Source organism: Rana temporaria, chromosome 6, assembly GCF_905171775.1.
Source record: "Rana temporaria chromosome 6, aRanTem1.1, whole genome shotgun sequence".
Lineage (NCBI taxonomy): Eukaryota > Metazoa > Chordata > Amphibia > Anura > Ranidae > Rana > Rana temporaria.
Window position 1 is genome coordinate 175,924,177 of NC_053494.1, and position 258,921 is coordinate 176,183,097.

The 258,921-nt window shown below is 39.9% G+C and overlaps 1 protein-coding gene across 2 annotated transcripts; it reads left to right on the forward strand.

Moving 5' to 3' along the window:
• Nucleotides 1-43,660: 43,660 nt before the first annotated feature.
• Nucleotides 43,661-241,773, forward strand: FIGN (fidgetin, microtubule severing factor). 2 transcript variants are annotated; one of them, XR_005750351.1, is made up of 3 exons: nucleotides 43,661-44,351; nucleotides 45,026-45,196; nucleotides 95,540-95,624. XR_005750351.1 is itself a non-coding variant. In XM_040357853.1 (3 exons), exons 2-3 carry the CDS (start codon nucleotides 45,172-45,174, stop codon nucleotides 239,501-239,503), a joined length of 2,259 nt encoding a protein of 752 aa, XP_040213787.1. In that variant the 5' UTR covers nucleotides 43,714-44,351; nucleotides 45,026-45,171; the 3' UTR covers nucleotides 239,504-241,773. The 2 variants fall into 2 exon arrangements, 1 of the variants encoding a protein (XP_040213787.1); XM_040357853.1 differs by lacking the exon at nucleotides 95,540-95,624 and adding an exon at nucleotides 237,270-241,773 and having other exon boundaries at nucleotides 43,714-44,351.
• The last annotated feature ends 17,148 nt before the right edge of the window (nucleotides 241,774-258,921 follow it).

The window sequence follows — 258,921 nt, forward strand, 5'->3', positions numbered from 1 at the left end:
TCATGGCAAAACCTTCAGTTTACGCCTCTTGATGTAATCCCTCGTGGATTTTGAGGTGTGTTTAGGATCATTATCCATTTGTAGAAGCCATCCTCTCTTTAACTTCAGCTTTTTCACAGATGGCATCAAGTTACCATCCAAAATTTACTGAAATTTGATTGAATCCATTTTCCTTCTACTCGTGAAATGTTCCCTGTGCCACTGGCTGCAATACAACCTCAAAGCATGATTGATCCACCCCCATGCTTAACAGTTGGACAGAGGTTCTTTTCATTAAATTCTGTGCCCTTTCTTCTCCACACGTACCTTTGCCCATTCCGGCCAAAAAGTTATATTTTAACCTCATCGGTCCACAGAACTTGTTTCCAAAATGCATCAGGCTTGTCTATATGTTCATTTGCAAAGTTCAAACGCTGATTTTTGTGGTGAGGACGTAGAAGAGGTTTTCTTATGATGACTCTTCCATGAAGACCATATTTGTACAAGTATCTCTTTATAGTGGAATAGTGTACCACAACTCCAGTGTCTGTCAGATCTTTCTGGAGGGATCGTGCAGTCAAACGTGGGTTTTTAATTGCTTTTCTCACAATCCTGCGAACTGTTCTGTCTGATATTTTTCTTGGTCTTCCAGATCTTGCTTTAACTTCCACTGTTCCTAATGACTGCCATTTCTTAATTACATTCCGAACAGAGGATATTGACATCTGAAAATGCTTTGCTATCTTCTTATAGCCTTCTCCAGCATTGTGAGCATCAACTATTTTCAGTTTCAGTTTTCTAGACAACTGCTTAGAAGAACCCATGGTGCTGATTGTTGGGGCAAGGTCAGATGAGTCTGGGCATTTAAAACCTTTGATATTGACATCACCTGGTCTTCCCAGACGATGATTGAGAATAATCCATGACACTGGCAGGTCTCAGCTTTGCAAAGGGGGTAGTGCATGCTATAAATTCTGCAGGGTGCCCAAACTTTTGCAGACGCCATTTTTTTGTTTTCCGTAATTTTGAAAGTGTAAATGATGGAAATAAAATCTAACTTTTTTTGACATATTATGAGAATGTCTAATCTGTAATTTGATGCCTTTTGGAGATTTTTCCATCTTTCCTTGGCTTCGTTATGCTCATTAATACACATTTTTACCTGGGGTGCCCAAACTTTCGATCCCCACTGTAAAAGGTGATTCAACAATTGAAAAACATTTTTTTTTAAATAAATCAAATTGAATAAAACAGTCCTGATGTAAATAAACAATATCAGTAAGTTGACATCACTGAGGAGTCAATGGAAGCATGAAGCATCAACGGAAGCATGACAAGAAAGAGGTGCTTGCAAGGAGAACCGCCACTGACTGTGTAAAGGCTTAATGGAAACAGTGGTCTTAAAGGGGTATATACCTCTTAAGTCATGTAGGCTTGTGGTGATATTCACAGTTTAAAGTGAAGATATTTCACGTGTAATCACAGATCCATGTCATTACGATCACAGATACGGGTCAAAACAGCATTGGTCATCAGCAAGTTCACAGTGAAACATACGGGTGAAGTTCACATGGAGGGAAGGAGGGCCAAAGGATATCCACGTACTCCCATGATGTAACCAAAAATTAAAAAAAGGTTCCACATAGTGTGATATAGTTTAAAAAAAATGGTTTAATATAAAGAGGGTAAACAGGAAAACTCACATTTCAATTGCAGATAAAAAACTCTTGCAGAGACATGGAATAGCGCAATGATGTTGGCAGAACTTAAACCGACGCGTTTTGTCTACTTAGACATCATCTGTGGTGTAAGTAGACGAAACTGCACACCTGGTACATTTACTAAAATACCATGCAATCAAAGAAATTCCATTATAGGTAACAATTGAGTCTATTGACTCTGACCTTATTTCAGTATCTAACATGAATGAAAGCCTCTTGGGTAGGATATGTAAATACTATAGTAAAAGGTACCATCATCCTAGAGATTAGAATATAGAAAGATTGGATCTAAGGTCCCGAACCAGAGAACCAAGGGGAAGGGGGAGGGGCCAATTAGGACTATTACGGTACTGATACAAAGGTAAGAAGTGAAAGTAAATATTTAAAACAGAAAATAAATTTTATTAAAGCACAGACAAAACAAAATACTAAATTAAAATGGTGATAACCATCTACAACGCCACAATGGAGGTCCCCAGGGGGGGAAAACAGCACGAAAACAGTCTCAACTAGTTTTGCGGTGTGTACCGCTTCATCAGGAGCAAATCTAAAAATGATTAAACAATAAATCAATAATTAGATTAAAAAAACAACAACAATATATAATATATAAATGGGGGAACATCGGGCTGAGCTGCGCAACCAAACAGGGTCCCGTACGGTAGCCAGGGGGGCCACGTGTATGGAAGGACCTACTTGTCTAATGTATAAGATATAAAAATGTATGGATTAACATCTACAGAGCCAAACCTGGAGCAAATTGGGGATGTGTGAACAAGCGTGATCACTGCATGTGAGTGATGGAAGGATTAAAACGTAAATGTGGTGATGTAAGTGAAACGGAGAAACAAAGGGGAGGAAGGAGGATAGAGAGGGGAAGAGGGGGGGGGGGGGGGAAGGGGGATGGGAAAGGGGAAGGAAGAAGAGATGGTTAGAGGAAGGGGGGGAGGGGACAGGGGATTGGAGTAGGGGTAGGAAAAAGGGAAGGAAGGGAAGAGGGGATTTGAAGGAAGGGGGGGGGGGTGAAAGGAATCAAAAAAGAGGTGAGGCAGATAAATAAGATAAAAATTATATAAATCAATGTACCTTGATAACAAGGAGGGTGATGGTAAGTAGGGGGGTCCCGGGAGCAGGAGCCCAATGGTAGCACATGTTGGGGTATATGTGAGCTCAACACAGAGTGTTAAGGTAATGGTGGGTATATGTGATGAGGGGGTCCCCCTCATCACATATACCCACTAGATATGTGCATTCCCGTTCATACGAATGTTATTTTCATACGAAAATTTTCATTTTCGTACCCGCAGAATAATGTGTACATACGAAAAAATTAAAGCACCAAAATACGAAAACGACGGGATTACGAATGAGCCGCATAACGAACAACCGCAAATACGAACGAACGATCTGACGAAAATACGACAAAACGAAAACGGCAAAAGAACGAAAATTACATCTATAACAAAAGATTTGCATTCTGTGTCCTGTTTGAATCCCCTCTCTGCTCGTATCCTCAGCCGTATGTTCGCACGACATCCACAACAAAAGATTTGCATTCTGTATCCTGTTTGAATACCCTCTCTGCTCGTATCCTCAGCCGTATGCTCATATGACATCCACAACAAAAGATTTGCATTCTGTATCCTGTTTGAATCCCTTCTCTGTTCGCACCCTCAGTCGTATGTTCACACGACATCCACAACAAAAGATTTGCACTCTTTATCTTGTTTGAATCCCTTCTCTGTTCGCACCCTCAGTCGTATGTTCACACGACATCCACAACAAAAGACCCGCACTCTGTATTTTGAATTCCTTTTTTCTGTTCGTATTTTGGATTCAACAGAATGCAAATCTTTTGCCACAGATGTCACACGAACACACTACCGAAAACACCAAAAGAAAAAGGACCCAAAATACAGAATACAAATCTTTTGTTACAGATGTAATTTCGTTTTTTTGAATGGGCAGTGAGTGTAGTTAGTAAAGCAGCTTCTCTTTTGTGCTGAGTAGTACAGTAAAGCCAAATAAACTTTTCTGTGGATTTTCATCTGAAGGGAGATCAGTTGGCCAGACTTTTGAACCCAAAAATGTTTTTCTGATGGAGTTTAAAAATGAACACATTTTCTGAGAACGAACGGAAAACGATCGTTTTTATGTTTGTTGTTAAAAAAGTCTGACCAAGTGTATGGGGCTTAACAATCGTTAATATGGATGAGCCGTGTGTTGAAAGTGCCGCGAATCCCGCGATATATTTACGAAAGTACAAAATGACGAAAATCCTTTTTTCTGTTCGTATCTTCAGTCGCATGCACACATGACATCCACAACAAATTGTCATAGATGTCACACGAACACACGACCGAAAACAAGAACAGAAAAAGGAATCCAAAACACAGAATGCAAATCATTGACGAAAATTCACGAAAATTATTGTCTAACAAGTAATGAACATGAATTAAACAGAATAACGAACCATCCCGCATGTATGAAAATAAAACGGTAACGAAAATACGAAACGATCGGAATACGAAAAAATCTCGTTGTACGAAAAACGAACGGGAACAAACAGGAAAACGGACGTCTTACGAAAAACGAACGGAAACGAACCTACGGAACGATACGAAACAGAACAAAAAAAAAACTAAAAAAAATTCTGTGCACATGTCTAATACCCACCATTACCTTCACACTCTGTGGATTTATTGTTTAATATTTTTTAGATTTTTTCCTGATGAAGCGGTACACACCGCAAAACTAGTTGAGACTGTCACAACCTTCAACCCATCGTGCTGTTTCCCCCCCTGGGGACCTCCATTGTGGAGTTGTAGATGGTTATCACCATTTTAATTTCGTTTTTTGTTTTGTCTGTGCTTTAATAAAATACATTTTCTGTTTTAAATATTTACTTTCGCTCCTTACCTTTGTATCAGTACCGTAATAGTCCAAATTGGCCCCTCCCCCTTCCCCTTGGTTCTCTGGTTTGGGGGCCTTAGATCCAATCTTTCTATATTCAGTATCTAACATGATATTGTTAAGTTAAGACCAACTGATCGTACTTTTATGCGCAATCCTATCACAAAACATTTTTTATCCATCTGGAACAGATTCAAAACTTCTGTCAGCCTTCAATACCCTCATTTTACCACTCCTTTCTTTTGTTAAAAATTACACTTTTTACCCTGCCTGGATTGCTCCTAAGTCTTTCAATGCATGGAATACAGCTAATTTATCCCGTTTATATAATTTGGTATCTGCCGCTTCCATACATTCTTATTTTACTTTGTGTGATACATTTGGATTTCCTCAATCGGAAATGTTCCGATATTTGCAAATCAATTTTTTTTTACAACCTTATCTCAATTCAAACTCCCAACTAACCCAAATGTCGTGTTTTGAACACACATGTTTTTTTTTTGACCCTCATGCTTGAGGACTTGTTTTGTTTCTCTATAAGAAAATGTTATCCAATACTAACACTGGTGCCTCCCTCCATATGTTTCCAAATGGGAACTAGACCTTAATATGCAACTGAATTGTCTAGCATATGGCCTGCCACTAAGTCTGTTTCTTCTAATGTTGTTGCTGTGGAAACTAACTTTAAGGTGCTAACACGTTGTTATTTGGTCCCCGCTAAAATATCAAAATATGCTTCTCATTACCCTGGAGCTTGTTTTCACAGCTGTTCAGACTAGTCTGGCGCTCGACTTCATATTTGGTGGGATTGCCCAATTGCCCAAAAATTCTGGAAGGCAGTTTTTGGCCTCCAAAATCTTTGATACACCTATACAGCCGAATCCTGCTACAGCCTTATAAACCTGAAACCTGATAGGATCAAACACACTTGATTTTGCCTTGTTTTACAGCTCCTAACAGCCGCAGAACAAACCATTGTAAGGCATGGAAAACTCAATGATTAATTGTAACCATACACAGAACTAATAAAGCTTGTATTCATTGTAAAATGGAAGCAATCAAAAAAGATTGAATTGGTCCATTTGAGAAACTATGGCTTGCTTGGGTTAAGCATTGTTTACCTCCAGACTTTGATGACACACTGTTTTTGCCTTGGTAATTTTACTCTATTTGCCCTGACTATACTTTCTATTCATCTGGGCCTGCATCACAACTTGTAAACCCCCCCCCCCTTATTCCCTTCCCCCCTTTTTTCTACACTCGTATCTCTATCTACTCCTATTTTTTTGTTTTCTACTTTTCTTTACATATTGTGTGGTACTTATAAACAGATTATCTCTTCTGTTTTTAATATATACCTAATAGATTGATCTCCTTATTATTGCTCTTGCAAAATGAACCAATAGTCACTAGCTTACTTTTTTCCTTCTGATGGAATTTTATAATGCTTTCGATGTAATATTTTATTGGTTTATTCGCTGCTCTACTCATTAAATTTTTACATTGTTATGTACTCATACTGTTCATAAATCGATATGTTTAGCTTTATTGCTATTTGAATATTGTACCATCATCCTTATATGTACTCAATTTGTCAATCTGTGTTATATTTAAAAATTAATAAAAAAAATTGACCAGAAAAGTCACTCCCTTAGTATGGGACCTGAATATGATAACAGGTTAAAAATGTGCTTGGTATTATACAGTCTTTGCACCCTTTAGACCAGGGGTCTCCAAACTTTCTAAGCAAAGGGCCAGTTTACTGTCCTTCAGGTTTTAGGAGGGCCGGTCTGTGGCCATCGGGAGTAGAACATTTTCCAGCATCAATTGGAGTAAACAATGCCCCATCTTTTGTGTCAATGAGAAGAATTGCACCCCATGTCTTTGGTAGGAATTATGCCTCATTCTTGTTCTCATTGGGCTCCATTGTTGTCATTGGGAGGAATTGTGCCATCGTTGGTGTCATTGAGAGGAATTGACCCACCCTTGGGGTCATTGCATCCCATCGTTGGTGTCATTGGGAGGAATTGTGCCCCATCATTGGTGGTATTTGAGCCCTATCGTTGGTGTTATTGGAAGGAATTGTGCCCCATCGTTGGTGTCATTGGGAGAAACCATGCCCCATCATCAGTGGCATTGGACCCTATCGTTGGTGTCATTGGGAGGAATTTACCCACCCTTGGGGTCATTGGATCCCATCATTGGTGTGATTGGGAGGAATTGTGCCCCATCATTGGTGGCATTTGGGCCCTATTATTGGTGTCATTGGAAGGAACTGTTCCCCATTGTTGGTGTCATTGGGGGGAACTATGCCCAGTCATTGGTGGCATTGGGCCCAAACGTTGGTGTCATTGGTAAGAATTGTGCCCCATTATTGGTGACTTTGGGCCTCATTGTTGGTGTCACTGGTAGGAATTTTGCCTCATGATCGGTGTTATTGGGAGGAACTGTGCCACTTCGTTGGTGACATATAACCAAGGGCCATATAAAGGCATGCAAAGGGCCGCATCCGGCCCCCGGGCCACAGTTTGGAGACCACTGCTTTAGACCAAGATGCACCAATGGATATGTCTCATCTGTCAATAGCATGTATAAAACAAATAGAATCCACATAGGATAATGACTTTTTTTGTGTATTAATAAAAATTAAACTTTTTTTTTTACATTAAAAATGGTGCACACAGTATCAATGTATAACATATTGTACTGAAAGTGGTTGTAAAGGCGGAATGTTTTTAACCTTCATGCATTCTGTGCATGATGGTAAAAAAAAACGTCAGCATGCAGCTCCCCCCCAAATACATAACTGAGCCTGATCTCAAACTATCGATGTGCATGAGAGCTTCTGTGGTCCTGCAATGGCTCCCGCTGCTGCCTATAAACATACAGAATGGGGCTCGACGGTGAGCATGCATGAGTGCCCCTATAGTAAGTGCCTTTCTATAGGGGCACTCGGCAGGCAGAGGAAACAGGAGTGCTGTCAGGTAACCTGAGAAGAGGAGGATCGGGGCTGCTTTGTGCACTACCATTAGTAGAACATACCATAAGTAGAACATGTTTGTTAGTTTTTTTTTTTTTTTTTATTGGAACTTTTAGTATTACTTGAAGTAGAACTGAAGGCAATAAAAAATAAAAAGTGAAGGCAATTTTTTTTATTATTTTTTTTGCATCTGGGTCCCATTGAGGAGATTCCTGTTGTCCATTAAGGCAATCCCTCCAAAGTGAAGGGAATCCCAAATGGTCACCAGGGTCACCATTGGAAGATTTCCCTTGGCATTTGGAATTTTCTTTCACTTTCAGGGATAATGGTGGCCAGTAGTGTTGAGCAGAATATGCCATATTCGATTTCGCGATATATCTCGAATATATATTCGAATATTCGAGATATATTCGCTAAATTCGAATATTCGTGATATTTTATCGAAATTAATTGATTGCGATTTTTCGCTATTGCGAATGCGAAAATAATTGCGATTTTTTAATAACTGCGGTAGGAGCGCTCTGATTGGCTTAGAATATTCGTGATATTTTATCGAAATATCGCAACATGCGAATGCGATATTTATTGCGGAATTTCGAGATATGCTGGAGGAGCGCTCTGATTGGCTCAGAATATTCGTGATATTTTATCGAAATATCGCAACATGCGAATGCGATATTTATTGCGGAATTTCGAGATATGCTGGAGGAGCGCTCTGATTGGCTCAGAATATTCGTGATATTTTATCGAAATATCGCAACATGCGAATGCGATATTTATTGCGGAATTTCGAGATATGCTGGAGGAGCGCTCTGATTGGCTCAGAATATTCGTGATATTTTATCGAAATATCGCAACATGCGAATGCGATATTTATTGCGCAATTTCGAGATATGCTGGAGGAGCGCTCTGATTGGCTCAGAATATTCCTGATATTTTATTGAAATATCGCAACATGCGAATGCGAAATTGATTGCAGATATTTCGAAAACTGCTGTAGCAGCACTCTGAAATCGAATATGTATGATATTTTAACCAAAAAACATATTGCGATTGCGATTTTTCGATCGCGCATGCGCAATTGCGCGAACAACACGCGACCATTTCCTGGAGCCTTGCCAGTTTCCAACTTATGATCGCAGCGCAATCACACAGCAACATGGTTGGAAGCAATTTCACTAAGTCTGAGGAAAAGTTGCTGATTTGTGTAAGTATTTTGACCACTGTTATTTCATCATCTTCAACTGCATTTTAGTCTAGTTTAAAAGTTAGTATATATGATCAGATATTAGTATTTCACAAAAAATGTGTCTCCTGCTTTTACAAAACTACAAGTCCCAGCATGCCTGGACAGCTGCAGACACCCTGGTTGGCAAATGTGTATTTAGGCACTTTTCCTTGTTATTTAGCATAATGAATTTAACATTTTATTGGACATAGGACGTATGCGAACGTCCTGACTTCAGTGTCCTCAAGGCCCAAGGACGTTCGAATACATATTGCCCTTTAGATGTTGCAGAACTACAACTTCCAGCATGCCTGGGAATGCTGGCACTTCTAGTATTGTAAGTTCTGCAGGCCCCCGTTTTTCAGGCCTTTATGCACGGGTCTCTAAACTGTGGCACCCTAGATGCAGCAAAAGTAAAATTCTTAGCATGCACTGACAGACCGTGGCTGATGGGAGTAGTAGTTTTGCAACAGCTGGAGGTGGACTGGTCTTGAAACCCAGAGTTAGGTAACAAACCCGTAGTGTTTTGCAACCATCCTGCCTCCAGCTGTTTTTTTCCTGTTGAAAAGCCTGTGGCGTGCAAAACACAACCCAAAAACTCCACCCGGTGCAAGAAAAAATTTGCACACACCTAAAGACTGACATCACAAAAAACTGCGGCGGTTGCATACGTCAGTGGTCCTCCGAAAAGGTCCCGTCTCTGACCCCCCGGGGCGTTAGGCTCCTGACAGGGAAAAGAGTTACTGTGGTCCATACAGCCGAAGCCATATGGACCCATCTCGGTCCAAGCAGCGCAATCAACACGCGAACAACACGCGACCATTTCCTGGACCCTTGCCAGTTTCCAACTTTTTGATCGCAACGCAATCGCAGAGCAAGATGGTTGGAAGTAATTTCACTGTATCTGAGGAAAATTTGCTGATTTGTGTAAGTATTTCGACCACTGTTATTTCATTATCTTCAACTGCATTTCAGTCTAGTTTAAAAGTTAGTATATATGATCAGATATTAGTATTTCACAAAAAATGTGTCTCCTGCTTTTCCAAAACTACAAGTCCCAGCATGCCTGGACAGCTGCAGACACCCTGGTTGGCAAATGTGTATTTAGGCACTTTTCCTTGTTATTTAGCATAATGAATTTAACATTTTTTTGGACATAGGACGTATGCGAACGTCCTGACTTCAGTGTCCTCAAGGCCCAAGGACGTTCGAATACATATTGCCCTTTAGATGTTGCAGAACTACAACTTCCAGCATGCCTGGGAATGCTGGCACTTCTAGTATTGTAAGTTCTGCAGGCCCCCGTTTTTCAGGCCTTTATGCACGGGTCTCTAAACTGTGGCACCCTAGATGCAGCAAAAGTAAAATTCTTAGCATGCACTGACAGACCGTGGCTGATGGGAGTAGTAGTTTTGCAACAGCTGGAGGTGGACTGGTCTTGAAACCCAGAGTTAGGTAACAAACCCGTAGTGTTTTGCAACCATTCTGCCTCCAGCTGTTTTTTTCCTGTTGAAAAGCCTGTGGCGTGCAAAACACAACCCAAAAACTCCACCCGGATGCAGTGAAAAATGTGCACACACCTAAAGAGTGACATCACAAAAAACTGCGACGGGTACATACGTCAGTGGCCCTCCGAAAAGGTCCCGTCTCTGACCCCCGGGGCGTTAGGCTCCTGACAGGGAAAAGAGTTAGCAACGCATATCTCCTCTATACGTGTATCCTGTGTTGTTAATAATATATTCATAATTATGCAAATGATAATGGCTGCTATATTTATGCAAAAAAGGTGGCGACCGAAATGGCAGGATATAAAATCTGTCATGTTACCCCTGTCATTGATTAATAAGGCGAGAATGCTTCCAATTGTTGAATAGCATACATTTACGTCATATATCCATAAGGCTGTCAACAGAAGTATTACAATATACTTTGTTCTTCATCTTGCAGAAGTTCCTGGAAACAGGATACGATAAGCTGCGGAGGCAGCCAGACAAAAAGGCTGTGGTCAGCGCCCTAATCGCTGACTTTGGCGGCCAACACGACCACAATGCAATTGTGAAGAAGTGGTCTGACCTGAAGAGGCGCCAAATGGATCAGGTCAGACGTCTTCGGGCTAAATATCATCCAGGTAAGTTATTGTTGACAGTTATGTTTTTTTTTAAAAAAGTGTATTTTGTGCGTGAACTCGAAAGAGAGAGGAGCCGGCCTGCAGGAGTTGGGAGGCCTCCCCCAGAGGCAATCTGCCACCTTTCTCCATGCCCCGGTTGGCAATGGCGGGTGTGAGGGGGTCCTCCCAACCCAACCTCGCATAGCACACCCACCAGGGGCGGGGCTGAGACCACCAAACTCAATTCACAGGTAGCCGAGAGCGGGATCCGAACCCCTAGCTGCAGAGGTGAATCACTTGTCAGTGCAGTGGCAATCGCGTGGAGCCACCGCAGCTCCTTTGGTGACAGTTATGTAAGGTCATATGTAATTCATGTAAGGTCAGATGTTGTTAACCAAGATGCCATGTTGTGCTAACATATATCACCACCAGCCAAGGTATTCATAGTACTGTTGAAAAAAGACATGGGACAGCAGACAGGAACACAGAAGTTATGTGGGAACATAATTTTCCCATTGCTTTGCATGGGACTTTAAAGAAAAACCCCGACCATGGCAAGTGGGGGTGGGTAAGGTTTAAACCACCTATCCTATGTTTGTGGCTGACATATAAGTAACCTGTGTGCCAAGTTTCATATAAATATCTTTAGCCGTTTGTACGTGATGCTGGAACATACATACATACATACATACATACATACATACATACATTTATGCACACACACACGTTGAGTTTTATATATATAGATTACCACTAAATTCCTGTGTTAGGAGTGGGGTTGTTATAGTAATCCCGTGTGCTCCATCAGGCCCTTTTTTTAACATGAGATGGTCTGAACAAAACAAAGTAGACAAAAACAGCTCATTTTAACATGGTTGCATCCCAGCTCACGCTCAGTCCCCTGTAGTGCCCACAAGACCCTTTAATATAACATTGTCCCATTGGTTAACTGTCTATATAAATCAATTTGTATTCATATACAATACAGCAGAGTACACAGAATTTGCATACGTCATTAGAAAACATTTTTATAATATATGAACATTGTGTTATTATAGGAGCTCCAATGCCAGTTGTCCGCGCCAAGCGCAGAAGGCGCCAGGCCGATGAGGAGGAGGAGGAGGATGCGGCAGAGGAGGATGCGGCAGAGGAGGAGATGCATGAGGAGGAGCAGCCAGGGCCCTCCCACTCCCCAACCCCAGCTCCTGTTGAGGAGCAAGCTGAGGAGCTTCCCCCCCCCACCACCCCAACTTCTCAAGCAGAAGAGCAGGAGGAAGAGAGCGGTCCTGTGAGCCTCATTCAGGAAGGTAAATATGTGCACAATGATTAATAACATTTCAACAACAAAATGTAGATATAAAAATGGACAACATATAAAGCGCACCTGTCAGATTGTAGAACCATAATATGGTATTGATGCTAGAAGTATACAGGTAGTGCATAATTATTAGGCAAGTTGTATTTTTTGAGGATTCATTTTATTATTGAACAACAACCATGTTCTCAATGAACCCCAAAAACTCATTAATATCAAAGCTGAATTTTTTTGGAAGTAGTTTTTAGTTTGTTTTTAGTGTTAGTTATTTTCGGGGGATATCTGTGTGTGCAGGTGACTACTATTACTGTGCAGAATTATTAGGCAACTTAACCAAAAAATAAATAGATAGCCATTTCAATGATTTATTTTTAACAGTGAAACCAATATAACATCTCAACATTCACAAATACACATTTCTGACATTTAAAAACAAAACAAAAACAAATCAGTGACCAATATAGCCACCTTTCTTTGCAAGGACACTCAAAAGCCTGACATCCATGGATTCTGTCAGTGTTTTGATCTGTTCACCATCAACATTGCGTGCAGCAGCAACCACAGCCTCCCAGACACTGTTCAGAGAGGTGTACTGTTTTCCCTCCTTGTAAATCCCACATTTGATGATGGACCACAGGTTCTCAATGGGGTTCAGATCAGGTGAACAAGGAGGCCATGTCATTACTTTTTTTTATTTAATACCCTTTCTTGCCAGCCACGCTGTGGAGTACTTTGACACGTGTGATGGAGCATTGTCCTGCATGAAAATCATGTTTTTCTTGAAGGATGGTGACTTTTTCCTGTACCACTGCTTGAAGAAGGTCTCTTCCATAATCTGGCAGTAGGACTGGGAGTTGAGCTTGACTCCATCCTCAATCCGAAAAGGCCCCACAAGCTCATCTTTGATGATACCAGCCCAAACCAGTACTCCACCACCACCTTGCTGGCGTCTGAGTTGGACTGGAGCTCCCTGCCCTTTACCAATCCAGCCACGGGCTCTTCCATCTGGCCCATCAAGACTCACTCTCATTTCAGCAGTCCATAAAACCTTAGAAAAATCTTTCTTGAGATATTTATTGGCACAGTCTTGACGTTGCAGCTTGTGTGTCTTGTTCAGTGGTCATCGTCTTTCAGCCTTTCTTACCTTGGCCATGTCTCTGGGTATTGCACACCTTGTGCTTTTGGGCACCCCAGTGATGTTGCAGCTCTGAAATATGGCCAATCTTGTGGCAAGTGGCATCTTGGCAGCTGCACGCTTAACTTTTCTCAGTTCATGGGCAGTTATTTTGCACCTTTGTTTTTCCACACGCTTCTTTTGTTTGATGATCACGCTTCAGAAGCTTTGCAACTTTAAGAGTGCTGCATCCCTCTGCTAGATATCTCTCTATTTTGGACTTTTCAGAGTCTGTCAAATCCTTCTTTTGGCCAATTTTGCCAAAGAAAAGGAAATTGACTAATAATTATGCACACCTGATATAGAGTGTTGATGTCATTAGACCACACACCTTCTCATTACAGAGATGTACATTACCTAATATGCCTAATCTGTAGTAGGCTTTCGAGCCTATACAGCTTGGAGTAAGACAACATGCATAAAGAGGATGATGTGGTCCAAATACTCATTTGCCTAATAATTCTGCACTCCCGGGATGTGTTAGACACATAACAAGTGTATACACATGATAATGATTGATTAATAAGCAAAAAAAAATATTTATTTATTTGGTAACGTTATTTGAAATCCAAATGTTTTTTTATTATATCCTAAAAGCATCAAGAGATATGAGGAGGCAAAACAGACTCATCGAAAAGACGCACCAGAAGATCCTTCAGAACCAGCGGAAGATGAGCTACCTCACCCAACAAAATGCTCTGCTAGAGCAGCAGCTATCGGGTCAGATTGCGGAAATGCACCGCATTCAGAAACGGATTGAGAGCTATATTTAAATTTATTTTTGTATTAAAAAAACTTATTTTTTGGAAATGTTTCATTTCTTTTTGAGATAGAGTTGTAGGTTTTTCAACACATCTAACTTCACATCAAACAAATCAACATCAACACATTTAACTTCATAATAAGCAAAAACATTTTATACTATTATTTTATTTAACATTAACCTAGGACAAACTAAAGCACACGACACAGACACGACGAACACAAAATAAACTGTTGAAAAATGAACATAACAAAAGCAACAATATATATATATATACAAAGAGAGAGAGAGGGAGAGCAAGAAAGAGAGAGAATGCAGATGAGCTCTTGCAGTCAGCCCAATGGTTGCAGTATAAATGCCGCAAAACAGGGTTTAACATAAGGTTCATTGTTATAGTTACACTTGCTGTTTAGATCCGGTCTGGTAGTCCGGTCTGGTAGCTTGTAGCGGAGGCTGTTGGTGGATCCGCTGTGCCAGAGAGGTCATGAAGCTTTACTCAGCATGGAGGCAGCAGCAGGAGTATTAAAATATAATATAACTAGACAATGCATTTCCTGAGGAAAATGCGAGTGGGAATGCTGAATAGCTTAATTGGTGAGCCCCTTGCCAAAGACATTCACCATAACCACTACACTATCTTTAGGACACACAGCTTCTTTCTCTATCTGCAAAGTATAGAGTATGCTGACTTCCTGGTCGCCCCTCCCCCCTCAATAGGTTTCCCCTCCCCCCCAGGTCAGTGAGGAGGAATATTGCACTGAGGTCAGGAAAGTTATTTATGGAAAGAAATAACATTACAAACGCTTTTAATTCACAGATCTAATACATGATTTAAGCCTCCAAACAAAGCTTAATAAATCCTCAAACGTACATGCAATTGATACAACGACTACACCGTTTGAAATACACGGCCCTTGTAAACGCATCGATATGAAATTTATGTAGATAAACTCAAAAATGTGGCCATGTCTGCGATTTAGAAAAGAGCGTCTTCGTGAGTTCTGCAGCAACATTTTTTAGATAATTTCACATGAGAGTCTATGAGACATAATTTCTGGCTGTTGCTCCAATAATTAAAACTAAAATACGTATCGCAGAATTGGTCACATTGCCATAAACCAGACAAGCATAGCTACGTTTTGATATAAAAATTGTGTATGAAAAGTAGATCTTGTGGGCGTGAGACCAATTTGTTTCCCCTTTTTGTAAAGATATTTTTAATTACAAAGATCTCCAATGTTAAGGTCACATGACAGACTCTAAATCCCCTCCATAGGATTACATTATAACCTATTGCATTTTTGTGAAAAATTCGCAAAACGTAAATTGCGTTTTCACCAAAAAATTGTAAACGATAACGATCTGAAAAGTCATAGCCGGATAGCTAAATATTTTGTGACCGCTTTAAAGTTTTTTCAGTGTCTTTAAGTGAAAGTATGAAGTAGCTGAAACTTTTGGCATGGCATGTGAATTCAAAGGGGAAAAGGATGTTCTCATTGACTTCAATGTTTAAAAAAAGGGTCTAAAAGCTTAAAATTTATAAAAGTGTAAAAAGTAGAAAAAAACTTGAAGAAGTCCCATCATTAGCTGAACGAGACGAACATTTTTACAGTTGAATGGTCTCAATAGCTGAAAGTATGCCGAAGTTACGCAGAACCAAAAACCGTAAGGAATAATAAGATTACTAAATTTACGGATATCAATACTGGAAATGTTTATTAAAGCATTCACACTAATTAAGATTAATACATTTACGGGTATCCATACTAGGAATGCTTATTAAAGCATTCCCACTAAGTATCACACAGGCATGATTTACAAGCAGTAGTGGTAATAGTAATACATAGCATAAAAACACTTGGGGAATACTTTACAGCATCAGTAGTGGTCATAGTAGTCAATAGTGTACCAAAAAATTGGGACACAGGTGTCTTGACTGAGCTGTAATAGTAGTAGTAGACATTGACAATACAGTGTCAAATCACTCGGGCAAGAGGTGCCATGATGAACAGCAGTCTTAATAAGAGTATATAGGGTGTGAAATAACTGCTGACATAGGTGTCTTGACTGGGCAGCAGAAGCAGCAGTAGTAGTATTAACAGTAGTAGTTGATACAGAGTCATATCACATGGGCAGGAGGTGCCATGATGAACAGCAGTAGGAATAGGAGTATATAGAGTGTCAAATAACTGCTGACATAGGTGTCTTGACTGGGCAGCAGCAGCAGAAGCAGCAGTAGTATTAACAGTAGTAGTTGATACAGAGTCATATCACATGGGCAGGAGGTGCCATGATGAACAGCAGTAGGAATAGGAGTATATAGAGTGTCAAATAACTGCTGACATAGGTGTCTTGACTGGGCAGCAGCAGCAGCAGAAGCAGCAGCAGTAGTATTAACAGTAGTAGTTGATACAGAGTCATATCACATGGGCAGGAGGTGCCATCATGAACAGCAGTAGGAATAGGAGTATATAGAGTGTCAAATAACTGCTGACATAGGTGTCTTGACTGGGCAGCAGCAGCAGAAGCAGCAGTAGTATTAACAGTAGTAGTTGATACAGAGTCATATCACATGGGCAGGAGGTGCCATGATGAACAGCAGTAGGAATAGGAGTATATAGAGTGTCAAATAACTGCTGACATAGGTGTATTGACTGGGCAGCAGCAGCAGAAGCAGCAGTAGTATTAACAGTAGTAGTTGATACAGAGTCATATCACATGGGCAGGAGGTGCCATGATGAACAGCAGTAGGAATAGGAGTATATAGAGTGTCAAATAACTGCTGACATAGGTGTCTTGACTGGGCAGCAGCAGCAGCAGCAGAAGCAGCAGCAGTAGTATTAACAGTAGTAGTTGATACAGAGTCATATCACATGGGCAGGAGGTGCCATCATGAACAGCAGTAGGAATAGGAGTATATAGAGTGTCAAATAACTGCTGACATAGGTGTCTTGACTGGGCAGCAGCAGCAGAAGCAGCAGTAGTATTAACAGTAGTAGTTGATACAGAGTCATATCACATGGGCAGGAGGTGCCATGATGAACAGCAGTAGGAATAGGAGTATATAGAGTGTCAAATAACTGCTGACATAGGTGTATTGACTGGGCGGCAGCAGCAGCAGCAGAAGCAGCAGTAGTAGTATTAACAGTAGTAGTTGATACAGAGTCATATCACATGGGCAGGAGGTGCCATGATGAACAGCAGTAGGAATAAGAGTATATAGAGTGTTAAACAACTGCTGACATAGGTGTATTGACTGGGCGGCAGCAGCAGCTGAAGCAGCAGTAGTAGTATTAACAGTAGTAGTTGATACAGAGTCATATCACATGGGCAGGAGGTGCCATGATGAACAGCAGTAGGAATAAGAGTATATAGAGTGTTAAACAACTGCTGACATAGGTGTATTGACTGGGCGGCAGCAGCAGCTGAAGCAGCAGTAGTAGTATTAACAGTAGTAGTTGATACAGAGTCATATCACATGGGCAGGAGTTGCCATGATGTACAGCAGTCTTAATAAGAGTATATAGAGTGTGAAATAACTGCTGACATAGGTGTATTGACTGGGCGGCAGCAGCAGCAGAAGCAGCAGTAGTAGTATTAACAGTAGTAGTTGATACAGAGTCATATCACATGGGCAGGAGTTGCCATGATGTACAGCAGTCTTAATAAGAGTATATAGAGTGTGAAATAACTGCTGACATAGGTGTATTGACTGGGCGGCAGCAGCAGCAGCAGAAGCAGCAGTAGTAGTAGTATTAACAGTAGTAGTTGATACAGAGTCATATCACATGGGCAGGAGGTGCCATGATGAACAGCAGTAGGAATAAGAGTATATAGAGTGTTAAACAACTGCTGACATAGGTGTATTGACTGGGCGGCAGCAGCAGCTGAAGCAGCAGTAGTAGTATTAACAGTAGTAGTTGATACAGAGTCATATCACATGGGCAGGAGTTGCCATGATGTACAGCAGTCTTAATAAGAGTATATAGAGTGTGAAATAACTGCTGACATAGGTGTATTGACTGGGCGGCAGCAGAAGCAGCAGTAGTAGTATTAACAGTAGTAGTTGATACAGAGTCATATCACATGGGCAGGAGTTGCCATGATGTACAGCAGTCTTAATAAGAGTATATAGAGTGTGAAATAACTGCTGACATAGGTGTATTGACTGGGCGGCAGCAGCAGCAGCAGAAGCAGCAGTAGTAGTAGTATTAACAGTAGTAGTTGATACAGAGTCATATCACATGGGCAGGAGGTGCCATGATGAACAGCAGTAGGAATAAGAGTATATAGAGTGTTAAACAACTGCTGACATAGGTGTATTGACTGGGCGGCAGCAGCAGCTGAAGCAGCAGTAGTAGTATTAACAGTAGTAGTTGATACAGAGTCATATCACATGGGCAGGAGTTGCCATGATGTACAGCAGTCTTAATAAGAGTATATAGGGTGTGAAATAACTGCTGACATAATTGTCTTGACTGATCCAAAGGAGTCATGGGAGAAAATCATGTGGTCAGATGAGACTATAATATAATTTTTTGATCATAATTTCACTAACCGTGTTCGGAGGAAGAATAATGATGAGTACCATGCCAAGAACGCCATCCCTAATGTGAAGCATGGGGGTGGTAGCATCATGCTTTGGTGGTGTTTTTCTGCACATGGGACAGGGTGACTGCACTGTATTAAGGAGAGGATGACCGGGGCCATGTATTGCAAGATTTTGGGCAACAACCTCCTTCCCTGAGTTAGAGCTTTGAAGATGGGTCGAGGCTGGGTCTTCCAACATGAGAATGACCCAAAGCACACAGCCAGGATAACCAAGGATTGGCTCTGTAAGGAGCATATCAAGGTTCTGGCGTGGCCTAGCCAGTCTCCAGACCTAAACCCAATAGAGAATCTTTGGAGGGAGCTCAAACTCCGTGTTTCTCAGCGATAGCCCAGAAACATGACTGATGTAGAGAAGATCTGTGTGGAGGAGTGGGCCAAAATCCCTCCTCCAGTGTGTGCAAAGCTGGTGTAAAACTACAAGAAATGTTTGACCGCTGTAATTGCAAAGAAAGCCTACTGTACCAAATATTAACATTGATTTTCTCTGATGTTGAAATAGTTATATTCAGCACTGTAAATACATCAGGTCCGGGGCTTCATCAGGGAATGCATGGCAAGGGACCCTTCAGCGCCCTGAACCGACGACGGGTGCCAGAAAGTCACCGCCGATCCAGGACTCATTCATCTTTATGAATGTGAGTCTGTCCACGGAGTCTGTGGACAGACGGGTCCTCTTGTCCGTGACCACCCCACCTGCCGCGCTGAATGTCCGCTCAGATAGTACGCTGGAGGGGGGGCAAGACAATAACTCCAGCGCATACTGAGCGAGCTCGCGGCAGGTGTCCAATCTGGCAACCCAGTACTCCATGGGGTCGTCGGTGCTCATACTGTCAGAAGCACCGACGGACGCCATGTAGTCTGCCACCATGTGGGCCAGCCGCTGGTGGTGACTGCTGCTGCTGCTGCTGGTGGTGGTACTGGGTCGCTCGGTTTGGAAGAACATCCTCATCTCTTCCATTAGGTCCCCTGCTCGGCTGCAGCTGGGTGCAGCCACCTGCTGTGTGAGATGAGGGGGGACAACTGGAGGCCGGGGAGTTGCCTGCTCCAACCGTCTGACAATGGCTGCCTGCAGTTCCTCCATCCGGTGCTGCCTCCGGCTGGCTGGGATGAACTGCTCCAGTTTCCCCTTGCACCTGGGATCCAAAAGGGTGGCCATCCAGAAATCATCCCTCGTCTTGATGGTCTTAACCCGGGGGTCCCTCCTGAGGCATCTCAGCATGTGGGCAGCCATGGGGAAGAGCACAGCCCGCTGTGACTCCTCAATGCTGGCCAGGTGAATGAGGTGCGACTCTTCATCCCTGAGGCGCTGCTGGTCAAACTCAGACATGCCCAACCCCCGGACTATCGGTGCCCCCAACACCGGCTCTCCCTCCTGACCAGGCCCTGACTCCGGGACGACACCAGCAACCACCTCCTCCTCCTCTTCATCATCATCCTCCTCCTCCTCCTCCTCCTCGTCCTGGCCCTGGTCTCGGTGGAGCATTGCTGACTCCTCCTGCTCCACCAAGGCACTCTCCCCAGCCTCGAGCAGGCGATCTAGTGTCCTCTCCAGCATGAACAGTATTGGCAGCACGCTATTGAGGCCAATTTGCTCACTGCTGACCATCTTGGTCGCCTGCTCGAAGGAGGACAACACTTGGCAGACCTGGTTTATCTGCCCCCACTGCGCACAGGCGATGAAAGGGAGTTGTGGTGAAGCCCTCTCAGTGCCTAGTTCCATCAGGTACTCCCTCACCGCCCTTTGCTGCTCCCACAACCTCTTCAGCATGTGGAGGGTGGAGTTCCACCGCGTCACACTGTCCACAATCAGCCTGTGAAGGGGCAGATTGTACTTCCGCTGCAATTTGGACAGGGACGCGGTAGCGGTTGGGGAGCGCCTGAAGTGGCTGGCAATCCTACGCGCCTTTGCCACAATGTCACTCAACCCTGGATAAGTGCGCAGGAACTTCTGCACCACCAGGTTGAGGACATGTGCCAGACAGGGCACGTGCGTCAGACTGCCAGCATGGAGGGCGGCGAGTAGGTTGCTGCCGTTATCGCAGACAACCATACCTGGCTGGAGCCTTCGGGGTGTCAGCCACTTCTGGACCTGAGCTTGAAGTGCTTTCAGCACTTCTTCTCCAGTGTGTCTCCGGTCCCCTAAACTAACAAGCTGGAGCATGGCCTGACAGCGCACGTGCCCCACACTTGAGTAGCTACGGGGGCGCTTGCTGGGAGGCTCAGCAGCTGCGGAGACAGTGGCTTGAGGGAGACCAGCAGTTCTCCCCTGGACACCCCGGGGCGGCACCACAAGATCGGTTGCCGACGATCCCTCACCGACGCCTCGGAGGGAAACCCAATGGGCCGTGAAGCTGATGTAGCGTCCCTGCCCATGCCTGCTGGTCCAGCCATCCATTGTCAGATGAACCCTGTCGCTGACAGCGTGATCCAGCGACAGGGTTACATTCTGCACAATGTGCTGGTGTAGGGCAGGGACACCAGTCCTGGCAAAGAAATGGCGGCTGGGGACACGCCATTGGGGTTGGGCCTGCTCCAACATCTGCCTGAAGGGGTTGCTGTCAACTATGTTGAAGGGCAGCAGATGTTGGGCAATAACCCTTGCCAGGAGCCCATTGAGGGAACGCACACGTCGGTCTCCAGGGGGGAAGGGAGTGGTGCGGTCAAAGGCGTCTGAAATCGACGCCTGGCGCCGGACGGCAGTGCGGGACACAGACGTGGAGGGTGCTGTGGAAGTAGAGGTCTGGCTGCCGGTACCAGTACCTCTACTAGAGGGAGCGGGGGGGCATGACCTGCTGGAAAGAGATGAAGATGTGGCAGGGGCTGCTGTACCCTGCTCACTTGTGGTGGTGGCGCTGCTACCACCACCACGCTTCATCTCGTCATACAACGCCCAGTGGTTTATCCTCAGGTGCTGGTTCAGGGCTGTGGTACCCACCCGAGCCAAACACTTCCCTCTCTTCACCCTCACTTTACAAATCCGGCAGATGGCCACGGTAGGGTTGTCTGCCACCAGGGTAAAGAAATTCCAGACAGGTGACTTCAGCACCGCCCTCCTGTCAGATGGGGTGACGCTTACTTGCACCTGCTGGGACTCGGTGCGCACAGGTGGAGCTGCCTGCTGCTGCTGCTGCTGCTGCTGCTCCTCCTCCTGACACCTCCTGCTGCCATCACCAGTGGAGACCCTGACGATGGTCTCCCTGGTGGTGACCTGGCGCACCGTTTCACCAGGGTGCCTACCTTCCCCGTCGTCACTGACGTAGTGAGCCGACGCGTCAGATGGCAACCATGATGGGTCACCCTCTTCGCCCCCAGAGATGTCAGACCAAGGGCTGAGATGTGTTGGTCTGAGGGAACCACGTGACATGGAGCCTCTAGCCTGGCTCCGCTGTCCCCTCACCCACGCCTGGGTCTGACTAGGTGCTGCTGTTTCCTGCACCAAAACAGCAGCACCAGTTTGAAGGGATGTCTCTGGGATACTGCCAGCAGGTATCCCATCCTCCTCATCCATCCCTTCAAAAAGGTCCTGACCATCAGGACAGAGCTGGAGGTCTGCCTGATGCATGGCCTCCCCCAAGAGATCCCTCTCACTGTCGCTGTCGAACAGTAAGATGCTGGACTCTTGGGGGCTGGGGGGGGGTAGTACAGGCACCGGTGTAATGGTGGTACTACTGTGAGTCGGGACCGACGACTCAGTGGCACTGCTGTGCCCCATGTAGTCCACCACTACTTGAGCCTGAGATGGCAATATCGGGCGGCTGCCCGATGGGAAGAACTCCCGGATCAGGCGTACTCCCCTTGCACCCGATCCTCTACCACTAGTAGGGGCACGAGAGGTACCCCGTGCTGGCAGCGATCCAGCACTGGGAGTAACTCCCCTACCCCTGCTGCCACGGCCACGGATGCCGCTCATTATTGCTGATATGTGTGTGGGGGGGTAAACTTTATTGGGGGGGGTAAATGTGAACAAAATGTGTTTTTGTGTATTTTTTACAAGACAGGCACGCAGACAAAGACGTACACAGACAGCTACTAAACTATAAGAAAAGTAGTACACCAGACAAGGACTACAAAATTAAAGAAAAAAAAAAAAGCACTAAACAAACACTAACTTTTTTTTTTTTTTTTTTTTTTAAACACAAAACACAGACACTAAACACACACTAAGCTAAGCTAGATGAAATAAATGTACACTAACAGTGTGTACACTTACTACACAAAATTTAACTAAACTGAACACAAAACTTAGCTTTTATAAAAGCTCTTTAGGGAAAACTAAACAAAATGTGAACTGAGATGCCTATCAAATATCACTGAACAGCGAACCTGCAAGATCTAACAGTAACACAAGATGAACAAAACTTAGCTTTTAGAAAAGCTCTTTTATAAAGCTCAGCAAAATGTGTTCTGAAATCTCTTGCAAATATCACTGAACAGGGAGGATTGCAGGATCAAACAGTAACACAAATGAAAAAAACAGCACAAAACAGCACAAAACGTAGCTTTGAAAAAAGCTCTTGGGTCTATTGCTTTGAAAAAAGCAGTTGATATACTGGAAAAGATCCACTGGAATCACTAAATAGCAATGCTGGTGATGATCTAAATCAATCAAGAACAAAGACACAGGAAACCAGGAACACAGAAACAGCCTCCACACTCTATAGCCAGCTTCTGAATCTGCAATGAAATGGTGCTGGGAGTGAGCTTATATAATGTCCATGCAGGCAGGTTCCTATTGGTTGCTAACCTGTGACGAGTGTGGAAGGAGAACTCTGATTGGCTCTGATGCAAAAGGGCGGAGCAAATAATCGCGCAATATTCCTATTGCCGAATATTCGCATTGCGAATATTCGGCAATATAAAATGATCGCTTCAGCTACTCGGCCCAATGGCTCTAATCATACCAGCAATGCTTTCAGACGTCTATGGAGATCACTAGGATGTGATCTGTTTTAAAAATGAAACTGTAAAAATCGCTCTGATGCGGAAGATCGGGGCGAGGAAAATAATCGCGCGATATTGCGTTTGCCGAATAATCGCATTGCGATCTTTCTGGAAAATTCAATGAACGCTTCAGCTACTCGGCCCAGGGTCTCTAATGATACCAGCAATGCTTTTAGACGTCGATGGAGATATCTAGGATGTGATCTGATTAAAAAAAAAAATTGTAAAAAATCGAATATTCGGAATTGCGAATATTCACCGCGAATTTCGAAATATAGCGCGATTTCTCGAATATGCTATATTCGAGTCGAATATTCGCAATGCGAATATTCGTGAGCAACACTAGTGGCCAGGACAAATTGAGAGGGAAAATCTTCCTTAGAGGGATACAGACACCAATTAAAACCTGGCAGGGGTTCAAATATATCTCCACTCTATCCAAAACTCAAAAAAAGTTTTGCCCTTAGTTATACTTTAATACTAGAGTCCTGTAGCTCCTCAAACTCATCAGTCTCCATGAATAGCATGTGCACGCTCTCGAAAACCAGCTCTCCCTTCTGTGTTACATTGCCAAGGACTGCAATTAAAGGTTCCTCTTTGTATTTCCCATATGACATGCAGAATAGGAACAGATACTGAGAATAACACTTAGCATGCAGATGATGTGAACTGGTACTGTGTCACATTTACATACAAACAACAAAAAACATAAAATTACAGTCAGCGTGTACAACAACAGAAGTAATGCCATGCAATTCCCATATGGAAATGTTGTCCGACTTTTAGAAATAGTAAACCAAAACATCAGAATACACAATTCCTGCATTTTACACATGTGAAAACAATGGGACTGTCTTGCAAAATAAAGACACCCTGACAGCTGAAATTGGGGCTGAGCCAAGTCTCTGGTGAACAAAAGAAATCAAGGCCAAGTTGTACATCTAGTAGGGTAATAGGGTGAGGGGGTAATAAATGGAGATGCTAGCACTTTGCCCAGGGCAATCAATTACAGTCGGTGAAAAGTCCCCCAAAACCTCTGATACTCACCTTTCAAAAAATCTCCCTAGCTCTTTTCTCTGCTATCACAAAATACCCAGAGCTTCCAGGTAAGAGGGAGCAGGTCACCTCCTTCCATGTGATAATGCTTTGGTCTAGCAGCCAGTCTTTAGACCCAAGCAGTGTCACATGACAAAGGGATCAATATAGAAGTGAGTTTTAGTAAGTCGGTAGCAGTGGCAAAACTATAGCCATATCATACCACTTGGCTGCTATGGGGCCCATAGATGGAAAAGGAGCCCCACTAGGGAGATTTTCCGCTGCCTTCATTCTAGAAGCACTTTCATTAGTTGTACAAAATCATGTTTTGAGATTAAGCTGCTGTTAGTTACAGATTGCATTCCCTCTATCTGTGAATAGTTTTATTGCCTTCAGAGCTTTGGTCATCCTAGCCATCTGGTCATCCTAGCCAGCACTGATGTATTCAAGCCATACATTATACAATGTATAAGAAAATTGCTTGATTCCCCCATCAACACAGTCAATGTTGATGGACTAATCCCCCCCACTGTGCTATTGTATTTTGACAGCTGGAGGTTTCCTAGCCGTCAGAATACAGTTATCACTGGCAGCAGCTATGGCACAGGCAGTGATAGCACAAAAAACATGAAACACTGGGTGTACTGAAGTTAATCGATGGATTGGCTTCAGTACAACCAGCCTGCCCATAGATGAATGGAAATTCTTTCAGTTCCTGCTAAACATGCTGAATTGTGATCCTTCTATGGCTGGTCTCAATTACACTACTGTACCAATTGAGAGGGGCTGCTAGGGACCCCATCAACATGTTTGGTATGTGCCTCATGAATTGTAGTTATGGTTTTTTAACAGCTATTGTCACTTGCCCTGAATGGGCAGATTGAGAAGAAAATAAAATAAAAATAATAAACACCCACCAGAGGGAAAAAATGCTACACACTCATCAGAGGGGGGAAAAAAGAACCACAATCGAACACAACTGGAGTGATTTGATAATCAACAAGAAGGAGCCATCTGTATTGATTAATTATAAAAATTAGAAAAAATTAAAACCTGGCTGAGGCTCCACCCCTTTGTATTTAATAACTTCATTAAGATCCATGGATAGAGGAACTTGAAGGACAACTAGGCATAATATTCATACATATAGCTGGATTATAGTGAACAAAAAACTAAAACAATACAAAAAAAAAAAGTAAAAATGTTTGCCAAAATATGAACTAGAACCCAACCCACAGTGGCTGCACAAAGAGAAACACACTTAAAGGGGTTGTAAAGGTTCGTGTTTTTTCACCTTAATGCATCCTATGCATTAAGGTAAAAAAACATCTGTCAGTCATCTGTCAGTCACCGCCCCCCCCCCCCGTTTTACCTACCTGAGCCCGTTCATCTTCTCGGTGTGTCGCCACCATCCTCCACTCCATGGAGTCCCTGTTTAGATTGGATAGATTGATAACAGCGCAGCCATTGGCTTCCACTGCTGTCAATCAAATCCAATGATGCAGGAGCTGGGGCGGGGCTAAGTCATACACTCTGCGTCTATGGACGCCAAATTAATGACTCAGGAGCGCGCCCGCAAGATAACCCCCTTGGGAGATCTCTTCTCTTAGCGGGTTATCTAATGCAGAGATGAGCTGCCGAGGGACCTCAGAAGAGGATGTTCGGGGCCACTCTGTGCAAAACAAGCTGCACAGTGGAAGGGTAAGTATGACATGTTTGTTATTTAACCACTTAACCACCAGCCGCCGTCCAAAAACGGCGGCAAGGTGGTTGCTTAACTGGGGGTCACCGTTCTGAAACGGCGCCCAGCAGAAGCAGTGATGCGCGCCGCCTCGGGCGCGCACACAGAAAATTCTGTGCGCGCCGGGTCTATGAGACCCGGCGCTACACAGATCTCGGTAACTGACCGACAACAGCGGTCTTTTACCATGTGATCGCGCCGTCCAATGACGGCGCGATCACAGGTAAACAAACCGGCGTCATTTGATGACGCCGGTTCCTCCCTCCTCTCGCTGTACCGATCGGTACAGTGTGAGAGGAGAGCGCGGATGGCAGCAGCAGTGTGGGATGGATCTGTGACTATTGTAGTCACAGATCCATCCATCCCTGCTCAGCCATCCCTGCATTAACCCCTGCAATACTCTGCCTTCCCTGCGCAATACTCTGCAATGCTCTGCCTTCCCTGCGCAATTACTCTGCAATACCCCCTGCGCAATACTCTGCAAAACCCCCGCGCAATACTCTGCAAAACCCCCGCGCAATACTCTGCAAAACCCCCGCGCAATACTCTGCAAAACCCCCACGCAATACTCTGCAATACCCCCGCGCAATACTCTGCAATACCCCCGCGCAATACTCTGCAATACCCCCGCGCAATACTCTGCAATACCCCCGCGCAATACTCTGCAATACCCCCGCTCAATACTCTGCAATACCCCCGCGCAATACTCTGCAATACCCCCACGCAATACACTGCAATACCCCCGCGCAATACTCTGCAATACCCCCGCGCAATACTCTGCAATACCCCCGCGCAATACTCTGCAGTACTCCTTGCGCAATACTCTGCAATACCCCCGCGCAATACTCTGCAATACCCCCGCGCAATACTCTGCAATACCCCCGCGCAATACTCTGCAGTACCCCCGCGCAATACTCTGCAGTACCCCCGCGCAATACTCTGCAGTACCCCCGCGCAATACTCTGCAGTACTCCTTGCGCAATACTCTGCAATACCCCCGCGCAATACTCTGCAATACCCCCGCGCAATACTCTGCAATACCCCCGCGCAATACTCTGCAGTACTCCTTGCGCAATACTCTGCAATACCCCCGCGCAATACTCTGCAATACCCCCGCGCAATACTCTGCAATACCCCCGCGCAATACTCTGCAGTACCCCCGCGCAATACTCTGCAGTACCCCCGCGCAATACTCTGCAGTACCCCCTGCGCAATACTCTGCAGTACCCCTTGCGCAATACTCTGCAGTACCCGCGCACAATACTCTGCAATACCCCCCGCGCAATACTCTGCAGTACCCCCCGCACAATACTCTGCAATACCCCCTGCACAATACTCTGCAATACCCCCCGCACAATACTCTGCAATACCCCCCACACAATACTCTGCAATACCCCCCACACAATACTCTGCAATACCCCCCACACAATACTCTGCAATACCCCCCACACAATACTCTGCAATACCCCCCACACAATACTCTGCAATACCCCCGCACCAATACTCTGCAATACCCCCGCACCAATACTCTGCAATACCCCTGCACCAATACTCTGCAATACCCCCGCACCATACTCTGCAATACCCCCGCACCAATACTCTGCAATACCCCCGCACCAATACTTTGCAATACCCCGGCCAATACTCTGCAATACCCAGAAAATACTCTGGGGAAAAAAATGTGTTTTAACCACTTCCCGCCCACGTCATATGAGGTCCTTGACTTTGTGCAGGGATATCTGAATGATGCCTGCAGCAACAGGCATCATTCAGATATCATTTTTTTCAGCCGGCGATTCCCTACACCATAAGAACGATCATGGCGGCTGTTCCGCCTCTTGATCGTTCTTACGGGAGGCAAAAAGGGACGTCCCCACTCCCTTCGCCCTCCGGTGCTTCTTCTGACTCACCGCTGCGATCGAAGCCAGGATCGTTTTTTTTTTTTGTTTTTTTTCAGGCTTCCCAGCCTAGAGGTGAGATGTGGGGTCTTATTGACCCCATATCTCACTGTAAAGAGGACCTGTCATGCTATATTCCTATTACAAGGGATGTTTCCATTCCTTGTAATAGGAATAAATGTGATCAACACATTTATTTTTGGGGAAAAACGTGTCAAACTAAAATAAATAAAGTAAAATGAACAATAAAAATAAAAAATAAATATTTAAAGCGCCCCTGTTCCCGCGTGCTCGTATACAGAAGCGAATGTGTACGTAAGTCCCGCCCACATATGAAAACGGTGTTCAAACCACACATGTGGGGTATCGCTGCGAACGTTAGAGCGAGAGCAATCATTTTGGCCCCAGACCTCCTCTGTAACTAAAAACATGTAACCAGTAAAAACATTTAAAACGTCACCTATGGGGATTTTTAAGTAGCAAAGTTTGGCGCCATTCCACAAGCGTGTGCAATATTGAAGGGTGACATGTTGGGTATCTATTTACTCGGCGTAACTTCATCTGTCATATTATGCAAAAACATTGGGCTAACTTTAATGTTTTTTTTTAAAAAAAGCACAAAACTGTTTTATTTCCCAAAAAAATGCGTTCGAAAAATTGCTGTGCAAATACCATGCGCGATAAAAAGTTGCAATGACCGCCATTGTATTCTCTAGGGTCTTTGCTAAAAAAGCATATATAATGTTTTGGGGTTCTATGTAATTTTCTAGCAAATAAATGATGATTTTTACATGTAGGAGAGAAATGTCAGAACTGGTCTGGGTGCTCCAGAACGCCTGATGGTGCTCCCTGCATGTCGGGCCTCTGTATGTGGCCACGCTGTGTAAAAGTCTCACACATGTGGTATCGCCATACTCAGGAGGAATAGCAGAATGTGTTTTGGGGTGTAATTTGTGGTATGCATATGCTGTGTGTGAGAAATAACCTGCTAATATGAAACTTTTGTGGGAAAAAAATAAAAAAAACCTTGATTTTGCAAAGAATTGTGGGAAAAAATGACAACTTCAAAAAACTCACCATGCCTCTTTCTAAATACCTTGGAATGTCTTCTTTCCAAAAAGGGGTCATTTAGGGGGTATTTGTACTTTTCTGGCATGTTAGGGTCTCAAGAAATGAGAGAGGCTGTCAGTACATCAGATGTGATCAAATTGATCAATTTTCAGTAATTGGTACCATAGCTTGTAGACCTTATAACTTTCACCCAGACTAAATAATATCCAAATTTTTTTTTTTTTTAACCAAAGATATGTAGCAGTATACATTTTAGGCCAAATTTATGAAGAAAAATTCATTTTTTGCAAAATTTTATAATAGAAATGAAGAAAAATTCATTTTTTTACAAAATTTTCGTTCTTTTTTCATTTATAGCGAAAAAAATAAAAACCGCAGAGGTGATCAAATACCACCAAATGAAAGCTCTATTTGTGGGAAAAAAAGGACAAAAAATTCATTTGGCTACAGTGTTGTATGACTGAGTTATTGTCATTCAAAATGTGAGAGCACCAAAAGCTGAAAATTGGTCTGGTTATTAAGTGGGTTTAAGTGCCCAGTTGTCAAGTGGTTAAAAAAAAACATATTTTACATCCTTATATTTTTGCATATATTTATATATATTGTAACGGTCACCACCGTTTACGACCTTCCATCCCATCCACGACAGCTCATCTGACACACAGACAAATCAGCAGGCATCCCATTTTCCCAGAATCAAGACGAGACACAGCTCTGTACTTGTTCCAAATGTAATACAACTTTAATGGTTTCTTCTCAGTCTTATATACAGTACAGGGCATGAAAGGAACAATCAACTCCCCACCCACACATCACACCTTGGGGCTTCAATCACATTCTTTGTGATTACTAAACATTTCTTCATTAACAGCATAACAGGTGGACTCAGACCCAAGAGTTATCAGTGACGCTGACACAGGAGTATCCCCCATCCTCACAAAGTTTCTGGGTGTCCTGGGTCATTCCGTTACATATATATATATATATATATATATTTAAATGTATATTGGTTTGTCTTTTTTAGGATTTTTTTTAGGATTTTTTTCTTGTTGCAGTTGCTGGGGGTTTGGTTTCAGTTCATATATTGGCCAATTTTTATCTTGTGGTTTTTGTCTTTGGTATTTGTTTTATATATATATATATATATATATATATATATATATATATATATATATATATATATATATATATATATATATATATATATATAATACAATTATATGTATTATTATTGTGCCTAGTTGTCCTTTAAGTCCCTCTATCCACGTATATTGGTGTAGTTATTATATACAAAGGGGTTGAGCTTCAGTCAAATTTTTTTTTTTTCTAGTTTTAATTTTAAGACTGCAGTATGTGAGTGGCACCCAATGGTAAAGTATAGCTATCTGCAGTTGGAACTATCCGCCCTGATCTAATTTATCCCCATGAAGTACCAGACAATGACTTTTGTCTTGACAAGCATCATCTCACTTCTTGCAGCCCGCTTCCCATTCCCATGAAAATACCAACTTCCTAAAAATCTGTATGTTTGGCATTTCGCTCCAGCAACTATATGGATGTTATGACTTTAGTTATTATAGCCGTATTAACAAAGCACCATTTAAAAAGAACAGAACATAAAAGAAAATTGGTAAACATAATGTACTCAGAAAGAGCAATGTTTGCTATCACAGTCTACAATACATCGGCTCTGCAGTGAAGTGGACATAGAAATTATTATAAAACAATAGCAGTTATGCACTACAGGTTTACATGGATTACAGCGCTAAGCGCTTACAGAGATTATAAAATGAAGGGTTACAGTGTTTAGAAGCAGTTTTCCTGCAAATTTATAAGGAATTAGAGGTACCCGACAGGTGCTGGTAGTGTGCTGGCTGGGACTTGTAGTGGCTCAACATCTGGAAAGAGTGAAGAAACAATACTTCACCCAACATTTATTTTTTTGGTCTGCCTGAAGCCTACAATCACATACTAAATGTTAGAAAGTGTGGTTCTACAAGGTCTCATAAGAGGCAAACAATAGCAAACGCTACTTTTGAGTATCACTTACGACAACTTTGATCATTTCCTAGACATTTGAAATTGCTACATTGATTAATCAGCAAACTTTTCTACAGAAAAAGGAAACGACTTGTTACCTCACTTTAAACCATCTGCAGACTACTAAAAGTAGATTTAAATGATAAATGAATTGCACTGCGTTTGATTCAGCGGGGTGTAATGTGAATAACTACTAAAAATGACAGTTAATACAATACAATTTGTGCTTCCTTTTCATCCTTTGTTGTATCACAGCGCTGCTGATCTCCTAAAGCCTCTTTGCAGACACTTTGGGGTTGATTTAATAAAGGCAAATAAACTGTGTACTTTTCAAAGTGCATTTGCACTCTGCAGGAGCAAGAGCTTAGTAAATGAGCAGAAACTCTGCTGACTTCCATCATCCAATCATGTGAAACAAAAATGCAGTTCTTTTTATTTTCCTTGTACATAATTGGGTATTCTTTGCAAATTCGGCTTTACCTCATTTACTAAGCTCTGGAGCAACTGCACTTGCAGAGGGCAACTGGACTTTGCAAAGTGCATGGTCTATTTCAGTGTTTCCCAACTCCAGTCCTCAAGACACACCAACAGGTCATGTTTTCAGGCTTTCCATTATTTTGCACAGGTGATTTGATCAGTTTCACTGCCTTAGTAATTACCACAGCCGTTTCATCTGAGGGAAATCCTGAAAACATGACCTGTTGGTGTGCCTTGAGGACTGGAGTTGGGAAACACTGGTCTATTTGCCTTTAGTAGGTCAACCCCTTATTGTCTACATTACACTCTAGTGATAGCTACATGGCATTTCTGAGGACAGATTTACTAATAGTGACAACAGAGGACCATACAGGGGTGACCCGTACATTAGGGGCACTGCCCCCCTATCCATGTTCACCTTGTTTGGTAAGCTGCAATATATCAGTCAGTCAGTCAGTCAGTCAGTGTCAGCGGTGGAGTAGGGTGCTTCGGACCTTCCGCTTACGAGCCTGCTCTCACCCAGACCTGGCAGTCAGAAGCTAGGCAGACTCTCCATACCTGCGCTGCACAAGAAACAGCTCCTTGGAACCAGGAACCAGCTCCTTTCTCTCCTCGTGGACTCCTCTTTCCTCCGCAGGTAAGACCCTGCCTCTCAGGGCCTGACATCCTGGGGAACCACTGACGGCCGTCCTTATCAGGGCAGCCGTCACACAGACCCCACACTGCGGCTCTCTGCCCCATCTTTCGCCCGGCATCGCCGCCCGCACGGCCACCCACAAAATCGTGGTGGTCCCAAGTCACCCCCCCTGGGTGCATTCTCGGCGTTTTTCGGCGTTTCTACACGCCCGCGCCAGCCTGCTCCTTTTCGCGGCCGCCGCACCTTAGGAAAGTCCACGGCTTCAGCCGCGGCCTACCGGCGCGCCGACCGTTCTCCCTGCATGTACTTCCAATAGTGCAGATCACTCTGGATTTTCGCCCCCGCACCCCTAGAGGTCCCCTCCACCCCCTGTTCAGCAACCTCATCGGTAAAAATACTGTTTTTACCAAGCTGACAGCCCCCCCCAGCCTGGGTCCTGTGCTTTGCCTGGCGGCCATTTTTGGTACACCCCAGCAGCAGTGACACCCAGCATCCCCCCCCCTTTTCCCCTCCATAGCCTTCAGTCTTTGATCCAGGGTTTGATCCGATCGCCTTCAGGGATCAGGAAGGAATTTTTTTCCCTGCCGCAGCACATTGGCCAGCTTGCCCAGGGTTTTTTTGCCTTCCTCTGGACCAAAATTCCCTCGAGCAAGGATTCTGCGAATCCTCTCTCACCCTACACCCGCACCCCCGCCCACGGTGACTGGCAACAATGGTTAAATTGCGATACTCTGCAGAAACCATTTGGGGTCTGAGACAATTCGCAACAATATTACCTGCCGTCACCACAAAAGCCTTAAAATCAGATAAACTTTTGAGATTCGATCGTCGATCGATCATCAAAAATTTCAACCATTCAACACAGCTCAAGCACATATCATGTGCGTTGCTTAACACTAGATCGGCAGTTAAACACCGATCAGAAATCCATGATTTCTTACTACAAAACGATCTAGACTGCCTCTTTATTACAGAAAGTTGGCTGTCAGACGACTGCAACACCATTCTCGAAGAACTGGTACCAGCAAATTATCGCATCTTAACGGAAAATAGAATAGGGCAAAGAGGAGGAGGCCTGGCGGTGATTCATAAGTCTCATATTGCAATCACTAAACCGGTCCTTCAAAATCCTCTACCTTTTATGGAAACCCTTACGCTTCAACTTCAAGCTCACTCCCAGGAGACCGTTCACATTCTCCTCTGCTATAGGCCCCCTGGGCCCAAATCGCAGTTGCTTCCAGCATTAACGGAGTTCATATCCACTTACTCCCTTAACAGCAATCATCTTTTGCTGCTCGGGGATTTCAATCTGTGGGCCAACTCCTCACAGGATCCCATCGCGGAGGCCTGCATCGACCACCTGGAAGGGTTAGGACTTCAGCAACTTATATGCGGACCCACGCATGCTTCAGGTCACACACTCGACCTAATTTTCAGACAAAATCTGAAAATAAACATTTTGGGTAATGAACCTTTGCCATGGACAGACCACCATGCAATTAGCTTCATAATTCCCAGAATTCCACTAGTTATGAAAGTACCCAAGCCGGTGACAATACACTGGGCTAGATCTCAGAAGAAGCTCCACTCGGAACTCTTCAGATCTACCCTGGGAAACCGAATTGGGGTTATTCCTCCTCAGCTAGCAGCCTCAGATACATTGGATGCCATAAATGCAGCTCTGCTACAGTCAGCCGACTTAGCAGCACCAAAGCGCAAAGTCCGCAGCCGGGCAAAAAAGTCCAGCTGGTTCAATAACCAGCTGTCGCTATTGAAGCAAGAGCGCAGAAGGGCGGAAGCCGTCTGGAAAAGAAGTCCTTCAGAAGACCGCCTCAACTTCTACAAAGCAGTAACAACGCGATATCACAAGGAAATTTTCAAAGCGAAAAAACTTCACTTTTCCATGGTGATTAACAGCGCAATGAATCGCCCACGCGAACTCTTCAGGATGGTCACCCAGACCATGAATCCGGGATGTCTTGAAGTCCCCACTTCAGACACCCAAGAGTTCTGCAATGAACTATCGGATTTCTTCATCAACAAAATTGAAAAAATTCGGGTAAGTATTCGGCAAAACAATACTCCACTCAGCCCCCTCTTCAATCAACTACAAAACACCGACAGAAAGCCTCTACAATCAACTAAGTTCACTCTGGAACCCATCTCCATCGATACCACCAAAAAATTCATTGGTGCGTTGCGGAACAGCACAGCACCCAATGACATCATTCCCACCAAGCTACTGAAGGAATGTGCCGACATCCTGGCGCCTCCAATCACACAGATTATAAATCAGTCATTTAAGGAAGGCATAGTGCCTTCCCTGCTGAAAGAGGGCACAATCCTGCCGATCTTGAAAAAAACTAATTTGGATCCTATGGACCCAACTCACCGCCGTCCCATAACAGGTCTAAATGCTCTGTCCAAGATAATGGAGAAAGTGGTGGTAAATCAGCTGCAACAGCATCTGGATACCCACAACCTACTTGATCCATTTCAATCCGGGTTCCGTCCCGGACAAGGGACAGAAACGGCCTTACTGAAAATATGGGACGATGCGCTCGAGGCCGCAGACGAAGGAGAATCGTGTCTCCTGGTTCTGCTGGACCTAAGCGCAGCCTTCGACACAGTAGACCATAAATTGCTACTGAGACGACTAACAGAAGTCGCCGGAGTCACAGAAGATGCCTTACCATGGTTCTCCTCTTTTCTCGGAAACCGATCACAAACAGTGAAACTGGGATCTTTCACGTCAGAAAAACGCACGGTGCCATGTGGGGTCCCCCAAGGATCCCCCCTATCACCGGTGCTGTTTAATATCTATCTTCGTCCTCTCTTTGATATTATCAGTAGCCAAGAACTACTCTATCACTCTTATGCAGACGACACGCAGTTGTATTTTCGCATCTGCCACAAAAAGGATCATCATCTCAGATTAGAGAAATGTCTCTCTTCAATAGAAAACTGGATGACTAAGAGTTATCTCAAACTCAATAGCGCTGAAACAGAACTCTTTGTGTTCGATGCCAGTCGGAAGAGACAACCGGCAACAAACTGGACACCATCGCCCATTCTGGGACAAATCATCTCCCCTAGCTCCAAAGTCAAAAGTCTAGGAGTCACGTTTGACACCTTCATGACAATGGACGCACAAATAGGGTCAGTAGTCAGCGGGGCGCACCATTTGATGCGCCTACTACGCAGACTTATTCCATTTATCCCCAAAGAAGACGTAGCAGTCGTGGTGGGAACAATCGTGAATTCCAGACTGGACTATGCAAATGCCCTTTACCTCGGGCTCCCCAAGTACCAAATCGCTCGTCTTCAAGTCGTACAGAATACGGCCGCTAGACTGGTGACTGGGAAAAAATCTTGGGAATCAATCTCACCTTCACTGAGATCCCTTCACTGGTTGCCAGTGAAAGACAGAATTGCATTCAAAGCACTCTGCCTGACACATAAGTGCATCCATGGGAAGGCTCCTAGATATCTATGCGACAAGATCAAACCGCACAATTGCAACCGCATTCTGCGATCCACCGACCAAAACCTGGTCAAGGTTCCTAAAACCAAATACAAGTCCAAAGGAGAAAGAAGGTTTGCTTTCCAGGGCCCCAGGCTTTGGAATGCTTTACCAACCAGCATTCGGTTGGAGCAAAACCACCTGTCTTTCAGAAGGCAGATCAAAACCCTGCTTTTCTGAAGGCATGAGACACAAACAACCAGCGCCCAGAGGCGATTCAGTTCGCATGTGCCGCGCTATATAAATTTTTCATTCATTCATTCATGTGTCTGGCCCCCTGATCTACATTCAGGGCACTGTATGCATGGATTCCAATGGGGGGTGTATTTTTTTGAAGCACGTGGTTAGAGACAGAGGCTCTAATAGGATTCAAAAAAGGTTGGGCTTGGGGCGTAAGCAATGTGCTCCAAGCCCACCCAGTTGTTTGACAATAGCAAATGAATATTCACTATTTTCACACTGAATCTCCTCCCGACCATTCATGAAGTTGGTAGTGAGACCCATTTCCCGATGGCCAAAATGACAAGTGATTGTATTGGACCACGATGGGGAGAGAGGAGGATAGAGGAGATGTGGAGCCCACTGGAGAAGACGCAGGGGACAATGCCACCACCTGGAGGAAAAACACTGCCTGGGGTAAGTGTGGGGCTCATCGACTGGGGAAGTGGGGCTCTGGTGGTTACCTGACCCGAATGATGGGGGGGGTGGTACTTGCTGGTGCCCCAACCCAAACTACCAAGGTCCATGTGATAGAGTGACAACACGTGAACTTTTCCTCTTGGACACCGTACTAGAATCAACCACTTAATTAAAGGGTGCTGCAATGACTCCTGTCTGGTGATTGTGTACAACATAGATGAAATATCACGATCATATGCCTGTGAAAAGGTCACCACGTGGTCCTGAAACGTTGCTTTTCTCTGTGATCATACAATAATAAGGAGCTGTGCACTTTGAAATAAGCTTGTCAGTGTGCTGGAAACATACTTCATCTAGGGTGACAACACAGGAGCACTACGGGTGTAACAGAAATGTCTTTATGACAGGAGCACCAGTAGGAAGAAGATCCCAGTTCACTGCTAACATGGGTTTGTGGCAAATCCTGGTAACTAAAATATTTTAGTGAAAATAAAATAAAAAAAGGAACAACCTATAAATCAGTGCTCAGCCTTTTCTCTGCATTAAGATAAAAAAACTTTGGTGTGCATTAGCCCCCCCCCCCCCCTTAGCCCCCCTGAGCCCCACCTCCATCCAGTGGTGTTGCACAAGAGACCTGGCTGTCCGGAACTCTCTCTCCTAAATGGCCGATAGTCCCCACTGCTGTCAATCAAGGTCAGTGAGCAATTGAGGAGAGAGAGGGTGCAGGGCCATGCCACAGCTCTGTGTCTGAATGAACACACAAAGCAGCTTGGGCCTCCTAGCAAGCTACTTTCTGTGTGGGCACTCGGCAGGAGGGAGGGGCCAGGAGTGGCGGTGAGGGACCCGAGAAGAGGAGGATCTGGTCTGCTCTGTGCAAAACTACAGCACAGAGCAGGTAAGTATGACATGTTTATTATCTTTAAATAAAAAAGAAAAAACAGACTTTAGTTTCACTTTAAAGGGATTAATCACCCAGCCATCTTTAAAAGGGCTTACGGCATATTGTCAGTGTGTTGAACCTGTTTAGGAAAATTATGTGCAGGAGTTACTGGTTCTTTTTGGCATTGGTACATGGTCTACATGACATTGCCTAGCTTCCTATGCCCTTTGTTTGATAGTAGATTGTTTATTAGCCCTACAAATGGACAGAATCGAATAATAAATATCACCTCCCATAGACCCCAAAAGAGAGAGCCACAAAATGTGTGAACTTCGAGAAAGATTTGCAAAACAGTTTGCAAACCAGATTTGCGTATCCCTAATCAACAGGAATTATTTTAAGAAAGTCTGCAGAATTCAAAATATCAAAAAAGACTTTTGAAATGATCTTAACATGGCAAAGGTTATAAGAGATTTTAGTGAATGGGTTTTACACACACCTTACAGTGGTTCTAAAGCCTCAAGGTTATTTTACCTTAATGCCCCCCATTATTCTTACCTGAGCCTGATTCAATTCAATAACGTGCACGAGAGTAGTGGCTCTCGCCGCTGTCTCTCTTCTCATTGGACAGATTGATAGCAGCCATTAGCTCCTGCTGCAATAAAATGCTGTGACGGGGGAGTGGGGGCCAGTCAATAGACGCAGACTGGGTGGCTCAGGAGCGAGCCTGTGGCTTTCCATGGGAGCTCTTGCCGAAGAGGAGGGGCCTGGAACGCCGACAGGGAATGGCAGTATAAGAGGATCAGGGCTGTTCTATGCAAAATCATTGGACAGAGCAAGTAAGTATAACATGTTTTTTATTTGAATAAAAACACAAAACAAATGTTTAATGTTGCTATAAGGCAAATTAAGCCAGATTACTGCCTGTCTAAGGCCTCGTACACACGGCCGAGTTTCTCGGCAAAAACCAGCAAGAAGCTTGCTGTTTTTTTTTTTTTGCCGAGGAAACCTGTCGTGTGTACACTTTTTAACGAGGAAACCGCCGAGCATCTCGTCGGGCCAAAAAGAAAGCATGTCTTCTTTTTCCTCGACGGCAATGGGAAAAGTTGGCTCGCCGAGATCCTCGGCAGCTTCACAAGGAACTCGACGAGCAAAACGATGTGTTTTGCCCGTCGAGTTTCTCGGATGTGTGTACGAGGCCTGAAGGTTTATAGAGACATGAAATGATGTCGCCTAATCCTGACATTTAGGGATAGATTTTACTAAAACTGGTGCAGCTGTTCATGGTAGCCAATCTCTTCTCTTCTAACGCCAGCTTGTTTAATTACCTTTGGCATGGAAGCTGATTGGTTTCTTTAAAGAGTTGCACCAGATTTTTCACTCTCCAGGTTTAGTAAATAACCTCCACACTTTCATCTTGGATAACATTTATATGTTTTTTTTTTTTTTACTAAAGACAAATCCACTGTGTACTTGGATGTTCAATCGCTGTAATCTGAGGGGGATATGCAAGGAAAAAAAAAAAAAAAAAACAGCATTTTTGCTTGCACATGATTAGATAGTAGAAATTAGCAGAGCTTTCACTCATTTCAGACCTTCTCCTCAGATCTACAGTGACTGCACTTGCAGTGCACAGTGGAATTTGCCTTAGTAAATCAACCCCATTTGTCCCTATCTCTTCCCCGATACAACCTGGAGATGCCTTTTAACCACTTAAGCCCCGGACCTTTAGGCAGCTAAATGCCCAGGCCAGGTTTTGCGATTCGGCACTGCGTCGCTTTAACAGACAATAGCGCGATCGTGCGACGTGGCTCCCAAACAAAATTGGCGTCCTTTTTTCCCCACAAATAGAGCTTTCTTTTGGTGGTATTTGATCACCACATGCAGTTTTTATTTTTTGCGCTATAAACAAAAATAGAGCGACAATTTTGAAAAAAAATTCAATATTTTTTACTTTTTGTTATAATAAATATCGCCCAAAAACATATCTAATTTTTTTTTTCCCTCAGTTTAGGCCGATACGTATTCTTCTACCTATTTTTAGTAAAAAAAATCACAATAAGCGTTTATCGATTGGTTTGCGCAAAATTTATAGCGTTTACAAAATAGGGGATAGTTTTATTGCATTTTTATTAATTATTTTTTTTTTACTTCTAATGGCAGCGATCAGCGATTTTTTCGTGACTGCGACATTATGGCGGACACTTCGGCCAATTTTGACACATTTTTGGGACCATTGTCATTTTCACAGCAAAAAATGCATTTAAATTGCATTGTTTATTGTGAAAATGACAGTTGCAGTTTGGGAGTTAACCACAGGGGGTGCTGTAGGAGTTAGGGTACACCTAGTGTGTGTTTACAACTGTAGGGGGGTGTGGCTGTAGGACTGACGTCATCGATCGAGTCTCCCTTATATAAGGGATCACTCGATCGATACGCCGCCACAGTGAAGCACGGGGAAGCCGACACGGCTCTCCCCGTTCTTCAGCTCCGGGGAGCGATCGCGACGGAGCGGCTATAAACAAATAGCCGCGCCGTCGTCCCGGATCGCTCCCCGAGGGAACCCGACCGCCGCATGTAGCGGAGGGGGTCCCGATCGGACCCCCCACCCGCTAGAAGGCAAGGACATACATGTACGCCCATGTGCCTGTACGTGCCATTCTGTGGACGTACATTCACATGCGGCGGTCGGGAAGTGGTTAACCGCCGCATGTACATATACGTCAGCAGAATGGCACGGACAGGCAGAACGACGTGCCCGCACGTCGCTGCCTAGACGTGGGTCGGGGGTCCGATCGGGACCCCCCCTGGTACATGCAGCGGTCGGTAAGCCTCTGGGAGCGATCCGGGATGAGGGCACGGCTATTCGTTTCTAGCCGCCCCCTCGCGATCGCTCCCCGGAGCTGAAGAACGGGGAGAGCCGTATGTAAACACGGCTTCCCCATGCTTCACTGTGGCGGCTGCATCGAGGGGGATTATAGGGAGACACAATCGATGACGTCAGACCTACAGCCACACCCCCCTACAGTTGTAAACACACACTAGGTGAAACATAACTCCTTCAGCGCCCCCTGTGGTTAACTCCCAAACTGCAACTGTCATTTTCACAATAAACAATGCAATTTAAATGCATTTTTTGCTGTGAAAATGACAATGGTCCCAAAAATGTGTCAAAATTGTCCGAAGTGTCCGCCATAATGTCGCAGTCACGAAAAAAATCGCTGATCGCCGCCATTAGTAGTAAAAAAAAAAAATTAATAAAAATGCAATAAAACTATCCCCTATTTTGTAAACGCTATAAATTTTGCGCAAACCAACCGATAAACGCTTATTGCGATTTTTTTTACCAAAAATATGTAGAAGAATATGTATCGGCCTAAATTGAGGAAAAAAAATGTTTTTTTATATATTTTTGGGGGATATTTATTATAGAAAAAAGTAAAAAATATTGCATTTTTTTCAAAATTGTCGCTCTATTTTTGTTTATAGCACAAAAAATAAAAACCGCAGAGGTGATCAAATACCACCAAAAGAAAGCTCTATTTGTAGGAAGAAAAGGACTCAAATTTAGTTTCGTTACAACATTGCATGACCGCGCAATTACCAGTTAAAGCAGCGCAGTGCCAAATTGTAAAAACACCTCTGGGCATTTAGCTGCATATTGGTCCGGGGCTTAAGTGGTTAATGGAATATTTGATTGGCCAGAATGGACTTTCTGGATTGATCACCACTGCTGACGCATTCAGTGATCACCCCTCACTTCTCCATAGGAACAAAATGTTCCCCCAATGTCCACATTATATGCTTCTCAGACCACTGTTTGTTAGAGTACTCTCTTAATAGTCAGTTAAGTGAAAAAGGTTAAGTGGAATATCTTTAGCCTCTTTAGAGTGCATACACACCTGGGCTGCCTGACGCACCGTGTTTTGCGTTGCACGTTTTAGTGCATTGACTTGAATGGACTGCCTGTCTCACAACAAATGCGCGTTTGAAAAATGCACCTGCATTTGGGTTGTCACTGAGAAATAATGGGAGCACAAATGTGACACACATATTGATGCATTTTTAACATGTTTGTGGAAACGCAGGTAGAATTGCGTGTTTCTACAGTACTTGCATTTTCAAGTCACTGAATGCAGCCTTAATGTGCATCTGTACATTTTCACATTCTGGACAAAGTAGTTGACATACCACTCAGGCACGTAACGTTTTTTACCCCCCCCCCCCCAGAACTCTGTCTATGGTCGGCCTTAGACATACTTTATGTTGTGATCAATATCGCTATTGTACCAACTGAGAGGGGCAGCTAGGGACCCCATCAACATTTTTGGTATGGGGCCTCATAAATTGTAGTTATGGGGTTTAAACAGCCATTGTCACTTTGCCATGAATGGGTTTTATTAATCTCTTTAACGTTATATGAGTAATAGTTAGTGATAGAGTTACGGGGAGGTTTAGTGTTGGATGAAGAGTTAATTTTAAGGCTACAATACCAACAATCATAAATAAAATAAACCCTTCAGGTCATAGTCTCATATTATCGAATTAATAGGTGTACAAAAAATGGCTTAGAGGGAAAAGAGGAGTTCAGGAGCAGTGGAGGAGTGATTTATCAAGTGAACCTGTTGCCTTGCCATGAATGATCAAAGTACATATTTGCCTACAAAAAAAAGACTTAAAGCAAAACCCAAGAGCAAAAATGTATAGTATATCTGCTAACCAGTCCTTAGGTGTGGTGCCTGTTTTTGTTTTTTATTTGCTTTAATATACTTTATTTTAACCTCACAATCCCGCAGTTATCTCACTTTCCATCCCAGGGAGACAACCATTATAAGCAACGTTGTCTCCTTAGGACAGTAAATGTGTTGGGACTACACAACACTATGTGAGAACTACATAACATACAGTCTTAGATTGTAAGCTCTAACGAGCAGGGCCCTCTGATTCCTCCTGTATTGAATTGTATTGTAACGCTATTGTCTGCTCTAATGTTGTAAAGTGCTGCGCAAACTGTTGGTGCTTTATAAATCCTCTATAATAATAATATGAAATAGTAGGTAAGAAGGCAAAACTGATTACTGTCAAGAGGCAGATAGTACAGAAAGTTACGAGATTTCTGGTGGGATAAACAGCTTTTTATGTTGCACTTGTCGAGCAGATATAATAACACGCTTTCAATAGGAGACCAAAAGGAAGCAAATAAGAGAAATGTATTGTTTGAGTTTACATAAACTTTAATACTTATCTGTCCTTTGACCCACGCTTCAGATCATTTACGCAGAACAATTACGGGTGTTAGGGATTCTCCAGTATCAGACAAATTCTGGTGTGGCTTGCTCCCCCTCTACACTTCTTGGTGCCAACCGCTGGCCCCTAAATCCTTACAGGACACAGAGCAGTGGAAGGACCCACAGCGTGCAGAGGGTGACCAGACATTCAACACACTTATGGGTGCAGAATATTTAACTGTGCAAAGATTGACAGTATGGGCAGTGGGACAGGTATGTTTTTTTTGCAGGTCCTTTTTTATTATTTTAATATGGCAACAGAATCATTCAGGTCATTGTTTAAACAAAAGGCAAATTTTTGCTACATTTTCAATCACAAACACTCTTGAACAACTCACACCCCTGTCACAGTCACCATCAAAGACCAGAGTGGTCGGAAATCTTCCGGGACAGCTGTATATTCTGCTGGTCAACTCTGCAGTCGCACCACTCTTGCAAGCGACTCTAGTTTTTCCAGCCCCTGTGCTATAAAGACAGTGCTATGCAAGGTCTAAGCAATATCTGCCAGCAGCATCAACAGCTCATCCTTTCACTCACTCCATCCCCCCCCCCAGACAAAAGAGCAGCAAAAACCTGCTACAGCCTCGCACATGTACTGCATTAAATCACTGGCAAGTACCCTGCAAAGCTTGTTCATGGATCTAGTAGAGGGGAAAAAAGAAGATCCCACTGTGTTAGAGTGAATCCATCAATCAGCCATTCTGTAAACACCCCCTGCTGCATGTTGTCTGCCTCCTGTGCTGCTCTCATCTCTTCTTTCTCTGCCAGTCAATGGTGATCACAAGCAGAAATCTGGATGGCCCCTGTCCTTGCACAATGCAATGACTGCAAGAAATAGATGGTGCCTGGCTTGCTAGGCATTCTGTCAGTGAGCTGAACACAGAGAAGGTAGAACAGCTAACAGAGCATGCATACCCTAGGCTGGAGAGAGAGAGAGAGGGAGAGGGAGAGAGAGGGAGAGAGAAAGAGAGAGAGAGAGAGCAAGAGAGAGAGGGGCAGGGACTAGGGGAGTGACCACTGCACATCCATCAGAAGCAGCCTGATGCTTCCACCAGTCCAACCCCCACCTACAAGGAAAACAACATTGCGACCCTGGTGAGGGGGTTTCATGCCAGAAACACAATTTAGAAAAAAACTTCAAGCTTTTTTTTATTTTATTTTTCCTCTTCCCTTTAAATCTTGCATGCAAAGGCTGCCAAAAAAAAGAAAAAAGAAAAAATGAACATTGCAGTGTGAGTGTCCTCTGTAGGATTGCAGCATGTGCAGAAGTAGCTGTTTCTAAATCATGAAGTGTGCTTCTTTCACTTCCAGCGATTCCCCCATTCATCAGCTCTCACAGAAGCAGATCGATGGTCCTGTAACCTATCGCTTTCCAGTGTCCTACATGCAGGTAAGTGCTGATTTTCAATGTCTCCTTTTTGCTACAGCGAAAAGCTTTGCCTGCTTGAGTGCTTGCATGGACCTTGGGGATTAGTGGGGGGGCCACCCAGATCATTCATTGACACTGTAAATATTGAGTTTGTAAATATTTACAGGAAATATACAATGTATGCTAGGCAGGCAGCGGTGGACATCAGCTTGGCTCTTGTCTGTGTCTTGCTTGGCTTCAGCTTTGCAGCATGAGTTAGCAATAGTCCAGCTCAGTCCTGGTAGGGGGGCTTGTTAGGTTGCAATGGCTGTTTAATTGTATGGATTATTTAGGAAACAAAAAAAAAGAAGCAGGGTGTGGCGAGACTTTTACATAAGTTTAGTAGAGTGGATTTCTGCTAAAGAAAGTTTATTGGTGGGATCTATAAGTATCTTGGGATCTATAGTTGGGAAATATGCACATCAGTATTTTGAAAGGAGGGGGGGTCTTAGCCTGGTGGGGCATATTGTAGAGGTTGGGATGGATACCTAATTTAATAAAGTCTTGTTATTAGTGACATGCGTGCTGTTTTCAGTAGGAAGCACAGAACCTCTCTGATGTATTTTTTTTTTTTGTATTTTGTAACTAGTCCATATTGTGATCTTAGCTGCCTTGTGTTGATGCTGCTTTCCCCCACCTTAATTATATGCATGTAGGTTAAATGAATACCTGACGAAAGGGCCCACGTTTCAAGACAGTGACATCTGATAGCCAAGAGGAAAAGTGGCTTTAATGAAAATCAACCTTTGGAATTCCCGATTGTGAAATATCCCATTCCACAGCTTGTGTTAGCAGCAAAGACATGATCAGCAGCACCAGTGTATATGGTATGTCAGTTTTGGAATTTACTTCACATGTGTGTAATATAATAATGACAGCTTAATAGCATGAGTAGAAGAAAGTGAAACTGGGAGCTTTGTACATTATCCAATACAAATACTCCAGGCTTGTGAACACAACCTTATTTATTTTTCTAACACATTTTTTTTTTCTTCATTTTTATTCTTTTTTTTTTATTTATTTTATTACAATTTAATTAATTTTTTTGCCCTTTTTTTTAATACTGTTGTTACAAGTTTCTACTTGGTCACCTATTTTGTTTAAACTCCGGTTGAACCAGCAAGAGTTAATACAGACAATCTACAGCAGGCTAAAACAATCTGGACAGTGTATTTAGTTATTACTTTTTTTTTTTCTTTGACTCTCATTTTATTATAACAGTTTCAGTGTAATTGGCAAAATCCTGTTTACAACTCAGAAATAGCTGGTGATCGATTGCTTAATGATCTGGTTGCTAAAGGTTATTTTGTGAATGTTGTTTCTTTTTGATGTGGGTTTTTTTTCTACTTTTTAATTGTTGTTTGAGGAAAATAGCCCCTGACACTTTTTAACCTTTTTTCTTTATTTTTCATTCCTTATCCCCACCTCTCCATATAAAGGTCAGTTGAGATAGAGTATGAAGGATTTAAAGAGGTTTTTCTTTTTTATTCATTGTTTTTTTTTTTTTTTTTTAGTTTTATAGCTTTCAGAGATTAAAAATAGGATTGTGATAGTTAGAAAGCCTTGTTAGGTCAGACATGAATTTCCTAGATCGCTAAAGAGATTGCCTAAAATTTTATAGTTTTGTTTTATTTTTTTTATATTAAATAATAGTTATACTGTGCTGGCAAACATTGACTTTTTAAAGCTTAACTCACAAAAGGAGGCAAACACCCAGACATTTAATGAAACCGATTTGATTGCCTTTTTGCATTTTGTGGTACTTGTTGACTTCAAGAGATCAATAAGTAGTCTGTTTATTTTGCATGCACATAATCTGTACTGGGAAATGTTTTGTGGAGAGCAAAACCTTTTTCCCGGAGCTGTTGAAGCGAATTTGATTGCCAGATGGGAAATTTCCCTCTGTGATCTTAAAGCTGTAATATATATTCTGAGCAGATTGGGCTTCTGTTGGTGATGAGGGGGATATTACATTTAGAAATTTGAAATCAGCAATAGAGGACTGTATGAGGGGGGTTGGATTGAGAGGATTGAGGTTTGAAGGCTTTCTATTATTTTGCCTGGGAAATGAATGTATTTTATTTATAGGCAGTGAATGGGATTGTATGGGGCATAAATCCACACTTTCCAGACAATGTGCTCCTTTAATTTATTTATTTTTTTGTTTTAAAAAAATGCACACTTGGTTGCATTTTAAAGCAACAGCTAAACTAATACCCAGCACCGTCACAAAACACTATCTGCAATATGTGCAGGATTAGTGGGGAAAAAAATGACTCTTAAAGTTTCCCAGGGGTAAATAAAGACTGTTCATTGCTGTGCAGCTCTGGTATTTTGTTTAGGACTGAATAGTTGGGAATTGGGGACTGCCTCACACTCCTGCCTGCTCTGCTGTTGCAAATTAAAAGTGTGTTTTGGTCAGGAAATGAAAACTACAGTGTGTCTTTTGAACAAGTCGTTTATCAAGAACAACATCTATCATGCTGCGACTTGTCAAACTGATCCTCTAAAACTTGGCTTCTATGTGGACACTGCTTTGATGTTTTTTAATCCCAAATTTATAAAACAGGTTGGGAAAACAACATAAGGAGTCACTCTGAGCAGCTTAAAACAAACCAAACAAAACAAAGACATAAAAAGTGACTGCATAACAAAACAACTAAACTTTTTTTTTCTTTTAATGAAACCCCTAAAAGAAATAACTAGCATAGCTATTTTTTTTTGCCTATAACATTATAATGTCTGTGATATGTAAGAGACACGTTGTCAGTATTTTCATTAAGGTAAATTTATTCTTTTTTTGTCTTTATTTAGTTTAAGAACTTGCGTCTTTTTTTTTTTCAATCTAAATGAACTAGTGAACTGTCTTGAAAAGATAATTATATTTTATGATCTCCCCATGAGACCGACATATTTAAGCATGCGCTCCTAAATTTTGTTATTATGAAAATAAAACACACAGAAGTGTCTTAAGTAGCATAAACATATTTTATGAGTTTGTGTTTTACATTGAGATATCAGTGGTGGCTGTGAATTAGGTGATTTAAAAGCCATTTGTCAAAGGGGAAGCAGTGACACAAATTAAAACCACATTTTGCACTGTTTGTGTTGTATTAATGGCCCTGGAAGCTTATCATGAGACTCTGGGTATGCTGGTCCATAGGGCTAAGAGAGACTGGCTATGTTCAAGTAAATGTAAAAGGAAATGTAAAAGTTTCATATGTGTGATTGTGTGTATAAAGATATATATATATATATATATATATATAAAGAGATAGAGAGATCTATCTCTATATATAGGAATACCTATATATATATATTTATATATATATATATCTATATATATATATATATATATATATATATATATATAGATAGATAGATAGATAGATAGATAGATAGATAGATAGATAGATAGATAAACATACACACACACACATATATATATATATACATATTGATATATAGATAGATATATGCATGTGGATAGATAGATAGATAGATAGATAGATAGATAGATAGATAGATAGATAGATAGATAGATAGATAGATAGATAGATAGATAGATATACATATGTATATATAGATATATATATGCATGTGTATAGATAGATAGATAGATAGATAGATAGATAGATAGATAGATAGATAGATAGATAGATAGATAGATAGATATGTGAATGTGTGTTTATATATTTATTTCCCGCCAAGATATTTGAAATAATGGCAAACGGTTTTGCAGAGTATAGAAAACTACAGGGACTTCAAATGTCATTATTTGTACCAGGCTTGTACTTTTGGCCTAGAAAAATGTACCCTTTAACATGCAAACTATAATGAGTCAGTGTTTGCAGACTGCAAATACACCATTTGCATCACTTATAAAATGACTGCAAAGGGACTTCTAGTGACAAAAGTATCTGTTTTGCAATAGTGTTTCTATGTCCTATGGATTAGGATATCAAATCTAGCACTTACTGTGTTTTAATATCTCATTTTGCGCCCGTAGCTTGCTCTATGATCTCTGTCAAAGGAAGTTTAATATCATTTGATGTATGATGTCATAAGGAATTCCACACACATTAACATGTCACAATATTTTAAAGGCTTGACTTTGTTGAAATACTTGAGATATGTAAGTGCAATATAGAGTGGATGGGGAAGATCTTACAAAAAGTAGTGTATGGCTATTGGCACAGAAAGCTGTGATAGTGTTTGCAAATGTAAAAATATAGTTTTAGTCTTTTTTGTCACTGCTTTTTTTTTAATTTTTATCTGGCTTGCTTTTTGTTTTACTGTGATCTTCACTTGTTCAGTTAAACCACCCTTTGCCACTCTCATTTGTTCCCTTCTCGTTGGAAGCTAGGAATTTTTCTCCTTGCCCATTTTGGATTTGCTGTGACTGTTGAACTAATTTTGACCACAGAACTTGCGAGAGACCTGCATGTGTTTGTATTTTAAATGTAGTGGAAGGAAAAATCTGGACTGTCAGATTCAATTAGCGGCAAGTATTCATGCCGAGCTGGAGAAAATGATTGATCTTGCCGCATTCCTAATCAACAATTAATCAGCTAATCAACATAGCTGTAGAAAAGTAAAGTCTTGATTCTTTGAGCCGCCCATGGCGTAACGTGATGATTATTGTTTGCATTCAGGCTACAATACGTTTAAAAAACAAAGAAACACAAAAAAAAGTAGGGAATGTAGGATTTTCCTGGCAGTGCAGGGGTTAAGGGAGAAAACTTTGCAGGACCTTCCCAAAGGGACAAGCTTCAAATTAGAGTGTTGTTATTAGCACGTTGCCTCCATTGGTGCAGCCAACAAATTCCAGGGCAACATGCATGGTAATCTGCATTTTTTTAAGGCATTATTGGTGATCATGGATTATATCATGATATATTGATTATTTTTTTGTTAGGAGGAGATAAGCAGCCCTTTTGCATAGACACTGGAGAGGCATTAAAGTCCAGTATGCTTCTGATTATCTGCACTTGAATAATTGATAGACCAGTACATTCTTTTTCCTGACTCACTCATTGTAAAACTCCAGAAAATGGATCTGCACAATGAGAATTCAGTACATGAGATAATGAAGCGTTACGTAGAGAAAAAAAAAAGATGTTTTCCCTGAGCAGTACAGGAGTACAGACTGTGATTCCCTGCAGCAGAAATATCATTGGGTTTGTCTGAACAATTACGGAAGATGTTCTTTTATACTTCCGTTTATTAAACACGGGTAAAAGCTGGAACAGGAGATGTCAAAACATCAGCGCAATTACATAGCCCTGTGTATGGGCTAACATGTACAGCGGTTGGTGTTTCCTCTCCGATCGTTAAGAAAGAATTACTTATTATAGGCCATGGAAAGTAAGGGATTCTGGGACAGTCTGCGTTAGCCTGTCCTGACCCCAGCGGAAAGTCTAAGTGCTTGCAATTTACCATAAATATGCTATATATGACAGAAGCAATATGCATTTTATTTTAAAATATTGTTTAAGAAATCTAAACGTTCGCCACATTTACTCAATCCAGTGTGTTCAGTGCAAGTGCCTAGTGGCGTTTCTTTTTTTTTTAAATCCTTGAAGTTTGACGCCAGTTGAGTGAATCTATCATGTGCTTTGAAAGCTAGAGCCTATGTAAAATAATCTGATTAGCTTGGAAAAATAAAGATACTCCATGAAGTACATCTTTTGTACGGGACTTTCAATAATAAGTTGTCTAGGGATGGTTTAAAGGTTAGAGTATGTCGGTGTCTACAGGGTTTTTTTCCGCAGGTTGCTGCGATGGACGCGTATCTCTCATTGGCAAATAAGTAGGAGCATTAAAAAAAAATGTGCACTCGTTTGAATGACCAAAGAAAATAAGTGGTGAACGCATATGTCCGCCGGCTAATTTCTTTAATCTGTTTCGCAGAATGGGTCAGCAAAGTGCATTTCCACTATAAACAATGCTTTAAAGCGCTTGTAGGTATGTATATTGTAATGTTAAGCTCCGTAGTGGTCTTAGCTGTAGCGTTCATGTTTTACCTCATTTAAAAATATATATTAAACATATATACTTTTTTTTTATATATTGTCAGATTGCTTCTATGGAAACAATTCTGTAGAACTCCAGTCATTTTTAATGCCTTTTATTGTGTCTGCTGTAGAACCTTTCCTGATGGTTCTTAAACTTCCATACTTACGCCTGATTATTTTATATGAAGTTAAAGGGCATTCACATCTTGTCTCTATTTTTTTCTCTTTCTTTATATATGAGATGCTTGTCCTAATAAAGCATGAGTCTAATTTCCTGCAATTAGGAAATGCTAATACGAAAATGTGTTATAATTACTTCAGCATGAACATGTTGGCTGCTGCTGCTGCAAAGCCCCTGTATTCATATCCTCAGTGGTTGTGTATATTAACTTAGTTCACAGCTAGACACAAACTGCTGCTAATTCTTTGTTTTTGTTTTGCCTGAACAAAAGAGGATTTTTTTGACACTGCTCTGTATGAAAGAATCATTCTAAAGCATGGGATTTGTCACATAATGGACCTTGGATGGGCGAAATCTTTCATGGCAGCATGCTTACTGCAATCCAGTGTATTTAACATATTCACTGCCGTTGCTGAGTGTGTCATTATCTCTTCAAGGTTTAAGCGTTTTCACATAGCTGCAGGTTTTTGAATTGTGGTAGAAACCCAGGCGGAAAAAAGCACAAATGCCGGGAGAACGGTTAAACTCTAAGCAGATTAAGACCTTGGTGGGATGTATAACTTGAACCCCAGTTCTGCAGGGCAGTATTCCTCACCTCCCCCTCACTAACTTTAAGAATTTGGATATGCAAGCTAGTGGCCATAAAAAAAATTCTACAATTGACAGTCATATGTTTGTTAAATGAAGTTGTGTTTTTGCTGTAGCTTCTGAACAATTGAGTGGCAATTCCTTTGATAACCAAGAGCGCTTTTGTTCTAAAAGACCACAAATGTCAGATTTTTTTTGCCATCACAAGTGTGGAATGAATGATCTGAATAGTGAACTGAAAAGGATATCTGATGATGTATGATAAAGCATTTAACCAACAGGTACAATTTTTTACCTGTGGTCATTTACAGATCTCTGCAATTTCTGCAGAAAGCTATAAGAGCGACTATTTCGAAGCATCTCTACCAGTAGTTCTTCCATTGCAAACAGATTTTTCTTCTTTAGAGCTATGAATCATAGTGATTTTTACAACAGGGATTTACCAGTACGCTGAAAAAAAATTGTACGTAATGCAGTTTTCGCACTACATTCAGCTTACCTGTATCTTAACCTCCAACCTACTTGAGTAATCCATTAATTTTTACCCAACCTGGTAATCCCATTCACCCTCATACTACCTGATTAATACATTTACTCCCACCCTACTTTGTTATCGCAACACCCCACCTTACCTGGTCATTGCATGACATTCCCCATTATCACATTCACCGCTCTACCTGGTTATCATATTTCCTTCCACCACCACGTCATTGCATAACATTATCTATTAACTTATACCCAACCTGGTATTCCAATTCATCCCCATCCTACCTAGTTATTACATTTACTCCCACCCTACTTTGTTATTGCAACACCCTACCTTACCTGGTTATTGCATGACATACCCCATTATCACATTCACCATTCTACCTGGTTATCATATTTCCTTTCACCACCACCTCGTTATTGTATGACATTCCAATCCACTTACATATTGCATAGCATTCCACCCTACCTGTTTATGGAATGACACTCCACCCTACCGGCTCATCACATGGCACTCCAATTTACATGGTAATCTGATCATCATGCTGTAGTTATTGTCACAATAAAACCTAAACCATTATTTGCAAAAGTTTAGCAATATGTACTTAGCAAGCTTTAGCAGTTGTTGCACAGGCCAATCAATTGTATCTTCTAATCTGGTACCAGAGGGGTTAAAATGTTGCTCAAATATAGAAAAGCTCTTTTAGCCCCCATTTCTGTATGGCACTTATGATGGAATCAGGTTGGTAAATATTTCATAAGGAAAATAGTTTTGCATGATACCTGTTTGCAGGGAGGTTAAATTATGTCACATGAAAAAAAAAGACTTGGAATGACTTCACTTAACCCCATCCGTACAAGTTAGAGATGCTTTCCCTAATAAATGATTTACAGGCAGCCTGGCACCTATGATGCTATATTTTTCAAAAAATCAGCCAGGTTTCAATTATTTCTGTGCACATGTTGCCGGAGAACAATCTTGCCGTGTTATTGTTAATGCTTCAGCATTGCATAGCTCAGTACTAAACTTAGCCATAGCTGATGGCATTTACCCTCAATCAGATGTACACATTTATAAAAACAACAAGAATGCGTAAGTTGTATTACTACAGAGTAACCCATCGGAATACCCTTACCAGTGATCAGAGTACATAATGATTACAGAATACTATCATTGTTCAACCATCTCACATCTGCACATTATTTAAAATAAATTTGACTTATTCTTGTACCCTCTCGCTTATGATCCAGTCTGCCCGTTTATAGCATATTCTGACCTGTATTAATTATATTATTATTGATACTTTATAGATTCATGCAAATTCTTGGTTAAATATATTTTCTGATGTTTTCGTGTTTTTTTTTCATGCAAAGCTTGCCACTTTCCTGTGCCCTAACATTCATCAGGTGCTTCTTTTATTCATATAATAGCAAAGTGGTCATAAAAAGCACTCTTCACCCATGCTGTCAGATTGGTAAACAAAGCCTACACCAAAAATAATTATTGCATTTGACCGTAGCATCTCGTCGTCTTATTTAGGTGTATTTTCTTGCTTGATCTGCTTGTGGAGGGCTATATTATTTGTTTGGCTTTGCAGTTTGTTTGTTTTTGTTTTTTTAATGAGTCTTACGGTAGCATACCATTGTTCATCCCATCTAGGTTAAAATACTAGACATTAAAATAAGTTTTGGGTGCAAAGAACTGATAAGAAAAGAAAAAATATATAGTATTATTATTTATTTTTGAATTTTGTTTTCTACTTTGGTAACGATCCATTGAAACATATTTATTTGTTTATTACAGGTAGTGTTTACAACTTAGCGACTTACATTCAGATCAATCTCTGCCATTAGGGGTTTACAATCTAAGATCCCTATCTCACAAATACACACATATACCAATTTGAAAAGGTAACATTTAGCCTACCAGCATGTTCTTACCATGTGGGAGGAAACCGGAGTACTCAAAAAAAAAAAAAAAAAAGGAGAGCATGCAGACGTCATTCAGATAGTGTTCAGAGTGATATTCGAACAGTGGAATCTATGTATTGAAAAAAAAAAAAAAAAGGGTTCTATATAGGAGCTTACCAGTCCTTTAATGTTACCTTAATTTTTTCCACAAATTTGACAAATTTGCCACGATAATTTTTACCTGATGATCCTGGCACTAAAAGATTCTCTGCCCTAGGGTTACAATACTCTGTTTCTATGGAAAAGCAGCATCGTAACCATAGGCTCCTCTCCTGGTTAGGACTACATACACCTCCTACTCTACTTATCTCCATCACATGGGAAGGAGGTGTTCTGTAGATTTCAGAAGACAGATGAGAAGGCCTATTACGCTGAGATTTCTGTTGAGTACACAGAAAGTTACAAGAGCACAGCATTTCTGACAGGATCAACAGGTATCTTTCTGAACAAATGCACCCTTCATATTTAAGGACTGGTTGGCTGCAATAAATGAATTGTTTCATTTTAGGTTTAGATATACCTCAGATTTGTCACCTAGATAACAATTCTTGCAGTGGTCTCCTAAACCAAATAAGTTGTTTGTTTTTTGTGTAGCCAATCAGATTAATCATACAGTGTAGGCACCATCTTGAATAATGAAATAGAATAGACCCAAATAAGAGGTGCTAAAACCGTTTATTTTTCACTATTGGTTGATGGATAAAAGCAGCAAGAGTTTTAAATTCAAAATTGTATATAATGTGTAATTTTAATCTATGATCCCGATAAAATGTTCTCTTTAATCCCTTTAATGCTCAATTTATTTTTTCACGTGATATATAGTATTTGCTAACGAACTTAAAAAGAGAAAAAGCCTAAAGCCAGTTTTTATCAGCTCTGTCATATAAGGTCCCATGTGAGTGGCAAGAGTTTATTGCTCTGACTTGCAGTGACTTGCTATTTACAAATGGTAATGTTTTGCTAATTGTGTACATATGTTTTGTGGTGAAGGTTGATGAATATGTTAATTTCCTCGGGCAGTTTAAACAATTTGAAACACTTTTGTCTGTGGCTGCAAAATTGAGTCTCAAATGGCATTGTAACTTTCAATGTTTGCGTTATTTTTTTTTAAGTTGTAAAGTTTTTTCTTTAAAAAAGAACACACAAGTCAATAAAACAAGTGCTGGCATCTCATCACTAAGCTGATTTTACTTCTGTTCATGGCTATTGCAGCTAAAAAAAATCACCCTGTGATCACGCTTGTAGTAGTAAGTCATATTCAACTGTAATGTTCTGTAATGTTAAAGACATTTTGGGGTTGATTTACTAAAGATAAAGAGCAGTTGCTCCAGAGTTTAGTGACTTCCATCATCCAATCATGTGCAAGCAAATATGCGTTTTTTTTCTTGCACATGATTCAGTACTCTTTGCAATGTGAAGCCTTACCTCATTTACTAAGCTATGGAGCAACTGCACTTTGCAAAGTGCACAACCTATCTGCCTTTAGTAAATCAACCCCTGTGTATCCTTTCCAAACCACTTCTTTAATTCTAATGAGTTTTGGGAAGATACTCTAGCATTTGTATGTAACACAGACACCTTATTTCAAACACCATGGAATATGTCGATTTTAATTGTCCAGGAACAGGATGGGAGGTATGAAAGTTTTCCGGGTACATAATCACAGGCGTGCGCACAGGGTGTGCCAGGTGTGCCCAGACACACCCTAATTACCTTGTGCCGCACAGATTCACCCTAATCTCCCTACCCCACAGCACTTCCGGCTTCCCTCCTCTCCTGCCGGTTGTTGCTGCAGGGATGTTTTAGGGTGAGTGAGGGAAGGGGTGAGTGAATTACATTAAATATCAAATTTTCTGGCCCCTTCCCATTCTGAATAAACATTTTAGGTGATCGGTTATGTGGATGTGTTTGAGCTTTGGGATGCACACCCTAATGCAATCAGCTGTGCACACCTATGTACATAATCCCATCCTTGGTTTAAAGGAGTTTTAAATTTCATTTTTTTCTTAAAATAACAAACATGTTATACTTACCTCCACTGTGCAGTTCGTTTTGCACACAGTGGCCCCCGATCCTGGTCTTCTGGGGTCCGTAGGTGGCTGTCGCGGCTCCTCCCCACAACAACTACACACAGACATGCGAGTGGGCTCGCATGGTGTGTAGCTGTTGCGGGCGCGCTTGTGTGATACAGCGGCGGCCATAGCCGCCAATGTATCACTCGTCCCCGCCTCCGGTGCGCCACAACATTGTATGTGATTGACAGCAGCGCCAGCCAATGGCTGAGCTGCTTTCAATCCATCCACTGGAGCCAATCAATGGCCGGGCTTCGACTCGAGGAGGATGACGGGGCGAGCGTGAGGCTTTCAAAGGGTCAGGTAAGTAAAACAGGGGCCCGGGGGGGGGGGGGGGGGTTTTCATCATCTGACGTTTTTTCACCTTAATGCATAGAATGCATTATGGTGAATTTTTTTTTTACCTTTACAACCCCTTTAAGTCTGCATAGGTTTTAATTCTTCAATTTACATAGCTAAAGGTGCTAATGGTAAAATGGCATAATATGTGGAAGACAGATTGGGGAAATTTACTAAAACTGGAGCATGCATAATTTGGTGCAGCTCTGCAAAGATTAGAAACCAATCAGCTTCCTAGTTTTATTGTTAAATCTTAATTAAACAAGATGAAGTAAGAGGCTGATTGTCTTCCATACACAGCTGCACCAGATTCTAAATGATCTTGTTTTAGTAAATCTCCCCCATTGTGTCTAAGGCCCTCACTCCTGTTCAGGGATGGTTGTTTCAGTTTCACGTAAATGATTATCTACAATAACCTGGTTGGAATAGGAGGCTTTAAGAGACTGACAATTTAACATGTTTTCAGGCACTACTGAGCTGAAAGGGTATTGTGCAGGTAGCCTACAGGAGTAAGAGAGTTTAGGAAAGACCTTAGTAGTATGAAGACGTTCTTTCTCAGTCCAGTGATTATGTAGCTGATACAGGAAGCATCAACATGGTAGAAGTGCAAGTTGAATCACAAAGAGCAACAGAGTTACAAGAATTTTGATGGGTAAAGTGGTTCGCGAGATATGTTTTCACAATGTATTAAGCTTTTTGGCTGCAGTCCTATTATATTTTTTGCAGCGCAGGGTTGAGTGCACCCTGAGCCCAAGTCTGAAATCTGTAGGCAAGGCTGGGCCGGCTGTTAGGACAGCTCCTACCATTGGTTCTCATAGAACAGAAAAATATCTTGGCTAGATCTTCCATTTTTGTAAAGCACTTTTTGTGCAATTTTTGGATCCCCAATAGAAGGTAATGAAGTAAGAACATATAGCAGTCCTCTACCTGAGTAAAAAAAAGATTAACTCTCTACTTGAAAACATTTATTTTATTGCTCTTCCTGTTGTGTAAATGGAAATGCTTGGACATAAACAAGTTTGTCATACAAGCATGATTGAATGGTTTGCTCAGAGAAGCATTATATATCTTCAAAATCCCGTGTTTTGTTTTTGTTTGTTTTTTCGTATTAGGTGAATAGGAATTGGTGTATAATGCCTTCTGGAATTACTTGTGTCATACAGTTACAATTATCCATGCTGCAGGTATTTTACTTTAAACTTGTACAATGGCTAATTAAAAAAAAAAAATGTTATTTAACTGGCTGACACAATGAACCTCGATTAATAAGGCAAAATGAAACAGGAACTTTCTGTTGATGCAAATGAGATCTGCACAGGCTTATTGATTCATTTAGGCGTATCTAAATCTAAGATCAAGAATTTAATATATTGAAGTTAAATTGAAATGCTGGTCTTTAGATGTGATGGCTGTATTAGTTTTTCTTTTTCACAGTTCTTTTATCCATTTTGTTCACCTTAAGATCCTGCCTTTAACACAGTTTGTGTCCCAGGGAGACAACTCACTGCACTATATCTGTAGCACTACCCCCATAGGGACGGCTGATAACAGCTGGATCTTTCCTAATGGTACAGAGGCTGACAGTGACCCATACACCCTGGCTCCAATTAATCAGTTTAGGGGATGTCTTTTTGTAGTTTATTGTTTAAAGAACTTTAACAGAAGAGAGGTTTAGGGCATGAGATACTTTAAAATGCTTGCCACTTAATGTTTAGGGGACAATCTTATCCTTGAGTAATAGCGGGTCTTGAACAGTTTAAGGCCCCACAGCTGAATTCTATGGGGTTAGTCTTTGAGACATTTGGTTACCTAGTACTAACGCATGCCTGCTGGTACCTAGTGTAGTTTATAAACAGCTACACAGTTACAGTAATCAGTTTAGGGTCTTATTCACAAGTCCCCAGGATAACTGCCACCTTTCAGTTTTATCCAGACATGGTCCAATAAGTGAGAGGGCACCTCTCTAGACCAGATTCCTTGTGGTGAGGTTCTGCAAATGGCTCCAAGCACATCCATCCAGACCCTCAGCCCTGGCACCCAAATCTCTCTAGAGTAGCTGTACAGTCCCAGCAGCCCCCCTGACTCCGGGACCCTCTAGATAAGAAGGGACCAGCCCCCTTCTGGAACCTGATAAATATTCTGCCTGGTCATTTAGAATCTCCCGCCATAATCTCTTGATTCTTCCAGAGGCGGGGGGGGGGGGGGCATTTAAATTCCCAGCCTGTGAAACTGAGCAGACCAGGCTAAATAATTATTGCTCCCTTATTTTAGGAAGGTGCCAACTAAATTTACCCAGCATCCTATGATAGGGGGATGCTACACATCTATGAACAAGCTACATTGCAACCCTAGGAAAGGAAGTATGTTAGGACTTTAAAATACCTCCCTTTCTCCCCTCTTTATAAGATTATAGAGGGTGGTGCTCTACACTTCACCAAAGCTGAACTGGGCAGGACTAATATACACTACTTGAGAAAATACTGCAGAATGAACAGTTTTTTTTTTATATTATCACTTATCAAACTGATAAGATAAAATATTTTCAATAGTATATTTATGAGTCCAAAAGGGAGAAAATAAGAGCAATTTATTGTCAGGATTTTCACAAACTTAAAAGTATAAAGGGTCACTATACAATAATTGTGCTCTGACATGCCCTCCCCCCCCCCCACTCTTTGATCACAGGATTTGATTTATAAGCTGCCCAGTGAGAAGGGAGAGAGCGGAGGGAGCCAATGCTCTCATGCACAGCACTGGATTGGGAATGGGCTCAGGTAAGTATAAGGGGAGGGGTAGGTCTAGTTTTGTTTACCTTAATGTGTAGAATGCACGTAATGCGTATATATATATATATATATATATATATATATATATATATATATATATATATATTTATTATTTTATTTTTTGTCAACAGATTGCTCAGGTTCAGCTAATTTCAGTAGGTAAATGAATAAGTTAATTTGTTTTCTTTGTGTAAATTCTTGTGTTATGCAGGAATAAATCTAACCCAGAAGAAATATCCAATGTTTGTAAAGGCTAGTGATTTGCGGCTAATGAATGTCTGTGTATTCTATTTCTACTTCTAAACTGGGATCAGTTGAATGCATATTGCATGGAGTTTCCATTTACCTCATTCAGCCTTCTTGTATAGAGCAATCATACACACGTGTTGTTGATTCAGTAGAGAAAACGTTGTTCTTGAAATGATCTGTAAAATGCAGAGCATGCACATTAACATTACAAAGTAGAGTAACGGTACAAGATTCAGTAAGCCATGGAAACTTACTCAGACCAGTAAGAGATGAATCCTAATTGCTAGTGACTACAGCACTTTGCAGACCTTCATTGCACTTAGAACCTATGAAGGGAACTTAGCTGGCCAACAGAGTTCTCCAACCATGAGGCAAGGTCTAAATCTTATCTCCTATATATATATGATAGCCTAAAGCATAGTGCACACAGGCTGAATGTTGGCTGGCATCGGCTGGTTCAGTAGAAATTGTCCGGTATTCAGTCCGTATGTATGGGAGGTGGTCCAACAGAAGTTGGTCGTTCAGCTGGCTTCTGTCCTAAGCATATTAAAATGTAAAAAGGCCTGCTGACCAGCTCCCGATCAGCGCCCTCAGCCAATGGCATCGTCCTGTCAGAACACAATAGCTCAGCAGGGGAGATCGATGTACTAACATCTGACTGTTAGTACAGTGGCTCTGACCTGAGCTGTCAGTTGTTTTTCCATTCAACCCGCTGGCTTGAACAAATAAAACTAGTGGTGTGTACTAGGCTTAAAACTTTATTGTGATTGACCCTACTGCTCTGTACAAGTGAAAAAAGGTTGGTAGCGCTGCTCAGGGGCCTAATGATGGGAGTTGTTGGCTCTGTAGATAGAAGACTGATTGAGCATTGTTTGTGAACATAGGGTGGTCATTAAAAAAGGTCCTCATCGTCTCACGGTGAGGAAGAATGGGGAATGCTGATGTAAACAAGTACTTCCTAGTGACAAGGACACTAATCACAGCTTCCTGTAATCGGAAGCGGTGATCAGTGTCGTTTCACAGACAGCCCATCCCCCTACAGTTAGAAGCACTACCTAGGAAACACTTAACCCCTTCAGCGCTACCTAGTGGTTAACCCCTTCACTGCCAGTGTAATTTTCACAGTAATCAGTGCATTTTTATAGCACTGATCGCTGTAAAATTGACAATGGTCCCAAAAATGTGTCCGCCATAAAGTCGCAGTCAGGAGAAAAATCGCTGATCGCCGCCATTACTAGTAAAAAAAAAATATCATTCATAAAAATGCCATAAAACTATGCCCTATTTTGTAGATGCTATAACTTTAGCTCAAATCAATCAATATACGCTTATTGCGTATATTTTTACCAAAAATATGTAGAAGATCAGCCTAAACTGTGAATTTTTTTTTATATATATATATTTTTGGGGTATTTATTATATAGCAAAAAGTAAAAAATATTGCTTTTTTTTTCAAAATTGTTGCTCTATTTTTGTTTATAGTGCAAAAAATAAAAACCGCAGAGGTGATCAAATACCACCAAAATAAAGCACTATTTGTGAGGAAAAAAAGGACATCAATTTTGTTTTGGAGCCACATCGCATGACCGCGCAATTGTCAGTTATAGCGACGAAGTGCAGAATCGCAAAGAGTGCTCTGGTCTTTGGGCAGCGAAATGGTCCGGGGCTGAAGTGGTTAATTGGGTCACTTCTGCAATGGAAACCACTTCAGCTTACTTGTTTGTAATGTAGGAAAGGCATTTGCAAATGCATCCACCGTAAGCTCCTCGCTGTCCTCTCCCATACGGAAATGCAACAGTGTTGTCAGTAATATGAAATTCCTCACTTCCAATAATCTGCATATGTCTGTTTTGGCAAAAAAAGCAGCAGATGAAAAATTTCAATTAAGTGTGCTGGAAATCCCCGTAATGGAGTTGATTTACTGAAGGAGTTGATCATGTTCACTTTCACCTTCTACTCTGTACATGTTAAAAAAAGGTTGGTAGCGCAGGTGGTAGCACAAAGCGAAAGGAGCAAAGCTAAGTGCAAATTCACTTAGTAAATGATACCCAGTCATATGAAAACTAAAAAAAAAGTTTGCTTATACATGATTGAAGTCAGTACAGTGTCACCTCATTCACTTAAGCCCTGTACACTTGATCAGAAAATCATATGCAAAATACCGCTTTCAAAGTGATCCTATGATAACCTGATCGATAGTACAAAGCTTTCGAGAGCCGATCATGACAGTTTATCCGATATTATCCGATTGGACAAGCACCATTTTTTTTTGTACGATACCAGATCTTACGATTTTCGTTTAATCAATACAGTTGTTGTTCGAAGATGCAATACCAATACACTACAACACATTACATCACTTCTGATTTTTTATTCTGTCGTAAAGGAATTTTCGGAACCTTAGTAAACTCTTCATTTTTGATATGCGATTATCATGCAAAAAAAAAAAAAAAAAAAGGACGATCATTTGTCCGATAATCTTATCACGTGTACCAGGCATAAAACAGTGAACAAGATATCCTCCTTTAGCATATCAGTCCTATAATGTATGTAGCTGAAGATAAGAGTTTTTTTTTCACAACATATGGAGATGCACTTAAAAGTTAATTGCATGGCCTGTCTAACTTTCATTTGTTGCAGGGAATTAATCTACCTTCATTGCAACGGAATGAGCTTGAGTGATATTTATGGCCATTTAAGTCATTATTATTAATATTTATTATAGTAGTTGAATCTTTTTAGTGCTGCATTTAATCTGGTTTTGTATAAGCAGAATTAATGTTCTTTTGACTGGCAACTTTAACTGTTGGTCTAATTAAAATTGATTTATTTTTTTCCACATTTATGTATTTTGTTGTGGGTTGAGTTGCCGGCAGTGATTGTGTTAAATTTGCAAGGTCTAGTCAATGATTTCATCATCTGTTACATCATAGGCACTCATCTACACCAACACAGGTATGGATCAATGTTTGCTTTGTACGCCGCACCATAGAACCGTCTGTTGCTACATGGCTCTTTTTATGTCATTCTTATGTTTTATGTCTTTGGTAATGACATTACAACTATTTTAAATCAACTAAATACTAACTTGGATTTATGAAACTACAGTGCAAAAAAAAAAAATGCCCATACAATATGATCTATCCAAATGCTGAATATATATAATATAACTGGGTACTAACATTTATAGGTAAAGTTGATCCAGGGAAAATCTGATTGACTCTCGGGGGATCGGGAAGGAATTTTTTCCCCTGCTGGAGCAAATTGGATCATGCTTTGCTGGGGTTTTTCACTTTCCTCTGGATCAACTATGGGTATAGGATTGTGTATATAGATTTTTTTTCCTCTCTTTTAATGGTTGAGCTGGATGGACGTTTGTCTTTTCAACCTGACTAACTATGAATCACATGGCCTTCAGTGAATAGTGCAAGACAGAGCTTGTACTAGTACAAAGTGCAGTGCTCATAGCAACCAATAAGAATTCCTCTTCCATTTATTAAAGTTGAAATCCAGGCAAACTGCTAAACACACAGATACAATACATATAGGGGTACTGTTTTACCTTCCAATGAATTGATGTTTTTATACAGTTCTGGGATTTGCACAGCTCTGCCACACCCCTCAGATTTTTATGGCAGGGGAGAGGCTTGATTTTCTCTTTTTTAGATCAACGACGCTTATGGGTCTCCTCCCCACCTCCACCCTCTGATAGAATAGTGAAGTGAGAAGCAGTAGATTGATGAGCTCATCTCTCTGTCACTTTGCTCTCTCCTTCTTTCAACATGCTCCTTGCACTGCAACACAATTGAATGACTCTTTGTGCTACTTCTCCCTCCCCCAGTTTAAGATTTGCAGTACAGGGACTGCAAGATGTATTGACAATGGAATAAAATAAGGTACTTACACTGTCAGCCTTAAAAGAAAGATTGACGGTTGTATTAATGAATACAGAGAAGCTTTGTAAAGGACTTTTGCTCACCTGACTCTTCACTCCTGCAGGCTACTCTGTAATACAGTACTAGACCAGTCCTTGCAGCCTTTTCATCTCTATGCTTCACCAGTCTAAAGTCCTCTGACATAATCAAGACTGATGCAGGGACCATACTGTAGTTCTGCATTGGACATGAGGATGCTGAGGAACGGTTCACTGCAAGAACAGAGGGGAGCGCCGGCCGCCTGAGGAGTGGAGTATCGGGTTAGACAATTTCTCCCATAGATATACACAAGTAGTTGAACCTCACAGTATGGGCACAGACCTACCCCAAGGAGGAGTTTATACATAGTTAGTCTGGTTGAAAAAAAATCGATCCAGTTCAACCAAAGAAGGTGGAAAGGCAACCCCCCCCCCCCCAATAAGGCATAATACAATTAGCTCTAGCGGCAGAAAAAAAAACAATTATTTCCTGATCCCTCAAGAGGCATTTAGATATTCCCTGGATCAACTTTACCTATAAATATTTGTATCCAGTTATAGCATGTGTATCTAGGAAAGAATCCAGGCCCTTTTTAAAACAATCTACAGAGCTGGCCTGAACCAGCTCTTGAGGGAGTCTATTCCACATTTTCACAGCTCTTACTGTGAAGAAGCCTTTCCGTATTTGGAGAGTAAATCTCTTATCTTTCATTCTCTTTTATAGGTTTACTGGATCTGGGCTTTAAAGCTCCTTCCATAGTCAACACTTGAGCATTTCTAAACCAAAAAATACAAAAACAAAAATTCAATATATTGCAGCCTACAGACCATACTTGTGGCAGCTGCATTTTCTTAAGGCTTTTTTCCCTTTACTTGCACCTGGTTGTCCTGCCAATAGTGTAATTTCTGTATTAAGGAGACAATGCTTGCTCACCACACTGTGCCTATAAAGAAGCAGCATTTTCACTCTAAACCAGTACTACAGAATCATCCCACCCCCAATGTATAGAGGCAATAATTTATGAAGTCTTCATCAGAGATAGCTGGGAACAGTTCTTAATAGTGTAGCACAGAGAGAGTACATATGAAGTTAACACGATTTATACAAAGATCAACATTATATTTTTTCACTTATGAAACAGATATAAAAAATATTTTAATAGTATATTCAACAGACCAAGGCAATGCAAAAAAAAATAAAAAATCATGGTTAGGGTTTACATGCCCGTTTCTGTGTGACTCTTGCTTATCCTGTGCAAGATAGTAATTCCAAATTCAATCTTGAATGACCAAGAAAATGAAACTGGAGAAATGCTGAGAAGCATGCAGCCTGGTCTTAGATGTACCCTTTTCTAAACAAAGCCTTAGGCCCCGTACACACGAGGAGATATGTCCGATGAAAACGGTCCGCGGACCGTTTTCATCGGACATGTCTCCTGGGAGCTTTTGGTCTGATGTGTGTACACACCATCAGACAAAAATCCCAGCGGACAGAGAACGCGGTGACGTAGAAGACACCGACGTTCTCAAACACGGAAGTGCAATGCTTCCACGCATGCATCGAATCAATTTGACGCATGCGCGGTATTTCGGGACGCTGGTTACACGTCATAACCAGCGGACATGTCCGATTAGGTGTACTAACCATCGGACATGTTCGACGGACATGTTTCCAGCGGACAAGTTTCTTAGCTTGCTAAGAAACTTTTGTCTGCTGGAAACCTGTCCGCTAGGCCGTACACACGGTCGGACATGTCCGCGGAAACTGGTCCGCGGACAAGTTTCAGCGGACATGTTCGACCGTGTTTGTACGGGGCCTCAAAGTAAATCACATCACAAACCTAAGCATTTTAAACTGAGCATGTGATAAAAGTTAGACCAATCATTGTCTATTCGGGCACTTAGACCATATATAAAAACTGTACTTGGCCTCAACCCCCCTCTTCTTTTACAAAACAATTTTTTGGTCCTTAGGTGTAAATGAAAGACCAACAGAGGGTGCTTAAGAGGTTAGGTTAGGTTAGCGTATAAATTTGCCATCATATAATTCTCAATTCACAGTCATTTTGACAGTTGCCTTTCATTGAAAATATTTCCTGCTCATATCTTTTTTTTTTAATCTTATGGTCAGTTTGATTTGCCCAAGTTTACTTTTTACTTTTATTATTTAGCAGTCTAAGCATTTTCTAGGATTGGGTCCTTAGAGCCAGTACCAAAGAAAAATTTGTTGACCGTGCAGTGAACAAAGAGGATGAATAATCATGTGCTGTACAATATGAGGTTATCCTGCTTCCTAATGACCATTGATTGGCCAGTAACATGTTTTTCTTCTATACAGGACCATTTAAAAGTAGATTAAGTTGAAAACGTTCTAATTTGCCTATTACTGGCTCATGCACAGGCGCATCAGAAAGTTCACAGTGATTGTTATTTTAGTACACTGAAATGATTGGAATTCCCACAGGACTATTCTTTCCAAAGATCTTTAAAGTCCAATGATTCTCTGCTACGCTTGAAGAAAATCTGCCAGTTAAATTAACTACTTATCACCTGTTATTGCAGTGGGTAGATAAAAACAGCTGGAAAGTCCAATTATTACCGAAACCCAGGGAAAGGACTTGACTCCATTATAGTTTGGCAGGGGATGAAGGGGTATTCCCTCTTTGTGGTCTGAGTTTGTTCTTTTGATACATTCCAATACCCAGTGATTGTGACCTCATGCGACATGTTGCTATTATACTATCTGCATTGGTTTGATTTGCGAACAGTTTCACGAATCGTGCTTGAAGTTCACAAAGTTTTTATGTGAAATCTATTGAAATCTATGGGGAGGGAGGTCTTGCTATTCAATTTTGGCCTTACGTAGAGCTGATAAGCAAACTATTGTCAAACAAAGACATAGAAAGCAGGGTACTGCAATGGGGGTGGTGGCATGTACCAATGCCAAATAAATAAAATTAAAAATAAAAATGAAAAAATATCTCTCCCTTCACTTAATTGTTAGATCTTCTTAACAGCTCCTGAACATCCTGACATTAAGGTTGTTGGTTAAGTAAAGTGGTAAAATAGCAATAGACCCATGAAGTTATCTTATCGGTATTACTATCTTAAAGGAGCGGTACAGCTAAAGCTTGGTTGGTTGTACTTCTCCTGTGGATCATAGAAGTGAAGTTTGTTCTGCACTTCTGTAACCTGTTTTCAGCAGACAGCGGGCTGAAGTTCGCTGTCTGCTGACGTCATAAAGCAGGTCTAGACTCGGCAAGATCGCAACACTGGGGTCGGAATCCATCCACATGCCTGGACCGGCACCAGGCTCAGCCTCTCAACCAGCCGCTGAGCCTGCCACTCCCGCCCCCTCCACAGTCCAGCCCATATATTTAAGATTGACACGTCCCGCAGCCATTCAGGTCTGAAGAAAAAGTGGATGCTTTGAAATGCGTCACCTGATTCGCCCCAAGGTCCTGAAGTCACAACTGGTTCAGCTCTGAGAACTCTGAGTGTGTTCCATGCTGGTTCTATCCACTGCAAGGCAGAGACCTAGCCAGTTGCCATATCTATCCTGTCAATGCCAAACACCCAACAATTGATCCTGGAGCTCCCGCAGGGACATAGAAACACAGGACTTTGTACTACCATGCCTTTTATCTTGCATGTTATTGACTGTTGCCTATTAAATTTCCCTATGGTTTAACTACTACGCTTAGTTTGGCACACCTTGCTCTTCCTTTGCTTTCATTTTAGAGAATTTCTTCACTCACAGGGGAGCTGCCACAAGTGTAGTTCCTTGAAATTTTTAGGACATTATGAACGTTTTATATGGACTTTGTTCTTATGATTGCTTAGTCTTCACAGCACCTTGCTGTTACCATTAGATCCTGGACTGTCTATGGCAATTTTTCTTGCGCCATTCTTCTTTGTTTGGTTAAAGGGGTTGTAAAGGTTTTTTTTTTTTTTTTTCTAAATGGGTTCCTTTAAGCTAGTGCATTGTTGGTTCACTTACCTTTTCCTTCGATTTCCCTTCGAAATGTTTTTTTTGTTTTGTTTTCTTTGTCTGAATTTCTCACTTCCTGTTCTTCCTCAGTAAGCTGTTCAGTAAGCTGTTCTGACTGACTTTCCACTGCTCGGATGATGGTGGAAAGCTTACTGAGGAGAAACAGGAAGTAAGAAATTCAGACAAAGAAAAAAAAATTTTAGAAGGGAAATCGAAGGAAAAGGTAAGAGAACCAACAATGCACTAGCTTAAAGGAACCTATTTAGAAAATAAAAAACTAACCTTTACAACCCCTTTAAAGTAAGAAAACTGACCACACAAGAACAGATCAGCAGATTATGTGCTTTGTGTGGTCAGTTTAGAACAAGAAGAAAGATGACTGGCAGAATTAACCAAATACTTCATTTGGAAGAAGTACATGAGAATGATAGAGACTTCGAAATATAAGATACACTTATATGAACACACACAGAAAAAAAAAATATTTAGAGTAACATACACTTTAAGAACAAATTTACACTGCTGCATTTTAATGCACATATTTAAACACGTGTCCAACTTCCCCATAATAAAAAACAGTGTCTGTTTCCATTTCTGTGCTATAGTGTACAATACTGCTTTTTTGAAAATTTGACATGTCCTTTTTTCTGCATTTTAGTGCATCGGCCAACCCATAAAAGTCCATCAAAAAGCATTTAAAGCATCATTTCTTACGTTGTCAACAGGTGTTAACAAGCCTGGGTCAATGGCTGTTAATTCTATCTTCCACAAATTCTACATTCAAAATACGCATTGGAATTTCTCATCAACATCCATGTAAAACCACAAGAGAAATGCACACCAACGCATTACAATTTACCTCCTGCCCAACACTACAAAAAAGACACCTTTATACACATGCATAGATCCAAATGGGCCCTTAATGTTTCTCTACATTATATATTTATAGTAGATTAGTCCCCATCCTATCTAGAAACAACGAGGGCCTCCTTGAATGAGCACCATCCTGGCTCCCCATGAGTTAAACACCCTGCTGTTGGTTGATGAAGGCTTTATTTGTAGACTTCGCCTGAGAGAGTTTCCTTTTCCACCGACTTAACAGGCTGCTGGTATCACAATGTGATGCCTGAGATACATTTAAATCAAGCAGCCGTTTCAAGTTGTTGCTGAAATCTGCAGTGGAAAGTCCAACACGAATATATCTGAATTCACTTGTAGGCTCGCCATTTATTTTCAAAAGCTATTTTTGACATCACTCAAGGATGGCTCTGCTATGAACAGCCAAATCAAAAGGGGTAGGAAAAAAATGTAACTAGATTCTTTTATGCCTTTGGAAACCCAGATGGTTACAAGATTGTTTCAGTGAGCAGAAAGAATTGAGCCTATATTTAATCTTCTGCTGCTGTGTGTAAGAATGTGGGAAAAAAGCCTTCATAACAGAATATTTCTATGCAACATCTCATGATGGTTTCATCGAAATGTTTATAGTTTCAAATGTATTTTTTTTCCTGAATAAATTAAGATGTTTCATGAGATACGGGCAGTATGTAAAAAGTGCACTCCAGTCAAATATGAATATTTTTCCATTTAACTCCAGGGCACGACATGCTTGCTGAATGTGTGTGTTCATCTTTTGTACATGGATGATGAGTACATTACTTTCTCCCTGCTTGCTAAGGCCAGGGCTTTTTTCTCTGAGAATAGGTGCAGGTAATATCCCCTTCCACTTCACCCCTTGTCCCCACCCCTACCCACTTTTCAGTACCGCCCCTGACACCGCAACAAAATACCTTCTCCCCCAGCAAAAATAGATCCACCGCAGCAACATTAGACCCCCACTAGTAACAATAGATACTTACCTCCACTGTGCAGTTAGCTTTGCACAGTGTGGCACCGATAATTGTCTTCTGGGGTCCCCCCGGTGGCGCTCGCAGCTTCTCCTCGCATCAGTAAACCCACTGGGAGAAGCGCTCTCCTTGGGGGTTAACTTGCGGGCGTACTCCCGAGTCCAGCATTTGCGTGCATAGACACAGAAGGCCGCCCGGCGCCCACGTCATTGTATTTGATTGACAGCAGCGGGAGTCAATGGCTACACTACTATTACTCTATCAAATCAAGAGTTGAGACTCCCAGGCAGAGAGGAAGAGTGCATCTCAGGTGAGTAAAATGGGGAGGGGCTTAGAGGCCGGTCAGTGTCAGAAGTTTTTTCACCTTAATGCATAGAATAATGCATAAAATATTTAAAACGTTCGGTTTCATCTCAAACTTCAAAATTAATCCGGCCAAATCTGAGGCGCTCAACCTTTCCCTCCCCCCAGACGTACTCAAATTACTTAAAGCAAATTCCAAATTTAGGTGGGAAAAAGAATCCCTGAAATATCTGGGAATCAGACTCACCCCTGACTTACACTCCTTATATAAAACTAATTTTATCCCCCTACTGAGATCAATCTCAGAGGACCTGAAGAGATGGAACGCTAAATTCTTCTCCTGGTTCGGAAGGGCCGCCATACTGAAAATGGTGGTACTTCCAAGGCTACTGTATCTCTTTAACGCCCTCCCGATCCATATTCCAAACTCCTTTTTCTCCTCTCTTCAATCAGCCCAAAGGAGATTCCTTTGGTCTAATAAAAATCCCAGGATTTCGTTGAAAATTCTCAAACTCCCCAAAAACAAAGGCGGCTTAGGCCTTCCAGACTACAGGAAATATCATTCTGCCTCCCATATTACAAGGGTAATAGACTGGCACTGTAACGGCCCCAATAAGGATTGGGTACAATTAGAACTAGCCCATTCCTCCCAATCCCTCATTTTCTACCCCTGGACACTCCACTCTAAATCCTTCAAACCCTCTGCCAACCCCCTCATAGCAAACACACTACAGATCTGGCACAAACTAGCCCAATCATATAACCTGGCCACAATCCCAGGCCCTTTGACTCCGATCGTAGGCAACCCTGACTTCATCCCCGGATTGGACCAAAGATTCCTTCCATGTCCTGCTCCCTCCAAAAAATTTCTAATCACCCATTGTATGACAGGCAACACAGTCAAAACCCTTACTTCCCTAAAAACTGAATTTGGCGACTCAGCCCCAAACCCCTGGTTTTACATGCAACTCAGAAACTTCTTGACAAATAATAAACACAAAACCTCTTTCTTCCAAAATCTAACTCCTATAGAAGACATCTGCCTTAAGAGGTCCCCGGTTCTCAAAACCACTTCCTTAGCCTACAAGTGGCTGACCTCACATGACTCTATGGAAGCTCGAAAACACAAAGAAAGATGGGAAAAGGAATTAGGCCAACAATTTAGTGTACACCAATGGGAAAAAGCATGTTTATTTGCACACAAATGCTCCTTAAGTACAAAACACCAGGAGACTTCTTATAAAATACTGACGCAATGGTACATTACCCCTGTGAAAGCTCACAAATGGTCCTCAGCAATCTCTGACTCCTGTTGGCGCTGTAACTCAGATAAGGGCACCTTCCTGCATATATGGTGGGAGTGTCCTACAATCAGTAAATACTGGGAAGAGGTCTCAACCTGGATCAAACACATAACCGAAACCTCAATCACCCTAGACGCCGCCGCTTGCTTGCTACATATCAATTCCCTCTCCATCCGAGGGTACAAACAGTCCCTGACAAGGCACTTGCTCACAGCAGCGAAATCATTGATTCCTCTATTCTGGAAAACAAACAGGGTCCCAGGGATCAGGGATTGGCTGGAAAAAGTGAGATACATCTACAAAATGGAAGAACTAGTTGCAATGAGAAACGAACGCAGCACCTCCTTTATTGAAAACTGGTCCCCCTGGGTTGCCTTCTCATACTCAAAAGAATATGAATCCCTCATCACAGATTCCCACACAATAACCTAAACATCCTTACGATACAATTACCCATCTCACCCTTTCATCACCACCTTCTTGAATTACCTTTCAGACAATAGCCCACCATCTCCCCCCTCTGGACCTTCCTTAATTTCTCGCTCCCTGCCCTCTCCCCTCTTCCCCCCCCCTCCTATCCCCCTCCCTCACTCCTCTTCCTATTGCCTTCTCATTTGTGATATACAAGATTTTACCTTCCTCAGAAACTGTTCACTTACCTGTTATGTTCAGATTTATTTTATACTTACGCAACTTATGTACGTTATTGTATTTACATCCTATGTACAATCTCTCTTTGGCTTCAATAAACCTTGGATTGTGAAAAAAAAAAAAAAAGCAATTGGTAGACAGGAAGTGCCAGATAAAGGACCTCAATGGCAGGATTACCGAGGAATATTTTAAAGAAAGGTGTAGATTTAGAAGTAATGAAAATGACACTGGAGTTCACAATAATAGTATTATTTTTTTACATCTACTTTAAAGTATAGGTATAGCCTCAAGGTTTTTCATCTTAATGCATTAAGGTAAAAAACCTTCTGTGCTGCAGCTCCCCCCAGACCTCCCCCCTCCTTTTACCTGAGCCTCAGCCAATCCAATGATATGCTCGAGCACAGCGGCTCCAGCTACTATCTCTCTCCTCATTGGACAGATTGATAGAAGCAGGAGCCATTGGCTCCCACTGCTGTCAATCACATCCAGTGAAACAGGAGCGGGGGACGGGCCGAGTCCCGCTGTCTGTCAGTTGACACAGCAGCGGGACTCGGGAGTGAGCTGGCACAGGTGCCCTCATGGAAAGCAGCTTTCTGTGTGGGCACCTGATGAAGAGGAGGGGCCTGGAATGCAGGCAGGGCACCCTAGAAAAACAGGATTGGCACTGCTTAGTGCAAAACGATTGCACAAAAGCAGGTAAGTATAGGCATATTTTTTTTTTAAAAAAGCTTAATTTTCATCTGAATCCTTTATTCTTGGCTGAATCAATATTTATTGGGCATTAGCATTATCAATTTGGAAATAGGAACTATTACTGTAGTTCAGTTCACACAGTTATCAACTTTGTTATGTATGGGTAACAAATACACTTCAGATTGTTTTATTGTCATGTTAAATGCGTACCTTGAAGATATCTGTTTTTTTTTATAATCTCTGGAAGTGTTGGTGTCCATATTGGTGTCCTCGTTTCCTAAGGGATGTTGTTTATTGGTGTTATAACTGCATGTTGGGCAGTTGATATGGCAGTTGGTGTAACTAATTGTCAAATGTTGTTGTGACAGTTGGATCATGTAGGGGTTTACTCCTTAGTGATCAAAAGCACTTCTCAACATCAGAAATTGGTACTCTAAGTCCGACATTTCACAAAAGATTAGGAATTCTTTCTCCTAATGTCCTATAGAAAATGTACAAGATAAATGCATTTGTGTCTAAAACACAATTGCACCAGGTCCAGCAAATATGAGAAAGATAGGTATTATGGGCAAATCTATCACCATTTTTTGGTAACAGATCTAATTGTGCACTAACTTTCTTTTTGTCTAATGTTTTTGCTGTATTAATAATATTGTTTGCATCCAGCACTTGTTATATGATTTGATCTTAGAAGGCAGTTTTCTGTAAAAATAGTGTGTGAGACATTTGATTAATAGTTCATTTTGATAGAACAGGGATCCCTAAGCTCTTTTTAAAGACTAGTTAACTCTGTGCATGCTGAAAATGTTGGCTACTTTGTGCAGGATATAAAAAGCTGAATTGTAGGGATTTAAAGATCATTATGGCTGATTACAGGCAGATATTTTGTAACAATAAAAATCTGATCTACTGTCTTCAAAAGTATTGGAACTGCCCAGCGTAGGTCATTTGTCAAAGAAAAAATGGTTCTCTAAACAGACCATAAGCACCAGAAACACACCATCTGTTTAATTGCTTTGGCGATTTTCAATTTAATTAATTTGCGTGCCTGTTTTGCCTTCTAATAATTGAATGTTCGCAGGCACAATGCATGAGTGTTTCAGTAGTTTGATACATATTTCAACTATTATCATGTTTCAGCAGTTGCATTTTGCAAACTAAAAATAGTTTATTTATTTTTGTGCATAATTCTGCTTCAGTGTAAAATTGCCAGACACTGATAGGCACTGTGAGAGCTACTGGGAGCTTTACAGCTTATGTAAACCCTAAGAATTACTTTCTCTTCATTGCTCCCTATTGGTCTGTTAAATATATCAGTAAAATTGATTTGTTAAAGGAGAAGTATGGCCAAACCTTTTTTGACTACACTTCTTATATAGATCACAGGAGTTCAGTCTGTACTGCACTCCTGTGTCCCATTTTCAGCTTTAGCCCACTGTTGGCTGATGTCACTCAGCCAGTCCAGGCTGGGGAAAGATCCTGACTGTAGTCGGCAGCTGGCTCAGCCTCTCAGCTTTACCGCTGGGATCAAAGCCAGCCGCTCCCTCAGTGAGCTCTGAAGGGACAGAGCAGAGGGCCAGTGACTGGCAGTCATCGCTCTTTGCTCAAAACGGAGGGGAGAACTGAGTGATCAGCAATGTTCAGAGGCAGCGGGGGCAGATATGGCATCAGGTGATGCTGCATCTACCTAGATGAGCATAGTTTTTTTTGTAAACCTAATACTTCTTTTTTAAGTCCATTCAATAAATGCAAAGAAAAATACCTGTTCATCCTGTCAGAAGTCTTCTCTTTTGAGAATGTCCTGTACTCCCTGACTCTACTGCACTGATATCAGCTACATTGTTTCCAGATATCTCTGTGAAATTAAGAATACTTTTCCCTTTGTTAATAAGATCGGGAGAGGGTATCCTGCAGTCCTAAGTCATGTCTTGTCCTAGGACAGTATGACAACCCTTGGCACCCCAGTTGTTTTGGAACTAGATTTCCCATGATGCTATGTAATGTTATTTAATGAGCATCATGGGAAATGTAGTTCCAAAACATCTGGGGTGCCAAGGGTCACCATCACTGTCCTAAGATGTCACGCCTGCTCACCCATAGATACAGTGCAGCAAGTAGCTTCCTAGTGAGCTCCCTAGGACAGAAAGTGTATCACTGGCAAGATCACCAGGTAAAAATAAAGGAGAAAAATCCTGAAAATGTTAAACTTATGCAGTCATCACATCTAAGGGCAGGTAAGCTGGAACATGATACATTTTTATTCTTGGGTTTAAATAAACTTTAAAAAGTAACTCCATATTTGTTGAGAAAAAAACATTCCACTCTAGGTGATCTATGAAAATTTCAAGGATTTTAACAAATTGTCCTACCTTTTGTTATTCTGTAAGTAATAGCTGTTTGTCTTTGTCCGTGTGAAAAGTTAATCTGTATGGGAGTGTTTTTTTTTATAATTATCAATCGGCTGATGAACTTGCAGGACTCTAATGAGGAAAATTGCAGGGTTTGCATCCCTTTAGACATGATTTCCCTTTATGGGTATCTCACCAAAAATGACATTTTTGTTGCAGAGGATGCAACAAAAATCTGCCATGTATCAGTAAGCCATTCATTCAAGCCGGAAATTACATTTTAAGGGGGCATTCTGTACACCATCTGTGCCTCCAGGTTTTTACCCATGAAAGTGGAGTTACCCTTTAAGGTATATACAGATATCAGAGAAACATTTGCATGCTTTATGGTCAGATCAGAGAATGTACATGTTTGTAGACCCTTCCCAAACCAAGTCAGATATTTATTGTCCAAGCTTTCTTGGCAGGGGAGTTGATAAGCCAATCACTCTTTTCCTTCACACTTATACCAAGCGTGTCTTCTGAAAACTAGAGCCCCGTACACATGGGCCGGATGTCAGGAGATATCAGCCGGTTAAAAAAAAGTCTGTGTATATGGCAACCTGTCTGACAGAAGCCAGTAGTTTGGACCAGCATGCTGGAAAACTAGCTGCTGTCCGACTCCTGATCAGCGCTCTCAGCCAATGCCAGAGATCTGAGTATTCTGGTGTCCCCCTGTCAGAACACAACAGCTCAGCAAGGGAGATCTTTGTACTAACTTTCCATAGTTAGTGCAGCGGCTCCGACTGTAGTGTGTACCAGTCTTAACACACACTCACTATCGATTGAAACATTCCCTTGGTTGCAAGTGAATGTGTACATCTATACAGTGACATTTTTAATGTATATAGGGAGCTTCAAGCACATGTAGAACAATTTGATTTAACAACATTTTAATGTTTGCCCCTAAACTACTGGATATATAAATGCCAGTTTTTTTAACCATCTGTGGGGGAAAAAAAAAATTGGCAATCAAATATCTATTTTATCTATATTTATTTTATATTAAGTCTTAATTTATAGAAATTTATAGAACCTTTGGTATTTGTTACATCTTTTCACAAAGATATTTCTATGAACAAACTGTTTAAATTTTATCTTACAAAAAATTCACTTTAGCTAGTAAAATAATTCCCCTTTTTAGAACCTTTCTAGTTGACTAAAATATGTGCCTTCTTATGGGTTTTTCTTTTTAAAATACCCACTTAAATGAGGCTAAAAATATCAACAGGTGGTTTAAGTGCTATGAGGCAAATAGAAAGGCATCCTTTTGGAATCATCTTTCGTTACAATGAGGCAATTAGGAGTGAAAAAATCTCAGTAGGGAAAAATCTAGCTCAAGGCTATTTTGACTATGGAAACATTTTGGCTTGTTCAAATTTTTGAAGGATAATTTTATCTTTTCACTTTTTATCATGTTATCATGACAAGAGAGAGGTACATAAAAATAAGTAATTTTTAAAAATTGGCTTGCTATTTTTATAGAGAATGCATGTATGTTTTTTTTTTTTTTTTAGATTTGCTCAATTAATTATAGTTTAGTATTGGATGTGGTAGTTTATAGTTTTACATCTTAATTTATACTATGGTATGGCTTAACCTTTTTTCTCAATTGTGGCAAAATTCATACCTTAAGGCAAACACTGCAATAATAAACAAACATTTAAAAAGGTTAGTAGATCACTGAACTCTAAACGTATTGTTGATTATTTGGGTAGATGATAGTTCATCAGTTTCAAACGTTTCTTGGGAGCTTTTCACATGTATTGCAAGGAGTCTCCCCTTTTTTTTGGGGGGGGGGTCTATTCTGTGTTGAATGCAGCAAGATAAATGTGATTTGGGAAGGGAAGAGTCAGAAATGATGGCAAAGAGAACTGAATGCTAAAACACCAGGCAGATATAAAATAAACACATTAATGTAGCTGTGTATTTAATAATACATCAATACATTTTTTTAATTACAAGCCATGTACCTGACTTTGACTGTTATCCACCTCTTGCAATCCCATCTAAAGTGAATAATTTAAAGTTCATCCTCCTCAGTAACGGTCAGGTGGTAAAATACTTACCTTTAATCCCCATCCCTGGCATCTTTACTGTACAGCCCTGTACCTCACAGCCTACCTAACACCCGTCCACACTCAGCTCCTGTCACTGCTGTATCCTGGCCTAGACCAACAAGGCCCAGGCCTAGGGCAGCACTTTGCAGGGGGGGGCATACGAAAGAGTCCCCACCGGCTTGCTCTACACTGTTAGTGTAGCGCCAGTCTTATGGGGCGTACTGGGCTGAGAGGCAAATTAGACTAACACCCCCATGAAGCGGCCACACTGCTTCAGAATTGTTTTATTAATTAGTGCTCAAAGTAAAACTATAGGCAACAATCGATTTTTTTTCATTTTGGATAGAGTAAGGAAGGGTTATAGCCCCTGTCAGTTTATTTTTTACCATCCCTGTCCCAGTGCAGAGGTTTCCCTTTACTTCCTGCCCCATAGCCAAACAGGAAATGAGAAGAAATCTATGCAAATTAAGGGAATTCATTGCCCCCCAGGCCCTCAGAACTAGTGTCCCCATTCGAAAATTTAAGGGTGGGTCTTAAACAGAAAAGGGTGTGGCCTTGACAGGAAGGGGTGGGTTATATTTAAATTAGGGGGTGCACAAGTTTAGTCGGGCCTGGGGTGGTACAAAACCTAAATACACTACTGGCTCCTGTTTTGCTTGCCCAAAGCTTGGTCCACACTCCTCTGGGTGGCTGGGAATTGGGATAAGCATACACAAAACCATAGGAATGATTAGGCTGAGCAGTGCCAATACACAAATGGAGCATAACATGGATGGGAGTTTATGCTACAAAAACTGTGCATTACCAGGCCACACAGTGAGTATCCCAGAACCTAGAGTGAAGGCACATTTTTTTTTAGTCACTAAGATGTGGAAAAGGGAATTCTTATTTAAATAAATAAAGCCATTCCTCTGCCACTTTAGTGTAGGTATTATTTTATATATTTTACATTGTTTAATATCCCCATGTCAACCGATATGCTTTGAAGTGTTTGTACAATCTCCATGTTATCTCTTGTGATAACACAGTTTGTAATCTGGTGTATGCGCAGAGATAGGGCATCAAAGTAAGATTCTAAAAGTTGTTTGACTAATGTCAGCAGCGTGATTTGTTTTAAAGACGTTAAGTGGAGAGAACACTAATTACTAGTTAACATTTAAATGAAGTGAATGTGCCAATAATTTGCAGATTGTGAGACTGAGAAATGTGTGCATAATTGATATTTTGCAATAACTGAAGGTGTTGGGGGTTTCACTTGAACTGAAACTGGCGTAGGCATTGTTTGCAAATATCTTCCTAAATGTTGTATAAGGCAATGCCACAAGCTTATGGTTTTAATAAAACAATGCTCAATGGGTAGCTCTTTGGGTAATAAAGATGAGAAAATAGAATAAAGATGGGCATACAGCAACATATGATAGTGAAACTGTTATAGAGGACATTGCACTAAAATGCAAGGTCTGCTTATTATATCAGTGCAACCAACTTATTTTAAAACTGCCACACTAAAGTCAGAAAAACTGTATGGGGGGGGGGGGGAGTTAGAAAATATACTCAGGTTACCACCTAGTGGGGTGTCACAATTCTTCAAGTGAGGTCTTGGGGACACAGAGGATCGCATATCTCGTGAGAAGAGACTTCTGTACTGTGATGAAGCATCTTCTTGTTAGATTGTGCCAAAAGGATGATGACGTAACCCACTGTTGTTTGGAAAATAGATTAAGGTAAGTATAATTTCTAACTTATTTTTCCCCTTATGTTGTTTTCATACATGTATATAGTAGATTACACTCTTTTTGCCAAAGGGTCAGCTACACATTGGTCTCAGGGCTTGGTAAATCTTCTTAAAAATTCTTTCCCCAGCCTGGCTTAGGTTGTCCTAAATCTGGCCAAAAATAGCTAAATTTGGAAATTGCAATCAACGGCCTTGGATCTCCAGCTAATGACTTGATATGGGGGATTGTTTTTTTTTATAGAATGGATTGTACTGGCAAAAAAAAAATGACTGAACGTTGGCCTTGACTGTTGTACGCGATAAAAGAATGCAGAGATTTTCCAGCATGTTGAGACATAATAGAAAGAGATGAAGGATATCAACTGTTTCTTAATTACCTACGTATTCCCTGTATTGGTGCTTCTAAGGAATAAGAAGGAACAATTTCAATGTGTTGCCTCAATGACACAATGGGGTTGATTTACTAAAACTAGAGAGTACAAGATCTGGTGCAGCTCTGCACAGAAATCAATCAGCTTCAAGATTTTATTGTCAAAGCTTAATTGAACAAGCTGAAGTTAGAAGCTGATTGGCTACCATGTACAGCTGCACCAGATATTGTACTCTTCAATTTTAGTAAATTAACCCTACTGCCTCTTGGTTGTCACTGCTGTCTTTTGGATGCTTCTGGACATATTGGAAGAAAAAATTATAGAAATGTACAAACTAAGACTTAAGAGTCCTCAGGGTTGATTTACTAAAACTGGAGAGTGCTAAATCTAATGCATCTCTGCATAGAAACCAATCATCTTCCATTTTTTTTTGTTTTGTCAAAGCTTAATTGAACAAGCTGAAGTTAGAAGCTGATTGGCTAGCATGCACAGATTTTGCACGCTCCAGTTTTAGTAAATCAACCCTAAAATCAGCAACAGTTCAGATGCTAAAATGGTTCCTAGCAGCTGCACAGTATAGCATACATTTTCTACATCACTTTTCTTTATATAATTAGCTAGGTTCATTAATGATTAAATGGCTTGCAAGTGATTTCAGGAAGTTACCAGCGGGAGATCACTTCTTTTAATATATATAATGTAGTGTCTTGATTTTTTTTTCTCCGTACGCTTGCAGTGAAATTCCACATTAGTCATGCTTATAAATAATATTTAGTGAATTTAGGTGTCTATTGAGTTCTTGTAAAAGCGCTTTATAGAATATGTACACATTTTTGCAAATGCAGCTAAAACTACAAGCTGAATAAATATTGTAGCTGAGATATTTCCTGCTATTCTATGCCAGTGCTTACAGGCTTTCTGTATCTTTTTATATGGTACGCACAAATACAAAATTAGGATAATAGCCTTATTCACATAATTTTCTTGTTGGGTTATCACTTCAAAACACTATGCCTTTTTCTCTCCAACACAAAGAATGCTTGAGGGTTACTGGCGACTGAGCTGTATATCGTTTTTGAAACAAACATAATTTCTCATTCATTAATCCTGCAGCTTTTGTTGCAGATATGCCATTTATCTTTAAAATAGTTTTGTAAAATAAAATTGACTGAGAAAAGATAGAGCTGTCCAGATGAAACCAAGACATTTGAGGTTGGCTATAGATATCAAATTTTGAATCCACTTATGTATCTTTAAAGAGACTGTGGGGGTTGATTTACCAAAGGCCAATCCAGTTTGCACTAAAAGTGTACTGCAAGAGCACTTGGAAATGCAGAAGCTGTAGATCTGAGGGGAAGATCTGAAATGAGGGAAAGCCTGCTGATTTTATCATCCAATCATGTACAAGCAAAACAATTTTGTTTTTTATTTTCCTTGCAGATCTACAGCAACGGCATGTTAAAGTGCATTTGCAGTGCACTTGTAGTGCAAAGTGGAATTGCCTTTAGTAAATCAACCCCTGTCACTTTAATTGTGATAAAAAAACAGCCTGCAATAGGTATAGCTGGCTAATGGTTATCCCGCTGGCAGCTACACCTCTACAGGACACAATAGTGATGTAGCCTCTAGCAGGTAAAACCATAGAGCTCTATCCAACACTTAATGTCTGTCAGATTCACTGTAGCTCCTTCTTTTACAGGGTGCTTTGGGCCCACTTTTTTAAAATGGTAATATGTTCATTTTGGTCATAGTTAATGATGACAATATGTTCATGGTCATCTTAGGGTAAAGAAGGACAAACATATACAAGAGCAATGTGACTGAAATCTTGAAATGGTGTTTTTACTTATGAGTTTCGTACAATTATGGTGTTTTCCCTGTAGTTTTTTTAAGGTACAGATTATCATTTATCAACTAAACAATATCTACTCATGTTTGTTCCAGAACCTGGCATCAGCCTAACTTTACCCTGGTTTTAATAGGAATTGTAAATTATTTAATGCCTTTGCCAGAAGAGCTATAGATGTTTTAGATGCATTGCACACATAGTAGAAATCATATTTGATCTTGTAAACTTATTTTGTGCACATCGAGACCTATATAGGTTTTTAGTCTAGACCTAAGAAAATGCTTCGCTCTTAGGAGGCCCAAAACCTCTCTGTATTAAATGTTTATTTAACAAATAAAACTTTTATAAAGTGGTACATACACTTGTTGTCAGATAAGCTTTTTTTATAGATAAAGGTAGCGCTCAGTGTTGCCTTTTGTAACAAATAAAATACAAATATACAGAAAACATCTAGCCTCCTTTTAATGTTAGTAGAAAAAATCAAAGTAGCAATGGCTACTCAGAAACAGTAATGCCCTGTACACCCGATCAGAATTGCCGATGGGGTAAAATCCGATGGAATTTTCCGTCGGAATTTCGTTCAAGCTGTCTTCCATACCGACTGTCAGTCCAAATTCTGACCGTCCAAAACACGGTGACGTAAAACACTACGATGAGCCGAGAAAAACAAAGTTCAATGCTTCAGAGAATGCGTCGACTTGATTCTGAGCATTTTTTTCCATGTAGGAGATCCACACAGAGAATTGGAATTTCTGATAGGATTTTTTCCATTGGAAAAAAATAAAACATGTACTATTTCTAAACTCCGACTAAATAAAGTCTGATGGGGCCCACACACGGTCAGACTTTTTTCATCGGAAACTTTGATTGTGTGTACAAGGCATAAGGCTCCATACACACTGGCTTAAAAATAGCTTATTTTACAGGAGTTTTATGTTCTGTCTGTAGAAGCAGTTCAATGCTATCCTATGTGTCCATGCACATTAGGACGATTAGAGGTATAATTTAAGCTCAATGTTTAGAGGCAGGAAAAAAAAAACTTTCTTGTTTGCATGTCTGATTGGGGCTTTCTGGCAGACAAAAATGCAAAACTCTCCTAAACTTGTCTTAACTTTGTACAAAAAACGCTCTACATGAGCTTTTTTTTCTGCCAAGGGAACTGGCATTTTTTTAAGCCCAGTGTGCCTGGAGCCTTACAAGAATAGACTATTCTCATACCTAACATCAAAAATGTCAAAAGATCTACAAGGCAACATCCAGTTTACAAGTGGTATATATGTTATATGAACTTTCCCTTCTTCTCATAGAATGCAGGTTTTTTTTGTGTTTATTACACTTTTGGTTTATGGTTCTTAGAAAATAAATAGATTTAAAAATAACTTCACCGTTTTTTGGGTGAATTGGTGAATTACACACCCAAAATAAGCTTCTAACATTATATAAAGGCTACAGATCTTGCTTTTAGCCAAAGTAATGTGTCCCAATTTTTGACATGTAAGTGAAACCAATCACACTGTGAGAGGCTTTGGCATTCCTGACCTTCCAGAATGGTTTCTAAATTATCGCCCTAAGCATCTCACATTAAGGGCAAAGCCTCCAGCAACAAAACCTTATGAAAGTTTGGCTCGCTGCATAGCTGGCAACTGTGTTTGGCAAAACTTATCTATGTGACGTGTAGATATATTTTACAAAGTCATGTATCTATGAATACTATTAAATTTGAATTTCAGGAATATAATAACTGTTTTGGCAAGTACTGTTTAGTGTCTGATAACCATTTTGATCTATTTGAGTTAACATCTTTTATTGAGATACATTTATCTTGAAAAAACGATCACCGTTACCCATTACACTCAATCATCAGGAATTATATAGGTACTATTTAAACATGCATTAAAACATTTGTTGCTCAATTACAAATGTATTTAGTCATGTGATAACTTTCTGTTATAACTCCAGTGACTACATGACCTGTGCAGAAGAGAGGCAAACAAATTAAACATATCCTTTTATTTACTATAAATTTCCCTTTTATTTATTTTTTTATTTTGCAGCCTTGAAGTAATATTGTGTTTCTGGAATGCATATAGATATGCCTAAATGTGGATAATGAGCAGGAATTGTTTGTTGTCTTGCCTTTAGACCTCTGTGTGAAATTAATAGTATATGTTGTTTTTCTTTTTTTTAACTGTAGATGATGGTATGGAAAAGTGAGCATTGTAATACATAGTGAGGGAGATTAACTAAAACTGGTGCACTCAGAATTAGGAGCAGCTGTGTGTGATAGCCAAACAGCTTCTAACTTCCGTTTATTCAATTAAGCTTTGACAATAAAACCTGGAAGCTAAATGGCTACCATGCAGAGCTGCACCAGATTTTTGCATTCTTCAGTTTTAGTAAATCAACCCTAGAGTGTTCAGTGTTAGATCCAAAAATAGTTGCCAGCATTTGATTGAAATGTAATCCCAATGTTTAAAGCAGAGTTCCAGTCTGTTTTTTTTTATTATTTAAAGTCAGCAGCTATAATATAAGCACACTTACCTGTCCAGAGAGCCCGCAATGCCAGCAACCCAAGCCAGTCCATCCATTGGCTTTGAGTGCAGTCGTCTGCATTCACAGCCTTCACAACTGGTTTCCTACTGCACATGTGCGAATCACGCAGAGCTTTCTGAATGGTCCCGTCATCTTCTGGGACACACAGGTCCCAGAAGGCAGTAGGGGAAGGAGGAGGGTTGGATACAACTGCCAAAGTGACATACCTTGCCGTAAACCAAAGGATTTTAACTATGTTTGAGCAGTTTTGGAATTTACACAGCCCTGCCATGTTATATAGGCAGATACAAAATTCTTAAGCAGGTAAAATGTTTTCAGGTGCTTGTTTAAACTCTGTCTTTAGATGTTTGCCTGGTCAACCTCTCAGCTGGTTTTATAATTTTACAAGTAAAATACTAAAGACTTGACTTTTCTGGTTTTAAGACTAAGGCAGTGTACACACGATCGGTCCATCCGATGAGAAAGGTCTGATGGATTTTTTCATCGGATAACCGATGAAGCTGACTGATGGTCAGTCGCGCCTACACATCATCGGTTAAAAAAACGATCGTGTCAGAACGCGGACACGTAAACCACGTACAACGGCACTATAAAGGGGAAGTTCAAATCCAATGGCGGCACCCTTGGGGCTGCTTTAGCTGATTTTGGGTTAGTAAAAGATGTTTCGCGCTTTTCTGTCTGTTACAGCGTGATGAATGTGCTATCTCCATAACGAACGCTAGTTTTACCAGAACGAGCGCTCCCGTCTCCTAATTTAGTCTGAGCATGCGTGGATTTTTAACCGATGGTCGTGCCTACTAACGATCGTTTTAGGCATCGGTTAGGAATCCATAAATTTAAAACAAGTTGGCTTTTTTTTAACCGATGGTTAAATAACCGATGGCGCCCACACACGATCGGTTTGGACCGATGAAAACAGTCCATCAGACTGTTCTCATCGATTTAACCGATCGAGTATATGTGACCTAAGCCCTGACTTCTTGTCCTCCTACCTATAAGAGCACATGAATTGGACAGGGAGATAGAAGGTAGGAGGGGCTTAGCTCTGAAGTCAGAAAAGTCAAGCCTTTAGTAACAATCAAAACCTGAGCTATCTGGCTAATAAATGTAACCACACACATCTTGTGTTGCTGCCTGGTCTTAGACTGGGATTTTACTTAACATAAGAAATGTCTGACAACATCTCTTTTAACACAAACTACTGGATTACAGTTTTAGCAGCAGCATTTTGTTTATTAACTATGTCCTATGTTGAGAACATGTTAGTATGCAATACTTAGCATTTAGATGTGTGCCACCATTTGAACTGCAGTTTTAAAGTAATATTCATGTGCGTTGTAATTATGTGCACACATTCACTTCTTGGTTCAGTGACCAGTGGGGACATAGACAGCAGTAAAAACCATAATAACAAACTCAGAGGTGCTAGGAACTTTTAGGCCCCGTACACACGTCCGAGGAACTCGACGGACAAAACACATCGTTTTGCCCGTCGAGTTCCTTGTGAAGCCGCCGAGGATCTCGGCGAGCCGAAATTTCCCATTGAACAACGAGGAAATAGAGAACATGTTCTCTATTTCCTCGCCGAGATCCTCGTCGGCTTCCTCGGCTGAAAGTGTACACACGGCCGGGTTTCTCGGCAGAATTCAGCTCCGACCGAGTTTCTGGCTGAATTCTGCCGAGAAACTCGGTCGTGTGTACGGGGCCTTAGACTTGCATGTGTAGTCAGACAAAGGAAAATGTCAAACAAGCTCAATAGCTCTGACGAGGCAGCTCTCTCACATGAAGGCTTTCTTCGATGGGCACCCAACAGTAGTTCAAACCATAGAATTACAGAAATTAGCAAAGTCCAAAAAAAAAAAAAAAGAGCCCTAGATAATTTTAATTATTGGTAAACAAAAGTAATAAAAAAATTGCCAATGTGTTTTGGGGCAACATCGCTCCCCCAGCAACTTCATTGCTGCTCAGCAACTGCTGCCAAGCCATTACTCCATGAGAAAAGTTCAATACTGATTCTAATATACTGTAGGTCTGTGAAGTCAATGTTTTTTCTGAACCCATCCAAGTTGTATCTTGTGTTGAGCTCTGATGAAAGCGGAGTGGTGTTGCCCTTGAAACACATTGGCTGTTTTTATGACTTTCATCTGGTTTTGGTCTGGCTCTCCTCTATTTCTATGGTTTGTGCAGTAAAAACCAAGCAGATGTGCTAACCCTTTCCCATTGTATACTGTAAAAAAGCTTTGACTAAAACTATAATTTACAATTGCCAATTCTTCATATTGTTATAGGGAAAACTACTTTACAAGAATTCATATTACAAAAAAATTATAATGTTTTGTAGAGAATTTATTTTTAAAAGTGAAATTACAGCTATGATCTTTAGGTGTGTTTCTTGATTGTGTAAAGATAGAACGTTGTCTACTGTAAATACATTAGGATGAGGATTCCAGCTCCAAAATCTGTTTCCAATAACAAGAGGTTCGTGAATAAGCTAAATCTGTCTATTGGAGTCATGTAGACTGTAAGACAAATGTAGACATTTATGTTTATAGAGTGTCAATTATAACAATGTGTCTGATGATTTAGTAGCTATCGGCTCAAGTTTTTAACATGTTGTCAACACAGTAGAGGTCATCCATTACGTAATTTTCACAGTACAAAGTGGTTTTGTATTCCAGTGCACTAGCTTCTCTTTTGGAAAGGCTATATAACAGATTTTTTAGATTTTAAGCTCTTGCAAAGCAGGGTCCTCCTAATCCTCTTGTATTGAAGTTTATTTTAACTATATTGTCTCTATTTGCTTTGTACAGCTCTGAATAAGTATAAGGGTCAGTTCACACCAGATGCAGTTCCGTACAGTTTTGTCTGCATTTTTTCTGCACCAAAAATGCATGCACAGTGTTTTCCATGTATTCCAATGGCTCTAGTTGGCTCTAGTTCACACCATGCAGTCAGTTTCTGGTCAGTTTCTGGTCAGTTTCCGGTGCAGAAACTGACCGGAAACTGACTGCATGGGGTAAACTAGAGTCATCTTGATGTTGCAGCAAGCAGTAGAAGTAAAAGATTGGCGGTCTTTTAGTGATCCTGTCTCTGTTGAGTTTTTGCCAGTGGCAGGATCACTCTCCTGACATGGTTCTAACTCTGAGTATAAGTATCTTAAATAAAAGCAAGAAGCATCTGCCAAGAGATCACATACCTCAATACTTTACCTGCTTTTTTGCCAACTACTGTATACTGCTTTTGGTAGTGAGGGTACACATAGATATCTGAGAGTTTTTATTAGACACAACCTCACAATAAATATAACAGTGATTATGGTTCAGCACGTTTATCCTACTACAGAACAACGATAGTTGTAACTGAATAATTGTAGTTACATAGTTAGTAAAGTTGACTAAAGACACCAGTCCATCCAGTTCAACATGTGTGTGTGCATGTGTATGTGTTTATGCTCTAGATGCTCTAAATTATCAACACTCCCTGATGACACCACCAACTGTGGAAGGGAGTTCTAACAGTTCTAACAGTAAGAACCCTCTTTGCAATATAGGCTTCTTGTCCAACTTTATTGAGTGGCCACGTGTCTTCTTAAGTGACCTGCGACTAAAGAGTTTTCTCCCTATGCTAGAATCACCATTTACATATTTATAAATTATGATCATAACTCCTCTTAGATGTCTCTTTTCCAGGGAGAATATGTTTAAAGTCTGTAGTAATAGATATCATATAATTTGGCCATATGGAACAGTGGCATAAATTAAGTTGTTTTCTCAGGTCTTTGTACAGTGTCCAAAAAACACTGTTTTAAGGATATCTGAAAGAGGATGATATTGCCTTTTATTGTTGGTCTTGAATGTGCCTGTTTTTGGCAGACTTGTCCAAACATTCAGATCTCAGCCAACATTTTCCTGCTGTGGGTTAGAATGTTAAAGTAATGCCACATACACACGATCAGACCATCCGACAACAAAACCGTGGATCTTTTTCCAACGGAATGTTGGCTCAAACTTGTCATGCACATGGTCACACAAATGTTGTCAGAAATTTCGATCGCCAAGAACGTGGTTACGTAATACACTAAGACGAGCCGAGTTCAATCATTCCAAGCATACAGATGATCGGAATTTCCGACAAGAACTTTTGTTGTCAGAAAAATTGAGAACCAGCTCTCAAACAATTGTTGTCGGAAATTCCGACAGCAAATGTCTGATGGAGCATACACACGGTCGGATTTTTCGCCAACAAGCTCACATAGAACTTTTGATGTTGGAAATTCCGACCATGTGTACGCAGCATAAGACTTTACCTGGTCCCTGGACAACAAGAAATTGAATTTTGTTGCTATGACTACAGCATCCTTGCCTGCGATTGCACCATTTTTATAATCCTCCCCCAACATGTTTTCTTGGATGCACTTTTTTTGGGGTTTTATATACAGTATTTTTACCACAATTTAATGGAAGCCCTTATTTAAGTGGCCCTAGGACTGAAAAGGAAAAGCTTATGCTCTACAGCTATTCAGCGCTGCCTCTGCTGGTAAAATAAATACCTTTTATCACAGACTACTTATCAGATGGATGTAAAATAATCTGAGGATGTGAATTGCGATTGTAGGTTTAACATAATTTTTGTATTGTTTGCTTACAGTGCAGAGTCTGGATACAAGCCGTGTAAGTGCTGACTTAGAAAGGATTGATGCCTCCATAAACCTCTGGCTTATAAAAGCAATTTTTTCTGCTAAACAGAAAACAACGATAAGCACTGCTAGTGTAGGTGAACTGGTTTCTGGGAAAAAAAAAAGGATTGGGCTGCAGCACCAGCCTTAGGCTGAGAGAGTTAGAATGCATTAAAGAAATAGAAGTCTCTTTTCCCAAAAGGACAGAATAAAGAATTGTACTGTTCTATTTTACTGGGATTTTCACCAATTTTGAGAGAACCTTTTGCCCATAATAATGCTTCACAGAAAAAAAAAGGAAGAAATAAATATAAGAGGGCAAAATAAAGTCAAATTTCTAGATAAATAGGAAGAAATGTTGCCATTTGTTAAAGACTGGATACCGAATGTTTTTACTTTCACTTCCAAACATACGGTTCTAATTAGCAGCCATCAGAGGTGGAAGAAAATAAGTTTGTTGTGGCTGAAATATTTATTTTCCTTTCAAGACGACTATAAGTGTTTGTTTATTTTGTCAGCATTTCGGAAGAGAAAATTATTAATGCTTGACATGAAGAGAGCAATGTTTTTGAAAATGTTCCATAATTAATCTTTTAAATTAATTTGCAAGTTTAAAATGGGGACGTTTTGCCCCCACCCCTCTTAAAAGCATTAAAAAACTAAGCTGGTGTCCCTAAAGAATTGAATTACATAACTTAATTTTGTTTTTGAAATATACATATAATGGAAACTGTACAATTGGGATACTAATATGTTAAATATCAAAGTCTTCTGATAAATGGTGATTTTTGGCTGCTATGGGGCAATGTTGATTTAGGCACTTAGGCAGTCAACTATATGAGGTCAGTTAAACCTTGTATGATGTGATCAACCACTAAATTCTTGTTCTGCCCTGTACACACGATCGGAATTTCCGATAAGCTAAAATCCGATGAAACTGTCTTGCGCACACACTGTCAGACCAAATTTCGACCGTCCAAAACACAGTGACGTAAAACACTACGATGATCCGAGAAAAACTAAGTTCAATGCTTCCGAGCATGCGTCGACTTGATTCTGAGCATGCGTGTTTTTTTCTCTGTCAGAGTTCAACACAGACGATCAGAAAAAAATAAAACATGTTCTATTTCTAAACTCCGATGGAAAAATATCCGATGTGGTCCACACTTTGTCGTAATATCCGATGAAAAAATAACTTTTTCATCGGAAATTCCGATTGTGTGTACAAGGCATTCAATTAATTGTTTACTTCACTGTGGTTCAGCTGATGAAGCTTGCTGTGTTTTATGTGACTTAATGGTCCTGTACTTTAATTTTGTAATTGCTACACATGTTGCAGGAACCAGGCAACAAAGGGCAGGAAAAAATACAAAAATACGGTAATCAAAGAAGTAGCAAATACAAATTTCCAAATCACAACACAATTTGCCAATACTAGATTATTATAAATGTATATATATATATGTATATATATATATATATATATATATATATATATATATATATATATATATATATACACACCCACTATATTACCAAAAGTATTGGGCCACCTGCCTTTACATGCAAATGAACTTTAATGGTATCCCAGTCTTAGTCCGTAGGGTTCAATACTGAGTTGGCCCACCCTTTGCAGCTACAACATCTTCAGCTCTTCTGGGAAGGCTGTCCACAAGGTTTAGGAGTGTGTCTATAGGAATGTTTGACCATTCTTCCAGAAGCACATTTGGGAGGTCAGGCACCAATGTAGGACAAGAAGGCCTGGCTCACAGTCTCCACTTTAATTCATCCTAAAGGTGTTCTATCGGGTTGAGGTCAGGACTTTGTGCAGGCCAGTTATGTTCCTCCACCCCAAACTCGCTCATCCGTGTTTTTAAGGACCTTGCTTTGTGCACGGGTCCAAATCATTTGGTGGAGGGGGGATTATGGTGTGGGGTTGTGCTTGGCCCCTTAGTTCCAGTGAACTCATAAGGCGTCAGCCATTTTGGACAATTTTATGCTCCCAACTTTGTGGGAGCTAGTTGTGACTAACAATGGAGCAGTGGGGGAGCACCAGCAAGGACAGTATAAGAAGGTTGGGGGGGGGTAATTTTCCAAAGACTTGGCCTTTTTGCAAAATATATACAAAGTGGCAGTGTCTCTTTAAGTTTCTTCCCACCAGGGCTGGGACAAGGGGTGGGCAGGAGGATGGGCACTGTGGTATCTATGTGAAGTGTGGGGGCACCACATGGAGATTGTGGGAGGGGATTTGTGTTGGGAGGGGGGATTTTTGTTTGGAGGGGGGATTTTGGGGGGAGTTAAGAATTATTCTAGGAGGGCAAATTTGGGGGGGGGGGGCAGGGATTTGTGTTGAGAGGAGGATGGAGGAATGGAGAAAGAGGATTTGTGCTAGGAGGGGGGATTTTTTTTGCTAGAACGGTAATATGGTAGGGGGAGGGGATTTGTGCTAGGAAGGTATTTTTTTGTGAGGGGACATTTGTGCAAGGAGAGGAAATTTGGGGGTGAGGAGGGGTTTTGTGCTAGGAGATTTTTTTTTGAGAGGGGGATTTTTACTAGTAAGTATGTTTGGGGGGCATTTGTGTTAGGAAGAGAAATTTGGGAGAGGGAATCTGTGCTAGGAGGGGAATTTCTTTGGGAGGGGGATCTGTGCTAGTAGGGATGTTTGGGGGGCATTTTTGCTAGAACAGGACATTTGGGGGGATTTGTGCTAGGAGGCGATTTTGTGAGGGGAATTTGTGCTAGTAGGGATGTTTAGGGGGCATATGTGTTAGGAGTGGAAATTTGAGGGTGGGGGGATTTGGGCTAGGAGGGGAATTTTTTTTGTCATTGGGATTTATGTTAGTAGGGATATTTGTGGGGCATTTGTGCTAGGAGGGGAAGTTTTGAGGGGTATTTGTGCTAGGAGGGGAATTTTTTTGGGAGGAGAATTTGTGCTAGTAGGTATGTTTGGGGGGCATTTGTGCTATAAGGGGAAATGTGGGGGGGATTCATGCTAGGATGGAGGATTGGGGGGCGGGGAATTTGTGCTGGGAGGGGGGAATTGGAGTATGGGGGGATTTGTGTTCAGAAGGGGAATTTGAGGGGGAAAGAATTTGTGCTAGGAGGGGGGAATTTGTGCAGAAAGAGACAATTTGAGCTGGGGGGTAGTTCAGCAGGGGGTGGATTTGTACTGAGAGGAGGGGGAATTTATGCTTAGGGGGTAAGCATGCAGATTAGTTCTTGATTTGTTTTGGGGGAAGGGGATTTTTTGCTGACACATAATGCTCATATATTAAGGAGGGGGGGATTTGGCATGCTTGTCCTGGGCTCTAGATGACCTTGTCTTGGCACTGCTTCCCACAATTCTAAAAGTTAGTTTTGACCAACTGTATCTATAGCGGGTGTGCGTGTGTGAATTACTGTGATAGCAACATGAAACTGTAAGAGACGTAGCTAGATTCCCTCTCTAGAAGTCTTGCAGAATATGCCAGTAACATATAAATGAGTAAACTAAATAAAAATGCTGACAATCGAGCAAATTTTTTGACTTTCATTTACTGTCTATGGATATCTTCAGGCCCATCGTGTTTAGGAGAGCTTATTTCTTGACTAAATGTATTCTGGTGTGTGAGATGCCTTGTTCAGCAAATATGGACCTGCAATGCCACAGACATTTTTCTGCAATATTTCATTATAACCTGACACTGTTGTAATCAGGTTTATTTCTATCATGTTTATGCTTAGGCCTCTTTTTTTTTTTGCCATTTCTTTTAAACTTTAAAGAAAAAAGGGTTCAAATAAGTGGAGGTATTTAATCCCTTTCAGCTAATGGAATTTATTTCCTGTACTCATTCATGCCTTTAACACAAGTTCGTAATCAAACACACAGAAAACAAACATTTTTTTCTGTCAGATTGTAGTAAACAAAAGGAAGTTTTAATTATCTCAGCTCCATTTCCTCTGGAAGATCAGCATTCCTCAGACACAAGAATCTCTCTTTGTGAGAAAGTGCTTGTGGAAAAAATGCTACTGAATATCAAGTCATTGCTGTGCACATGTATACCTTTTGTATATAATTGAATTCATTTTGTATTCCTATTTTTTCCTGGAATACACTATAAACGGGCCACTCATGGTAAGCATATACCTGTTGCTGCTAAGGAGGATGGGTGGTCAAAATATATATATAAAAAGAAAACCTGGAGTTTATAGAGAGTTATCATTATAGCCTTGCTTAGTCACAGTCAAGGGGGGAAGAAAGAACTGGTTCACACCACAATTTCTGTGCTCCACAAATTTTTGCATACACGTTTATATGCATTTCCACTGCATTTTCAAGGCATTCAAATGCATTTTTCCCCTTTTTTTTTTTTAAACTTGCAACCCAAGCCAATTCGGTCATTTCTCTTCTACATGTAAAAAACATTTTTTGCTAGAAAATTACTCAGAACCCCCAATCATTATAGATATATATCGTATATATTTTTTAATTTATATATATATATCTATATATATAGATATATATATAAGAACTGGTTCACACCACAAGGGATATATATAAACAGTATATATATACAGTATATATATATATATATATACAGTATATATATATATATATATATATATATATATATATATATATATTAGCAAAGGACCTTTTTCTTCCCTCCGATCCCCTACCTTGTTTGTATGTTTTCTGTTTTTCCTTCCTATACTACCCCCGCCACCCCTGGCTTTCTGAACATATTTTCTTTCTTCTCTTTCTTTCTACCTTGTTTCCACACCATGCTTCTCCTCCACCTTCTCTCCTTTTCTGTTAGACCTCATACATACTAGCACCCCTGATTCAGAATAACTAACTGCCCTACATACATTTACTGCGGCAGGGCAGCCCGGGTATGCAAAATCACGTACCTGTATGTGATTTCGTGCACGTGGTTTAGGGGGCGCGCCCCTCCCTCTGTGAGTGGACACAGCAGGAGCCATTCAGTGGTTCCAGCAGCCGCGATGGCCACCATGACCCACCGATCGTTCACAGGAGAGATGGAGCAGCGGTGTGCCGATGTAAACAAAGCACACTGCTGATCTGTCAGGGAGGAAAAGTCGGACATTGTGTTTCAGCTAAGCTGAATCACGATCTCTCTTTTCCTCCAGTGAATCCACTCCCCCCACACAGTTAGAAACACCTCACAGGGAACACATTAACCCATTGATCGCTCCCTAGTGTTAACCCCCTTCCCTGCCAGTGTCATTTATACAGGAATCAGAGCTTTTTTTTTTTAGCACTGATCACTGTATTGGTGTTACTGGTCCCTAAAAAGTGTCACTTAGTGTCAGATTTGTCCACTGCAATGTCACAGTCCTGCTAAAAATCGCAAGATCACCACCATTACCAGTAAAAAAAAAAATACAAGTCCCTAAGGCCCCTTTCACATTGGGCAGTGGAGGTGCGGTGATGGTATAGCAGCGCTATTTTTAGCACCGCTATACTGTCGTATTTACCGCGATATTCGGGCGCTACCGGTGTGATTTTAACCCCCGCTAGTGTCCGAAAAAGGGTTAATACCGCCCGCAATGCGCCTCTGCAGAGGCGCATTGCGGGTGGTATTACCGCGGTTTCCCATTGATTTCAATGGGAAGGCGCGGTATAGAAGCGGTAAACACCCCGCTCCTATACCGCTCCAAAGATGCGGCTAGCAGGACTTTTGGAGCGGTCCTGCTAGCGCACCGCTTCAGTGTGAAAGCCTTCGGGCTTTCACATTGAAGCCTGCAGGGCATGATTTTTTCATGCGGTATAGCAGCACTATTTTTAGCGATGTACCACATGAAAAACTCCTCATGGTGAAAGGGGCCTAAATCTATCCCGTAGTTTGGAGACACTATAACTTATGTGCAAACCAACCAATATACAATTATTGGGTTTTTCTTTTACCAAAGATATGTAGCAGAATATTGGCATAACTTGATGAAAAAATAAATTTTTTACATTTTTTTGGAGATGTATTATAGCAGAAAGTAAAAAATATTGTTTTTGTTTTTCAAAATTGTCGCTATATTTATTTATTCATAGTGCAAAAAATAAAAACAGCAGAGGTGATCAAATGCCACCAAAAGAAATCTCTATTTGTGGGGAAAAAAGGATATCAATTCAATTTGGACACAGCCCCGTATGGCCGCGCAATTGTCAGTTAAAGTGACGCAGTGCCGTATCACAAAAAAATGGCGTGGTCAAGAAGTGGGTAAAACCATCCGGGGCTGAAGTTTAAGTTTAGGATAGGTGCTCTGTTCTGAACTCAGCTACATCTGATGCATAAGGAATTAAAGCTTTAGAATATGCATAGTATCCCCTCTCTTCACCATCCTCCTACACCCTTTTGTTTGCCAGCATCTTCTCTTTACTTCATGTATTGTTAGATGCCCCTTGCATACTAAGTTTCTTCTTATCACCCACTGATATCACTGCCCTGAGGGTTCTCTCTTCCTTAAACTCAGTAAGTGCCAGCGGCATCTCCTTGCCTCAGGTACCATGGTACTATGCAACCACTATGCATTTAAATGTCCTATCATTCTTTTACCTTATTCATCTTTGTGGGCTGCGACCCAGTCAATTGGCTGTTGTATTTTTGTTTATTTTCTGGGGGCTAATTGTTATATACCTATACCCTATGTATGTCTCCTTTATATCTTGTAAATAAAATATTTGAACAAGAAAAATTATATTTTAGCAAAGAATCTAAGGAATAAAATGGCAGTCGTTGCAATTTTTTATGTCACGCAAATTTTTCAAACGTAATTTCTTTGGGAAAGAATAACTTGATTGATAAAAAAAAAACACCACAATATTTACCCCAATTTTTTTTGTATACTGTGAAGTAAATAGATACCAAACACGTTACGCTTTAAAATTATTAGTGGAATGGCGCCAATCTACAGTACTTAAAATCTCCATGGTGATGCTTTAATTAAATGTAATGGTCAGAGGAGGATGTAAACATCCCTTGTAATAGGAACAGGGCACGAGAGGTAGTCTTTACGTAGAGATATGGGGTATGTAAGTCCCCACATCTTTCCTCTTTGCTAGAAAGCCCGAGAAAAAAAAATAGATCTCGGCCTTTCCAGCAAAAAAAGGCTGTGTTTACATCTGCCAAAGCCAGGAGGGTTGTCATTTGGCCTTTGAGGGTCATAGAAATGGTCGGGGATCATCTGGTCTTCAGCCAGCTCTATGGTAAGCCAGCTGCTGTGTTAGATTGATTCTTCAGCTCCCCGATTGCACAGGAGAGACTGGCGAAGCACCAAAAAAGCACCGGAGGGCGGTGGGAGGGAACCGCCTGTAAAAGCAAACCAAACTTTTTGGGCAACAGCAATCATTTAAAGCAGAGTTATCATACAGCAGTGAGCAAGCCTTATGCGATTGTGTAAAGTATATTAGGATCAGAGTTATGCAACCGGTTTATTTTGAGTTTATTTCTACAGTACACTTCAGCAAAAAGGAGTATAATGTTGTGGGGAAAAAAGCAAGGCATCTCTTAATTCCATACTTATTTCTGACATTACACTTTCTCAAATAAATTCCCAGGTTAAAATGATATATTCATTCTGTCACAATTTGTTATCTCCTATTGCATAAAGGTATCTAAATAATAATTATAGCTAGCTATAATGCACTGTAGCATGTTGTATTTTATCCTGCAGTGATAAGCAGTGGTGCCATGTTCACTACCTATGCAGATCCATAGAATCAGAGTCAGGTCAGAATCTGGTTGTCAGGGAAGAAATATGTTTTAACAGTCAGATCAAAGTTCAACCCACCAAAATTACACATTTATTTTATCTCTTGGGGATTCTAACAATGAGATATTCCCACTGGTGTTACTAGACCTGCCATAGCTTTAGGATTCCCATCAAGAGTTTATTTTTTGTTTATTGAAGGACACAGAACGTCTTAAACCTTAGGGCTATACTCCCACCTACTGGAGCTTTGGCACTGGCAAACACAAAAAAACTGTAGCCCAGCCCCCATATAACCCCACTCACCATCAGCACGCCTTGTTTTTTTGCTAGTGACATAGGAGGGTGGACAATTTCTCTACAGCTCTGCTGTGTTAATGCTAATTTTGTTTGTTAGCACCTTCTTTCTACTTCTATACCACTGCTGACTTTTCAATTGCAGTTTTCCAGGGCAGTAACTTTCGGCCTAGCTTTTGGAGTACCACGTGTGGACCCCCCTGGACTGGATGTGAGGAGAAGCACTGGGTTCCAGGTAGGGAGCTTTCCAGACTTTGTTCTGATAAACGTAATCTGTGGAACTCTTTTCAAATCCAGAGCCAGTGACATGGCTTCAGCATTTGCCGTCTTTGAAGACTCACTTAGCGGGAAGGCATTTCTGTCCAAATACGTGGAGCTATCTCAATTGCTTAGGTAGTTAGGTGCCTTTTATTAAAAAGAAGAAGTTTAAGCTAATGTCATATGAAGGCTGGAGTGTTTCAGGCTTCATGCCCTTTTTCCTGCCATGAAGCATCTCTCCACTGCGGCTTCTACTTGAAGAGCCATGAGAAACTTCAATCTATGATCTATTTATCCTGCCTGCCTACAGTCAATCCAACCCTGACTGCTATCAGCTGTCTGGGTTTCATGAGTATCTGAGAACTTGCCTCTTACCCTGAACATGTATGTTGCCATACCACCACATGTGTGATTTTAGAAGCCAGGGTGGTGGTTTGGAGCAGTTCAACTGTACTGGATACCCTGGGCATGTGCAATATTCTACTGATGGCTCTGGGCCTGCTTTTAACTGCCTAGAATAAAGTTCTTTGCACTTGAAGTCTGGTGTAGATGGACCCTTACAGTTGAGGTTTTTAGCATTGTCATGCAGGATTTTTGGCCTAAATCACCCAGTTATTTGCTGGCTCTGATCTCAGTTGCCACAAGTGCACTGCCAAGAAAATTCCATATCTGATTTCCTTGCAGTCTTAGCAGCTTCTGAGCCATTGGTTGCAAACATTTTGTCTGATTCTGAGTTGCTCCACTGCTTCTCCGAAGCTTGTCCCTGAAATATCACTGTCTTCTGCTATTACTCTCAAATTAAAGGAGACTGTTTCAGCTTTTATTGATCAAGTGCGCATCACTCTAAAACAGAAGATCAGCCTGTTTTTCCAGCCTGGGTCAAAACTTTTAAGGCCACCAAGACTTTCCCTTTGCACCTGCTATTTTTTCTCTATGGGGATTGGAAAACGTATTGACAAGCTGCTTGTGCCCTTAAAGCTTATTATTTGTTTAATGAAGACATTGTGCAAACATGTTCTATTCCCACTGTGCATCCAGCAGTGTCTTGCCTTAACAGGGCACTTGTCTTTAATGGGCCAATCAATAAGAAGTCAGAAGCCATTTCTAGAGCTCTGTTCTTATTGGCAGTCCCTGCCTATCACCTGATCCTAGATGTGACTTTATATTGCCAGACCGTGGGGGAGATTTACTAAAATATGTGCACTAGGAATCTGGTGCAGCCATGCATGGTGGCCAACCAGGTTCTAACATTGGCTTGTTCAATTAAGCTTTGGCAATAAATCCTGGAAGCTGATTGGTTTCTATGCAGATTTGCACTAGATTTTGCACTCTTCAACTTTAGTTTACCCCCCCAGCCCCCCCTGGGTCTGGCTGGTTAAAATCCCTTAAAAGGGATCTAACCACTGCCTCACTTGGAGCGGATGGCTGTAACATTGCATTTCATCTGCAATGGATCTTTGCCTCATCCTGGATATCAAAATCTGAATGTCTTTAATCAAGTTCAAACATTCCACACAAAGCCTACAAAATCTGTCACTGCCTCCCTTAACCAGGGGACTTTCTGGCTTCTGTGGACATTAAAAAGTCTTACTTATATGTCCCCATCTTTCCAGTGCTTCAGCAATCCATATTCTTTGCGGGAGGACTTGCACTACCAGTTTGAGGCATTGCCATTTGGCTTCTTGTCTCCACCTTAGGTATTTACAAGGTGCTAGCTCCTGTACTAGCCCTTCTAAATTGTCATGTCATTCCTGTTGTGGGATACTTAGATGACCTCTTGTTGAGAGAACAGTCAGAATGGGCTCTTTTGGACAACGTGGTCTTGACCTTCAAATGTTACAGCAATTCAGATGAAGTTCAAACCATCAAAACCATTTTTGTAACTGATTGATATTTGTAGCATCTGGGTCTAGTCCTGAACATAGGCTGAAGACAGACTACTGCTCTCACATAGAGGGTAGCAGTCCTAATCTTCACTGTGTGGCTGGAATTCTCACTTTTAAGTCAGCACTGGAGCAGAAGTTAATCCAATAAAATCTTGTAAGCCATTTAAAAGCAATGTTTGTATGTACCCTGATTCAACATATTTCATTTTGATGAAAGTTACATACAGTTGGGCTTCCTTTTTTTTTTTTTTACAACTAGGACCATTAGTCTGTTATGTCAATTTTGTTTTTCCAGTGAAAATGCCTATTCTTTTAATTAGTATACATGTAGAGGACCTATGTATTTTGATATTTTCTTATCCTTTCCAATTAGTATTTGTTTGAATTGGTTACCGCTTCTGTAATACAAATGAGGGTTCCTCCTTTTTATATGACATTGTGTCACCAACAAAAACTGGCAGTAGGATAGGAATGAGGCAACCTAATGTTCTCTGCCATCTCTTACGATACACACTTCTGATAAATGTCACTTTGTTGAATATTACCACTGCTAAAATACCAGCTGGACCCGCTGACACTTTTGTACTTCTAATTTGTAGTGTTGTGAATAAATTAAGGCATTTGCGGGTGACTGACAAGAGAGATTCAGATGGAAGCTCTGAGGTTTAAATAATAGTTTGTTCAAATAACCTCGTCGACAACATCAGCCTATTTGTGTCTATACTGCCGAGAAAAACATTTGCAAATTAGATTCATGCAACTGCTAATAATGGTTAACTGCACAGCAGTACTAGAAACATGTGTAATCTGCATTTAATTTGATAGATGCTGAAGGGATTGCTGCCTGCCTTTGATGTCAGACCCTAGCATTCGCACAGTTTAGGGTTGACAGGTTCAAATCATCACAACTTAAAGCAAACTATCTTGAAGCTCTTGCTGATTTCTCAGACTCTTATAGAACACAAGTGTTATTCAAGCATTCTATTGCTCCGAGTATACTTGTTCATTTTGAATGTCATGCATCACACAGTATAAACTCATCCATTTGCAATAAGGATACTTTATGTGGTTTAGTAAATTGCCCTACCTTCTTTTTAGATGTAGTAGATCGTAAGTAGGGGTTTTGAGAATGAAATATTGATATTTTTTAAGAGGTAAATACTGGTTAAATCTGAACTACAGACAGACAGCTAAATACACTACATATATATAAGAGAGCTGTTTTACCTGCTAAAAAGCATTTCTAGACATACAATTTAGCGATTTACACAGCTCGGCCACACTGCACAGCCCTGTCTGTCGCAGCAATAGACTTTTTCTTTTGTATTTAAGAACATTTAAGCAGCCGTATTAGCAGGGACCTGACAAGATTTGAACCATGTATGGGCAGGCTGGTGGCACTGAAGTCGATCAACTTCAATAAAACCAAGCTGTTGGATTTTTGACATGTGATTACGGCTATAGCCACTAGCTTTTACACCTGAATGTCGGCCAGTTTTTATTGAACCAGCCGATGTCCCGCCGAAAATCGGCCTGTGTGTACTTGGCATTCATTTGTGAATCTTATCTATTTTTATTCTATGCAAGCCGATGATCTTTTCAGAAGGCTTTTATTAGCTAGTAGATTAAATAAAATATTCACCTTATTTGAGAAAGATTTATTTATAACACATATAATAAATATTGAAATGTAAACTGAAGCTTTTAGCCCTAACCTAATAATGGTAAGGTTGGTAAATATAGAGGAACTTTTTTTATCTGGACCTCCCTTTTTTTAAATATTTGAAGTTTTTAGAAGGTCCTAAAGACCTGCACCCTTGGAAAAGATCTATAATGTGACGCAATTGTTACTTTTATATACTGTAGTACCAATATTCAGGGTGTGGTGAAGAGACTATTTTATGGGGATCCTGTAAATTAGATCTGGTGACTAGCATACCAATTGCTTTTCTTGGAAGGTGTCTTCTCTTACCACATACTTGCAATGTATGTGTGGCGGAGAAATATTACATTATTTTGGAGTAACACAATAAAACCACATGAGGACATCTTTCTTTATAGTTTACCAGCTGGAAATTGGTTGAAATCTCATCAACAGTGTACGCCTTCTCAATAATGAAGGCAACCACCTCCAAGGTCTTAAAGCACTGTGACCTACACTATTCTGTGTTTGCAAAGCAATAGCCCATTCCGTATCATTCCCATCCAAGCTGTGTGTTGGATTGTTGTAATTCACACCCAGCAGCACAAAGACCGCCTTTCTGTCATCTGAGTGCATTACAGGTTCTTACAGTATATAGTGCTGAAAATGTATGCAGCATTTTACATATATATTGTACATTCCCATCAGTCCCTGCCCTCCAGGAGCTTACAATCTAAGGTCCCTAACGCAAATGTGTACATAAACATACTAGGGCCAATTAACCTCCCAGGAAGTCTTTGGGATGTGGGAAGAAACCCACTCAGACTCGATGGGCCAGATTCACAAAGAGATACGACGGTGTATCTACAGATACACCATCGTATCTCTGACTTACACTGGTCCTATCTATGCGCCTGATTCATAGAATCAGATACGCATAGATAGGGCTAAGATCTGACAGGTGTAACTGTGTTACACTGTCGGATCTTTTTTTCATTTTAAAAATGGCGCTGGGGGCATTCCCGCTGATTTACCTTGAATAATATGTAAATCAGCGAGATACGCAAATTCACGAACGTACGCGGACCCGACGCAGTCTTCTTACGACGTTTCCGTAGCGGCGTACCCGTCGTATACTTACCCCTGCTTTTATCAGGCGCAGCCAATGTTAAGTATAGCCGGCGTTCCCGCGTCAAATTTTTTAACGTCGTTTGCGTAAGTCGTTCTAGAATACGGATGGACGTCGTTTACGTAAGCGTCGAAACCACTGACGTCCTAGCGACGTCAGTGGGAGCAATGCACACCGGGAAATTCCCCGGACGGCGCATGCGCATTTAAATCGGCGCGGGAATGCGCCTGATTTAAATAGTACACTCCCCCTAGCCACGGAATTTGAATTCCGCCGGGGGATTTAGGATCCGCCGCCGCAAGTTTGGAGGTAAGTGTTTTGTGAATTAGCCACTTGCCTCTCAAACTTGCGGGAGCGGATCCTAAATCACGTAGATCGAGCGGATCTATAGATCCGCTGATCTACGTGAATCTGGCCCAAGGAGAACATGCAAACTCCATGCAGGTTGTGTCATGGTTGGGATTCAAACTGATGACTCTAGCGCTGCTGGGTTGACATGCTAACCACTTAACCCAGTAAACTATTGCTCCCTGGAAGAGTTTAGGTGTAGATATTTGCCAGCACACCTCAGATCTTCAGATTGAGTCCAAAACAGTTTTTTCCATTCAATAAGTTTTTATTGGAAATTATACAGTTTCACAGATATACATACTTTGAACATCATATGCTGTGAACAACATCAAACAATGAATAAGGATAACAAGAGAAAAGAGAAAAAGAGGTGGAATCCCCAACATCTCATCCGTGCATGGTCGCTGGTGTATCCACATCACAAGACACCAGAATGCCACATACATGCCTCATATGGGCCCAATATACCCCCAAGTCAATGCCGCCACAGGGCCGAGCGGAAAAGGGCGTAGAGAGGCACCCCCAGCACCCCCATGGGATCAAACTGTGCTCTTCCGGAGAGGACCTCCCCGCCCCAGCCCGCCCAGCCCCGAACCAGCACGCTCGAGGGCTCCCAGCATCTACCATTTTCGAAGGTACCAAGGCCACCCAGTGGACAGACGAAGGAAGTTGTTAGCCAGAGAAGATGGGAGGGAAGGAGGGGGAAAGAAAGATAAAAAGAAAGATAAAAAGAAAAGAGAAAGGAGACAACAAAACAAAAAGAAAAAGAGAACAGAATCAGATCATAAGTGATTAAAGATATAACCTGGATCCACAAATATTTAGTTTATCATGTCTTCAATTTACTTTAAATATTGGGCCTCAACGGCCATACCGCCCTTTGTACCACTCAGTCCACGACCTCCATCGTTCACAGGCCGAAAGGAATCTACCCTGTGAAGCTGCGAACATCCGTTCGTATTCAATGTGTGTGTTGATTATTGCAATTATCTCTTGTAATGTGGGAGCTTTTTGGTCTCTCCAGTGGCGAGCAACAGCTAGTCTAGTGCCCAGTAAGATATGGGAAACAACTGCTCTATTATTTTTCGGGATAGAGTCCATTCCTAATGAGAGGACCGCCAGTCCCGGGGATAAAGGTACTCCTACATTCACCACTTGGGCGATCAAGACAGAGATCTCCCTCCATACCGAACGCATAGCAGGACATTCCCATATGATATGGAACAGAGTTCCCACAAGACCACATCCCCTCCAGCAAAGCGGGGAGACCTGAGAGCTAAACTTCGCGATTCTGAACGGGGTTAAGTACCACCGCAGTAATATCTTTTGGTAGAGTTCCCAGAGATTAATACTCCTGGTAGAGGTATATGTGGTACGTAGAGTTTGCTGCCATTGGTCTGAGGAATATGTTATTCCTAGATCCCTCTCCCATGCCACTATATTGTTGGATTTCACAAATACTAGTTTGTTGTTCATAGTACCATAAAATAGGGATATACCTCTAATATTGGTAGACTGCTTGGTAAGATACAGCGCAATTCTCCATGGGAGCTGGATCGAGAGAGTCGGACTAGTCTGAAGAAAGTGATTTATTCTTAGGAAAGTAAAGTAGTCGGACTCCTCCAAGCCATACTCCACCTGGAGTGATCTGAACGTCTTCCCACTCGGGCCTATCATCAAATCAGAGATGTGAGCTATTCCCCTTTTAGTCCAGTGAGCAACATTTAAGTCTGGAATAACGCCATTGAGACATGTCATTGGCATTGGGAGGTATGTCTCGGGATGCTGTCCCTGGGATGTCTTTAGGAGTACATCCCAGGCTTTCAAAGAAGCCACCATCGTAGGAGATAGTCCCCCAGGGGGCGTAGCTGAGAGTGTAGATGCCATCAATAGGTCGTGCAAGCTGCCTTGTGTAAGTTGGGTTTCCTCTAGCTCCCGCCATCTCGTAGAAGGCGGATCAGGGAACCAAGTCCTTAGTTGCGCCAAAACGGCTGCCACATGGTAATCCCTCACCACTACATTGCCGACTCCTCCTGCCCCTCTAGATGCTATAGAATTCCTAAATGCCCATCTTGCTTTTTTGCCCTTCCATAGAAATTGATTGATTAGGGCCTGGGTTTTAGTAAAGAAGGAATTAGGGGCTGGAATGGGAAGGGTCCTAAATAGGTATATGAGTTGTGGAAGGACCATCATCTTGAAGGCCGCTAATCTGCCTGACCACAGTAATTCAGACTTAGCCAATTCTTGTAGTTTTGTTGGTAGGGAGGCCAGAAATGGGGTGTAGTTATACGCAAATAGGTTCCCTGACGTAGATGACAGGGTAATGCCAAGGTATTTAATGCCCTCTTTGCTCCATGTGTATGGAAATCGTGAACTGAGTGTACTCCTCACAGTGGTGCTAATCCCCATCCCCAAGACAAAAGACTTATTCTCATTGACTTTATAGTATGACGTTTTCCCAAACATTTGAAGTGCCTCATGTACCGAAGCCAGGGAAGTGACAGGGTCTGATAGCATTAGGATAATGTCGTCGGCGAAAAGACTGATAGTGTGTACTTTTTTGGAGGAGGGGAAGCCGCTGATATCCTTATGTGCTCGTATGTACGAAGCTAGGGGTTCTAGGATCAAGTTAAAAATTAACGGTGATAGGGGACACCCCTGTCGGGTGCCATTAGTAATGGCGAAAGGCCTGGAGAGCGTCCCCGAAGTGAACACTCTAGCTGACGGTGTTGAGTAAAGTGCCATAATTGCCGTGTATATGTGTCCCACGAATCCAAATTTCCCAAGGACCATCTCCAAATAGCCCCAATGGACTCTATCAAAGGCCTTCTCTGCATCCAGGGCAAGGAGCAGAGAAGGCCTTCGCTGAACCTCCGCAAGATGTATAATATTGACCAGCCGTCTCGTAGCGTCGGAAGCTTGGCGCCCTTTTGTAAAGCCCACTTGATCCGGGTGGATCAATGTTGGCATTATGTCTACCAGACGTCTGGCAATAAGTTTGGCGTACAGTTTGAGGTCATTATTCAATAAGGAAATGGGCCTGAAGTTGGCCGGTGTATCGGGAGTCTTCCCTGGCTTAGGCAAGGTTACAATTAATGCTTCCAGCATTTCTGGTGGGAAGGACGAAGAGGCGGCGGCTTTACTAAATACTTTTTCGAGGTAAGGTGACAGAGTGGACCTAAACATCTGGTAGTATTCACTCACAAAGCCATCAGGGCCTGGAGATTTGTTGGGTGGTAGGGAGTCTATGGTTTTTTGTATCTCGTCCACCGTAAAGGGGGAGTTTAGATATTCTATTTGTGTTGAGGAGAGTTGGGGCAAGGAAACTTTGCTCAAGAAATCGTTTATCAATGAAGTAGTGGGTTGGGGTGTATCTTTATCGTCTTTTAGATTGTACAGGGAGCCATAGTAATGGCTGAAGGCGTCAGCCATATCTTGAGGGTGGAACATTTTCGTTTTATGTGTGGGATGTAAAATGTGGGGAATTTTGGTCTTAATCCTACGTCCCTTAAGCCTATTTGCTAACATTTTACCGGCTTTATTTCCCTGTGCATAATAATTCATTTTTAATCGTTTGGACAGCCTCTCAAAATCCTCCAGTAGGAGACGTCTGAGATCGGCTCTTAGTTGCATGAGTTTGGTGGTGAGTGACTGTGAGGGCAGCCTTTTGTTCTCGCTTTCCAATTTTGCAATTTCATCTGTAATATCTTTGATATTTTTGTGCCGCTGCCTCTTTGCCCTAGCCCCCAACTGGATAAGAATACCTCTTATATACGCTTTATGTGTAGACCACAATGAAAATGGATCCTGACCAGGTATGTCATTTATATGGAAAAATTCCGTTAAGTGCTTTTCAACAGTTAGTTTAGTAGTATGTTGTTGTAGCAAAAAAGTGTTGGCCCTCCACACCGGAGACGGGTTGGTGGTAACAGCGTCCCCGATGGTCAGGGAGATCGAAGCGTGGTCTGACCATGTTATATCATTGATAGCTGCTGTTACAGATCTGGTCAGGATGTTGTAATCAGTCAAGAACAAGTCTATCCTCGTGTATGTGCGGTGTGGGGCTGAAAAAAAGGTAAAATCCTTCTCGTCTGAATGGAGGCATCTCCACACATCGAATAGATCTGCGGTATGAATAGCTCCTTGTAATGACACTCCTGCTCTAAGTGCTTTGGATGTTGTGTCCATGGTTACATCAGGCACAGCGTTAAAATCTCCACACAGTATAAGGAAACCCTTTTTGATAGGTTGTATTTTCCTCATAAGCTTTTTAAAGAAGCGCATCTGGTGAGCATTTGGGGCGTACACATTCGCAATGGTGTAGGTCACTGAATTGATGTCACACACCAAGATCAAGTACCTGCCGCCAGGGTCTGCTAGTTCCGTGTGTAGGGAGAAGGTGACCGTATCTCGTATGGCCGTTAATACTCCTTTGGTCTTGGTATTGGCATTTGCAGTGAATACTTTGGGGAAATTCCTATGAGAGCATTGAGGTGGTGAATCTTTGCTGAAGTGTGTTTCTTGAGCACAAATGATGTCGCTCTTGTGTAGTATAGCTTCTTTCCACAGGGATTTCCTCTTGACAGGATGGTTCATACCCCTTGTATTAATAGATAGGAACTTGATCGCCATTTATGTTAAAAAGAAGTGTCGTGGAGCATGGTAATGACATTTTGGAGGGTTCAAGGGCTCTCTCAGTGAGCTGAGTGGCGATGTTTGTATGTAGCTGTAGCCAAATGTACTCACTGTGATCCCGAGTCGGTGCGTCTCCATGAAGCAAGTTGAAATCTTCCCAATCCCGTGGGGTGGATATCGAGTAGAGTCTTTAGGTGAGTCCCAGTTTGAGGTTATAGGTGTATCTGAGTGGATCCAAAAACAAGAAAAAAAAAAAAAGAGGAGCGAGAAAACATAACAAAAAGTTAAGTGAAACGTCAGTAAACAACCAGCCATGTCTATGGCAACAGAAGATAGTACGGAAGGGCCATGCCCGGGTGCAGCTAAACGCTGCTCAGGTTGTATCGGGGATAAGTTCATGCCCAAGAACCGTTTTGTTTCCCACGCAACATTTTACGGGTCCTGGTGCAGGACAACAAAATGGAGAAGAAAAGTTACTTGTGCGATCTTGCATTCTTTTGAGTGACTTGTTTCCAGTCAGGGTTGACATTGGTTTTCCGTGCTGTTGGCCTGTCACTTTCGGTAGGAGCAGGTAGAATTTCCCATTCTTTCAGTAATCCTATTCCCCGTTCAACTGAGTCTACGTTGAATGATTTATCACCGTAGGTGATAATGATTTTAGTGGGGAAGCCCCACTTGTAGGGGATGTCGTGGTTCCTCAAAGCTTTAGTGATAGTGCCTAGGTTCCGTCTTTTTTGTAGGGTATGCTGGGAGAGATCAGGGTAAAACTGTAGGTTTTGAAACCTGGGTGGAATATTGTTATTCTTACGCATCGTCTGCATGAGCTGATCTTTCACATGGAAAAAAGTCATACGTAGGATCACATCCCTGGGGACAGCTGCAGGGAGAAAGGCAGGCTTCGGAAGCCTATGGATCCTATCAATGGTGAGGTCTATGCTGGTGAGATCTGGAAGGAGAGATGAAAATAAGTCGATCGCATACGATCGCAGATCCATGGGTTGCACAGATTCAGGGATGCCTCTTATTTTCATATTATTCCTCCTGGATCTGTCTTCGAGGTCTGCTAATTTGTTCTTAATCCATTCGCTACTCTCCTCCTGCACTTCACTTGCATCCACCAGGTTGTTAATTGTAGAGGCATATTCCCCCATTTTGGATTCTATGTGCTCCACTCTGCCCTCCACCTCTCTAAGTTCCCCACTCACCCTGTGCATACAGTTCATCATATCTGCCTGTAGCGAGCTACGCAGTGTCACTAGCATGTCCCTGAGAACAGTGTCCATCACAGGTTGGTTACTAGTAGGGAAAGTTGCAATGGAGTCTGGTAACTCACGTGTGTCATCTCCGGAATCCGTGACAGGGCTCACTGCAGGGCCGCATCCCGCTCCATCTAGTCTCATCCGGGCCTTTACCGGGCTGTCGGACGGTGAAGGGGTGGATAGATGTGTGTTAGGAGGGGATGTCTGCGCTGTACGAGGGGAGCGCTCTCCCCCCATGTTCTTGGTCTGGTGTGGAGGCCTGGGTGTCGAGGCCGCGTCGGCGCCATCTTGCCTGCCTCCCTCTCTCGGCACTGTGAACATGTCCATCAGTCGCTGAGGCTTTGCGGACCCCTTCCGCTTGTTGGTCATCCTCCCTGCCGTTGCCCGGATCGGATCGCTCGGTCGTGGGATCAATTTTGTGCCTGTATCCAGCTGTTTAGTGCCGTTTTAGTCTCGTGGGTGACGGAGCTCTCTCACCAAGCTTCCATCCGGCTCCGCTGCAGGCCACGCCCCCTCCAAAACAGTTTTTAATTGAGAATGATCACATCATAAACAAGAGAGTGCAATGTTTTTGAGTCACACAGGACCCCTTCATCAGGCCCCGAAAACATTGCAATCACTTGTTTATTATGTGATCATACTTTATTAAAAGCAGTTTCAATCCAAAGATCTAAGGTGTGCTGGCAAATATCCACACTTTGACATACATGAGCCAGTTTCAAGCGGGTGGTTGCTGCAGCACCCAGTAACTTATAGCCTTTTCCAGTAACATGTGCAATGGGAATATATGTGGATATCTGGGAGAGTTTACAGCACACAATCCATTTACTAGGTGATATTTCACGACTACAGAAGAGTCATAAGAGGATGCCATGGTTGGCTTCCTTTGAGCATGCTAGTTGCCTGGCTGTATCTGGCTTCAGTACCTCCCGGTCCCTAACCCACAAAAAACATCCTTTAAAATTAGTGGGAGCATTCTTCATCTCTACTTACTCCAGGTCAGCTACTCAATAGATTTTGATGTCACAGCATCAGCCTCACAGCCAGGAAACTAACATTTTTAAAGGAGAGGTCAGCAATGACAGTCTACATAATTCTTTCATGATAGGTTTTCTTTAAGACCAAAGGCTTTCTGCTATGAACCTAACTGGGGAGCCTTAACTCTTACCCTGCCTCTGTGAAGTCTTTTGGACAATAAAAAAGCCAATCACATGAACTGAGATTCTTGGGGGTGTTGTATAAAAAATTTCAAACAGAACTCCCTCAGAAATGTGTTGCCCCCGTATTTTTTGCTGTTACTTTGACAGTTTTAGTAAATCATAGGTACATGTAGGTTGAAAAGGGAAAGGTCATTTTAGCAACAATACATGTTATGTGAACTTGTGAAACATGTATTTATTTTATATTACAGTATATTCTTTAGAAAGTTATTTTCCAATAACTGACACCTCTAAAGAGGTACTAAACCATAACTGGATGCTATTTAGTTGGCTGAAGCACAGTGTATCATAAACAACTTATTTTCTTTATAAGATACTTCTTTCCCCCCTTTTTTCATCCTTTGTTTCTCAGTACTGTTGAACTGCAGCAGGGGCTTCTTGTCTACATAAATGCACTCCCAATGATGTCTGGATCAGATTTTTTTAGGGTGGGTTTCCTGATGCTAACAACAGTAAACAAACCTGCCTGTGCAATGTGTTATAGCCCAGCTGTTTATAGTTTCATTGGAAGAGCGTGTGACAGGGTGACAATGCATTGCTATTGGGAGACAGTGACAAAGCATTGTCACCCTACAGCTGGAAGTGCCTGAAGTAGGACCTTTATAAAAAAGAACTGTGACCAGGTGCTTATGTATCATGCCTCCATCCCAATATATAACATACACATTAAAAGGAGGCATAATATAAAACAAGTAATCAAAAATGTATTTATTGTACAAGGATTGGACACATACATGTATAAAGTGCACATGCAATTTTGTTAAGCACAGCAAGCCAATGGGTTACACGTAACAATATATAATGTACATCTAGCTGGTATATTTTCAGGTACATGCTTTACATAACCAAGATGATTGCAATATGAGAGAGGAATGCATCTTCTAACTTTTCGTGAATACTTTCACTTCTTCAGGAGTAGATGCCTCCAACAACAGAACCCTATAAAATCCGCTTGAAACTTAATAAAACATAGGGAGTGATTTACTAGAGGCCATTAGACTGTGTGCACTTTGCAAAGTGCAGTTGCACTCTGCAAAAAGCAGTTGCTCCAGAGCTTAGTAGATGAGCAGAAACTCTGCTGACTTCCATCATCCAATCATGTCCAAGCAAAAATGCTGTTTTTTTATGTTTCTTGCACGTGATTGGGTTTTCTTTGCAAAGTGAAGTTTTACCTCATTTACTAAACTCTGGAGCAACTGCACTTTCAGAGGGCAACGGCAAAGTGCACAGTCTACTTGCCTTTAGTAAAACAACCCCATAGTGCTCCTTGTCCGGAACGGGAGTAGTGGAAGGGGACAAAGACTTCCAGAGGGTAAACCAGTGAGGTGACACAAGAGAGATCATGGTTGTGGTAAAAAAATACCATAATACCAAAAACCAACCCAGTGTTTGCATTGATGCAAACATTGATGATTCTCCAGCCAAACAGATAAAGCACTTGAAAATATACCAGCTTGATGTACCTTATATATCGTTACGTGTGATCCATTGGCTTGATGTGCAAAAACATTACATATATAAATTGATAACTTATGACTTCTGGATTATACCTCATTTAAAGTCCCATGAGCGAATATTGGTTGTGTGGAAGTAGGGCCTCTATGCTATATTCACAAGTTATTGTTTTAATGAAAGGTGCATTTAAAAAGATTGAACTCAACTTTTGAAAAGGCATGAACTCGTTACAGCTTATATGAGATTTTAGTGATATGTACATATGCTTTAAACTTGTTGCTTTACTGCAACCTACCTAATTTTTGTCTAACATCCCATGTTTTAAGATGAAAAGAATATTTAAAAATCATCATTTTATTAAGGACAATCAGGAATTTATAATTTATTAGGTGTGAATTTAGTGGGTTTATAAAATTGACTTTATGCTCTAAGGTTAACAAAAAAGCAAAAAAGATCAATATTTAATAGTTGCCATTAGTTAATGTTATCCTATTCAAGATTATCATTTACCAGTCAGCGATTTTATCAATTTAATAGATTTCTATTGACTCTTCTACTGGGTTATATTCAGCTTGTATTTGCTAACAGTTATTTTCTACTTTGCACGCCATCTCAAAGTTTTTACCAAATAAAATTTGCAAAAGCATTTTGCTCCACCGACTTTTCATCTAATAACAAGACAAAGGGAATTGTACTGTTCATTGAGTGACATTTCAAGATAGGATGCCAGCTCAGCTGGACTGTATCTCATTAAAGGGTAATTAAATAGTAATTTTGCAGTCGGTAATCTTATGATCTCACAACCATATTGCTTTAAATTGGCATTATAGCTTCCATTTGCTATAGTTGCCTCTGTGTCAGGGGTACTGGGGCAAGATTATAGAATGTGAAAATCTTTATAGCACAAAAATAAATGGCACCTGTGTTAGACTTTTTACCTGCTTTTATAGGAGGTTATTATGATGGGGGTTTTTTATGCATCAAATCAAGTTGGCTTTCTCTTCATGTAACACATTGGGTCAAAAACCTTCTCTATTAAATGCTGCAGGTTTTTAGTCTTAAAAAACTGTTTATTTGCTATTTTCAGGGAATCTGTTTTCTTAAACTGTGAGCACAGATTAGCTTTTTCTTTATTACAGACTTCACCTTCTCAGTGGCTCCTTCCAAAGCCACTTTTAATAGAAATAGCAAGTTATAAATCATATAAGCAATTACTAAGACATTGTGCGAGTAAGGCTTGGTTTGGGCTATAGCCCCAGATGTTCCTAGGCTTCAATAATGGGCCAGCCCAGATATTTACAGCTTAATTTCTGTGTAAGTGCACTTGTCTGTGTTTGGCCCCTTTTTCCAGTTATAGTCAAGTAGAAAGATTTCATTTACAATCATGGCAAAGCTGTGAATAAAGGCAATTGTTTGCTCTTTCAAACACACAATAAATCGTGATATTAAATTCATTCTTCTATTCTCCCAAACAATTTTTTTTCCTGGCTTTACTTTCCCATCATTATATTGTTATATTGTAATATTTTTAATTCTGCTCTTAGTTCTTTAATACCTATATAAAATATATACCTGCGTTCTATTAGGTGTGTTTATAATTATATATAAATTATATTATGGTTTTGTCTTTCTTGTTAAAATAGGACAAATGTGTTTCTGGTTGAAGTAATATATTTTTGCTCTTACTTAATTTAAGAGTCATAGTCTTGTCTTCCCATAAAAAAATAAAGCTCTCATGTTTAGCTCCTGTGTCCGCTGGGAAACTCTCTTGTAACATAACTGGAAGAAATGTTACACGTTGTTACATTAGGAATTTATTTTTCAACATCATATGACTTTAAGAATTTCTTTTACTTCACTGCATCCTGGCAAAAAGTCACAGGAAATGAAATGGGAAAACAGTAGCTACAGGATAAGCATGTTACATATATAATTCCTGTTTCAGTTACATAAAATGTAATCTTGATCTTAGGAAATAATTACTTAAAACAAATATTTAAACTTCTTGTACTAGCAATAATTATGGAATTTTTTATTTGGAAGCATTTTATTTATTTTTTTCAAAAAAGAGCATTCTTTGGTTGGCCTTTTAGTGGTTTTATTTAATTTCTGCTTTTTTAGTCATGTGTGAAAAATAAAGTCATCTTAAAATGTGAAGTGTATTAAGTTCAGAAGAACAGTACAGTTCATAAATTCTCTAGCGGCCAGTGGATTTTTCACCAAGGAGACTTCCAATAAAAATGATCTATTTTAGAAATAATATTGTTTAGTGGGTTGAAAAGCAGTGTAATAAAATTAGACCCTCAGTCTTCTAAAGTTACTACTCAAACAGCACCCTTGGGAGGCCAATATGGCTGCATAAGCAGATGATCCAGAAGGTTGCATCAGTAGATACATTTGTTAGGCTCAGCTATAGATATAATGTATTCCTATATCTGTAATCCTGACACTGTTACATCCAAATCAAATCAACATGAGGTTGTCATCTTTAAGCAAATATGTTAAGTGTTGTCTTTTGTGCTTTGGATATGAAAGAACGGGGCCCAAGGGAGCCAGCATCATGCAAATGGAACAAATCCCATTTCTTCTGAGCTCTGCTGCCCCCCCAGCCCCCCTCCTTCATGGCAGCTGACTGTGTTATCTTTGTGTGTTTCTTTCAGTGCTGACAATTCTTTCAGTGATCTAAGTTAGGGCACATTAGAAAGTGGAAGCAGCTGTCTGCGCTATGCTGAGAGACGTGTTTGCTCTACTGCAAAGATGAAGGACCACGAATCCTTGACACACTCTCCCCCTCCCCCCCCCCCTTTCACTTTCCAACACGATCAACATTCAGAAGCATCCATCGTCTGCTTGGACAGTTTTTTGTTCTGACTGACAGCATCTGGCACAGGCAAATTTAAAAAATACATATTATACCCTGCCTAGAACTTAACCGTTCCTTCCTTATTAATCTTCTGCTTTTTTTCCTAGGAACCATTTACATGTTAATGGAAATGTGAGACTGATAATTGTGAAAGCACAGTGTAATCCAATGCTTAGTAATCATTACTCCTTATGTATACTGATATATGTATTAACACATCAAAATATTGTATATGTTCTTAAATGATTGGTAATACGTTAAATTTCAATGTTTTATTTTATATTATAAAATATAACAGTTACAAGGTCTTTTGCAATGAAACTTGTGTACTATATGCATTTATTGCCCAAGGCCACAACATAAGTCATTGGCATGCTAAAAATATATCACTTATGATTAAACCGAGATGTCTTTACATTGTGGCAAAATAATAATTAGGCAATTCATTTCTATGTGAAATGTTATTTGCATTGTGAGCAAATCCGTTAAATGTGACTATATACTGTATATTTATCAGTAAATGTGTTGGAAAATAAATTCTATTTTTTGCTAGTAACATGAAAGTGTCATCTAATCAATATGGCACTTCCTCTTTGAATTCTGCTTCTATTTTTTTCCACTTAAATCCTCAGAACATTTTATAGTCACTTAGGATCCATAAGCCAGGTTAGGCAAGCAGACAAGCTTGTCTGGCGTTTATGTAAAAATATTATGAGGGTTGGCTCCAGCCGTCAGATTGTGGACATTGAGACCTAAAAAAAATTAAATAATTCTTTCAGTATACGTTTCCAGCTTGCCTTGTAACCAGGGACTCAAGTACTGTATCAACAACCTTATCATGTGACATTATTTCCAGCAAAAACAGCACAGTATTGCTACTAAAACAAAACGCTGAGAACGTCAAGTGCTTGCAAGATAGATTATAGGATAAAGTACGGTATATTTTTTTTTAGCTTTTTGACGGTAAAAATCTTTTGTTGTGAAAAAAAATTGCACATTTAAAATTTAGTAGGTAAAAGTTATTAGTGTCCAAATAATTTATCAGAAAGGTGATGACCTCTGTTGTTCAATAAACACCTAGTAAAAAAAATACACTAAGTTGGTAACATTCACTTTGCATATATTTATTATGCAGAATATTCTTGTGGGTTTTTGGTGTGTATGACATATTTAGCAATAAAAAGTGCAATTCAATTTTTCACGTAAGGGTTGCTAGAGCATAAATACAGTAAACTGTGTAGGACAGTATTCCTCCCTACTATGAGGAGCGCCGTTCTAAACAACAGTGACTGCAGCATTACTGCCGGCATGCAGTCCAGAAACACACCTGCATAAAAGCTTGTTGATTCATGTAATAAATGTAAAATGTTTTTTGTGGCATCAAATTGAGAGAAAATTTACTTTTTTGCAAATTTCTACAATCATTTCTTTGTAAGCTAAATTAATCAAAACAGATGAGGTTGTCACTACTGTATTGTGCTAAAATGTAAAAGGGTTTGCAATTGCTTCAAAATTTTATCATTGAAAATATATTTTTATTTACAATTTCCACCAAATAAAATGTATATATTTTACAATTCCATTTTTTTTTTTTAAGTACACATAATATAGTAAAAGGAGGCACCAAACTACATTTTGTGAGTCCTTTGAACTGACTTATTTTTTTATTATTATTGATATATCCATTCCCTTTTCCAAGACTGGGGTGCTAAAGTTACAGTACAAGAATAGTGAAGTCACATACCTGTATATAAGGTCCTTACTTCTGAATGATGCTTGGTTCTGGGAGACCACAATGCATTAATTTTTTTTAAATAATAGATCAATCTGTACTAGTTCAAAACATCAAGTTGGTTAGAGATCACTGTAAACCAGTAGAATAACCTCAAAAATTTTAAAAAGTCACACTTACCCCATTACTATATTCAGCAATTTAGCAATTAGTGCATTCAAAAAGAGTCAAACTAGAGTGCTAGAAACATTTTAACTATATTGAACTATTTCAGATCTAGTTTACAACTGATAATGAGATATGCCAGCAGTAAAGACAGGGCTAAATATGGTAAACATTAATCCCCAGCCCCCTCCCTAATGTTACATAGTATGGGAAAGCTAGGCAGAATTTATACTAAGAAATCCTATGAGAATGGGAATAAGTAACAAATATAGGTGAAATCCCAATTTGGCTGAAAAATGGTATTTCTAACCATATGGATTAAAAAAAAGTTTAGATTTTGTGACATAATGCTCATTTTTATGCAAGTGTTGTTTACTGATATGATATTTGATTTGATGTTGATCTTTGGACTGTTTCTTTTGTTTTTGTTTTCTTATTTATTGATGCTAAAGCACACATATATGTGTATTTATTTTTTATTTTTGTTGGTGATTTAAAATCTTAAATTACAAGAATACCAAGAAGAAAAATCTAATTCAAATAGTCATTAAACTTTTATTGTAATTATCGTATTATTATGATAAAATTCCTTTGTGGAAATACATGTACTTGGAGTGGGATAGAGTCTAGATGTCCCAAGTGTAAAAAGCAAGGTTTATCAGTAATGCTTTTAATCTGGACTAGTATGCAATCCAGGAGCATCCACAGATCTGCCGTGGTAATTACCATACCCCCAGTGGCCAGGAAAAAAGACATTTGCCTAAAAACCTGATGTCTTCATTACACAGTTTACATTTTAATTAGAAACCTGAATATTAGTGGTTCACTCAAACAATTATACTTAAATAGATTTCTTTGGGATTCAAGACATTGGGATGCAGACATATACATCTGTTTTGCATAAGGAGAAAGATTAAAGCAAATAAAAAAAAAATGCAGACATTATCAACATAATGTTTGGTCTCCTTTTTTTAGATATTAAAAATGTGGTGCATTTTATTTATTGCTAAAAAAAAAAAAGAAGCAAAGTGCCCATTGCACATTGGTTAATTTCTGTGTGTTGCAATGGGGTTGATTTAGTAAAGGCAAGTAGAGTGTGCACTTTGCAAAGCACAGTTGCTCCAGAGCGTAGTAAATGAAGTAAGGCTTCACTTTGCAAAGAGTACCCAATAACGTGCAAAAATAAATAAAAGAATGCATTTTTGCTTGCATATGATTGGATAATGGAAATCAGCAGCGTCTTTGCTCATTTACTAAGCTCGGGAGCAACTGCACCTGCAAAGTGCACAGTTGTTTTCCCTTTAGTAAATCAACCCAATAGTTTTAGCACAGGAATGGTTTCCTAGAGATAGATGTTCCACCATTAATATAACCCAGAAAATGGCTCAACAATATTGCATGTCAATACTTAGAGCACTTGTATGCTCATGCCTGCCATTATCATTTCTATATATCCATTCTTACTGCCCATGTTGCCACATGAAATTATAAACCTGAAATTCTGGCTGGCAAAGTTGAATGTACCCACTCAAATTCCAGCCCAATACATTGTATGGTCTATGATAAGTTTTCGAGGCCCAGATTGAAGTGAATGATTATCTTGTGTAAAATAGAGGATTTGATCCATAAATAAATGCCTCTATTATTATTATTATTTTTTGCATAAAGATTCTAAGTTGTAGTCCAATGTATTTTTGGTGCTTGCTACTGTATAGTCAAGACCCACCAAAAGATACTCTTGGGTAGTCTGTCTTTGACTTTGTTGGTATTTCAGAGTATTCAGCCTATTGAATCAGTGCAAAGTAGCGACACTTTTTTAATATGGCATTTATATTGTGTGTCTGTGTCATACTATTTGTTTTCTATTCGCTTATTGCATGTGTCATTGTCTTTCAACTGCTTTTTACTTCCTCTTGAATGTATCAGTTACTGTGAATATTGTAGAATTCAGCATAAGTACAAGAACACTGTTCATTTTTGGTGGCTCAATTATGTTACTAAAATTACTAAAGAGTATACGCTAAGAGTAGAGATTGATCGCTACACAAATGAAACAAATCGTTTTATAAGGTGTCGGCCAGGCAAGTAGCATGTAGCAGTTTTGAAATCCAACTGACTGCACAAAGAACTGAGCAAATAATTGATGCTACATGTTTCCTGTGTAACTTACACCAGTGGTTCTCAACCTCAGTCCGTGAGTACCCCTAGCAGGCCATCTGTTTAGGTTTTCATTTGTCTTGCACAGGTGGTTTGATATTTTGGACAGCTATTTTATCTAAGAGAAATTCTTAAAACATGGCCTGTTGTGGGTACTTGAGGACTGAGGTTGAGAACCACTGACTTACACCATAGGGAGCCATTTGCTTTATCTGTGTATTAATCAGTGATTAACCTCTTAACGCCGGCACCTCCTGGCCCTTTAAGAGGTTTATGACACCGGGAGGCAGGGCAGGGCTTAAGAGGAGGGACAGGAAGTGATCTGAATACTCCAGATTGCAAGCAGCGATCAGGAGCTTTCGATTAGGCACAGGTAATTGTGTCAAGAGCGGCACAGCTGTATGGACAGCAGTTCACACAGGGACCAAGGACCAGGTGCCGAGAGGCCGCATATTTGCGGCCGGCCGACACCAAGGGGTTAATCTATACAATTAAGAGATTTTAGAAGCATATTTGAGGTACTAAATGTGACACCCAGTCAGTACTGACAAGAAGGGACTCATTTTCATCCAGGCATGCCCCTACTGTATCTAACTATCCTGCTAATTAATTTGCTGCCAGTATCCTTCTCTTCTCTAAGGACCTGGTTTACGCCAGATATGTTTTTGACCATATTATAGCACTGAAAATAATGCATTGATGGTTTATTACATGCATTCCAGGCATGTGTGATACCTGGTTCCAGCAAAACCATCTCTTGGATTTCACTGCAGCCTTTACCTACACAAGCTGAAGTGTAGCTGATTTTTAGAACACAAAAGAAGATTAACAACAAGCTGAAGCTTAGATCTCAAGCAGACTCACAACATAAAGTATAGGCAGCACAATGACTTAATAGTCTTGTAGCATTCGGATCCTTGGTTTGAATCCCACTCTTAACATAGCTGCATGAAGCTTGCATGTTTTTCTTATGCTAGCGTGGGTTTCCTCCCACACTACAAGGACATGCTGGTAGGTCAACTAGTTCATGTCTAACTTGGCCCTGACAAGTAGTATGTATGCATGTGAGATAGGGACCTTAGAATTTAAGCTCCTTGAGTGACTGATATGAATGTACAATAGGTATATTGTCATTGTTATTATATAGATTCCTGCAATAAATAAATATTTTGGTGCAATTAATTGGTGCAATTAATTGGTGAATGAATGGCAACCCAATGCATATATACTGTAAATATACATACATACACTCACATACATGTTAATAGGTCCTAAAGGTAAACCAAACAGTCTCTGACTTTGCATAGTAATGTTTGTTAAATACCATTGTCAGTTTAACAACTGATTAAATTTTTTGCATTATATTAAAATGCAACCCCAGCCAAAAACATATTTTTTTCAGCTTAGGATAGAGCTGGAAACGGTAGAACCTCTCTATGGTTTCTGTTGCTGTTTGTGCCCTCAGTAGAGCAGTCTACCCTCACCTCCAGTCTCAGTGGCCAAAGCCACTTGAACAGGAAATGGAAGAAGTGCTATCAAACAGAAACACAAACAAGAATAAGCACCAAAAATGAAAGCAGATTAGTGAATTAGTATGCCGTTAAATAGTGACAACCAATGTTGTTTTCTTTAAAGGTTTCGCATGCATAAAAAGTTTGGTTGAAGGAATACGATTGCCATGGGCTGTTTTATAAATATTAAGAGAGTTTTGAAAAAAAAAAATTGATGAATAAAAATAATTTTTAGCCTTCCTGCCTTGCTTCTGCGGTAAATGGTACAGCCCATGTTTTCCTGCTGATGGTCATTAGGAGTGTGGTCAACATTCTAGTCATCATTCTCTATGGGCCAGCTCATGGTAGACTGGTCCATTAGTCTGTAACAGGAAGATGCTCTTCCTTCTGCCTGTGCAGTTGGTTGCATATGAACCACTATGAACACTAATTGTACAAAGTTTGTTTTTTGCCCTTGAAAAAATTTGAAAATGTATGGAAGAATCTATAAGCTTGTTGAAAGGAGATTTTAGATAGCAGGTATGATATTTTATTATATGCGTATATATACATAGTGTACAGTGTGCATGTGTGCATGTGTATATATATATATATATATATATATATATATATATATATATATATATATATTTTATGACACCCTAAAATACACTTTGCAATGTTTGTTGGTAATAAGGAAATTACATGTAACCAAATAATAGATTCACTTTAGCAGCTAGATTAGTCTCTGATGTTAAACACTAATAGCTGACATTAATCAACTGTCTACACTGAACTGTTAAGGGCTTATGAAGTATATTTTTAGAACACCTTTGTAGACCTCACAATAGCCATGGATGGGGCAACTTTGGAAGATTCTAATATTTGGTTGTTCTCCAAGGGCTCCCACACTGTCTTTATACACAGCAGATTTATCATTTAACTGTCAAACATCAGCAGTCATTTTTTTATTGTAGTGGGGGGCTGTAAGGTTTTTGGTCAATTAATATATTTAGAGACATTTAAATTTTTCTTTAAAAAAATAATAATTTTAATAAATAAACATTTTAAAGTCCAGTAAATACGTGATGCTGTTTTTGCAAAACATGCTGATCTTTCTAATATGAAAGCCTAGCACTCTAAAAGACCTTATAAATCACATTGTTAAAGGAAATCTGCACCAAGACATTGTGTAGGCTGCAATTGCCATCCTCTCCTGAAAATGCTAGCTGCTTTGCTGTCCTGTCCTGTTGCAATGTTTTCCGTTTGAAAAATTAACCTAGGAAAAGTATTTTTATTATGAGTTCTGATTTTTCTCTGATTTTATTTTAATTTACATGATTGTTCTAGTTTGGCAACTCATAAAATTTTGACATCAAATACAGGCAGACAATAGTAGTAATTAAAGATAGTCAGTAGTGTCAATTCCTCTATCTCTAAGGCCCCGTACAGACGACCAAACATGTCTGCTGAAACTGGTCTGCGGGCCAGTTTCAGCAGACATGTTCGGTCGTGTGTAGGCCCGAGCGTGCAGGATTCCAGCAAACATTTGCCCGCCGGGCCTTTTCCCAGCGGACAAATATTCCTGGACTTGTTTTAAAACAGTCCACTGGAATCCTGCCCGCTCGGACATGTTCGGTCGTCTGTACAGACCTACCGTACATGTCCGAGCGCCCGCCATCCCTCGCATGCGTCGAATGACTTTGACGCATGCGTGGAAGCATTTAACTGGCAGGCCTGCCCACGTCATCGACGCGGCAACACCGCGGACACGCCCCGTGTATTGTTTACGCGCGGCTTTCTGTACGATGGTTAGTACAGCCATCGTACAGAAAGCCCCGGGCAGACATGTATGGTGAAAACGGGCCAGGCGGACCGGTTTCATCGTACATGTTTGCTGGTGTGTACACGGCCTTAGTATTGGTTTTCATTCTGAATTTGCTTTGCATGCTGGCACATGGGAAGGGTGTATTCTTCTTTTGAATCAATCATATCACTTTTTAGTACAAAAGCTGCTATCTTACACTTTGACTAAAGGGCTTGTCCTGAGCTCCTGTTGCTGGCAAGCAGTAATAGGACATTTTTATATGCGATAATTAAAGTACAACTAAAGAATCTTGTATGATAGTAATTTTTTAATGAGATGGCCATTTTGAAGGATCAATCCACCTAAAAATAATGGTTTAGAAATGCATAGTGCCTGGTTAGAATTTGTCTTTTTATATGCCTTACTCCAACGGATAGACCATCCTGTATTCCGGACTGAGCCAAATTCTTCTTTATTTGTATCTATTTGCCCTTCCAGGCAATGCAGCCTACAGTGGAAGGGTTGTTGCATGCCTGTATGAGAAGCCTGAGATTATAAAGGTAGCCGGTTGGACAATTGCTATCCAAGCACCCCTAGAAGCGAAGACAGGACCTTCAAGGGTGATGAGAGGGCACAAGTGCCTAGACACTGGTGTTTGGAACTTGGGAATGCGGTATTATATGTGGACGAGTACAGCTGGTAAATAATACACAAAGAATACGCCAAGTTCAGATACAGATGGAGTCGGGACACAGGCACCAGAATCAGTAGAAGATGAGCAGTGAAGTACCAAATCATAAGCAGAATCAAGGTTGGGAACAAAGCATATACGGAATATATCTTACTTAGTTCTGAAGCAACACCATATAAAACAGCCAATGTGTTTCATGGGCCAAAAGCTCCCTCTTCAGCAGGGCTTAAAGCATATTTCCATTTTTGCAGCCAAATTGGGATAACTCTCTGCTTTTACACTGATGTGGACAAGAAGGCCTGGCTCGCAGCCTCCGCTTTAATTCATCCCATCTGTCCCCTGCTGGCTCTAAGGCTGAGGCTGAGAAACGAGCAATCAAACACATCTGTTCGCTCAGTTCTCAGCGCTCCCTGAGCAGAGAGCTAGTGAACGTCAGTCACTGGCTCTCTGCTCTGCCCCCCGCCCCGTGCTCACTGGAGCTCAGGGCTGTGGAGGGGGCTGGAACAGCCGGCTTGCCGAGAGGCTGAGCTGAGTGCCAGTCCAGGCATGGGGGTGGATTCTGACCATATGGTCGCAATCTTTCCCGAGCCTGGACCGGTTCTGAGTGATCAAACACAGCTGATACTCACTGGAGCTATGGGCTGTGGAAGGGGTGGGAGCGGTCGGCTCAGGCTGTTAGTGGCTTGATGAGAGGCTGAGTCAGGGGCCGGTCCAGGCATGTGGGTGGATTTTGACCATATGGTCGCAGTCTTTCCTGAGAGTGGACCAGCTCTGTGACGTCAGCCGACAGCCGGATTCAGCCCACCGTTTGCTGAAACCAGATCACAGGAGTTCAAAATGATCTGCAACAAACAAGCTTTGGCTGTACTTCTCCTTTACTTGAACAAGCTGAAGTTAGAATCTGATTGGCTACCATGAACAAGTGCACCATATTTTGCACTCTTCAGTTTTTAGTAAACCAAGCCCACAATTCCTTAGCAAACAAAATGTCATGCAGTTAGGGTTTGTATGAACTTTATGAAGCAGTGGACATTTTGCTTAAAATGGACAATAAACTATTGCAAAAGCAGTTATTGTACAGTATTTGTTTAGACACAAAACAATGTCTCCGAAAACAAAACTTGTCTACACAAACCCCTATAAATGTTTTAGATTTTTTTTTCCTTTTTATCCATTATGTAATTTGCACTGAGTTTTGCAATTAGAACATTATTACACTGTTGCACTATTTATGCAGGAGTTTTAGTGTTAATCATTTAGCATGTTTTTTCTTACAGATGACAAAAGTATTTAGAATGGCTCTCAGTCTCTAACTCCGGCATGTACCTGTCAGTATGAGTGGGCTGGAACTACTCCCAGTAGAGAGGCCTCGGCTTCAGCAGAGGTGCCAGTCAGTGACCACTCCTGAGTCAGCAACATGTCGACGGCTTGAACTGTGCGACAGTCACTCATTCAGCCTCTACCTCCCAGGGGGCAACCGTCCTCCACTTCACTGTGACCCATCTGTCTGCTGCGTTCAACATCTTGAAATGCACCACATTGGTGTGCAAATTCAAATCCCAATTCCTACAAGGAGAACTCAGATTCAAGATAATGAGTTGGAGATACAAAGGGTCAATGCACTTTTGATCTACTGAACAAACCTGTAACATCGACTTAGTTGTGCATTAATTTCCATAGTTATGTTTTATATTATCTTTGCATGAGCACTGTAAACTGAGGAATTAGTTTAAGGCTCTCACACTAAATTTAAAAAGCAGCAGAACAATTTTCAGGTATTTTGGTATTTTAACAGTTAACAGTATTTTACAAAAGCTTTAACTGAGGCTGTCTAAAAGCCCATCCACATCCTTTTATTAAAAAAAAAAAAAAAGAAAAAAAAATATTTTTAATGTGTTTTCATCATTTATGTTTTACTGTTTTTTTCTGATGCACTGCATTGTGCTCTGTTCTATTGTTTCCAAAGATTCCTTGCATCAGACGCTAACAACCAGTTCAAGTGTTTGTGTCTTTTATATGCTTTCACATATCCTACCACAATCAAACTGCACATAGTTTTTTTAATGACATAGCAAAGAACAGCATGCATAATTACACACATGAACCATTATAATATAAATATAAATACTTCCGGTCTGTGTTATAATTGTAATACTGTTGCAATATATATATATATATATATATATATATATATATATATATATATATATGCATGCATATATACATTGTCCCTTATTTTCATGGCATTCTCTTTCAAAGGATGATCCCAGATCTTTTGCTAATTTGTACCTGGAAATTTTGTCCTTGAAACCCTCATTGATCACTATAACAATAAATTCTTTTTTTTTTTCGGAATGTTACATTCTAACAACATTTTTTATTTTGAAGAGCCTGCAAGCCAACTGGACAATTCATGAAAGCTAGAGAACAGGAAATGGGGACAAATGGATATTTCCCATAGAGACCAATTAAAATTCATGTTCGATTTTAACAGAAAATAAAATATAAAATCTGATTGGTCACTATGGGCGTCTATGAGGTCATCAAGACTAGGCTGCAAGCAGAATTTATCAAGTGGAGAAAAACATTAACCATTTGACCTCCCAAAGATCCCCCCCCCCCAACTCTCATGACCAGGCCATTTGCAATAAGACACTGAGTTATTTAACTGACAAATGCACGGTCATGTGACACTGTATTCAAATAAAATGTATGTCCTTTTTTTCCCACAATATGTTTTCTGGTACATATTTTTTGTACAAAAATCCCAATAAGTGTATATTGATTGGTTTGTGTAAAAGTTATAGTGTCTGCAAACTATGGAATGTTTGTATTAATTTATAACTTTTTTTTACTAGTAATGGCGGTGATCAGCGACTTACAGTGAGACTGCAATATCGTGGCAGTCATTCTGATTTTAACTAATTTTAACTGATACTTTTTGGGAACCAGTAACACTAATACAGTGACCAGTGCTAAAAAAAATATGCACTGTTGCTGTACTAATGACACTGACTGGGAAGGGGATAACAACAGGGCAGGTCAAAGGGTTAACTGTGTGCCTAGCCAGCGTTTTACTACACTGTGGGAGGTGCTTTTACTAGGGCAAGAAATGGAAATGATTCCCTGCAGGGGCACAGGCTCCATCCCTTTCCCCCCCTGGTGAAAATGGCAATCTGCCTTTGGAGTTCTGTCTCTCTGCCTGACGATCAGCAGGTGCCGTCGGACATCAAGTACCTGGCACCCGCTGGTGGGCTACTGGTATGTGTAATGACAGCGGAAGCAGTGACCAGCAGGGCGCGCATGCGCACTCCCTACACAGACAGATCGTCTCACCTATTTTTACGTGATCCAGCACACAGCTGCCACCCTGTAGCAGTAAAACTGCTATAGGGCAGATGGGAAGTGATTAATGAAAGCAAATGATTTCTAACATAATTGATTGGAATATTACCGTCAGCTCCTGTGTGAAGGTAAATATGTCCAACGACACAGAAATTACAAAAAATGTATCCTTTCCTGAGCTTTAAAAAAATAAACAATTAGTTGTATTTTTAATTAATATTTTAATAATATTTTCTAAAATATCCACTAAAGATACAAATTTTGTTTAGACAAACGTTCAAAAATATTTTCGTAGGTAATTAGCATTCCTAAATGCGTTTGTACAGTACATAAAGCTAGAGCCTACACTTTAAAAATGTTTTACTATTGCCCTCACACCCTGTGTTTTTTTGACTTGCTAATGAAATCCACAGCTAACATGTTGTTTATTTTCAGTTATTAATTTACAGTTTATAATCAATAATGGATTAATGATTACACATTATCTGTCACCTACTATGTGTTTACTGTAGCTCTGAAGATATTGTTCCTTGAAGCTACTGATAGAAAGAATGTTGTATATATTTGGCATATGTTAAGAAGATCTCATTTTGGCTGCCTATGTTCTTAGCTCATGGGAACAGCAGGCTATTTAGAGTAGAACTATGGGCAAAAACAAAAATAACATATAAGTTGCAGTCTGTCTGTAACATATTTTTATTATCTGCTGATTCTGTGCCAGAGTGGATTTTTCTTTTGTCTTGTTTAGTTTTTTTTCAAATGAAGTTGACTAGTCTAAGCAGTAATATAATAGGTTTATAATAGGTTTGTTTTATCCCAAGTTACTTCACTTTCTAGCCAGCTTGGTCTGCATGTAAAATTAGAGAAAAATATAAATGCATGTTAAAAAAATGAATTTAGTGCCACCTATCAGTGCCCATCAGTGCCAAATATCAGTGCTGCCAGTAGCGGCTGGTGGAATTATTTTTTTGGGGAGAGGCAAACAGTAAAGAGCACCTATCCCATCACCGGTGACTTCCCCCTGCTTCGCCGCAGCGGCATCCCGTTCTCCTGCTCTCCATCACAAGCGGCTTCCCCTTCTCCTGCTCTCTACGGCATCGGCTTCTGTTTCCTCCCTCCTCGGCAGCCAATTGGGAGTCTTTTCTTTTTGCACAATTAGAAAACGGGTCTCACATCCACTTCTAATTGGCAGGATTGAGGATCCGTGTTTTAACAGCGAATATTTATTCGCTGTTGTAACACACCAGGGTGGGCTCCAGGTCACATGCTCCGTGACCTGAGCCCACCCCATTTTGGAGCCTATTAGAGCCTATAGCTCTAATAATTTGCTTCAAAAAAATCCCCAGCGCTGTAATGCATGTACCCGGTGACCCAAATGGGCCGAACGCATGAATAGGAGGTGGCCATGGTGGCCATGGATAGATTTATGCTATCCATGAATCTATCCATTACCATATAGAGGGTGACCTGGAGAGAGGGGGACGCATCCAGATGCCCTTAATGTAGGGGCCGCCACTGAGTGCCACCTCATCAGTGCCACCTCATCAGTGCTATCAGTGCCATCTCATCAGTGCCCATCAGTGCAGCCTCATCAGTGCACATCAGTGATGGAGAAAAATTACTTAGTTACAAAATTCTATAACAGAAACTAAGAAAAACATATTTTTTTCAACATTTTTTATCTTTTTTTTGCTTGCTTAGCAACAAAAAATAATCCAGTATTGATTAAATACCATCAAAAGAAAGCTCTATCTGTCTCAAAAAAAATTATAACAATTTTGTTTGGGTACAGTGCTGCATGACTACGCAATCGTCATTTAAACTGCCCCAGTGCCGAAAGCTAAAAATTGCCCTGGGCAGCAAGGGGGTAAAAGTACACAGTAGGCAAGTGGTAAAAGATTAAAGGGGCCAAGCAAATCTTGCAAATGTAACCCTTGCTAGGTCTTGTTTTTTTAACTTTCTGATCACTTGGGGAAGGGGTAGATCCTATATTAAGGTTATATTTTTGCATTTACTACTGGATACCGAGGGGAAAAAAAGCCTAGCAAACATCCTAGCTTTCCCTCATTCACTGTCCAGTCACAGGCTGGGGAGAGTTCAGGATGACCTGGGCTCAGAGGAAGCTGGTTGAATGATGTTTTTTTATAAGCCTAAGGACATCTATTGGCACAAACAAGTACTGCAGGGAAAAATGTTGGATTGAAAATCAATATTACAGTAATGCTGGTTTTGTTATTTTTTCTCGTAATTGGCTATTATCTTATTTTTAACTGAAGTTTTGCTTCAATACTTAGTTCTCCCATACTGCCAATCTGGATTTGGTACCTGCTTCCAAACTTTGCACTGCAATTGAAGTTTTAAATGTGGCACTTTTAAATCTTTTATTTTTTTCTAGAGACTGGGCTACTTTAAGTTCCTTCAACAGTACTATAATAAATTAGCCATTGGCATTTGTTCAAAGCTAATTTTTACCTAAAATCGTCTCTAAAACATATCAGCTTTTTGTTTGCTAAAATGTGAACAGACACTTGTCAGTATGTAGCATTTGCACAAAGGAAAGCTTTTCAGAGACACAGAACCTATTGAAAGCTGGAGGGTTCAAGAAAGATTAGGATGTGACATGATTTGGTGAGTTTTGACAAAGCTGTTTTTTTCCCCTCAAAGCCAAGCATGGACAGCCAGAGGATATGTGACTATAAGCTACTTTTGACTGTATTAAAGAGTTAATAAAGGTCATATGCAGTGTATGACAGCTGACAGAAATTTTCCCACAGGACCACAATAAAAAATGAACACAGACCACTATAGTTTTATCCACTGTATGCTGAGCTTTCCATGGTGAACATGCCACTATCACATTATAAAGAAAAAGAATTTGGATTTTACTGCAGTTTTTTTTTCTCCAAATTCGAAGAATTCCTATCAGTCAAATATTTTACCAAACATAACATTATTTTATTTTTTTGCAGACTTTTTGTAATATTTTTAATTAGCACAGATGAGAGAACTAATTTATGGAACCAGTGTAGGGAGTCATGGCTACTAAGGCCGTTACAAAGATGGTGCACTATGGCTGCATGACCTGAGGAACCCCAGTGTAGGTAGTGAGCCTCTCTCGTTCTTTTCACTATACAATCCCCATGCTTCTGAATGGGGGTTGTATTAGAATGCAGGAAACCCAAGCACATACATATTTTTGTTTATCATTTATGAAAAGCATATTACCCTTTGTAACAATATACAATATCTCACAAAAGTGTGTACACCCCTCACATTTTTGTAAATGTTTTATTATATCTTTTCATGTGACAACACTGAGAAAATGATATTTCACTAAAATGTAAAGTAGTGAGTGTACAGCTTGTATAACAGTGTAAATTTGCTGTCTCCTCAAAATAACTCAACACACGGCCATTAATGTCTAAACCGCTGGCAACAAAACTGAGTACATCCCTAAGGGAAAATGTCCAAATTGGGTGCAATTAGCCATTTCCCTCCCAGGTGTCATGTGACTCGTCAGTGTTACAAGGTCTCAGGTGTGAATGGGGAATAGTTGTGTTAAATTTGGTGTTATCGCTCTCACTCTCATGGAAAGGAACTCTCTGAGGATCTGAAAAAAAGAATTGTTGCTCTACATAAAGATGGCTTAGGCTATAAGAAGATTGCAGAGAACTCTGAAACTGAGCTGCAGCACGGTGGCCAAGACCATACAGTGCTTTAACAGGCAGGTTCCACTCAGAACAGGCCTCACCATGGTCAACCAAAGAAGTTGAGTGCACATGCTCAGTGTCATATCCAGAGGTTATCTTTATGAGTGCTGCCAGCATTGCCACAGAGGTTGAAGGGGTGGGGGGTCAGCCTGTTAGTGCTCAGACCATATGTCACACACTACACCAAAAGAAGCCTCTTCTAAAGATGATGCACAGGAAAGCCCACAAACAGTATGCTGAAGACAAGCAGACTAAGAACATGGATTACTGGAACCATGTCCTGTGGTCTGATGAGACCAAGATAAACTTATTTGGTTCAGATGGCGTAAAGCTTGTGTGGCGGCAACCAGGTAAGGAGTACAAAGATAAGTGTGTCTTGCCTACAGTAAAGCATGATGGTGGGAGTGTCATGGTCTGGGGCTACATGAGTGCTACCAGAACTGGGGAGCTACAGTTCATTGAGGGAACCATGAATGCCAACATGTACTATGGCATACTGAAGCAGAGCATGATCCCCTCCCTTCAGAGACTGGGCCGCAGGGCAGTATTCCAACATGATAACGATCCCAAACACACCTCCAAGATGAACACTGCCTTGCTAAAGAAGCTGAGGATAAAGGTGATAGACTGGGCAAGCATGTCTCCAGACCTAAACCCTATTGAGCATCTGTGGGGCATCCTCAAATGGAAGGGGGAGGAGCGCAAGGTCTCTAACATCCACCAGCTCCATGATGTCATCATGGAGGAGTTAAAGAGGACTCCAGTGGCAACCTGTAAAGCTCTGATGAACTCCATGCGTTAAGGCAGTGCTGTAAAATAATTGTAGGCCCACAAAATATTGACACATTGGAACCAATTTGGACATTTTTACTTAGGGGTGTACTCACTTTTGTTGCCAGCGGTTTACACATTAAAGAGAAAGTAAACCCTCTACAAAAAAACACCCTGCAAGACAAAGGAATAACGAGCTAGTATGCATAGCACACTAGCTCATTATGAATTACTTACCTGAGATCGAAGCCCCTCGTTCCCCTCCTCCATCACCACCATCTCTCCCCAAGTGACTTCTGGGTATTGCGGCTTCGGCGCTGTGACTGGCCTGAGGCGCAATGACGTCATACGCGGGAGCCGCCAGTCACAGCACGATCGCCTTCAGAAACAGCATGCTCAGTGTACCTGTAGACATTAGTGCCCATCTTTTGCAGGTTTAGGAGATATTTTTTGCACAAACAGGTAAGCTTTAATCTAGGTGTAAGCTGTAGGTAAAAGTGGTCTGTAAGGGTTTACAACCACTTTAATGGCTGTGTTTTGAGATATTTTGAGGGGGCAGCAAATTTTACACTTTTATACAAGCTGTACACTTTACTACTTTACATTGTAGCAAAGTGTAATTTCTTCAGTGTTGTCACATGAAAATATATAATAAAATATTTACAAAAATGTGAGGGGTGTACTCAATTTTGGGAGATACTGAATGGTTGATGCCAGTAGCCTTAAAGTGGATGTAAACCATATCCTTTATTCCACATATACTTTGCTTGCACACAAAAGTGGAGCATCATAAATATTTAAAATGGGCCACTCATAAAAATGTGCATTTATTCGCTGACCCTTATTCCCCTAACTGTCTAATATTGCTAATACAATTATGGATCCTTCAAGTTTCATCTTTTTCCTGGGTTGGGGTGACAAATTTATTCATAAGCCTCGTACACACGACCGTTTTCCTCGACAAAATCCATCAAGAAAAATGCTGGGAGAGCATTTTTTGCAGAAGAAAACGGTTGCGTGTATGTTTTTCGTCGAGAAAACTGTCGTGCATCTCGACGAAAAAAAAAGAGAACAAGTTCTCTTTTTTTCCGTCGAGAGTCTCAATTTTCTCGTTGTGTTTCTCGTCTGGCTGGTTTACGACGAGAAACACGTTCGTGTGTATGCTTAGAAACCCGCGCATGCTCAGAATAAAGTATGAGACGGGAGCGCACCTTCGGTAAAAGTAGCGTTCGTAATAGAGATAGCACATTCGTCACGCTGTAACAGACTGAAGAGCATAAATCATCTCTCACCAAACTTTTACTTAACACGCAGTAACTTGAGATTAGCAAGGTGTCGCCAGTGGACCCCCAAGGGTGTCGCCAGTGGAATCGAACTTCCCCTTTATAGTGCCGTTGTACGTGTTGTACGTCACCGCGTTTGAGAACGGTGAGATTTTGTCTTGACAGTGTGTATGCAAAGAAAGCTTGACAAGATTCTCGACAAGCCTGACAAGAAACTTGTTAAGGAAAACATTTACGACGAGATTCTCGGTCCTGTGTACGAGGCCATAGGCAGATTTCTCTCAGCAGTGTCACCCTTGCACATTTGCCTCAATGCCCAGTCTAATGCATGCTTTGCCTTTGGGCAATATGCTTTCCCTACCTGTACTTCTTTATTGAGCAATCACTTGAGCGCTATTTAGCTGTTGCAAAGCATAGACTCTTTGGCAGGACTAAGCCACAAGGCATCCTATGTACTGTAGACACCCCCATTACCTAATAAGTAAGTAGATGACAGCAAAGTTCCCTGCAGGAAGTGATATCAATCAATAGCTGAGGACTGTCACCCTACAAGCCTTGGGAAACACAGTATAGGCAGGGAAAGCATGTTGTGCATAGACACACTGAGGTTTATTTTCTAAAGCTGGAGAGTGCAAAATCTGTCTCACTTCTGCACAGAAACCAATCAGCTCCCAGGATTTATTGCCAAAGCTTATTCGAACAAGCTGAAGTTAGAACCTGACTGGTTTCTATGCAGAAGTGAGCATCATTTTGCACAGTTCGGCCCGGATTCACAAAGCACTTGCGCCGACGTATCTCCAGATACGCCGCGTAAGTGAAAATATGCGCCGTCGTATCTGTGCGCCGTACCCACAAACTAAGATACGCCTAAAAACAGGCTTAATCCCACCGACGTAACTTGCCTACGCCTGCGTAGGGTGGGCGCACATTTATGCTGGCCGCATGGTGGTGCTGCCATTGATTAGCCATTCAAATATGCAAATGAGGAAAATACAGATGCAGGCTACGAGAGGTGCGCGTAAGTTGTACGTCCGGCGTAAAGTTAAGCCACATAAAGGAGGTGTAACTCAGCAGCAGACATGTAAAGGTCTGCACCAGGGAACAGAAGCCGGTGGTTTTTACGTAGTTTGCGTTGGACGTGTGTCTGGATGGGCGTAGATTACGTTCATGGAGTAGGCAGTGATCCGGCGTATCTTAGGTAGTTGTTCCGAGGTGGTTATGAGCATTCGCACGGGGATGCGTCCACGACACGACGCATGCGCAGTTTGTTCAACGTACTTGTCTGGCTCTCAAACCATCATTTGCATGGGGTCACGCCTCATTTGCATGGGTTTGCATGGCTCACGCCCACTTCCACCTACGCCGACTTACGCCTTCGAAACCCAGTGCAGTTTAGGCAGCATTGGCTTTGTGAATTCCATGCTTGCCTCTCTGCGCTGGGTCGGCGTAGCGTACAGGAGATACGCTACGGCGGCATAAATGTGCGCCGCTGTCTGTGAATCCGGGCCTTCATCTTTAGTAAAAAAAAAAACAGTATGCATTAGACTGGGTGCTGAGGCAAGTGTGCATGGGAGACACCACTGAAACCAGCCTATGGATAAATTTGTCACCCCAACTCAGAAAGAAGATGAAACTTGAAGGATCCAATATTTTATTAACAATGTCAAGCAGTTGAGGAAAAAAGGGTCATTGAATAAATGCACATTTTATGAGTGGCCCATTTTAATTATTTATGATTTGACTTTACAAACACTTTAATATATTGAATTCTATACAGCACTCTGGAGAAGGGAAGTGGTTTCCAGTGTTTTGTAAAAGAAGGCACGTTATGCATCCTTCCTGCTTTATTATCAGTGATGCTGCCTGTGTATGGAGACTTTTAGAAAAATACAGTGCTTTTAAGTATAGGGCAATTGGTATACAGTTCAAGTGGCATATCAAGGCCTGCCACGAGGCCTTAGTTATAAACAGTAAGCAAATATCGACTTAACCACTTAAGCCCCGGACCATTTGGCTAGCTAAAGACCAGAGCACTTTTTGCGAATCGTAACTGCGTCGCTTTATCTGACAATTGCTCAAGTCGTGCAATGTGCCTCCCAAACAAAATTGACGTTTTTTTCCCCCACAAATAGAGATTTCTTTTGGTGGTATTTTATCACCTCTGTGGTTTTTATTTTTTTCGCTATAAACAAAAATAGAGCAACAATTTAAAAAAAATATATATTTTTTACTTTTTGCTATAATAAATATCCCCCAAAAATATAAAAAAAAATAATGTTTTCCTCAGGACAATATGTATTCTTCTCGCAATTATTGATTGATTTGCGCAAAAGTTATTGCGTCTACAGAATAGGGGATAGTTTTATGGCATTTTTATTAATATTTTTTCTTACTAGTAATGACAGGGATCTGCGATTTTTATTGTGACTGCGACATTACGGTGGACACATCGCATACTTTTGACGCCATTTTAGGACCATTGTCCTTTTTACAGCGATCAGTGCTATAAAAATGCACCGATTACTGTAAAAATTACACTGGCAGTGAATGTGTTAACCAGTGGGGGCGCTGAAGGGGTTAAGTGTGTCCTAGGGATGTGTTCTAACTGTGGGGGGATGGGCTACAAGTGACACAACACTGATCACCGCTCCCAATCACAGGGAACTGTGATCAGTGTCCTTGTCACTAGGAAGAATGGGGAAATGCTTGTTTACATTAGCATTTCCCCGTTCTTCCTCCCCGTGAGACGATCGTGGGACTCCCGGCGGACATCTAATCCGCAGGACCCACGCCTGTGCGCGCGCTCACAATGTCGCGTCTTAAAGAGCAACGTATATATACATTAATCTGCCCAGCCGTGCCATTCAGCCAACGTAAAATGATAAATGGCCAGCTTCTGCGAAAAAAAATAAAAAAGTGAATGTTACTACCGCTTTAACTGACATTTTTACATGTACATCTAAAATTAGATTATATGCCTTTTAAGAGACCACGTTATGGTTCCTTTCCTGATATTTTAAATTTGGGGTAGATTAGGGTTTATTTAACTCATTTGGAAAATGGAAAATTTTAGATAATTTATTTGAATTTTTTTAATTACATTTTTTTTTATTGGAATTGATATCAAACAGTTGGCTTTGAATGTGTATGGCCAGCTTATGTGTCAGACAATTTTTTGGAAACAATACACTTCCTGTTTGGCTGATATCCTAAGAAGAGAAGCTGAGTGACTACAACTTGACAATTTTCTCACTCTAGTGGCTAATCTACAAATTGCTATATTAACGGACGAAAAGGCATGTAATAATAGGACACATTGCACATTTTTTTATAGGGTAAACACTGCAATAATAGCTCAAAATATACAATACTTTAATTGCAGTTTGGTTGTTGAGGACTTGAGTACATTGTAAAATTATATATATATATATATATATATATATATATATATATATATATATATATATATATATGTGTATGTATATATATAAAATTATTATTATTTAAGGTACTTATATCGCGCCGCCAATTTATGCAGCGCTTTAGCGCTTTACATATACATTGTACATTCACATCTGATAAATATATAAAACATATAATATACTAATTACTTAAAATGAAACTCCAGACAATCCACTAGATACACAGATGAAATATTGTACGTATATATATACAGGAGTAGTTTTATATTTATCTTGTTTCCTTGTGTCCACATCTGATCTGACAGCACAGTTGGAAGACAAGAGATCTGATTTTACATGTCTTCCACATCCCCCAGCCTGTGAGTGGACAGTGAAAGGCGAGGCATCAGACTGGTTAGCTCTACCCCATGTCGCTTTGCTCTCTTCTCCTATCAGCAGGACCCTTGTTAGCGTATGAGCACAGCAACACCATTGACTGGTTCCTTGTGCCTCTTCCAGGCTAAGCTCTGCTGTACAGTGCATTACATGAGAACAATCAATTGTGTTGCTGTGCTCATGCACTAACAAGGGTCCTGCTGATAGGAGGAGAGAGCAAAGGGACATGGGGCAGAGCTAACCAGTCTAATTTAGGTCACATTTAGGTATTTTAGGTATTTTTTAAAGAAAAAATACATTTAATGATATGTGATTGAACATAAAACTGCATTGTTTGTGTCTTTTAAAGAAGATCTTCAGTCCCCCCCCCCCCCCCCCCCACCAAAAAAATTAAAGTCAGCAGCTACAAATATGGTAGCTGCTGACTTTTAATAAAATAACACTTACCTGTCCAGGTATCCAACCCTGTACTAACCTGGGCTGATTGTTTGCTGGCTTGATGTTCCCAACACCAGCACGTTTATTAAATAAAACCAGATGGGAATCCTTGCAGCTTTACAGTCAGCTTCCAATTACACATTTGGGAGCTGCACCCCAAAAAAAATTCCAAAAATGTGAGAGAAGGGGAGGAGGAGGCAGAATAGCAGAAACCCACTTTTGGTGAACTTCTGCTTTAACCATTTCATTACTGGGCACTTAAACCCCCTTTGTGCCCGGACCAATTTTCAGCTTTCAGCACTGACGCATTTTGAATGACAATTGCGTGGTCATACAACACTGTACATAAATGATATTATTATCATTTTTTCCCACAAATAGAGCTTTCTTTTGGTGGCATTTGATCATCTCTGTGATTTTAATTTTTTTGCGCTATAAACATAAAAAGACAGAAAATTTTGAAAAAAAACACAATTTTCTTTTACTTTTTGTTATAATAATATCCTAATTTAAAAAAAAAATAAAAAATTTTCCTCGGTTTAGGTTGATACATATTCTTCTACATATGTTTGTAAAAATAAATTGCAATAAGCGTATATTGATTGGTTTGCGCAAAAGTTATAGCACCTACAAAATAGGGGATAGATTTATGTTTTTGTTTTTTTACTAGTAATGGCGGCGATCTGCGATTTTTTTTGTCAGGCCTGCGATATTGCGGTGGATGTATCGGACACTTTTGACACAATTTTGGGACCATTTACATTTATACAGCGATCAGTGCTATAAAAATGCACTAATTACTGTATAAATGTAACTGGCAGTGAAGGGGTTAACACTAGGGGGTGAGGAAGGGGTTAAATGTGTATCCTGGGTGTGTTCTAACTTTGTGGGGGGAGGGGACTGACTGGGGGAAGTGACCGATGCTGTGTCCCTATGTACAAGGGACACAGATCGTTCTCCTCTCTCCCTGACAGGACGTGGAGCTCTGTGTTTACACACAGAGCTCCATGTACCTGCTGTCACCGCCGATCGCGGGCACTTGGCGGACATCGCGGCCGCCAGGCACACGCATCGGCTTCCCAGCGATGCGCCGGGCACAGTGTTTCCCTGCTGCGCATGGGGAATGTAAACAAGAGGACGTCCAAAGATGTCCACTCGGCACTTTAGAGCCGTGCTGTGGACATCTTTCGTCTATAGCGCAGATCTCAAGTGGTTAATCTATAATGAATCTTTAAGTCTGACGGTGGTACCTAAATGATGTATTTATTAATTCAAAATAATTTCATACTGTTATTGCCTGTTAGATATTGACTAACTATATTTAAAGCCTCTGCTGAGCTCCTTAGACTGCAGGGCCCGATAAGAGACAAGTGAAAGGCACACAAGGTGCGTGTCCATGAGACATTGTGAAAAAAAAAAAAACACTGACCCTTATGGTAATATGCTGTGATAGATTTAGTGAAACTGGATCGAGAAGCCATGTCAACACACTAGGAAATTGAGCAAGCAGTTTCTCTGCATTATAATCCACCATCTATGGACCAGCTGTGAGCGAGAGTCATCGTCCGTGCTGTCCACTTTGTTAGCAATTCAGCTTGTTTTCTGTGACAGCGAGGTAAAAAATACCAGCCTCCATTATGGTATGTAGCGACAAATATGTATTTCGTTTTCGTCCATTTGGCAAATGTGCAATTAGTCCAGGCTGCACAATAACCTTGATAATGTTCTACCTCCATTTTCAGAGTGTACAGATTTTTATTTTTTTTATTTTCCAATAACTTACTGTAGAACACAAAACCCTTGAAGCAAAACAAAGCAATTGTTCCATTTTATCACCTCAGCGAAAAAAAAGTATCAGGTGGTCATCCGCCCTTCATCAGCACAGGAGACTTTGCCTCAGAATATTAAAATGCTCTCATCCTGGTTGAGGAAGCCGTGGCCAATATCTTGGATTAAGACTTATGACTTAAATTAATGCATTTAAGTTTTTTTTTTTTTTCTTTGTCTTTGTTTTGTTTTTTTTAGCTTTGTGTGTTTATACTTATTTACATTTTTATTAAAGAGAGGAGCAAATTGGATTTTAGCAGATTTGGGATGCTTACTGAGATCTTTTTTTTTTAATAATTGCATTTTCATTACACTTGTACAACACAACTACAATCTTTGCAATATAACATAACACATGTAAACATAAAAACTTAATACATTTTCTTTCTTAGAGGATGCCAATATAAAACGATACAGAGACATTTGCCAATGAAAAAGCATGACAATACATACTCAAATGCAAACAGAAAGAACAGAAAAGATATCCTTTATATGGAAAATACTAAAAATCTGATTACAACACATTCAAATGTTCACTTGCAGCCAAATGGCGATTTTCAGACAAGAGCACTGGCTTTTTGGTGCTCCAAAAAACAACTGTGGTGTTAAATAGTTACCAATATCTCACCCCCAACACACAGACCTGCTTCTACTAATCTTCAAACTAATGGTGCAGGTTCCAAAAAAACTTGCCTTTACTTTTTATCATACGAAGATACACTGATAAGAACCATACTCCAACCTGTATTCTTCCAAGTCATCCACAGTAGGTCACAGCCATTCTGTTGTTTCACCACATAGTGGTTTGATCAAGAAACTATGTGGTTATGGCTGTAACCTACTGTGCACTTATTAACCACTTCAGCCCAGGAAGGTTTACCCCCTTCATGACCAGGCCATTTTTTTGCGATACGGCTCTGTGTTACTGACAGTTGTGCAGTTGTGCAATGCTTTACCAAAACAGAATGAATGCTATTTTTTCCTACAAATATAGATTTATTTTGGTGGAATTTGATCACCCCTGTGGTTTTTATTTTTTTACAAAATAAAATGTATTACATGCTGCTATAAAACACACCCAAAACACACCCAAAGATGTTTTTTTTTCTTTATTGGGATAATTAGTCACGGTACAGCACTTGTTTATATATGGAAAAGAAAACTGGAGTAGGGAGGCCCACTCCACACATAGCTTAGTAAGTAATAGCAACTTAGATGTTGCAGAACAATAAAAGGAGATTGTACAATATCAGGTCTCAAAATTGAGAGGGTCAAGTGTTCAGAGTATCATTTTCTTAAAGAGAGGTGTAACAGGAATAAGAATAGGTGAGGGGAAAAGAAAGAAACTATGAAAGTGGTGAGGGAAGGGATTGGAGAAGCATGTAAATGGTTTAGCAAAATCAACTTATACTCTACAATGAACAGTAAGTGGTGGTCATTCCCAAAAGGCTCTATTCAGGGCGGGTGAGTATGGATATAGATGATCCTCTATATGGAGGGTCATCAAGCTAAATATTAAACCCGTCAGATTTTTTTGCCATCTGGGAGATTTACCTTCACTTCCTTCCCCATAGCCAAACAGGAAGTGAGAGGAAATACCTGCAAATTAAGGGAATTCCTTGAGGACGCCCAGGTCAACAGATCACCCATCCAATCCTGGGATGGGTAATCTGTCTATCAATGTTTCCCGGACAAGGGGGGGTTATTGTCATAACCAATTCCAAAAATCTTTTTGTAATATTGCATCTTTGTTCCAATGGTGTTTTATCATAGTTATCCAGAACAGTGTTTATCAACTCCAGTCCTCAAGGCGCCCCAACAGGTCATGTTTTCAGGATTTCCCTCAGATGAAACGGCTGTGGTAATTACTAAGGCAGTGAAACTGATCAAGTCACCTGTGCAAAATAATGGAAATCATGAAAACATGACCTGTTGGGGCGCCTTGAGCTTTGGAGTTGAGAAACACTGATCTAGAAGACTACAGCCTGCCTTCCTGGCATTGGCAGTCAATACAGTCTATTTACATTGACATCAGCTGCCCTTTGTCTACTGTATATGGTTGGCCCTGCTACAGTTGTGCTGAAGTGTATTCTGACTAAAGCCCCATACACACGATCAGAATATTGTACAAAAAATACTGATTTTTTAATCGATTTTGTCCGAAATTTCCGAAGGGACAAACACAAAAAAAATTCTTGTACGATACCAGATCCCTGTTTAATCAGTACAGTTGGAGGATGAAAATACAATACAAATACATTACCTCAATTCTGAATTTTTATTTTGTCTTTAGTAACCTATTTTTTTGATATGGAGACTAGCATCCAAAAGAAAATCTGAACTTTTTTTTTCCTTTTAGGTTTAAGGTTTTTACAAAAATAAAAGTTTTAAGCACCCCTGTCAGTGTTAAATGGTCCGTCTCATTCCTGTAACTGCAAGGGAGCTCTTCTATTGACAAACAACAGACTTACTCCGCGCCTGCTATCCCACTTAAAGGGACCGACGTACAGCTACGACGGTTCACAGGAACGTGCCGACCTGCCGCAGTATAATGACGGCAGCTGGCCGGCAAGTGGTTAAATGAAAAACTAGATTACCCTTGAGTTTTAAAATTGATAAAAAGTTACCTTTAAGCTACAGTATTTTTTTTGCAACTATATACTGGTTTGGTTCCCACTGCATACATTACCATTTAGCACTTGATTTTTTCCTACTTCATCTATGTTTAACCATTATTGTGAATATACCCCATGTATTCTTGCATCATGGAAGGCTACTCACAGTACTACTTTATCCTTGAAGTACAGTAGTCAGTTAAGGGTGATCAGATGGAAATAAACTCAAGAGTAGATGGTATGTATGTTTAGCAAGGTTTCTAGAGAACAAATTAATAATACAGTGGTATGGTTGTACTGCTATAAACATTCTTAAAATATAACTAATGGCAATGTTTTGTTTTGTTTTGTTTTGTTTTGCATAGATTGGAGAGGGAATAGAACACCTATTAGGTTTTTATTGTTGTTTCTGCCCCCGTCAAAGAGATCCCCCCTCTTGTTTACCATTATCATTGAAAGTGTAAGTAAAAGAAAATCCCAAATTTTGGGTTGTCCCCAGAAATAGAGGGGAAATCATCCAATGGGGACATTAGTTCTGGTGACCTGGGGGTCCCCAAGAAATTCCCTTTATTTGCAGGGGTTTCTTCTCACTTCCTGTTTTGGCAATGGGATAAAAGTGAAGGGAAATCTCCCCAATGGGACACAGATGGGGAACAAAAATCTGACAGGGGTTATAATCCTCCCTTGTTTTATCCAAAATGAAAAAAAAAAGTTTTGCCTATAACTTTACTTTAAAATGCATTAAAATGTTAACCTTGTTTTTTTTGTCTAAATGTTCTCCTAGTTTTTGATACGTATGTAATTTCTCTACAAGCTGTGTGCTTATGACATTATCACTGTTTTTAAGATATAAAAAAGCAAGCTGTAACTGATTTTATTTTATTGAAACAGTCAGCAGCTTAGTGGATTAATGCAAACTGCTAATATGTCAAGATAAAATGGTTACTTAACCACTTGAGGACCGCCGCATGCAGATATATGTCTGCAGAACAGCACCGCTGGGCACAAGGGCGTACAGGGACATACATGTATGTCCCCTTTAAGAACCCAGCCGTGGGTTGCACAGCGGGCCGCCGGCGACACGCTCGTGACCCGGTCCTCAGCGCCCTGACCGCCCCCGTGGAAACCAGGAACCCGATCGCCACTGGTGTCCCACGATCAGGTCACAGAGAGGAAGAACGGGGAGAGGTAAGAGTAAACAAACCTCTCCCCGTGCTTCCTAGTGAGACTGACACTGATTGTCTGTTCCCTGTCATAGAGAACGACGATCAGTGATGTCACATGCCCAGCCATGCCCCCCACAGTAAGAACACTCCCTTAGGGCACACTTAACCCCTACATCGCCCCTCCTGGTTAACCCCTTCACTGCCAGTGTAATTTTTACAGTAATCAGTGCATTTTTATAGCACTGTTCGCTGTAAAAATCACAATGGTCCCAACATAGTGTCAAAAGTGTCCGATAAAAATCGCTGATCGCCGCCATTACTAGAAAAAAAAATATTAATAAAAATGCAATAAAACTATCCCCTATTTGGTAGACGCTATCAATTTTGCACAAACCAATCAATAAAAATTGCAATTAGTACAGCTAAGCTGTCTATTTGCATTGACTTTTAATCAAATGGTCCACTCCATCTGGCACAAACTTCCTACGTCCTTCTATAGTTAAAGGAATTCTTAGCTTTGACCAATCTCTCCCCTTGGTCTACTACAGGAGTTGGGCCCCTTGGACATATAGCAGCCCCCAGGTTCCTGTCTAAGTCACCTTGTGGTTTTTCTTGTTCTGGGTCTACACTGACCAATATCATGCAATATTTTTCTTTTTTATTACCACCAACCCTATTTTTCTTCATTTTTTATAAACCATGTATATACCCAATGAGTGCAGCTGTTTAAAAAACATCAATGCTTCTCATAGGTGCTATGCTGTGTCAGTACTGTGACATTTTTTTTGCTTTTTTTTATACATGCTAGGTTAAAATTATACAAACAATTTTCAAGTAAGGCTAACAAAAGATCAATAAAATGGCAACACTTTTGCCAACCAGGTCACTTACATTGTTATTAAAACCTTCCGCAAACAAAAAAAATGACTGCGTGACTCCAACATTGTCGTTGAACTTTCAAAGGCTCATGGCAGCTATCTGGTTGTTTTAGGGGCATTCTTCACTGTCAAACCATTGCAAGAATATAGGCCATAGAGTAGGATAAGGAATGCAAGTATTTTCACCAAGACAGAAAGTAAACATCTTGTCTCTACACCTACAGCTTGTTTTGTTTGGTTAGGGCCAACATTTCTACAGTAAATTTTTCACTTGTGCAGAATAATTTCCCCAAAATTTTTGCCATATTGACATGCATTGAATGTCATTGAAATTAAGATGACCTTTTGGTGGGTTTATAGTTGCAATGAGCTTAATGAGATCTACCCTGTGGCCAAAAAAAAAAAAAAAAAAAATTGAACTACATTGGCATCATTATTATATGTTGTGTTCAGAGAAAGAAAAAAAAAATAAGGAAAGATATTTGACAGTGCACAAACAATTAATCAAAAACACACAAAACCATTCAGGTCCGCCTGCCAGTTTTTTAGGCGGACCTGAACGGGCGCTCTGTGCTCCTCTATGGAGCCACGGATGTCAGCGGTGACATGCCCGCTGACATCCGACCCGCAAAGTGTGACGGAGGAAAAACCTACTTTTCCATCCGTCTGGTGGATCGGATCGGGGTGAACACGGACAGATGGTCTGTGTTCATCCGATCCCCCCATAGGGGAGAGCGGAGAAAAGACAGGGCGGTCCCTGCACAGTGTGCGGGGACCACCCTGTCATCCGCCGGCTCAGCAGGGATCAACGGCGCGATCCCTGCTGAGTAAGCGGAGGTTCACGGGGCGGATCATTACTGATCTGCTCCGTGTGAAAGGGGCCTAATCCCACAAATACAAAGGACACTATGGGGTCTACGCATACAAAAATGGTTGGACAAATGTCACAACACTTGCCTAGCCCTCATGAATTCTGGCCAAATTATGCTTAATATGGTGATTTCATAATAATGTAAGCCCCGTCTAGTGGCCATACTATATTCTTTTTTATACATAGATCCTGTAGGCTTTATCCACATGGCAAGAGCAGGGTGTACAGCTTGCACATAGCATACAAATCTGGCATAAGAGAGCCACAGGTGCAATGTACAGCCTCCCATTGCAATAAATCATTGTACGCTGCTGGTAATTTTGCAGCAAAATGAATTTCACCCAAAGCACTCTGGTCATCCTTAACCTTTACCCATAGAGCTCTAAGTAATTTGAAGACTTAAATTATCAGTTGTGTTGTTGGAAGGCTGCAGTCTATATCTAGGGTGGGATAGTTTTAGGCTTCATCTACACATAGCCTACTTAGACCGGCGGCCTCTGGAAAATGCGGCAAAATCGCGCTGTGATATTACTGAGATTTTGCCACAATTTGCTGCCGCCGTTCAAAATGTTCATATCATGAACATGATTTTTCCACGTTCAGGAGAGGGAGGTTGAATCTCTGCTAACTGCAGCAGCTCCTAAACAATCCTAAAAGTCTATGTATACATTGTTATATAGGCTTTTATGGAGTTTAGTTTAGGAGCTTTGGCCAAAAAAAACACCAAATGCTAGTAGTATACATGAAGCCTTAAAGCTCTGGAAGCCCTAGTATTAAATCTGACTTTGTTCCTTTATATTTCATAGATAAAACAAGACAATGCATTTGAAGCTGAGCTTCAGCTATCACCACTAGCCCCCCAACCCCCTTGGAATACACATCTTTTTTTAATGTTCATACATATCTTTTTTTTTTTTGCTCTGATGTCTTTGGTCATCCTGCAAGATGTCACTGGCCTTCTTCCAATTCTTCCTCTGGTGGTGAGTAGTTTCTGATTGCTGCAGAGAGTGGCACGTAATGATGTGGCACTGCTTTCTACAGCATTCTCCTGTGAGTCCAGGATGGCCTGATGATATGTCACCAGAGGGCTGGTCCTTGAAATCCTGGTTTTACAGAAAGTAGCTGGGAGTCTATAACTCAGAAGAGGACTGGTGTTGGATGACAGGATTTGAGTGTTGCGGTGAAAGTTGCAGGGCTATTATTAAATAGAAAAAATAATAATGCTTGGAGTTACCTATAAAGGGGTTGCAAAGTCAGAAGGTTTTTTATCTTAATGCATTCTATGCATTAAGATAAAAAGCCTTCGGTGTGCAGAAGCCACCCCAGCACCCCCTAATACTTACCTGAGCCCCATCTTTATTCAGCGATGTGCACAAGTCCTGGGGACTCTCCCTCCTGATTGGCTGAGACACAGAAGAGGCGCCTTTGGCTATAGTGGCTCCCATGGCTGTCAATCAAAGTCAATTAGCCAATCAGGAGAAAGAGGGGCAGAATGGCAGCTCCGTGTCTAAATTGATACACAGAGCTGCAGCTCAGCTCGGGTGCCCCCATAGCAAGCTGCTAGCAGTGGGGGCACTCAACAGTAGGGGGGAATAAGAAGCAGCGAAGAAGGACCCGTGAAGAGAAGGATCGGGGCTGCTCTGTGCAAAACCAACTGCACAGGGCAGATAAGTATAACATGTTTATGGTCATGGCCCTATGATTGAGAGGGAAGTGTATCACATAAACACGCAACAAGACTTACAACATAAATAGACCTGGAGTGTGCCTTGATGGTCTGGTCGTAATGCCCAGAAAAAGGGGGCATACAGGAGATAGATAATGGGTAGTTTGTGTGGAAGGATGTGTTTGAGAATTGCCTTGAAAAAGGGAAGGGTGGGAGGGTATTGTGCACTGGAACCGACAGTGAGTGTGGGTGAGTGCTCTGTTTAAATAGTCTCCGGGCTCCTCCCATAAACTCAGGCCACCATTTTGGCCTTCTAATTTGTTTTTGTTTTTCTTTTTTAATCAAGACTTTGCAATCACTTTAAGGCCTATGGATGCTGTTTTTACTACAGTGTCATCTAGCTTCCTATTTTCAACACTCTTTCAAAAGGCTCAGCCAAAGGATACAGATAAAGAGATGTAGAGAAAAGAAATGTGCCCTTTTGTACAGAATGTGATGTCAGCATATAGTGTACATAGGTAAGGGAAATCAGAAAGCCTGGGTAGCACTATTTCACAGGCCAAAGATCAGTTGCACTTGAACCACCTATTCTGAATCTAAAGCCTGTAAGACCAAAACTACACCATCTGAGACATTGAGAATAAAATTGTAATAAAGCATTAAAAAGGCAGCAATCCATGTTCTTTCAGTTTTTTCTCTTGTTCCGTTACTCATTTTAAGGCTCATAGCAGATTTTCTCTTTTGTTCGTGTTCCCAGGGAAATGAGGAAAGCGAATTAACAGTTGAAGTCTTTTTGCCGCGCTCAAAGTGTTATTACTATGATCCCTTCCAGACATAAACACTTTTTTTGTTAAAACAAAATTCACATTTATAATAGAAATTATAAAAAGGATTGTCTTCTTTAAGATAATGAGTTCTCTTCAGGAACTGCAGGTGACATGAAACACAAATGAGCTCTAAGTGGAGGGATTTTAAGTCCCGCTAAAGCATTTAATTTCTTGAGGATGGAAGTTCAGTTCAAGGTTATACTGTTATTGTGCTACTAGCATCTACTCCTCTTATTCCTATGTGGCTGGCAGCTCCCCGGCACAAAAGACCGTCATTTTTATCTAATACGTGGGGTGGTATTAATCACTGCAGTATTTTACTGAATAAAGCTTTTCATCAAATTCATGGTTTCACTGCTCTTGACAATAATAGGGTGTTTAATTACTCAATAAGAACACTTTATAGATTGCATTTTTCTTCATTGCTGTACAAATGGTATTGATTTTTTTTTCTCTTCGATACAACATGAAGCTAAATAAAACACAATTAGGATTCAGTTGCTAGTTCTCTAAAGTGCATCCTTTAAAGGAACTGGACCTTGAAGTTGAATTGAGAACTGGATTTTAAGGAGAGCACCATTTGCGGCCTGTTTTACAAAAACACTTTCAACAGCACTTCTGACTCTGTAAATGTAGTGTACCCTACTTGTATTCAACAATTTCTAAAGGCTCTCTTGTTTTCCAGCCCAGGACAATAGCTGGAATGCCTCATGCAAACAATAACAGAGTGTTTGCTTATAAATGAAATGCCTTGGATTAAGTGGAGGATCTCACTGTAAACAATAATTATTGAACTTTGGTTCATCTGTATTCTACGGTCTGTGACATTTTGATTTGTTTTTCAAAAAATGAAAAAGACTTGGTTACATATTTGTGCTCTCAGATATGTAGCTGCATTTAGATGGATGAACAAAAAATTTAATGTTTGTAGTTTATTTTTCATTTCCAGATTGAATTTTGTGTGAAAATACAAAGATCTCAAAATAATACTGGGCATATCAAATCATTCTGAAACATTTATATTATAGGTTTTTAGAGATTTTTATGTTTTTGGTGCTCGTGCTCAAGAAGATTTTCAGCAGGGAAATGTTTTTTTTTTAGAATTTGTGTTATGACAGCCAACCCATATTTGGAACACCGCCAATTTTAAGGGCAGCCAGATAACAGTTGGGTTGGACGTTACATTTGGACAAGGTCTGCATCAGCTAAATACGATGGGCCAGATTCACAGAAGAGATACAACTGCAATGCACGTCGGGTAATTTTCCCGACGGAGCATGCGCAGTACGTTCGGCGCGGGAACGCGCCTAATTTAAATGGTGCCCGCCCCATTTGAATTAGGCGGGCTTGCGCCGAGCGCATTTACGTTACACCGCCGCAAGTTTACAGGTAAGAGCTTTGTGAATCAGGCACTTACGCTGTAAACTTGCGCGGTGTAACGTAAATGGGATACATTACGCCACTGCAGCGTAATGTATTTCTCTCTGAATCTGGCCCGATGTTCTTCTATGTTAGTTTCTGTGGGCCAGATTCACAGAAGAGATACGACGGCGTATCTCCTGATACGCCGTCGTATCTCTGAGATACGCTTGTCGTATCTATGCGGCTGATTCATAGAATCAGTTCCGCATAGATAGCCCTAAGATCCGACAGGTGTAATTGACTTACACCGTCGGATCTTAGGATGCAATTCTAGGCCGGCCGCTAGGTGGCGATTCCATTGCGGTCGGCATAGAATATGCAAATGACTAGTTACGGCGATTCACGAACGTACACTTTACCCGTCGCTCTAACTTTGGCTGGCTGGACGCCATTTACGTTAACGTCGAAACCAATGACGTCCTTGCGACGTCATTTAGCGCAATGCACGTCGGGTAATTTTCCCGACGGAGCATGCGCAGTACGTTTGGCACGGGAACGCGCCTAATTTAAATGGTGCCCGCCCCATTTGAATTAGGCGGGCTTGCGCCGAGCGGATTTACGTTACACCGCCGCAAGTTTACAGGTAAGAGCTTTGTGAATCAGGCACTTACGCTGTAAACTTGCGGCGGTGTAACGTAAATGGCATACGTTACGCCGCCGCTGCGTAACGCAAATCTTTGTGAATCTGGCCCTATGATCCTCCAGACAGTATGGAAGTTTGATGCTAATGCTAAAGACCTTTGTCTCTTAGACTTTGCCATTTCTAAGGATGGCTAAGTCTGATCTTCTCAGCGGCAAGCTTAAGCTCATTGTGGAAAGTTATTCAAACCGTTTAATTATTTTAAGCCAGGTGTAAATCCTTTATGATGCCCTTTTAAAGAATGTTGACTGTGTTAGTAAAAATTCTACCAGTGAATGAACCTTAGCCTGTAAAATGTCAAGTGCTTGCACGCCTAGTGACCACTGTCTGTGTATTTGAAATCAATGACAAGATGAATTTCATACTACAGTATTCCTAAAAAGTTTAAAGTAGATATAAACCCTAACACAATGACATGCATATGCTAAAACATGAAGTGTTATAAACAATCATTTTTTTTTTTCATAAAATACTGGTAAGCATCTTTTTTTTTTTTGCATCTAAGTGCTGCTGATCTCCTGTAGTCTCTTTGTAGCCAATTACTGTCTACATCAGGGGTCTCAAACTGGTGGCCCTCCAGCTGTTGTGAAAAACTACATGTCCCATGAGGCATTGCAAGGCTGATAGTTTCAAGCATGACTTCCACAGGCAGAGGCATGATGGGACTTGTAGTTTTGCACATGATTGGGTATTGTTTGCAAAGTGAAGCCTTACCTCATTTACTAAGCTCTGGAGCAATTGCACTTTCAGAGTGCAACTGCACTTTGCAAAGTTCACAGTCTATTTGCCTTTAGTAAATCAACCCCACCTTAGGACAGGAAATGTGTTAATAGCAGGATCACCAGATAAAAAAAAAAAAAAAAAACAGCCACCACATATGAATGAGGACTGGCAAGCTGTAATATTAAAAAAGTTATAAAACTAGATATGAGCGATTACTGATGAATTATATTTATTGGAACACATTACTAGTTTAGGTGCCAAAATTCCTTATAGTTTTAATAAAAGCTCATCTCAACCCTAGAACAAACATGTAATTGTTTTTTTGTTGTTGGTTTACTGGCAATGCTGATCGCCGTCATATACAATTACGATTTCTCTTGTTCACTGCTTATTTATTTTTGGTTTAGTGTACCGGTGGGTAACATTTTTCAAGCCGCACATTGATTGAGCTGAAACATGATCATTTCAAGCTTGGGAACATTGATGGCTATTGATGCTGTGTATTCACAGGAAGGATTTTTTGCATTTATTGTAAATGGTGTAACAATATTTTATTTATATACATACATCATGTATATGTAAATGCACCTCAGTGCTGCTTACATATTTTTTTTGGGGGGGGGGGGTAATTGTGCTTTACCAAGCAGTAATTTTCAATAATTATTATTATTATTATTATTATTATTATTATTATTATTATTATTATTATTATTATTATTATTATTATCATTTTATTTCTACATTCACTATATCTGGTCTCCCACAGTACACAGAACATGGACATGCAATAGTTTTAGTAAATATCAAAGACTAAATACCTCATCAGCAGTATATAGCAGTCTTGTGACTTCTACCAGTGTCCAGCTAAGCACCGGTTAAAGCTTGTAGAAGAAGTTTCCATTCTCCCCCGACTGTCCTATGAGGTTGCAGGACACCCAACTCTCTCTCTGATTGGCCCTGTTCTAATCACATACACTCTCCCACGAAAAAAAAAAAACACTACACACCAAACTGAGCGTGTGCAGAGTGCCCGCAAGGCTCTGTATTATTAGCAGATTGACAGGGGACCCTGGAAGAAGGGGATGGTGAGATGGCAGGATCAAACAGCCTTTTTACACAATGTGGAGGATTAACCCTTTGATCCACAGTGAGTAAAACAATCATGCTTTACTTCATATACAGACTGATTTTACTGTTATGGGTCTAGTAACACTTTAACTGTACCATACTATATGCTGGACAAAAAGTTGTGGCTGGAATACTACTTTAGGAAAATGTTTACTTTATTTGGGTTAACATATTTTTAGTTGCAATAATCTAATACATAATATCACATTGTTGGCCTTAGGCCGCTTTCACATGTGCGGACCGTATGTCCGCATTTTCATCCATCCGTTGCGGATGAAAACGTGACATTCATTGTTCCCTATGTGATTGCGAGTGTCAGTGGATGACCATCCGCTGACACCCGTAATCACCCGCCTCCGCAAAGCTCAGATTTTTCGGACGGAAGAAAATCCTATTTTTTTTCCGTCTGGTGGATTGGTTTGGGTGAACACGGACATACAGTCCGTGTTCATCCGATCCCCCCATAGGGGAGAGCGGAGGAAAGACAGGGAGGTCCCTGCACAGTGTGCGGGGATCGCCCTGTCAGCTGACGGCTCAGCGGGATTTTACAGGGGATCCCCTCTGGGCTTGACGGACACACGGAGGCGGATCATTACTGATCCGCCCCGTGTGAAAGGGCCCTTATTTAGAAAATAGATTGGATACTGTTCTCCCCAATACATTCAGTAACTAATTCAAATAGTGCCTGCATTCTACATTTTGTTTGCAAAATGCACACTACAGCATGTCATGTTGTCATATGACTTTGACAGGTCATGTATTCTCCTCCACCCACCTTTCTTTTTTTCTCGTTTATTAAAATTGTAGGGCTTCACAGGAAGTGAAGCAGAATGCATTTTTGTAGAGCATGCATCTATGCTTGATATGAGTATGAGTTTGCTCAGGCCTTGAAATTAACCCTTTATAATTGGTAGGTTCTGAACATGCTTTAGGATCTTTTAAGCAAGTGCAGCCTCTCAATAAAGTGGATGTTTTACATTTATTTCCAGGTGAGTATGTTGTGGTGGCATTCATTTTAAATGTAATGCAAAGGTAATGAAAATCCTAGGCATATACACTGCAGCGTGCCACATCACACATTGGGGTACTGCCATGCATTGTGGTGCAAAGCATTGGCAAAAATGGTATAGGTCCTTTTCTTTGGGGGACGGGGACGGGGACATTTGGTGCATTGCCAACATATTCATTAGAATAGGCTGCATTAATAAAATACTTGTTATTGCATAAAAGAGATGCATTAATGCATGTGCTTTAATGCAACACACCAGGACACAAAATACTTAATTGGTTCTCAAACTTTTAGGGGTTTTGCACATGCCATAATTTACAGAGTATGGGCATACAGAGAAAAATCAGGCTGTAACTCTGATACCAGTCAAGCAAAAAATATCATAGTGATTCAGCCTTGCTGTACCCCTGGCCTTTCCTATCTGGGCTCATTACTGCACAAGAGCTAATATTGCTCTGTGGGGTTTACCAGTCATTTGGGTCATATACCTAAGCGTGGGATGGTATGCTAAATATTGTGGTCTGCACCAGCCCTACTGACTCCAGTGCAGCTCTTAAGATGGGTACACACTATTTGTTTTTTTTCATGCAACCCAGCCGGTGGCATGACAAAAAACAGTCAGCTCTGGTCAGGGACACTGTACTAAACATGCAAGATACAGAACACTCCGATCAGCCATTGGCTGAGAACACTGATCAAGCATAGGCCGGCTGCTGGTTTTCCAGCATGCACCTTGGACAGAAGTCAGACTTACACATGGGCAGAATGTCAGTTGATATTTTTTGTACTGCAAATTTTCTCCTGACATTCTGCCCGTGTGTACGGGGCTTTAAAGGTTCTTGTTACCTGTCCTAATAGGAAGAGTTCCCTTTATTTCCTGTTTCTAACACAATTTAATTAAAACGTGTTCCATAGGAAACCATGGTAAATGGACTGTAATGCAAATCTGCAAAATGCAAAAAGCACTAAAAATGCATAGGTGTGAATTCAGCCTAAGTGAAGATAAATCTTTTGCTAGATAGTTGTTACCACAAATAATATTCTTATTGAAAGATTTCCTTTCGCCTACTGTTCTGGTGACAACTCAGAATGTTGTGTTTTCCCCCAACTTCAGTCCTGGTGACATTGGTCACTGGGACAAATATAGAGATTGCAATGGTAGCCCTCACACTTTTCTCATAACAAAGTCACTTTAGAGTTGTTCAGAATGAATGGCAAGAGGAGCAGTGCCATTTTGATATAGCTTCGGTTCCCTTTGCTCACTCTTGCTTATTGTAACTCAAATTACAATAAGTGGACTTATGTTGGCACATTTGTCATATTTCCTGAATAGCGGTAGCAGTTCACTGAATGATTTTACTGGTAGCCTGGAGTGGAAATAAAAAAATTTGCGTAAATAAAGCTTGCCATGTCAATCATAAATGAATCCACTTGTGAAGTCCGAGTTACAAATTAGAAAATCAGAGATAACTAAGGACCTCTCCCACAAGCAACATAGCTTGATAAGAAAATGAATATCAGAATGGCCTGTCCTACTTACTGCAAAGTGCGTTGGCTGTCATTTGCATATTATCATTTGTGTGCTAATTTTCTTAGGAGGCTTTAGGATACTAATTTTCTTTATCACATTTTTAAGAGCTAAATGTGGTATTTAGTCAACAGATATTGCATAAATTAGCTGATATATATTTAGAAGCGGAAATTCTGTATTAACGTTAAAATAAATTAAATGTAAAGTTCATATTGAATATAGTATGTCTCACCATTTTAATGTGTTGGCAAATGGATATTTTAAAAGTAATGCATAAAATCGGGCAGCTGTGCAAAAAAACAAAAAAAAAAAACAACACATTACATTTAAGCTAAAACTGGGTATATTTATTTTTAAAAATATAAACATATATAAAGTGGCAGAGCCAATATTGCTTCATGTAGTACAAGCCTTTCAATTAATTATATATTTTTTTATAAATAACAACTACGTTTACATCCTATGAATTTTTTTCCCATTGTTCTTGTTGCCATGGATGACTGCAGTCTTAAAGTGTATTCCCAGGCCAACATTTTTTCCAGGACTTAAAACCCCTGTATTTCTATTGCTGTCTGTGCCTGGGCAGATTCACCTTCTCTATTTGTCCTTGTGACCATTGTTATTGAGAATAAGGACTTTATAAAGCAGTGAATGTGACTTTCAACAAACATTTGTCTTCATTTAAAACTCACACATACCTGGAAAATTTACTTGCAGTAATGTTTGGTAAATTTTAGATACGCTGCTTTATAAATATGCTCCATATGCTGTTTAAAATATAATATTTTACAGATATTGCCAAGGCAGGAGTTGAGGGAAATCTTATATCAGGGACAGCTGTGAAGATATCTCCTCACTTTGGAGAGACTTCTTTTTATGTCTCTGTGAGAGGAAGTAATGGGAAATTTCCCAAACCTAACCATACCCGACCAGAAAAAAAAGAATAAAAAAATTGACAGGAATTCTAAGCATTACTTTTCTGTATAACCAGTATCACTCACTGTGGAAGTGGATGTTTCCCATTGGCTATAAGCACAGTCCATTGGCAAGGTCCTCACAGACTCCTGAAAATTTTGTGGCAGCATGATGATGTTAGGGCACAATCTGCAGCAAAAAGTCCAGTCAGTGGACAAGGATTGCAGTAGTGGGTTACTTGTCTTCACTGTTGAAAAAGGCATCAATGAGGGTTCTGTGATGGTGCCCTTTCCCTGGCATGGCTATTTCAATGTGGAGTTTTATATATTAATGAGAATGCTAAATAATGTAGACCCTGGCTTCAGTTGAAATAGATTGGGGGAGACTATGGAAGAGGCAGCAGAACCATGACCTTGGGTAATCTTCCCACTGGTACTGAAAAAATATTGGAATTCTTTGGGTAATTCAACTTACAAGCACCTACCAAAAATTGAAATATCAGTTTTTGGTCAACTGAGAATGTCTAAATATGATAGACTATGGCCATATGTGTTACTATAAAAATAATATTTTAATCAAGAACATAATTTTCTCAGGGAAAAAAATTCTGCTCATCGCAGATCATTTCTTAATGCTCCTCAGCCTCAGCTGGCAATATTAATTTATTCACCTTTTCAACACAGCCTGTGTAGGATCTAGTGAAGTTTTTCTGTAATCTCATTTCGAGGTACACTTTAATATGAATTTCTTAATTATCCTTTAATGCTGTCAAATGAAAAGATAGTAAGGATAAACTATATAAAGTCCTTTAGACTCAACATCCATCTGATTAATAGACTTGTCAATAAAGAAATCATGGGACAAAAGGATGCTTAACTGGGGTCACTGCCTTAATAGCTTGACGAAATGCACTTTTTTTTATGTCTCTCTAGTTCTTTACAATAATTCAGAAAAAATAATAACCCTTTGGTAAGGTTGACTGTTCAAGGAGGTGTTAATAATTTAAGAGAATAAGATTGTGCCATATGAAGGGAGAATATGGTTTTCAGCCACTACATCTCAAATTACACAATAGTAGATAATATCAACTGGAAGTAAAATGCCTTCACTGTTAACACTTGTACTGTTAACTAGTTGCTCAAAAGTTTTCAACTACTGAATGGTAAAGTTTATCTATAGCCCTAGTTTTTAAGGTTTAGGTTTTTGTAGGTTTTAAGTGGGGTGAGGTTAGACCCTCCCCCTCATAGGTGTTTTTAACTTCAAGGAGAAAGCCTCGCATTACGGTGTGTAGTTACAGACAGAAGAACAGGAAGTGAGGATTTCTCTGAAGAAATAAGGACATTTAAAAGCAAAATGGAAGGATGAGGTAAGTGAAGGAGGAGTGCACTAAGGTAAAGGAAGATATTTAGAGGATTTTTTTTTTTTTTTTACCTTTACAACCCCTTTAAGGATTGATCCAATGATACAACCCAAAGTTTGTGTTATATCCCTTTTAGGTTTTTGATGTTGCCTGTGTCCTCATTGGGGGGAGTTACTCTCTTTATTTGTTCTGGTGATCATTGTCATGGAACATTCAAAATGTTTGACGTTATCACTGGTGACAGTTGTTTAAAGCTGGTCATACATCTTTTAAAATTCAGCCAGTTCAGAAGGAACCAGTCAAATTTTTATCCATGTATGGTCATTCCAGTTCACGTGAAGTCGTATGGCCATGGCCATTCCTATTCATGAAATTAAAATACCTTCATCTATCAATCGAATGCTCTTGAAGTGGACTGCTGGTATATTTAGCCAATCAGCTGCAGTGCTGATCAATGTATTCTGACGGGAGAGTCACACTATCAGAATAAAATTACACAGTAGAGAAGATTCTCCCATCCACCTCGAATGTGTGGATGGGGGAATCGGTTCAGTTTTTTAATTCAGCCAGCTAGCTGAACAAAAAAAAACTGAACTATGTATTGCACCAGCATAAGAGGGGATTTTTCTTCACTTTGAAGACATTTTGAATATCTGTTGTGTATTTGGAACAGGAAATGTAAGGAAGTCTCTCTAAACAAATGCAGCTTAAAAAACCTTAACAGGGGTTCTAACCATTATCTACATCGTGCACACGGACAAGAATCTCATCAGAAAAAAAACGTTGTTTTTCCTGACGAGATTCTTGGCAAGAATCTCTTCGCGCCCGAGTGTACACACTGGCATTTCAAAAGAACCGCGGTTCTCTTGAAAAGCAAGAACGCGGTGATGTCATTGCGTACGACGAGCATGCACTCGTCACATTCGATGCCGACGCCACCAACTTGCTTCACCCTACCTATGACATGGAAGCTACTGAGCATGCGTCAAAGTCATTTTGAGCATGCGCTGGTTTCCACAGGCGACAGGTAAGTATACACACTCTCTGGTTTCTCGTTGGAAAACAGGCCGACAAAAATTTTGACGAGAAAATAGAGCGCAGGTTCTCTATTTTTCTCGTCAATATTCTGGCCAGATTTCCTGACGAGATACCTGAAAGCCTCATACACACAAACGATTTTCTCGGCAAGAAAGCTCTGCCAGCAGTTTTCTTGCTGGTTTTTGCAGAGAAAACTGGTCGTGTGTACGAGGCCAATGGGTCATTTTATCCCACGTCAACTGCCACTTGCAATGGACCATATTCTTTTTCATCAACTGCTTTTTCTAATAACCCATGTGATCACTCATCAGCCACTTAGAGCCATGTTCTCACTCATGACATGCCACATGTTATTGGTGATGTAATCTCTCAACAACTATCGCTACGTTTGAGTCGTGTCATATCTCTTTTTTCTCTTGTCTGTAGTCATGGAATATCACATGAACTTGTCATGGGTCGGGCCATATTTTGTCAACTGTCACTTCTCTCTGGGTCATGTAATATCTGATTAATTGCTACTTGGTTTTGGGTCAAGTAATAATTCATTAACTGACAGTTGTTTTCAGCTATGTAACATCTTATTGACTCATGTTTGTCTTAAGTCATTTATTACAAACAACCATTTGCCATGTGGGCTATTATCATTTATTGATGTCTCAAGTACATGTTAGGTGCATTTTCTTACATATTTGTGAATGTAATTAGTAATCCGGTGAAAGTAAGATGGACTGTAACCTATAGATATAATATTTGTTTTGCCTTTTAATTGATATTATATATTTTGTCTGATTGTATGAAATAAGACACTTTATTGGATACAAACTGTTCAATCCATATGCATAGCACACACATTGCTTTGTCTTATCTGGTATTGTTTTATTTTCTTACAGAAACTGTCACATTCTGCTCAGTAAAATGAAATACTATTTAGATAAATGATTTACAAATTAACAATTAGGTGCTTAGATTAAATGAAATACAACATTTTTAATATGTTGTCCTGGTAACTTTATGGACATTGATCAACATTTATACAATTGGTCTTTTTATTTAATTTCTGACATGCAATTAATAATAATAGCTGTAATAAGTTAATTATGTTAGTAAAAACATATAATTATAACATTTATTAGCATTTTAATATCTACTGATTGTTAAACTCCAGAATGTGAATGCAGTGTTTTAAGAGTTTGTATTTAATAGAATTCAGTCTATCAGTTCACAAAAAACTGATGGTGCCTTATGGCCCATTGGTGTGATTAGTTCCTAATAAAGTAATAAACTGAACATTGATGACAATGACTTCATTGACTGAGTGACAGATACTGTATATCCTTAAAGAGTATAAAAAATAGCTGTTATGCCTTGTACACACGATCGTAATTTCCGATGGAAAAAGTCAGATGGAATTTTTAATCGGATATTCCGACTGTGTGTGTGCCCCATCTGAGTTTTTCCATCGGAAATTCCGACGGACTTAGAAAGAGAACATGTTCTCTTTTTTTCCGATGAAAAAAATGTATATCGGAAATTACGTTCATCTGTGTGGAACTCCGACGGAGAAAAAAATAAGCATGCTCAGAATCAAGTTGACGCATGCTCAGAAGCATTGAACTTAATTTTTCTTGGCTCTTCGTAGTGTTGTACGTCACCACGTTTTGGATGGTCGGAATTTGTTGTGACAGTGTGTATGCAAGACAGCTTGACCGGAATTCCGTCGGAAAAATCCATCAGAGTTTATACCGACGGAGATTCCGATCGTGTGTATGGGGCATTAGTGAATACTTTGTCATAGGTAACAATCACATTACTAGCTTTCCTTTTCTTTTCATTGAAAATACAGAGTAAATACCAGGTAACTCACCAGTATAGTTTGCATGATTCCACTTTCTGTGGCAATGCAAGCCATGAAAAATGTTAGTGCTGGCTTTCAGACTTTCTCCTGGACCTGGAACAGCAGGGCACTGTGCCAATGCATATTGACATATGTATATATATATTTGGTGAACATATCAAATTATATGCTCCTATAGGAAAGGGAACTATTTTCACTTTAGGTGCAATGCAAAGTGCTCCAAAAAGTAATGGTTTTGAGTAATTTCTTTACTATTGTCCTCTTGAATATGACTAACTACTAGTTATAGTATATACCAAGACCTGGATAAATGAAAACCTTCATAAGCCCCGTACACACGACCAGTTTCCTCGGCAGAATTCAGCTTCCGACCGAGTTTCTGGCTGAATTCTGCCGAGAAACCCGGCCGTGTGTACAATTTCGCCGAGGAAGCCGACGAGGAGCTCAACGAGGAAATAGAGAACATGTTCTCTATTTCCTCGTTGTTCTATGGGAGCTCTCGGCACGCCGAGCTCCTCGGCGGCTTCAGGGCTGAACTGGCCGAGGAACTCGATGTGTTTGGCACGTCGAGTTCCTCGGCCGTGTGTACGTGGCCTCAGACGTACTTGACAACAGTTTTCCTGCACCATGACAATTAATATGTTGACCCTTTTATAAAATGTGTCAATGCAGAAACTAAAATATGTTCATCCTAGAAATACAAAGGTGCTTTATGTTTTTTTTTTTTTATAAAAAACAGTTTTCTTATAAACATAGCAGATATTTCCTGGCACATACATTTGTAGATGAATTTCAGTAAATCCCTTTCTCTCTCATATTTCATTGTGGCTTTACCAATTATTCTACCAACAATAAATCTCGGGCCACTGGCCTTATAATGCTTATATTTTGATCAGTGTTTTCTGGAATAATTGTTACTGCCTGTAAATATTCTGTCACTGTTTTCTTTCTCTCTGTCTTTTTTTTTAATTTTTAATATGTTGCTACATATAGACTTCTCAGGCTGACCAGGTTTTATATAATTGGTGGTACAGTAAACAGATCTATAGTTGTTAACATTGTAAGGATCAGGAAGAGTAGTCTACCTTATTAGCTGCAAAAAAAAAAAAAAAGTTGACCACAGTTACTTCTGGTGTTTTCTTCCCCAGAACTATTGACCTGTTTTGACTGCAAGGTTTCAGAGTGTGTTAATTGTGCTATTTGTTAACGCTTGTGGCAAGTGTCTAGGTTCTTTATGGCTTTTTACATAAAAACAAAAATCAATGCCAGATTGGCTGTTGGAAACTCTACAGATCTATTGATTCTTCATGGCTGCCATATCTCATACTTTGTTAAGTGGATCTAATCTTTAGATAAGTGTTTCAGGAAGACATAAATATAGCAGTTTTATGTGTTTATTTCTTTTGATTTACCGTGTGAGGCTTTTCATTTTGGTATCCTTATATATGAGATCTTTATGGTCTTTATGAAGGGTTTGGAGCAACTGTAACATCATAAAAACAAAAATGAATTCACTTCATGATATGAGACAGTGTGAATGGAGTAATTTTGGGGACCAGAGAAACAGCGGGGCTATGTCCTTGAATAGAACCACTTCTTGCATGAAAGTTGTGCCTAGAGTTAATTGGTTGGACCATACATTTTTCCACCAGGGTTCCTCTAATTGTTTTAGGGGTTACTTTAGCAGTGGCAAATTAATATCCTGTCTGAAGTTGCCTGCATAGCTTCAGGACATTATCAGTGTCTATCAATTTAAGGGGTCACTACATTCATTATCAAATTAAAGGATATTCTCACCACTAACCACTATTGTAAAAATACATTATTTTCCGTGACCACTCGTGTAATGGTGCATTTATTTTGTTTATAACCAATGTCAGAGGTCATCTATCCCACTAAATACCAATGTAATGGGGTCCTTCTCCACTTGCCATCAATGAAAGGAGATGGCATTTGACAGTCAATGTAGGGGAGCACATTTACACTGACCACAATGATTCAATTTTCAACTGATCACTAATATAAGGTGATAATAAAATGTTCACTATTTGTGTTTCTCTTCTGGTCATAAATAATATTCATTTTATTTCATGATTATTTTTGGATATAATTTTTTGTATACACTAGGAATTTATTAAAACAATAATGAAGTCTTGATGTTAAATAGAACTATGGGAAATTTCACGTAACTTCTGTCCCCATAGCCACAAAAGAAATTGAGAAGAAATCCTTGCAAATCAAGGGAATTTCTTGGAGCCCTCTAGGTTACTAGAACTTGTGTCCCTGTTGGAAAATTTCCCCTGGATTACCTTTCTGGGACAACCCAAAATGTGGGATATTCTTGTACTTTCACTTTTCATGATCACAGTAAACCAGACTAATCTACTACTTGCTCACTATGCTAATGCTCAGCTATAGATTTAATATGAATTAGTAAGGGTTCTCTGAGACCCAAACATTATTTAAAGGGATCTTTTATGATAAAAAGCCTAGGTAAAGACTGGGTTATATTAAGGATAATTGGGTATTATGGATACAGTCCTCTTTCCTTGTGCACTCGCCTTACTATTTGAATGTCTTCTGCTTTATGGTATATAAATCCTATGTCCCTGGTGGTAATAAAATTACTTTATGATGCAGCTTTTAATGATGACTCCCTTTATTGTTTATATCTATCCTGCATGTTGCACGACAGGCAGCTAAAGCAAAGAAGCTACTTAATTGTATCTTTTCAAAGATATTAATGGAACACCTCACTGATTGTTGCCTTATTTCTAACACATAAACAATTAGTATTTCTTGATTTATGGGTGACATTTATTAGCTTTAAAGTGGTTTTAAAGGCAGAAGTTTTTTTTTATCTTAATGCATTATGGGAATCTATGAAGCTCAGGGCACATGAAGTCCCTTCTATTATTAGTAGGAGTAACAAATAATTTCTAGTTGATCCCTTCAAGCAGCTCTTCATTTTTTTAAAAGCATAGGTTCACCTTTCTGAACATGTTACATCTTACACCCATATTTAGGATGTAACATGTTCAGCATCTGCCCACTCTCTCCCGGTCTCCGCCCTCTTGTGACAGCAAGCCGGGGATATTTTCCCTGCACCCACTATTACAATTCAAAAAGAGCGTGGATGCGGGGAGCTTCACCAACTTGGCCATGTCATTCATTTGCAGGTTCCTGTGAATCAATAAACTGCAAATACCACCAGTCTTTGCAGCTGACAACTTCTCAATGAACTATCAGGGTGCTGATGATCTCTCTAGATAGTTCATTGAGTTCCCTTTCATTCAGTAACTGCCATCTTGGCAGTATGGACAGACAGCTATACAGACAGTCTGCAGGAGCCTAGCATTGCACCACGATCTGTGAAATGTGTGTGCAATGCTTTAACCTCCCTGGCGGTATGATTATTTCAGAAAATAGGTGCTGAAAGCGGTACCATTATTTGCAAGGAAATTTGGCGTTTTATACTGTAGGCCTGTAAATTTTAGGAATAACTCACTTAAATCTGACCAAACAAGAGTCTAGTAGGCATCCCGGGTATGACATTTTTTTAAAAACAAAATTATAAATTATAATATAATAAATAATTATAACAAGTAATAATATAATTATAATAAAAATTATTCAATAATGTAATCAACTCAAAATCACTGAAATTTGCTCAGTTGCAGAATTGTCGCTGTCATTACTTTTATTTTTTTATGACGAATTTCCCCACAAATCGCTATCGCACAATTCTGCAAGTGATTATAATTTATTATCGCTGTTTTCTAGCTGCTCTAAAACCATTTTTGACATAAAGGGACACCTTTGGTTGCTATGGACAATCTACAGTTTGCAGGGAGAAAGAACAGTTTTTATTATACAAAAGTGCATGTAGGACACTGGGCAGACCACTAGGGACAAGGGGGGTGTGTATTTTTTACATACAGTACTGTAATCTATAAGATTACAGTATACTGTATGTAATGTGTTTGTTTACATTTTTGAATTTGGCGCCGTTCTCCGCTCCCGTGCGTCGTAACGTCTTATTAAAAGGACATCACTACAAGTCACAGCAAAATAAAATAAAACCTGACTGCTGACACATTTCGCACTGAAGCTAGTGCTTAGTAATATGAGAGTGGACAGTGTGTCCTGGGAATGTCCTTATGCAGGCTCTGCAGACTGGACAATTCCTAGAGCTTCATGTGCAGGAAGTCTTAGACCTTTCACACTGTGCTGCTCTTGGCATCGGCGGTAAAATAGCGGTAAAATGCCGTCGGATTTGCGGCGCATTTTGGTCGCTACGGGGGTGCTTTTAACCCCCGCTAGCAGCCGAGAAAGGGTGAAAACCGCCTGCAATGCGCCGCTACATTGGCATATTGCTGGCAGTATGGCGGCGCTGCCCATTGATTTCAATGGGCAGGAGCGCATTAGGAGCGGTGAGTTCACCGCTCCTAATTCGCTCCAAAGAAGCTGCTGGCAGGACTTTTTCTGATGCCCTGCCAGCGCACTGCTCCAGTGTGAAAGCCCTCGGGCTTTCACACTGGAGTGAATAGAGCAGCTATTTAAGGGTGGATTGCAGACACTATTTTTAATGCTATAGCGCCTGCAAAACGCCCTCAGTGTGAAAGGGGTCTTAGAGTAAATCTTCATTCTGTATACTGATTTTCTCAAATAAAGACTTTGCTATTCCCACATTAAAATATATTAACGTCACATGTTCCTTCCTCACATTCTTATGCTTTGCCTTCTGCAATGTCTGGTGTATGTCAAATATTCAATAAGAAAAAAAAAATGTTAGTTCCCAGTGATACGCATACAAAGCCTTCAGCTAAAACAAGCAGATTCATGGATAATATGCACTGCATTATATATTGGATTGTGTCCTAGATTTTGTTTTGCATTTATTATTTCTATTAGCAGTTGTTTTTTCCTAGTGCCACTGAAAGGCATATGGTTTATATAACGCTTACTGTCTTAAAGCTGAACTCCAAGCAGATATAAAAAAAAAAAATCAGTTACATATTTATTAAAAATCATTACATTTATTTTGACATAGATCTTGGTTAAAAAGGCTCTATCATCAGAAATATGTGTTTCAAGTGCATTGATGATAAGTAATGAGTGAGTGTGAGGCCTCGTACACACGACCAGTTTCCTCGGCAGAATTCAGCTTCCGACCGAGTTTCTGGCTGAATTCTGCCGAGGAAACTGGCCGTGTGTACACTTTCGGCAGAGGAAGCCGACGAGGAGCTCGGCGAGGAAATAGAGAACATGTTCTCTATTTCCTCGTTGTTCTATGGGAGAACTCGTCCCGCCGAGCTCCTCGGCGGCTTCAGTGCTGAACTGGCCGAGGAACTCGATGTGTTTGGCACGTCGAGTTCCTCGGCCGTGTGTACGAGGCTTAAAACTTTTTATTACCTCTCAGTGGGTTATTTACTAAAACTGGAGAGTGCTAAATCTGGTGCAGATCTGCATGGAAACCAATCAGCTTCCAGGTTTTATTGCCAAAGCTTTATTGGACAAGCTTAACTTAGAAGCTGATTGGTTACCATGCACAGCTGCACCATAATCAGAGTGCACCATTTTTAGTAAATCTCCAGCACAGAGATCGCAGGATTCTCTTTGACGGTCCTGTCATATGATTTTTTTCTCTGTAGGATGGTACCATTGTTGTTTAGGCATCACCCAGGATCAACCTCTACTTCCTGGACTGTTATGCTGGCTCAGAAATGACACTGTCACGTTAAATCCTGATGCCTGTGCAATTCTTGGCTGTATTAAAAAATGTCTGACTCAACATGTACTTACCTTGACTTGTTAAAAATGTATATAGTTGCCATCAGAGGAAATGTTTTCTCCTGCCTGCAGCAGACTGGTGTCTTTGTCTGAGACACTTGCTGTAGTTCATGGAGTACTTTTTAATAGTAAAATCTAGAATTTTTTGTTTTGAAAAAAAATTATATTGCTGTATATATGCTACAATGGAGAAATTCAAGATCACCCCCTCAGACTACATCAGCACTAAAGCACAAGACTAGCTAAAGAACATTTTAAATAATTTACAAGAAGAAAAAAACTCACATATATTTATTTCAATTGTGTATTTAACTTTTTGCCTGACATTCTGCTTTTAGCATGGTCTTATTTTTCTAGTTTCTTGTTTTATGTCTGAGAAGCTTTTCACATCTAATTAGCTGGTATTTATGACTTATTCTGTAAACTGATAACTTACTGTAGATTGTATGATTATAATTAGGGGATGTCAGAACAGATATTGCTAAGCTGATAAACAAAGGTATTTCTTGGAAAGTCAAAATGCAGCCATGTGTATTGTATTTCTAATTGCTTTTCAAATAAAATGTAGGTGAAGAAAGCAGAAAATGATCCAGTATAACAACCCTATTCATTATATATGCAAAATAAATTTAAAGTATTGCCCATTGCAATCAATGGCTATTCAGTTTCCATGTTCAGGTAGTTGCAAAATAAGTGAGCCCCCTTATTGTCTATGCATTGGGAAAAAACTACCTCTCCTGGCCTCTTTAGTCAGGAATGAACCAGTAAATATACTACCTTCTTTGCTGCACATACTGTAGCTCTTATTTTCAATCTTTCTACCCAATGTTGGTTCACTAGTTGGAAAATTGTAAAATACTTCAGTTCATCTGGGGGAACCCCCCCCCCCCAGACCTTTTTCAAACATAAGGTTTGACTGATTTGATTTGAAAGAGAACTGTGGCCCTCCATGTGCTGTAGCACTTATTTACAGGTACATCTGCACCTACAGTTTTCTCTTAGTCCCTTGCAAAGTCCCACAAAAAAAACAGCAGAGCTTGCCAGTGAAATTCACCTAATGCAGCTTTCTGTGATGGTGTGGCAACAATTCTGCACTGCTCCTTAACTTGGTTCTAAAGGTAGAAGGTTTTTTTATCTTAACGCATTCTATGCATTAAGATAAAAAAAAACTTCTGTGTGCAGCAGCCCCCTTAAGCTCCCCTAACACTTACCTAAGCTCCTTCTCAATCCAGCGATGTTTCACGAGAGGCATGTAATCTGAGACTCTCCCTCCTGATTGGCTAAGACTCAGCAGCAGGAGCCAATGAGGAGAGAGAGAAGGAGTGGTGCTGAGACGTGGCTCCATGTCTAAATGGACACACAAAGCAGCGGCTCGGCTTGGGTGCCCCATAGCAAGCTGCTTGCTCTGAAAACACTCGGCAGGAGGGAGGGGCCATGAGCACCGGTGGGGGACCCGAGAAGTGGAGGATCGTGCTGCTCTGTGCAAAACCCCTGCACAGGCCAGGTAAGTATGACTTTTTTTAAACAAGAAAAAGAAGAAAAAGATGATACTTTAGTATCACTTTAATTCAGAGCAGAGATGCCACTCTCATGTAGGCTGTGCTGGCTTGCACTACAGTGAGATGAGAAAATGTTGCAGGGGGTGTTGTTATTAGCTTTGTGACTGCTAATTCACAAGCCTGTATCTTAGCCACTCTTAGACCTGCCTACTGCTTTCCGTATTGACAGCACTGCCTCTGTTGCTGAAACTCTTCCATTGTGAGATGCAGTGTCTGGGAGGGTGACCATGTGAGATGCAAATGAAAGAGGATTTGTCTCAGTCAGGAATGTTAAACAAAGATTTTTGTCTGCTTTAAGGGACTTGTGCATCACATAGTTACTTAATTTGGCCAATGCTCCAAGAAAATCAGAGTGCACTCCAATTTGATGGAACACTATGTTCTCTCTACCACAATTCAGGGCTGGTCACAAAAGCTGAGTACTTTCACTTTGAGGTGGGAGAGTGATTCATATGGGGCTGTGTATGCTCTATTCCAGACCTTATATATATATATATATATTAGGGTTGTCCCGATACCACTTTTTTAGGACCGAGTACAAGTACCGATACTTTTTTTCATGTAGTCGCCGATACCGAATACCGATACTTTTTTTAAATGTCATGTGACAGTTTTCAAACCACAATACAGACTAAGGATATTTTCTTTAGAATTATGAAGAACTCTAACTCAAGACATTATAAAAGAATAAAAATGAGTAAAAATGAATAAAAATGTTTTATTTGCTTGTCACGCAGTAGTAAAAAACTCAAAGAATTTTCATAGAACATGTTGATAAATACAAAAAAAGTATTCTATTTAGGTATCGGGAGCATTTGCGCGAGTACGAGTACTCCCGCAAATACTCGATATCGGTCCCGATACCGATACTAGTATCGGTATCTGGACAACCCTAATATATATACATATATATATATATACATATATATATATATATATATATATATATTGGGGGGGGGGCCTCTAGTGAGCCAAAGGGGTAGTTGGTGATAAGTTGTATGTATGTACAAGATCTTAAGGATGCCTTCTATCAAATTAACCTGTTAGCTTGCTCTAAATGGATTAATTAGTATTTTGAAATATATAAAACTCAGGAATATCGGTGCTTGCAGAGACAGTAAACATGAAAGCATTCATATAGAATAATAGCAGCTGGTATAAAAGTAAGGTACAGGAATTTATGTTAGATTGGTAGAACGTATCACATACCATGTCTGAAGCCTTTGCCCTTTGTTAAGCAATTGTCAGCTTTTCTAATCATACAGATTTTGCCTTGGGCCTTTCTAGGAAAGTAGTGTTAGGAGTATTCCTATGACTCCTCCCTTGTGACTCTATGTAGATTAGCATTTCAGTTGCAGGAAGTGACATTTCTGAGTCGGTTATTAGGAATGGAACTCTTGTAGTCAATGTTTGCCATTGGGTATTCAGAATGTCTTTAATCTTGCTTTTATAGAGCTTGCATTGTCTCAGAAGTGACAGTTGATGTAATAGAACTGCATTAGGACACATGGGAGGAACTTTGTTCATTGGCTCAATCTCTCTAGCCTGCATAAAGTGTACATACCTTACACTGGTAATCTCTAGGGTAAGGTCAAGCAATAATGTGCATATAAGAGGGTTTACATTCCTACTCTACTCAAGATCCAGAAACCCAAATGGATAAAGCACTAATCACAGTGTCGGATGACAGCTTCTGTCTTTGCAATTTAAGTTATTAGAGGTAAAGAGTTTTTGTTGACTACAGTGAGTTCATTTTGAGTGATATGCATAGATGTGTTTGCCTTGCAGCCAAGAGTCCCAGGAAAATTAATGCAAATGTGGGCATTTGCTGTAGCATGCATCTAATTTCTTTAAGTACAGAATGGACTTTTAAATGCTACTAAGCTAGAAGGTAAAAAGGTAGAATGAAAAAAAGTGTGTGGAGATACATTTTATAGTTGTGATGGTAAGATATCTTATATGCCATAGTCTGTATATTGGGTTTATAGACTTACAATTTGTTGATGATTTAAACTATGGAAAAAGGGTAATGTTGTACAATGCATTATCTAGTAAATTCTTATCGGAAATAACTTAATACTGCAATAGGCAAACAACTTCATTATACATAATTCTATTTAAATGTATATATAATTTTAAAGTAACCCTGTCAGGTTACCAAAAAAAATAAATGAGGCAAAGTCTCTGCATTAGAAATAAAAATATATACTCACTTTTCCAGCTATCCATCTGGCCTACTTCACCTCTGTTCCTGTACTACAGCTTCCAAAGGTCTATTTGGCATTCATCTCTTTGAGATTGTCATCATGCCCTGCCAAAGAGAAGAAAAAGAGCGGAGGGCGCACCGACCTCGTGTGATACTGATAAAAAATATTTATTCAAATAATAAAATCAATGGTTATACTCACACATTAGGAGTTAAAAACAGGCTTTAAAAATGAATACAGCAGGTATCCAGCATCGTCAGTGGAACATGAGTAATCGTTTGGACCAATCAGTAGAAGTAAAAGCTGACGCGTTTCGGGGGCGTACCCCTTTCCTCAGAGCTGACGTGGTCTGCAGTGCCTGGAGGCACTGCAGACCACGTCAGCTCTGAGGAAAGGGGTACGCCCCCGAAACGCGTCAGCTTTTACTTCTACTGATTGGTCCAAACGATTACTCATGTTCCACTGACGATGCTGGATACCTGCTGTATTCATTTTTAAAGCCTGTTTTTAACTCCTAATGTGTGAGTATAACCATTGATTTTATTATTTGAATAAATATTTTTTATCAGTATCACACGAGGTCGGTGCGCCCTCCGCTCTTTTTCTTCTCTTTTATAGTTTTATGAATACCCACGATTCTGAGGAGGGCTGCAAGACTCTAGATGATAACTTTTAATCGAACTGCACCACTGCATAGTATTTCCTTTTAAAATATCAGAGCGCAGGAGACTTGTTCTTGTATATCATGCCCTGCCATGCATCATGGCTCCATCTTATAACCTCAACATTTTGTAAAGCATTAAATTTATTTTTCTAAGCTCTGTTTGCAAAAACTAAAGACCAACAAGGTACAAATAGCTCAGCTGTATAATATTTTTCAAATTTTGTAGCTTGCCTGGAGTTCTCTTTGAAATAGCAAATCTAGACACCTGGTAAGCTACCAATGCTGTATGGAAGACATCTAAAATCAGCATTTTACTGCAGTAGACACAGTTGTGAGGTCACAAAAGAAGGGAGAATGTTGGATAACAGAGTAGCTTAAAACTCTGCAAGACAGTGAAGAGTGGATTTACCTTCCACAAAGGAAAATAATTCCTGGTGAGGGTTCACAGACCACAGCAAACCATGGAGTATGGGTGAATGGGTAAACTGGTGCACTACAGAATTGCAGGTATGAACAACTGGAATGCTGAGCTGGAAAGCTGTGCACTCTGTATGCAGTGTACCATTTAATAATCCAATGAACGCCTGTGTAAAGGGCATAATGATTTTTTGGCATTCGATTTTGCATGTTTTGTCAAAAAAAAATTTTGCAAAAAAAATGGCAAACTTTTTTCCAATTTGCTAGGATTTTTTTCTCCCATGGCGCTTTATTATTTCACCAGAATTTGATTTGCTTTGTGCCAGTTTGACCTGAAAATTCAAAGGTAGGGAGAGCATGTGACTCTTACCCAACTACCTTTGAGCTTCCAAAGAGATACAATACATTTTTGATGTATGACTTTGGCTACGGCAGTAACCTCAAATAGACGAGTGACTAAGAACAGGGAATCAAGGTATACACTGGCATTTCTATGTGAGGGTAAGTTCATTTTTTCTCGGTTTGGTACCTTTGAGTTCAGGCCTGGCAACTGACTGCTTAGACACCCTGCCCATCATGGGGGTAATGGAGAGTATTGGTTGTATAGTATGCTGGTAGGGGGCCAATGGAAGGATAAGTACAAGCAGCATGGAGGATGAGAATGGGCAATTAAGCAAACATTTTGCTTTGACCTGCATGAGAAGAGCATTGGTTTATTTATTTTTTATTTAAATATGAAAAACACATAAGGTCTGTTAGAGAGACTGGAAAAAATTGATTATACCACCTTTAAGAAAAGAGCCTCAAACCTTTATTGTTATAAGATATAATGTTAGCTAGGTAAAGCGGTTTGTGGGTTTGACTGTAACAATGATCTGTGCATTGATATCTTGTTTTAGCTCTGCCCGTGGTCCTGCTTTCTTGCGATTAGAATATCTTGTGCTACATGTCATTCTTTTTATATTTCATCATCAAGCTTTCTGTCATACTGAGGTTCCAACACTCTTTGACTTTTCATGTAGACAGATTCAATGGGAGAAAACTACAAAACATTTCAAGTGAGGCTGCCAAATGTTATATTTTCAGACTGTTTTCTCTGTCATATGACAAATACATATTTAAATAATTTTAGGCAGTCTCTGTGATTGACATCTCTAAACAAAGCTTATCGACTTTACATTGAGAAACAGAACTTTGGTGACTCTGCTTGTTAACTGGGCTCTTCATCTGTCATTCAGCTTTCCTCCTTCGAGCTTGTCACAATTAAACACAAGATTCATCAAAGTGGTGGGCAAGCATCCCTGTCAAAGAGGCACAAATCAGGCATTCTCTGTGTGTCAGTGATGTCTCTTCAACAGGAATGTACATCAAACTAAATGGTCTAGTAAATGCTAAAGCAAGCACAGATATAACGTATCCATATGGTAAATAATATTTTAGATCTCTGTAACAATGGCTGTATAAATATGTGAAAATATCATAGTAAAAGATGAATCTTCATTTTCTGACCTTCGAAAGGATCTTTATTTAGCTTATTTTAGATATATGTACATATATAAAAGGAGCCTATAAATGAGCATTACATAAGGCAGATTTAAATCAGTGTGCCTCCAATCTTATAATGTAATCTTACCTCAGTAATACCTCAGTAATACACATAGAATATATGCATGTATACTCTAGGAAAGGCTTATAAAACTCAAGTGAAACAGTTTTAATAAACATAATTAAAGTAGACTGCTCAAGACTGGTTTCCTGGTGGTGCTTGTGCATTGGTGTCAGCATATTTATGCCGCGTACACACGATTGGTCAAACCGATGAGAACGGTCTGATGTACCGTTTTCATCGGACCAAACCGATCATGTGTGAGCCCCATCCGTTATTTATCCATAGGTTAAAAAAAAGCAATCTTGTTTCAAATTTAACCGATGGATACCTAACCGATAGGAAAAAAAAACGATCGTTAGTAGGCACAACCATCGGTTAAAAATCCACGCATGCTCAGAATCAAGTTGACGCATGCTTGGAAGCATTGAACTTTGTTTTCTTTCAGCACGTCGTTGTGTTTTACGTCACCGCGTTTTGACACGATCGTTTTTTTAACCGATGGTGTGTAGGCACGACTGACCATCAGTCAGCTTTATCGGTTAACCGATGAAAACGGTCCATCAGACCGTTCTCATCAGATGGACCGATCGTGTGTACGCGGCATTAGTCTCCATGAGACACTGAGGGTTATTTACTAAAACTGGTGCACACACTTACACCCAGTCAGAACCTATACAATAAATCTGGCTCCAGTAGCATATGGACCCATTGATTGTAATGACTTTTGGAACTTTTTAGATCCTCTGTGTATTATCACATAACTGGACATATTCTGACATTTCCAGCTGTGCACCAAGCTCTCAAAAAATACCTTTACACAGAATCTGGTGCGGCTGTGCAAAGTAACCAATCAGCTTCTAACTTCAGCTTGTTCAATTAAGCTTTGGCAATAAAACCTAGAAGCTGATTGTATACTATGCAGATCTGCGCCAGATTCTCTGCACACCAGTAAATCTCCTCCAGGGTGTGTTAGGGTCAGAATGTGACAACACAGGAGAGCATTTGGGAGATAGGAACAGGGTGTTGTCATCCTATAACAGTAGGCCCATGAATAAGGACCTTCATTGCACGATTACCCAGTAATATTTTAATAATAACTATAGATTTTAAAAGATTTAAAATGAAATTACCTTAGAATGGTAAAGATTACAGGAGATTAGAGTAAGTGGCCTCTTTCACACAGAGGGCCAAGGAGTGGTAAAAACAGGTCACTGAGCCATGGCTTTGCTGCCGCCTTGAGCACTCAGCTAAAGGCTAAGTAACAGCCTGAGGAGGCTTTTCACATGCATCAGCCATGATGCTTCGCATGACAGCTGCTGCAAATTTGACTCTAGGATGCTGAGCTGACAGGCGCCACTGCCTATCAAACATTAAATAGACTATTAAAGTCAAATGCTTGTGTGTAAATGTGCTGTTTAAAAAAAAAACATAAAGATCTATACAAATATCATATAAAGCAAATATGTGTGTATAAACGTGACAGAAATAATTTATGCAAAAACAACTCATTTGTAACCCAAAACAGCTCATATGTTACACCCAAATACATTGTTGAATTTTTTTTTCCTGTTCAATAATTCTATTGTAATTTTCAGGGATATGACAGTATGTATACAAACATTCAAATGGGATAAGTACATCATGAACATCAGTATAAGAAATATCATATACAATCGGTTAAACATAAACAAAGAAATCAATAAAAGATTAAAACATTTGGATTTTAAGAAGGGACTCCGAAAGTCCAGGGAAATGTCGAATATGCCTCCGGTCCACCCGACCACCCCTAATGGTAATGGTAACAAACTGTGGGCGGGTGAGGGCACATCCAACAAGTTGCAATTCGAAACTTGACCGGAAATGCAAGTGAGGCATGGGGGCACAAAGTTAACAGGGAAACCTGCCTATCAATTATCTAAAGGAACAGTCATAAAAATGGATTTGCCCTCAATAGGCGTGGATCAAGATAAGAGGGTGTGTGTGAGGGCGTGCCGCATATACCACTGCCTATCATTATGTAACTTTTTAGGTTGTAAAAGTATCAATCGTTAACGTAGGATAAATTGGCAAGTGTCCAACCTTATTAACGGCTAATAACTTTGAGAGAAAAAAGGAAATCCTTTTAAAATGCACTGCAAAATTGAGATAGATAGAGTAGGAAAATAAAAGGGCGGGGGGTTAAAGAGGGGTTGACATTTTTTTTTTTTTTCCAAAAGTCCAAAATAGAGTCTAAGGGCCAGATTCACAGAAGAGATACGACGGCGTTTCTCTGAAATGCCGTCGTATCTCTCAGAGTATCTATGCGACTGATTTATAGAATCATTTACGCATAGATAGCCCTTAGATCCGACAGGTGTAATTGTCTTACACCGTCGGATTTTAGGATGCAGTACCTTGGCCACTGCTGGGTGGAGTTTGCGTCGTATTCCAGCGTCGGGTATGCAAATGAGGTTTTACGGCGATCCACGACGGTTTGCGTAAGACGTCCGGGAATACGAAAGTACGCTATGCACGTCACCGTTCGAAAAAATTACGTCACTTCGCTCAAAGCACGGTGGGAATTTCAAAACGGAGCATGTGCAGTAGGTCCGGCACGGGAGCGCGCCTAATTTAAATGGCACACACCCCTTTGAATTACGCGGGCTTACGCCGGAGGCCGCTGGCATAAGTTTTCATGCAAGAGCTTGGTAAATCAGGCACTTGCGATGAAAACTTGCGGCGGTGTAACATATATACGATACGTTACGCCGCCGCGGTTCTACGTGAATCTGGCCCTAAAAGTATAACATTCCAAGTGAAGAAAAACATTTCCCAGTAGGGCAAAATCATACTTGAAAATGAACGTGTGCTCCAAGAGAAAAAACGTAATTCTTCACCTTCTCCTAGATGGTAATGGCTCACCTCCAGAAACTGACCCTCACCACAAAGGTCAATTTAGCATGTTGCAGGCAGCAGGACTCAAAGAACATCTTCAATCTGCTCCAGCTTGTATATGCAATCAATCAGAGGAACCACAGGACCCAGCTTCACAGCCACATTACTAAATGAAATTGACAACAAAGTATATACATCACTCAGGATGAAAAGAAAGAGAAGCAACCCATAGTGCTCACCACTAGAACATTTTATGAAATCTATAAAAATGCACTTGCATGTAAGATAAAACCAAACAGGCATTTCTGAATGGTCTCAACCAGTAAAAGATTGAATACTGAACAGAAGGAGTATGAACAGATGCCACTGTTCTAAGACACAGTACTCCTGCTCCTCAATACAGGATCACTATGGATCCACTGTAGTCAAATCAAATGTTTTGACTTGTGGTTGCAGTGCATTATCCCCATAGTAATATGCTGTTTTGGCACAATAAAAAGTCGGCATATAGGAGGTAGCAGGATCACATGCTAGTTTATTTTTCTTTTTTTCCACGTCCTCTATTAGGGTGCCAAGGCTGTTCACTATGTAGTGAAATTATACAACATCGCTGTTACCCTCCGAGCAGGGAAGTCTTAGGTAGACATTTTGGTCTAAATGGGCTTCAAGTGGGAGACAAACAAATTAAAGCTTAACATCAACCGTTTTCTTTTTTTATTTGGGCCAAAAAGGTCCAAATAATATGCTGTACATACATCTAACCTGCACAAATTAAAAAGTTTGGGGTGGAGGATGAGCATGGATAGGCTAGTTTGGGGTGGAGGAACTTGACTGGCCTGACTTCAACCTGATAGAGCGCCTTTGGGATGAACTAGAGCATAGACTGCGAGCCAGGCCTTCTTGTCCAACATCAGTGTCTGACCTCACAACTGCACTTCTGGAAGAATGGTCAAACATTCCCATAGACACACACATAACCCTTGTGGACGGCCTTGGTAGAAAATCTGAAGCTGTTATAGTTGCAAAGGGTGGGCAAACTCAATATTGAACCGTACGGAATAAGACTGTGATGTCAAGTTCATGTGTGTCCCAATACTTTTGGCAACATAGTGTACAAACCATTGCAAATAATGCAATCAATGCATGCATTTTGCTACTACACTGTACTTCCTTTCTTCAGAAAACTGGTCCATTTTGCGTGGATATACAATAACCCTAAACTGAGAAAATGATGGTAATTATAGAGCAATAATGTAATGTTTTTCAAACATTTTACGCAGTCCACCAGGGAAAAGTGCTATGTTGATGCACGCTGGGATATATATTTTGAACTTTGTGCTAAAAGAGTTTTAGGGCTTTTCTATGGAAATGTGGTGCAGGCCATTTTTAGTTCCCGTTCAGTACTGTATTCCCATAAGACTGTGTTTGCAAAGATCTTATGTGATCCGCAACCAAGTTGGAAATAAAGCTGTATTTTCCTTGCAGCAAGTCATTTATTTCTTGTAAATGATTTAGCAGAATGCTGTATGCATAAATCGAAGTACCACGCTGCCTTTTACTGTAAGGGCTTCATATCAAACAACATCCCTCTTTACTATGGTGAGCGAAGGATAAATAATAGAACGTAATAGAACAATGATTATAGCAGACAGAGTGTGATTGCCTAATGAATCTAACCATCTGCAGTATTTTCTTGGAGGCTGTCCTGATTGATTTGAATGACAAATATATGGACTTATTCACTAAGATAGCGAAAATGGTACTGATGATGTGTTAAGTACAGTAACCCATAACAATCTGTGAAATTGTTATTTATTTTTTTAATTATTTTTTTTAATTGCCACCTTTGAAGAATTGGTTTCCATTATGATCGTAACCAAATGTATGAATGTGTATTAAACAGCATACATTGATCGCGAACAAAGTGATGAAACAATAATTATCCTTTACAAATATGTAAACATTATATAATACACTGATGATCCAATTAAAGTAATTAGATCAGTTAAGGAATAGTGACATAACAATCCCCATACGTATATAAAAATAAGTGGAAAGGTTATCCACCTTTAAGATATAATGAGAACCAGAATGAGTAGGGAAAACACAGAAGAAAATGCAAAGTTTATACCCCGAATCATGGTGATCCCTACTTCAAAAGTAACGTCTTGGGGGAGGGGGGGGGGGATAATTCTGAGTCAGATATAATATTGAACTTTAAAAATTAAAATTACGCAAAGGTACTCTGTGACATTATGCTTAATTGTGTATCAGTAGTTTAGCCAGGGTCTCATTGTCGACCTGAACTCCTCCTCGTAATTAAGTAGTATGTAAGTTAGAACTTCCATGGTCAAGATGTCATCCACCTTAGAGAACCAAAGGCTCTTAGAGGGTGGATTGGTCTTTTTCCATATTAGCAAGAAACATGCTCTCACTGCGTTCAGTAAAAAAAAAAAAATATATTAGTTTATAGGATCCATTGCAGTGGAAGATGAAAAATGTTTACTTGCTTTGAGTTGCTATACTTTATGTATTCTTTTTCTTTGCCTTATTAACCACTTGCTGACCGGCTAACGCCGATATATGTCGGCAGAATGACGCGGCTGCACAGGTACGTTGCTTTGAATTAGCCGCCGACCATGCCCACGGGACCCGTGGACTCGATGTCCGCCGGGTGCTTGCGATTGTGTCACAGAGCTGCATAATGGGGAGATGTCTATGTAAACAAGGCATTTTCCTGTTCTGCCTAGTGACAAGACACTGATCCTCTGCTCCCTGTCATGATGGGGAGCAGTGATCAATGTCATGCCACTTGTAGCCCTACAGTTAGAATCATTCCCTAGGACACACTTAACCCCTTAATCGCCCCCTAGTGTTTAACCTCCTTCCTAGTGCATTTGTATAGCATTGATCGCTGCATAAATGACAATGGTCCCAAAATAGTGCCAAAAGTGTTTGCTGTGAAAGGAGATGCAGAACAGTGAGGAGTTCATCTATCTAGTCTCTCTCTTTCTCTCTATCAGCATATTTCTTGTTGGTATATAAACGGATTGGCTGCTCGTGCTACCTTTTCCTCTCACACTCCAGGCACTGCAAGACTGCAAAAGGCTGATGATACCAGCTAATACCAGGACAAATTCAGGCACTTACACTGGTTGTATTTTATTTATATATATATATATATATATACAGTGTGTGTGTGTATATATATATATATATATATATATATATATATATATATATACATATATATAATACTAAAAGTATTGGGACACCTGCCTTTACATGCACATGAACTTTAATGGCATCCCAGCCTTAGTTCGTAGGGTTCAATATTGAGTTGGCCCACCCTTTGCCACTCTAACAGCTAAGATTTTCTGGCAAGGTTGTCCACAAGGTTTAGGAGTGTGTCTATGGGAATGTTTGACCATTCTTCCAGAAGTGCATTTGTGAGGTAAGGCACTGATGTTGGACAAGAAGACCTGGTTCACAGTCTCTGCCCTAATTTATACCAAAGGTGTTCTATCAGGTTGAGGTTAGTACTCTGTGCAGACCAGTCAAGTTCCTCCACCCCAAACCTGCTAATCCATGTCTTTATGGACACCTTTGGGATGAATTAAGGCGGAGACTGCGAGCCAGGCCTTCTCGTCCATATCAGTGTCTGACCTCACAAATGCACTTATGGAAGAATGGTCAAACAATCCCATAGACACACTCCTAAACTTTGTGGACAGCCTTCCCAGAAGAGTTGAAGCTGTTATAGCTACATAGGGTGGGCCAACTCAATACTGGACCATACGGACTAAGACTAGGATACCATTAAAATTCATGTGTGTGTAAAGGCAGGTGTTCCAATACTTTTAGTAATGTAGAGTACTATTACACTATACATATCAGTGTATGCCCTTAAAATCTGAGGCCCCCTATCTCACTCACTCATAGTGAGAGTAAGACATACACACACTATTACCCATTTTAGATAGGAGCCAATCAATCTACTACCATGTCTTTAGAGTGTTATGTTATGCTGATCCATTGGCTTTTATTACTTTCCAAAGCACACATTTCAAAAATAGCCCAGCAGCTGGCATTTTTAGAAGAAGGTAAGTAGTGTGAACTCCCATATTTCACTCAGTACAGGCCTCTTTTTGATTCCTGACATGGAGTTAAATTCCATGTTTACTTTGTCACTGCCAAACAAGATATATGCAAAAAACACTAGGTTCTCAGTGCTTGGATGAACTGTTCTGTTCATCAATGAACTCAATCACCAACAAAGAAAAGTAACCAAAGAATACCCTAAATTCATGATCAAAACAGGGCTCCAAGCAGAATGGTGCGAGTTTATACCATCCACTATTTTGTTATATAGCTCTTTAGGGCCATTGGAAGTTAAATCTAATGTAGCTATAGGATTGTAATATATATCACTTTGTTTTTATGTGTTCATTTTTTTATGTTTTTGCCCATTAACTGCTGCAGGCAAAAGGAGCTACAGGCAGCAAGTAAAATTATTCAGTGTATGTACATAATTCAAAAGTCTGAAACTGTATTCCATATCCCCCTGACCATTATAATAAAACAGAAATTGCTATCAAAACTTCTGTGTGTGAGTATATATATATATATATATATATATATATATATATATATATATATATATATATTAAATCTGCGTAAGAGGGAAGTTTAAAAAATAAATACATTTTAAATAAAGAAAAATAAGGGTGACATTCCATCAATGCAGCCTGCACAGTTCCTATCAGCAGCCTCTCCCTTGCCCATTAATGCAGCCTCGCCATTGCAAATTAATGCAACCTGCACAGTACCCATCAGCAGCCTCTCTATTGCCCATATGCAGCCTCACCATTGCCAATTAATGCAGCTTGCACATTGCCATCAGCAGCCTCATCATTTCAAATTAATGCAGCCTGTACTTTGCCCATCGCAGCCTCTCCATTGCTCATTAATGCAGCCTGTCCATTGCCCATCAATGCAGCCTCACCATTGCAAATGATTGCAGCCCGCGCATCCCCACTCATCTCCAGCCTCGCCAGTTCCAGATTACACAGCGCCGCAATCTCCTGTATATCCAGTGGTCAGTCACACACAGTCCCGCCTCCTTGCCCAGCTCCTGTGATAGACAGAACAGTGGTCCAATCCTTGGCTAGAAGGCGGGACTATGTGTGATGAATTGCTGAGAACACATGAGATCGCCGCTCTGTGTAATCCGGCGGCGCCCGCCTCCCTTCCACTCAGGGACAGCAGAAATCATCATATAACACGCGCACGCGATTTCCCCCTGATTTTCGGTATATATTCAAATAGATAGTGATGTGTAAATGTGCAAAAAATTTTTATGATTTACGCACATTTACTGCACTTATTTCTCATGTTTCCCCTTCCCCATGATGGCTACTTTCAAAACTGGATGAACTTGCTAAACCATATTTATCAAATGAGCAAGGCATACAGCCTTGCATTTCACGTCTGTCCTGATGGCCATTGCACCCCCTTCATGCCAAATATTCTGTTCATTTTAACAGAAAATCCTTCTGAAAATTTAAAATAAATGGCAATTGAGTTGATAGTTTGATTTGCTTGAGGTGATTGGGATAATAAAGATAATCAAAGATTTGCAACCCATCATAAAAGAAACACTGAAAGACATATTCCAACAACCCTCAATACCACCTTTTAGACAACCACCCAACTTCAGACATAAACTAATCAGCAGGAAATTTCATTCTGGAACCAAGGTAAGAAACCAAGTCTTGAAATAAAAATTGCTGCAAACTGTCCAGCCAAAGTAATCCATAAAAAAAGTCACACACACAAAAGTGCCTTCAATATTACAGAAGTATACAGCTATACCTCCAGTATGGTTGTGTACCTCATCCAAAGCAAAAAATGCAACAAAGGTTGGCGAAACAGAGCAAAAATTACAAACAAGAATGAATTTACATAGACACACTATAAAATAACATAAGGAAGATGGTTCCTGCACATCTGTGGAATATAACAACCATACCATACTATGGAATACATAAATGTTTTGGTTTATAAAGAGAACTTCAAAATTACTCAGGAAAGGAAAACGTTTGAACCAAGAAAAATAATTCTATTTGACACTAAATATAATGGACTAAATGTGGACTTCAGTTTTCTGAATCACTATTCAACAGCTTTACGAACACTCTCAGCTCTGTGACTCTTCCCCCCTCCCATTCCATAAGCCTTTCCCTGCCTTATCCCACTAACAATCCAAGTATAAATACTATTACTGTGTAAGTTTGTGCTTTTTTTTCTCCTCAGAGTTTTTCTTTTTAAACTCTTCCCACCACCGCCTTCCGGCCCTTTAAGAGCATCTAAATGTCAGGAGGCGGGGCAGGTGTTTGGGTCATGTGACCACTGTGATTAGCTTTCACAGCAGTTTCATGATCTGAAAACTCCTAATCGCAAGTATGGATCAGGAACTTTTTGCTCCTGGTGACTGTGCTTGGAACGCATGAAATTAGATCCCATACCCAGACAAGCCATATACAGTATTTGTGTTTGGACAGCAGGAAGAGGCTAATGCCCTGTACACACGATAGGTTAGTCTGATAAAAACGGTCTGATGGATTTTTCCATCAGTTATCCGATGAAGCTGACTGATGATCAGTCGTGCCTACACACCATCAGTTAAAAAAACGATCGTGTCAGAACGCGGTGATGTAAAACACAACGACGTGCTGAAAAAAAACAATGGAAGTACCTACAGATGATCTTTTTTTTCTATGGTTTTTTTATCCATCAGATCATTTTAAAACAAGTTCCTATTTTTTTAACCTATGGATAAATAACTGATGGGGCCCACACACGATCGGTTTGGTCCTATGAAAATGGTCCATCAGACTGTTTTCATCAGACTAACCTATCGTGTGTACAGGGCATAACATTCTGATAATATTTTGTGTATTAGTACTGCTTGGACCTTGATGGAGAGGGTACACCCAGAAAGCATGTCCTGAAAATTTGGATGTTAGCGCAAATAAAAAAGTATTACAGACAGTACTCAATTGTTTTTGAAACTTTAGTTTAAAGTTTTAAAATGTTGAAAGTTATAGAAAGCTGTGCATATTCGCTCTCGGTAGCTGGAACTTTCTCCTTGTTCCCTGTGATGTAGAGTATGGTGAGACCATCAAATATTTCTAAATAAATACACTACCCGATTTCATTAATAATTTTTAAATGATATCTTTTATTTTTAACTTACATATTTCCATACCTTCATGGAAGGGATTATACACAAAGAGATATATGTAAAAATAAAATGTAAATCTAATCAAAAAACTGTTCATATACAGTAAGCAGGAACTTTGATAGCAATATAGGTTTTGTTTTAATCAGAACATGATAGCCTAGATATTTTTCCACTAAATAATAATTAGATTTGACATGAACATTGCATTATTATTATGTTTTTGATTGAATATTTGTATTTTAAAATGCCATTAATGAAAGCAGCATATTGCATACAGTAAATTGTTCTGAAAATTTTAAGACTAGGAGCCCTATAATTCTTGAGATTAAATTATTAAAGAATAAACAAGACAATCCAATTTAAACATGAAGCTGTAGCGGTGACCTCATCTTCTGTTACATGGTATTCCATCACAGCTTCATCTCGTTGCCATGACTTATCTTGTGAGTCCTCCAGTATCATTTGACATAAAGTTGAGTAAGAAAATTGTAAAAATTTAGACCAGAAAATAAAACTATGGAAGAATGCCGATTGTGAAAGTGACAGGTTAGAACGACTGCTTTGGAATTATACCAATATTTTATCTGTAAGACTATTCTAGCATGCATGACAACTCAAAATATAATGTTCAAAATATGCACTTATACAGTTTTAAATAACCATGTACTATAAAATAACAATACATGATTCCGTTATAATTTTTAGGATTGTTGCGCAATGGACAGTACCAGAATATGTACCTACTTTTTCATTAGGCCAGTGTATTTTTTTTAATTTTATTTAAACAATGGGTAAGCCCAGTACAATTCATTTATCCCCAAATAATCTATTTTTCCTTTTAGGCATACCCACAGTCTAAATGTCCTTTTCAGCCTTCCTACAATAGGAACCTCAGTTATTTATCTGGGTTATTATGTGTTGTTACCTAGAAAGTAGTGCAGTGACTGAAGCTCACATTCTTGGCTTTATAATAACCGGTACATGTCTTTATGCACCTGCTTTGTGCAATGGTCCAAATCCTTTGGTGGAGAGGGGATTTTGATGTGGGGTTGTTTTTCAGGGGTTGGGCTTGGCCCCTTAGTTCCAGTGAAGTGAACTCTTAAGACATGCCAATACATTTAGGACAGTTTCATTCTCCCAACTTTGTGGAAACAGTTTGGAGATGGCCCCTTCCTGTTTCAACATGACTTTGTACTATTGCAAAAAGCAAGGTCCATAAAGACATTGATGAGCAAGCCTGGGTTGGAGGAACTTGACTGGCCTGCACAGAGTCCTGATTTCAACCTGATAGAACACCTTTTGGTATTATAGTGTGTATATATATATATATATATATATATATATATATATATATATATAATATTGACTACTTCAAGTGGGGGCGGGGTCTAAGCCTCAGCAGAGTCACAGAGCTTTTTAAAAAGTATCAGGAAGGTATTACAGTTTTTTTTGTGGTTACAACCACTTTAATTGTAAAAGTACACATACCATATTTAGCAAAGATAAGGCACAGCAGACCTATTAAAAACTGTAGATCACCCACAAGAGTGAGTTAAAAAATAGAAGAGTCCATTTACTCTATCTTTCCTACACGGCCTTCATTTTGGAATTGTTTAATCTTTTGGGGCCTTCTTGTGTTTTTAAGAGTCACCAAGAATACTTGAAAAGGAATTTACTAAAGGCAAATGGACTGTTCACTTTGCAAGTGAAGTTACACCCTGCTAAGTATTGTTCCAAGACTTAGTGAATGTTGTAAAGAATATGTGCAAGAAAAAAAAAAACAGCCAGCAGAACTTCACCTCATTTTCTTGGGCAATAATTATTTTAGGGAGTGCAACTGATTTGTAAAATGAGTAGTGTATTTGCCTCTATTAAATCAACATCAAAGTGTCTACAGTAAAACTATGTGAAAGTTTCCTGTATGTCTTCGGGACTCTGTTAGAGAGAGATCTGCATTTTAGTCCATGTCTGTGTGCTTGCTATGGTTTATGAAATTCTGTGGTGAATTAGAGTTGCTGTTACACACTAGCGTGGGCAGAAACACCCAAAACTCCCAGGACAATGATTATGCCAGGGAGATCTCAGAACAAATATTATCCTAAACAAACTAGAAGCCAGACACTGACTTGGTCCCCTGAGCTACACCCCTTCAAATAATACCTAATTTTGCTGAAGTGTGTAATTTTGTACTGTCCAATTTTTGCATTGTACATGAACATGTTAAAGTAAAAATGTTAACTCCCAAAGTTGAACCTTTTTGCTTTTGTATGTGTTTCTGTTTGCCTTTAGAGACCTATTACCCATTCAAATACTTCCCTTGAATCCAAAAATACCTGTGAGCATTGAACTAAAACAGGATCATTGTAAGCCGCCTCCCAACAAAATACGTACAGTTTATTATGATATTAAAATAGTATCTACTTTCCTAAAATCCACCCTCTCCATCTACTATCTGTTTCTTTCACTGGCTGTGGAATCCTTTTCTAGGAAGAAAAAAGAGTTTTCATTATCTGGGAAATCAATTTCCTCACTGAAGCTAATGGGATTTTTTTTTAAATGGTTTTAACTCTCTTAGGTGTAAAGCTTCTGTCCCTCCTGCCTCATTGTCTGATCTTGTTACTTTCACATTTTGACACATAATTTAGCACGACAATTCATTCCCAGTTGATCCTGATCAAACAAAATTTAAAACAAAACATGTAAAATTCATGGAGGCATTTGTGATTTATTACAAAAACTTGCAGAGACAACTAAATTTCTATGTAATGTGTGTTTTTATAAGTATTTTAAAGGCATTTTAAGGGCAAGACCCTTGTTTTGTACTTTAATTGTTTTTATATTAGTTCTGTTAATATTTTAAAGTAGAACTTAAGGCACAACAAAGTAAGGAAGAGTTATAACCCCTGTCAGGTTTTTTTTTTTGGCATCGGACTCCCATTTATGGAGATTTCCCTTAATTTTCTGTCCCATAGCCAAAACAGGAATTGAAAGGAAATCCCTCCAAAGTGAGAGAAACTCTGGTTGTCATGAAGGTCACCAAAACTAGTCTCCCCATTGGAAGATTTTTCCTCTATTCCTGTTCTGGTATTAACCCAACATATTAGATTTTCTTTTACTTTCATTTTGATGATAACAGTAAAGAGGACAAATAGAAAGGGTGTATCTCCATCATATCTTATTTGAGATTTGGTGATTGAGTTTGCATATATACCAAAAGTATTGGGATACCTGCCTTTACATGCAAATTAACTTTAATGGCATCCCAGTCTAACTTTGGAGGTGGAGGAACTTGACTTGTCTGCACAGAGTCTTAACCTCAACCTGATAGAACACCTTTGGTATGAATTAGAGCGAGCCAGGCGTTCTAGTCCAAAATCAGTGCGTGACCTCACAAATGTGCTTCTGGAAGAATGGTCAAACATTCCCATAGACACATTCCTACACATTGTGGGCAGCCTTCCCAGAAAAGTTGAAGCTGTTGTAGCTACAAAGTGTGGGCCAACTCAATATTAAACCATATGGACTAAGATTGGGGTGCCATTAAAGTTCATGTGTGTGTTAAGGCAGGCGTCCCAATACTCTTGATAATATAGTATGCTTCTACTACCACCATGAGGTTTCATTGTTTGTTAGGAATCTGTGGCCGTGACATGGCAATCTGTTTTTGTTTCTACATTAAGGGGTCTAAGTTGAATTTGGCATTCCTCTGGCAAATATTCCATAGTAGCTAGCATCATGGAAAACAATAAAAATGATCCAATACAAAATTGCTATTTAACAGTGGATTATATATATACTGTATGTATGTGTGTGTGTGTGTGTGTGTGTGTGTGTGTGTGTGTGTGTGTGTGTGTGTGTTTAAATGTATGTATACAGTATGCTGTATATAGAATATATGTCTCCACACTGTTCTTCGGTATGATTTAGAGGTTGTTGTGTCAAGATTATGTTGCTGAAATACAACTTTTCCCTAGAATACTGATGAAATTGGTTTCATTCTGATTGCTGCCTGGGGTAGAGTGGAAAAGGTTAAAATCACTAACATGCTAGGATTACAATGCATTAGACATTCTGACAGCAAAATAAGTTATTGTCAAGTTTGAAAATGACTTTTCCAAATGTAATTGCATACACTAACCAGACATTTATGTTGATTTTTATATTAGTATTCACAATTTAAAGAACACTATTAAAGGAAATGAAAGGGTCTCCCTCAGTTCACTCTAATAATTCCTGCTTCACTGCACAGTTGATTGGAAATCACCTTGATAGGATCAGTATTACTAGATTTCAGAGTTGTGCCTGATGCATCCCTCCATATCTCAATTAATTGATGCTACTATAGTGGCTGGGTTAGTCTAGATGTGAGTGAGCAAAAAAATTACTACTTAAGCCTAAAGATATACTATAAATGATATGTTTGTAGGTGGCTTATTACCGTTTCAGTTTTTTTTTTTTGATCTTTCTATACTTTCTCTAATTGATGTGTGCTGGCAAAAACTCTGGGTGGGCAAAATAAGAACAATATTTTCTTCTTTTTTTTTTTTCTTTTTTTATTATTGTACCTTTTGATACATGAAAGCCAACAAAATTCTACTGTGCATTAGACAGAACAGTTTTGTTTTATATTGCGTTGTGTTTGCTATTACTATTATCATTATTGCTATGTAGATGCTGCCTTCTAAATGATCAGTCTACCCAAAACAGATATTTTAGCTTTTGATACATACTGTACTGGAGAGTCAACACACCGATAACATTATTTTTATCTCTCTGGGATTCTTTTTGAGAGTAATCTGTGTTTGAGTTCCTGGGGTATGCCACATCTATTAGCTATTGTGAGGGGTTCCTTGTTTGATTCTTTTATTGTTTATAAATTATTATCCTGGAGAATGCAGCAGTAGGAGCTGGGACACACACGAGTGGGCATGAACACATAAACCACATAGGTTGTCAAAACTGAGCTTTGGGGGCACTTTGGAACTATAGCAGGGAGATCACAGTGTGGAAATGTCCAAGACCATTTTGAACAATAACTCTCGTTTGATACGTAAAGAAAAATTAAGTAATATTTTTGTTATACGTCTCACAGTCTGTGCCTATGAAGTCCCATGGGGAAACTAGATTTATATTTAGGAACAATCTGTAAATATAATACCCCTTTTAGGTGGACTTGTGTTTGTAAAGTATGTGTGTAGACATTACTAGTAGCCTATTTAGTAGCCTATCCACATTGGGCAGAGTTCCTATGCTACTTTACGTGTAATACTATAATAAATTGAGCCGATATCTTTTATACTACACCATGGGATCTGTCTCTGTTCTTTTTTGTCTCTTGCGCTGAGAGTACTATTCAGGATTATTGTGTAATCGTGGTGGTGGAATTGAATATTGCTGTAAGGCACCCAGGCCCTTTTGGATGTCTTTTTTATTGGATTTTTGTTCCGGAAAGGAGTGTGTCAAACTCCATTGGGGGGGGGGGGTGTTTTGAAGCACTATGCTTGCTGTGTAAACACCAGGTAGGCATTTGTTTGGCTTATTTAACATTTAAGCTTCCATCACTGTTGGAAATGTATTTATATGGAGTTACTTTCACAATTGTTGGTGTGATATTTTGTTTCTAATTTGTAGAAGTATTGAGAAAATGTTTCCTATTTTTTCCTTTATTTTCAACTGTTGATCTGCCCAGTAAGTTTGTTATTCTCCAAAAGCGACAAGAGTTGAGACAAGCCATTTACCCCTGATAGGGGTGTTTACAATGGTCAGCCTTTATTCATTTATGTAAAACCATTAAACCACAAAAAAAACTAAATAAAGTTGATGTAACTGCAATCTAAATCTGCTAGTGCACAGGTGTCAAACACAAGGCCTGTGGGCCAAATCCGGCCTTCCAGGCCATTTCATGCAGCTGCAGGAGAGCTCCAGCCCTCCTCTGGTCCTACTTTAGACCCTTACTTTCTGCTTTCAAACAATGTATCCAGCTTCTTCCCAGCAGCAGCATAAGGAAAGGGGGTGCACTGTGTGTAAGGGAGAGTGGGGAACCAACTTCTGATGGTGGGGTGGCTCTTGACATCTAATGTAAAGGGGAGGGAATGCACTGGACATCTAATCTTACAGATACAACCGGCCCTTTTGAGGGCAATCATAATGGTGATGCGGCCCACAAGGAAATTGAGTTTGACACCCCTGTGCTAGTGCATCTAAAGCCTGGTACACACTAATGCCACGTACACACGATCGGAAATTCTGATAAGAAAAGTTCAATGTGAGCTTTTGATCAAAAATTCTGACCGTGTGTAGGCTCCATCGGAATTTCCGACAGCAAAAAATTGAGAGCAGGTTCTCCATTTTTCCGACGGGAAAAGTTCTTGTCGGAATTTCCGATCATCTGTATGCAATTCAAACGCACAAAAAGACACGCATGCTCTGAATCAATTCGACACATGCTCGGAATCATTGCACTTCATTTTTCTTGGCTCGTCATAGTGTTGTACGTCACCGCATTCTTGGTGGTTCGGAATTATGTGTGACCGTTTGTGCAACACAAGTTTGAACCAAAATTCCGTTGGAAAAAAATCCACGGTTCTCTTGTCGGAATTTCCGATTGTGTGTATGCGGCATAATAGTTTAAAAACTGACAGCTCCGGGCATAGCCGCTGTACTAACAGTCTCCCCCACTAAGCTGTTGTGTTCTCCCAGGGGAATGCCCCCCCCGCCAGAACACTCTGGTCAGTAGTCTCAGCCATTGACGGAGAGCGCTGATCTGAAGCCAGCCAGCTGCTGATCTTCCAGCATGCTCATCCAACAGAAGCTAGCCAAATGGGCAGCTTTGGTCAGACAGGCTGCCATACACACGGACCAAATGTCGGACAGTTTTTATTGAATGTCTCCCGCCATTCGGCCCGTGTGTACTAGGCAGACACTATCCTCTCCCCAGACTGACAATGCTGCCGTTGAAAGATGTCTTCATTGCTCCTCCATGCAGTGTAGAGATAAACTAAGACAGAAAGCATATTACTATCCAAGTCACCAGGTGAAAATAAAGATTTAAAAGGCCTAAAAAACTGAAAACAGTCAGCCACCACATTTAAGGATTAATAATAGATTAGATTTTTGTTTTTGGGTTTAGAACTGTTTTAATCATTCAGAACAGTTTTGTTAGCTGTGGCACACATTGCAACATTGTTACAGTTACAGATTGTTTGGTAGATTTTGCATCAGTAAACTGTTGTCTGTCCAGTTCAGGTACACAGATAGTCTCCTGGTACTCAACTCCAACCCACAGACTCTCTCATCAGTGTTGGATGCAAGCCAATCCCCTGGTGGCTTCCAATCTCCTGGTTTGCTTATGTTGTCTTTCCAGTGGCTTTTTTGGGTGACCTATCTCTTTAGGGATGTGAATATGGCCCCAGACTGAGAAAAGACCATATAAACAACTTTATTTGCTAAGTGAAAAGTATGCTGGTTGTACACTTTGTACTGGTCTTGTTTTAAAATCAAATTTTCAGGAGAGAACCATAGCAAGCTTTGGGGCTTTCAATCTAAGAATTACCTCACCCCCTGAAGTAGGTATTAAGTGGCCCAAAAATTTGAGGTTATGAAAATACACTCCTGTGAATAAAGCAAATTGTTGTGGCTAATTTCATGTTGAAAGCAATCTTTTGTTATATGTATTACATTTTATAGAGGCATCTAACAACTGAATGTGAGTACCATATTCGAGTATTTGTGTACACTTTTGTATGCACTTACTTAACCTCTAATAACCAAACACTACATTTAAATTCTTTGTAAACTGTACCACAGAACATCTCTTAATTGTTTCCTTTTGGTCTGTTAAACATACCATTCAAAGTGCCTTGTTACATCTATTCAATAAACTTGCCAGAAATCTTGTGAGCTAATAGCTTCTGGTGACCTCTGCCCCTGCTGCACTATTACTAGTTACATTGTTTCTAGTTATCTCTGTGGACTATCAAACACCTAACCTATTTTATAGAGATGAACCAAGTAAAATATGTTCTGTAGTCTCGGCCTCCTTCCTATTCCAGGACTAAAAATCTTTTTCTGAAAGAATCACCAGTTAAAATGAATGGACAAAGGCTAAAAAAATTCATCCACCACATCTAAGGACTGGTAAAAGGAAATATATATATATAACAGTTTTCTACTTTGCTTTAGATATACTTTAAACATATGACTCCTGTGTCTCTCTGTTATCTTTTTGTATCTCTCCACCGTATTTTTTGAGACATCTTTGCACCTTTATCATGTAGTGAATCACTGAATGGGAACAAACATGTACAACGGGAGCTTACATTTCACTGCATGCTTGTTCCAGGGAAGTGATTCATTAAATCCTGGATAAACATGACAACTCCAGAGTTTGCCCCTAATTTGTTGCTCCAGGCTAATGCCCTTTGCCTGTGGCACTTTGTTTCTTGCACTATTTATTTATTAATTCTGTTTCCTGCTGGTATTTGATAATCAAGCCTGGAAGTTAGCACTAGAAAGTACTTGTACATTATGAATGGTGATCCTTTTGCACCGTTTTGATTTTAAGGAAACGAGACCAAAGATGTTGAATAGAAAGGCAAGGGAAAGAAGGAATGAATAAGGCTAACCCTTTCTACAATGCAAGATGTCTTTATCTTTTGCTATATCTTTGTTAGGAAATAGACATTTCCACCTTTTTTACTGCTCTGATGCCAACTTACTCCTGCACATCCCTTAAACTGAGCAAATTATTTTTACATTGTTCACTTTAAAGATATCCTACTTGAACGCAATCAGAGGCTCAATCTCTCCCAGTCACTGGCTCACCTGCGTTCAAGCATTTGACAGAATTTTTTACGGTGCCTTCCTTCTGGGCTTCTCGAAGATGGGACGAGAACCATTGATAGAGCCCATTAACTTTTCAGTGTTTTGAATAAAACTTGACTCTCTGAGACTCTCTGAGACACACTGTATGTTCACTCTCCTACTACTTGCAGGTGTTACCATTTATCAAATGTCTCCTTTGTAGTTAAACTACATCATTTGGTAGAATTTTAAACTTCATGACAAGTAGCAACATGGTACATCTAAAAACGTTTAAATGCTATTCTCTTCAAACAGCGAGTTATAAAACAGCAGCGCTTCTTGACATGCCTCTATTTGTGCTACATGATATTTTCCTGCGAGACACAGGTGGTAAATATTAAATAAACACGACTGGGTAAATATAGGCTTTAACTCTCCAAGCAGAGCATAAAGCATTTTAGCAAAGTGTCATAAAATTAATCGACACACAGGTTCTGGAATGCATATAATTAACAAATACGGAAGTAACGACTAAGACTCTATTATGGCAAAGCGTATTACAGTTTATAGATGTGAGTGTAAACTGATTATATTCAATATGGTTCACAATGGTGAATTAACGGGTTTTAATTATTCTAGAATTGGTGTCAAGCCAATTATATGCCCTCGAAACAACTCCATCTGTGCTTTGTCATCCTGTTGATTTTGGGCTTGTTCCAGAACATTAAATAATGAATATTGCACGGCTTTTAAGAACTGCTTAGAAGAATCCATGCAGTCCCTCCTCCCCCCTTATGTTCTATCTTTAATTCTTTTTATTGAACCATGGAACTATGTTTAAAATATTAAGTGAATAAAATATAAAATAGTCACTCCTGTAATGTAAGAAGAACACTCACATTGTAAAGCAGACCTTCACCCATAAAGTTAATTTGCTCTCATCTTACACAATTGCAGATAGCTTATGAATGTTTATATACATATATATAAAAAGCTGTGCAGCTGGCCACTTCCTAATTCCTGGCCTAGGCAAGAATGACAGTGATCAGCCACCCAATGCCTCCTGAGATCTTCATGTCACAGATTTTAGAAGGCAGTGTTCCATTTCACCACAGGTCTCTGCCAGGTCCCAGATACCTGCGCCAGGTTCTAAATATCAGGCAGAGACCTGTTCCATGTCTACACATGTGTGGCAGGATATCTCATGCATGCTTAGGTCTCTGTCTGATATTTGAAACCTGGTGGGATAATGAAGAAGAAACAGCCATCACCCCAACCAGGAACACCATGAAGGTGGCACAGAAGCAGAGCGGCACACAAAGAACTTTGTCCGCATAGAGGACAACGCTTTGCTCTATTGCCTTGTATGTTTCCTTTTATTATCATAAAGGGACAATTGTTAGTGCAATGGAATTTAGTTTGACTCAGGTAAGGTGAAGTTCCTCTTTATAAGAAATCTCAACATTTCGTTAGGAATTTGATATGACATATATATATATATATATATATATATATATATATATATATATATATATATATATATATATATATATATATATATATCATTGGTACCCATGCTGTTTCGTGATAAAATGTAAAACAAATAACTTTCCATTTCAGTCTGCAGTCAGATTTTATTTTCTAAACTGCAAACAATTTAATGTTTTTCTTCCTTGCAGCTGGGATGACCATGGCAACCCTAGGGCATTCTGTAAACTGTTCAGTACACCCCCCCCCCCCCAGGAACGTCATTTATTTACTCGCCTACTGCTTTTCTTGAATTTTTTTTCCACATTAGGCCTATATCATTCTTGGGATCCTGTCACTGTGGACAACTTGCCAGTGCCAGGATCACTATAGAGGTCAGAAAATTCTTATTGTTTGTAGGGCATTGTTCCCTTGCTGGCCTGATGACCAAGGCATTGCTTACTTGCTGGCCGGGAGATTCTGCAGCATTTCTGCCCAGGAGGGAGCAATACCTTGTTTGTTTGGACAGCGAGGAAGAGATGTCAACAGGTGAATGCTCTCATTGGCAATGAATCAGGATGTCAAGTGTGATGTGGGCCTTATAGAACTATGACTAATCATGTGACATAGCAGGCAGACCTTTCAACTTAGCACTCAGGAAGTTACTTGAATGCATGTGTCAGGTTCTGCGTGTAATTTAACTGCTTTCTGGTATTCAGTTTTTTTTTTAAAACAGTGCAAATAACCATTATGACAGAAGTAGTTTGAGTGTATATATACATCGAAATACTAAACTGAAATGCATATGTTTGTAATACATTATTGTACCAGCCTGCCACACTGCATAGCCCTATTAATGTCATGTGCATATTAATGTCATAAAGGTGAAGGGTGGGGCATAAAATGTCCCCACCCCCACCACCTATGGGTTTGTTACGGATAGAAATTAATTTAAGATAAATAATGTTTTAAAAAAAAAGGAATATATATATATATATATATATATATATACTGTATATATATATATATATACCACCGATTGGAAGAGGATCTGACAGTTGCCCAAAAGATGCTCCTCTGACATGAGCGGGTACCTATATAAAGAAGGGGATACTTCATTTAAATGGGCAGACAGCAAGAAGATTCAGAGAAGACAGCTTGAATCAACACCCTCCCCTCCTGCCCCCACCCTGTCGTGTATATAGTATTGAGGTTGGTCTCTTTATTTGAAAAAGATATTATGTTGGAATGATTTGTCCCTTTCATTGAAAAGAGGATGTTATGTTTGAGTAAAGTAATAGCTTGAGCGCCAATAGCTGAGCTATAATTATGGTGATGTTAAATACTAAGATATGAGTATCGTTTAATTTGATTTAATAAAATTAATTATTACTTTTATTGAAGTTACTGATAATAAATTGATTTGTTTATTTAACCTATAATAAAGGGCCACAGCCTATTTAAACCACAGGTTCTTGAGTCAATAATGTTTATTTATTAAAACTAAAGTGTTCTGTCTACGATCCCATGTGTCCCTAGTCTTCTCAAGTGACTTTAAAAAAAGTGTTAACACTCTGAGTATATGCTTCCCCCTCTAAATTGCTTATAATACATTCTCTTAATGTCTGAAAGCATGTTAAATTGTAACATATAACATAGTTTGTATATACACAGTGCAAAACCTCCTGCTCTGATTATTTTGGTGTGGTGGGTAGTCAGAAGACACGATATAGACTATATACCTTTAAATAAGCAGTATAATACAATGCACTAAATTATATATATTATATAGATTTTGCACTCTCCACTTTAAGTAAATTAACCCCATTATATCCAACAACTCCTAAGTGCCTATTTAGCATTATTGTAAAGTTTACCAAAGAAGTAATTTTTACATGATTTACACATTTTTCTTTGGCTAATATGCTGTGTTTTCGTGAATAAATTTCACCTGCGGAATTGTTTTTGACAGAGGAATTAGCTGTGCAAAAATCAATCCATGCAGTGTATTGTTTTCAAAAAAGTCTATTGACAAAGATCTGTCTATAGAAGTGAGAAGATCAGAAAATTAAATCCCAGTTCTGAACTGCTAAGCAGTAACCACTGTGTGTACTGTATATATAATGAACAAACAACTACTTCCATGTACATATATAATTCAAAGCTAGGTTTTTAAAACATTAATAAGCATTGCTAAGATTATTTGCATTGCATGGGATTTTCATTTTTCAGTACAACTGAAAATCCCTTATATGTTCAGGGCCTATATGTCAGAGTTTATACAGCTCTGTATTCACGGTTGCAGTATTAAATTTATTATTAATGCAAATAGTGTACGTGCCTGGGTTTTTTATCTTATCAGACACTTTGCAGTCCTTATAGAGTGGAGCTAAGACTGGGAGCGGAAGAAGTAGTACAAGAAACCAACCAGTTTATGTGCTGACGAGGAGCACACTCAGAGAAGGAGGAAGCAGAACATCAAAGATGAGCTAATCACTGTGCTGCTTCTCTTTCACTGTCCAGTTGCAGGCTGGGGAGTGGGTACATGACAGCCAGAGCTCAGAGGATGGGTTTTAATATTACGCTGTCATTCAAAAGGAAAGACTAAGGGCATATAGTGGTGGAAAATAAGTACTGCGAGGGGAAGTTTTTAATTGAAAGTAAGCAATTGCAGCAACAACTACCTTCAAGTTGATATATTAATTAACTGTTTTGTTTTATTTTATTAATGTTATTGGAGTTCGACTTTATTGTTTTTCGTTAAAAACTTCCCTTTAAGTCTTCACTCCCCATTACAAGATTGTTTGTTTGCTAACTCAGCCGTTAAGGCTATTGGGTTCCTCATAGCGCTAGCCGACATTCAGGCAGGTGTGCCAGATTACAAGGCAGCCACGAGCAGAAAGGTGTTGGGAAAAGTTGGGAAACCATGCAAAAAGTTCAGGGCAGATATCAGACAGTAAGGATGGTGGGTCTAGTTCAGTTATAGCTGGGGATATCAGATCAGGTAACCTCCTAAAGCATGGCCAGGAATTATTTTACACCTATGATATGAGCATCATACCTTTAACTTTCCTGTCTCTCCTCCACTCCAGTGTAATCTGATCTTGGATTTCGGGCTGGAGCTTACCCAGAGCTGACTGTCTCCAGGCCTAAATGTGAGACTATTGGACTAATCACCACGTGTCATAGGACAAACACAAGTTTGCGTTAACACACATATTTTTTTGTTGTTTGTATAAGTGAGTATGAGGCATCAACTATGTTATATCTCTTAAATGTAATGCTAGGTAAATACAGAATTTACTGGGTGGTATTTAAAGTGGTTCTAAAGCCTAAAGCATTCCCTGCATTATTGTTTTTAAAACACCAGACCAACTATTACCCTCTCTCCCCTCCCTAAACATTTACCTGAGCCTGCCAGTGATCTAGTGATGTCTCGGCTCCAGGTGTTCTTTCCTTTCTCCTTCTTTTCTCACAGGGATCGAGGCAACAGTGGGAACCATTAGTTCCTGCTGCTGTCAGTCAAATCCTGAGGAGTGGGAGGTGGGGCCAGGCTGCACTGTGTGTGTCTATGGACGCATACAGCCCAGTTCAGGAGCGAGTGCACAGGTGTGCCCCCATAGCAGGCAGCATGATATGGGGGCACATAGAGAAGAAGTGGAGCCTGGAGTGCCAGTGGGGGACCCCAGAATAGGCTATTTCGGACCACTCTGTGCAAAACGATTGAACCATTGCACAGAGTAGGTAAGTATAATATAATTGTTATTTTAATTTAAAAAAATCTAGTCTTTACAACTGCTTTAAAAATAAAAAAAATCTGGGGATTAGCTTCTAAGAGATCCCTGTCAATTTTTTCTTTCTATGTGTCAGTCCCAGCCCTGCAAATATATTCAGCTCACATGACACTGTTGCGACAGCCTGCGCGTGATCCTTATTCAAGGCAATTATATAATTTGATTCCACATGGGGCAATTCCAGCTGAAATTCACTTAACATGCTTATATGGACACAAATCTCCATCTTAGCATCAGGATCAATGTTTTAGATGACTAAACCTACAATTTTGCCTGTCTCACCGCTGATAATCTCCCCTTTTTAAAAGTCACCGGCAGACGTGGGCTGCCATTAAACTTGAATGCCTGCAGTCAACAGCTTGAATGGCCTTCCCCCCTCTATTTGCTATCCTTTGTGAGTGAGGTACAGTGGGGGAATTTAAATTGCAAAGTTGCCAACATGCCAGTTTGACGCTTTCTGAAGGAATATATTTAAAGATGAATGAAGGGCTAGGAGTGGAAGCACAAACTGGGAAGAAGATTCTTTAAAAAATGCTTGAGAAATGTCCTATTGTTATATTTATATTATTTAATTCTAAGGATTTGGATCATCTGGAAATAGGGTGCAGAGAGTGGCTGTGCACAATAATTAATATCAGCCAATCAGAAATGTGGTTATTAGTTTAAATCTCTTTGGGATGCTGGGGTTTTTCAAATGGCTGCCATGGATTTATCCACTATTAAAGCCCAACTTTGAGGATTATCACATGGGGGCAGGCTTAGCCCTATGCAAATACCAACTTTAATAAAGCTATTATTTGTTAAGGATTTTTCTGAGGACTTGGCTGATCAAGGTGAAAATAGGAGCAAGAATCCCGTTGTGCCCGATTCACTGCTTATTGGTTAGTTTGATTACCTTTGGGACAGTACATAGTAATTTTATAGCAGGTTTCCCATTTCAAAGAAAGACACTCTGTAGTCCAATCATGTATTAGTTTAAAAAATATATATACTGCTATAAGCACTTGCATATATGTTTTAATTAGCTATCTGTTATCTCTTGTAGAGCAGCAGCACTCTTGTTAAGAGAGGGTGGGCCAGCAGTGTGAACCGATTGGTGCTCTTTTTTATTGCAGAGCTGTCAGTCTACGGCCGCGCACACACGATAGGATCGCCAGATGAGAACGGTCTCAATGACCGTTTTCATCAGTCCAAACCGATCGTGTGTAGGCCCCATAGGTTATTTCACCTTCGGTCAAAAAAATGAGAACTTGCTTTAAAATTGAACCGATGGACGCCTAACCGATAGGTCAAAACCGATCGTTAGTATGCAAAAGCATCGGTTAAAAACCAGCGCATGCTCAGAATCAAGTCGACGCATGCTTGGAAGCATTGAGCTTCGTTTTTTTCAGCACGTCGTTGTGTTTTACGTCACCGCGTTCTGATACGATTGTTTTTTTAACCGATGGTGTGTAGGCGCGACGGACCATCAGTCCGGTTCATCGGTTAACCGATGACAACGGTCCTTCAGACCGTTCTCATCGGAAGCACTGATCGTGTGTACGCGGCCTAACACTACAAACATACCTACAGGCAGAGAGCACACGTTAGGCCTAAGTTAAACATTAGCAGCCATTTTGTTTCTATAGTGAAGGGTGGTGAAGGCTTTTAAACTGTGCACATGTAGAGGATGACTGCAACTTCATTGTATGAGGTACGGTGTACATGTAAAGGCATAGGAGCGATATTGTACGTTTATGATTTTTGATTTGCTTGAAACTTTACATGTTACTGCAAAATAGGTAAGTTTGCAGTACACACATTAAAGTGGTTGTAAAGTCAGTGATCACAATTAATGCCTGCTTCCCCGATCTAAGGACTATAGAGGAAGGGGCTGAGATTCCCCTGTGGCATTTAGCTGGGCGGTCACTTGACCACACACCGGCGATGTGAATTAAGGTATTTAGCTGCAGAATAAAAAATATATATATACTGTGTAGTATATCTTGTTAAAACAGAGGGACTGGCACTAACTTTACTGCCACATGGAGTAGTGGCAGGAGGGGGAGGGAGAGGCAGGTTTGCAGATCGGCTTACAGAGAGAGAGGGAGAGACTTTACACACGGGATGATGGAGGCACGTAAACAAACCATGATATCATAGATCAGCAGCCAAGATTACCGTGGTCAGCACACTTAGGGGGGCACAGGAACAGGCAGGATCAACCAGGTATTTTACAGCATAGAAAGGGACAAATGACACCGCACAAGCACTATGTGGTTTAACATGCTTTAAAGGAACAATGTCTTTTTTTTTAGGGTTGCAACCTTTTTAATATTTGCTAATTTTCTTGGTTATTTAAAAGGGATTTCTATCTATTTATTTTACTATAGACACCATTGTATTTTTACAGTTAAATTTCTTCAGCCAAACACTTCTTCAAATGGGGACCCTCTACTGTTTGTTAGTGGACCATTTTTCTAGTTTTTATTATTATTAAAATAAAACATGTGACTGTGTTTGAGGCCACGTTGAAACCACAGCTTTAGAAGATATTTGTTGACATATAATGATATATTGGCTCTTTACATCTCTCTGTAATGACTTAAATGGCTTCCTTCTCCTGCATCTTCTCTTAGTATATCCAAAACTAAAAAAAAAAATGGTTTTACATACATTTCAGATTTGTTAATGCCCTACCTATGGGCAATCTTGCGTAGGTATAGTTTTGATTACCGACCCAAAAAAATGGCATAGGATGGGAGTCCAATTAATAATCACATTATATTAATTAATACATTGTCATTATTAATAAGGCAATGGGACAGGTAATCTGGCTGTTTTATTAAATGGAGATAACAGCCTATCATATAATAGCATCCAAGGATAATTTAAAGTATGAATGGGAAAATTTGGCAGTACAATTGCAGAAAGACAATTTATATCATTTAGGCCCCTTTTACACGTGTCAGATGTCAGTTTTTTTAGGCGGACCTGAATGGGCGCTCCATGTACCTCTATGGAGCATCGGATGTCAACGGTGACATGTCCGCTGACATCCGATTTGCCCCGATCTGATCCTCTCCGCTAAAGTGAGAGGGGTGCAAACCCTATTTTGCATCCGTCTGGCGGATCTGATCGGATGAAAACGGACAGACGGTTCGTTTTCATCCAATCCCCTCATAGAGGAGAGCAGAGATCTGACTGGTCCGTTTCTGCACAGTGTGCAGAGAAGGACTAGTTATCCGCCGGCTCAGCTGGGATCAACGGAGCGATCCCTGCTGAGAAAGCAGATGTTTGAAAATGGATCTGCACATGTGAAAGGGGCCTTAGTGACAACACAATTAATAATTGATAAGTTAACTGTGACACTGTTTAAAATGGTGTCTCTTATTCATTAATAATTTGTCTAGGAGGGCATTATAAATGTTGTTGTAATACCACCTTCTAAAAATAATCTTGTTGCTAAAAATAGAATGCTATTTCAGAATGCTTTTCTTTTTAGGCATAAACTGTTCACTGTTTAAAAATAAATGCACATGTTTTTGCAGGTACAAAAATGTGCATTTACTATTTATTTGTTTTTTTTTTTGATGCCTCAAAAGCATTACATTACTGATCAGCAGATCACTGGTGCCATGCAGGACTATTGCAGACTGTCAGTGTGAGCTGTCAGCCCAAACATCATGCCGGCAGGCAGTTTAACATCGACAGGAATAGTCAATGAACTACCACAGCGCTCAACAGCACTGTGGTGGTTCATTGAAAACTATAAGTTGACAGACGCAAAGCTGACGGGACTTGTAGTTTCCCATTTACAGAACTCTGTGAATGAATGATGTGGTTGGGCATTTTAAATGGTGACAGCTAGCGGGGGCAGAAGATTCCCCACTAGCTGTCACAACGGGTGATCGAGGGGGGGGGGGTTAGTACAGTAACATGTAACATATGGGGTGAATATGGGTGTAACATGTTACGAAAGGTGAACTTATCCTTTAATGTGTGGTTTTAAAGCTTCAAGTTACTATTTTGAATTCACATATTTCTACTTTGTAGAAACACACAATCGGTCTTCTCTCCTCTGACAGCACAGGGATTTGTGTATTTACACACACAAATCCCTATGCTGGTTCTCGAGCACGTAATTGCACGTGGCCGGCGGCGATCACGCCCACAGGCCACACGCATCGAGTCCCCTGCCATGCAGCACAAGCGCCCGCACTCTGCCGGCTCTTAAAGGGCCAACGTATGGGTACGTAATTTTGCACGCCCGTACCACTTTGCCGACGTATATCTACGTGAGCGGGTGGGCAAGTGGTTAACATGCATTCGATAATGCACTGCAGTGAATTGGATATAGGTGAAAGTGGCATTGCCTAGGATTGTAATAAATGAAGGCCTTGAAAACCTATTTAGACTAATGCATTATGCTTTAACTGTCAAGTGCAGTGGGGTGCCCTTCATCATGAATATTACTCTAGCTCAGTATATAGTAGTGGGCAATGCACCAATCATATTCAGCACATTAAAATTCATCGTCTGTGCATTGTAGCATGCTGCACTGATTAGGAAAAAAATGTTGTGTGTCTTTTTTTAACAGTTCTGGCCCCCTTGTAATAGTACATACACCAATTGTGACAGGTCCTCTTTGGGAAATATCAGGGGTCTAAACAGATCCCTGATGTTTACCCTTTGAGCTGTAGAGATTGAGGACAGAGAGAACACAACCCCCTACTCTGCTGCCACTCAAAACTCAGTAACACGGAACTTGGAAAAGCTCAGCACTGAGCATTTTTTAGTTCAATTAGAAAGTGAAAGATCAGTGAACATGAAAGACATGTTCACTGATCTCCTGCTCAGGGCTAGTGGAATACAGGGTTGGGTAGTGGAGGAAACAAGGAGGGAGCAGAGAAGACAACCAGGCAGCAGGACAACAGAGTAGGACAGCAGAATGGGGGACGTCCATATTTTTTGTGAATGGCAATGATCGGTAACCTGTCAGACACTGATCATGTCAATTTGTGAATTTGCAGAGTTTCAGGTACGGCCCTGCTATATCTTCAAAGGTTGCAGTTACTATGAACTTACAGAAAATGCATTCAATGAGGCTTTGTGGGGCTTCGATGAGGCTTCATGGGGCTTCAAGTGAGCTTTGCCATAGACTTCTATGGAGGCTTTGAAGACGCTTTTGAAGCACCACTAAACCTCTACGGGGTATCATTTTTGAAGCGAAGCTGAAGCAAAATAAAGCAAAAGCAAGGTGTAAACAGGACTGTAAGCTAACCATTTTATTTAGTGACAGCGTTCAGAGAGCTTTAACAAAGCCTGTTCCAAGCCTTGTTTTGAAGCAAGTGTAAACTAGCCATTAATGTATGTTGAAACCAAAGATAATGTAAATGAGCCCTAAGGGTTACTAACCTGGCATGCTACAAGCAGTTGTACTAAGCCATAACCCTAACGTTGGCAGCAGTGAACTAGGTCAAAGAAGTAGGAAAAAGTTTAAATAACTGTTACCAGTACAAATACCACTTCTAAGTAAGGTGAACCTTACTTGAGAAATTCGAATTTCTAGTGCAGATCACTCACCCAAGAGAACATTCTGTATATATCTTGTCATTCAGTAGAATTGAGCAGTATTGTAACACTTCTGGTAATACGCTTTACCTGTCACCTGAGAGGTCTTTCATGGTATTCTTTGCCTTACATTGAGTGTAGGACAAAGTATTTCAATACAGGCTGCCGTGAGATTGACAGAAAAAGTTATAGAGCGCCCTATAATAAGTGTGCTGTGTATTATAAAACATCATCCCAGAACAGATTCTAACCTATTAATCACAGCATGAATTCCTTTAACACACAGACCGCCAGTGCCTTCTCTAGAATAGTATATCATTGAAAGTACAGTGAGAGACACTTTAATCATTCCTAGAGTATGCTGTGTAACCGATTTTGAAAATTCCCAGTTCTCACCAGAGATTTATATTAGAAAAACATGTCCACTTACTGTCTTTCTCTCCAAAACATTACATATATTAAAAAGGCAGTCAAGCTCAACAACAGTTTTTAAGTGAACCATTTAGGGCGTCCTTCATCTAAGTAGAGCAGACCTTTATCGAGAATGTCATATCTGGTTTTGCTTAATGTAAAATGGCCCATCAAACCTACTTTAGTATAACTTGCTTCTTAAATATCAATGCATTCCCTCTAACCATGTATGGTCAAGAGTCACTTTGCGAGAATGAAAAGCTTCTTTTTATTTTAGGGTTTTAATAAATGGTGTGATAAATTACAAAAATAGGTTTTTCAATTACAGTCAAGTTCTAGGACAAATGTAGCTCCTGAAGACATTAATGTGTCACCTTTTAATTATATTTGAGCTTTTATTGTCACCAACCCATGTATGCATATATTGGTGTTTAACTATAACTATTTAATACACATTTATGTAGCACTGACACTTTTTCCCAGTCCTTCAAAAATATTCAATCATTCAGTAATGGTCCTTGCTTGAAATTCAGGACCCTGCATTCATCATATCTGGTCTCTTAGGCCTCGTACACACAACCGAGAAACTCGTCGTAAAAGAAACATTGTTTTCCTCGACAAGTTCCTTGTCAGGCTTGTCAAAAATCTCGTCAAGCTTTCTTTGCGTACACATTGTCAAGACAAAGTCTCGTCGTTCTCAAACGCGGTGACGTACAACACGTACAACGGCACTATAAAGGGGAAGTTCGATTCCACTGGCACAACCCTTGGGGCTGCTTTTGCTAATCTCATGTTACTGCGTGTTAAGTAAAAGTTTGGTTAGAGACGATTCACGCTTTTCAGTCTGTTACAGCGTGACGAATGTGCTATCTCCATTACAAACGCTACTTTTACCGAAGGTGCGCTCCCGTCTCATACTTTATGCTGAGCATGCGCGGGTTTCTAAGCATACACACAAACGTATTTCTCGTTGTAAACCAGCCTGACGAGAAACACGACGAGGAAATTGAGACTCCCGACGAGAAAAAGAGAACTTGTTCTCTTTTTTTCTCGTCGAGAACCACGACAGTTTTCTCAACGAAAAACATACACACGGCCGGTTTCCTCTGCAAAAAAGCTCTGCCACCAAGTTTCTTGATGGATTTTGTCAAGGAAAACGGTCGTGTGTACGAGGCCTTACAGAACACAGAACAATGAAATGCAATTATTTTAGTAAATGTAAACTGCTAAATATGTTTACTAATCAGCATTTAGAGCAGTTTCGTGACTTCTATCAGTGTCTGGTTAAAGCTTGTAGGAGCAGATTTTAATCTCCCATGATTGTCCTTTGAGGATGCAGGTCCCCTGGCCCTCTGTCTGGGCCATGCTGATTGGCCCTGTGCTGATCACATGCACTTTTCCCCCAAAAAACTCTCTAGCAATACACACAGATACTGATACAGATACTGTAATATCAGGATATATATTGGGGACAGTGAAAGAAGGGGAGATCAGAGGAGACAGGATCATACAGTTCTTTTCAACAATACAGAAAATGAACCCCTTCGGTTCAACAGTGAGTATAACAAGCATGTTTTACTGCATATACAGACTGATTTTACTGTTGTGGGTTTAGTAACACTTAAAGTAAACCTTTGGTTGTGGCTGTTTTTCCTACTATTTTCACCTGGTGATCCTGCGAGTAACACACTACCTAGGTAGACAACACTCACTCTCCTTACTGTATGGATTTGTCACCCTAGAAAAGAAAGTGTGTACACCTATCCCTCCAAACATCTACATTTTCTAGGTGGCAGGGGTTTTGAGATTAACAGAACGGGACTGGGCAAGGCTAATAACAATGCTTGACTGCTGTGATTTGGTTCCAAATCTATAGTTGGGACCCTGGCTCACAGTAACCAGCTGGGATTGAGAGCCAGCAATCATGCAGAATATTTAATGGTTATCCTCAGTCACGGGGCTCCCTACATACAGTGGTGTGCAAAAATGGCAAGTCCAGCATCCCATTAAATGTGCAGTTTCTGCTTCCTGACATACTGAGAACAGAAACAGGTGCGTATCTGTCCTCTCCAATGATATCAAACATCTACATGCATATGTAGGCAAAGATCAGGTCAACTTTGCTGAGTCCATAAATGTCACAACTAACCTTGTAGCAGTGTTGCATGTTCTTGACCAGAAGGAAGGACCTTTTTGCCTATAAAATCTTCTGTCTAATCTGACATTTTCCCTATTGATTGATGAGGAATGTAATTTTCTGATGAGGGGTCCACTGGATCTGAATGTTCATAATATCCATTTTTCAAAGTTTGGATCCCTGTAGAGCACAGGTGTCAAACACAAGGCATGCGGGCCGAATCCGGCCCTTCAGGCCATTTCATGTGGCCCTCGCACCCCTCCTTCAGCTGCAGCCCTCCTCTGGTCCTCCTCAAGACCCTTACTTTCTGCTTATAAACAATGCATCCAGCTTCTTCCCAGCAGCAAAAGGAAAGGGGGGTGCACTGTGATGTAAGGGAGAGTGGGGAACTCAACTTCTGATGGTGAGTTGGCTCTTAACATCTAATGTAAGGGGAGGAGATGTGCTGGACATCTAATCTTACAGATGCAACCGGACATTTTGTGGGCAATCATAATGCTGATGTGGCCCACAATGAAATTGAGTTTGATACCCCTGCTGTAGAGGGTTAGGAATGCCTAAAAACATGTATTGTCTATGAAGCATTGATGGACTGCATGTTTTTTATGGAATTTTAACCAGCAGTATGATAATAATTGTGAATTCTGTCTATACATTTGGTGTTGAAAGGTGATATTTTTCTCCTGTCTCGGTTTCGGTTTTTGATTGTACAGCAAAGGTTACATGTAATAGTTCAGGGCCCAGCAATTGAGGGCATATCTCTAAATGTTGGTGGAGGAAGGTTTACTGCTTCACAAAACTTCACTATATGTAATGACAAAAAGCAAAATATGATCTAAGAGAGGATTGCTGACTCAGAATTGTATGGAACTTTTTTCCTTTCCAGTTGGTACTAAAAAAATCACATTACAATTTACTTTTCCTTATTGTTTTTGACATTTTAAGATAAGCCTGAAACTCTCTTCATAATTTTTTCTTGGGTGATAATCAAAACAAAAATAAAATCATGAGATGTATACATGGGGCCCAGGCTAACCTGCTCAATGATTCATTTTTTTCCAGGCTTTAACGTAGTTCCACAGTTCATTCCTGTCCCTTTTATCACTCATTTTGTAAACTGAGAACGTCTGCATGTAACGTTAGGGAGGAGTTAAAAAAAAAAAACTTTAAGCTTTTTACAGAGTTTAACATACAAAAAAACTAAGTAAAAGCAATTCCAGAACGAAGAGTTTCTTAAAGCCACTCAGATCTAACTATCATGAGTGAACTTTTAACTTTTACATCTGCAGTATTTACTGGTTAGCATCAGTAGCTCACTGATAGGTTTCACTTGTTGACCAGAATTGTTGTACTGAATACCTGCACTATTAGAACAGTTATCTCTTACTACGTTACCCCCCTTACCCTACCATTTAGCAAGTATCCCAATTCTTAGGCCCCTTTCACATTTGTGCAACTTTTCATGTGACTTTGGACATCAGAGTCGCATGACAAGTCATACACCATGATTTCCAGTGATAACCATTCATATCTGTACGGCTTCAAGTCGCACGACTTGAAAGACGTCCCTGTACTACTTTGGTCTGACTTTGAAGTGAGTTGAGGTCCATAGACCTCAAATTTAAACAGGCATTTCCTGAAATCGGGCCAAAATCACAGCCACAAAATTGCAGTAAAATTGTGGCAAAATCGTACAACTTTCAAGTTGTGGCAGTGTGAAAGGGGCCTAATAGGTATCGATTCACTACTTTGAGATCTTCCTTTTGCAATCTGCATGGCCTCCGCTGCAATATATCCCAGAGTAAACACATAAATCTTAATTTCTAAAGCAGTCTATTATGTGTCCCAATGGTGGATGGCCCTTTCATAAAAATAAGCGGAGATTCTTCCACACATGCATGGAAAAAAAATTATGGCTGCGGGCTTGCAGCCAACCTCTCTGTAAAGCTCTCGGAGGGGCTAGCACAGGTGAATATAAGACTTGGGGGCTTTCTGAAAGGGAGAGGGAGATCTTTTAAAGGATAACTGCACTAAAAGTACAGTTATCCTTTAATCTAATTGGGTGCTAACATGTAAGTTCTTCCATTTTTATATACACAAGTCCCATTATGAATACTACAACTAAGAAGATTAGTTCCTGCTTATACAGTAATTGTGAGCATTAAGAAAACATAAATCTCAATGGTGAAGAAGTAAGATATCTGCTTTACATTAGGCACATTATCATTACTGAATTTTCCGTGCTAGATAAGTAATTTTTATGCTGGAAGCGAGAAACGCCGGTACCTTTTTAACATTTTGTCTACCTCACAGAAAAGCTCATTTGATTTACATTTGGCAGCTGTAAAATGGAATATTTATTGATAATCTTTAAAATGCTTATAACAAACCATCTTTTTTTATAGTTGTAGTTGAGGACACACAATATTCATGCATCTGCAAATTTAATGTTGCAATATATTTTATTCCGTAAAATATACTTTATACTTATGGAATATATTAAGCAAATATATATTTAGCAAATGTTACCAGTGTAACTTGCTGAGCTAAGCAATATCATTGTCTTGCATGCATTGCATATAGTTTGTTGTTGAGTTTTGAAATAGACTTGATTTGAACATTAAAATGTTCTTTCCATTTGTATTTAATAAACCAGTGTTTTCCCAACCAATATTCCTGGTAAAGATAGAAGGCGTAAGGTCCAGTTCACATTTATATGTTTCAGCATGTATTTATACTGCTGAAACATTAGTGATTTCTTAAAATATTTTCTCATATTTTGCATGTGACTGTTTTTTATTTCCGTATTGTATCTAGTGTGATACCGTTCTTTTCACTCACTTACCATGTTATCGGGAAACATACATTTTGATGTCAAATGTATGACTAAAATTTGCTTAGTTTGCCAAAGATCTTAGGTTTTCCATAAAGAATTGGAATGTATACATAGACATAGACATTTTTGTTACATTGATTGGTGATTTTTTAAGGGCTATTCGGTCCAATGTCTGTTAAATATTGATATCAATAAAAGTTTTGGTATTTTAAATTCAAGTCCTTTGGTACTGATAAAGTCAATTGAACCAATTTTCTTGCGGTGCTGTAATATATTTATGGATACTCAACTGGCCCACACTTTATTGTATGTTAAGATTATGTGCTGGAGCAGAGGTTAAAATACCATGTGCTGGCAGCATGTTACAGAGTAAGGCCGCGTACACACGAACGGTCTGAAGGACTGTTTTCATCAGTCCAAACCGATCGTGTGTAGGCCCCATAGGTTCTTTCAGAGCTTTTTTTTCTCAAAAAATAGGTGCAGGAACCCAACCACGACCCCATTCAAATTTCACAAACAGTAGAAGGGTCTTAAAGGGGCATAAAATACCAGGATTGCATTACATACAAAGTGTAGAGTTCAGGGGGTTACACACAAAGTGCAGAGCTGTCACTTGTAAACATAGAAAGCAGACTTCTGTGTTTACAAGTGATTGTGGTGAGCAGGCACCAAAGGGTCTGAGCCAGAGGTGGTGGAACTGAGTTCCCCGAAGTTCACCCTGAAAAAAAGCCCTGGGTTCTTTAACCTTCGGTCAAAAAACATGAGAACTTGCTTTAAAATTGAAACGATGGACGCCTAACCGATAGGTCAAAACCAATTGTTAGTATGCAAAAGCATCGGACCGTTCTCATCGGACCGTTCTCATCGGATGGACCGATCGTGTGTACGCGGCCTAAGACCAAAGGGTATTTTAACCTTTGATCTAGCACTTAGAAAAAAAATCATATTTATTACAGCATATGCAGCCTGAGTGCATTACTGTAAGGCTGGATTCACATTGATGCAAACTGGATGCTGGTTTCAGCGTATTGAATTCACATGAAAGGAGAGTGTGACTGACTCTCGGTGGAGCCGGTTCACACATCTCCAGGGCAGCTGCGAAGGGGATTGCACAAGGGTCCTGTACATCTTTGGTTCAGTTTCAGGTCCGAATTCAGTCAAAAACGTGGGTCCCTGAAATGGAGAACAGGGACGCACCAGACCCCTGCTGTGAGCCACATCTGCACACAGTGTGAACCCAGCCTTAGGCTTCCTTTCACACTACTGGTAGTGTTTAGTGCCCCCTGAAAAAGTCTGTTATGGATTGCTTTTTAGATGACAATGAAAATAGTTTTTCAAGCATTAAAAGGGCAGCTACCTCCTAATTTTTTTATGGAGCTTACGTTTTACATAACAGAAACATGCCCCAACTGGGAGCCAAGCATTCAGCATGTGGTTGCAACGTGGCCCCATTAACTTACAGGAGAGAGTTTGACATGCTGCGCCACCTCTCAATCTCTGTCTATAGCGTTAAACGTGTTGCAATGTTCTATACTCACAGTAACGTTTCTCTAGACTTTCACTGACTGATCACACACTGGTACAGGAAGTCCTGCTGGAGCAGGATAAGAGGGGTATGATTTCCCTGATCTATTTTATACTCCTTTCTTCCTCCCATGATGCTTCGATACTACCTTGTAGAAGGGATTGGGAGAGGGATTGATGGAGATACTTGGAGCTCTGTTTATCCTCCACCCCCTTAATTTAGTTCTCAGCCTCCCAAAAACATTCCCAATTATATCCCTTGCACATGGCATACAGCGCACCAGTTCAGTTGTATCAATAGGGTGGTAGAGAAGCAGCATATAACCCCCCAAATTTTACTCTGTATGGCAGCCTTAGTTGGACGTGCCAGGCCTTGCACTGCATCAGTGGGTAATGGACATCATTCTTAAGGGTTAGCCCTCCTATACAGGTTATATGGAATATGTAGCTGACAATGTGGTTTGGTAGCACCCTATCCCATAATATGTCAATCAGTTCAGGGTTTTTTCCTTTTTCTATTTTCTTTCTTAAAATTGTTCTTCTTAATGTTATACTGTCACTATATTGTCTTTACATAAAAGACTTTGCAATTCATCTATTTGGACATCTCTTGTATTGTTTATGTCTCCATTTTTATTCTTTACTGATGGTACATGCATCACTCAGTGTCTGTATGATTATATCATTGCTTATTTTTTATTCTCTGTAGCTGCTGATTTATAATATTTGTTTTTCTTAATGAAAAAAGTGCTGCAACAATGTGTGAACACCCGAGCGGCATCATGTCCACATGTAGGTGGGTGGTTTAAGGATTGGGGGTAAAAACCCAGATCGATAAACCTTCTGTTTTAACCATCCCCTGGTCATCTGTGAAAGGAGCCTAATAGTGATGGTTCAACTTGGCTTTAAGCCAATATTTTAATTCTACCCAATGTTACTGAGTGTGTTTTTTTTATGAAAGGTTGATTAAGGTCACTGTCCTAATGGCAAGAGTTTCACAAGAGAGGAAGTGGGGGAAAATCTGCAGTACACAGAAAGGAAAAAAAAAGCTCACAGGGGCTAAAAATACTTTTTTAATGCCCTGTTCATGTGTAAATCATTGGGACTAGTGCTCGGTTAGTTATGACTGAGCACTACACTGAGAGAGGAAGGGGAGAAAGTCAGATGAACTTGCCCATAACCAAAGACATAGACGTTTATTTACTAAAGTCAAAAATACTGTGCAGTATCAACCATCATCCAATAAAGTGCAAGCAAAAATGCTGTGTTTTTTTTTTCTTTGTCTTTGCACGTGATTGGGTACTCTTTGCAAAGTGAAGCTTTTCCTCATTTACTAAGGTCGGGAGCAAGTGAACTTGAAGAGAGAAAATTCACTTTGCAATGTGCACTATCTATTTGCCTTTAGTAACCATATTGTGTACATTACAGTTTTCTTTTCAAGTGTCACAGTTTTTTAGGGCCCATTAACATTGGTGCAATGTGGTAATGTGTGTCATGTCATGCAATTCACTGCAATGCATTGTGGAGTATTGTAAGACATGTGCCTTGTCTTAGTGTATTTGGGTACTATTCAAAATGAATGGCATTGCAATGTCTCGTGCATTTTAGTAATGTTCTCTTTAACATAGCACATAGATGTAAATTGGTTCTCATACGTATTTTATCCTTCCATATTAAAGTAAATGGAATTGAATGTTTTGTAGTCTACAGATTGCTGTGAGCCTCACAGTGCTGCACTGTTTATAACTAGCAGCTACACTCTGGTTGCAGTAGTTCCATATGCCGCTTCATATATGTTCTATGTCTACCATATATACAGTATGTCTATGCAGATCAGTCATAGCACACAAGAAGATAAAAAAGAGGGGGAGATTATTACTTATAACTGAGAAAATGATAGAATAGACAGCAAATATGTTAGTTATAATGATTCTTAAAAAGGTGACATTTCTCCTAAAGGGATACAATAAATGACTAATTTAGAGCCACATCTGTTCATAAATTTTGTAAATTTAATTACACCATATTTTATTCTGTTTTTTGATTATCAATGGAAAGAAAAAAATGTGAATAGCCCTAAAATAGAAATAAAAAAAAAAGCCTTCATCGTCCCTGCTGTCTCTTTAATGAGATAATGGCACTCGGTAATAGGAGACTGTGCTTTGTATTCTGTTAATAGAGGCCTCTTGCTTATGAAGGCTATTCCCTCACCATGGGGAGCTGGCAGCCTCATGAGGCCAACTTCTGCTGAGAGAGAATAACACCAATCGCCTTCCTTGTTCAGAATTTCTATAAAACCAATCATGGACACGTTGGCTGGGACACAGGCCATCATTTTTTTCCGTTTGTGGGGCTATCTGTAGCTCGTCTCACTTCTTCTTTGATCTTTTGCTCTCTCACTACATCTGCAGAAAGTGCACCGAGGATGAACCATTGCAGATTTAAAAGCTGCTGAAAAGAAGAAAGATGGGAAGGCAAACACACAGATTAAAGATAAAATCCACTTAGATGGCAGTTAGAGAAATGTACCAACATGCTCTCAAAAAACTAAAGCAAAGTATACACAGTTTTTTTTGTGCAACCAGTAGGTTGAATGAAAAAAAAAAAAACGGACACATCTCTGCATCCACACAAGAGATGTAGATGCATAGATCTCCCCAGCTGCTGGATTGGTACACTCACCCTGAGAATAAACTGTTAGGTGCTGCAGGCTCTGGCTTCAGACTGACTTGAATTGCTGGTTTTCCAGCAGGATCGTTCACAGTTGCCATTCTATCGATCATCATTTGTTGGACATACAGCGATACATACAGCCTGAAATTCAACAGGTTTCTGTTGTACCAACTGAGTTTTGATACATGTACACCCCGCTTAAGTTTTTCAGTCTATCTATCTATTTGAAAAAAAGAAGGGAATAAACTGCGCTAATGTGACAAAAAAAACCCCGTAAGTACACGGGTATATAAATGTTGCTAGTGAAGCAAATGTGAAGCTGCGACTTGCTGTGTAACATCAAACAGTGATCAAAAATTAGAAAGAAAAAATTGTGCTAAAACCTTGTGAAACATATGTAAACCAGTGAAGACATGTGCTAAAATAAATTACAAAATGAACAATCCTCATGTGTTAGTAATGAAAAAACATTTGAAAAAAACCCATTGGTTGCATTCAACAGAAAAAAGTCCATATATCAGGTGAATAGATGGAAAGGAATCACATCTATAACCAAAGCATGAGAAAGAATCCTCCTCCACCAGTGTGAAAGTCCTTAGATGGTATATTCAAATATATGACGCCAATGTGCCGCTCGTTCCGCCCTACTAGTTTTGTGAAAAATCACGTCTTCAAGGGGCACGAAACTAGTAGGGCGGAACGAGCGGCACATTGGCGTCACCCTCCTGGACTGCTCGGATTCCCTATATGGACGGGTCTGTCTGCATGTATCAGGCCGGTACAGCAGACTCAAGGCTTTCTATCACTGCAAAATTGTGAGTGTTTAGTGTGTATGTGTTTTATATATATTAAAGTTTAAAAAGGTTTTACACGATCAAGGCATTTTTTGTTTTTTTTCCATACCCATGTAATGTGGCCACCACTGCTTTGGAGTATTCAGATGAGGAGATGATCCCTATCAGGCTGTTTGTATCCAGTTAAGTCCAGCAGTTTCTGGTATATCTACATGATACCTGGGGTCCCCTATAATCAAGGGACCACCGGGATCTGGTAAGCAGATCTGTGTGCTCTGTCGGTGGAGGATTTCAGTGGATGGGTTGTCACTTTTCATCTGTAATATATTTGAATATACCATCTAAGGACTTTCACACTGGTGGAGGAGGATTTTTTCTCTTGCTTTGGTTATAGATGCTATCTATCTATCTATCTATCTATCTATCTATCTATCTATCTATCTATCTATCTATCTATCTATCTATCTATCTATCTATCTATCTATCTATCTATCTATCTATCTATCATTCTCCAATAGTTCAGAAAACTTTTTGCATATAACCAGTATATTGCCAATCTTCCTTTTTTTTTTTTTAAAGTGTATTTTGTGCGTGTACTCGAGAGAGGAGCCGGACTGCAGGAGTTGGGAGTAGGCAGGCCTCCCCCAGAGGCAATCTGCCACCTTTCTCCATGCCCCGGGTGGCAATGGTGGGTGTGTGAGGGGGTCCTCCCACACAGCCCGCCCTACCTGCTCCGCTTTGAAGCCCAACGGGGCAGAGGGACTCCCTATAAGGGAGTGAGAGGATTAGCCCGCTCAACCAGCCCCATTAGTCCTTCGCCTCTCTTTAGAGACCGCGTGGTCAATGTGCGCGTGTTAACCCAATTTAGAGTGCGTGTGTAGGTGTGGTGGTTTTTTGTGGGAGGGGGGTGGGCGTACTAAGCACAGGCTTACCTTGCATAGCACACCCACCGGGAGCCGGGCTGAGACCACCAAACTCAATTCACATGAAGCCGAGACCGGGATCCGAACCTCTAGCTGCAGAGGTGAATGGCTTGTCAGCGCAGTGCCAATCGCGTTGAGCCACCGCAGCTCCCTACGCCAATCTTCCTTTTCAGTGTGAAACAGTTGATTTTTTTGCTCACTTACAGTTGTATTCAAAATTATTCAACCCCCCACAGAAATTGATTGTTTTGGCCAGTTTGACATTGATTTTGATCATTCAGTCATCCTGCTTACAATTAAATCAAAGAGGCACGTGTAGGTCAGACAAATATAACATAACATTTATAATAAAATAACCACAAATGTCTTTTCTGTGCTCACATCATTATCAGTTTTATTCAACCCCCAAGTGACATTCAATCTTAGTACTTAGTACAACATCCTTTTACAGTTATAACAGCTTTTAAACGTGAAGCATAGCTTGACACAAGTGTCTTGCAGCGATCTACGGGTATCTTCGCCCATTCGTCATGGGCAAAAGCCTCCAGTTCAGTCACATTCTTAGGCTTGCGCACTGCAACTGCTTTCTTTAAGTCCCACCAGAGGTTCTCAATCGGATTTAAGTCTGGTGACTGCGATGGCCACTCCAAAATGTTCCAGCCTTTAATCTGCAACCATGCTCTAGTGGACTTGGAGGTATGCTTGGGATCATTGTCCTGTTGAAAGGTCCAACGTCTCCCATGCCTCAGGTTTGTGACGGACTGCATCACATTGTCATCCAATATCTCCTGGTACTGAAGAGAATTCATGGTACCTTGCACACGCTGAAGCTTCCCTGTACCTGCAGAAGCAAAACAGCCCCAAAGCATGATTGACCCCCCGCCATGCTTCACAGTAGGCAAGGTGTTCTTTTCATCATAGGCCTTGTTCTTCCTCCTCCAAACATAGCGTTGATCCATGGGCCCAAACAGTTTCATCAGTCCACAGAACACAATCCCAAAACTTGTGTGGTTTGCCCACATGACTTTTGGCATACTGCAGTCGACTATTCTTATTCTTTGGAGACAGCAAGGGGGTGCGCCTGGGAGTTCTGGCATGGAGGCCTTCATTACGCAGTATGCACCGTATTGTCTGAGCAGAAACTTCAGTACCAACATCTGACAAATCTTTTCTCAGTTCCTCAGCAGTCACAAGGGGACTTTTCTCCACTCTACGCTTCAGGTAGCGCTCAGCAGTCGAAGTCAGCATCTTCTTTCTGCCACGACCAGGTAGCGTTTCAACAGTGCCCTTTGCCTTGAATTTGCGAATGATGCTTCCTATGGTGTCTTTTGGTATGTTTAACATCTTTGCAATCTTCTTATAGCCATTGCCCTTCCTGTGAAGAGTAATCACCTCTTCTCTTGTCTTCCTGGATCATTCTCTTGACCTCACCATGTTTGTAACCACACCAGTAAATGTCTAGAAGGAGCTGAGTATCACAGTCATTTTAAAGCTGCCTAATTAATGCATATTAGGCTTTATTGCTGCTCCTTGACATCCACAGGTGTTTTTAATACCTGATTGAATACACTTCAATGAACCTCTGTTCTTCAGAGTGGTAGTCTTTAAGGGGTTGAATAATTGTGTAAATGAAGAATTCACAAAATAAATATTTACTACTGTATTACAAAACCGATTGATGTCATTTTAGTTGCATATGGTTCTTTAAGAAGTCCTTGTAGGATTTCATTCTAAATACAATTACAAATGTACACTAAATTCCCTAAAACCCTTTACAGCATTGGGGGGTTGAATAATTTTGAACACAACTGTACATCCAACATGCTAACGAAGAAATGTAACCACAACCCAGGAAAGAAATTGAAATCCCTCATTGTGTAAATGGTGGTTAAAACCCTGAGTTATCATAGGCGTTTATCACAGAAAGGGGTTGTGTAAGTAAGAAATAGTAGCTCCCGTATTACTCTCCTAAGATGTTGCTTTCCCTACTGCGAATGTGTGACTCGTGCTGCGCGTTCCCACTGGTCCCTGCTGTCTTTGGGAACCTGTGTGTCTCCCAGAAGACAGTGGGGGACGGAAGTGGCGTAGATACCCACTGGTTGCTTGGGTATCTATGCCTGGAAGTGGGAACAGAATACCTGTATTACATGGGTATCTGCTCCCCCGTCCCCCTGAAAGGTGTCAAATGTGACACTGGAGGGGGAGGGTTCCAAAAAGCGGAAGTTCAATTTTTGGGAGGAAACTCTGCTTTAAGTCGTTAAAGTGGATCCAAAGCTAAATGTAGTACTTTCCTATTTAAGCCTCCATGCTACCTACTATCCTATTCTAGTTCTGTTACAGAACCCAAGCAGAGCAAGTCAAGCAGTGGCTTTGCCAACACAGGTCCACTTCATATCTTCATAGATAGTTCTTATATGACCCCCTTAGACAAATCATGGAGCTGACAAAAGACATTTTTTTTTTAAATGAGCAGGGCCCTCTGATCCCCTTCTGTATTGATTTGTATTGTGACTGTACTGTCTTCCCTGATGTAAAGCGCTGGGCAAACTGTTGGCACTATATAAATCCTGTATAATAATAATAATAATAATAAAAATAAATGTGTTTTTATAGGTCAGGACATAGCATGTTGGGGTGTGACTTAAATAGTATGAGCTGAATTCATCTTTACTGCCTTTTAAAGTGGACCTAAAGATGTCGTGTGTTGTTTGTTAAATAAAACTGTATTAATTCATATGGCTTAGTTGAAGATCATATACTATTTTGGGTACTATCCATGCAAGAATTAAAAAAGTGTGAATGTGTGTTCACAAGCTTTTTATTCTTCTGACAGCAATTATCAATGCTACAAAGAGCAGTTCATATGCTTTCATTTTAATGTTTGCTCTTTAATCATACCAAACAGAAGAAATGTGACTGTGCTATTCAGCCACCAAAAATGCAAACAATTTTATTGTTAAATGTCACTCTTGACTCTTGGTTCTATCCGTCTACCATCACTTGTATGTACTTCATACATGACCCTTCAAGACAATTTTCAGAATTTGTTTCTCTGACCTCATAACATCCTCTTTAAACCATTAGAATCCACTTAGAACTCAACTTTCACCTATTTTGTTAACTTTCTGAACTCATGACCTTATCTATTCTTACCTCTTTCAATGCCAAGCCTCCGTAATATCTGTGGCAGCTAATCTAATTCTATAATTCATCTCAACTGATTACCTTTTGCTTTCGTGGATGGGTCACACCAGCGCTTAAAGAAAAAAAAGAGCCGTTGACTCATCATACTTGTCCTTAACCACTACACATCTAGAATGGTTTGTTTATTTAAATATCTTTTGTAGTCTCAGCATCTGTGAACTTATGGATTTTTTTCTAGTGTGGTTTCATACACATTACTTGAAAGAGGCGTATGGGTTTATTGCCTGGTCTCATAAGCTTATAAGTTCACATGTCATTCTACTTTGCCACTTAAATTCCTATACCTTTTAGTGACTGGAATTTAATGGTATAAAAAAAAGGTTATCAATTTGAACAAACATGGTCTCATCCCCAAATCTTTTATAATTGACTTCTTAGACACAATGCTACTGAATAAAGGCAAGATTACCTGTGGCTGCTTATATTTCTAACTTCAGGTTAAAGTAGAACTCTTACAAAAATATTCAGTTTTGTAAAGTACATTATGTAAAACAGGACTGCATTTTTTGTTTTCCCTTACTTTCCCATATTGTTTTTCCCTTCACTGTGCACATCCTGTAGACTCATTATGAAGGTTCATACCTTTTTGCATACATTTTTGTGCTCTAGCTGTAGCTGATAGCAAGTAACAAGGTATCATGGGGTATGAAGTCCTTAGAAATTGAAAATAAACAAAACAAATTAGCAGAGGAGAGGCTGCAAAGTTTGCAGGGAAACCAGAAAGTTGTGAAAAAAGAGCAGTGAGCTTTTATTGAATTGCCAAAATAACTATTGTTTGTGCTAATTTCTAAAGTTATAAAATTAAAGTGAATGCTTTAGCTCTCCTTTAACTGTTTGGATACACTTTAAATATTTAAAAAATATTGATAATTTTAATAACACAGTCACTTCCAAATGTTAAGATCTCTGCTCACATTTGGATGGCTGAATTAAGTAAAACCCAAAAGTTTATTACAAGGTGGGCCAAAAGGAACCAAAAAGGATGATTTAACCACTTCAGCCCCGGATGGTTTTACCCCTTAATAGCCAGGCCATTTTTTGCAAAACAGCACTGCGTTACTTAAACTGACAAATGCATGGTCGTACGACACTGCACCCAAACAAAATGTATGTTTTTTTCCCCCACAAATAGAGCTTTATTTAAGTGGTATTTGATAAACTCTGTGGTTTTTATTTTTTGCACGCTAAACAAAAAAAATGCGACAATTTTGAAAACAAAAACAATATTTATTTTACTTTCTGCTATAAAACATATCCAATAAAAATTTGTAAAAAATCGAATGTATTCACCAATTTAAAAAATCCCAATTAGTGTATATTGATTGGTTTGCGCAAAAGTTATTATAGGATATTTCTATGGCATTTAAATTTTTACTAGTAATGGCGGCGATCTGCAATTTTTAGCGGGACATTGCGGTGGACAACTCGAGCACTAAGTGACCCTTTTTGGGGACCAATGGCACCGATCAGTGCTAAAAAAATGGACTGTTACTGTATAAATGACACTGGCAGCGAAGGTTTCAACATCAGGGGTGCTTTTAACAGGCTAAGTGTGCTCCTAGGGAATGCTTTCTAACTGTGGGGGGGGTGGATTGACTGGAGGAACAGAGAGATCCGTGTTCCTGATTAGCAGGAGTCACAGATCTGTCTCTTCCTCTGTGACAGAACGATTGTCTGCCTTGTTTACATAGGCAGACTGCTGTTCTTCCTCTCCTACGAACGATCACGGGTGGCCGGTGGCCATCGCGGCTGGCGGGCCCATTGATTGGCTCAAATCACAGTGGGTGGGGGTCTCCGGCGACACGTGCGCATGCCCCCAGACCCAGGAAGAGGGAATAATGTACAGGTATATTGTTTCATGCAGCCAGGCCACCCTGCCTCAGTATATGTATGGTGGGAGGTCTGGAAGTGGTTCATAAAGGAATACGTCATGTTTATTTTGCAAGGTGAATTTTCACTTTGCAAGGGAATTTTCCCTTACCTTAGTGAGTACAATAAAAAATTCACTTTGCAGAGAATACTCAATTACCTGAGAGGGCAATCAAAAACAGCATTTTTTCTTGCACATAATTGGACATTTTAAATCAGCACAACCTTTCCATTCACTAAACTAGATGAAAATTCTCTTGAAGAATTTCCAAAGTATACAGACTTTAATCCTTTAGTAGATCATCCACACTGGGGTTGATTAACAAAAGGCAAAAAGGCTGTTCACTTGGCAAAGAGAATTTTCACTTTACAAGATAATTTTAAGTTAAATCTCTGCTGATTACCAGCATCCAAACATGTGCAAGCAAAAGTACGGTCACTGTGTTTTTTTCTTTACCTTGCAGGTGATTGGATATTAAGTGAATTTTCAACACATTTAGTAAGCTAAGTGATAATTCCCTTGCAAAGTGAACATTTATTTTGCAAAGAATACATGCTATACTCCTTTAGTAAATAAATTTAATGCCGCGTACACACGATCAGGCTTTTGCCCAGCCAAATCACATCAGAATTCCGACGGAATTCCATCGGAAAAAAATAGAACATGTTCTATATCTAAACTTCGATGGAATTCATCAGAATTTCCAATGAAAAAACTCATATAGAGCTACACATGATCGGAAAATCCGATGGAAAAAGTCCATCAGACTTTTTCTATCGGAAATTCTGATCGTGTTTACGGGGCATAACTGTCTCTACACATTGTCTATTTATTTATTTTTTTAGTTTCTCAAAAATTGAAATTTTTCAAAGCAAATACCTTCTTTGAAAAAATATTCAGTGCCATGGTAGTCTACTGTCTAATTCCTTTCAAGCCAGACTGCACAACTTACCTCTTTATAGTCCCTTCAGTGTTGATTTCTAAGATTTTATTATGACAGCACTAAATGTGAAAATCAATGCAGCACCAGTAACACTTTTCAAATTACATTCACACTGAGGATTGACTGTTAAGAGCTCATTACTGTTATTTTTCTAGAGAGAGGTTTATTAAACACAGTTACCTAATAAGCATCTTTGGTGGTGCAAATTGCTGAAAACAGTAATGAGTCTGATTAGACTTCATTTCAATTACAACGACTTGTCAAGCAAGGAAAAAAAAAACCTTAGATGTGACTGAATTTCGCCACAACATGATTCAATGCTGAGAAGGAGAATGGAAAGGGTAAAAAAGGCTATACACTTTGCTTCCTTCGCAGAGCAGCATAATGAGTAGAAAATTGTCCTAGTCTTAGGGTAATTAATGCACTGGAAAATTGGATGGAAAAAAGTAAAGCACACTGAAAGTTTTCATACAAAAACAAATTGTGTCCTAAAACAATAAATAAAAAAAGTCTATTTTGATCATATACAATTGTTAAGAAAATGGACCAGTGTTTGCAAATTTACATTCTTAATATTTATTATAAAATGCAATTTTGTTTAGTAAATAGTAATAATTGTATCATCTACAATATGTCTATATATATATATATATATATATATATATATATATATATATATATATATATATATATATATATATATATACAATGTTTGCGTGTATGCAAAAAAAATGTTTTTTTTCTTATGATTGTGTTAACATTTTTAGAATGTATGTCTTCATCTACTTTTCATGTCTCTACATTATTCCTTTAACGGTAAAACCATAAAATAATCCATCATTTGTATTATGCATATACATCTTATAAACATGTTCCATTGCTCTAGAATTTGTAAGATAATATTTAATAGATATTATACTCAATTTAGGTGTAAAATGTAGGTTATTTAACAACGTTAAATGCCTAACCCCCATTAAATTATTCTGAGACATTGCTACTCAAAGTGGAAAAAAACTCTGTTAATGTGAAATGCTTTATGGTGATTAAGCTGTCATTTTTCATCAACCGGTTACTTTAGTAAAATTTTAATGCTTTAGCAAGTTCTACGGACACCAAAGTCAGTGTTTTGTGCCGTCTTCAGCATATGCCTTCTGATAATGCTGTTTGACATTGAACTAGATAAAAGAATTTCTGAAGTAGTGTAGGGTAATAAAATGTGTGACAAAAAAAATAGATAAAAGAACTCGAAACAATATGTGCTGAGTAGTAGCAGGAAGAATGATAGGTATTCCATTCTGAGGGGGTATAGTAAAGAGTGACTGAAAATAAATTTTCATTTACAATGTATATTAATCAATGTATAAATGTATATACAACTTTGTAAAGCACATTGTAAAATTAAAAAAATTGAAAATAAATAAATAAGAAAGAATAATTATGATTGAGAGTGTTAGCCATTTTGCTTAAACTAAGTTTATGGTCGTTACCCTCTGACCGAGAGAGATGTGGATCACATAAACACGCAACAAGACTTTCAACATAAATAGACCTGAAGTGTGCCTTGGTGGTCTGGTCAGTATGCCAAGAAAAGAGGGCATACCCAAGGTAAGTAATGGGTAGTTAATTGAAGAAGGTTATGCTGATAAGTGCCCTGAAAAAGGGAAGGGTGGGAGGGTGTCAAATGCGATTGAATGGGCAGACTCACGGACATGAGGTGAGCTGTGAAGAGTCGGCCCAGTTACGTGTAGTACCGCACACTGAACCGACAAAGAGCATGTGTGAGTGGGATGCTTAAATACCCTCCGGGCTCCTCCCATAAACTCAGGCCACCATGCTAGCCTTCTTATTTATCACAAAATTAGGTAGTCCAAGCTGAGCATATGATTAAATAATTCATAATAAGAACAGGGATTTGCAAATTGATAAGGATCAGAACTCTAGTCAGAGCTGGTATTTCCAGTCAAAGGAGACCAAAAAACAAGAAGGACTATTATGAATACTCTGACTATGTGGTTTATTCAAAGGGTATAGTTTGTCCAGCGTATATCGATATCTCCTCGGCTTCCTGATGGCGCATGCGTACATGCAAAACGTGTAGAGGCCTATGGGTAATTTTCTTCACGGACGGAAATACGTCAAGCGCTCCCTCCACGGCACTTCCACATGCTGAACAGCAAAACAACCGAGGCGTGGAATGCACTCCGAGGAGATATCGAGATATCGAGCAGTAACGCTGGACAAACTAGTGCCGGTTAGGCACTATAACATGTGATTGCACATTTTTAAGAGTTTTAATGTTTATAAATAAACTGCCCCTTTTTCATACATACTACACCATATGAGGCTTTTTCTTTTGGAGTAAGGGAAACCAATTGGAAGCTGGTGTGGATGTGAAAAGCTCTTTTCCTGCATGTGGGGTCTGATACATATATTGGAGGATAAACGGCACTATTGCTAAAAGTCAGAGGAGATACATACCTGGATATGATTATATGCTATAATTCTACCCTGATCTGGTGAGCGCATAATATATAAGAGGTGGTGGTGACACTAATAAGGGTGAAAAGTCACAACATTTTGGTCAAAAATACACGGCATCAAGTTTTGGATTTTTTTTTTTAATATTGGACTTTGTTTTTTGAAATATTGGACTTTATTTTTGGATGTGTATATCACATTACTTATATTTATTGAGATTGCACATTGAGGGTCACATCTCTTTGAGCACATTGGTGTTATTATATATTATTTATCATATATACGTGATTTGAGTACTATATTCACAGTGTCATAAAGTAAAATTTTGCACAGGATCAGCGCAGTAGTATATGCGTTGCATATACAAATATACATTCTTTAAACAGGCAATTTGTGTACATTGTAATGCCTGTTTGCACTCCATAAGCAAGTTTGTACACACAGCCTAACTTTGAGTAGTTAAAGTAGAGGTCCAGTCTAAACCTATATGGGCTTAAACCTGCTCCCACCCTCATATTATGCCCCATTCTAACTAGAATGTAAAGGAAATATCTGTATAATAACCCTTATCTAAGGGTCCTACAGTCCAGTCATGTGATCTCAACAGTAGCCGGCTTCAGGTTAGAGGACAGAGCTGCAGTGCCTGGATGATGACATCACCCATAGGCTTACTATGGGGCATTTGTTGTCTCTTGTCTCTTGTCCCTCCTCTCATCTGAAGCTGGGGCTGTGAGCCAATCATGTGACCCTTAGATTAGTTAAGTATATACATCTTTCCCTTACAGACTAGTTAGTATAGGGCTTAGAATTGGGGTGGGAGCAGGTTTAAGCATAGATAGGTTTAAACTGGACTTTATTAAAATGGCCTCTCACCTCTCCTTGCCTTTAGAAGGACCCGTAGCTTGTTTTCTCTAGGAGATGGGTAATGGTAACAAATACTTATCATAACCTGCAGCCCCACAAAGGCTGGCATCAAGTTCCCTTCTTTTAGCACTGTAATGTGGGCAGGCATTCCTGCCAGTGGCCACATTTCATTATGCAGGTGTGAAAGCTGGTACTGCATAGTCCGTGATAATGTCAGGGCAAGGGATGGCGCAAAGACTGGTAAAATATTGGCAAGAGGAGCAACTTTGGGGGAGCAGTCATCAAAAGCAGAATTGGTTGAGAGAAAATTATAGGACCCATGGATTCAGGTGAGTATTAGTGTGTATTTTCCATTCCCTAGAAAACATAAGCGTTAGCTCATCAGCATCTGGTGGACTTGAGGGTCATTATATACCTGTACTAGCTTTAGGGAACGTCCACTGTAAATTGTCCACACCCCTATTGCTGTAATTTGGTTGTAGATGACATCTAAGGTCACAGTGCAGATACCTGGAGCTTGCAAAATCGGTTTCCAGACAGCAATCCCTGCCACTTGGCTGTAATCAACTGCTTTGTCCTAACACACTGCCTTCTTGCTCATCCATTAGTTGAAACAGAGAGGGGCAGAGTGTGGCATTTAACAAGACAGACAGAAAGATAATAATATTTAAGATTTTTTTTTTTTTTTTTAGGACAGTAGTCTTTCAGTTGTTTGGTTCTGGCAATACAGTGGGCTGGGAAGCTCTTATTCAAAGCATGTCTTTTTTCCCCAAGCAGTATAGGGAGGTAGTTTATCTTCATATACAGCTTTGTGTGAAAGAACACAACATTCAGCCCACACAAATGAATTTTATATGTGCTGTGTCCACAGCCATCAGATGGGGGACTAAATTATACAGAGGTCTCCAGAGTGAAGGACACAGAATTAATGCACTATGTCACCCTGTCCTATCAAGAATTTTTTTTTATATGTTTCATTGTAAGATACTTTTTATTGGTACATTAATCATGTATGCCTTATCCATCCAAACTATTCTCTATTGTTCTTGAATGTAACACAAATAGGACAATGTATTTATAAGATCGTTTTTTTTTTAACATTTTTTAATGTTCTAAATTTTTCTTTATATATTTCTCTTGTCCTTTAAATTCTGTGCTGTTCCATTTTACTTGGGAAGTCAAAAGCAGAGAAGAGGCATTTAAGAGCAAGGATGCCTTGTTCATTCTAGACTAAGGCCTGCAGTTATTAGACCTATAAATTTGTTTTTTGACCCCTGTTAGCTGAGACTATTGGGTCAAAATTGAGTACAGCTTCTTTCAAATGTACTCAAATTGATCTTTTCCTTGATGGAATACTAAAACCAGCCCTATATGTGCGAATGTATGTGTTTTGTATATGTGTGTAGGTAATGTGCACATTGTATTTAGGCAATATTGTGTCAGATAAGGAGCATGTAATATCCTGGTGATAATGCCAGCAAATATACAATGTTATCACATAATGTTGCTTTTCTGTCTGTGGAGACACATTTAAAATATATAGTATAGTGTTTTTTTTTTTTTTTTGCCTACAGTATGTTTGTATACATTGCCCAAGGATGTAGTTATTCCTGACAGTCATGTTATTTGCAATGTTGAGAGTTATAGTTCAATATTAAGAAATATAAACAAAAACATATCCTTTTCTTATTTCTACAAAATGCTGAAAATAGAAAAGATATAGAAACAATTGTAAAACTTAAACATGGATATAAGGTTAATTTAACCAAATCTCATTTTGCATTGGTTTACACCTATTAAAAATTATTCACATTTAGAGACTACATGTGGTGTACTGTATGTGCATTGTGGTGAACTACATTCATTTCAAATAGCACTCCAAGGCTATACACAGTATAAACAAACTAACCTGGCTCCTAGCAATGCATTTCTAAAAATATAGATAGATAGGTAGAGTATGTGTTTGTTTTTTGTTTTTTGTTTTGTTTTTGTTGTGTTAAGGCTCATTAAAAACCCATTCAAATTAAATGCCTTAAAGCAAAGAACATCAATGCACACACATATGCATTAATGCATGTGTTGGTGTAAAGATGCCCTTTAAAAAATAAGATCCAGGGAAAATTAGCTGGTAAAATATTGCATTAATGTTTTGGTATTGCTTTTACTAATGACTGTAGTACATACAGTTACATCACAAAATCACTGCTAAGCACTTCTAGGGCAGTAAGTGATGGGATTGATTAAAGAGGGGCTTATTTTTAAATACTTTCTTTGTTTACCTTCCTTATATGTGCTTATTTTATATGTACCAGAATTCAGATTAAAGTGTGGGGTAAACTTTAATTAATTCTCTAGGTTTATATAGGTCCAATAGCTGGTTCCTCTTGAATGCAGAGGCTTTTTGTAATTTGGTTTAACCACTTCCAGCACAGGTCAATTCTGGCACTCCTCGCCTACATGTAAAACTCATAATTTTCTTTAAATTACTCAGAACCCCCAAACATGATATATATATATACCGTTGTATTCAAAATTATTCAACCCCCACTGAAATTGATTGTTTTGCCCAGTTTGACATTGATTTTGATCATCCTGTCATCCTGCTTACAATTAAATCAAAGAGGCACGTGTAGGTCAGACAAATATAACATAACATTTATAATGAAATAACCACAAATGACTTTTCTGTGCTCACATCATTATCAGTTTTATTCAACCCCCAAGTTACATTCAATCTTAGTACTTAGTACAACATCCTTTTACAGTTATAACAGCTTTTAAACTTGAAGCATAGCTTGACACAAGTGTCTTGCAGCGATATAAGGGTATCTTCGCCCATTCGTCATGGGCAAAAGCCTCCAGTTCAGTCACATTCTTAGGCTTGCGCACTGCAACTGCTTTCTTTAATTCCCACCAGAGGTTCTCAATCGGATTTAAGTCTGGTGACTGCGATGGCCACTCCAAAATGTTCCAGCCTTTAATCTGCAACCATGCTCTAGTGGACTTGGAGGTATGCATGGGATCATTGTCCTGTTGAAAGGTCCAACGTCTCCCACGCCTCAGGTTTGTGACGGACTGCCTCACATTGTTATCCACTATCTCCTGTTACTGAAGAGAATTCATGGTACCTTGCACACGCTGAAGCTTCCCTGTACCTGCAGAAGCAAAACAGCCCCAAAGCATGATTGACCCCCCGCCATGCTTCACAGTAGGCAAGGTGTTCTTTTCATCATAGGCCTTGTTCTTCCTCCTCCAAACATAGCGTTGATCCATGGGCCCAATTTTGTTTCATCAGTCCACAGAACACAATCCCAAAACTTCTGTGGTTTGTCCACATGACTTTTGGCATACTGCAGTTCAATCTTCTTATTCTTTGGAGACAGCAAGGGGGTGCGCCTGGGAGTTCTGGCATGGAGGCCTTCATTACGCAGTGTGCGCCGTATTGTCTGAGCAGAAACTTCAGTACCCACATCTGACAAATCTTTTGTCAGTTCCTCAGCAGTCACAAGGGGACTTTTCTCCACTCTACGCTTCAGGTAGCGCTCAGCAGTCGAAGTCAGCATCTTTTTTCTGCCACGACCAGGTAGCGTTTCAACAGTGCCCTTTGCCTTGAATTTGCGAATGATGCTTCCTATGGTGTCTCTTGGTATGTTTAACATCTTTGCAATCTTCTTATAGCCATTGCCCTTCCTGTGAAGAGTAATCACCTCTTCTCTTGTCTTCCCGAACCATTCTCTTGACTTCACCATGTTTGTAACCACACCAGTAAATGTCTAGAAGGAGCTGAGTATCACACATTTTAAAGCTGCCTAATTGGTGCTCATTAGGCTTTATTGCTGCTCCCTGACATCCACAGGTGTTTTCAATACCTGATTGAAAACACTTCAATGAACCTCTGTTCTTCAGAGTGGTAGTCTTTAAGGGGTTGAATAATTGTGTAAATGAAGAATTCACAAAATAAACATTTACTACTGTATCACAAAACCAATTGATGTCATTTTAGTTGCATATGGTTCTAAATTCCCTAAAACCCTTTACAGCATTGGGGGGTTGAATAATTTTGAACACAACTGTATATATATATATATATATATATATATATATATATATATATATATATATATATATATATATTTTAGCACAGACCCTAGAGAATAAAATGGTGACAGTCGGAATTTGTTATGTCACGCGGTATTTGCACAGGAATATTTCAAACTTAATTCTTTAGGAAAAAATACACTTTAATGAATTTAAAAATCAAAACCCTATTTACCCCAATTTTTTGTATTATGTGAAATATGATGTTATGCTGAGTAAATAGATACCTAGCATGTCACACTTTAAAATTGCGCACACTCATGGAATGGTGCCAAACTTTGGTACTTTCAAATCTCCATAGGCTACTGTTTAAAATATTTTCAGATTACCAGTTCAGAGTTACAGAGGGACATGGATGGAGGCATAGGCATTTTTCATATGCCTCATTTAAAGTCCCAATTCTAGTTTTCTTTAGAGTTACAGAGGAGGTCTTGTGATACAATTATTGCTCTCACACTGACATTCATGACAATACCATAGATATGTGGTGCAAATGCCATTTACATATGCAGGTGCAACCTATGTATGCATTCACTTCTGCGTGCGAGCATGAGAGAATGAAGGTGCTTCAGAATGTTTTTTTTATTATTATTATTTATTTATTTTTTCTAAAATTTACACTGTCCCTTCTCTATTTAACATCCCTTGTAATATGAATAAGGCATGACAGGTCCTCTTTATGGAGATATATGTGGTCAATGTGACCCCAGATATCTTGTCTACCCTGGAAAGCATGAGATAAAAAAAAAACATTGATCTTTGCTTTGAAGTAAAAAAAAAAAAAATGTCAGTTTTTACATCTGTCAGAGACAGAAGTGATGTCATAAAGTCACTTTCGGCTTCCCAGGGTCATATAAATGGCCAGGCACCATCCGTACCATGGCCAGCTCTATGGTAATCTGGCATCCCCTCCCGCTGCCTGTTAATGCAATCAAGTGGAAGAATAGCCATTAGTACGGCTTTTACATTACAGGGAATCGCCAGCTAAAAAGAAAGATATCTGAATGATGCCTGTAACTGCAGGCATCATTCAGATATTACCATCTCAATCTTAGGAAGTCATATGACGTTCCACGGCGGGAAGTGGTTAAAAAAATTGATGAAAAAATATATAAAACAAATCTGTTAAGTAGAAGTTGCTACTATAACATTATGGGGCAGCACCAATACTCAGCCTAATGTCAATCCATCACAAAAATTGATTGCCTGGTTATAAACCGTTCAATCAACTTTGATTTTCAGTGCATGCTGTTTCTATGCTTTCTAAATGTGTAAAAACCACTGACAAGCTGCATAGCTAATTTTTTGTAAGAATTAAAATGAGAGTAATAGTGACTCCACAGCCCTGAATTGACAATGGAGTTGCCCTGGGTACAAAACATGTCTCACTGTTATATATATATATATATATATATATATATATATATATATATATATATATATATATATATATATATATATATATATATATATATATATATTTATGATAGGTGGGATTTTTGAAGGTAATTAAAACATGAAAAGCAGTTTTGTTTAACCTTTGTAAATTGCCCCCTTTGGGAAACTTCTGTCCTATTTACAGCTGTTCATCCTACAGAAATATCAAATGTTTTAGTTTAATTATTTTGTTGATACCCCTTGTGCTGTATGTGTTCATTTTCCTATAATTCCAATTTTTTTATAAGAATAAATAAAGATAAAACATTTTTATTGAAACTTAAATTTCACATCCTGCGGATGTGGTTTGGCTCAGTTAAACCGAGCACTGGTGGTATTAAGCATTTTTCGATTGGCTAAGCACTCAAAATATTTAATAACTGTTTTCAAAACAAGAAGCTGCTAGCCAAATTGTCAACTGCTTTACATTGCTTGCCATGCAGACATCTTATTATCACTTGCTCTCGTACAGAGATTAACAGAGGGCTTTCCTTAATGTCTCCTATTAGTAGTCTGTCGGCAGAATGACATTTTCAATGTTTCTCCCACCGTTCTCGGCTCTTGTGCCATGTGGCAGTTTTGCTTTAATTGCACAAAGAAAAGGGCAACTCAGACAAAAAAACCTACTTTGATAAAGGCATTAAAGGGCAAAAATACATAGCATCAAATTTGTTAAAAATAGGAGAGATAAGTATTTTATATAGCATTACAACAGTGGTAAGCGAATAGGTACTCATAAGAGTATAGGAAAGAAAAGTCCCAGAATGTTTTTCCTTTTTCTTAAAGTTATTTGCAGCTTCTGTGTTTAACCACTTACCAACCGACTCATGTACATAAATGTCAGCAGTTTAAAGATGGATATTTAGGTAACGGCAGCAGCTGCTGCCACAACTGAGATATCCATCTTTTCAGCGGCTGGTCCTGTATCACCATTATTGGTGGTGGGAGAGGGGCCCCCCTCCCGCCGCTCTCCCACGCCTCCTCCGCCGCTTACCGGAGCCATCGGTAGTGACGGAGGCGATCGGGACCTGTCAGTGACTGGGTATGGATATGAGTGAGGGCAAGATGGCCACAACCCATCTCCATACCATAGCAGCATGGAAGCAACATCAAAACATCACTTCCGCCCATACAGACTTTTTTTTTGTAATTTTTTCAAATGACAACATTTTTATGTCATTTTTGTTATTGCATTTATGTCCAAATATGAGATCTGAGGTCTTTTTGACCCCAGATCTCATATTTAAGAGGACCTGTCATACTTTTTTCTCTTACAAGGGATGTTTACATTCCTTGTAATAGGAATAAAAGTGACCTAATTATTATTATTTTTTTAAAAACCTGATTTAAAATCAATAAAATAAAGTAAAATAAATAAAAAAAAATATGTTTTTTTTTTTTAAGGGCCCCGTCCTGACAAGCTCATGCGCAGAAGCGAACGCATACGTGAGCAGCGCCCACATATGAACATGGGGCCAGATTCACGTATATGGCCGTATCTTTGTGCGGGCATAGCGTATCCTATTTACGCTACGCCTCCGCAACTTGGACAGGCAAGTGCAGTATTCACAAAGCACTTGCTCCGTAAGTTGCAGCGGCGTATCGTAAATTGGCCAGCGTAAGCCCGCCTAATTCAAAATAGGCTGGTAGGGGGCGTGTTGTATGTAAATGAATCGTGACCCCACGTAAATGATTCGCCTAACGAACAGCGCATGCTCAGTATCACGTCAAATTTACTCCATAAGATACGCCAGGCCCAATGCCTGTGACGTGAACGTAACCTACGCACAGCCCCATTCACTTACGACTTACGTAAACGATGTAAAAAGATACACTTGCCGACGTCCATACTTTGCATTGGCTGCGCCTCATATAGCAGGGGTAACTTTACGCCGGATGTAAGCCTAATGTAAACAGCGTAGCGGGCGCAAGTACGTTCGTGAATTGGCGTATCTACCTAATTTACATATTCAATGCGTAAATCTACGAAAGCGCCCCTTGCGGCCAGCGTAAATATGCACCCAAGATACAACGGCGTAGGAGACTTACGCCGCTCGTATCTTGGCCAAATCTATGCGTAACTGATTCATAGATAAGACGGTTCACATTCGGACTTACGACGGCGTACGTGGAGATACGCCGTCGTAAGTCCGCTGTGAATCTGGCCCATGGTGTTCAAACCACACATATGAGGTATCGCCGCAATCATCAGTGCGAGAGCAATAATTCTAGCACTAGACCTCCTCTGTAAATCAAAATATGCAACCTGTAGAATTTTTGCCTAGGGAGATTTTTAAAGGTAAATGTTTGAAGCAATTCCACGAGCGGGTGCAATTTTGATATGTTGGGTATTAATTTACTCAGCGTAACATTATCTTTCACAGTATAAAAAAATGGGCTAACTTTACTGTTGTCTTATTTTTTTATTAAAAAAAGTTTGTTTTTTTCCAAAATAGCGATTGTAAGACCGCTGCACAAATACGGTGTGACAAAAAGTATTGCAATGATTGCCATTTTATTCTGTAGGGTGTTAGAATTTTTTTTTTAATGTTTGGGGGTTCCAAGTAGTTTTCTAGCAAAAAAACGTGTTTTTAACTTGTAAACACAGAGTCTGAAAAACAGGCTCGGTCCTTAAGTGGTTAAAGGGGGCTTCAGTGAAAACTGTAATTCCCCTTTCTTCTGAAGAAAACTGAATGTATATAAAAAACAAAGAAGAAAACTATATTTATGAACTGTTGGATAGTCCCATACTGCCATGATTTTATGATAATAGCATAGGTGTGATAGCATAGCCTATTGCATCAGGTTGTGCACCCCAAAGCTCAAACACATATGCGTGTGTGTGCATGTGTATAAATACTGACAGTATCAGTAGGGAAGAGATTGGTGTCAGCAGGGGAGTGGATGGTGTCAGTGTTGTTTTTATTTTGTATTTTTTCTTACAACTTTTTTAGGAGCCCCATTGGGGAGCTTTGGTGCAATATCAGGGTCCAAACGGGGAATCTGCACCACACGGGGTAATTAGGATGTGCCCGGGCACACCTGGAACACCCTGTGCGCACGACTATGGATGAACGGGAATGTAAAATGTCATCCTCAATGTAATCTTTTTAATTGCCGACATACAATTTTTATTTTAGAAATAAATATTTACTGCAGGGTGTTTCCATAACATTGATCTTGCAGGGCAATCTTACCTTTCTTTTAACAAGTTCACAAGTAGCTGCTTACCTTTTGACTGTCTCTTCCTGTTTGAGGCTTTTTATAGAGCTTTATGAAGCTGTAGAATACAATTGTGTGTTCTGAATATAGAAAAACAGCAGGGGATGAAGTTACACACCACAAGTAAAGTGCTGAAAATGAAACTTGCAATCGGTGGACTGTAGAGCTCTAGCTGTACACATATCCACATATTTCATATTATTCCCACCACAAAGATGTTGGAAAATGTAAAAGGGTTAATCAACCATATGTTATAAAAAAAAATATGTGCATAAACACATACTGCATGTTGCCTTGGTAAAGCAGTAGTGCTATCTTACAACACAATTTCAATAGTTGGATATGCATTTACCAAGCATTCTAAATAAAAGTAGGGCATTGCTTACTATGATGCAGTAGGGGGAAGTAAGCTCTTTTGTGGGTATAAGTCAAATGGATGATAGCTGATATCGTTTGGACACTGCTAACTGCCAGGCTATTGTGCTCACTCCAGACCCAGATATAGGAAAGTCAGAAGCTCATTCTGGGCTAGTGATTTAAAGTATGAAAGCATTTTAGAAAGACACGGTCAGCAATGTGCTATTTACATATCTCTTATGGCAATTTTTTTCTTTAAAGTGTTGTGAACCATTACATATCCCCAGTGAAGTGACTGGCCTCAGGTGATACACAGAGATGAAACCAATCATCCTACATAAGTTTTACCTGCTTATCTGCAGTTAAGAATTTATAAGCTACAAAAACAAAAGTGCATCACCGAACACATTTATTAATGAAATATAACAACTACAAGTGGATACTCACAAAGTAGCAACTGATGAAAGCCAATGAACCACAAGATGCGAATGCATGTACTCCGATAACATCATAGGGTTCTCAAGCTGATGCGTTTCAGGGGTGCACTCTCTTTCTCAGAGCTAGGTAGCTCCTGTCACCTTTTTTCTCTTGGTGTCAGGAAGACTTGTCAGAAGTGATTAATGCTGATAGCAGGGGAATAACGTAGCAGACAGAAATGGTACTAATGCCCTGTACACACGATAGGTTAGTCTGATGAAAATGGTATGATGGATTTTTCCAACAGATATCCGATGAAGCTGACTGATGATCAGTCGTGCCTACACACCATCAGTTAAAAAAATGATCGTGTCAGAACGCGGTGACGTAAAACACAATGACGTGCTGAAAAAGATGAAGTTCAATGCTTCCAAGCATGCATCGACTTGATTCTGAGCATGCATGGATTTTTAACCGATGGACGTACCTACAGACGATCGTTTTTTTCTATCGTTTTTTTATCCATCAGATAATTTTAAAACAAGTTCCTATTTTTTTAACCTATGGATAAATAACCGATGGGGCCCACACACGATCGGTTTGGTCTGATGAAAACGGTCCATCAGACCGTTTTCATCAGACTAACCTATCGTGTGTACGCAGCATTAGTGTTCTTAATTGAGACTAAAGGTGGTTTTACAAAGTATTGACTCAGAGGGGCTGAATATGCATACACGCCACACTTTTCAGATATTTATTTGTAAAAAAAAATTAAAACCATTTATTATTTTCATTCCACTTCACAATTATGTGCCACTGTGTTATAATCTATTACATAAAATCCAAATAAAATACATTTACTGTTTTGGTTGTAACATGACAATATAGGAAAAATTTCAAAGGGGTATGAATACTTTTTCAAGGCACTGTATGTAATGAGTAAATATAACTGTCTCCATCTTTATAATAAGGCATACAACATGTTTATAATTCGTTTTTTATATTAACACTGAAACATGGAAAATAGTTTTTACTTTACAAGCTGACATTTTGTATAAGTTATATCTAACCATCTAAAGGCAAAACAATATGTATCTAAGTTATATTTAACACTGACTATGCATTCACGTAAAGGCTATGTTTCAAAACTAGAACATTAACTATGTCTGAGATTTAAAGAAAGAAAAGCTCAGTCCATAGCTATTGACTTCCTGTTTATTTCCCAGAGCTGCTTGCAGCAGGATTAGCTGCTTACTCCTGTGCCTCAATTGTAGCAGCAGCTTGGTGATGTTGCCACATACAGCTTGACAGCCAAGGCCCTGTGGGGCCTTGTTTAAAGATTGCCAAGTGAAGCTGCTCCTAGAAAGAAAATGTGCTTGAGACATACAGTGGTTATAGTTTGCAAATTGATTGTTGTACATTCGCTGTTCAGATCCTTGTTTTTATTGCAGCCATGCTGTGATTCCTACCAGATATACTGTATGTTATAAAACTGAGATTGACCAACTTGCATCAATTGGAACTATGAGCAGGATAAAAACATGACATATATGATGCAGTCTGTCAATAAAATTACCATACCACTTATTGGTATGGCCAGTGTCCTGAGTCTTCCTGTAGCATAGTTTTAGTACCTGTCAATCCTGCCAGTAATTTTTTTATTTTTTTTACTTTAGCAGACCAAGCTGTTCAGCAAATGTAGCAGTTAGCGGGTTGATACAAACCATTTATACTGACAAGGGAGCTTTAATAAAAAAAATATAGATCCTTTATCACAGGGGTCTCCAAACATTCTAAACAAAGGGATGGTTTATTGTCCTTCAGACTCTAAAGAGGGCCAGACTTTGGCTAGCAAGAATATAAATTTTCCTGGCATCAGTAGGGGTAAACATCTGGTATAAGGGGGATGAATAGTGCCCCATCATTGTTATAATAGGGAGGAAGAGTGCCCCATTAGTGATGTCAGTGGGAGAAATAGTGCTACATTGTCTGTGCCAGATGGCAGAATAGTGACTCGTATCAGTAGGAGGAATAGTGCCCCAAGGGCCAGACAAAGGCAAGCAAAGGCCACATCTGGCCTTCGGGCTGCAGTTTGGATACCACTGCTTTATCCAAAAAGGAAAAGGCCTGTTTCTGTAACTGCTTAACCACTTCCATACACGACCCATTTTTCATGATGAGAAAAATGCAATTTTTTTAATTGGTCATTAAAAATGATTGTGTGTAGGCTCCAGAGCATTTTTCTCGACGTGAAAAATGGGTATTAAAGTGGAAGTAAAGCATCCTGTCGTTTTCAGCCAAGGAAGCTGCCATCTCGGTCGTGTGTACGCTTTAACGACAGGAAAAAACGTGCATGCTCAGAAGCAAGTTATGAGACGGGAGCACTTGTTCTGGTAAAACTAGCGTTTGTAATGGAGATAGCACATTCATCACGTTGTAACAGACTTAAAAGCACGAAGACTGAAAAGCGCGAATCGTCTCTCACCAGACTTTTACTAACACGTAATCAGCAAAAGCAGCCCAAAGGGCGGCGCCATCCGAATGGAATTTCCCCTTTATAGTGCCGTCATATGTGTTGTACGTCATCACGCTTTGCTTGAGCATTTTTTTTTCATGATCATGTGTATGCAAGGCAGGCTTGACAAGAATCACGTCGAGAAAAACTTTTTCCATGACAATAAAAACGGTTGTGTGTATCCGGCATTAGTGCTTCTTATGAAGGAATTTTGTGGACAAGGATAAAAATAATTCACTGTTGGATTAGACTAGTTATATGTAAAGCTTGGCCACAATATACAAAAACAGCACTGTATTTTACACTGGTCTAGGTTTCTAGAAAACAGAATAAAAACCTACTATCTACTAGTTTAACATGTTGATATAATTGTATATACAGTAGCTTTGTGTTAAAGGTGCATATAAAACCAAAATCTTTTTTTGTTACCATCTGTGTTCCAATGGGGAAAATCACCTTCACTTCCTGTCCCAAAGACACAGCAGGAACTGAGGGAAAGTCTTTCCAAAGTAAGGAAAATCTCCTCTTATGCCGCGTACACACGATTAGAATCGCGTGTGGGCTCCATCAGACTTTTTTCCATTGGTGTTTAGATATAGAACATGTTTTATTTTTTTCCGATGGAAAAAAAAAAACAATAGGAAATTCCTATCATCTGTGTGCAACTCCGACGGAGAAAAAACCTGTGCATGCTCAGAATCAAGTCGACGCATGCTCGGAAGCATTGAAATTCATTTTTCTCGGCTCGTCATAGTGTTTTACGTCACTGTGTTTTGGACGGTCGGAATTTGGTCTGACAGTATGTATGCAAGACAGCTTGAACGGAATTCTGATGAAAAATTCCATCGGATTTTCGCCCATCGGAAATTTTGATTGTGTGTACGGGGCATTAGATACTGTAACTGTTATTAGAACCAGTGTTTCAATTACAAGTTCTATTGTTAGAGTTACAGTGACAATACAAAATATTGGATTTCCCACCATGAAAATAAAACAACCAAATCACACTTGTAGAGAGCAATAGAAAAAAAAATGGCAGACGTTGTAACCTTTCTACTCAAAACATAAAATAAAAATGTGTTTGAATACATTTTAATAATAATAATAATAAAAAAATCTCACCTTAAATTGTAAGCGGTGGTGACAGCAGGTATACTAATTTACATCTGTAATTAATGTCGGCAGCACTACTGAAATATTTACCGCCCTCATCTACTGTTGTCTCATTTCATTGGTTTAAGCCCATAACAGCAATGGTAGGCTTTGATTCTTTTTTTACTGAAATCTTGTAAATTAACACAATTAGTAGAGCATCTTCCCACTAATTAACTGGTGTAGTTCTGCTATGGAAATTTTGAAAACAAGACGAGTCATTGGGGAATCGACTTGCCACATTGTTGGCAAACTGTCTCTTGCTTAAGATCATGTTGTGTGTCAAGTGAAACATTAATGATTTTCAGCTGAACAGATGAACAGCAAAAGATTTAGGAAGTATCAAACTGATTGTTATGGGCTATCTGCAAAGTGATTTAATTTAAAATAAGCCAGGGGACATGGATGTGTGTCACTTAGCAAGTCAGCTGAACACCAAGCAATTTATAACAAGACAATCAATTATTCGAAATTCTGTCTATAATATTTTCTATGTCCTTTTAGAAACTGGATTTCTGTTTGATATATAGCAGCCTCAAAAAACATCTCTAATGCCCCGTACACACGATCACTTTTTGTCTTGAAAGAAAACAATGTTTTTCATCATAAAAAAAAAATGAAGTTTTTTCAACTTCATCATAAAAACGACATTGCCCACACACCATCGTTTTTTCAAAATGCTCTAGCAAAGCGCGATGACGTACAACACGTATGACGGTACTATAATACCGTCTGTGATTGATCACAGAAGAAGCTGATCTGGTGGTGCTGGGCACTGGAGGTCTGCAGATTGTCAGTAAAACACACAGATAGAGATCTGCCTATGTAAACAAGGCAGATATCTGTCCTGACAGGGGGGAAGGGAAAGATTTTGTGTTCTTGAAAAGCAGGGAATAAAATCCATCACTCTAGTAAAAGCAGCATACATAGTACATACAAACACTGGCTAGGCATACAGTTAACCCTTTGACCGACCTAGATGTTTAACCCCTTCCCAGTCAGTGTCATTAGTACAGTGACAGTGCAAATTTTTAGCAGTGATCACTGTATTAGTGTCACTGATTCACGAAAAGTGGTAAAGTGGCAGTTAATGTCCGTTATTGTTCGTCGCAATATCGTAGTCCCACTATAAGTCGCTGATCACCGCCATTACTAGTAGAAAATAAATAAAAAAATCATAAATCTTTGCCTAGTGTATAGATGCCTTAACGTTTGCGTAAACCAATCAATATATGCTTATTTGTATTTTTTATCAAAAGTATGTAGCAGAATACATATAGACCTATAAAAAAAAAACATTATTGGATATATTTTATAGCAGAAAGTAAAAAAAATATATTTTTTTGTTCATACATTTTATTTGGGTACAGCGTTGCATGACTGTGCACTTGTCAGTTAAAGTGATGCAGTGCATTGCTAAAAAAATGGCCTGGTTGTAAAGGGGGGTAAATCTTCTGGAGGTCAAGTGGTTAAAGTCAAATTTGCAAAAACAGAGAATATTTGTACATAGGTAACTCATTTAATATTGTTTTCTGTTGAAATGTTCTTATAAATGTTTGATTTTTAAATTTATTTGGATCTCACTTATAAGAAAACCTGTTCTAGACGTGCCTAGCTTTGCTGTGGCTAGGGACTTTGAAATCAATGGCAAAAGACTTTCTTTGTCAGAGCACCTTCTTTTAACCTCAGCACATTCTGAAATGGATTGAGTAGCACAAACAACATATTATTCTTTATACAGATTCATTTTTCCAGCTTTTAGCTGTTTGACCAGCGGTGGAAAGTGATGCCATAGCCTCATCTGTTTTGGTCTCCCTCTGAGTCTATTTAGTTACAGCTGCAGCATGAACCAGCAGGGGAATCGTTAATTGTTAGGGTACTATAACTATAGTGATTGTAGTGACAGCATCTGCAGGGGACAATTGTGTTAGAATCTGCCGTGCAGCCTGGGCCCCTGAAAACCAACCCAGCTCCAGATGTGTGCATGTACTATGCTGCTCATAATCCAACATTGTAGAAATCTTTGGAGACCTGGACACAACTGTTTACATTTCGGGTTGGCAATGTGCTCTGTGCAATTTACTAATACTTTGCCAGCATTTCTGGATTACAAAATGTACAGCCCCTAGGGTTTCTAAACTTGTCAGTGTAGTAAAACTGGTTTTCAACAATGACTGTAGAATAAATTCCCTCTTTCATATCGATTCATTTAATTTTTTTTTCTCTGTTAATGATCAATTAAGATAAATGAGATTTGCTTTTTTCCTTCCTTCCTTCCTTCCTTCCTTCCTTCCTTCCTTCCTTCCTTCCTTCCTTCCTTCCTTCCTTCCTTCCTTCCTTCCTTCCTTCCTTCCTTCCTTCCTTCCTTCCTTCCTTCCTCCCTTCCTTCCTTCATACCTTCCTCTGGTCCTTCACTTCTATTGTTCTTTTCTCTGGCCCTTCCCTTCTTTTTCCTTACTTTTTATCTGTTCTTTCTCTTCTTTATTTTCTGTTCATGTTTTTCTTTTATCTCTTTTTTTTTTACTCTGTTATTGACAACCAGCATTTAAAATGTTAAAGTGATTTACTAAAGGCAAATAGACTGTTCACTTTGCAATGACATTTTACCTTAACTTAAAGGGGTTGTGAAGCTTTGTGTTTTTTTTTCACCTTAAAGTGGATTTCCACCCAGGAAAACAACATTTGCCCAAAAATCATAAAAAAAAATTGAAAACAAAAATGTGAAAAAAAAAAAAATTATACTCACCCGAAATACCTGTTGCTATGTGGAAGTTCGTAATCTGCCTCTTCCGTAGCCGCGGTCCGTCTTCTTCTTCATCTTCTCCTAGTGAATGGGGCGCTCTGCTTTCTGGGAACTGTGTGTGTTCTCAGAGAGCAGTCGCCCATTCAGAAGTAAGCGCGAGACTCGCGCATGCGCAGTAGGAAATGGGCAGTGAAGCCATAAGGCTTTACTGCCTGTTTCCCCTAGTGTGAATGGCGGCGCGGGACCTGCATCGATCGTGGGATCAGCATCGGGGGCGCCATCAGCGCGGGCAAGTAGGACAGGTAAGTGTCCTTATTAAAAGTCAGCAGCTACACTGTTAAAAAAAATTTGCGGGTGGAATCCCGCTTTAATGCATCATATGCATTAAGGTGAAGAAACACCTTGCAGTGTCCAGCCATCCCGAGCCCCTGTTTTACTTACCTGAATTGACAAGGGGGCGGCGATCCCGCGTCATTCTCCTCATGCCTGATCGGCTCATCATTGGATGGATTGATCAATCAAATCCAATAATGCAGCCGCCAGGGGCGGGCCGAGTCATACAATCAGCGGCTATGAACGACAATTGTATGACATGGGAGCGCGCCCACAAGGTAACCCCCTCGGGGAAAAGAGCTTCCCAGAGAAGGTTAGCTCTTGCGGGGAGGAGCCACAAGAGCCGCTGTTGGACCCCAAAAGAGGACAATTGGAGACACTCTGTGCAAAATGAACTGCACAGTGGAGGTAAGTATGACATGTTTTTTATTTTTTTATAAAACCTTTAGTGTCACTTTAATCCCTTCCCGACCAGCCGCTGCAGTTATACTATGGCAGTAGTTGGCTCCCCTGGGCGAACTGTCGCAACTATAGGTCGGCTCGTCTCTTGACCAATAGGGGGCACGGCACGACTCTGGAGTCAATGCATGTGTCCAGTGGTCATGATGACCACCGGGCACCTGCGATCGCTCCAAACAGAGACAGAATGGAGATCTGCCAATATAAACAGACAGATCTCTGTGCTGTCAGGGGTGAGGAGAGCGATCTGTTGTTCATACTAAGTATGAACAGCGATCACTCTCCTCACCCAGGCAGTCCCACCCCCCCACAGTTAGAATCACTCCCTAGGTAACAAAGTTAACCCCTTGATCGCCCCCTACTGTTAACCCCTACCTTGCATTTTTCTAGCTATATAAACACCAATGGTCCCAAAAATGGTTCAAAAGTGTATGATCTGTCCGTCATAATGTTGCAGTCCTGATAAAAAAATTGTTGATCACTTCCATTACCTGTAAAAAATAAATGCCATAAATCTTTCCCCTATTTTGTAGACGCTATAACTTTGTCGCAAACCAATCAATATACGCGTATTGCCATTTTTATTACCAAAAATATGTAGATGAATACATATTGGACTAAACTGAGGAAAAAAATTGCCTTTTAAAAAATAAATAAAAAATGGGGATATTTATTATAGCAAAAAAAGTACAAAATATGGTGTATTTTTCAAAATTGACGCTCGATTTTTGTTTATAGCGCAAAAAATAAAAACCTCAAGGCCCCGTACACACGACCAGTTTCCTCGGCAGAATTCAGCTTCCGACCGAGTTTCTGGCTGAATTCTGCCGAGGAAACTGGTCGTGTGTACACTTTCGGCCGAGGAAGCCGACGAGGAGCTCGACGAGGTAATAGAGAACATGTTCTCTATTTCCTCGTTGTTCTATGGGAGCTCTCGGCCCGCCGAGCTCCTCGGCGGCTTTAGGGCTGAACCGGCAGAGGAACTCGATGTGTTTGGCACGTCGAGTTCCTCGGCCGTGTGTACGGGGCCTCAGAGCTGATAAAAACCATCAACAGAAAGCTCTATTTATGAGGGGGGAAAAAAACATTAATTTTGTTTGGGTAAAACGTTGCACAACCGCGCAATTGTCAGTTAAAGCGACGCAGTGCCGTATTGCAAAAAATGGCCTGATCATTGAACAGCCAAATCTTTAGGGGCTGAAATGGTTAAAGGATAAGTTCACCTTTCATAACATGTTACACCCATATTGTGTGTGTATCATGTAACATGTTACAAATTGACCAGCCCCCGCACCCCCCTGCTCCTCTGCTGTAACAGCTAGTGGGATCTGCTAGACATCAAAATTTAGAAAAAAATATGATCATGCGGGGCTCCACCCATTCGGCCATGTCACTCATTCACAAATGGAAAGCGGCAAGGTCCAGCAGCCTTTGCGCCTGTCAGCCTGTAGTTTTCAATAAACGACCACGGCGCATTGATAGTTCATTGAGTCTTCCTGTCAGAATGTATCGGCTTCCTTGTACGGGATATGAGCAGGCCGAGGAGACCTGCACGGCATTGGCTATCTACTGATCACTGGTACAATGCATTGCAGGCTCCCAAAACAAAAAATAATAAATGCACATTTTTCTAACTTTATTAGTTATAGTAATAGCAGCAGCAACAACTTTTACCATTTGCAGTGGCAGAAATTCCTCTTGAGTTCTGTGCTATTTATATCCTCCTTGTTCCCAAAAACCTATTCAGTGGCCTCCAACTGTAACAGCTGGAGGGTAAAGCTACAAAAAAAAAAAAAAAACTTTTAGGGGGTTAGTGCAGTTTAATACCTGCACCCTAGAGATGTGCTGGAGAAACAATCCAAGACACAAGCGTTACTTGTTTTTTTCCCCAGCAGTTTGACAACAGAGCAGAAAGAAAGCAGTTGTAATTCATACCAAGTTGTAGGCTTTGTGTGATGAAAGCGACAGACCGCTGCCTAGGAGATTGCTTTGCTGCACTCCACGAAGCAGATTTGAAACTGTCGTGGACCACTTTAGATGAGAGTTGGATTATGGAATGACCTGCAATGTCTGTGTCATATTGTTCTGCACAGGGTGCATTATGCTGTGCTAACTAGGTGTTCAGCACCAAATAAGAGAGGTATCCTAGATGTGATCTGTCAGCTGTGTCTCATATTTTTAGATTGGAGGAAAAAAGAAATATAAAACTGAAAGTGATATTGTAAAGACAGAACAGCTGCATGCAGTAAGGTGTCAGAAAATTGATGTATTTCTTATATATTTCTTATAAATTATGCTTTCTAAATACATTTGGGATCCTAATTATAAAGTGTGGAAACGTTTTTTTCACTGCACTTTTACTTATTTTGAAATTTGAAGCTGGTATTGTCAGTGTCAAAGTGCATTAGTGTCAAGTGGTAAAAAATGTTTACAATCTTATCAAAAATATGCCAAAACGAGGCATTTTTTTGGAGAATAATGGCTTAGAGCTGTGTTTAGGCTGTCAAAATTACTTGGCAAAAAAATATATAAAATTTTTTTGATTCAAATTAGGGTTTTACCGTTTTATTGTTCACAAACAAAATTAGCAGTAAAATTATTCTGAGTAGCTTTTTGAAAATGTAAATACAAAAACTCTAAAATGCTTACTTTTAAGCTATATAGATATGCCATTATACCATCTAATTTAGAGCTTTTTAAGTAAAAAAAAAAGGGGGGATGCAGTGAGATTAACCAATACTGGCCATTGAAAAAGTATTATTCACTGGTATAATGTTTATTTTAATGTTTATTTATTTTTTATTAACTGAAACCTGATTGCTTGTTATTCCCTACTGCAAATTAGCATTGCTTTTTGTTACACCTATATAAAAGTCTAAATATAAAAGCTTTTAGTATACAAAAGTATGTTGATTTTTCACTATTGTGTTTTATTTCTTCTACAGGCTTGAAGATGCAGTGGACGCCAGAGCATGCTCAGTGGCCAGAACAGCATTTTGATATAACTTCAACCACTAGGTCACCAGCCCACAAAGTTGAAGCATATCGAGGTCACTTGCAGCGTACCTATCAGTATGCCTGGGCCAATGATGACATCTCTGCTTTAACAGCATCAAATCTGCTAAAGAAATATGCAGAGAAATATTCTGGAATTTTGGATGGTTCCATGGAACGACCCATTCTAAGTAATTACACTGAAGCTCAATCAGGTCTTGTAAATGGCCGGAAAAATGAAGGTGAACCTTGGCAGAGTTCCTTGAACCCTGAGGGTGTATATCCTATGAACTGTGTTGCTGATGTTATTGCAGCAAGCAAAGCTGGAGTGGGAGCTGCATCCGATGTTTCTGCCAGCATAGGTAGTTCTCCTGGGGTGGGAAGCAACCTGACAGAATCTAGTTATTCCAGTAGTACATGTGGAAGTCACACAGTACAAAGTCTGCATTCAGGGCTACCATCTCAGGAATATGGAGCAGGATACAACGGATCCTACCTGCATTCAAGTTACAGTAGCCAGTCTGCCTCTGCACTGCAATCACCTCACCCATCTCCACTTCATAGCTCTGGACTTCTACAACCTCCTCCTCCACCTCCACCTCCATCAGCTTTAGTGCCAGGCTACAATGGGGCCTCAAACCTATCAAGCTACAACTATCCACCTGCTGCTTATCCCCCGCAATCCACTGTTGGCTCAGGCTATAGTCCTGGAAGTGCACCTCCTCCCTCAGCTTACCTCCCTTCAGGCATTCCTGCTCCTACTCCTCTTCCTCCCACTACTGTACCTGGCTATAGCTATCAGACCCATGGGTTGACCCCGATAACACCGTCTTCTTTGTCTAACAGTTCTGCCAGCTCTCTTAAAAGAAAAGCTTTCTACATGGCAGGGCAAAGCGATTTAGATCCCAGCTATGGAAATTATAGTTACAGTCAACAAAGAACCTCACATAGCCCTATGTATAGAATGTCTGACACAAGTATTTCTAATTCAAATAGGGGAAATGGCTTTGATCGAAGTTCTGAAACAACATCCTTAGCCTTCAAGCCAACAAAACAGATGGGACCTGGTGACCAGCAAAGAAAATTTACCAGTCAGTCAACTAGAGCTCTCACCCCACCTTCATATAGCACTGCTAAAAATTCAAGATCAAGTGAAACTTTTGGAAAATACAACTCTTCTGCAATTAGTGAGCACAGTGATGACCACAGGCAAATGCTCCCACACTCTCTACAAGGCACTGGAATTCATACAGCTACCTCATCCAACCACTCTGTGGACGAACAGCTGAAGAATACCGATACACACCTCATTGACCTTGTAACAAATGAAATTATCAGCCAGGGACATCCAGTTGACTGGGATGAAATTGCTGGCCTTGATTTAGTGAAGGCCTTTATAAAAGAAGAAGTCTTATGGCCTGTAATTCGGTCAGATGCATTCAGTGGACTCACTGCTTTGCCTCGGAGCCTTCTTTTATTTGGACCTAGGGGGACAGGCAAAACTTTACTGGGCAGGTGCATAGCTAGTCAGCTGGGTGCCACATTCTTTAAACTTTCTGGCTCGAATATTGTCACAAAGTGGATAACTGAAGGTGAAAAGATTGTTCATGCAACATTCCTTGTTGCAAGGTGTCGGCAGCCCTCAGTGATTTTTGTTAGTGACATTGACATGCTTCTCTCTTCCCAAGTGAGTGAAGAACATAGTCCTATAAGTAGGATGAGAACAGAATTTCTTATGCAGTTAGATACTGTTCTATCTTCTGCTGAGGACCAAATAGTTGTAATCTGTGCCACAAGTAAACCTGAAGAAATAGATGAATCTCTACGGAGATATTTCATGAAAAGACTTCTTATTCCCCTTCCTGACAGCACAGCCAGACATCAGATAATAATACAACTGCTATCACAGCACAATTACTGTCTCACTGACAAAGAGGTTGCACTCCTTGTCCAGCGCACAGAAGGTTTTTCTGGACTGGATGTGGCTCGTTTGTGTCAGGAAGCTGTGGTAGGCCCTCTTCATGCCATACCACCTTCAGAACTTTCAGCCATTATGCCTGGCCAGCTGCGACCTGTAACATATCAAGACTTTGAAAATGTATTCTGCAAGATTCAGCCTAGCATATCACAAAAAGAACTTGATACATATATTGAATGGAACAAAATGTTTGGGTGCAGTCAGTGACAGACTTGAAATGCTGGCACACAAACATAGATGATATAGGGAACTAAATCCCTTTTTGGCAGTGGCCTAACTGTTTAAGGTACCAAGACAGCCCAAGTAACCTTGCATCTGAAGAGTGGTGGTAGACTTGAAATAAATGTGCATCAAACAGCCAATGTTCTAAATTGAATCACATGGGACAATGGGTTGTTGATGCTTAGTTGTGTTCAAGCAAGCCAACACTCTGAAAGACGTAGGGTGGAAGTAGGTTGGCATTGGAAGGACGTGAACCTGTGTGTTGATTCCATTCTGCTGTTCTTGAGATTTAGTTGCTGTCAAGTGCCTAAACTGGTGCTTTATTTTATGTTTTTGTTTGCCTCACAATTACATTGGTGGCATGTGCTAATATGAAAAGCTTTAACTTCAAACACTACTGGACTATAGATGAACAACTGAGTTAAAAAACAGAGAACCAGATTTCTGCCATTGTACGAGCAACAGTATTCCTCAATCCCCTCTGTTCTGCGGAACAGTAAAACAGGGAAAAAAATAATCTGGACCTTAATTTCTGCAGTTTCTTTATGTTAATGTTCTGTCTGCAAAAATGACAAAAAAAAAAAACTCAGGAAAGTTGATTTGTACAGTACCTCAAAGGAATGTGTTGAAAGCACTATTTACTGCTGAGCAAGATGGTTGGTGTCATTGTTGCTTTATATTATAGTGTATGTTTACCTCAAAAATTGGAAAGTGGCATGGAAAATTACTTTGAATGTATTTGGTTGACTCTAAAGAAAAATGGCTGATGTATCGTCATGTTAATTTGTAGCTCATATCTCCCTATGTAAATTAAACCTTATTAAGAATTGCCAGTTATGATATTAAATCAAAGACATTTTCTAGAGTAAGTTGAGAGGATGTTCTTTTTTGGATTTTACTTTTATGGTTCAAAAGAAAGTGTCCTAAATTAACTCAGCTTCAGTCTAACAGCTGTAAAGATAATGGTGACTGGCTTTATTACCTGAATTATTTTTACAAATATTTTGTAGTAAGCTTTGACACTGTAGATAGCCTTTGAATTTCTTGGCTATATATTAGTTTCAACATCATATGTTGTGTAAACTTCCAGTTGCCACATTGGTCAGGAAGACCAGCAAATTGGCTGTAGTCTATCTAATTCATAGGCACATTCAAGAATGTTAATTTAAATTTAAGTAATTTACCTAAAAAATACAATATGTGTAATAACTAATTATTAAGGATTAGGGGTGGTATGCAAAGCTGCAAAGTTCCAAAGTCTAATTCAGTGAGGCTGAATCGTTCTTAATCAAGACACTGCAACCAAAAACATGGAAAGTAAATAGCATTTTAAGAGGTGTTTTGTATTATTTGTTTTCATTTTGAATAAAAAATTGTAATATGGGGATCTTGTTGCTATGTGTGGTTTAGAAGACATACATTTTTAACATGTTTGACCATCATTAGCCAACAAGAGAAATCTTGAATTGCACGAATAGACTTTGAAAGTCTTAATAAACCATATGCCCTTTCATCTCTAAATAACTATCTTGCTGATGCTCTTTTTTTTCCAAACTGGAAAAGTTAGCTTTATTGGATAATTTTAATTTTACAAATATACCACTTTGTTTTATATGTTAATAGTGAAATATATTGTGTGAAAAATGCCCCGAGTTGCTATTTTTTTAAGACAGCCTCTATAGACTTCAAAGAGTCAACCCTTGTTTTTAATAGTTGTATTATTTGTATTATTTTCCTGTGTACATTCACTGTGTATTTTACCTTGTTTGAATGCTGTCTAATACTTATGACATTTTTTCCTTTTTTTTCTATCCCTGCTAACTTTTACCATCCTCAATTGTGTCTTGGTTTTGTTTATTTTTGTGGTTTATTTGTTCACTACTTATAATGACAGCTAATTGATGTTGGGTGATGTCTCTGGTCGAGGAGCAGTGTACAGGCTACAGATGTCCATGCCTGCCAACTCATAAACAGAACAACCTGGCTTTTTTGAATGTAATGTTTTGTTTACTTTAAATGGAGACAGTAACAATGCTGTTTCAAAGCACTGGCTATTGATGTACATTTAAGAAATTAAATAAATGCACTGAACGTCGTAAAGAAGAATTTACATTACATTTTTTGGTTCTTTTGTTTCTGCAAACATGGGTTTAAACTAACTAAACAAACATCATCTTGCACATCCAAAGAAACAATCACTTTGAAAATTTAATCTGTTTTCCAAAAATAAAGGGTACCAATAATATTATTCCGATTGCATGTTTTTGTCTCTTTTCTTCAAATCCTAACTTTATTAGCAACTTTTGAAAGTGTCATCTTGGACTATATCAATGCAGACTACTCAGCAACGTTTTCATAGATGCCTAAAAACACATTTTTTTTTTGATCAGACCAAATGTTACAAGTTTTTCTAAAGGCATTTTGGCTAAAGGCCATAAGAAACAAAAATGATTAACTATTACCATTTGAGCATGTTAACATTTCTCACACTACAGTCAGAGATTGAAAGGATTACTTATTTACCGAATTTTGGGGTAGACAACTATAAAGGAAATGGGTAAAAGATTCCGCGCTTGGAATAATGTGAACTTCTGCCTACCTATCGAAAAGCGTAAAGTAGAAGCACACTCTGGATCCTGGTGTCCCTCTGCTGGAATGTTCCCCTTGTTCACAACGTGCTTCTCACAGCAAAAATTACCCATCCACGAGTTTAAAGATGTAGTTAAACTCCTACTAGCTTCCCCTCTGTATCGTAATCTCCAGCCGGGTATCCACATATGATTTCGTTTAAGAAATAAATCCTCATAGCGTGATTCCACAAAGCTATGTTTATTTATACTTAAAAATATTGTAGTTGAAAAAAAGAGATACAATTCTCTAATCAAAGTAAGGACAATAAAGTGACGCTCTCCGTGACTCGAGCGTGCTTTCCACGGATCGTATTGCAAAAACTGGAAGTGCCAGATGTGACGCATTTGCGTATCAAGTCAACTAAAAAGGAAATATAAGAGCCATCTTTAACAGCGGAAGATCTGACAATAGGCCTAGCATATCTATATGTTATAACTATATTAGTGGGTTTGTAAAAATGTTGTAAGAATTTGAAAAAACTTTGCTAGATTGGTAATTCTGTGGTATTGAACTATAAAATAATACTTATCTCCTCTTCTACTCACGCCCAAGTCCCCACAAAATATTCAATGTAACATTATATTAAAATAGAGTAATAAAGATAAATATACATTAAAACCTTGGATTGCGGGCATAGTTTGAAACATGCTTTCAATCCAAAGCAGTCGTATATAAATTTCCCCTTAAGAAATCATGGAAACTTAGATGATTTTTTCCACAACCATTTATTCATAAGTCCTTCGGGTTATAGTCTATATGAAAAGATTAACGCAATGTGATAGATTCTGTAACCATAAAATGTCCATCCACAAATGGCAGCCTCCACAAAAGGGATTCAAAGCGAAATCCAGCAGGAGCTACAGAGTATAAAAGAGAAGAGAGGCGCCTCTAAGTGTAGCAATATAGTTACATTTAATGAAGGTACAACATTTAGCAACTCACATGGTTGATGATTAAAAGAGGCCCATCTAAGTATGCAGGAATCCAAGGTAAAGCTCTGCACATAGACCATCCTCCACACCGCCGGCTCTCACTAATGTCAGTCTGCAATCGTGACCGAGAAGACTACCCTGCAGTAGAGCGATCTATAAACGAGGCTTAAAGCACTCGTGGAGCACAGCGTGGAAGGGATGACGTCAATGGCATTGGAGGGCACATTATGAGGGCAAATATGCAGTTACCATTTACCATTTAGTTAAAAAAAAAAAGTTTAATACCGCTTTAAGAGTTATTGATTATTTAAATATTTTAAAACAACATTTTTGTGACGAACTTGTAAGGAGAAATCAACAAATATTCTGTTCTCCTTGCATTTAATTGCATGTAGGATTAACCAAAGAGATAGAACTTGATCTATAAAATAAATATGCTACTGCAACTGATAACAGGAACAACAAATCAGATTGTGCTTGCAAAAAACAAAAGAAAAAAATAACATCATTATTGTCTCTAGGCTAAATATATATATTTTTTTTATTTCTGATATTTTTTGGGCTTCAGCTTTTGATTTTGCATTTGACCTATTCATTACCACGTTATACACAAATTAAACCTCCTAATTAATGCTAAACATCCTGCCCACTTATGTACATACATTAGTTGGAAATAAGGTTGAAATAGAGATTAGTCAAATGAATAAATGTAAATAGACAGTTTTATGGAGACCGTTACAATGGCTTAGGGTATAGATGGCTAATCAGCGGCTTTGCCCTAGTTCTGAAGTTTACAACACTGTATGGTTTTATGCCAAATTTTCTGCAGAAAAAAAACAATTTTTTTTAAAGCATTATTTGTAAAAGTAAAAAGAAGATTGCTCCGGTTGGAAACATAAGCTGTGCAATAAACTAGTTTTGTTGGGAGCCTAACATTGGTACTCTTGCATGAGTGCTGAGGAGAAGCATGAATAGTGTAGCTGGTTAGCATTTTAGGTGCATCGCTATCCCTTCACCAAACCTAATCACAACACTTGAAGTTGATTTTAAACTCTAGCTGAGCAACATTTAGGGTCCAATTAAAAAAAAAATCGCTTGTGTTTCTAATGGGTAGCGAAGTCCATTGAAATTAATAGGCTGCCCTAAAGGTGATGTGGGTGTACACTGTGCATGTATAGATGTGAACCTTGTCTAAGTAATGTGTTGCTCATCTGTGAAGGGTTTCAGTCCAGTAAATTTGCAAACAACAGAGTTTGATCCCTGAAACATTGTATTAATTCTGTAAATCACTCCTGTCTGAATTGCAAGAGGAACATTGGGAGAAAGTTCTCACCAAATAACAAAAGGTACCTGGACAAAAACCTTTGTGGCAGGATCACTGGGTATTATTTTGATGAAAGTGAAACATTTAAAAATTAAAAATGACTTTTGGAAATAAAGTAACATGTTAAAGCTTATATAACATTTTAGTGCTTGGATTTGGATCTACGTTAACCATCCCCTAAAGCATGCATGTCAAATACAACAGTGGTTCAAAATGTGCAAAATAAACCTTTAAGGGGTCACACTATGTATTTTTTCTAGTAATCCCATAGACAGGGACCATAAGTCCCTTATGTACATGAGCAAATCAAAGGACGTACATGTGCATATGCCTGTACTTGCAAAAAATGCATGTGCATACAGACATTTAACTCAGAGCACAAAGGGGTTGATTTACTAAAACTGGAGAGTGCAAAATCTGGTGCAGCTGTGCATGGTAGCCAATCAGCTTCTAACTTCAGGTTGTTCAATTAAGCTTTGACTTAAAACCTGGAAGCTTATTTCTGTGCAGAGCTGAACCAGATTTTGCACTCTTCGGTTCTAGAAAATCAACCCCAGAATGTCTGCATTTAGTGATGTATGTCCATAAGCAGGTGCCTTTGTATGCAAGTGACGGCATATATCCTCATACAGGCATTGCTTTCTATTGATGGCCATAGGTAGCATCTGTGGCTCTGTATGAGGAAATAAGCTCCAAAAAAAGGGGTAAAAGGGAATCATATGACCCGAAAAGCACCATTTTTACATGTCTGCCCTAAAGTGAGTTCTATCCTCCTGCCTATACTTACCCTTAAGGTAAAGCACTTAACACTTAACCATCCCAACCACTTAAAGTGAGCCTACCACTATGGATGAGCTTCGAGTTCGAGTCAATTTCATGTTCGACTCGAACATTGCCTGTTTACCGAACAGCGAACAATTTGGGGTGTATGCAGCAAATTCGAAAAGCCGCAGAACACCCTGAAAAAGTCTATGGGAGAAATCTAAAGTGATAATTTTAAAGGCTTATATGCAAGTTATTGTCATAAAAAGTGTTTGGGGACCTGGGTCCTTCCCCAGGGGACATGTATCAATGCAAAACGGCATTTTTTTCGGGAGCAGTGATTTTAATAATGCTTAAAGTGAAACAATAAAAGTGAAATATTTCTTTAAATTTTGTACCTAGGGGTGTGTAAAGTATGCCTGTAAAGCAGCGCTTGTTTCCCGTGCTTAGAACTATCCCTGCACAGAGTGTCATTTCTGAAGGATAAAAAGTAATTTAAAATCACTGCTTCCGAAACAAATGCAGTTTTTAAAACTTTTTTTTGCATTGATACATGTCCCCTGGGGCAGGACCCAGGTCCCCGAACACTTTTTAGGACAATAACTTGTATATTAGCCTTTAAAATTAGCACTTTAGATTTCAAAAGTTCTAGTCCCATAGACTGTAATGGGATTCTAAAGTTCACACAAACTTTTGGTCTGTTCGCAGGTTCTGGTGCGAACCGAACGGGGGGGGGGGTGTTCAGCTCATCCCTACCTACCACTAATCTAACCTGATCCCTCAAATAAGCCCCAACCTTCCTTCACCTCTTCCTTTGCCAGGAGTTTCTGTACCAATAACAAATCTTGCATTGCAAAGATCTCAATGCTGATAAATAAATAAAGCATTCTATATCTTCAGTATATATTTTCTGCTTTAAAGTCATTCTAAAGATCCCCATATGATAGCTTAAACAGGTCCTGAACCCAAGTACAATGTGATGCACAAGCTTCATAAAGTAAAAACCAAAACGTCCTTTAACTTCCCTGGCTGTGCCAAATACCATCAATTTATGGCTCGCACACTCTCCCTCCCAGACACTGTAGCTTACAGTAGGAGGTTTTAAGTAGCAGAGGTGGTGTTGGCAATCCACAAAGCAGTGGACAGGACTAGGTGTGGCCAGTTGCTGATCGACAAGCAATAGACTTGTGAATCAGTTGTGACAATCTCAAGCCCTCTACTGTGTGCAAGCAGACACAACCTACACGAGAGTGACCACTCTGTTCTGAGCAGTGCAGCAGCATTGTCAGCTCATCAGAAATGTAAATGAGGTGGACTTCACTGGTAGGATCAAACAGCTTTTTGTAAACCTTGGGAGGGGAGTTTAAGGAAAACTGTAAATGCAGATGCTGTTACAATTAAGCATTTTTTAAATGGGGGGGGGGGGTGTCATAGGTCTCTTCAATAAAAAAAAAAGTCTAGACTAGATAAGGTTTCAAAACCCATACAACCCATAAGGATATGCTGTTGGTTAGGACTGCCTGGAGGCAGGGATGGACTGGCCATTGGGACTACAGGGAGTTTCCCGGTGGGCCGATGGCTTAGTGGGCCGGCTTCAGTGACAGCGGACCGCCACCCCCCTCCGCTCCTCTGTTTTTCCCTCCCTGTAGCGCTCACCTCCTCTCCCTCCCCGCAGTGCTCACCTGGGGGGGGGGGAACTGAGAAGCAGGGGGAGGAGCAGGGGGGGGTGACAGAGGAGCATGGGGGGTACCAGAAGGAGCACAGGGGAGGGGACAGACAGCTGACTCAACAGCTATGGCCTGGGAGTTTCTCACTTCTGCCTAATCTTGTCCCATTGGGGGGGGGGGCACCGAACTGATTTTTTGCCCGGGTGAAATAATGTCTAGATTCCCCACTGGTACTGCCTATAAGAGTACAAGTACCAGCCGTTTTACTAATAAAGTAGAACGGCTAGTGAAGGGGGGGGGGGCGGGCGGGAGTTTCCGGCCGCCATGGGAGAGACCTATCAAAGTGGGCCATTCTGGATGAAGTCCAGGGCCAAATTTTTGTCCCAGTCCAGCCCTGCCTGGAGGCATATTTACTGTACTGTATAACATTGAATCACCAGCAGATCGAATCATTGACATTTCACCTGAAGTTTACACCTTACTAAGTCTTGTTTTTTTTGTTAAAAATAACAAACATGTCATACTTACCTGCTCTGTGTAGTGGAGCAGCCCAGATCCTCCCCTTCTTGTGTCCCTCGTCGGCACTCATGCCCCCCCTCCTGTTGAGTGCCCCCACACCAAGCAGCTTGCTATGGGGGCACCTGAGCCAAGCCTCTGTTCCCTGTGTCCATTCAGACATGGTGCCATGGCCTGGCCCTGCCCCCTCTCTTTCCTCATTGACTCACTGACTTTGATTGACAATGGTGCTTCGCTGCTGTCTCAGCCAATGAGGAGGGAGAGTCCCGAGCAGCCGAGTCTCTTGTGTAACATCGCAGGATTCAGATGGGGCTCAGGGGGGGTTGCTGCACAATAATGTATTTGTATGGATCGCTTGTAGTTTAACTTTAACCAAATCTTTAATTACAACACATGATCTTCTATGCAAATATTTATTTACCAAACTTTTTAAAGAGATTGATAAGTTCTAGGTACAAAGGTATACCATTTAGACTATAATTATCTCAGAAACCTTCCTTTGGCACACAGCGCTTTGTATATTCCACTCTATTAAGATGTTGTGAACAAGGATGAGCTTGTATTTTTTCTCAATGGATTTGGGTTCAAACCTGGAAATCAGCTGTCATTTGTGTGCTACTAAGCTGTGAGTAGGGGGATTTTCTGCTACGCAGCTTATGTACAAAAAAGGGCGGGGATGCCTACTGCATCTTTCCATGACAGCTGGGAACTAATGTGATGACATTCAGCTTCATTAGCGGTTCTGCACCCACACCTGACATATTGGTATCAAGTAACAGCTGACAGCCAGGCTTCAAGGCACTAGGACCCTGTATCCTCTATTGCTCCCTTATAGATATGGCTCCACCTCCCCCAATAACTAGCCTGACAAAGCATTGCGCATGCCCAGGACTGGCATAGCGCAGACTCAGAAACACGTCAAGATCCCCTGCTCTGGTGACGTCACTCCTAAGCGATGCGGACCACGCAACGTTTTGGCACCATCAGGGCTGATAAGCTTCCCCCAGAATACTTCAGCCCAGCCTCAACATGCAGCAGCGGACCCTGGTGGTCTTTCCACAGACATTCAGCGCTGACATGCCAGATTTCCTACATGACGAGCCTGTTTTTATCCTGCTCCATGTGAGTTGCCCCTTGTTATTATGATGTCAAAAAAACTCCTCATACTGTCTGCACTTAGAGGTGCTTGTCTTTTCTTTTTTGATGCTCATGACATCACTGACCTAATATGGCCACATGGCCATGCAGATCTAAATCCAATTGGAATGAAAACAAGCTCATTCTTAGTTGTAAAAAGACAACATTTTTTAAAAGCTGGATAAAGTAGGGAAGGATTAGAACGTCTAAATAGGTGTGTTTTGCTATCTATGTAACTCTTAGGCCCCGTACACACGAGGAGACATGTCCGATGAAAACGGTCCGCGGACCGTTTTCATCGGACATGTCTCCTGGGAGCTTTTGGTCTGATGTGTGTACACACCATCAGACCAAAATCCCCATGGACAGAGAACGCTGTGATGTAGAAGACACGGAAGTGCAATGCTTCCACGCATGCGTCGAATCAATTCGACGCATGCGCGGGATTTCGGACGCTGGTTACAAGTCATAACCAGCGGACATGTCCGATCAGGTGTACTAACCATCGGACATGTCCGATGTACACACGGTCGAACATGTCCGCTGAAACTGGTCCGCGGACCAGTTTCCGTGGACATGTCCGACCGTGTGTACGGCCCAGCGGACAGGTTTCCAGCAGACAAAAGTTTCTTAGCAAGCTAAGAAACTTGTCCGCTGGAAACATGTCCGTCGGACATGTCCGATGGTTAGTACACCTAATCGGACATGTCCGCTGGTTATGACGTGTAACCAGCGTCCCGAAATCCCGCGCATGCGTCAAATTGATTCGACGCATGCGTGGAAGCATTGCACTTCTGTGTTTGAGAACGTTGGTGTCTTCTACATCACCGCGTTCTCTGTCCGCAGGGATTTAGGTCTGATGGTGTGTACACACATCAGACCAAAAGCTCCCAGGAGAAAAAAAGCTCCGCGGACCGTTTTCATCGGACATGTCTCCTCGTGTGTACGGGGCCTTAGAAAGATTTCTTCCAAGGTCATCTGCCAGTGCCAAAAGTGGACAGTGACCAACCGGTATCTTGCCATCTGGGGATATAGACAGATCAAAAACCTGATGGAGGCTTAAAACCTTCCCTACGATATCAAAATCTAAGAGAGAAAAGGCTGCTCTTCTGCTTTATTTGTTGGTTTGTATTATTTTTCATATAGAAATATATTTATACAACATAATATGTCCCCACCTCACTCAATAATCATATTTTTTAAATGTTTTTACAAAAGATGTACTCAAATTTTTTTCAGCTAATTGTTTCAATATTTGTTAGGCAGGGCTTCGCTCTCCTGTAACATAGGAATGCATTTAAAAACTTACTTCAAGTCACATAAATACATATACATTGAGATTGACATTGTACCATCAACCTTTATTTTTACAGTTTATTTTCCACTTTACTATTTCAACAGGTGTGCAGTCTAATGTGCAGTCCCATTGCACTCAGTATTTCTCACAAATCTGGTAGACTCATCCCATGTCTGTAATACCATAAGTCCATAGGAAGAAGCTTGTGCTGCAGGAGTGTGGCTGTTACTCAGCTCTGCCAGCACATCCCACTGCAGTGTGAGGGGACATAAGCAGAGTTTTCACTGAAATAAAACATATTGTAAAGCATTTCCAAGCCAATATCAGTCAAAAATCACAACATATGGGTTACAGAAATATAAAGAGATAATAAATAAAAAGTTTTGGACTTCAGTTGGGCTTTAAGTGTTTACTTTTTATTAATTGTTAATTTTGTGGCACATGTAGGCCAAATTTGTTTCTAGAATGTTAGAAGATTGTTATAGAAAAAAAAATGTTCAGCTTTACCTTACAGATACATCCTAATATTTCTGAAACAAAGACAGCATGAACGAGCAAAGTTCTCTAAAGTCCCAAAAAATAAAAAATAAAAAACTGGAACTTTCTAAAGGGTTCAGATATTTAAGGCATCAAGGTGCTCAGATGTTCTTTTGGTTAAAAGATCTTTTTTTTTACTGTATTGCTTGAAGATCTATGTCTATAGAAATCACAGTATATAAAAAAAAAAATGATTTTTTTTTATGACTGCAATTTTTTCCTACCATGGCACATGCAGTATATCTAATGGTTATTTTTATTTTTTAAGTGAATGTAATTAATGTAAAGGAACAAAAAAGATTAAGATGTTCAGTGGAATATGAGTTGACAGTGCAACGTTTTTTTTCCTTTAAATGTGAAGAAAGTTACTTGGTTTGTTTATATATATATATATATATATATATATATATATATATATATATATATATATATATATAATTTTTTCCTAAATGCTAATTGAAAAAAAAAAACATAATGAAAGGGGGTCATTTTCAAATTCAGTTGCCAAGCAAGCACGGTTCCCTAATGATGTATATATGGTCTGTGCTGTTTTTCAAGACATATAAACTCATCTTGAAACTTGACATAAGGCTTGTCTTACCAGCTTAGACTTTCTGTAAAATACTAAAAACATTTTTAATTCCCACACAGACACTTATCTAACCCATACTTTCCATCCTCAGTTGCATAGTTACCTAGTTCTGGTTCTAGTCCAGCTGACGTTTACAATAATGCTTACCTTGAGCCAGTCAAGTATTTTCTTCTTGCTATCTGTAAGGCCTTGTACACACGGCCGAGGAACTCGTTGTAAAAGACACATCGTTTTCCTCAACGAGTTCCTTGTTAGGCTTGTCGAGGAACTCAACAAGCTTGCTTTGCGTACACACGTCAAGACAAAATCTCCTCGTTCTTAAACGCGGTGATGTACAACACATACAATGGCAGGGGAAGTTCGATTCCACTGGCACAACCCATGGGGCTGCTTTTGCTAATCTCATGTTACTGCGTGTTAAGTAAAAGTTTGGTAAGAGACGATTTGCACTTTTCAGTCTGTTACAGCGTGAAAAATGTGTTATCTCCATTACAAAAGCTACTTTTACCGAAGGTGCGCTCCCGTCTCATACTTTATTCTGAGCATGCGCGGGTTTCTTAGCATACACACGATTGTGTTTCTCATCGAAAACCAGCCCGACGAAGAACACGACGAGGAAATTGAGACTCTCGTCGAGGAAAAAGAGAACTTGTTCTCTTTTTTCCTCGTCAAGTTCCTCAACAGTTTCCTCAATGAAAAACATACACACGACCGGTTTTCTCGGCAAAAAAGCTCTGCCACCAAGTTTCTTGATGGATTCTATCGAGGAAAACGGTAGTGTGTACGAGGCCTAAGTGTGCAGTAGAACTCCATAGACTTTTATAGGGATTTCTTCTATCTTTCAGGAGATTTGCAGGCAACTTTAAGAAGGGGCCCTTCTGACCAAAAGTCAACATCTTGATGGGAAGCAGCTGGACTTACTGTGAGAACTACAGCCCTGGCCAAAAGTTTTGAGAATGCCAAAAATATTAATTTTCACAAAATCTGCTGCTTCAGTGTTTTTAGATCTTTTTGTCAGATGTTACTATGGTATACTGAAGTATAATTACACACATTTAATAAATTTCAAAGGCTTTTATTGACAATTATATTAGGTTTATGCAAAGAGTCAATATTTTCAGAATTGACCATTCTTTTTCAGGACCTCTGCAGTATGCCCTGGCATGCTGTCAATCAAATTCTGGGCTGACTGATGGGCGCATTCTTGCATAATATTGCATAATGCCCACGACTGTTTTTTTTTTTTGCACACCCACCTCTTGAGAATTTACCACATGTTCTCAATGGGATTATTTAATGGTAAGTTTCCTGGCCATGGACCCAACAGTTTGATGTTTTGTTCCCCAAGTCACTCAGTTATGGAAAGGTGCTCCATCATGCTGGAAAAGTCATTGTTTCTCACCAAACTGCTCTTGGAAGGTTAGGAGAAGTTGCTCTCGAAGATGTTTTTGTACCATTCTTTATTCATGACTGTGTTCTTAGGCAAAATTGTAAGTGAGCCCACTCCTTTGGCTGAGAAGCAACCCCACACATGAATGGTCTCAGGATGCTTTACTGTTGCCATGACACAGGACTGATTGTAGCGCTCACCTTTTCTTCTCCGGACAAGGTTTTTCCGGATACCCAAACAATTGGAAACAATTGGAAAAGGTGATTCATCAGAGAAAATTACTTTACCCCAATCCTCAACAGTCCAATCCCTGTACTTTTTGCAGAATATCAGTTTGTCCCTGATGTTTTTTTTCTGGAGAGAAGTGGCTTCTTTGCTGCCCTTCTTGACACCAGGTCATCCTCCAAAAGTCTTCACCTCACTGTGCGTGCAGATGTACTCATATGTACTCACACCTGCCTACTGCCATTCCTGAGCAAGTTATGCACTGGTGGTGCTGCTATTCCACAGCTGAATCAACTGCAGGAGATGGTCCTGGCTCTTGCTGGACTTTCTTGGGCACCCTGAAGCCTTCTTCAAAAATGCAGTGGAAATGTTGTTTTTTAAATGGAATTAAGTTAATTTTCATTGCAAAGAGGGACTTTGCAATTAATTGCAATTCATCTGATCACTCTTCATAATATTCTGGAGTATATGCAAATTGCCAGCATAAAAACTGAGGCAGCAGACTTTGTGAAACTTAATATTTGTGTCAGGCTCAAAACTTTTGGCCACGGCTGTAGGAAAGCTTGCAAGAGAGGAGGAGGATCTCAGTGTGTGTTTGGGGAAAGAGGTCACAGGGTATGGATTTTTGTTTTCTTACCTTTAAGTCAGACACAGCATGGCAATTAGCATTTTCTTCAGGTTATCAGCAATGGTGGTCAATGAAGTTCATTTTTGAAGGTGTCACTTCAAATAGTCAATGAACAGATAAAAAAATAAGAGGACATTTCTAAGTGAATTGCCAGCAAATTGGTTAAATGCATGGATCATGTAACAGAACTACTCAATGATATTGCTGCTGGGAAAGAAATAGATCTGAAATCTCAAGTTGTGAAGTAAGTATCCCTATTTTTTTAACAATCTGCTGGAGCTGGTTTTGAATGAGCTATAGATAGGTTCCAATGTTTCACCTTGGGGCTGCAATTTACTTCTTTGTGTTTCCACTCAAGGAGGCAAAATTAGTAAACTTATATTTAAATATTTTGAGGAGGACCTCTTACTCTTCATCAAAGTTTAAAGCATAACTGTACTTAACAAATATTTAATCTCTTGTCATCGCTCCTGCAAGATTGTTCTCTGTGAAGGGCCCAGGGAAAGTTGTACAGTTACAGACAGGTTTTCAGCACACATGTGGCAACATTTCATTTCACTTCTATGGACATATTACCCACTATTGGGGCACATACTAGATCAGTGGTTCTCAACCTGGGGGTCGGGACCCCCTCAGGGGTCGAATGATGATTTGCCAGGGGTCCCCGAATCCTGGGCTGTTTCTGAAGCCAACACCGCTCTCCCAGCCTTTTTGGCTGATCAAAACTCCCCCCAGCATTGCCACTTATCCCAATTCCGCGCCAGCAGTGCCACTCATCTCACCCCCCCCAAGGAGCAAGAGAAGGAATAAAAATAGAGAATACATGGAAGATAAAGGAAAGGAGGGGGATGAACTTAGAAAAAGGGAGAGAAAGAACAAGAAAGATGGCTGGAGAGGGATAGGGGAAAAAAACAAGAAATTTGAATAAAGAGAGATGAAAGGGAAAGAAAGGAGATCAAAGAGAAAGAGTTGTACATCCTAAAATGTACCATAAGGGGTTTTAATACTGTACGAGTGGAAGGGATTCAGGGAGCGCAAAATGTCTGTGGGTTTGAGGGCGCAAATTACTTGGGTGTTGACAACCTACGCTACGAACATAATTTTACTGTTAGGGGTCTTCACAACTTGGAAAATATTATCAAGGGGTCACGGCACTAGAAGGTTGAGAACCACTGTACTAGATGGTATCTCTATAAAGCCTCATACACACGATCAGACTTTTCCATTGATTTTGGCCTGAAGGGGCATGGCCTTGAACTTGGTATGAATACACACGGCAGAACTTTTTCAGCCAACATTCACCAAACCACTTGGTTTTTCAGCTCTTTTTCAGCTCTTTACCGCCACCCTTTGGGCAACTTCTGCTATTGTTGTCTGATGTTTAGCATTGGTTCTGAGCATGCTCGTTTGATTTAGTCTGATGGACTTGTGTACACACGATCAGATTATCCTTCAACTGACATTTGTTGTTGGAAAGTTTGAGAGCATTCACCGCGAACATTTGTCCATTGAAAAAGAAAAACAATTGTCTGATGAAGCATACAGACGGTCGGATTGTCCGTCCGTCGGACTGTTGTTGTCAAAAAGTCCGATCATGTGTATGGGCCTTAACAAGCAGTCTTTGTCAAACTGCCAGGCTGGAAAACCAACATTTGATCAGTGCCTGCAGCCCATGACTGCAAGTGCGGATCAGTAAATTCTGTCTGAATCCCCTTGCAAGAATACAATGTCACAGTGGGGAGATGTGCTGATGCAGGTCTTTGGGTATGTTTAAACTGAAACAATGAGTTTGACTTTAAATGCCTTTTTTTTTTTGCAAACAATGTACCTACATTGCATCCAGCATTGCTAGGGACAATCAGGACTTTTAGAAAATTCCTAGAGGGAAAATACACAAATCTTCAAACTTAATGGGATAGTCACCATTGTTTGCTTATCAACAAGATTGAAGAAGAACATTACCACTCCACTCTTAGCGTGCCAGCCAACAATTCTGATTGGCCAATGTTGTGATGCAAGATTGGCAAGAGTCTTGTTGCCCATAATAGACATCTGCACACACACACACACATATACATATATCTATATATATATATATATATATATATATATATATATATATATATATATTAATATATGTCCTTACTTTCTATTTGCAATTTTAATACTACACCCAATTTTTTTTAAACCAAAATTCCACATGGGAATCTGGTGATATACTGTATATTGTTTATGTTGTCAGTGTTCTGTGAGCTTTTAACTGGTCATTGCAATGTCTCAGTATGCCAGTCTTCTTTACTGATTTATTGTAGATGATATTGTTCCAAAATCATTGTTTTTCAAACCTCACCAACCATTAAGCATGGCGGAGTATGATTAACATCTTTCCAAATTTTAATAACTCCCAGCTGTAAATTCTCTCGGCTTAATTACTTTAGCCATTACAGTTTTTCAGTCTTCAACTAACCCCACATAATTGTCTGATCAGCCCAGTTTGACCATTTATACAAAATTTAAATAGTCAGAGAACTGGTGTATAACATGATAACTAAATGCATCTTGCGTTATTTTTCATTTTACATTTCAAGCTGTGTTAAATTGACATCTAAAATATATGTAGCTCAAAATAAAAATCTGCACAATTACACAGTGCTAACTAAGGTTGTGTATAAAAAGATGTGGAAACTTCCAACACCCATGAAATATTGTCCCCCATCTGTTTGCTCTTTTGGAAAATTCTTGCATTATCCTAAGATGTATGCAAGTGCCTTTAGCAAAGCATCGACAGTTCTCAGAAGATATTCTGCAGTAAACCCTCTGCTGGGAACATTAAACTATGTAAGTTGTGGAGTGTCTACATTTTAACACCCATTTCTTGAAGCTCCCTGACATTGTTTTTTATATACCGTAACATTTTTTTAGCAGGAGTTTAGCCTGAAATTCTCAGAAAAACATTTTCCTGACATTTTTCCAGGCTTAATTTTTTTTAGACATAGAAACATTTGTATTATACATTTAATTCCCTTCTGTGTGTGTTTACTTATTCCACCGGTTTCAAAATCATTATTGTTGTGCTTTATTTTGCATCTGCTGCAACTAAATGTATCATCATTGCACTCATTAAAAATGAAATAGTCCATTTCTCTTGGAAAAAAAAGACAAGCTTTAGATGATGAAAGCTTAAATTATCCATCACTTGCAAAATGAATTCATATAATTTGTGGACATTATTAATGTAAATGAGACATTTCTGCTTAGATTTTTATGTTGATGGAATCATTAGATGATTGATCATGTGTATGTAGAAAGCTGCTGTACAATTAACTTGGAGATCTGAAAATGCTTTTTGTCCCTGTAGCTACAGTTTCAATTGTAATTCATTGCATCTCATTTTCGAAGGTGTCGGCACTGTAATATAAAAACATAAAATCAGAGCTTGGTATTGTAACTAACTGTCCCTACTGAATATTCTTTTCATAAATATGTGCTACTACTGTTAAATAGTTTTTGTCTTTTTTTATATCCATTTAATTTAAAAAGTAACAATTGAGAATACTAATAATTGGTCTGAGGCAGATATTTTTATGATTTTTTTCTCTATTGTATAAACATGTTGTACACGGTTATGCTATTATGGAATAAAAGAAAACAAGCATACCTCAAATAAATATGATTCTGCATTAAATTATATTGGATTGTATTGGATTGCTTTTGAAATGTGCATTGTTGACACAGACCACTGAGGCCAGACAATAATAAAGGTTAGATTCAGGTGCAGGTAAAGGTAAGCAAAATGATCCGATACAAAGTACAGTATTTGGATGGCAATATATATATATATATATATATATATATATATATATATATATATATATATATATATATATAATATGATATGTGTGTCTCTGTAAATGCATGTGTGCGCGCGTGTGTACCGTATTTATCGGGGTATAGCGCACTCCCGCGTATAGCGCGCACCCCTAAAGTTGCCCCGAATTCCTGTGGAAAAAAGTTTTTTGTACTTACAGTTTTGGTGTCTTGCGCGGCGTCCATCGGCGGCCTCGTCGGGACCGGCGTCCGCCTGCGGCTACGGGGGTCCTCTTCGTCGGATCCGGCGTCCTTCTGCGGCGTCCTCGCGTTACTCTCGCGCTGACGTCCTGTACATCCAGGACGTCAGCGAGAGAGGACCCGAGACTGCCCGACAATACACGAGTGTACTGCGCTCGGTATATGTCGGCGCAGTATTCAAACTCGGCGTGGGAAATCGGGTATCAGCGTATACCGCGCACCCACGATTTTGCCCTGATTTTCAGGGCAAAAAAGTGCGCGGTATACGCCGATAAATACGGTATATATATATATATATATATATATATATATATATATATATATATATATATAGTGTATTTGCAAATCCACAGCATGGGTTGCAGCATTTTATTATAGAATCCAAAAAGAGTCTAAACTTATTGAAAACAGTTTCAGGCAACAGGCCCTTTGTCAGGCTAAAAACAGGTCTATTAAAATCAGAAGCATTGTATGTATACTTTTGAGACTAGAAATGACATACTCCAATATATTTCATTGATTACTGTATTTCAGATCAGGTGCAACATAATAACAATGAACCAAACATAAAATAGTAAAATGCCCCATAGAGAAAAAACATCCAGCAATTATATACAACCACCCACAAACCCAAACACTAATTTGTAAAAATAAATACAAATCCTATTCTCAATTTAAACCCAATGGTTTAGGTATCCAATCTATGGATCTACAAAGCTAAAAAGTATGTGTTTTTTGTTTTTTCCCCCCTTTTATACTTACCTAGGTGGATTCAGCATGGGACCAATGCTGCATCTGTCCCCTGGCGTCTCTACACTGAGAACCGAGCCATCGAACATTGCCGATGGCTCAGTTCTCACAAATCCCTGAGAGGAGAGCTGTTGACTGTCAATCAGAAGCTCTCCTCTCTGCTCCTCAATGCTCATTGGAGTGATGAGCTGTGGAGGGGTGGAGAGCGGATATCGCAGTCTCTCAGCAGCTCGCTGAGAGGCTGAGACAGGCATTAATCCAGGCACCTGGCGGATCCAGACTTTATTATCATGATGACGCGGTGCCTGGACTGATATCTGTGACGTCAGCAGAGAACGGACTTCAGGCGGCTCTCTGCTGAAAATGGGTCACAGGAGTGCAAAACGAATTGCACTCCTGTGACCTATAGGATAAGTCCATCCAAACAAGGTCAGGCTGGACTTCTCCTTTAATTAATTTCCTATTACAACCTCTCTTCAATTTCAGAATAGAGTCTATCACGAAATATTTTAACTGGGACAGACTATATTCTGCAATTGGCTCCTTTTGCCTGCTGACACTGCTGCTGTACATTTATCTAATTTTCCTTGCTACATCTTACAATGAGATATTTGAAATTTTACTCGAGCCCTTGTGTTCAGAGCAAGTCTGTTTCAGCATGGCAATGTTGGAACATAGCAACATATCACAGCTATGATGAAGAGGATGTATTAATGATGAACTATATTGGCAAACAAATCTTTTCTAATTAAATAAAGCAAAATTTTGCAACTTTGACACGTGTTAGTAAAACTGCACATTTCATCACAACTTCTTTGTGCATCCAGATGGATTATATCTTTGTTTTTTCAGGACAAATTGGGCCAACTGAACCAACAGTCCGGGTCCCGATCATTAGTAGGAGACCCGGGGCTCTCATGATATTCCAATCCCTGTGCTGTGAACCA

Excerpts from the sequence above, each read along its gene's own strand:
- FIGN (XM_040357853.1), top strand. The coding sequence starts at position 45,172 with ATGATCAGCAGCACCAGTGTATATG. Across the intron at positions 45,197-237,269 it reads CAGCAGCACCAGTGTATATG|GCTTGAAGATGCAGTGGACG; the intron begins GTATGTCAGTTT and ends TTTCTTCTACAG.